This window comes from Ambystoma mexicanum, chromosome 3q (genome assembly GCF_040938575.1).
Source record: "Ambystoma mexicanum isolate Mex_15411 chromosome 3q, UKY_AmexF1_1, whole genome shotgun sequence".
NCBI classification, from domain to species: Eukaryota; Metazoa; Chordata; class Amphibia; order Caudata; family Ambystomatidae; genus Ambystoma; species Ambystoma mexicanum.
The window spans coordinates 375728500-376016857 of NC_090926.1; the positions used below are offsets into that span (position 1 = coordinate 375728500).

The window sequence follows — 288358 nt, forward strand, 5'->3', positions numbered from 1 at the left end:
CCTAAATTGTAGAGGATGGTGGAACAATATTTGTCATACACAAAGAATGGAACATTGCATGGCTAAAGCACTAGACTCTATCCCCAAGTATAATGCTAAATGGTCATATTTCATTCAATATTTAAATTGTTTTACTGCTTCTACACATGGTTCAGGAACTTAGTGATGTATACTCTGCTCATAAGCCTCTCCATGCGCATATCTATATTCATATATGTAGTAATTATTTAACTAACTGGACTTTTATTGCTATAATATCCCTCCTCCCTACCCCCGGTTACCCTGTGTCCTCCTGTTTGTCTCCTGTGTCTTTGTCTCCCCCTTATTAAACTTCTATAAAATGTCATGTTCTTATATAGTAGATTTGAGCCATTATCTTTGAGCTCTCTCACGACACAGTTTTAATCATAATCCAACCTCTTACTTAAGATTGCTCAATATTGATCGGTTGTTATATCTACTGTTATTTATGTTATTATTATTCTAATAAAAATCATTAAACAAAAAAAAGTGACATGTCACAATAGGAAAACCTGCCCAAACTGGTTCCAATGTAAGCCAGTCAAGACCCATAAGAACTATATCTTGCTTGATTCATCATAGATGCTCAGTTAATAAAATGTAATGCTACAGTGAAGAACATATAGGCTGCTACACTAAAACATCATCTAGCAAGGTAACACTACTTATCATGCTTGGTTTTTTAAAGACACTGAGTAATAAATGTCATGCCACAGTAAGCAATGGCTAGACTGAATGCACCAAAATGCCAGTCTAGCCATCCCTGGCACACATGAACTTCCCTTTGCCCAAAAATACCAGTAAAACATGTAATGTCATAAAGGATGTGACAAAAATGCTCCAGTGATCCCCAATCTCCCAGGGCCTTACACACACATGCATCCCCTTTCACCCACCAGTCACTCACCCATACATCTCCTCTCGCACTCACACTGGATTCATCACACAGGCACACACCAAACCCCACCCAGAACATTCAAACACACACTGCCACATGCATGCTCATTCACTCACCAGTCACTCACTCACACCTTCTCTTACATGCACTCATTGCATTCTCTACACAGGCACCTACCCACCCATAACATTCAAAAACACACCATCACATTCATACCCATTAGTCACCCAATCATTCACCTTTTCTTGACTCCACCCATTCTACACAGGCACAGAGCCAACCACCAACCCACCCACCCAGAACATTCAAACACACACCATCACATTCATACTCATTCACCCACCAGTCATTCACACATACATTCTCTTACATCCACTCATTACATTCTCTACAAAGGCACACATCCACCCACCCAGAACATTCAAAAACACACATCAAATCACTTCTCATTCACCCACCAGTCATTCACAAGTTCTCATGCATCCACTCATTACATTCTCTAAACAGGCACACACCTACACACAAACATCCACACACCCAGAATATTCAAAAACACACATTACACCAATTCCCACTCACCCACCAGTCACTCACAACTTGTCTTCCATCCACTTATTACATTCTCTGCACAGGCACATACCCACCCACCCAGAACATCCCAAAACACACATCACATCACTTTTCATTCACCCACCAGTCACTCGCACTTTCTCTTACATCCACTCATTACATTCTCTGCGCACAGACACACACCCACCCAGAACATTCAAAAACTCACATCATATCACTTCTCATTCACCCAGCATTCACATACATACATCTGACACACACTTCAAACATGCAAAACAAACATCATATTACAAAATAAAGCCTTCTTACCTTTTTCTTGCAGCTTCGGTCCGTCCTTCCAGGCCCCCTCGGCTCCTCCGTGCTGCTCACAAACAGGAACCAGGAAGCTGCGAGAGCTTCCTGGTTCCTGTATGTGAGCTGCAAGGAAGCAGAGGGAGAAGGGGTTGGAGCTGAACGTGGCATGTGACATGTGGCACATGTCACCTCCAACCCCTACTGAGTGCCTCCCTGGCCCAGCCTTCACCCTGATGGGTGAGGACTGGGCCGGTGACCCACCAGCCCTGGAGTGGCGGGACCCCCCGCACCGCAGGAAGTCCCACTGTACCAGGAGCACCCTTTTTTTTTTTTACAAATAAAATATATATCTTTTTTTTAAATGTAATGTTGGGGTCACAAGGGATTCCCAGGGGTTGCAAATGTGGCCCACAGGGATTGCAGTTGTGACCCCTGGATACCCCCAGATGACATCCCTGGCCCAAACTCTAAGAACACAGGTGCCAGGTCATCAGATTGAGAGAGGCTGGGTCGTGTGCAGCACCGCTCCCCGATTGCTGGACAGCAGCAAATGGTGTGGGCGTAGGTTGATCAGTGTTGCTGACGAGAGCGTCTGGAGGTCTGAGTACCAAAACTGTCTCGGCCACACAGGGGGCACTAATATCAGTTTGCACCGATACAGTCTGAAGATATGTAGGATTCGAGGCACAGATAAAAATGCATAGATAAACTTTCTTTCCCATGGAAAAGTACAGGCGTCCCCCAAGCTCTCTGGGTGGGGGAAGCGGCCTGCAAAGGTCTTGCAGAGACTGTTGTTGTGGGTTGCAAAGAGGTCGATCTCCCAGGGACCCCACGTTTGAAACAACAAGTTCTTGAATCAAACAATCTCTTAGGCCATAGACAGTCTGGCTTCCGCCCAGGTCATGGAACGGAAACAGCACTCTTGGATTTAAAAACACAAATGGATCAGATTAAGGACAAAGGGGACCTATGCATCCTCCTCCTGCTTGACCTGTCCACAGCATTCGATTTGTTCAACCACAAAATCCTTTGCCATCACCCCGAAACAGCTGCCTATTTCTCCCCAGAAGCCATAATGTGGATGAAATTGTTTCTCTCCAACCGTACCATGAGGGTTTTCTCAGCCTCCTCAGCTGCCACCCCTGCTCTAGTCTCATGTGGTGTACCACAAGGCTCTTGTGTATCACCCACACTATATAATGCCTTTACCAAACTTCTCTTTGGCAAACTACACAAATTGGGTGTCACGTATACTAATATGCAGACGACACCCAAATATTCCTCCATATCACAGGCTCCTACGATACTGACTCCTACACCATCAACAAAATCATCTACCTCATCATCCAAGCTTGGATGGCTCAAAATGAACTATGTCTCAATGATCAAAAGACTGAATTACTCATCATAGGTAGCAAGTCAAAACTAAACAACCTATCACAAAAATATACATCCTTCAAAATTGATAGCAACACTATTAATGTTGCCAAAGAAATAAAAACTTTAGGCATCTATATTGACTCAACTCTGTCCTTAACAGGACAGGTCAATGCAATTGTCTCCTCATCAGCATATACTTCCAAACTAATTACAGCTAGCAGACCTTTTCTCTCACCGGAAAACTGCATTACCCTGCCAGAGCACTCATCCCCTCGAGGATCGACTACTGCAACTCACTCTTTGCAGGATCCAAAACCAGAAACATCAGCAAACTTCAAATGTTGCTAAATAATGCAATCAGCTGCGATAGACATACCCAGACACAAACACATTTCATCAAATAGACGCAAAATTCACTGGCTCCCATTACGAGACAGAATTCAATTCAAAGTCCTCTCACTGACCCATAAATGCCTCTCAAACAATGCCCCAGCTTACCTTTGCAATCAAATTGTAAAAACACAATCCAACAGACCTACCCGGTCCTCCCACAACAGTTTAATCTCCACACTGAGATTCAGGAGACAGAAAGCCGGCGGATCTAGCTTGCCAGTGGTTGCTGCCCAACTTTGGAACACCCTGCCTCCATCTCTAAGAATGGACACGTCCCTATGGTCCTTCCGAAAAAAACTAAAAACACTGATGTTCAAACAAGATGTCTGCTAATCTAACCAAAAATACTACTGCCTGTGTAATCTGTGTATATTTTTGTAAATAATGCAAATCCCACCAACATTCTGTGTAAATTGTTGTAAGTAATGCAAACCCTACCATTAATCTATGCTGTATGTCAAGATTGCAAATTATGTGCCCTCCCCACTTGTTCGCACTATACCCTACTCTGTAACATCATTGTTCTTCATTGACTAAGTTGAAATGTATGCCTGTTTCCAATCTCGTAAGTCTCAAGTGCATAGATACCTCTGGGTTTTGTGCGCTATATGGATGTTCAAATAAATAAATAAAGTGAAGCTGGTCACTGTGCAGTTCCCATTTGTGGCAAGAGCATAACTTCCTGCTGAGGAAATCCGCCAGAGTGTTCTGAATCCCTGGTAGATGAAGGGGAATGAGAAACATGCTCTACTCTAGAGCACAATGCCACAGGGCTTGGATCTCCCTGGAAAGCTTTGGGGACCTTGTTCCTCGTTGCTTTCGAACATAACACATTCATGTTGTGTTGTCAGTGTAAATCTGTACCACTTTTCCCATCAGGAGGAGAAGAAAAGACTTCAGGGCACAAAGAATTGCTCGTAGTTCCAGCAGGTTGATGTGCTGGCTCTTTTCCTCCTCCAACAGACGGTCCCTGGTGTGTTGGTCTTGACAGTGAGCGCCCCAGCCCTCCAGTGAGGCATCTGTCATGATGGTGGCATGATGGTCCAGGAACCTGAAGGGGGCACCCTGCATCATATGTTCTCTCAGTGTCCACCAGCGAAGGCTTTGTTTGAAAACCGGTGTTAGAGCAATGCAGCCACCCCAGGACCCCGAGGCATGGATGCAGCGGGCATCCAGGAATTCTTGCACTGGTCTCATGTGTAACCGGCAGTTTGTGATCGACGGGATGCATGATGACAACATCCCCAGCAGGGATTTGTAGTTGCGGACTGGAGTTACCTGGGCGCTGTTGAGACAGCGCACCTTGTGTAGAAGAGCTGCCACCCTTTCTGCTGACGTTCTTGTGGTGCAGGTTTGGGTGTCAAGCTTTGCTCCAAGATAGAGTGCCTCCTGTTGCGATGGAACCAGGCATGACTCTGGGAAGTGATGGAGAAACCCAGTTGCTGTACACACTGGATGGTGGTGGCGGTTTGGTTTCTGCCAGCGGATAGGAGGGGGCGCTTACCAACCAGTCATCTAGATACGGGTAGACGTGAACGCCCCTCCGCCATAGGTGAGCCACCACTGGTGCAAGGCATTTGGTAAACACCCATGGAGAAGAAAGCAGGCCGAATGGAAGGCCCTTGAACTGATAATGTACTCTTGCCACCATGAAGCATAAGTAGGGCCGGAGTGAGAGTTAAATAGGCGTCCTCAAGGTCGAGGGATGCCAGATATTCTCCTTGCTGTAGCTGGGACAACACCTGCTGTAGCGTGACCATGCAGAAAGTTAGTGCCTTTAGGAACTTTTTGAACACTCTCAGATCTAATATGTGACTCCGACCCCCTGACTTGTGCAGTGACTTTTTCCTTACCAGGAAATAACGGGAGTAGACTCCTGTGCCCAGCTCGTCCTTGGGGACCTTCTCCACTGTGCCCTTCTGCGGCAGAGCTCGAACTTCCTGAAGCAAAAGATGTCATAACTTCTCTGGATTGTGTGCTGCAGGAATGTCCAGTGGATAGGCCACAAACTCCAGTGAATGGCTCTGCTGGAGAAGGGATAGCACCCATTCGTCGGTCGTGATGTGTGTCCATTGTTTGACAAAACTTGATAGTCGTCCTCCCACTGGGGTGCTGAGGTTGGAGGACCTGGCCCGGGGCTGGTCATGCCTACTTGCCGGACTGGCCCCTAGATTGCTGCGAACCCCTGTAGGACTTTGACCTTTTCCTGTACTGGTCTTCTGATGAGTACAGGGTCCTGTAAGAAGAGGAAGACTTGTGCGTAGTACGGTTTTCCCGCAAAGTCCTTCCATAGCACCCTTTTCCTGAATGAAAGGACTGGTGCTTCTACTGTTGTGTGCCCAATGAGCAAGCAGCTTCCATGTTGGTTTCTGTGGACTGAAGGGCCTCATCCACCTTTTCCCCAAAAAGATCATATCCACGACCCTGGACTGGACATCGGGTCGAAATTCTGTGGCCTTCAGCAAACTCTGCCTATGTAGGACCGCTCCATTCCCAAATTGGTGAAAAACCAGTATCAGCGATTTCCACAGAGATCGTAATGTCATGGTATGATGCCAACTCGACTTCATGGAAGATGTCCAAGGCCTCTTGCTTTTTGTCATCCGTCAGGAACTCCAGCAAGGGACCCAACTTCTACCATAGCACACAATCGTAACGTGCATGAATGGCCATTGCATTAGCCACCCTGATAGTCATGGAGGCAGTGGTAATGATCTTCTTACCAAAGGCATCACGGCACTTGCCTTCCTTATCTGGGGGGACAGAGCAGGATAAAGATGGGTTTGCCAACCTTTCCTGGCAGCCGCCAAGACAACAAGTCTGCTGTGGGTTGGGTGCAGTGGCAGGTGGCAGCACTCTCTGGGGCTCTGTACTTGTTGCTGAACCAGTCTTTTTTAGCCAGGGCTGTCGCATGATGCACCAAGGTGATCAGGCCATCCTGCCAGACGTCTTCCAACAGCGGGATAGACATGACAGATTTTCTGCGCTGGTACAGCACACTCTCCTTTTCCTGCTCCTCCTGCGCAAGGCCGAACATCAGCTGAGATGAAATGGTCAAATTCATCAGTGTGGGTGGTGGGTGCGGGAACCCCTTCGTCGGGAACTGTGTCTGTCCCAGTATCTGACAGCCTCTGCAGTACTGCCTGGTGCTTACATCTTCTGGGGGGACAAGGGATGTCATCTATTTCCCTGGAATGGCCGGGGACATCTGTGCGAGATCATCTGACAGGCTCTGTAACCGGGGCTGGTACCTGCAGCTGTTGATGCAAGTTTACCACCAGAGTGGTTAGAGTAGATAAAATGTCCAGTGACATGTCTCATTCCAGAGTCAGCGATGGACGACCTGGAGAGAGACTCGGTCGTCGATGATGAAGGCCTTCAGACTTGGTCATCGATTTTGACAACAAGCCTGTTTTCGACATTGAAGGCGAAAGAGTGGGCACCGGATTTTGACTTAGAAGATGTTGCCTCCCAGGGGCAATGGAAAGGGTCTTGGCTCTCCTCCCCTGCCGACACCCCTTGAACACTGACCTTTGGTGAAGACCGGTCCTTGTGGAAGGATCTGGGCTCGTCTCAGAAAGTGTCTTTATGCCTATTCTTGCTGGTGGCCTGGAGTTCATACGACTTCGATCCCTTACAAGAGGTGGTTTGCTGGGCCATCCTGCCCTGCCGTAACGAGTCCTGACTCTGCACCGAAGCAAAGTCAGAGGCCCCGCTGGCGTCCTCGAGCCACGTGATGAGACGACGGTGATGATCCCTCAGTGTCTTGTTGGAGAATGACTGGCAGATTTCGCAGTCCTGGATGACTTGGTGAGGATGAAGTCATTAGAGGCAGTCGTTGTGGTGATTCGCCACGTAGACATTCTTCAATCCATAGCGGGCACAGGCTTTGAACAGGCTCTTCCTCGTGGGTTCTGCCATGAGGTAGGCCCAACTGCGCAGATGAAGCTTTGTCGAAGATTACTGGTGGCGGGAATGGTCCATGAAGCTAGCACTGTCGCAGCCAAAGCCGGTCGTCGAGTAGACGTCGAACAATATATATTTGTAGTGGAAAAGATGGTAAAAATCCAAATTTAATGATAGAAATTGAATGAAAAGATGACTTTTGAGGACTCCCTACACTAATGTGCAGTAAAAAATCTGAAGATGGCCAACAGGGGAGGAGTTAAGGGCGGTAATCCTATCGGCAGTGAGCAGTGTGACCCAAAATGACTATGATAGAGCACAAAAGTGACAAAGTTTTCAGTTTAAACTGCTGTATGTTACTGTGGATCCCCAGCCTGACAACGGGGAATATTCACAGCAGCATGTGAATCTATGAAAGATCCAATGCTGGAGAAACCCATGTGTACTATAAGCAAGCCAATGTGTTGCAACCTCTTTTACTTTCTCCCGGAGGTCAACCCTGACGTTATACCTGCTGTCAAACTCTTTCATACACAAGTTTGCCTGCAGGATAACATTTGGTGGATACTGTGCTTTGCAAATGGGGAGTATGTCCATCATGGGAACGATTGTTTAGTGATGGCCATGGAATCTTTGCTTGGACCATTGGTCCACATTTCCATTGTTGGGTGGACTGTTCTCTCTTAATTTTCCAGCGTTACTCCTACTTCTACAACTGGTTTCTACATAATAATAGGACAGTAAATCTATTGATGATTTTACATTGGTTGTCAATGAATAGAGCTTTTTGTGTTCTATTGTGATCTGCCAGTAGCCCCAGCAACAGGCTGGTGCATTGAGGGTGAAATATCAAATGGTCTGTGCCCTGTGGGATCTGCAGGAAAAGACGGTGTTCAGATTAGGCTTGTTTAAAATCTGTGAATCGGCAGGGTTCGCTGGTGTCGTGGTGCAGGATGGTGCTGCCTGTTTCCTGAGGTTGAGTGCTGGGAGGCTTATCTGTCTCCCTTTCCTTTACCCAAGCATGCTGATGGTCTTATTTAGGTCCACATGGATGAGGTAAAGTGGGTATGTGGTTTCCCTCGCAAGACACTTTACCTGCCCGTATGGCAGGTGGCAAGGTTAACTTGTAGCTTTTTTTATATGACAAATGGCTACACTCCAAACTGGAAGAATTGAGACTGGTCCTTACTACTGCTTCTTGGGGTCTGCTCGGTGTACTCCACATTGGGTGCTTTTGACTGAGGAGCTGGTTTTTTGACTGGCTGTAAAGTTGTGTATCAGATTTTTTCTTGTCTTTTTTCTTTTTTCTTTCCCTCCTACAATTTTTGGAAATGACTGTACACAGGCACATCCAAGTAGATCTGTCTGAGCCTCAATCTTGGAAATAGGAATGGGGCATAAATATAATGGTCTTAAATATCGGATCTGTTTTCAACGAAATTACAGGTGGTGCATTTTCAGAAATTCCTACTTCTGATCAATAGATTGCTCATTATTGCTGATCTTATGTCATATTTTACCCTCTTGTGCCTCAGTTGGTGGTGGCTCACCTTCCTCCTTTCTTTCCTGCCTCCTACCTCATTTGAGTGCTGCAGTAGATTCAGATTTAATTCACACTTCACCCCAATAAATGCACATAGTTCTCCGTGTTTCAGCCATCCTCTGCAAAGTAAATGCATTGGTTTAAAAGGACTCTGGCAAGCTGTGATGAGTGAATAGCAAGGGAGCTATTAACCCTTATAGCCCTATTATTTTCCAGTTGATAACTAACACCTTTTAGGAGATGTGAGCAGTTGCCTGTGTTTACTTTCTGCCAATTATTTTGGAGGCTGGGTTATGGCTTACAATTGGTTGGGTATTTAGTTTGAGAACATTTACTGCAATTTGATGGGAACATTTATTACAATTTGATGGACTATGTCAGCTATGCTCCCATTCCCCGGTTGATTTCTAATCTTTTCCTTTTCCCTCTGTGGGGTTTCCCTTATGGAAGAAAGATCAACAAATTGTATGAACACCAATATTCTGTGATATGGCTTAATGTTCCCTACAATAGAATAACTTGGTACAAACTAGAAATATTCAAGAGTGGAAATATCTGCCTGCTCCTTTTAAAAAGAAAAAAAAACACTGTACCCAGAGGGTCTGCAACTACCAGTTGATCATCATCCACCCATTTATCAGTAGCATCATTGAGGTTGACATAGCCAATGGACTCCATGAGCCGATCAGCTACCTTGGTCTGCTCTGGGATTAGCATTCTGTGTTGTATCCCAAATGCAGCACAAACAGCTTCTATCCAGGTGATTGATTGCACTCCACATTATGGTGAAAGGGGACCATTGCCCTCTTGGACCTTTCCACCACCTTCGGCATCCTCTGTTAGAAATTATTGATCTTCAAGTGGGACAAGTCGTCAAAGCATATAGCCACAATCATGTATTACAAGAGAATTGCCCTGGCTAGAAATTAAGTGCCTCTTGTGCTATACAGCCGGTGATGTCCCCCTCAGACTGAATAGTGAATATCACAGATATGGGTCCTAGGTGAACAAAATTGGTTGAGACTGGATCCGTTTTGGCACCTGTTAAGACTAGATGGGAAGGAAAATGTGGTCTTGGGGAATGAAAAAAATCACTGAGTTATTCCCTGTAACTGTCTGTACATGCCCCCATGTTGTTACATTCTTTTATTCTTCTGTCTAAGACTATATTGCCCTTTCAACTGTGCCCACTAATTAAAGGGCCCTGTCTGATATAGACGATTCTTTTGACTCTTTGTAAGCATCTAGAGTGGGAGGCAGGGGTACAAAAAGCACCATGTCTATTTGGCTCTATATCTCTGCACACACATGGGGAAATTCAAAAGGAAGAAGAGGGCAATAAGGATAGGAACTCCTTTCAATCATCACAGAAAGGCACCCTTCAAAGAATGGACTTCCACCCATCTTCAATCCAATCACTACTTTGAGTGGACAGTACTTCTGTCTACGTACGCCTCGTCCTGCAATATTTAGTAAGATTGTTTGATCATATAGAAGAGGGACAAAAACATTCAATTCCACTAACTGACATCTTGGACCATTGTCACAGCCATAGATTTTAGTGAGGGAACAGTTGCTTTAACGACTTGGACCCAGTGATTTCCTTGGTCACGTCACCTTGCTCCTCTCAAGTGTTTAATCCTACCACAGAACTATCATCTCATAATGACCAAAGGGAGGTGATTGTGTTGAGTGGCCCAACAACAGAACTAACGGGAAGGACCACTCTGACCAATAAGAGGTCAAAGAAAATGTGGGGGGAGGCAAATAGATGGCCAATAAAATATGTTTATGTGTTTTGGTGGGGTAGAGGGCTCAATGCTGTGTTCAACTCTAGAATAGACATCTCAGGAGAAGAATCTCAGGCAGTGGAGGAACCTAAACTAGAAGGTGGACAAAAACAAAAGCACTCCGGAGGTAAGACAAAGGTTCGTAATCCTAAGGCAACGGTTGGAATGAAAAAACAATCAATCATACAATTTCTTATACATGACCCTAGCAACATCAACAGAGGTAACGGATCAGCTAATCAACTCTCCCATCATGATATAATCAGCAGAGTCCTCGGTTAAAGCAGTTTCAGTTCAGGATACCACAGAAACAGGGTTTATAGTCATTTTTTCGAATACAAAAATGTTGAAAGTCATTTTTTTGAAAAAATAATATCGAAATAAAAGTTGCATTTTTTTTAATACGTTTTTTATTCGAAGTAGGGGGGTTCCCCCTCAAACCCCCCCTTTTTTTTTTATTCCCGGACCCCAAAATAAATATATAATTTTAAAAAAAAAGAATTCGACTTTTTTTCAATATTATTTTTTCGACATTTTTGTCTTTCGACATTTTATTTCTCGAAATTATGACCGACCACCCAGAAACAGACCATGATCTGTCAACACAAACCCCATAATTGTATTCTTCTTGTGTCAAGGTGTCCAGAACCAGCAGACAATGCTCGACTGAGATCAGATGTTACCCTTAGCAAAGAACTAATTGGCTCAACTTTTGGGAAATTGTCTCCCACATGTAAATCTTCTTTTAAGAATGAGACTTTTTTCAATTGCAGTAGAACACCTTTTGTGTGATCATGGTGACGTAGTTTTAAAATTACGCTGTTGCATTTGTTTACAGTGATTCCGGCTTAGAGAATTTTGGTCTCTGGTGATATTTACTCCCTTGGATTTGTGACGAATGAAAGGACCGATTTGGTGGTGAAACATATGAATTTTAAAATCCTTTATAATAATAGTGTGGCGGTTGTGGCACTGTAGTTAAGGTGAATATCAAGTTCCATAGGAAACCCGAAAATTGAATTGCTAACAACTTTTGACGTGCATGACGGGTTTGGGTGATGTTTTGCAAACACATTTTGTCACAGGACCCACTCACCCACACTGGACATTTGGGGAAGATTTGTTAAAAAATGTAAGTTATTCAAAATGTCTGCGCAGCGTACAGCAAAAACTGCTGGACGGAATTGGACTTCATATGAAACAACTTGGCAATTAAGCGTTCACTCGATTTTTGAGGGCCTGGTGTTATTCTATCCAGCAGCTGTTAAAATATTTGACGGAGAAGGTGGTGCCTCCTTCTGCCAAAACTATAGCTACATATGTGTCGCAGAATACATTAGAGAGGCAAATGGGCGTTTCACAAATGGAAAAACAGCCATTTTCCCTAAAAAATCCATTGCTAATAACCTTTGACTTTCTGGATGGATTTGGATGAAATTATCATAACAAATTATTTGTCAAGGGCTGCCCCAAACTGTACAATTTGGGAAGAAAACGTTATAAAATGAAAAAGTTCTTAAAACAAAACACCACAGTTTGCAGCCCACTCATTTTCCCACAGAGAAGAAGTGCAGTTTTGAACAGCCGTACCGCGAAAAACTGCGGGGCACATTTGGACCAAATAAGAAACAATTTGGGCACAAAGTGTTAACTTACATTCTTTGACTGGTTTGTGGTAAATCCATTAAGTAGTTTTTAAAATGTTTGACAGAGAAGGGGGTATCCCCTGCTCCTTAAAACCTTTATCGCCTAGGTGCTCTTTACAGCAGAGAGGCTGAGCGAGGCTAATAGCTTTTGACTTGCTGGATGGATTTGATGAACTTTTTCAAACATAAAGTTTGTCAAGAGCCCCACTAAACTGGGGATTTTGGGAACAATGTGTTAGAAATTGAAAATGTTATTAATAAAACATAGAAATGCTGTTTTCAGTCTACTCTCATCAATTGTCCCATAGAGAAAAAGTGCAATATTTGACAGAGAAGGGGGTGCTCCCTGCTCCATAAAACCTATATATTATCGTCCTTGCTGCTTTGCAGCAGAGTGGGTGAGAAGCTTTTTAGAAATGAAAAGCCACCTTTTTGTGCAATGCGAGAGATTTCAGAGATGTTACCGGTAGAAACTGCAAATGAAACAACTCAAATGGCTATTTGGAGGAGGAGAAAGGATGCCATCAAACCTTGCAATTAACTCCCCCATGAGCGTATAGCACTTAATAACATTCTCGACTTCAGAAAGAGACTCAAAACTCTTCTTTTTATGTAGTCACTCCTATGGGAACAGATTGTTTTGAACCACAGGGCTTAGATGGCCTGGCCGTAGGTGCTATATAAATAACAGTCACATCAGGCTAGAGGTTGGGAGTGGGAAAGAAGACCACATGTGAAGTGGGAGAGCCAGTTACGGGTAGAAAATATTTGGTTTATCAGGGGAAGATTGCAGGAATCTCATGAGATTACAGCAGCAAGGCCAGTAGACATGCTCGGAAATAAATGTGCATCACATGAAGCGATGAGTGATGGAGGTAATGAGAGAGGGTTAGGGAAGGAAAAAGCAATTGAGTGGTGTGAGGGCATCTGGAAAAAAGAAGGGGGACACATGTTGACTGCTTGTGAGGATGTGGAAGACTTTAATTCTGAGCAATTGTTCCCGTTATCAGAGAAATTGGCGAACCTCTACTCTACTGTGAAGTTGTCACGGGAATAAGGTGTTAGAAGAAAAGGTTTAACATCTGCAGTGCCTACATCTACTGGACAGAGCGCAATGGGTGTTTGGTAACAAATTAATGGTTTGATATGGCCAGTGGGCCTAAAAGAAAGATATTAGTGCAACATACACACATAGAGGCCACATCCGAAGGCCATAGCTAGTGTGTCCTCAAGAAATTATGCAACATATTCGACGTAGCCACTGGCCATGGGTGAAGGCCATGGCTAGTGGGCCCAAAAGAAATCTATTGGTACAAGATGTGCAGTGGCCACGGCCGAAGGCCATGGAGTGGGCCCTGATGAAACTAAGGTATAGCAAAACCCTTGAAATTCAGTGAAAATTCATTTGTTTAGAGAGTTAAGGTGATCAGATTTATCACAACAAAACCCCTGAAATTCAGCCCTCACATTTCAATCAAGTCCACCTTGGAGAAGAAAATGCATCACACAAACCAAAAATTGATAGGGGGTAATGGCCGGAGCGGGCCAGGGAGGAAAAAAGCAATTGAGGGAAGTGGAGGGGCCATGGAAAGAGGGGGGTGTACTTGGTGAGTGGTTGTGAGGTCAGTGAAGAGTTTGGGATTGTTTTGCATGATCAGGTGAAAAACGGGGGAATCTGCAGGCATGGGTAATTCAATGCCGCTGTATGTGTAGTTTGTTGGAATTATTGGGGGAATCCTGTGGGAATGGGGAGAGAGTGAAAACAAATAATATTACACCTGCAGCGATCACATCTCCTAGGTAGGGGGTAACTGATTTCTGTGCCCAAAGGCATGGCTAGTGGGCCCCAAAGAAACCTTTTGGTGCAACATGTAGGAAAGCCACAGCAAAAAAAACAAAATGAATGGCCATGGCCACAGGCCATGGCTAGTGGGCCCCAAAGAAACCTATTGGTGCAACATGTACAAAGACCACAGCAAAAGGTGGGATATGATGTGCAGGGATACTATGTTCAGGACATTTACCCATGACAGAATCATTATAATCAGAGGACATCACATGTGACTCATGGCTTCCTAAGGTGTAAAACGTATTCTGTTTAAATGGTATAATGTTCTTTAGGTTTTAACACAGGAAGGATTGGTAAAATGATAACATGCCATTTTCCTCTTCATATAGAGAAGAATTTGGCATCTCTGCAGAAGTCATCACATCTCCCCAACAGACATCTCCTCCCATGTGATCCTCCCTCACAATGCCATCCCCAGTGTTAGGATCAGTATGCATTTAAAATTTTAAGAAATGTTAGAGACCAATTAATAATGTCTAACTAACAAAGAATATTTAAGGTCTTAGGAAGAGTGCATCCTGGGGAATATCTGAGAGCACGCATTGCAGCCTTGAAATACTTGATATGAGCCATGAGGGACAGCTTGATTTGATTTCTCCAATTAGCACATAAGAAGCAGCTATAAGGAATCCAAAGAAGAAAACAGTGTACAAACAATAGTGCCTGAAAAATGAATCTAAAAGCCAGGAATGGCTAATTAGTTTACACCTGACATTGAAAGCACAAGACCTCCTGAGTGGAGGGTCCTTGGAGAGTCGAGAGAGGATGTCTTTAGGCGAGGCATGGTATCCCCCTTCCCATTGTGATAGCAAACCCTACACACCCCATACCTTCATAGGCTGTTGCTAGTCCTTTCGAACTGGATGGACCCCAGCCAGCCCATAAGACTGGGGGGTCTCCAAACAGCCCTTTAAGATGAGTAGCAGCACCCTCGAGATAGATGGGGATGCAGATTTATACTCTTACACCAAATAATTATGACAACTCAATAGTTTGTCAAAGGGAGTCCGTTTAATGACAAGTACAAAAAACGGGGAGTTCAATAAACATCAGCAACCGCTCGATCTTCCTTCTCGCTTCAACTCCACTTAATTTCAGAAAAAACACAGTATTTATATCAAAAATTCATCATCACTGACGTGCAATCTTAAAAACCTAAAATGCAACGTGATTGGTTATAGGAAGGTAACTTTAACATAGGTACTATAACTGTATGTGGTAACGGGAAGAGGGGATTGGATAATCAATGTCAGGTGTGGCTACTAAGCCCTTCCTTCAAAATGGCCACTATAAACGTCACTATAAAAGTACAACGTCGCATTGGTTCTACTCACTATGGGACCCTAGATTTCACGGTGCACTATGATTGGGTTGGCATCAACACCACTCATACTTTTCCACTTGTGCCTAGCAGCATGCAGAACAGCCAGCCAGACGCAGGGAGTTAGTCTGCACCCCAGCATCCCTCCAATTATGTTACAATCATTCATCACTTCAGTGGTCATGTGTCAATGACTTCTTTGTAGTTTGGCCTCAAGTCTGCTCTTGGTCTGATGGCAGGGATCCATGTGTAGGTGTGAAAGTCTCATCCCTTCCTGCCTGCCTTGTCATGTGATTCAGACACCGTGAAATCGGCCTCTTCTTCATACAATTTTGTGTATTTGATTTAATTCTGCCCATCTTCTACCATCTGTGGCTTATCTTGACCTTTCTGAACAGGATACTCTGTTCTTTTTCTCTTTAATTGTATCCACTGTTGGCCTTTTCCAGCCCGATACGACCTTGGCTTCTTGGCATGGTTACCTTCAGCTGGGTTTCTCTCTGTCTGAATTCTTGATTTGTTTGCTGCAACACTCTCCTCTTGAGACCTTTAGTAACCTTTGTTCAGTTCTGCTCATGTGCGTAGTGGATTTACACTCATCTATAAAGTGCTTTCGAGGTATATATATGTATATTTGGCGCTTGCCACAATCTATTTTCTACTAAGCATGAGCAATCTTCACAATTTTTTTGCTTCTTGTGGTTTCTTGCATCTGTACACGTTTAAACTAACTGAATATCTTCATCGTGCATATGGCATAAGTTTCTGCATCTTGACATCAATTTCTTCATTTTAGGCTCAAGATGTCACTTGGTATTTCGTCTCCTTGTCAGTATTCTTAGGTCATTATATCTTCTATATGTACGTCAGTCTGATTTCTTATGACGTCAACATTCGTCTTCCTTTATTATCTTCTTGGCTTCTTCGGGTATTCCATTCTGACAACCTTCATTTCGTCTTGCCTGTAGATATGGTTTTCTCAATGGGTACCTTACTGTCCAGGTTTTCTTAGGTGTCGGTACTTCAATAGGTGCTGTTACTCTGATAGGCACTGGGCAGAGCCCGACTGCGTCTCTCTGCTGGTTTATCTGTTCTTCATACATCACATATTTTGGCGTGAATGCACCTGGCACTTCAAAGGGGGTGGCTGGAGTGTGGATGATGCTTGGCACTTCCTCTTCACTTTCCTCTTATTTCCCCTCAGTCACACCACTCTTTTACTGTGACAAGGAAGAGGCAACTACGAGTTGGCACACTAACATTCAGTTACACTACTATGGAACTGAGACGAGGAAGAGGCCTGGAAACTATTGCAAGGGTCAGTCATGTTCCAAGAACATGAGCAATTGGAGTCAGGCAATTGAACTGAAGGGCTCACACCTGCAACCTATTATCAGGTCACAGGTGCATAAAAGGTGGAGGCACCAGCATGGAAGGGGGCACCAGCAGGAGAGAGGCTGGGCCGGGAGGGACGGCCCTGAGACAGGAGAAATCCTACTAAGAAAGAGGCTGCCAAAGAGGTCCCTGCTGGAGGCCAGAACGCTGACAATTGTTCAGGAGAGACTGTGACGCTGTGGCACGACTGGGCCATTACAGGGTCAAAGCTAACAGAATCTCCTTGCTCGGGTGGCTACAGCTGGAGCTGTGGGGCACGTAAGTTTCCCCAGTGCTGCAGACCACTGATAGTGCCAGCGAGTGACGAGCAGAGCTACCGGCAACCCACAGTGAGATTTCCGAAAGGCGAGCCCTGCTCACAGAGCTCCAGAGAAGTGTGTGCAGAGCCGAGAATGAAGAGAGAAGACGAAGAGCTGCCAAGGACCGGTGAGTGAATCGGAGGGAGCGCTCGTACCGGGGCGCTGCTGGGGCTACTACAGGGCAAGTGTTATTGCCGGATGAACGAATATGTATGCGATTGAAAACCAAAAGTGAGGGGTTTTATTGAACAATACAAGCAAGTTGAACTATAAGTTAAAAAACGGGAATCAAGCATTATTGAATAATGAACTTAAGGAAAGCTTTGATATGCCTACGAATGGAATGCAAACATGTGTGAAACACACGTAATGAACACTGAAAGCTAAAGAATGAATCTTAATGAGTAAAGTGAAAAGCAGGTAATGAGCATTGCTGAAGATTGTGAAAGCAAGGTGGTAAAAGAGAGTCAGCACCACAGAGTGAGTTGTGTACAAAAACACACTGTGGCAAAGCCAAGAGACTGGCAAGGAGGAATCAAAGTGAATATAAACCAGAGCACAGGTGCAGTGACAGAGAAACCTGTGTAGACAAGAAAGACTAGGGTTATTAGTTGTGTGATCTATAATGGTTGGAACGTGCGGTCAGACAACTGCGCCTAAACTGAGGATATCCTGTCTGAAAAAGATAACAAATTATCAGTTGTGAATAAGATTGCTCAAGTGAATTCAGAAGATAGCAATCTGTGTAAACTATTGAAGAACCTTAGGGATTGTAAAGTCTCAATTAACACAAGGCGAGAGCCTGATATCCAAATGAACAGGGTTTGCCCTAACGGCCAGGTTTTAACACAAAAAAAGGCAAAACACATCTGTACGATAGAACTCAGCAACAGGCTTCTCATTCAAACAGTGGTAATAGGAGGGACTAAAAGTACATCCACTAGTAGAGACACAAGGATAGCAGGATTTTCGATCCAAGCCTGCCTATTTGGTGACTAATTCTAGGTAACGCTGGTGTGCCGCTTATCTAAAAGTAGATAGAAAAAGAAGAGAAAAACAGGCAATTGGCTGCTAAGTACTTCCAAACTCACTGTCTTGTGAGTATTTACCACAATTTCCTCTTAGACCACTCTCTCTCACTCATAATTTAAAAAGAGAACACCTATGGAATTGTTCAGTAGTCTATTTGTAGGTACAATTCAATTTATTAACCTATAGACATAGTGAGATTTTTTCCTAAGTTCTCTAAAGTTAAAATTAATATTCGCTATTACAATAGCCTTAGTTTGCTATGATGAAGACATTGGGCCTCATTACAGGTCGGGCGGTCCGGAATTAACAGTGGCGGTAAACCCGCCGCCACTGTTAATTCCGGACCGCTCGATCCCAAGTCCTGCAGGCGGGAGGTGATCTTCCCGCCAGGTCTGACCTGGAGGGTTGAACACCTCCCGCCTGCAGGCGGACGTGGAAACACCGGCACCATCACAAGATGGTGCCGGTGTTTCCACTTCCCCATTCCCATTGAGTCCTAAGGCACTCAATGGGAATGGGGATTTACCGAATTCCACCTCAGGAATTCCCGGGACACCAGGGCTGTAATGCCCTGGTAATTCCGGGAGTCACGGAGGCGGAATGGTAATACGAGTCCAGCGGTAACCAGGTGGTTTTACTGCCGCGGTTACCGCCGGACTCGTAATGAGGCCCATTAACTCTAGGCTCTCTGCGAATGGTTACTAAAAGTCCACGAGGAGCTCAGAGTAAGAGCTGCTTGGCTAGGTGAGAATATTACTGCCTCCTATTGCAGCACCTACTGTCTACTGGTTTCAGTGGTAACCACTTTCTTCAGGACAGTCTTCTATGCGAGCTGTGATATACTCACTGGATTACCATGCTGTGCGGATTACCAACGGGAGAGCGACCGTGGATTAAAAATAGGGGAGATCCCATATAAAGGAACGCAAATGGGCAGAAGACCCACTGCTGGCGCAGCACCTGAGTTGTGAACTGCCTCTACTTTTAATCCAATGGCCTGCCACGCCAATGTGATTCAGGTTTCCACTCTGAGTTTCTCATGTCTGGCTACAGAGGACAGTGTGGTAATGCATTTAACATCCATCACCTCCATCACTGCTCGCAAACAATTTACATTAGTAACCAGGGGTGTACACGCAACTCACAAAATATCTAAAATGTGCACGCTACAGAAAGCTCTACCTTCCCAGATCCACACATATCAACATTGCCACAAAGCAGACTTTCCCCGCTCCTAGGTTAGTCGCCAAGCCCACCTTTTGCAAATCATGAAGCTCTAAGAACCTATGAAAACAGCACAATGTGAGCGATGCAAGACAGAAGAGCATAATCTAACAAGGCATAACAAAGAGTTTCACTTGTTTACCTGTGTGGCATTACTGTGGATGGTCCAAGCAAATTCGGTGATAGCAACATGAGAGGAAAATAATGTTGGTCCTGCCATAGACACTCTGCTATACTAGACTCTCTTATGCACTGCCTACTGGTGTCAAGGCCCACCTGCAAGGCAGGAAGACAGTAGTGGGACAACAACAGACCTTCCTGGCCACCCAATTGGCCCCAAAGATGATCAACTGGGGTTCAAACAAGGGTGACCAGAAAGGTCAATGGAGAGGTACCAAAAGGAACCCCTCACCAGGAAGTTGCAAGAAAAAGGCAAGACAACCAGAAATAGGGGCCCCCAACTCTTGCCCACCCACAATTTCCGTCAAAGTGTAGGCTTACCGGAATTAAATGCAGTGAGAACACAGTGTCAAGAAACCCAGAAATCCTGGGCTACAAACCTAAACGGAAATCCAAAAGAGGTCCTTTACACAGTCCAAAGTTCCAAAAACCAGATCTTCTTACAAGTAAACAAATCGAAAGGTGGATCCAAAGGAGTCTATATCACAGTTCAAAGTCAAAAAACCAGATCTTCAACCAGACAGACAATCCTAAGGAGTATGCAAAAGAAAGCACAAGCAGCGAGGTCGGGCAAAAGTGTGAGCGTTCTTTTGAGCGTTCTTTTGAGGCGCAGCATTACAGTGCAATACTGATTAAGGTTTAGCATATACATATTAACCAACACATGAATCTACTTCAATCAGGCATGCAATCTCCAGACATGTGAGAGTTCCATAGACAACATACAGCAATTGAAATTACTCAAATATCATAAAAATGGACTACTTGTGTCCAGGGCGAAAGTCACCCTGTTGCACACTGATATAACAAGAATGAACTATGTAGCGCCCCAGTTTTTGGGGATGTAACCCATTAATTGCATAAAACATGCCACTTATTATTCATAAACCAGATGCTCATTCTTATCAATCATAGACCATCATAAAGGATTGATAGGACCCTCCTGATCCCTCACTCTGGATTGTTTCTTTCTGGCCTTCTTCTTTGAGTTCTCTCACTGTCCCTACGGCTAAGGTGAAAAACCTAGGGGTGATTATGACAGCCACTTTGTCCATGGATGCCCACGTATCAGCTGTATGCTAGACTGGGTTTTTCCATCTGAAATTTTTTAAAAAAGGTGCTTCACTTGATACCGCCATCTTTGAGCCCGCCGGTCGGGGCTCGAATGGTGTTGAGCAAGCTGGACCTTTGCAACTCTGTCTATCCGGCGCAGCCTAAGGGCTTGGTCCACCGACTTCAACGTCTTCAAAATCTTGCGGCACGTATGGTTATGGGGTCACCCTACGGGGCTCACATTTCCCCAGTTCTACGACTTTTGCACTGGCTCCTGGTTGCCCAGTGTATTGAATTGAAGGCGCTGTGCATTGTTCAACGGGCCCTGCATGACCAGGGAGCAGATTATCTTCGCACTACGTTTTTGCACTACCTCTCAAAGCGTTCCTTGCGATCAGCATCGGCTGGCCTGCTGTGCGTGCCCTCCTTCCGCCGTTCCCAGATTGGGGGGCACGCTTTTTCCATTGCTGAGGCTCAGCACGTATGGTTATGGGGTCACCCTACGGGGCTCACATTTCCCCAGTTCTACGACTTTTGCACTGGCTCCTGGTTGCCCAGTGTATTGAATTGAAGGCGCTGTGCATTGTTCAACGGGCCCTGCATGACCAGGGAGCAGATTATCTTCGCACTACGTTTTTGCACTACCTCTCAAAGCGTTCCTTGCGATCAGCATCGGCTGGCCTGCTGTGCGTGCCCTCCTTCCGCCGTTCCCAGATTGGGGGGCACGCTTTTTCCATTGCTGAGGCTCAGCTTGGAACAAACTTCCTTTGGCAATGAAAAAAATCTCCAACCATCTGACTTTTCGGAAAGCCCTAAAATCATATTTATTCTGAGCTCAGTGGCTCTTGGCCGATGGCTTCTCTTTTCATGGGTTTCTGTCTCTTCCTCTCCAGCGCCATGATGTTATCGGGCGACCGTGCGCTAAATAAGAATTCATGACATATGAATCACACTGTGCCCAAGGGAATTGTTTGTTTATTAATCCAAAAAGGGAAAACAAAATAGTCTGAGGTATATCTGAAGTTACATGCAATCAGGGGAAAATAGGATGGTATTATATCAGGAGACGTTAATGTGGCAACTATAACATCAGGGAATGACTCCACTGCCTGATGAAAATGGGGCAATAAAACAGGACTCTAATGCACCCAAAGTAATTGTCTGGCTATCCAGCATTAGGGACTAGAATATTCTGAGGTCAATCTGTAGTTACATGCAATTAGGCAAAGTGTGATGGCATCAGCCGAATTGCTAATCAACATTCTGGCAGTTATTACACCAAGGTAATGAGCCTACTGCCTAATGACAGTGGGTTTTATAACGGGAATAGATCGCTATGGCGTCATATGCGCTGTGTGTGACGTCACGCACACATGCCATGTTTACAATATAAAAAGATTCCAAAATGGCGCTGGTGCACGCACGGACATGCGACCATGCGGAATATAGGCCGAGGACTGGGATAATGTGAATTTAGGTAAGGCAACCTTCTTAGGAAAGGAGTCAATGGACAACTCATAATGGGATTGGATGGAATATGGGACTTGAGTTATTGAAATTCAGCACCAAAACTGTTTGTATTAGAATAGGTATTGGGACCTTCAAGTATTTGACAGGAGGAACTCCATGGGATATTAGAGCCATTAATTAATAAGATTCGGAAAACATCAATCTGGTAATCAATCAACCTCACTAATGTTTATCATTAGCAGAATCTTTAGCCAGGAGTCATACCAAATATTAATTAAATGAACAGATTGGATTATACACAGGCTCTTTTTATTTTATTCAAATCGATCCATTTGAAGGAAAAGTAACACGTGATTGAACATACAGCTATACCATATGGGGAGCAATAATACCACTCGCTTATAGGTAAGGTTGATTGGCATTCGTGCTTACCATAAAGAACACATGAATACAGAGGAATATACTGCATGGAAAGGAACAGTAAGCACATACTTTCTTTATTTCGCTTATTCAGAATTGCAAGCAGAGTGCAGACCTTTATAGATAAGCGGCAGAAAATTGAAGCCATTACTGGAAGATTTCCAGCAAATACCAATAATAGGGGTAAGTGAGCCCCGGTTATTCTTATCAACGGGATTTACTCACGTGCCCAAGGGGAATCACTAATTTTTATTTATGCTTACATACAGAAACCGACTGATGAAAGAAGTTGGTGAGTTGAAGCAACTTAATCAAGGATAACATTAGAGACATTCATATAAATAGGGTGATACTAGAGCACATGCAGGGAGCGGTTTCACAAACACACTACTGAGCCTAAAGTAAATTGGTCATCTAACCTTAAGCACGTCCATGGTGCTGGACCACACAAACATGAGAGATTATCTGGCAGATCTCACATGGCACGTTAATGACCAGCAGTAGTTTGATATAATTTAAGAGGAGCAAAATGTTGATGATGTACTTAGATGTAGGCATGAACCTTAAGTACTTCACAGTCTAGACCAACATATCACTGTGTAGAATTTGTGTTTAACTGACAGATGTTTTTCTGCTCTGTTTTTCCTTTTTTGCCCTCTTATCTGACACCACATTATATAATGGGTATGTAACAATAATTATGTTTTTCTTGAAATTAATACTGCTTTTACTAATGTGATGTTATGGACATATAACATTGTGTATCCAAACACAAATATGTATTTTTGATATATTTGTTGTAACTCACATTGAACAGCCTTTAGGACGACCCTATGTCGAAACACGCATCGGTTGTGACAGACACCAACATTAAAACTGGACTGCACAATTGCTGTGTTTAAGGCATTTTCATTTTGAAAGACATTCAAGGACACTAATGACCATTGGCATAGCGCTGTTTGTCAGCATTACCCCTACTTTTTCTTCAGAATTCAGGGAGGGTTAGGGGACCTCCCAATGCTGATGCTGCTTCAGATGACATATACATAGATTGGGAGAAACAGTGCATCCTTCCAAGGTTACACCCCAATGCTAACGTATCTGACAATACATACATCCTTATGGAACCATGTTAAACCAACATACTATAATCCTGGCTTTATTTGCACATTCGAAATGGGGAACTGCAAGTCCCAGAAAGCTGAATAATACAAGTTTAAAAATGTCCTGTTTTTAAAAAAGTTGACTTCTAGCACTGTAAGACGCACACTAAAAGGAATTGTGTAGTAAGGGCACTTGTGTGTAGCGATTGTTATCACAAACCTCCAGCTCACCTTCATGCATCCCCATAAAATTAACCCCTTTTTGGCATATGATCTGTGGGGTTCAAATTCAGCCCCATGATCAAATGAACTGCCTCTAGCCTTGTTGGGCCCAAGAGTGCAGGAATCCTTTTTTAGATTGGGCTCACAGACAAAAGGGGGCATTCATTCCCAATTGCCCCACATCAAAATGCTGTCACAGAACAAGAAAGAGTATGAACAAAATTAAATGTTCTGAAATGATAAAGCCCAAAACCAGAGGTCTACTTTCGATTGAATGTGTAACTTTGCAGAAGCAGAACAAACTATCATGGAATTGTGTGCAGTTCACAGCCTAAAACAATGAGCACATGGAGACCAAATTTCCCTCACCTGAGTAATGTGAATATATCCTGACGGAAAAATGAACATTGATGGCAAGATGCAATTATATTAAAGATAATTAGACAGCCTCATGTGTGATGTAATTGTAACATTCAAAGTGCGAGTTTTGTGAATGAAGAAAAGCTGTGTTTCGGCCAAAATTGAATTTCTCGTGAGATTTGAAGGCCCAGTCAAGCCCTACCTTCCTCCATTATCTAAAAATCTCGTTGAAGTTTCTGCTGAGCCAACTTGTGTTGGACTAAGGCTTTTAGGAGGTCAACAGCTGACTCTTGAGAAAAACAGAGGATTCCTTTAATGAGTTAAACACTGAATAATTCTTGAAAATAAAATCCACGTTCGTGGTCAGCTCAGAGATACTGATGATATGATAAGTCATTTATAACGCACCAGTACGCAAGTGTTACTAGGCGCGACAAGACAAGGGAGGGAGGACAAGACAAACGATCTTACTAGGCCTTGTGTCATTCAGATTGTGCAAGTGCAAGAATGAGAAGTGCAAGGGGAAAGGGAGGAGGGAATGCAAGGGAGAGGGAAGGGGGAAACGGGGCAGCAATGCTCTGAGTAAGTGCAGCCAGGGCAGCGTGGCTCTGGGTAGTACAAGGAAAACAAGGGACTGTACGGTTACAGTTACAGCCCCTAAGTGCATGGTAGGCCCAGAGGCAGTGCAAGGGTGACTGATCAAGAAAGAGCCTGGTACCCAGTGAGACTCTGAAGGTAGCCAAGCAACCAGTCGGTAAAGCAGACAGGTAGGTTCAGGGACCTAACGACCTACCTGTCTGTTGAACGTAGGAAAAAAGCTCAGTATGTCTATAGGTGTGACCTCAGCCGGAGAAGGAGAGAGAGAAGGCAGAGGACACGAGGAAAGGTTTGAGCTGCTTCCGGATCTTCAGGTGGTCCAGCTCAAGTTTGAGAGGGGCAGGGAGGCCATGACAGAGGGAGGAACCTGCCGAGGAGAGATATATACCCCCCACTCTCTGCCTGAAGAAGCGTCTAACCCTTAGAGAGTTGGAGGAAGTTGAGCAAAGTGCTCGAGATGGAAGGCATTTTGGAAGAGAGCGTTGGATGTAGTGCAGGCCCCGGCACCAGAAAGCCGTGTGGACATTGCAAAGTGTCTTGAACTTGATCCTTGCAGCCACCAGGAGCCACTGGAAAGATTTCAGGGCTGGAGAGATACGGTCCCTGGGCTTGAGTCCAAGGATAAGTCTTGCAGTCCTGTTCTGGATTAGTTGCAGAAGGCGCAGAGTAGAGGAAGGCAGATTGAGAAAGTGTTGTTGCAGTAGTCCAGCCTAGAGAGAACCAAGGCTCTGGTGACAGTCAGCTTCTGGGGGAAAGTGAGAAAGGGAAGAGTCTCTTTGAGGAGGTGCAACTGGTAGTGGGGCTTCTTGGCAACATCCAAGATGTGATAAGAGAAAGAGAGAGTGGAGTTGAAGATGACACCCGGGTGTTTTGCCTCGCAGGAAGGTGAAGGAAGAGGGCCTAAAGTGAGTGGCCAGAGAAAGCAGGGGCAGGGGTGCCAATGAGAAAGATCTCTGTCTTACTGGCTTTAAGGCAGAGAATGTTGGAGGCACACCAATCCTGAATCACAGATAGACAGTCAGGAATGAGCGAGAGTGGAGAGGAGGCTGAGGGGAGCCTGAAGGAAAGCTGAGTGTCATCCGCATAACACTGAAAGTTAGAGGAGAAGGTAGGGATCAGGTGGGTCAAAGGGGCCAAGTAGAGGTTGAAAAACCAGGGTGAGAGGTTAGAGCCCTGGGGAATGCCACAGGTAGAGAGAGGTGGAGAGAAAGGGACCAAGTTGTACCTTGGATGGGCCATCCAGAGGAAGGAGGTCAGCCACTCCACAGCCTGATCTGTGATGCCCAGGTTCTCACGGAGTATATTGATCAGGAGGGCATGGTTGACAGCGTCAAAAGCAGAGGAAAGGTCAAGGCGGATGAGGACAAAAGAAATGCTGGAATCATAGTTAGAGAGCAGATCCTCATGGGTGTTCAGGAGAGCAGTTTCCATACCTTTGGCAACTCTGAATCATGGAGGCAACCAACAGATTCAGTGTGGAGAGTAAGATGGGAGATGGCCAGCTTTTCTAAGAGTTTGACCAGGAAAGGGGTGATGGAGATTGGGCGATAGTTTGCCAGGCAGGTAGGATCAGCAGATGGCTTTGTGAGGAGGTGGTGCACAAGGGTGTGCTCAAGGAATAGGGGAAGTTCCAGTGGTGAAAGAGTGATTACAGAAATCGGCCAAGGCTGGAGCGAGAGTGTCAATTTGGTCCTTGAGGGTTTTGGAGGAGCAGGGGAGCACCTGTTTGGACGACACTTTAATAGATCTGACTTGTCTAGAAACCTTGTCAGGTGTTGTCATAGAGAAAGAGGAGAAAGGAGGAGGAGAGGGAGAGATTGCCAAAGGGGGGCCGACAGGGGAAGAGGGAGAGGAAGAGGAGATAGAGGACAGGATGACCTGAGTTTTTTAGCGGAGAAGTGAGAGGCCAGCGCCGTACAGGGGGCCTAAAAGGGAACAGGAGAGGTAGACACTGCAACAGGATTGGTCATTTCCTTGCAGATTATAAAGAGTTCAGCAATGTTTTTAGAGTCCGCAGAGATGCTGGCTTCAATGTGTGCTCTCTTCTTGGACAGGACAGAGAGTCTGTATTGCCTTTGGAGCAGGCGGCAGGCCAGTTTTTCAGAGGATGCACAGGAAGCCCTCCACTTCCTCTCAGCCATCCTGCACTTGCGTTTTAGGACGGCGAGGTCAGAATCATACCAAGAGTTGCCCTTGAAGGTAGGCTTCAGCCGGATTCTCATGACAGGGCAAGGATGTCCAGGGTTTGGAAATGGAAAGATTCAGATTAGAGAGAGCTGTTTCAGGGTGTGAGTTAGCCGCAGGAGGAGGTGGAGCAGAGAAAGTAGAGGCAAAGACATCCACTGACACATGCTTCATGAGCCGAATGATCGAGAAGGTAGGTGGCAGTGCTGGGGAGGGTGCGCTTTGCCTCGGGTATAGAGAGTTTTAGATAAGAGGAGAGTCAGTCCAAGAGAGAGGAGTGGTCAGAGGGTTTGAGGGGGATATCTGAGGTGATGAGAACATCCAAAGTATGTCTGGCAGTGTGCTGGGCCAGACAGCAGAATGGAAATAGAGAAAGTGTCGCAGAGGTTGCATAAGAGAACAGAGGAGGAATTGGAAGCATCCAGGTGGATGTTGCGATCTCTGAGGATGAGAAGTTGAGAAGTATAGGCAAGGAGAGAAGAGGAGAGGTTGGCCCATTCAGAGAGGAAGAGGGTGACCTGGCTAGGTGGCCTGTAGATGGTGGCCACAGTTAGAGAGAGACCAGAAGAGATAGAGAGCCTGCAGACCAGGCATTCAAAGGAGGAGTAGGCATGCATAGGGATGACAGAGGCCGGGAACCACTCCTGAAAGATCAGGGCAACTCCACCTCCAGGACGCTGGGTTCTGGGTTTGGAGAGGATCTTGTAGCCCAGCGGGAGCAGAGTGTCAAAACTTAGGAGAGAACTGGCCGCAAACCATGTCTCAGTGAGAGCAAGGACATCTAGGTTGAGTTCTTTGAGGAGGTGACAGATGTCAGAGGAGTGTTTGATAGCAGATTGAGAGTGGATAACAACCCGCAGGGGATATTAGAACTAAGTCAGTTGGAATCATCCCTATTTTTCCCAGGAGGGATAATGGCCTCTCTGCTGACAATATATCAAAGCCTATGGATTATTTCATGGCGGTAGAGGTGTCTGAGGCTCTGTGGCTATATTTCTGGAATTTTAGGGTCCCCCAATTGGTCTCAATTGAGGTGTATCCCACCGCTGACACCATATTAAGGGCAGGCATGTTATCAGAAGTATGACACTGACACAAAAGTTACAAATTTCAAAACCGTTATTAGATTCTTTATGGTTTGAAATAATCCTATGTTGCCCTATAGCTATGATGGGTGTAGTTTCTACAATCAAATAATAAAGAAAACACAGTTCTAGTCATTCTATGTTAAATCAAAATGGCCTATGTTAACAAAACCTAAAGCTTGCCCTATCACTTATACTCAAAGTGGGAATGTGCGTGCAAAGAAAGTCAGTATTATAACATGACGGATCAATGTAGCCGAGTCAGCTCTCCTCCCCACGGTGGACAGCACAGAGTAAGGCGGCCCGTGTAAACCGGTTGACACACTCAGGCTCATGTTATCAAAAAAAGGCAGTTCCAAACGTTGGTCGCGGCCCGCCTGGCCTTCCACATTAAATTCACTTTTTTCAGCTTTCCAAAAGTTCTTTCACAGTTCAACAAAAGTTCACTTTGGACTCCCTCTGTCGGGCTTGGACCTCTCAAGGCATCAACAGTACAAGCAGGCCTCCCTCACTCGGGCTCGGACCCCTCAACCAAAAAATGTACCTGATTCAACGTAGATCTCCCTCAGTCGGGCTCGGACCTCACAATCATAGCACTTGCAGGGGTTTCCTTCCCCAAGCTTATTTCATGTTTTCGGTCCCCCTCAGTCTGGCTCAGACCCTTCACGGATGTCGAAGACTTTCAAATGTGCAACGCCTTTACCATAGACCTCCGTAGGACCACTTTGACTTTCACTTCAGCTCTCCCTTAATGTTATTTGCCCAAATGTCTCTTGGTATTGGTAGTTCCATACCATAATCAGAAAAGTTCAAAGAAATCTTCCTCTTAAACTTGCTTTTAACTTCCCCTTTCATCAGGGTTAATCTTGATCATTGCGCATTTCAAAGTTTGTTCAGTTTGCCACTTTAGAACAAGACATCAAACATTTCATGGAGACTTTCAAGTGGGGTATTTCCTTTCGACGGACCACTGCGCTACTCTGTATCACTGGCTACACAGTTATCAGTAACTTATAATTTAATTACTGGTTTGCCTTCTCTCGCGTCTCATTAGCATGTGCGCAACCTTCAATTGTGAGATACACTGTTGTGGCTTCAATCTTTCCTGGACACAAACCAGCCTTTCCTGTCTTTCGCTAATTCACCGGTTGTGTGCATTCCTTTCTTGTCTCAGTGGCTTTCATTCAGGAGTCAAGGTTGATACCACAGGCTTGGCCTTGCCTCCCGAACTCTGCTGTTCACCCGTTAGGGTCGTTGGTGTCCTTCAGACACAATGCAGGCTTCTTCTTGTCTGGGAATTTGCTTTCTCCACGTCTCCTTTATCATTTCTCAGAGGCAACAACCTACTGCAGGGAACTTCAGGGTTTCCCTACCCTTCACTCTGGTCCATCGATCGGTCCTCCTGCTCCAGTGGGTGCGCCTTCACCCCAGAAGATCTTCTCCTTCTCGTGTCTCACCTTGCTCATAGTGTGTCTCTATGTTAGGCCTTTTATCAGTGTGGGGGAGGTACTGGGTATCAGATGTATGTGGAGAGCAGTTTCCATACCTTTGGCAACTCTGAAGCCAGACTGATGGTCATGGAGACAACCAACAGATTCATTGTGGAGAGTAAGATGGGAGATGGCCAGCTTTTCTAAGAGTTTGACCAGGAAAGGGGTGATGGAGATTGGGCGATAGTTTGCCAGGCAGGTAGGATCAGCAGATGGCTTTGTGAGGAGGTGGTGCACAAGGGTGTGCTCAAGGAATAGGGGAAGTTCCAGTGGTGAAAGAGTGATTACAGAAATCGGCCAAGGCTGGAGCGAGGGTGTCAATCTGGTCCTTGAGGGTTTTGGAGGAGCAGGGGAGCACCTGTTTGGACGACACTTTAATAGATCTGACTTGTCTAGAAACCTTGTCAGGTGTTGTCATAGAGAAAGAGGAGAAAGGAGGAGGAGAGGGAGAGATTGCCAAAGGGGGGCCGACAGGGGAAGAGGGAGAGGAAGAGGAGATAGAGGACAGGATGACCTGAGTTTTTTAGCTGAGAAGTGAGAGGCCAGCGCCGTACAGGGGGCCTAAAAGGGAACAGGAGAGGTAGACACTGCAACAGGATTGGTCATTTCCTTGCAGATTATAAAGAGTTCAGCAATGTTTTTAGAGTCCGCAGAGATGCTGGCTTCAATGTGTGCTCTCTTCTTGGACAGGACAGAGAGTCTGTATTGCCTTTGGAGCAGGCGGCAGGCCAGTTTTTCAGAGGATGCACAGGAAGCCCTCCACTTCCTCTCAGCCACCCTGCACTTGCGTTTTAGGACGGCGAGTTCAGAATCATACCAAGAGTTGCCCTTGAAGGTAGGCTTCAGCCGGATTCTCATGACAGGGGCAAGGATGTCCAGGGTTTGGAAATGGAAAGATTCAGATTAGAGAGAGCTGTTTCAGGGTGTGAGTTAGCCGCAGGAGGAGGTGGAGCAGAGAAAGTAGAGGCAAAGACATCCACTGACACATGCTTCATGAGCCGAATGATCGAGAAGGTAGGTGGCAGTGCTGGGGAGGGTGCGCTTTGCCTCGGGTATAGAGAGTTTTAGATAAGAGGAGAGTCAGTCCAAGAGAGAGGAGTGGTCAGAGGGTTTGAGGGGGATGTCTGAGGTGATGAGAACATCCAAAGTATGTCTGGCAGTGTGCTGGGCCAGACAGCAGAATGGAAATAGAGAAAGTGTCGCAGAGGTTGCATAAGAGAACAGAGGAGGAATTGGAAGCATCCAGGTGGATGTTGCGATCTCTGAGGATGAGAAGTTGAGAAGTATAGGCAAGGAGAGAAGAGGAGAGGTTGGCCCATTCAGAGAGGAAGAGGGTGACCTGGCTAGGTGGCCTGTAGATGGTGGCCACAGTTAGAGAGAGACCAGAAGAGATAGAGAGCCTGCAGACCAGGCATTCAAAGGAGGAGTAGGCATGCATAGGGATGACAGAGGCCGGGAACCACTCCTGAAAGATCAGGGCAACTCCACCTCCAGGACGCTGGGTTCTGGGTTTGGAGAGGATCTTGTAGCCCAGAGGGAGGAGAGTGTCAAAACTTAGGAGAGAACTGGCCGCAAACCATGTCTCAGTGAGAGCAAGGACATCTAGGTCGAGTTCTTTGAGGAGGTGACAGATGTCAGAGGAGTGTTTGATAGCAGATTGAGAGTGGATAACAACCCGCAGGGGATATTAGAACTAAGTCAGTTGGAATAATCCCTATTTTTCCCTGGAGGGATAGTGGCCTCTCTGCTGACAATATATCAAAGCCTATGGATTATTTCATGGCGGTAGAGGTGTCTGAGGCTCTGTGGCTATATTTCTGGAATTTTAGGGTCCCCCAATTGGTCTCAATTGAGGTGTATCCCACCGCTGACACCATATTAAGGGCAGACATGTTATCACAAGTATGACACTGACACAAAAGTTACAAATTTCAAAACCGTTATTAGATTCTTTATGGTTTGAAATACTCCTATGTTGCCATATAGCTACGATGGGTGTAGTTTCTACAATCAAATAATAAAGAAAACACAGTTCTAGTCATTCTATGTTAAATCAAAATGGCCTATATTAACAAAACCTAAAGCTTGCCCTATCCCTTATACCAAAAGTGGGAATGTGCGTGCAAAGAAAGTCAGTATTATAACATGACGGATCAAGGTAGCCGAGTCAGCTCTCCTCCCCACGGTGGACAGTACAGAGTAAGGCGGCCCGTGTAAACCGGTTGACACACTCAGGCTCATGTTATCAAAAAAAGGCAGTTGCAAACATTGGTCGCGGCCCGCCTGGCCTTCCACATTAAATTCACTTTTTTCAGCTTTCCAAAAGTTCTTTCACAGTTCAACAAAAGTTCACTTTGGACTCCCTCTGTCGGGCTTGGACCTCTCAAGGCATCAACAGTACAAGCAGGCCTCCCTCACTCGGGCTCGGACCCCTCAACCAAAAAATGTACCTGATTCAACGTAGATCTCCCTCAGTCGGGCTCGGACCTCACAATCATAGCACTTGCAGGGGTTTCCTTCCCCAAGCTTATTTCATGTTTTAGGTCCCCCTCAGTCTGGCTCAGACCCTTCACGGATGTCGAAGACTTTCAAATGTGCAACGCCTTTACCATAGACCTCCGTAGGACCACTTTGACTTTCACTTCAGCTCTCCCTTAATGTTATTTGCCCAAATGTCTCTTGGTATTGGTAGTTCCATACCATAATCAGAAAAGTTCAAAGAAATCTTCCTCTTAAACTTGCTTTTAACTTCCCCTTTCATCAGGGTTAATCTTGATCATTGCGCATTTCAAAGTTTGTTCAGTTTGCCACTTTAGAACAAGACATCAAACATTTCATGGAGACTTTCAAGTGGGGTATTTCCTTTCGACGGACCACTGCGCTACTCTGTATCACTGGCTACACAGTTATCAGTAACTTATAATTTAATTACTGGTTTGCCTTCTCTCGCGTCTCATTAGCATGTGCGCAACCTTCAATTGTGAGATACACTGTTGTGGCTTCAATCTTTCCTGGACACAAACCAGCCTTTCCTGTCTTTCGCTAATTCACCGGTTGTGTGCATTCCTTTCTTGTCTCAGTGGCTTTCATTCAGGAGTCAAGGTTGATACCACAGGCTTGGCCTTGCCTCCCGAACTCTGCTGTTCACCCGTGAGGGTCGTTGGTGTCCTTCAGACACAATGCAGGCTTCTTCTTGTCTGGGAATTTGCTTTCTCCACGTCTCCTTTATCATTTCTCAGAGGCAACAACCTACTGCAGGGAACTTCAGGGTTTCCCTACCCTTCACTCTGGTCCATCGATCGGTCCTCCTGCTCCAGTGGGTGCGCCTTCACCCCAGAAGATCTTCTCCTTCTCGTGTCTCACCTTGCTCATAGTGTGTCTCTATGTTAGGCCTTTTATCAGTGTGGGGGAGGTACTGGGTATCAGATGTATGTGGAGAGCAGTTTCCATACCTTTGGCAACTCTGAAGCCAGACTGATGGTCATGGAGACAACCAACAGATTCATTGTGGAGAGTAAGATGGGAGATGGCCAGCTTTTCTAAGAGTTTGACCAGGAAAGGGGTGATGGAGATTGGGCGATAGTTTGCCAGGCAGGTAGGATCAGCAGATGGCTTTGTGAGGAGGTGGTGCACAAGGGTGTGCTCAAGGAATAGGGGAAGTTCCAGTGGTGAAAGAGTGATTACAGAAATCGGCCAAGGCTGGAGCGAGGGTGTCAATCTGGTCCTTGAGGGTTTTGGAGGAGCAGGGGAGCACCTGTTCGGACGACACTTTAATAGATCTGACTTGTCTAGAAACCTTGTCAGGTGTTGTCATAGAGAAAGAGGAGAAAGGAGGAGGAGAGGGAGAGATTGCCAAAGGGGGGCCGACAGGGGAAGAAGGAGAGGAAGAGGAGATAGAGGACAGGATGACCTGAGTTTTTTAGCTGAGAAGTGAGAGGCCAGCGCCGTACAGGGGGCCTAAAAGGGAACAGGAGAGGTAGACACTGCAACAGGATTGGTCATTTCCTTGCAGATTATAAAGAGTTCAGCAATGTTTTTAGAGTCCGCAGAGATGCTGGCTTCAATGTGTGCTCTCTTCTTGGACAGGACAGAGAGTCTGTATTGCCTTTGGAGCAGGCGGCAGGCCAGTTTTTCAGAGGATGCACAGGAAGCCCTCCACTTCCTCTCAGCCACCCTGCACTTGCGTTTTAGGACGGCGAGGTCAGAATCATACCAAGAGTTGCCCTTGAAGGTAGGCTTCAGCCGGATTCTCATGACAGGGGCAAGGATGTCCAGGGTTTGGAAATGGAAAGATTCAGATTAGAGAGAGCTGTTTCAGGGTGTGAGTTAGCCGCAGGAGGAGGTGGAGCAGAGAAAGTAGAGGCAAAGACATCCACTGACACATGCTTCATGAGCCGAATGATCGAGAAGGTAGGTGGCAGTGCTGGGGAGGGTGCGCTTTGCCTCGGGTATAGAGAGCTTTAGATAAGAGGAGAGTCAGTCCAAGAGAGAGGAGTGGTCAGAGGGTTTGAGGGGGATGTCTGAGGTGATGAGAACATCCAAAGTATGTCTGGCAGTGTGCTGGGCCAGACAGCAGAATGGAAATAGAGAAAGTGTCGCAGAGGTTGCATAAGAGAACAGAGGAGGAATTGGAAGCATCCAGGTGGATGTTGCGATCTCTGAGGATGAGAAGTTGAGAAGTATAGGCAAGGAGAGAAGAGGAGAGATTGGCCCATTCAGAGAGGAAGAGGGTGACCTGGCTAGGTGGCCTGTAGATGGTGGCCACAGTTAGAGAGAGACCAGAAGAGATAGAGAGCCTGCAGACCAGGCATTCAAAGGAGGAGTAGGCATGCATAGGGATGACAGAGGCCGGGAACCACTCCTGAAAGATCAGGGCAACTCCACCTCCAGGACGCTGGGTTCTGGGTTTGGAGAGGATCTTGTAGCCCAGAGGGAGGAGAGTGTCAAAACTTAGGAGAGAACTGGCCGCAAACCATGTCTCAGTGAGAGCAAGGACATCTAGGTCGAGTTCTTTGAGGAGGTGACAGATGTCAGAGGAGTGTTTGATAGCAGATTGAGAGTGGATAACAACCCGCAGGGGATATTAGAACTAAGTCAGTTGGAATAATCCCTATTTTTCCCAGGAGGGATAGTGGCCTCTCTGCTGACAATATATCAAAGCCTATGGATTATTTCATGGCGGTAGAGGTGTCTGAGGCTCTGTGGCTATATTTCTGGAATTTTAGGGTCCCCCAATTGGTCTCAATTGAGGTGTATCCCACCGCTGACACCATATTAAGGGCAGACATGTTATCACAAGTATGACACTGACACAAAAGTTACAAATTTCAAAACCGTTATTAGATTCTTTATGGTTTGAAATACTCCTATGTTGCCCTATAGCTACGATGGGTGTAGTTTCTACAATCAAATAATAAAGAAAACACAGTTCTAGTCATTCTATGTTAAATCAAAATGGCCTATATTAACAAAACCTAAAGCTTGCCCTATCCCTTATACCAAAAGTGGGAATGTGCGTGCAAAGAAAGTCAGTATTATAACATGACGGATCAAGGTAGCCGAGTCAGCTCTCCTCCCCACGGTGGACAGTACAGAGTAAGGCGGCCCGTGTAAACCGGTTGACACACTCAGGCTCATGTTATCAAAAAAAGGCAGTTGCAAACATTGGTCGCGGCCCGCCTGGCCTTCCACATTAAATTCACTTTTTTCAGCTTTCCAAAAGTTCTTTCACAGTTCAACAAAAGTTCACTTTGGACTCCCTCTGTCGGGCTTGGACCTCTCAAGGCATCAACAGTACAAGCAGGCCTCCCTCACTCGGGCTCGGACCCCTCAACCAAAAAATGTACCTGATTCAACGTAGATCTCCCTCAGTCGGGCTCGGACCTCACAATCATAGCACTTGCAGGGGTTTCCTTCCCCAAGCTTATTTCATGTTTTCGGTCCCCCTCAGTCTGGCTCAGACCCTTCACGGATGTCGAAGACTTTCAAATGTGCAACGCCTTTACCATAGACCTCCGTAGGACCACTTTGACTTTCACTTCAGCTATCCCTTAATGTTATTTGCCCAAATGTCTCTTGGTATTGGTAGTTCCATACCATAATCAGAAAAGTTCAAAGAAATCTTCCTCTTAAACTTGCTTTTAACTTCCCCTTTCATCAGGGTTAATCTTGATCATTGCGTATTTCAAAGTTTGTTCAGTTTGCCACTTTAGAACAAGACATCAAACATTTCATGGAGACTTTCAAGTGGGGTATTTCCTTTCGACGGACCACTGCGCACTCTGTATCACTGGCTACACAGTTATCAGTAACTTATAATTTAATTACTGGTTTGCCTTCTCTCGCGTCTCATTAGCATGTGCGCAACCTTCAATTGTGAGATACACTGTTGTGGCTTCAATCTTTCCTGGACACAAACCAGCCTTTCCTGTCTTTCGCTAATTCACCGGTTGTGTGCATTCCTTTCTTGTCTCAGTGGCTTTCATTCAGGAGTCAAGGTTGATACCACAGGCTTGGCCTTGCCTCCCGAACTCTGCTGTTCACCCGTGAGGGTCGTTGGTGTCCTTTAGACACAATGCAGGCTTCTTCTTGTCTGGGAATTTGCTTTCTCCACGTCTCCTTTATCATTTCCCAGAGGCAACAACCTACTGCAGGGAACTTCAGGGTTTCCCTACCCTTCACTCTGGTCCATCGATCGGTCCTCCTGCTCCAGTGGGTGCGCCTTCACCCCAGAAGATCTTCTCCTTCTCGTGTCTCACCTTGCTCATAGTGTGTCTCTATGTTAGGCCTTTTATCAGTGTGGGGGAGGTACTGGGTATCAGATGTATGTGGAGAGCAGTTTCCATACCTTTGGCAACTCTGAAGCCAGACTGATGGTCATGGAGACAACCAACAGATTCAGTGTGGAGAGTAAGATTGGAGATGGCCAGCTTTTCTAAGAGTTTGACCAGGAAAGGGGTGATGGAGATTGGGCGATAGTTTGCCAGGCAGGTAGGATCAGCAGATGGCTTTGTGAGGAGGTGGTGCACAAGGGTGTGCTCAAGGGAATAGGGGAAGTTCCAGTGGTGAAAGAGTGATTACAGAAATCGGCCAAGGCTGGAGCGAGGGTGTCAATCTGGTCCTTGAGGGTTTTGGAGGAGCAGGGGAGCACCTGTTTGGACGACACTTTAATAGATCTGACTTATCTAGAAACCTTGTCAGGTGTTGTCAGAGAGAAAGAGGAGAAAGGAGGAGGAGAGGGAGAGATTGCCAAAGGGGGGCCGACAGGGGAAGAGGGAGAGGAAGAGGCGATAGAGGACAGGATGTCCTGAGTTTTTTAGCGGAGAAGTGAGAGGCCAGCGCCGTACAGGGGGCCTAAAAGGGAACAGGAGAGGTAGACACTGCAACAGGATTGGTCATTTCCTTGCAGATTATAAAGAGTTCAGCAATGTTTTTAGAGTCCGCAGAGATGCTGGCTTCAATGTGTGCTCTCTTCTTGGACAGGACAGAGAGTCTGTATTGCCTTTGGAGCAGGCGGCAGGCCAGTTTTTCAGAGGATGCACCGGAAGCCCTCCACTTCCTCTCAGCCATCCTGCACTTGCGTTTTAGGACGGCGAGGTCAGAATCATACCAAGAGTTGCCCTTGAAGGTAGGCTTCAGCCGGATTCTCATGACAAGGGCAAGGATGTCCAGGGTTTGGAAATGGAAAGATTCATATTAGAGAGAGCTGTTTCAGGGTGTGAGTTAGCCGCAGGAGGAGGTGGAGCAGAGAAAGTAGAGGCAAAGGCATCCACTGACACATGCTTCATGAGCCGAATGATCGAGAAGGTAGGTGGCAGTGCTGGGGAGGGTGCGCTTTGCCTCAGGTATAGAGAGTTTTAGATAAGAGGAGAGTCAGTCCAAGAGAGAGGAGTGGTCAGAGGGTTTGAGGGGGATGTCTGAGGTGATGAGAACATCCAAAGTATGTCTGGCAGTGTGCTGGGCCAGACAGCAGAATGGAAATAGAGAAAGTGTCGCAGAGGTTGCATAAGAGAGCAGAGGAGGAATTGGAAGCATCCAGGTGGATGTTGCGATCTCTGAGGATGAGAAGTTGAGAAGTATAGGCAAGGAGAGAAGAGGAGAGGTTGGCCCATTCAGAGAGGAAGAGGGTGACTTGGCTAGGTGGCCTGTAGATGGTGGCCACAGTTAGAGAGAGACCAGAAGAGATAGAGAGCATGCAGGCCAGGCATTCAAAGGAGGAGTAGGCATGCATAGGGATGACAGAGGCCGGGAACCACTCCTGAAAGATCAGGGCAACTCCACCTCCAGGACGCTGGGTTCTGGGTTTGGAGAGGATCTTGTAGCCCAGAGGGAGGAGAGTGTCAAAACTTAGGAGAGAACTGGCCGCAAACCATGTCTCAGTGAGAGCAAGGACATCTAGGTTGAGTTCTTTGAGGAGGTGACAGATGTCAGAGGAGTGTTTGATAGCAGATTGAGAGTGGATAACAACCCGCAGGGGATATTAGAACTAAGTCAGTTGGAATCATCCCTATTTTTCCCAGGAGGGATAATGGCCTCTCTGCTGACAATATATCAAAGCCTATGGATTATTTCATGGCGGTAGAGGTGTCTGAGGCTCTGTGGCTATATTTCTGGAATTTTAGGGTCCCCCAATTGGTCTCAATTGAGGTGTATCCCACCGCTGACACCATATTAAGGGCAGGCATGTTATCAGAAGTATGACACTGACACAAAAGTTACAAATTTCAAAACCGTTATTAGATTCTTTATGGTTTGAAATAATCCTATGTTGCCCTATAGCTATGATGGGTGTAGTTTCTACAATCAAATAATAAAGAAAACACAGTTCTAGTCATTCTATGTTAAATCAAAATGGCCTATGTTAACAAAACCTAAAGCTTGCCCTATCACTTATACCCAAAGTGGGAATGTGCGTGCAAAGAAAGTCAGTATTATAACATGACGGATCAATGTAGCCGAGTCAGCTCTCCTCCCCACGGTGGACAGCACAGAGTAAGGCGGCCCGTGTAAACCGGTTGACACACTCAGGCTCATGTTATCAAAAAAAGGCAGTTCCAAACGTTGGTCGCGGCCCGCCTGGCCTTCCACATTAAATTCACTTTTTTCAGCTTTCCAAAAGTTCTTTCACAGTTCAACAAAAGTTCACTTTGGACTCCCTCTGTCGGGCTTGGACCTCTCAAGGCATCAACAGTACAAGCAGGCCTCCCTCACTCGGGCTCGGACCCCTCAACCAAAAAATGTACCTGATTCAACGTAGATCTCCCTCAGTCGGGCTCGGACCTCACAATCATAGCACTTGCAGGGGTTTCCTTCCCCAAGCTTATTTCATGTTTTCGGTCCCCCTCAGTCTGGCTCAGACCCTTCACGGATGTCGAAGACTTTCAAATGTGCAACGCCTTTACCATAGACCTCCGTAGGACCACTTTGACTTTCACTTCAGCTCTCCCTTAATGTTATTTGCCCAAATGTCTCTTGGTATTGGTAGTTCCATACCATAATCAGAAAAGTTCAAAGAAATCTTCCTCTTAAACTTGCTTTTAACTTCCCCTTTCATCAGGGTTAATCTTGATCATTGCGCATTTCAAAGTTTGTTCAGTTTGCCACTTTAGAACAAGACATCAAACATTTCATGGAGACTTTCAAGTGGGGTATTTCCTTTCGACGGACCACTGCGCTACTCTGTATCACTGGCTACACAGTTATCAGTAACTTATAATTTAATTACTGGTTTGCCTTCTCTCGCGTCTCATTAGCATGTGCGCAACCTTCAATTGTGAGATACACTGTTGTGGCTTCAATCTTTCCTGGACACAAACCAGCCTTTCCTGTCTTTCGCTAATTCACCGGTTGTGTGCATTCCTTTCTTGTCTCAGTGGCTTTCATTCAGGAGTCAAGGTTGATACCACAGGCTTGGCCTTGCCTCCCGAACTCTGCTGTTCACCCGTTAGGGTCGTTGGTGTCCTTCAGACACAATGCAGGCTTCTTCTTGTCTGGGAATTTGCTTTCTCCACGTCTCCTTTATCATTTCTCAGAGGCAACAACCTACTGCAGGGAACTTCAGGGTTTCCCTACCCTTCACTCTGGTCCATCGATTGGTCCTCCTGCTCCAGTGGGTGTGCCTTCACCCCAGAAGATCTTCTCCTTCTCGTGTCTCACCTTGCTCATAGTGTGTCTCTATGTTAGGCCTTTTATCAGTGTGGGGGAGGTACTGGGTATCAGATGTATGTGGAGAGCAGTTTCCATACCTTTGGCAACTCTGAAGCCAGACTGATGGTCATGGAGACAACCAACAGATTCATTGTGGAGAGTAAGATGGGAGATGGCCAGCTTTTCTAAGAGTTTGACCAGGAAAGGGGTGATGGAGATTGGGCGATAGTTTGCCAGGCAGGTAGGATCAGCAGATGGCTTTGTGAGGAGGTGGTGCACAAGGGTGTGCTCAAGGAATAGGGGAAGTTCCAGTGGTGAAAGAGTGATTACAGAAATCGGCCAAGGCTGGAGCGAGGGTGTCAATCTGGTCCTTGAGGGTTTTGGAGGAGCAGGGGAGCACCTGTTTGGACGACACTTTAATAGATCTGACTTGTCTAGAAACCTTGTCAGGTGTTGTCATAGAGAAAGAGGAGAAAGGAGGAGGAGAGGGAGAGATTGCCAAAGGGGGGCCGACAGGGGAAGAGGGAGAGGAAGAGGAGATAGAGGACAGGATGACCTGAGTTTTTTAGCTGAGAAGTGAGAGGCCAGCGCCGTACAGGGGGCCTAAAAGGGAACAGGAGAGGTAGACACTGCAACAGGATTGGTCATTTCCTTGCAGATTATAAAGAGTTCAGCAATGTTTTTAGAGTCCGCAGAGATGCTGGCTTCAATGTGTGCTCTCTTCTTGGACAGGACAGAGAGTCTGTATTGCCTTTGGAGCAGGCGGCAGGCCAGTTTTTCAGAGGATGCACAGGAAGCCCTCCACTTCCTCTCAGCCACCCTGCACTTGCGTTTTAGGACGGCGAGGTCAGAATCATACCAAGAGTTGCCCTTGAAGGTAGGCTTCAGCCGGATTCTCATGACAGGGGCAAGGATGTCCAGGGTTTGGAAATGGAAAGATTCAGATTAGAGAGAGCTGTTTCAGGGTGTGAGTTAGCCGCAGGAGGAGGTGGAGCAGAGAAAGTAGAGGCAAAGACATCCACTGACACATGCTTCATGAGCCGAATGATCGAGAAGGTAGGTGGCAGTGCTGGGGAGGGTGCGCTTTGCCTCGGGTATAGAGAGTTTTAGATAAGAGGAGAGTCAGTCCAAGAGAGAGGAGTGGTCAGAGGGTTTGAGGGGGATGTCTGAGGTGATGAGAACATCCAAAGTATGTCTGGCAGTGTGCTGGGCCAGACAGCAGAATGGAAATAGAGAAAGTGTCGCAGAGGTTGCATAAGAGAACAGAGGAGGAATTGGAAGCATCCAGGTGGATGTTGCGATCTCTGAGGATGAGAAGTTGAGAAGTATAGGCAAGGAGAGAAGAGGAGAGGTTGGCCCATTCAGAGAGGAAGAGGGTGACCTGGCTAGGTGGCCTGTAGATGGTGGCCACAGTTAGAGAGAGACCAGAAGAGATAGAGAGCCTGCAGACCAGGCATTCAAAGGAGGAGTAGGCATGCATAGGGATGACAGAGGCCGGGAACCACTCCTGAAAGATCAGGGCAACTCCACCTCCAGGACGCTGGGTTCTGGGTTTGGAGAGGATCTTGTAGCCCAGAGGGAGGAGAGTGTCAAAACTTAGGAGAGAACTGGCCGCAAACCATGTCTCAGTGAGAGCAAGGACATCTAGGTCGAGTTCTTTGAGGAGGTGACAGATGTCAGAGGAGTGTTTGATAGCAGATTGAGAGTGGATAACAACCCGCAGGGGATATTAGAACTAAGTCAGTTGGAATAATCCCTATTTTTCCCAGGAGGGATAGTGGCCTCTCTGCTGACAATATATCAAAGCCTATGGATTATTTCATGGCGGTAGAGGTGTCTGAGGCTCTGTGGCTATATTTCTGGAATTTTAGGGTCCCCCAATTGGTCTCAATTGAGGTGTATCCCACCGCTGACACCATATTAAGGGCAGACATGTTATCACAAGTATGACACTGACACAAACGTTACAAATTTCAAAACCGTTATTAGATTCTTTATGGTTTGAAATACTCCTATGTTGCCATATAGCTACGATGGGTGTAGTTTCTACAATCAAATAATAAAGAAAACACAGTTCTAGTCATTCTATGTTAAATCAAAATGGCCTATATTAACAAAACCTAAAGCTTGCCCTATCCCTTATACCAAAAGTGGGAATGTGCGTGCAAAGAAAGTCAGTATTATAACATGACGGATCAAGGTAGCCGAGTCAGCTCTCCTCCCCACGGTGGACAGTACAGAGTAAGGCGGCCCGTGTAAACCGGTTGACACACTCAGGCTCATGTTATCAAAAAAAGGCAGTTGCAAACATTGGTCGCGGCCCGCCTGGCCTTCCACATTAAATTCACTTTTTTCAGCTTTCCAAAAGTTCTTTCACAGTTCAACAAAAGTTCACTTTGGACTCCCTCTGTCGGGCTTGGACCTCTCAAGGCATCAACAGTACAAGCAGGCCTCCCTCACTCGGGCTCGGACCCCTCAACCAAAAAATGTACCTGATTCAACGTAGATCTCCCTCAGTCGGGCTCGGACCTCACAATCATAGCACTTGCAGGGGTTTCCTTCCCCAAGCTTATTTCATGTTTTAGGTCCCCCTCAGTCTGGCTCAGACCCTTCACGGATGTCGAAGACTTTCAAATGTGCAACGCCTTTACCATAGACCTCCGTAGGACCACTTTGACTTTCACTTCAGCTCTCCCTTAATGTTATTTGCCCAAATGTCTCTTGGTATTGGTAGTTCCATACCATAATCAGAAAAGTTCAAAGAAATCTTCCTCTTAAACTTGCTTTTAACTTCCCCTTTCATCAGGGTTAATCTTGATCATTGCGCATTTCAAAGTTTGTTCAGTTTGCCACTTTAGAACAAGACATCAAACATTTCATGGAGACTTTCAAGTGGGGTATTTCCTTTCGACGGACCACTGCGCTACTCTGTATCACTGGCTACACAGTTATCAGTAACTTATAATTTAATTACTGGTTTGCCTTCTCTCGCGTCTCATTAGCATGTGCGCAACCTTCAATTGTGAGATACACTGTTGTGGCTTCAATCTTTCCTGGACACAAACCAGCCTTTCCTGTCTTTCGCTAATTCACCGGTTGTGTGCATTCCTTTCTTGTCTCAGTGGCTTTCATTCAGGAGTCAAGGTTGATACCACAGGCTTGGCCTTGCCTCCCGAACTCTGCTGTTCACCCGTGAGGGTCGTTGGTGTCCTTCAGACACAATGCAGGCTTCTTCTTGTCTGGGAATTTGCTTTCTCCACGTCTCCTTTATCATTTCTCAGAGGCAACAACCTACTGCAGGGAACTTCAGGGTTTCCCTACCCTTCACTCTGGTCCATCGATCGGTCCTCCTGCTCCAGTGGGTGCGCCTTCACCCCAGAAGATCTTCTCCTTCTCGTGTCTCACCTTGCTCATAGTGTGTCTCTATGTTAGGCCTTTTATCAGTGTGGGGGAGGTACTGGGTATCAGATGTATGTGGAGAGCAGTTTCCATACCTTTGGCAACTCTGAAGCCAGACTGATGGTCATGGAGACAACCAACAGATTCATTGTGGAGAGTAAGATGGGAGATGGCCAGCTTTTCTAAGAGTTTGACCAGGAAAGGGGTGATGGAGATTGGGCGATAGTTTGCCAGGCAGGTAGGATCAGCAGATGGCTTTGTGAGGAGGTGGTGCACAAGGGTGTGCTCAAGGAATAGGGGAAGTTCCAGTGGTGAAAGAGTGATTACAGAAATCGGCCAAGGCTGGAGCGAGGGTGTCAATCTGGTCCTTGAGGGTTTTGGAGGAGCAGGGGAGCACCTGTTTGGACGACACTTTAATAGATCTGACTTGTCTAGAAACCTTGTCAGGTGTTGTCATAGAGAAAGAGGAGAAAGGAGGAGGAGAGGGAGAGATTGCCAAAGGGGGGCCGACAGGGGAAGAGGGAGAGGAAGAGGAGATAGAGGACAGGATGACCTGAGTTTTTTAGCTGAGAAGTGAGAGGCCAGCGCCGTACAGGGGGCCTAAAAGGGAACAGGAGAGGTAGACACTGCAACAGGATTGGTCATTTCCTTGCAGATTATAAAGAGTTCAGCAATGTTTTTAGAGTCCGCAGAGATGCTGGCTTCAATGTGTGCTCTCTTCTTGGACAGGACAGAGAGTCTGTATTGCCTTTGGAGCAGGCGGCAGGCCAGTTTTTCAGAGGATGCACAGGAAGCCCTCCACTTCCTCTCAGCCACCCTGCACTTGCGTTTTAGGACGGCGAGGTCAGAATCATACCAAGAGTTGCCCTTGAAGGTAGGCTTCAGCCGGATTCTCATGACAGGGGCAAGGATGTCCAGGGTTTGGAAATGGAAAGATTCAGATTAGAGAGAGCTGTTTCAGGGTGTGAGTTAGCCGCAGGAGGAGGTGGAGCAGAGAAAGTAGAGGCAAAGACATCCACTGACACATGCTTCATGAGCCGAATGATCGAGAAGGTAGGTGGCAGTGCTGGGGAGGGTGCGCTTTGCCTCGGGTATAGAGAGCTTTAGATAAGAGGAGAGTCAGTCCAAGAGAGAGGAGTGGTCAGAGGGTTTGAGGGGGATGTCTGAGGTGATGAGAACATCCAAAGTATGTCTGGCAGTGTGCTGGGCCAGACAGCAGAATGGAAATAGAGAAAGTGTCGCAGAGGTTGCATAAGAGAACAGAGGAGGAATTGGAAGCATCCAGGTGGATGTTGCGATCTCTGAGGATGAGAAGTTGAGAAGTATAGGCAAGGAGAGAAGAGGAGAGATTGGCCCATTCAGAGAGGAAGAGGGTGACCTGGCTAGGTGGCCTGTAGATGGTGGCCACAGTTAGAGAGAGACCAGAAGAGATAGAGAGCCTGCAGACCAGGCATTCAAAGGAGGAGTAGGCATGCATAGGGATGACAGAGGCCGGGAACCACTCCTGAAAGATCAGGGCAACTCCACCTCCAGGACGCTGGGTTCTGGGTTTGGAGAGGATCTTGTAGCCCAGAGGGAGGAGAGTGTCAAAACTTAGGAGAGAACTGGCCGCAAACCATGTCTCAGTGAGAGCAAGGACATCTAGGTCGAGTTCTTTGAGGAGGTGACAGATGTCAGAGGAGTGTTTGATAGCAGATTGAGAGTGGATAACAACCCGCAGGGGATATTAGAACTAAGTCAGTTGGAATAATCCCTATTTTTCCCAGGAGGGATAGTGGCCTCTCTGCTGACAATATATCAAAGCCTATGGATTATTTCATGGCGGTAGAGGTGTCTGAGGCTCTGTGGCTATATTTCTGGAATTTTAGGGTCCCCCAATTGGTCTCAATTGAGGTGTATCCCACCCCTGACACCATATTAAGGGCAGACATGTTATCACAAGTATGACACTGACACAAAAGTTACAAATTTCAAAACCGTTATTAGATTCTTTATGGTTTGAAATACTCCTATGTTGCCCTATAGCTACGATGGGTGTAGTTTCTACAATCAAATAATAAAGAAAACACAGTTCTAGTCATTCTATGTTAAATCAAAATGGCCTATATTAACAAAACCTAAAGCTTGCCCTATCCCTTATACCAAAAGTGGGAATGTGCGTGCAAAGAAAGTCAGTATTATAACATGACGGATCAAGGTAGCCGAGTCAGCTCTCCTCCCCACGGTGGACAGTACAGAGTAAGGCGGCCCGTGTAAACCGGTTGACACACTCAGGCTCATGTTATCAAAAAAAGGCAGTTGCAAACATTGGTCGCGGCCCGCCTGGCCTTCCACATTAAATTCACTTTTTTCAGCTTTCCAAAAGTTCTTTCACAGTTCAACAAAAGTTCACTTTGGACTCCCTCTGTCGGGCTTGGACCTCTCAAGGCATCAACAGTACAAGCAGGCCTCCCTCACTCGGGCTCGGACCCCTCAACCAAAAAATGTACCTGATTCAACGTAGATCTCCCTCAGTCGGGCTCGGACCTCACAATCATAGCACTTGCAGGGGTTTCCTTCCCCAAGCTTATTTCATGTTTTCGGTCCCCCTCAGTCTGGCTCAGACCCTTCACGGATGTCGAAGACTTTCAAATGTGCAACGCCTTTACCATAGACCTCCGTAGGACCACTTTGACTTTCACTTCAGCTATCCCTTAATGTTATTTGCCCAAATGTCTCTTGGTATTGGTAGTTCCATACCATAATCAGAAAAGTTCAAAGAAATCTTCCTCTTAAACTTGCTTTTAACTTCCCCTTTCATCAGGGTTAATCTTGATCATTGCGTATTTCAAAGTTTGTTCAGTTTGCCACTTTAGAACAAGACATCAAACATTTCATGGAGACTTTCAAGTGGGGTATTTCCTTTCGACGGACCACTGCGCACTCTGTATCACTGGCTACACAGTTATCAGTAACTTATAATTTAATTACTGGTTTGCCTTCTCTCGCGTCTCATTAGCATGTGCGCAACCTTCAATTGTGAGATACACTGTTGTGGCTTCAATCTTTCCTGGACACAAACCAGCCTTTCCTGTCTTTCGCTAATTCACCGGTTGTGTGCATTCCTTTCTTGTCTCAGTGGCTTTCATTCAGGAGTCAAGGTTGATACCACAGGCTTGGCCTTGCCTCCCGAACTCTGCTGTTCACCCGTGAGGGTCGTTGGTGTCCTTTAGACACAATGCAGGCTTCTTCTTGTCTGGGAATTTGCTTTCTCCACGTCTCCTTTATCATTTCCCAGAGGCAACAACCTACTGCAGGGAACTTCAGGGTTTCCCTACCCTTCACTCTGGTCCATCGATCGGTCCTCCTGCTCCAGTGGGTGCGCCTTCACCCCAGAAGATCTTCTCCTTCTCGTGTCTCACCTTGCTCATAGTGTGTCTCTATGTTAGGCCTTTTATCAGTGTGGGGGAGGTACTGGGTATCAGATGTATGTGGAGAGCAGTTTCCATACCTTTGGCAACTCTGAAGCCAGACTGATGGTCATGGAGACAACCAACAGATTCAGTGTGGAGAGTAAGATTGGAGATGGCCAGCTTTTCTAAGAGTTTGACCAGGAAAGGGGTGATGGAGATTGGGCGATAGTTTGCCAGGCAGGTAGGATCAGCAGATGGCTTTGTGAGGAGGTGGTGCACAAGGGTGTGCTCAAGGGAATAGGGGAAGTTCCAGTGGTGAAAGAGTGATTACAGAAATCGGCCAAGGCTGGAGCGAGGGTGTCAATCTGGTCCTTGAGGGTTTTGGAGGAGCAGGGGAGCACCTGTTTGGACGACACTTTAATAGATCTGACTTATCTAGAAACCTTGTCAGGTGTTGTCAGAGAGAAAGAGGAGAAAGGAGGAGGAGAGGGAGAGATTGCCAAAGGGGGGCCGACAGGGGAAGAGGGAGAGGAAGAGGCGATAGAGGACAGGATGTCCTGAGTTTTTTAGCGGAGAAGTGAGAGGCCAGCGCCATACAGGGGGCCTAAAAGGGAACAGGAGAGGTAGACACTGCAACAGGATTGGTCATTTCCTTGCAGATTATAAAGAGTTCAGCAATGTTTTTAGAGTCCGCAGAGATGCTGGCTTCAATGTGTGCTCTCTTCTTGGACAGGACAGAGAGTCTGTATTGCCTTTGGAGCAGGCGGCAGGCCAGTTTTTCAGAGGATGCACCGGAAGCCCTCCACTTCCTCTCAGCCATCCTGCACTTGCGTTTTAGGACGGCGAGGTCAGAATCATACCAAGAGTTGCCCTTGAAGGTAGGCTTCAGCCGGATTCTCATGACAAGGGCAAGGATGTCCAGGGTTTGGAAATGGAAAGATTCATATTAGAGAGAGCTGTTTCAGGGTGTGAGTTAGCCGCAGGAGGAGGTGGAGCAGAGAAAGTAGAGGCAAAGGCATCCACTGACACATGCTTCATGAGCCGAATGATCGAGAAGGTAGGTGGCAGTGCTGGGGAGGGTGCGCTTTGCCTCAGGTATAGAGAGTTTTAGATAAGAGGAGAGTCAGTCCAAGAGAGAGGAGTGGTCAGAGGGTTTGAGGGGGATGTCTGAGGTGATGAGAACATCCAAAGTATGTCTGGCAGTGTGCTGGGCCAGACAGCAGAATGGAAATAGAGAAAGTGTCGCAGAGGTTGCATAAGAGAGCAGAGGAGGAATTGGAAGCATCCAGGTGGATGTTGCGATCTCTGAGGATGAGAAGTTGAGAAGTATAGGCAAGGAGAGAAGAGGAGAGGTTGGCCCATTCAGAGAGGAAGAGGGTGACTTGGCTAGGTGGCCTGTAGATGGTGGCCACAGTTAGAGAGAGACCAGAAGAGATAGAGAGCATGCAGGCCAGGCATTCAAAGGAGGAGTAGGCATGCATAGGGATGACAGAGGCCGGGAACCACTCCTGAAAGATCAGGGCAACTCCACCTCCAGGATGCTGGGTTCTGGGTTTGGAGAGGATCTTGTAGCCCAGAGGGAGGAGAGTGTCAAAACTTAGGAGAGAACTGGCCGCAAACCATGTCTCAGTGAGAGCAAGGACATCTAGGTTGAGTTCTTTGAGGAGGTGACAGATGTCAGAGGAGTGTTTGATAGCAGATTGAGAGTGGATAACAACCCGCAGGGGATATTAGAACTATGTCAGTTGGAATCATCCCTATTTTTCCCAGGAGGAATAGTGGCCTCTCTACTGACAATATATCAAAGCCTATGGATTATTTCATGGCGGTAGAGGTGAGGCTCTGTGGCTACATTTCTGGAATTTTAGGGTCCCCCAATTGGTCTCAATTGAGGTGTATCCCACCTCTGACACCTTATTAAGGGCAGGCATGTTATCACAAGTATGACACTGACACAAAAGTCACAAATTTCAAAACCGTTATTAGATTCTTTATGGTTTGAAATACTCCTATGTTGCCCTATAGCTATGATGGGTGTAGTTTCTACAATCAAATAATAAAGAAAACACAGTTCTAGTCATTCTCTGTTAAATCAAAATGGCCTATATTAACAAAACCTAAAAATTGCCCTATCACTTATACCAAAAGTGGGAATGTGCGTGCGAAGAAAGTCAGTATATAACATGACGGATCAAGTTAGCTGAGTCAGCTCTCCTCCCCACGGTGGACAGCACAGAGTAAGGCGGCCCGTGTAAACAGGTTGACACACTCAGGCTCATGTTATCAAAAAAAGGCAGTTCCAAACGTTGGTCGCGGCCCGCCTGGCCTTCCACATTAAATTCACTTTTTTCAGCTTTCCAAAAGTTCTTTCACAGTTCAACAAAAGTTCACTTTGGACTCCCTCTGTCGGGCTTGGACCTCTCAAGGCATCAACAGTACAAGCAGGCCTCCCTCACTCGGGCTCAGACCCCTCAACCAAAAAGTACCTGATTCAACGTAGATCTCCCTCAGTCGGGCTCGGACCTCACAATCATAGCACTTGCAGGGGTTTCCTTCCCCAAGCTTATTTCATGTTTTCGGTCCCCCTCAGTCTGGCTCAGACCCTTTACGGATGTCGAAGACTTTCAAATGTGCAACGCCTTTACCATAGACCTCCGTAGGACCACTTTGACTTTCACTTCAGCTCTCCCTTAATGTTATTTGCCCAAATGTCTCTTTGTATTGGTAGTTCCATACCATAATCAGAAAAGTTCAAAGAAATCTTCCTCTTAAACTTGCTTTTAACTTCCCCTTTCATCAGGGTTAATCTTGATCATTGCGCATTTCAAAGTTTGTTCAGTTTGCCACTTTAGAACAAGACATCAAACATTTCATGGAGACTTTCAAGTGGGATACTTCCTTTCGACGGACCACTGCGCTACTCTGTATCACTGGGTACACAGGTATCAGTAACTTATAAGTTAATTACTGGTTTTCCTTCTCTCGCGTCTCATTAGCATGTGCGCAACCTTCAATTGTGAGATACACTGTTGTGGCTTCAATCTTTCCTGGACACAAACCAGCCTTTCCTGTCTTTCGCTAATTCACCGGTTGTGTGCATTCCTTTCTTGTCTCAGTGGCTTTCATTCAGGAGTCAAGGTTGATACCACAGGCTTGGCCTCGCCTCCCGAACTCTGTTGTTCACCCGTGAGGGTTGTTGGTGTCCTTTAGACACAATGCAGGCTTCTTCTTGTCTGGGAATTTGCTTTCTCCACGTCTCCTTCATCATTTCCCAGAGGCAACAACCTACTGCAGGGAACTTCAGGGTTTCCCTACCCTTCACTCTGGTCCATCGATCGGTCGTCCTGCTCCAGTGGGTGCGCCTTCACCCCAGAAGATCTTCTCCTTCTCGTGTCTCACCTTGCTCATAGTGTGTCTCTATGTTAGGCCTTTTATCAGTGTGGGGGGAGGTACTGGGTATCAGATGTATGTGATTAAGGTCAAGTGCCTGATCTGATAAACGGGACATGTAAAATGAGATTTGTAAGTGTTAGCCTCTTTACTCACAGTCGCCCTCTTCCTCGGCCCAGTATTTGAGTTGAAAGGGGGGTGGGAGTTGGCACATTGGAGAATCCTATAAAATAGGATGGGGTATGGGCATAAGAAAAGGGGATACCACATCTCACCATTGGTTGCCTCACCTCTACTCCCTGAAGATCCCCCACCCAGGTGATACTCCCACACTGGTCCACCTCCCAGGTCTGTATCCAAAGGCGATTGCCGTGCCCTGGCCACCTGAGAGAGATCCCCGGGGACTAGCAAGCGAGACACCATTTGCTTTCTCACATAACCTTGCCCTATGTGATGTAGCCACATTTGTTTCACAGGGAAACCGGGAAAGGAAATCAACGTGTCCCTGTTCTTTACCTTTTCGGTGTTCCACAGTGAAACAGTAGGGTTTTAGGTCTTAGATGTTGCCTATAACCTCCCATTTACAGATTGGAACTGCCCTCATGAATACCACATATAGAGAACAGGGAAACATGAGGATGGGTGCCTTACCAATTCCTAGCCAATCCGATCATGAACGCCAGTCCTTATCTGATATTGATAAATATTTACCACTACCAAACAGAAGCGAAAGTGGCTGGACCAGTGTATCATGGGAGACCACAAATAGTCCTGTGAGTACTTCTGACCCTGACCCTGAAAACACAAGATGAGAACATCAGAGAATTATACTTACAGAAAACTGCAAAAATGGCCCGCTTTGCGGAAAGCGAAAAACAAAAGCCTCAGCCTAGGATGGGCACTCTCAAAGCCTCCAAATATTCTGGTGAATGGGTGAACTTCCCAGGATACCCAGAAGGAGGGATAATACCCATTGGCCACATTCTGGAGAAGGGACTGTGTTCTATCCTGCGCCAAATGGTGACGTCAGGGAAAGTGGCATTGAGAGTTCATGGCGACACAGGCAAAAGCAGGAGTCCAGATCCTATCATTCTGTGAGGTATTCCCAATCTCAGAGATGGAGAGCACTTAGGAGACAGGGATGGGAGTTCAAATAGCAGCACTGAGTCTGAAGGTGAATGGACGCATGTCCAACGGTTAAAAAGAAATATGAAATGGAGAAATGGTTTTGTTAAAGACCAAATCAGGCAGATTAAGGCCATAAAGAGCTTTATGACCCCCATACCACAAGAATGCAAAGTATTTGTCGTGGGAGCACTTAGAACTTTATGAACAAGTGATGCCATCATTTGAAATAAAAAATGATGTCAACTGCATGGAGTTCGTGAAATTGACATTTTCCCCAGAATATGCCAGTTTCTTCGCGGTATTGGAAGACCAGGATCATTGCAAATGGTCCACCTAAAAGGCAGCCATTTTAAAACGCTTCTCCACTCACAGGAACCACTAGAGGCATGCAAGGTTGTGTATAATTTACAATGTGTGGAAGATCAGGCGTCCAGGGAGTTTGACCAACAATTAAAACGTGCATTTGCGCAGACTTCCAGGAGGGTAAATACCAATAGCACGATATTTGTGACCACATATTTTTCCACGCCCTTCCCATGTATATAATTTTCCAGCTAGTTTCTGATTTCCATGAGCGCAGGACTCTGGATTGGAAAATAGAGCAAGCCACTGGGGATATATGAAGTCCAGAAACCCACTGACAGTAAAACCAACTATAAAACAACAAAGCCATCTACCACACCTGCTGCTGTCAAGGTGGCTGAGGTGAAAACGACCCCTCCTTTGGACCTGGAGTTGGGTGGGGGGCACAAAAATACTTCTCCAACTGATGTGCAGAATGAGAGGCAGAGGAGACCCTCTGCCCAGGCCCAATGGGCTGGTAGCCAGGCAGGGTATCAGAGAAATTACCTCTCTGAGCCTGCTACCTATGTAAGCCCTCGATTATAAGAGTACTTAAACCCGTCCTGGGGTATCTGTACACTCCCCTAGCACAAGGGGTGGGAGGCAAGCCAGGTAAGTACTTGCCCCAGAAACTTCCCTTCAAACAACTTGCAAGAGAGAAGTGCCACTTGTCATGAATTCTACGGATCCAACAGTAAACCCCTGTCTAAAGTCTCCTCCCAGATGGCCTGGGAAAGGCAGAAGCTTCCCGATCCTGACCTTGGGGTTGGTGTTCTGCGGGAGGATCACCTGGGAGGAGAAAAGGCCCAGTGAAGTGATCAGTGGGGTGAGACACAGTATTTATCTTCCACAAATGCCAAAGTATATAATGGCTTGTTTTCATAATAATCTGTATATTCCACAAGTTGAACACCTTACTCTGTGTAAAAATTGTTTGCCACCCTTTGGCATAAAGAGAAATAAAAACCCTTCTCAAACCAGAGGCACTCATACAACTAAAGGCTCCACCAACTCACAAAAGTATAGTGAAAGTGTATGAATAATAAGGGTCTAAGTACTAAAGAACTTTATTCCTCTTATCAATCAAGCCTGATGACTAACCCTTATGACACTTCTTTAGAAAATGCTATGAATAACAGAAAAACTAACTGCTACTAGGGACTTCAAGTCCCATAATTCCCTAGGTACTGGGACGAGGAAGAGGGCTGAAGAGGAACAATGCAGGAGTTGTCAACTAATCAATGTAAATAACCCACACCTCGTGACCTCCTGACCATTAATGTAAAATTGGATGCGCCTAGCACAGCAGGTCCAAATTGCCCACGCTCTGAGAAACGATCAGTGCCCTAGGACTGGTCCCATAATATAACCTTGCTTTATTCTATAAGGTTCTTATTGTGGAATATGTGCTGCTTTAACCACCTCTGTACTCATTATGTTATTTGGGGAAATGCAGATTTGATCTGTCTACAGGAAACATTTATGTCAGATATTTCCTTTATTGACGGTTTTTTAATTATCCAGAAACCTGCAAGGACAGGCACTAGTGGTAGACTCGTCGGGGGTCTTCTCAGTGTCTGGCGGGTTGTTCCAGGGTCCAATGTTGTAAATGTATGCTTGGGTCATGCGGATATGATGGGCATTAAACTCTCCTGGTGGGACTTGGGCGATAGCTCTTGGAAATTACTAGTAGTGTTCAACATGTATTTGAACCCTGTTGTGACAACTTTGGTGGACATACTGCTTTCCATTACTAATATCATTGATTTCCATAGCATTTCTGGCAACTCTTGTATTCTTATCATGGGTGACTTTAATTCAGAGTGTCTAGACTGTCAATAGTACGAATGGGGTTCTACTCGTCTTCATTCCAACTTAGCAAGATCTAGAGGGCTACATTGTCGGTCTTTACTGGATGCTTGTGACTTAAACATTTTGAATGGAAACATCAAAGGTGATATGCCCCCAAACCATACATGGACAAATGTTAGAAATAGTTCCATGCTGCATTATGTATTTTGTTCTAGCCCCTTATTTTCTTGCTTTGACCATTTTGAGGTTGTTGCTAACGAGTCCATTGACCACTCCCAACTGTTCTTTTGTTTGAGTGGCCCTTGTGTCTCTGTCCTTGGGACCGATCTGGCAGTGCCAATTGAAGTGAGACCTAGAGATCATGCTATTATTTGGCGTCCTAATATTCCTATACTCTTTAATAATAGGATTGAACAGGAATTGTGCAATGGTATATTTTCCCTAATTCCACCGCAGTTCTTTGGTTCTTATCTACAGGTCTTGCTGAGAGGGCTTATTTCTTTAAATACCCTTAATGGGTCTCTGAGAGATGTCTGCCTTACCCACAAATATAATAAAATGCTTAATGTAAGGAAGAAGCAGCTAAGAAAAGATATTAGGAAGGCCAGGTCATTGGGCGATGTGGGAATCCCCACTATTAGAAAATGAAAGCTTGCATATATAAATTGGGTGAGGGTTTATAGGCATGTAATGATTCAAAGGGATGCTGAACTTATGTTATAAGCACTTGCCAATAAAGACTCCTCTTGTTTTTGGAAATTAATGAGAGGGGACCACGTTCAAACCTACTTCCAGCTGCAGCCCATTTCCGGCACCCATAGGGAGGTCTATTTTGGTGATCTGTATGCACTGCAGCACCAGGTACTTGTTGACAAATCGCAAAGCAGTATTTCCACTATTAGTATGCAGCCTTGGGAGATTTTGGGAATTGATATCGAAGGTATTATGTGGGCTATTAAAAAAGCTAAATCCACTAATGCACCTGGGCCAGATGGCCTTCCTAACCTTACTTTAAAATGTGCCCCTAATCTATGAGCAGCCATTCTCCTTGAGCTTTTTCAGAAGAATCTGGATGCTCACCAGTTACCCCAGTCATGGAAGGATGCAATAGTGGTTGTGATTTTCAAGAAGGGAGCTAGCTCTGATCCGGCTAACTACCGCCCTACCTCCTTTCTTGATGCCTCCTATAAGATCTTCTCTTGTTTCATACTGCGTGCTCTTGAACGTTGGCCCGAGGAGTCTGGTAGATTTGATCTTAACCAGGCGGGTTTCGGTAAGGGAATAGGTACTTCTTTGAACTGCCTGCTGATCAAACTCCTGTCTAATCAAGCAGTCCGGAATAAATCCACTTTACATCTGGCCTTTCTAGCCATAACAAAGGGTTTTGATTGTGTTGACCACTCAAGGTTGTGAGCAATGCTGAGAGATTGGGGTTGTCCTGAATCCTTGGTAAAAATCCTGGAACTGCTCATTGCTGATATCTGATTAAAGGTTAAGCTTGATCAGCGTGGCTCATTTTCTTGTTGGATTCTGGTTGAGCGGGGTCTTCGGCAGGAATGTGTGCTGCCTCCGTTCTTGTTTAATCTCTATATTTTAGGTAATGGGGTTACGCTGATTGGTACCTTGGCAAATCCTCCTAAATTGGGTGTCTTGAAGCTGCATTATCTCTTATACGCAGATGATCTTGTTCTTATGGGCTGTATCGCAATTGGTCTCCAAAGGTCTCTAAAAACTGTTGCTGAATATTTTGGGGACCCTGGGCCTCATTACGACCCTGGCACTCCTGTAATGAAGGGGGACAGTACGGGACCTGCCCCCTTAACTACAGGAGCGCCTATTACGAGTTTCCCTTTGCAGGACCCGGATCAGACATCTGGTAAAACAAGACGTCTTTTCCGGGTCCTGCGAGGGGAAGAGGGAGGTAACAATGGGACACTTGTGATGTGCCAGTTGTTACCTCCCTCCCCATTCCCTATGGGGGCTCAATGGGAATGGGAAATGGTTCCTGCAAGGAGGAATTACCGGGTCCTCCTATGTCGGAATGACCCGGTAAGTCCCCATTGCAGGAACCCGGTAATGGAGCCCGGTTTGGAGGCAGCCAAGGTGCTAATAGCACCATGTCTGCCTCCAAACTCGTAATGAGGACCCTTGACTTGGATATAAATGTGCCGAAGTCTAAGATCCTGGTTATAAATTGGAGCAGGAGTCCTGGAAGCAGGTTGCACTTTGTTTGGTACATAAATGATTCCAGAATGGAGGAGGTCAATTAATGTAATACCTTGGTGTTGTGCTAAGAGCCAACAGGTCTTTGTGTGTAGCGAATAAGAAGGCTCTGAAAATAGAAGCAATTGCAGCTATATCCAAACTGCGAGTATTGGATAGGAAATGTGGGCGATTCTCCCTTTGACCAGAGTTAAAAATGTATAATCAAGTCTTGGTTCCCAAATTGATTTATGGGGCTGAGATTCGAGAAGATGGGCTACACTGGTCAAAGCTTGGGTCTTTCATTTGGAAACAAGTATTGGCACTCCCTTTAGGCTCTCCAATGGCAACTCTGTGCCATATTCTGGGCCTTGTTCAACTTGAGGCTTTGGTCACATGGCGTAAAATCTTACCTGTTAAAGGTATTCTGTTCCCCCGCAGATTTTTCACTGTATGTACAACTTAATGCTCTTTTTAATGCAAGTAACCGTAGCCCCCTGAATGTGTGGATGACGGAGGTCCTATGTATCCTGGAAGTAAATAGTATATCGCTAGAGTACCTGGAGTATAGACAGTCCAGAGCTAAGATGAAACTTTTTAGAAAATGCTTGGTTGGAAAATAGACGATGGGCCTCATTACGACCCAGGCGGTAAGTTACCGCCTGGGCCGTGACTTTACCACCATGGCGTAAACTATGTTTACGCCATGGTGGTTGGCGGACTTACCGCCCCATTCCGACCTTGGCGGGGCGGTAAGTCCCCAATCCCCATTTACCCTTCCCCATTCCCATTTTTGCCCCATAGGGCATAATGGGAGTGGGGAAGGCGTTAATTACGCCACCGTAAATTACGGTGGCGTAATTAACTCCATGGTCCCTTAGCGCCATGGATTTTAACACCTGCTAAAAGCAGGTGTTAAAAGCACCATGGCGCTAGGGGACCTCGTAATTGGCGGTAAGGGGTCGGCGCAGCTAACGCTGGCGTTAACCCCTTACCGCCAGGGTCGTAATGAGGCCCGATGTCTTGAGACGTTTAAAATCTCATCTCCTTTTACTTGGGATATAAAACCATTTAATCAAATACAGAAATGTATGGGAAGATATCCGTCTAAACATTCAAGGTAATTCTGGCTTTATATTAAACTTAATTTTTTGCCTACTAACGATGTTATAGGTGCCAGGAGTAGTATGCCAAAGGAACCACGGATGTGTCGCTTGTGTCAAAAGTGCTTTGGAACCATAAAACACCTAACGATTGAATGACCTGTATTAGCTAAAAACAGAGGAATTAAATGTTTACTGTGTTCTTCAAATCTAGACCATTGTTTACATGAGAAAAACGCTAAGGTGGAATTTTCTCTTGGAGCCAACTGACAGAATGGTTATAGTGATGATGAATTTTATAAAAAGTATTGTGATGGATTCTGTGAGACTATTTTAACATAATGGCATTATGTGTGTTTTATAATTGACTTTCCCTTTTCAGACTCCAGTTTGATTTTGAAGATTGATTTCTTTTTACTGTTTAAAAAAAAAGTGTATATGAATGAATCTGATTGTATATTCTCATATCGGTTTTATGTGTGTTAAAGTTTAACCTATGGAAGCTAAGTCACACAAATAAATTAAAACAACATTTAAAAAAAATAACCCACACCTGAGGGAGATTGAGAAGCTTAGAATGCCCCCTCCATGCACGCATTGTAGAGAATCAGAGGAAGAGGCTTAAGTAGAAGGAGAAGGAGAAGGAGAAGAAGGAACTCTTGCAAACTGTGTGTGCAGCTGAGGTCAGGACTGGAACATGAAGATGCAGAGACCGTTGGGAAGCCAAATACTGTCTGGTCCGGAAAGAGTCTATGGGCCTCATTACAATTATGCCGGTACGGAAATAACGGTGTTGGTCACACCATACCGGCACCCTTTTCCAGACCGGCACACTACGATCTACGATGCCAGAAACTATGTACCTGCAAACATGACCCACAGTGCTACAGTCGCCGGCAGCACCGTAAACAACAACAGTGGCAGCCCCTGAAGGCTGTGCTTGAAACACTGGCAGCACGCTAGTACAGCATCATTACGACTACTGTCAACACGGAAACACCAGTTTATAAATGCTGGTGACACTGTGAAAACCACAGCGGAAACACCAGCATCGCGTCGTTGGCGTTAAGCAGTCTCAGGTATGCAGCAACAATCAGCCCGGCTGCACACCATGTGCACCGTGAATGCTCATAAGGACAACACCCACACACCTTCCAACACAGCTATGCTGTCAGCTTCAATAACAGTCATGTAGCTGGGGGCCCTGCATGCAGGGATCCAATAGTAGCTGGAATTAGAAGAGGCAGTCAGGCAGCGAGGTGGCAGAGGCACAGGAGAAGAAGGAGAATGATGGCCATGCAGATGAACAACGGCCAGCAGGTAGCACCCGGCAGGTAGCCACCCATACCCTGCATAAGGGCCACACCCTGGAACCTCACTGACACACAGATCCGCTCCCTGCATCGGCTGGATAGGGCAATCATAAACGCCATAGTCGACCTAATCCAGGATGACATCTGGAGCCTAATTGGCATCCGGCCCGCCATCCCCCCTTGCTCAAGGTAGTATCGGTCCTGGATTTCCTGGTCAACGGCACCTATCAACACACTGTGGGAGAGCTGCACTGAATGTTTTTGAAAGGTGCTAGTCCAGGTCCTGGATGCCCTCCTGTGTCAAGTATATGACCACATTGCCCTCCTCAGGACACTGGCCCAGGTTAATGCCACAAAAGTAGGCTTTCGTGCCATGGCAGGCATGCCAAATGTGACAGATGCGCTGGACTGCACACACGTTGAGCTGGTGTTCAAACATGCCAATGAGGAAATCTACTGCAACTGGAAAATGTACCATGCATTGAACGTCCAGGTTGTGTGTGATGCAGACCTCCTAATAACCCACTGCAGTGCACATTTCCCTGGATCCACGCACAACTCCATGATTCTGTGTAACTCCACGCTCCCAGGGTAGATGGCACGATACAGCAGAGCGCGGACCTGGCTTTTGGGTGAGTGAAAGTACCTACACGTAGCATGTGCCCTGTGGAAGCGGGGTGGTGGTCCACTGTCACCAGTGCATGTGCGTTATGCAACAGTATGTACACAGATTGCATGCATGAGCTGGAGGGCATGTTTGGCATGTGCGGCATGGACCAATGGAAAGACACACCATCACAATGTGTGCACAGATGGACAGGCAGATCACATGCACTACAGGTACAGAATTAATTGCACCCATGCCACCTACGCCAGCATGTACACACTGTGTTCATCCCCCACCACCTGCATCACAGCCATGTCAGACAACTTTTACCTACCTCCCCACCAGCAGTGTATCCCACAGCATTAAGCCAGGTGACTTGCCTGTCACAAGTGCACATACCCATATGCAGGTAACATGAATCTGAACAATGAAGGAACACAGAATACTGAATGGGAAAGATGACCAATGTACAACATACAAACGCAAATAAACATGGCACACATTATAGACAATGTAGAAGCCTGTGCCGGCATAAGGGTAATGGCCACGGTGGGTGTCATATGGTGCAGGGAATGTGGGCGCAACCAACCCCCCTGCAATACAATACAGCAGAAACTAGGGTCATCTCATGTAACACAGCCCCACATCTGAAAATGGCTGCATTGTCACTACCACCACAATGACTGTGCCACCCTTGTGTCCCTCCCATGCAGGCGATTCTGGATACCCCTTGCTGCCGTGGCTCATGACCCCTATCAGGCACCCACAGAATCAGCATGAGCATGCCTACAACCGTGCCCACATCCGGACAAGGTGCACCATCGAGCAAACATTTGGACTCTTGAAGGCAAGGTTCCGCTGCCTAAGTAGATCTTGGGGTTCCCTGATGTACAGTCCCGTGAAAGTGGGCAAGATTGTCCTGGCCTGTGCCATGTAACATAACATGTGTGTCAGACGCACATTCCCCTACCCCCAGAAATGGACATGCCTCCAGCGAAGGGGGACAATGGCAGTGACAGTGAGGCTGAGATGCCATTGCCCCATCACAGGGATGACATGGATGGACTTGAGGCCCGCTATCAACTCATTACCAATTACTTTTAGGCACAGAGCACATGCACATGGCCAAGGCCATACACCATAATTAACACTGTACAATACACAAATCACACTTTCACAAAAAGAATGAATGTCCAGTCATGATTTGCAATGCAGCACCCAGTGTATTAAAAAGGAATGAGAAAAAATGAATGAACCGGTAGACCAACACCCCTCCCCAACTATCTCTCCCCACACACCCTCCCCAACTATCCCTCCCCAAGCCCTCTCCCCAAATTGTGACACAATGTCAATGAGTCAGTCTGAGACACACCCATGCCACATGTCTGTCCGGGGCCTATGTACGTGGCCGTTTGCCACCTATGCCACCCTTGTGCTGTGTAGCAGACATGCTCATCGACCTGCGCTTCGGGCTACTCTGGAGTGAACTAGCGGTCGTGGAGCAGGTGGAGGGCGTGTGGGATGACTCACTGGCCTGCCGATCCAGGGCCACCTGCAGGGCCATTGCGAGAGACTCGGCCATGGCGGACATTATACTGTTGCCCTCATGGACCCTCCTGGCCAGGTGCACAATGGCTGATGTTGCACATCCAAGGGCATGTGCACTGCTACGCCCAGTGGCCTGAACACTTTCGCGCATGAGGCGTGACTCCTCCAGGTGCTGCTGCAGTAGGGCCAACAATCCTTCCTGCTTTTCCTCAATGCAGCACAGACGGCTGTCCATGTCCCGGACTCTGGGGAAGGGCGGGCGTGGGAGGCTCTGCAGGTTGATGGGGCTGAATTCTGGCTGCTCATATGGGGTGTGATCTGTGGTGTCCCCCGTGGTCTCACCAGCATCACCTGCATCTTCTTCATTGGTGGTGTCAGGCACATGTGATGAAGGCTGTTGGGCTGGGGGAAATGGCCGCCCATCTGCTGTTGCCCGTGTAGGCAATTGCGCCATGGCAGGGGATGTAGGAGCTTCTGGGGTGGTGGTGGCAGCTGTTGTGGCCACTGCAGGAGCTTCCAAAGTGGTGCAGGCAGCAGTTGTGGCCCCTGCATGAGCTGCCGGGGTGGTGGGGGCAGCTGTTGTGGCCACTGCAGGAGCTGTTGGGATGGTTGGGGCAGATGTTGTGGCCACTGCAGAAGCTGCCGGGGTGGTGGTGGCAGCTGTTGTGGCCACTGCAGGAGCTGCTGGGATGCTTGGGGCAGATGTTGTGGCCACTGCAGGAGCTGCCAGGGTGGTGGGGGCAGCTGTTGTGGCCACTGCAGGAGCTGCCAGGGTGGTGGGGGCAGTGACAGTCACAGTGGGTGCTGCCATCTCTTGAGTGGTGGTGGTGCGTGGAGTCAACCGCCTTCCACGTCTGGTGTCTCTTGAGGTGCCTGGTCGGCCTCCATCGCAGTCAGATGTTGTGCCTGAGGGTGGAAGAAAGGCATGATGTTAGGGGCCAGTGTGGCTTCCAAATACTCTGATACATGCAATATGTCATGTGGCGTGCTGTTGAAGGGACATGTCGTGGTACATGGCATGGTGCACTCATGCATGTGTTGTGTGGCCTCAGCTGCAAGATCTGGGATGTTGGCACATGCAACACAGCTCTACTGGGACTAGTGGGGTGGTGACCGAGAAAAAGCTGTGGACGGTGGCATGTGGGTCTGTCCAGGAGTGGGGTGTTGGGATGTGAAGGAGGGAGTGTCGAGGTGGGGTTTTGGAAGGTGCAAGGTACAAGTTGACGGATGACCCGTTTGCAGGTTCACCATGTGAATGGGGGCTTGTGGTAGGTCTGGCAGGGACATGGAAGGTCCATGCCCTCGCCTTTCAATGAGAGGGTGGCCATGTGTGGGGGCAGGTGAGGACTGGCATAGTTGTGTTGTGGTGGCAGTTGTAGCACGCAGGCACACATGCAGTACGTGGTGAAAGGGTGCCTTACGTCTGTCTGTGGGGGCATGAATGCTTACTTGGCAATACAGGGTGCCAGTGTAGTGTTCTTCATGGATTTCAAGCACCAATCATTGTCAGGGGGGTTCCATGTAATTTCATCGCAGGATGTTTTTTCGCGGGGTTTTTTACCACAGATTTATTTATGAAAAAACTCATCGAATTTTGTATTTTTTTTATTTGGGGGGGGTTCCCCCCCAAACAGCCCATCCTCTTTAATGTTTTATATATTCCTGAACACCCACACCCAATTTATATATTTTTCTAACCCCCCCAAAAAAATAGATGAGTTTTTTGGGCAAAAAATTTGCAGTAAAAACATCCCACGATGAATGGACATTGTACCGTCAGGGGGCCCGAGTGTATGCCCACAACAGTGCATTGGATGTTTATCCAGGTGTGCAAGTGTGCCTGCACGGTGTGGGTGTGACCAGTGTGCAGGTGACACAGTGAAATGGCCTGTCATGTAGTTGGAAATGTGTCCAGCAAGGGGTACCGGGTATGGGACTTGGTTGCCACTTTTGGGGAGTGGAGGCAGGGCTACTGCTGGGTGTGATTTGGAGAATGGGGAATGTGCAATTGCCATTTCAGTTTTGCTGCACTACGGTGGAGAGGGCAGGGTGGGCAGTGGTGTTTTTTTTTACTGTGGCGACACCTCCATTGGGGTGGTCCATGTGTCCCAGCAAAGATTAGGGGGGTGGTGGTGTGCATTGCCATGGGCTGCTGTACAGGGCTGCTGCGCCGGGTTTGGGTGTTGTGAGAAACCAAAAGGTATCTCACTTTCAAGTCCCCAGGGATCTGTCTCTCATGTGGCCAGGACACGCCCATTGCCTTTGGATCCAGACCCTGGGGGTGGACCAGTGTGGGGGGAGATCTTCGGGGAGTGAAGGTGAGGCAACCTATGGTGAGACGCGGTATCCCCCCTTTTCCTGTGTCCATACCCCATCATATTTGATAGGATTCTCCAACGTCCCAATTCCCCCGCCCTTTCTACACAAACACTGGGCCGAGGAAGAGGGTGACTGAGAGTAAAGAGGCTAACACTTACATATCTCACGGGACATCTCCCGTTAATCAGGTCAGCCAAAGTCAGCCACTTGACCTTAATCACATACATCTGATAGCCATTAGCTCCCACCACACGGATAAAAGGCGGATCATAGAGACACACGCTGAGTAAGGTGAGACCCGAGAAGCAGCAGATCTTTCGGGGCAAAGGCGAACCCACTGGAGCACGACGATCGATCGAGGGACCAGAGCAAAGAGCAGGGAATCCCTGAGGTTCCCTGCAGGAGGTCCCTACCTCTGGGAAACTGTGAAGGAGAAGCAGAGAAAGCCAAATCCTAGACAAGAAAAAGCCTGCATTGTTTCAAGGACGCCAACGACCCTCCCAGGTGGATGACAGAGTTGAGGAGGCAAGGCCAAGTCTGTGGTATCAACCTTGACTCGTGAATCAAAGCCACAGAGACTAGAAAGGAATGCACACAACCAGTGAGTTAGTGAAAGACATGAAAGGCCAGTTTGTGTCAAGGAAAGATTGAAGCCGCAACAATGCATCTCACAATTGAAGGTTGCGTGCAGGCTAAGGAGACGCGAGAGAAAGCAAAACAGTAATGAACTTTTAGGTTACTGATAACTGTGAAGCCAGTGATACAGAGTAGTGGAGTTGTCTGGCGAAAGGAAATAGCCCACTCGAATGTCTCTGCAAAATGTTTGATATCTTGTTGTAAAGCAGCAAACAGAACAAACTTTGAAATGTGCAATGGTCAAGATTAACCCCTACGAAAGGGGAATATAAAAGGGGATTGCTTTAAGAGGAAGATTTCTTTGAACTTTTCTGATTGTGGTATGGAACTACCAATACCAAGAGACATTGGGGCAAATAGCATTAAGGGAGAGCTGAAGTGAAAGTCGAAGTGGTCCTGCGGAGGTCTATGGTAAAGGCCTCGCACATTCGAAACTATGCAACATCAGGGAAGGGTCCGAGCCCGACTGAGGGAGACCTACGTGAACTTTTGTTGAACTGTGAAAGAACCTTTGGAAAGCTGGAATAAGTGACTTTCACGTGTAAGGACAAGCTGGCCTCAACCCATGTTTTGAACTGCCTTTTTTTGATAACCTGTGGAAAACTGTCATCCTGTTTACGTGGGCTGCCTTACTTTGTGCTGTCCAATGTGGGGAGGAGATCTGACTCTGCTATCTTGATCCTTTATGTTATAACACTGACTTTCCTTTGCATACACATTCCCCTTTACACACTTTTTGTATAAGAGATAGGGCAGGCATTAGGTTTTGCTAGTGTGGGCCATTTCTATTTGACATAGACTGACTAAGACTATGTTTTCTTTATTAATTGATGGTAGAGACTACTCCCATCATAGCTATGGGGCAACGTAGGAGTTTTTCCACACCTGAGGAATCTAATAAAGGTTTTGAAACTTGTAACTTTTGTGTCAGTGTCTTACTTGTGATACCATGCCTCTCTTACAGTGTTCTGATGGTTTCAAACCGGGACAGTGCTTACGTGCAACCATGGGCATTGTTTCATGTGTGCCTCCAGGCGTGCTGGACTGAGATTTCCCGGTGACTGACCTCACAGGATGCAGGGGCTGGTGCTGTGCCTGGACCAATGTGGTTGCAGGCACTGGGAATGTGGTGCATGTTGGGTATGCACTAAACAGTAACAAAGGGGTGGGGGTTGCCTAGCAGACAGGTGTGTTGTTGATATTGGGGCTTCATGTACTCACCGCCCTCAAAGGGTGTCCTGGCTCCGGCCTCCGCAGCACCCACTCCTTCAACTCCCTCCATGTGCAGCACATTGCTGCACTTCTCCTCCCAGGGCAGAAGCCGGATTGGGGAGGAGGGTCCACCACCTGTTGCCCTGTACTGTTTGCAGTTTGCAGACAGGAGGTTCCTGACCCTCAGGCGGAGGTCGTCCCACCGCTTGTGGCAGTCCTTCACTGTGCGTCGGGCTGCCCCCACTGCGGACACCCTTTGTGCCACTTGCTGCCAGATTTCATTCTTCTGCTGCTGGGTTCGGTGGCACTGGTCCGTTGAAAACAGCTCCCCAGCATGCTCAACTATGGTATCAGTGAGCATGTGCAGCTCCGTCTCTGTGAAGCGTGGCTTTTGATGCCTGGTCTCCATGATGCGAGATGCCTTGCTGAGGGATTTATTTCTGGAAACAAGAATGTGTGTAGATTATGTAATTTTCGAGATGAAAGAGTAAATGCAATGATGTGTTAGGGAGATTCAAAGTGTTTAGGTGCTTCTGATTGAGTCTTGGCTACAAGATTGTTGTAAGACGGGGGGAAGGTCCCTCAGGTATCAGAGGACAAAATCAGGGCACACTTTTAGCTAACAAAGTCTGAGCAAATTCAATAATATTCTCAAAGCTTTTAACAAAGTAAAGTTATTTTGTGGTAAAAAATATTTGTGAATCGTGATGTTCAATGTTGGTAAGAAATACAAAAGGATGGTAATTCAATACATCAATAAACATAAACATAAGAAGTTACACATTTGGTTGCAACGTGTTTTTAGGATCTGTAAAAAAAAAAACTCAATGTGGTACATTCATGCAATAATGACTTTTTCAAGATTGAATAGTTAGTGAGAATAGATACCACTTTCGAGAGTACTGTGAAAATTAGATCAGCTGTTTACACTCAGTGAATCTTCTCATATTCAATATGATGCGTTTCAGGCATTCATGCCCTTCATCAGGCATGGGATATCATTTAATCTCTGCAGTAAATACAAACGATAATCAGTCAGGGATGCTATTCTTATTTTAAGGGTAAGCCAAATTTGATGACCTGTAGTCAATAGTAACAAATGGTTCCATGTGGTAATATCCCCGCAAAAATATCGCCATACAAAAATATCGCCCGCAACCCCCCATTATTTTAAAAGGAGCGGGGGACACCCCTGCAACCCCTGCTCCCAAAAAACCCTAAAAAAACAAAAAAAAACACGTACCTTGGTCCCTGGGACCCCGGCGGGGGACAATGGAAGTGTCCAGCCGTGTGGAGGCTGGGAGCGGGGATGGCCCCGCTCCGAGTCTTCACACGGCTGGAGGCTTTCATCGTCCCCGCCGGGGAACAAGGCATAGAAGGTAAGTGGGGTGGGGAGGGCAGGGAGATGGGAGGAAGGAGGGAGGGAAGGGAAAAAAAAGCCTTATCTCTGTCCCCAGCGGGGGGCGAAGGTAGCCTCCCAGCCTGATAACGACTCGGCGAGGGCCAATCAGAGTGTCTCTTTCATTCTTATTGCGCCCTCGCCGGGTACTAAAACCTGATACCTAACAAACCTGTGACTTGCGAGAAGAATGTGTTTTCAGTGCACATTCTGATTAGTGTCTGGTGACTTTCTCCATTTATATTGGACACTTTAGATCGTAATTGCAGTGTGTGATCAGGCATAAGGCCAGTCACTAAAAGTAGCACTGGGTCCCACTCCATGACCACAGATGTCACCAACATTGCGGCTTAGGGTGTATCCAACAGGTCAGTGCACTCACCTAAATGGTTGAGGAGACTCTGTGATCCGATGAATGTAGTAGTTCACAAGTTCGTTCCAGCACTCGACAGATGTGGCGGAAGGAAATGTGAATTCTGTGCATGAGTATGCAGTAACATATTTCAAAAGGTCTCTCCACTATATAGTCGATGCCTCCGTTAGACGGCATGAATATAAGGTCAAACGCTTACTTTAAATGTCTGTCAGGGCACAACAGGAGCAGCAGCAGCTGTCCTAGTCCTGCAGTCTTTTCGCATGCAGGGAAGAGTTTAGTTGTTACGGCAACCTGTGCACGTGCGTGTATTGAATTTCTAGTGTTTGTGTTGGTGTTACTAGGAATGACGAACGCCATGTTGGAACAGAATAATTGATGGTTGAATGGTGTAAGTTTGTGTTTGTTCAGTGGGGAAACTACAGTGTCTGCAGTGGGTAAACATCAACAGGTGTGTATTTTGGGAAGACATGGTTGGCAGCACAGAGTTGCCGGAGATGATGCATCATTGGCAGTCACTGATTGCAATATTATTTGTATGGTGATGTGCTCGGACCATCAAATATATAGTGTTTTAAATCAGGCAACAAGCATGAAAAATGATGAGTAAACCTAACTGGGGAATGTGCCCGATGATAACCGTTCAAGGGAAGACATTCAGATATGGGCAGAAGGTTACAGGTGACAACTTACGTCCCAGTCAACATTCATCCCACGAGGGGACATGGAATCCAAACGATCTATCCAGTAGATCTCTCTTTGTCATAGCAGTCTTGCTAAATTGCCACCCCTTCTGGGTGGGCATACATGTTCCAAAATTATACATTTTGTTTGTGCAATTTTTTGTCTTAACTGGATAAAATGTAGCCACTGGTGATTTTTCTGATGCCAATCTTATGTTGGATTTATGCTCAGAACAACTCATTTTAGCTTTCCTTGTTGTCACACATAGCAAAGTCTGCAGGGGCATTTGATGCCGTAGATTATGTTCTTGGTGTCACAAGTGGAGGTGTGTTGAAGGGCGTTCTTGTAGCCTTATGTGGATGAGTGATCAAGTTTCCGCTGATCACATTGTTGCAATTGTTACAGTTGTTGCACGGTAGCGTGCCTTTGTGGTTGTGATTTTTCACCTTGTTAGTCGCAAAATCTGCCTTGATGAGATGGTCTCGTATTGATTTACTCTTATTGTGGGCAAATAATGGAGGCTTAGGAAACAATATTGCTAATGTGGGGTCCAGTAATAAAGTATTCCAATGTATCCTGATAATTTTCTTAATCTGGGCACTTTGTTGTGAGTAAGTTGTTACGTGTACCAAGTTGTTTTTGGTTGTGCGTTGTTTTGGTCGTAATGCATCTACTCTTGTGATGCTTTCGACTTTCTCCGCGCAGCTCCAGACTGAGTCACGGTTGTATCCGCACTTAAGACATTTTTCTGTGAGTTGATCTGCCTTGTTTGTGTAGCTTGATCATCAGAGATGATGTCTCTGTATCTGAGGAATTGGCTCAGTGGGATACTTTCAATTGTTTTCTTTGAATTTGTTGCATGTAATAGGCTATTTCTCAGTAGATTTGGTGAATATTGTGGTTTGTAATTCACCTAATTTGGTATATATTCTTACATCCAAGAATTCAATGGATATCCAGCTGATTTTTCTGGCAAACTTGATTCTGGGGGCAAATGCATCCATAAATGTAAAGAATTCAGCTAATTCTTCCTGTGTACCGGCCCAACTGCCAAAAAGGTAATCTATATATCTGAATAGACATTTGAGATGTTTCTTCCATTTCTCGTTATGGAGGACGACACTTTCTTCTAGGTACGCTATGTATGTATTGGCATAGCTTGGAGCCATTGCCGCGCCCATCGAGGTGCCAGAAATTTCTACGAGGTACCTGTCCTCAAACATAAAGAAATTGTTGTTCAGGACTATTTTGAGCAATTTTAAAATCGGTCAGCTGTGCTGATTTCATTCGTGGTCAATAAGAACCATTCCATGGCTTTCAGTCCGGCATGATGTGTGATGTTTGTATAGAGGCTTGAGACATCCATAGTGAATAGGATGTCAGCATTTTCCTCAAATGGTATCACGTGAAGCTTATTGAGGAAATCATGGGTTTCTTTAATGTATGTTCTAAATCCATGTGTCAGGGGTTGTATTGCACGATCAATATATTGAGCTAGCGGTTCTAGCAAGCTGTTGGTCGCCATTATTCGTCGTCCTGGCAGATTTTGCAGGTTTTTGTGGACATTGAGAAGGATGTAAATGACAGGCATAGGTGGGTATAGGTTGGTAAGAAAACACTTGGTACTATGAGTGATGAGCTCATCAACTACTGCTTCATATAGAACTGTTGTGATGAGGTTACGCACTTGTTCTGTTGGATCATTGAACATTTCAAGGTAGGTGTCCTGATCTGCCTATTGGGGTTCAATTTCTGCTTTGTATTTGTTTGTGTCAATCAATACAAGTGCTCCGCCCTCGTCAGCTGGTTTGATAATGGGATCTGGATTCTTCCAGAGTCAGTCCAGCACTTGTTGTTCCCGGTGTTTAAAGTGGGACCGTGATCGATTCTGAAACTTAAGTTTCTGAAGAAATTGGAGTGCTTGTTTTTGAAAGGCATCAAGCAAAGAATTTTGAATCAGAGGGATAAATGTACATTTGGTTTTTTTTCGAGAAATTCAGATTCATCACTGTCATTCGAGAATTCCATTGAATCAAAAAATACTTTGAGGTTCATCTTTCGGGTGAGTTTCATCTTTTAGGACAGAGCTACTATAATGTGGCACAAAGGAGATGCCTTTCTGTAAAGTCTTCTTCGGAGGGAAGTTTACTTTTCATGTCAGATTTTTTCTTCTTGCCTCTTCTTGTCGGACATAGTCTAAAAAAGAAGAGAGAGTGGTGGAAGAAGAAGATGTAGAGGCTTTTGATGAAGTTGCTGCCTGTGTGTCAGCTTGCATGTTTGGTTCTTGTTCGGTTTCAGGAATTTCTGTTTCCCTGCTTGATGCGTCAGAAGAACAGATTTCTGGGTATGGTGTTTGTTAGTTCTTTACCAAGGAAGTTCTTCCACTCTATGTTGCGTCTTTCTGGTGATAATATTCTTTCCAAGTATAAACGATGTCCAATTTGTAGTCTAAGGTATCTCTTCTGAACTTCCTTATTTTTTTAGATTGTATTTCTTTTCTAAACCTTCAAGTTTGGTGTTGATATCTTCCAAGACAGATGCCAGTTCTTCCTTGATGATTAAAGATGTGAGATCAGTTTTAGTGGATTCTAAGTCTACTTCAATTGACTCAATAAATTAATAAAGTCATTCAATAGTCCAGATGATTAAATCCAATGAGCATTTGTTAAGGGTTAGTCTCCACCTCTCCACAAACTCTGCATTGTCTTTGCACAATGTAGGTCCAAGGTCTATTCTGAGTCCTCAGTGGATGAGTTGGGCTCTATAATATTGAGAAAGTGTGGTGGCATGCAATTTTGGACTAATTTCTCTGCGAATGAATCTTTCTAGCTGGTTAACTAGTTCTTCTGGTTTGTTAGTGGAACATAGGTCATGGTCTGTATCTTTGAACAAATTAAGTATTCTTGCAGCTTCTTCTTGAGAGAAGCATAGGGTTTCAACTCTATTCGATGTAAGTGCTTCCATTTTTGAAAATGACAAAACTAGAGTCAATAGGCGGGTACTGACCTCAAAAAACGGAGTAGCCTCGACGAATATAGAAACAAGAATGTGTGTGGAGGTGCACACGTGTAATTATTCGAGATTAAGGAGTTAATGCAATGATGTGTTAGGGAGATTCAAACTGTTTAGGTGCTCCTGATTGAATCTTGGCTACATGATTGTTGTAAGAGAGGAGGGAAGGTCCCTCGGGTATCGGGGGACAAAATCAGGGCACACTTTTGGCTAACAAAGCCTGTGCAAGTTCAAGAATATTCACAAAGCATTAAAAAAAAGTAAAGTGTTTTAATTATAAGAATCGTGATGGTTCAATGTTGGTATGTAATACCAAAGGATGGTAATTCAATACATTAATAAACATAAACATAAGAAATTACACATTTGGTTGTAACGTGTGTTTTTAGGATCTATTCAATAAACAAAATAAATTTGTTAGCCAAAAGTGTGCCCTGATTTTATCCCCCGATACCCGAGGGGCCTTCCCCCCTGGATTTATTTCTGAGTCAGGAGGGGTGGATGGCTGCTGGTACCCTCGGATTGGAGCAGATTGTTATTTTGATGATGGCCGCCGGCCAGTTTCTTGTTCCGGCGATCAGGTAATTTCCAGTGACTGTGTTTCCGGTCACGGTATTTGCGGTGCTGCTGTTTCTGGTGCTGCTGTGTCCAGCATGGTCATGCCGGAAACGGGGGCACTGGGACCCTGGGTGACGGTGTGGCCAGAGTATGGCCTTTTCCATAGGTTTACCATGATGTCACTGTCACCGTTTCTGGCATGCCGGAATGCGTGCAGCCGACAAACCGTAATCGGCCGTTAATTCCGGCACTACAGGGAGCCGGAAACAGTGGGACCGGCATCACTGTTACACCAGGGATTTACAAGCATATTTGGATTGAGGCCCTACGTCTCCAAATGTCCCAGGTACAGAGGTCATGCAGTGGGGAGCGTGTCAAGCGTGCAGTGGGGAGCGTGCCTTTGAAGGTTCATTTTGCAGAGGTAGCGCAGCAGACAGCGAAAAGCAGCAAGGGAGGTTTTCCCCCTCAAAAGGTCTGCAGTGGCTGGCGTGCACCAGGAACTCTCACAAGCAAAGAAGGCTCCAGCAACAAGTGGCGCAGGCAAAAGCGGACCAAGAGACACTGTGCCACGGGTCACAGGGAGCCACTGCAGCGGAAGACCAGCACATGTGGCGAGGATCAGAAGCATGCAACCTACCTAGTGAGTTATGATATGATATGATATGATATGGCATTTGTAACGCGCTGAACCATAGATCTGGGTCCTTTACGACGAGGCAGCAATACTTAGAGATGGATGGGGATGCAGAACTTACTCATACATCAATAATCAAACTGACTCAGGAAGTTGGCAAATGTTAGTGCTGTTTTATTTGCAGTTATCTAAAACAGGGAGTTACAACGGACATCAATGGACATCGCAAAGCACGATTTCTGTGAATTTAATAAAAAGCAACTTTTATAGTCAAAATTCGTCATCAGTGATGTCACACTACGTGGCCGACTACAAAAACCTACTTGGGAATTTGATAGGCTTACAGGGAACATCTAAGTATACGTTCCATACTGACGGGTGTTGTGATTGGGTCTCTAACATCAGGTGGACAAATAAGCCCTACTCTAGTGCAAGTCATCTTCATCGTCACAAAATACACAACAATCCATTTTTTACACAAACTATAGGGCTCTCTGTTAAATGGCCCTCCATAATTGGATGGCACGCTTGTACCCTTCTTGAATATTCTACATGCTAGCAGCATGCAGGCTGGTACCCCAGGTGCCTGTGCGCTGGTCTTGACCATAGCCTCCCACCTAATTAGCCTGACATCTATCATCACTCTTGCGGTCTGCCATTCAATTAAGGCTTTGAACTTGGCCTTGCAAAAGCTCTCTGTGCCTGAGCATAAAAGGGAGTGTGGTATGGTTTTTTCTTCTGGTTTCGGTGTAGCTCGACACAATAGTCTATTTTCATCTGACCATGTGATTGGAGACCGCATTTTCAAGCTCTTTGCTGCTTATAATACTATTAAATGATGAACTCTTGATGCCTTCAGTGTTTTTTCATTCCACCTCAAACAGAAGTTTGTTTCTTTCTCCCGTTCATGTAGCTACTTGACAGACAACCAGGCAAACGGTGGCCTCGACTCTTGATACTGGGCCAGCCAGCCTTTCTTGGATTCTCCTTTGCCATCAGCTATTTCCCAACTGCACCACACTGAAACCCTTTCCATTCATGGGGTTCAAGCTTTGCTAAAGTGCATTGTGGAACATCCAGGTCCTATACATTCCTATGTATATACATTGGTGCATTGCCGCAATCTATTTACTACATAGCCAGCCTCAAGATTACTTGGTGTAGTTGTGTTACTGCATCTGTACAGTTGTAAAATGACATTTTCTTCAGCGTTTCTTTGCACAAGCCTCTTCATTTCAAGCCTGAAATGTTGCTCATCTTTGACACCTCCTCTTCAGATCTTATAGAATGTCTATGTGTTTTTGTCTTGTGCATCTTTTCAGGGTGCGTCAGTTCTGCTCCACATGACGTCACCAGTCTTATTTCTCGCTCATTTTCACACTTCTCCCAGGACTCTGTCCAGAAGACCATCATATCTTCGTGAATGCATATAGGGTTTTCTCAATGGATACCTTGTTTCCAGAATTCTCTGTGGTACACGCATCCTCACTGGTACTGTACGTGTCGCAATTTCCCGTTCCCAACATATAGGCAACATAGGGGCAGAGCTTTTGGTAGTGGCTTTTGACTCTTCCTCCACAGCACCTATACACAAGTGTTTCAAGGCACGATGAGGCAAGGAAGGGGGAACAGAGGGAGGTCATAGACAACGATCTTACTAGCCCAAGTGACATTGAGATCACGCAAGTGCAGGGGAGGGGGGGAAGATAAACGTGCAAGGGGAAAGGGGAGGGGCAGTGCTGTACATGGGATCAAAACAATAACAAGAAGTGTGACCAGCAGGTAGCAGGTGCAAGGGTAAGTGCAGACAGCAGGTGTCCAAAAGTGCAGCTATGGGGACTGTAGGGTTACAGATACAGACCCAAGTGCAAGGGTTGCCGGCAGGCAGTCTGGGTGTGCAACTGGGCGGGCAGGGATCTGGGCCCGAAATCGGAGGGTAGCCAGGTGACCAGTGCAGTATCAGACAGGAAATCAGCAGAGGGGAGAAAGAGAGAAGGCAGAAGCAAAGAGGAAAAAGCAAAACTGAAAAATATCAATTAATTCCTGCAGATTCCCGATCTCCAACACTGAAAATCACCAAAGATCACACAGTGGTGGAGTTCAATATCAAGAAAATGACAGCCAAACTGGCAAACAACTCACACTTTCTGTGCATCATCGATGAAAAAGAGGGCAGATTTTATGCCCCGGTCTAGGTACAGGGTTAGTATGGATTATCGTTTCTGGTGGATACTGGATCCCAGGCTACTATTCTGTTTAAAAAGGCTTTTGACCAACTGAATTTAGGAATGGGGCGAGTCCCAGATTCCCCTTGTACCTCTTCCAGGACAACTCCAAAATTATGGGAATGATATTTCTGTCAAAGGGACTGCAGATCATGTTATATTATGAGGCACAGGTGCAAAACCTGCTGAGATAACTACATTGTGCACAAGTGCACATCTCGCAAAGGCAGGGCAGGGTTCAGTAGCTAATAGAGGCATGTATTGAGTGCGTGTAGACCTGCAGTATAAAATCATTATAGTGCCTAGATGGCCAGTCTTGTAATACTATGACACTGACTAGCAGAATGCAGGGCCTGTAGAGCTTGCTCACTAGCGATTAATTGCAATACATGTATTCCACTTCCCCTGGAAACATTTTCTTGCAACATTAGTTCTGCCATCCTTCGTAAACAGGTACACATTTGCATAAGAAAGAACAGCCTGACCCAAGGAGTGCTGATAAGAGACATTCCATAGCTTGGCTCCAGGATGGGAGGGAGAAGGAGTGACTGGGATCGATACAGAGTGGGGTTTTTCCACCAGCGCATACATGTTTTGTACGGAAGGAAGGTTCTGGAAGTTTGCGTCACTCTGATTGACAGGTCTAAGTGATCAAAGTTTGCACATACGTTGATTGTGAGGGATTCTGCCGTGGATGAGCATCATGCACATGCTGTTGCCCGGACATTGATTGGCCCCTAAGCGGCATTCCTTACTTGCCACATTCTTACTTAAGGGCTGACTGGAGTAGGAAGGTGCAGGGAGTGTGCTCCAGTTCAGTGAAGCCTGTGCAGTGCCTGACCAGAAGGGTGCCAATGAGAGAGAGGGAGGCCGGTCCTTAAATTGAGCTGGGTCCTAAACGTGGGCTTAAAAGGAATGTGAGACTGTACTCTAAGTAGCTAGGTTTCAGTGATCTATAAATTGCATTCTTTTTCCCCCATTTTATGCTAAATGGATATATTTTTAACTAACTAACTAACTTAAATACATGCCAAGCTATAGTGATGCTTTGTCTCTCTGGCTTGAGTTCATGGCTGTAGCGGGGTGTGATTGTGTGCGCACTTGTTTTGGGCGGTTTCCAATCTACCTCAGCTAACACCATCACAATACAGATCTAGAGGTAAAAAGTATTGGGTGACATTGTTTAAAACACCCCGTGATAATCATGACTCCCGATGGCACTCCTTGTTTACTGGCAAAAGATTTCCTTCGGAGGTTATCATCTCTGATTGACTGCATGAGCCAAGTTCTCTTGACCCAGATTAACCGGCCTATCAAACTCAAGAAAAACACAGTCTATGTGAGCCTGAATGGCACCTGCCATCTGATTGGCCAGCGTACTGATCAATTGGAATTTAATTTCCAAAACAACCAAGTCTGAGAAATCACCATCATCTCTGTAGGAGAATAAACTGGTGATGGGAATTCTTCTCAACTCTTGAAAATCAACCTTTCTCCCAGTTGCAAGTGGCATTCCACACTGGAAGGGAACACGCAGAAATGTTATACCAGTCAAAAGTCAGAATTACCCAATCCTTTGAAAGAGGAAGCTGAAAAACCAGCCCAAAGTCTGACCAAGATTCAGAAAAAGGGTGAACACTAGTTTTTTCCCCGTTCACATAAATGAAGGGGAGAAGCCAGTGCTCACCAGAGTGTGTCTGAATAATGGAAAAAGCTTCATTAGCGAAGGATTATTCAAGCAACTCCAAAAAGTTCAGACCATTCCCACATTTAAATTGATTGATAAATGGGAAGTAGGTCTCGAAACACCCTATTCAAAGCACTTCCTGCCTAGCAGGTGAATGCTAAACATGTCCATCGGCAATAAAAGCATAGAACACAATTGTTGGGTCGCGAGAGATGTCCCCTCTGCCTTTTATTTAGGTAGTAATATTCTCAATCGATTAGCAATCAATTTAGATCTAATTAATAATAAAGTACGGTCACGACTGGGTGTAGCCCCATGGGTTACGACAACACTGAAAAAGCATTCCAGTCAGCTCAATTTCTGCCTTATGCAGTTGAAGTTCAGGTGGGAGAAGAGGTCACCACCCCAGGATAAGTACGACAATTCACCATTCCCCTCAAAATTAAGCCAGGACAGAACCTCAAATATTAGGACGCCTGTATAAACTTGAATTCTTACCTCCAACAGAAAGGTTTATATTTATACCCAACCCCTTTAGTGAATCTAGAACACAACACCATTCAAATATTGTTGGAGAACAGAAACCCTCAAAGTATCACTTTGGGCGTCAACACCTCTGTCGAAATGGCGTAATGAGACAATTGGGCCAATTCCTCACTACTGTTTTGACTTCAATGAAGGTATTCCTCCAGAGACGATTTGTACCCATCATGGGGGGAATTTCTTGGTGAACTCTTCATGCCCTTATGGGGTTGAAGAGGTAACCTGTGAAATCCGGAAGGACGAGTTGGATTTTAGAGTGAAAAACAACTAACTCAAATCCATGGGGCCTCCTATCCAGAAGATCAGCATAAAAATACATCTCTCCACCCAACTGCAGGATACCGTTGAAATTGTCCGAGGTCTTTCCAGGTTTCAGGTAAATTGTTGAGGTAAATGGTTGAGAAATGGATCAATCTTGTTGATGCCTGTGAGACAGAGGAACAAAGACAGAAACTGAAACAGGCATTCCTGGACTTCCAGGATATAAAGATTATCAAGAATTTGGAATCCCATGGTATAATTTGTCTGATCTACAGTACCTTTAACAACCCGGTACTGGGGATACTAAAACCCAAAGGCCAATGGAGACTATAGGCTTCATTAAGGTAAATCCTCTGAAATACCACCAAACGGATTTACAGTTACCACCACTTGGTCCTGTGGATTTACCACAGGATTACAAGTGGTGGTAGCAGTTTAAATCTGGATTTATTTTGGGTCCATTGGACCCAATGGGGCTTTTTTGACCGAATTACCATGGCAGAATTACTGCCACAGAAATTCCACCAATTCTGCTGATTTTTTGGCATTGAGGGCCAAGTTTTATCTGCAGGGTTTTGCTGGAGGTAAATCTTCCACTCAAAGGCAAAACTCATAATTTGACGTAGTGGCAAAATTGGAGGTAACTTAGTTTACCACTTATCACCATACTGGTAATGAGGCCCTAAGTGCCAACCTGAGAGAGTTGAGCAAACAGATCCGCATGTCAAGATGGCCCCTTGCCTACATCGATCAAGGGCTGGCACAGATCTAAGGGTCAAAAGGTTACAAAGTCATTGTTTTGACCAGCGGCTATTGGACAGTACCCGTGAGTAAGGAAGACCAATACAAGCTTTCTTTTACTATGGGGGACAGCAATAACATTGACTGAAGACCTTTGGATATATAAACTACGCAAATGAGTTCAATATCATCCTGCATAAGGCCATGCCCGATTTGGGTAAGGGGGAAACCTGGCCTATGCAGATGATGCATTGATAAAGAACTCAACTGTGGAAGAACATATTGCAGAAATTCGCTTTGTTCTGACCTATTTGAAGAAAGCAAGATCAAAACTGTCCTTTCAGAAGTGGTGTAAGATCAGAGTGAACTTCTTAGGGCACAAAATCACCCCTGAGTGTCTCAACACCCAAACGAAGAAAGTGGAAATTAAAAGACCCTACTGGTCTGCAAGAATTGAGAAGCATTCTTTGAGTGACTAATTATAGCTGAAGGTTCATTGAAGAATATGTAGAGGTCACTCACCCCTTAGTCCATTTATTAAAGGCCGAAGTCAAGTGGGAGTGGGGTCTGGAATAATCTGAAGCAGTTAAACAACTGAAAAGATGCCTTTGCTAAGCTCCTTGTTTGGCTTACCCAATCAGGAATAAGGGTTTTTTCTGGAGATAATGTTTTCATATACCTGCCTAACAGTGATATTGCACCATAAGCACGACAAGGTTAACAAAGTTAACTTGTACGTGTGCAAAACTTTGTCCTCCGTGGAGGAAAAATTCAATGATTGCGAAAAGGCTCTCCTGCCAACGGTATGGGCATTGAAAAATGGCCGCCTATTTATACAGGGGGATCACATCATCATAGACTCCTCACCAACCCTTGCAGTACTTACAAAGTAACAGAACATGGTCGGGGAATGTAAGTAAATCCCGATTTAATTCCTTGATCCTGTCCATGCAAGGCTTTCCTGTGGAGGTCAAATATGGCCAAACAAGAAGACTCCTCTAGCTCAAGGATTGGCTTACTTGCATGATGGTGCTCAAGAAAACTGTCTCGAGGACGAAGGTCTAAGGACCAAAGACAATATGAAGGCGTACCTAAAATCTCCAAACAATGTTGATGAAGACACTTGCCAGGGAATAACCACGGTTTATGTGGACGTGTTGGCAATGACGGGAAAAAAAGAGCTAGTGGCTGGCATTGGCAATGCCTGGGTGAATGATGCCCCGGAGCCTTCAGCTGGTTACAAAATAGGACCCACATTTAGTCAGGTGGCAGAGTTGATGGCGGTTCATCAGCCATCCTCACGGTCATAAACCACCAACTCAAAGAACTGGTGATAATCACTGACTCTGACTATTTTAGGAATGGGTTCGTGGAACACCTGATTAACTGGAAGAATTGAGGTATGGTGAGTGCTAACAACAAATCCTTAAAACATAGGAAACTAATCCAATCAGTTGATGATCTAGTGACCTCTAATGGGTTGACCATATATTGGAAAAAGAGAAGACATCATTCCAAAAAAGATGGGCCGGATAAGACTATGAATGACCCTGCTGACGAGTTGGTCAAAACTGGAGCTCTGCAGGGGGATTTTATAGATACAGAATCCCTGCTGGGTTACATCCAAGTACCTGCTGTCACCAGATCTCAATTTCTTGCCAACAGTGAACTCTCTACTGCTCAGTGGAGTTAGGACACACTGGATGCAGATTTGATCGCTGCACAAAAAGAGGACCCTATTGTTGGAAAATTCTTTCAACACATTGAAGACCCTGTGAGTTTTCCTCTAACAGAATCGGAATATATTGGCAAAGAGAATCTCCGGGTGTTGATGACATTTTCCAAAATGCTTTGAATACAAGATGGTTTGTTGGTACGGAGATCCCTACATGGATGTGACCAGTGGGTGGTACCTGCCTCATTCCGGGCCTGATGTTGAATCACACCCATCATGTGGCCACTGCCAGTCATAATGGTTTTCACACAACATTGGAAATCTTTTGTGAGGTTGCATACTGGCCACAAATGGGCCAGGACCTCAACATATATCTAAAGGGGTGTCTTGCGTGTGCACAATTTCAGCCAAATTCCCCCCCACACAGAGCTCCCCTATGAAAAAGGGGAATGACACTGCCGTAGTCGGATTTGCAAGTCGATTTCATCAGCCAGTGATTCGCTCATTTAGAGGAAACAACTACATGTTGATAGTAGCATGCTTGTTTACAAAGTGGATAGAATGTCTTCCGGCCCCGAAAATTAAGACATGATATGATATATGATATGGCATTTAAAATGCGCCTATACACAAGTGTTTCAAGGTGCAACGAGACAAGGGATGGGGAACAGAGGGAAGAAAAAGACAACAATCTTACTAGGCCAGGTGACATTGAGATTGCGCAGTGCAGGGGAGGGGGAAAGGGAAAATACAGGGGTAAGGGGACGGGGCAGTGCAATACATAGGATCAACAGTAAAGAATAAATAAAATAAATAAAAACAATAGGTAAAAGTGTGGCCAGCTTGTGGCAAGTGCGGGGGTTAGTGCAGACATCAAGTGTCATGAGCTGGGGGGACTGTAGGGATACAGAAACAGCTCCCAAGTGCAGGGGTTAACTGGGAGGCAGTGCAGGTGTGCAGCTGGTGGGGGAGGGGACCTGGGTCTGAGAATAGAGGGTAGCCAGGTGTCCAGTGCAGTTTCAGTCAGGAGTTCAGCAGGGGAGAGGAGGAGAGAAAGCAGAAGTAAAGAGGAAGGTCTTGAGGTGCTTCCGGACCCGGAGATGGTTCTCAAGTTTCAGGGAGGCAGGGAAGCTGTTCCAGAGGGAGGCCCCCAGCCGAAGAAAGATCTACTACCAACTCGTTGCTTGGAGAAGCGACTGACCCTGAGGGAGTTGGAGGCGGATGAGCGAAGAGCTCGAGAAGGAAGATATTTAGGAAGAGAGAGTTGGAGGTATTGAGGCCACAGGCCCCAGAAGGCCTTATGGGCAATGCAGAGGGCTTTGAACTTAATCCTGGCAGCCACTGGGTGCCAGTGCAAAGATTTCAGTCCTGGATAGATACGATCCCTGGGCTTGAGGCCAAGGACAAGTCTTGCAGTCCTGTTCTGAATGAGTTGTAGAGAGCAGAGAGTAGAAGCAGGCAGATTTAGGAAGAGGCTGTTGCAGTAGTCCAGCCTAGAGAGAACCAGAGCTATGGAGACCGTGAGCTTCTGGGGGAAAGGAGATGAAAATAATTATATCTCTGAGGGGGTGCAGCTGGTAGTGCGACTTCTTAGAGACGTCAGAGATGTGCGAAGAGAAGGAGAGAGTGGAGTCGAAGATGACCCCAAGGTTTTTCGTCTCACAGGTGGGAGATGGAAGAGGGGCAAGAGAGGCTGGCCAGAGAGCGACAGGAAAGGAGGGAGCAGGTGGGCCGATGAGGAGAATCTCAGTCTTACTGGCATTAAGGCAGAGATCATTGGCGGCACAGCACTCCTGGATAGCAGACAGACAGTCAGAGATGAGGCATGAGAAGAGGTCGCAGAAGGGAGTCTGAAAATTAGCTGGGTGTCTTCTGCATAGCACTGAAAGTTGGGGCAGAGAGCGGCAATGCGGTGGGCAAGAAGTGCCAGGTATTGGTTGAACAGGCAGGGAGGGAAGTTAGACCTCTGGGGAACACTACAGGTAGAGATAGAGATAGAGGAGAGTAAGAACCCAAGTCGGACCTGGGAGGGTTGATCGGAGAGGAAAGAGGTAAGCCAAGCCAGGGCCTGATCAGTGATGCCCAGGTTATCACAGAGACGGTTGAGCAGGATGGCATGGTTGACCGTGTCGAAGGCAAAAGAGGGATCAAGTAAGATGAGGACACAGGGGGTATTGGAGTCAAGGCTGGAGAACAGGACTTCACAGATATTCAAGAGAGCAGTTTCCGTGCTTCTGTCAGCTCTGAAGCCAGACTGATGGTCATGAAGACAACCAGCAGATTCAGTGTGAAGATTAAGCTGGGAGATGGCCAGTTATTCCAGGAGTTTGCCCAGGAAAGGAGTGATGGAGATTGGGTGGTAGTTAGTAGGGCATGAGGGGGTCTGCTGAGGGTTTAAGAAGAGGGGGCACAAGGGGGTGCTTCAGGGGGAAAGGGAAGACTCCAGTGGCGAAGGAGTGGTTGCAGAAGTCAGCCAAAGCAGGAGCCAGGGTGTTAATGTGGTCCTTGATTGTTTTAGAGGAACAGAGGAGAACCTGTTTTGACAAGACTTTCATAGATCAGACTTTTCTAGAAACCTTGTCTGGGGGCGAACAGGGGAAAGGAAGAGAAGGGGGGGTTAGCCACAGAAGGGCCAGAGGAAGAGAGGATAGTAGAGGGAGGAGGAGGAGAGGAAGAGAGAGAGGACAGGATGTCCTGAGTTTTAGAGATGAAATGAGAAGACAGGGCCATGCAGAGGGCCTGGGAGGGGACAGGAGAGGTAGAGACTGCAGCAGGATTGACCAGCTCCTTGCAGATTATAAAGAGTTCAGCCAAGTTTTTGGATGCCGCAGAGACGCAGACTTGGATGAGGGCTCTCTTCTTGGTGCGGACAGAGAGCCGGTATTGCCTTTGTGTCATGATGCCTTCCCCCGGAAGACCAGACCAGGCCCAGCAGCCCCGGAAGCAGGCATCATGCAACTTGGAGCATGCCCAAAAGCCCCAGTTAGGGGCTCATAAAGATAAAGGGCCTCATTACAAGTACTCCGGTCCGGAATTAACACTGCCGGTAAAACCATACCGGCACCGTTTCCATGTCCGCGCAATCATGACCCGCGGCCCCGGTAATAGCACCACCCTAAACCGCCACCGCGGAAATAGGGTTCCCCTTAAGTCCGTCTGCACGGAAACCCCTCCGTTACCGGCAACACTAAACACCGTGAGCATCACAACTAGCACGGACACGGAAATACCGGGAAAAAAATGGCGTAAAGACCGTGATCACGGTGGCGGAACCGCCGCCACCGCGAACATGGCGTTATACACTGCCTGCTGAACTGAATCAGGGCACAGGTGCACCAAATCAGCCCAGCTGGACTTAGCAGGCCACTGGGAGCATACAAAAGGGCCACACCCAGCCCAACACAACACAGAACCATGCAGGCAGCAGGTCTAGTAGCACTGGGACTGGGCCTACTCAACCAACAGGCAGTACTGCACATGGTGGCAGTAATGGCGCAGAGGAGGAGGCGTAGGCGGAGGAGGCGCAGGCGGCAACCAGCCAACCCTGCAGCTATGGCAAACCCCATTGCCCAGCCAGGCCGACCCCGCCGCCAGCCACCAATGCCACGCATCAGGGCCTCACCCTGGAACCTCACCCCAGGACAGATCCACACCCTATACCGGCTGGACCGTGCAACAATCCTGCACATCACTGCCATGATTGAGGACAACATCAGCAGCCTAATTGACACCCCCACCGCCATCCCCCCCCCTCTTGAAGGTTGTCTCAGTTCTGCATTTCCTTGGCACTGGCACCTATCAACACACGGTTGGTGAGCTGCACGGCATATCACAACCGTGTTTCTCAAAAATCCTGGTACAGGTACTGGATGCCCTGTTGCGCCATGTGTCGGAACACATAGCCCTACCCCGCACCCTCCCCGAGGTCATTGCCACCAAGTTGGCCTTCCATGCCATAGCAGGCATGCCAAATTGCATAGGCGCAGTTGACTGCACCCACGTCGAGCTGACAGTACCACATGCAATTGAGGCGGTGTTCCGCAATAGGAAACAGTATCACTCTTTGAATGTCCAGATGGTTTGTGATGCCATGCAACTGATTACACACTGCTGTGCACGTTTCCCAGGCTCATCACATGACTCAATGGTACTGCGGAATTCCACGTTGCCACGGTACATGGAACGCTATGCCGGACAAAACACGTGGCTATTGGGTGAGTACAGCTGACGATGCTACAACCCTGTCGGAGTGGTGTGTGTGTGTCCAGGCCAATGAGCATTGTGAGTGTGCCGCTGTGACCGCACATGCATCACCCCCCTTCCATCTACCAAATACACAGCGGATGCCAAACATCATGAAGGAAGACATGACAGGGCACCACAATGTGCCCGTGCACACGCTGCCACAGCCAATCCCGTCACTGTCCCATTAACCCTGTGCCACTGCAGACACCCACCCTCAATTGAAACACTGCCCCAAAAAGCACGGGAGGCGTGTAAATGAGACGACATGTATTTACTACTTCCGTACAGTGGAGTCACTCTGCCATGTGTGGACAGCACTGCACCATGACATGCACACAATCACATTTCACCCGCAGGGCACAGTAAACATGCAAGTTAATGTGTAGGCCCATATGCAGTCAGCGACATACCTCGTGATGCCCAAGACATACCTCCATACACTGCATGGTACATATGCATGAATGAATGATGATACAAGAATGCACAGCAGCAGATGAGGACATGATGCCACAAACACTGACATGTTCCCCCATCTACATCCCATGTAGGTGATGCGGGATATGCACTCACGCCATGGATGATGACACCTGTACGGAGACCAAGGAACAGGCATGAAGAGGCATACAATAGGGCACATATCCGCACACGTGGAATGATTGAGAGGACATTTGGACTGCTGAAGGCCCGTTTCCGCTGTCTGAGCAGATCTGGCGGATCACTGCTGTACAGCCCAGTGAAGACGGGCAAAATCACGCTCGTATGTGCCATGCTGCACAATATATGCCTGCGCAGGAACATCCCAATGCCACCAGACGCAGATGAGGAAGATGGAGATGGGGATGGGGATGGGGATGGGGATGGAGATGGAGATGGGGATGGGATGGCACCGCCCCCCCCTGGGGGTCCACATGATGGCCAGAGAGCACGGGATGCCCTGATTGGCATTTACTTTTGAGTCACAGCACATTCACAGAAATGCACAAACATGGTGACGACAATGAATTAATAGTTGCACTGCTAAATAAATGATCAATGTCCACACATGTATGTCTTGATTTGAAATGGTGATGTATTGATGTGATAACAACAGGGAAGAAGGTGCATTGGTTAGGGAAGCTGTACACCCGGGGCCACCCACCACCCAAACGTGCCCACCCCCACCCAGAGCCCATTGTCCAAACCCCCAAAACTACCTACCCCACCACCCAAACGTGCCCACCCCTCTCACACCCTTGTAGTCCACATGTGTCCTGCACTGCCCCACACACATGCCATGTGCAACCTTGCCCGAAGGACCCGTTAGCCTACTCGAGCGCCTCCTTGGACTGGCAGTAGTGGAGCTGGATGGGGTGGTAGTGTTTGGTGGGCCAGAATCTGGGATTGAGGGCATCCGTGCCAGATTTGCCTGTTGGCCAACCAACATGGCCTCTACAAGCCTGGAGGTGTGGTCGTTGCCCTCCCGCACATGGCGTGCAAGGGTCACTATGGTGCTCGCAAAGCGTCCAATGGACCTCGACAGGCGACGCACTGAGGCGCTGTAGCTCTCCCTCTGCAGCCTGGATTCCTCTAGCTGCCTCTCCACCAGCTGGGTGAGGGTAGCCTGCTGGTCCTCCATCCGCTGCATGCGGGCATTCAGTTCGGCCATGGATGGGGTGGGGTGGGCGACCTCATGGGATTCCCCAGTGAAGTGGGGCTGAACCCCAGCTCATGGAAGGAGCACAGGTCTTCCAATGTGGGCATCTCCCCCTGTGGCCCCGTTTCTGAGTGCTCTTGCGGGGCACTGTTATCACTGCAGGCCGCCCCCTCTGCAGTGCTGCTGCCTTCGGTGTTGTGTTGGGTGTCCATGATAGGTTCCCGTGGCACCTGTCTAGACTCAGCCAGTGTGGAGACGGTGGGGATGTCGGTGGTGGTGGTGTGCCGCACATCTGTAGTGGCTTGTAATGTGGCCAGAGGTGCAGAACTGCCGGCAGCATCCTCCTGTGTGGTGGCGGTGGCTAGTGTACTTGTCGATGCAGATTGGCTGGCCTGTTGTGCAGTATCACTGTCACTTGAAACGGCTGTGGGGACACAAAGGGCATGCAATTAGTGTTGTTGTGGTGGCAGATGGGTGCATCACATGCGTCATTGAGATTGTACATTGAATAGTGTTAGTCACATGCATCTGATTGCTGGTGTCTGCATTCAGTGATATTGGTTGCCATATGGATCATGATGGGTCCTTTGGCCCACACATGCACTGCCTGGGGGGGGGGTTGTTAATGGGTCCTTTGGCCCACACATGCACTGCCTGGGGGGGGGGTTGTTAATGGGTCCTTTGGCCCAGTACTCACAACTGCATATTTACATGTGGCATTAATGTTTGGGCACTTACCGGCATCTGCAGGTGGGCTCACTCCTGCCTCAGCCTGCCCGATCCCATGGATTCCCTCTAGGTGGAGGACGCTGCTGCAATGCTCCTCCCATGCTTGCAGCCTCAGTGGGGAAGGGGGTCCTCCGCCTGTCCCACTGCTGCGTTGGCGGTGCGTGGAAATGAGGTTGCGTACCCTCAGCCTCAGGTCGTCCCAACGCTTGTGGCAGTCCTTCACGCTCCTCACTGCCACGCCCACGGCGGTGCACTTGCGTGCAGCTTCGGCCCACACCTCCTTCCTCCGCTGCTGTGTGCCACGCCGTTGGTCGGCGCTGAACAGCATCTCAGCATTGTCCACAATGTGCTCCACCAAGACGGTTAGCTCCGCCTCGCTGAAGCGCTGTTTGCGCTGCCTCTGAGCAGGAATCCTGGCAGACATGCTGGTGGTCCCTTTTGGCTTCTCAGAGTTAGGATTGTGCTTGTGCTGGCTCTGGATGGCAATGGTTTGTGCTTTTATATGATGGCCGCCTCCTTGTTTCCTGTTTTGGCGATCATGGTATTTCCGGTTCCGTGTCCGTGGTGGCGGAGGCGGAAACGGGTTTAGCGCCACTTGTGGCTTCGTTATTTCCATTTCCGTGGGGTTTTCCGTGGCGGCGGTGACAACGTTTCCGAGTCCGTGTGGTGCGCGCGACCGACAGCGTGTAATTGGACGGTTTTTCCGCAACCTTGCGGACACGGAAACGTTTTTACCGCCGTCACAGATTTTGCACGGTCCCGGACTGGCAGGTTGTAATGAGGCCCAAAGTCAGTCCTGGCGCCATGGGCGCCAAGCTCATTATTGATAACTTACCTGAAGCAGACCATGCTGCATACTCACCTGAGGCAGACCATGCTGCATGAAGACTCAAGCCAAATGAGGCTTAGGAGGGACTATTTTACTGAAGGGACTATTTTGTTACTTGGGTGGGGCTCTGGAAGAATACCTACCTGGATCTTCTTCCAAGGCTATTTAAACCACGCCCGGACAGCCACACGTGCTTCGCGTTATTCTGCTTGCTGCAGCGTAACGCTCACCGTGTTTTCAGCAGCTCCAGTCTTCAGCCACGCCCGCTTCAGTCCTGGGACTCCTGAAACAAGAAGAAAAGAAGGATAAAGGTTAGAACAGGAGTTTTAACTTTAATCCTTACCTGAATCCTGATCCATTTCACCACGGAACTGAAAGACAGAAGTCTTTGAAGCATCGCTTCGCATTCCTACGGCGCCACGCTGAACTCACCTGCTTGGCGGTACTTCAGCATTCCATCACGCTCTCTCCATCTCGCGGCCGCCCTCCGACACCTAAGGAGACAAAGACAGCAAGGTGAGCAAGGGGACTCTCTAAGGCTATACAAGCTACCCCCAAGGACTTACCTGATTTACCACGGGAGGTACTGACCTCATCTCGGGTCGGCGCAGTCAACTCTGCTTCATCGCCGTACCCCGGCCCCTAAGGGGAGAAAGCAAAGACAATACCAGTTAACCCCCACAAAACCTACCTGATTTACCACAGGGGTCTCACCTCATCTCGGGTCGGCACAGTCAACTCTGCTTCATCGCTGTACCCCGGCCCCTAAGGGGAAAACCACAATAGACTTACCTGAATCTTACTGAGTGCCATTTGGAAATCTTCGAGTGGATTAATCGGCAACCTGCAAGGAATCAGACAGAGTGAAGAGCAGACATTTGAACTCTTATGAACAATTGGACTTTAGAGTCAATACTGGAACTCACCAATTCCTCTACGCCAGTTAAGTAACTGGTCACCAACGCGCCCCTGCGGTCGACGCAGGATGGAGAGCTCATCCTTCCAAACCATCAGGTGAGACTAAGGAGGGGACATCAAGAGTGATCTGTGGGAAGACGACGGGAGTGGGGAAGGTGCGTTGACACTCCATTCCACAGGTGGTTAATTCCTCTTCTCCTTTGCAGAAGAATATTCTTGCGAGCCAGACAAACTAGGCGGAGCGTGCCAGTCCAGTCAGTCACCTCGGCGCTACACGTCACGCTGGTGGAAATAACAGCGGCCCAGTTCCGGACGACGCCCCCGTGGGAACCAGGTGAGCGTAACAGAACGCGAAGCCTACCCACAAATACCCACCTGGGCGTCATGGAGACCTCGGAAACTGATCAGTTGGCCCAATTATTAGGGGAATTAAGGGCCGAAGTGCATTCCGCCCGCCAAGAAACCAATGCCCTCAGGAGGGAACTGATAGTGTCAAAAGAACGAACTGATGAGTTGGCCAGACAACTATTACAGAGCCAGGCTGGACAAACACCTCTACCAGGACTTGGGGCAAGTCCAGCTCCTGTACCATTGAGTAACCCGGTGCAGATAAATTTACCTGGAGCCGTTCCTTTGGCTCTGCCTGAACGCTTTGCCAGAGACCCAAAAGGGTTTGCAACATTCATGAATCAATGCCGCTTGCACTTTTTATGTAGACCTGGAGCTTTCCCAAATGATCAGGCCAAGGTAGCCTTTGTACTGTCATATCTCAGCGGCAGTGCGGCGGATTGGTCCATTCCACTAGTTAACCAGGATGACCCGATTCTTCGAGATTTCCAGGGTTTTCGAACAAGCATGGAAAGACTATTCGCCCGACACTCCCGAGGACAGGCTTTGGACAACAAACTTTTATCCCTACGTCAAGGTAACCAGAATCTTTTATCTTACATTGCAACTTTCAATAGATTAGTAGTGGAAACCGAATGGCCTGAAGCCAAGCGACTCACATTATTCCATCGAGGACTTCGAGGAGAACTCAAAGATGTTTTGGCCCAAATCGTGAACCCGCCTCAAGACTGTGCTGAATATATAGATCTAGTGGTCCAGCTCGATCACAGACTTCAAACCAGGAAGGCTGACCGAACCAAGTTTGAGAACAGGGTGTTGGTTAAAACCCACATAAGCTCCAAGGGAGTAGATGTCTCAGAACCTATGCAAATCGGGGGGGTTAAAGGACCCTAAACCCAAAAGGAGAGAGATAGAAGACGGCAACTGCAATTATGTTTATATTGCGGAACTACTGGTCATTTTCTTCGGAACTGCCCTGTAAAACCACCCAAGAAAGTTATAGGAGCAGCAGACAAAAACCATGTGAAATCTGACTCGGGAAACGACCACGCCCGGCAAGCGTAGAGGTCTGCTTGCTGAGCTTAAAGAAGGACACTCTGACCTCGCATTTCACCATACCCATGGTCCTTGTAGATCCAGAGCAGCCAACACGCATGCACGCGGTAAAGGCGTACGTAGACAGTGGAGCCATAGGAAATTACTTGGACTGGGAATTGGCTACCATGATGAATCTATCTCTCAACCGCAAGACCACGGCCGATGATGTCACCACTGTAGATGGAACGGAAATTGCCTCTGGACCCGTAACTCATTCCACTGCAGAGATGGCATTGCTGAGTCAAGATGGGCATCGAGAGGCTATGATGTTTGACTTAATCAAGGGCCCACAGTTTCAGCTGATACTGGGGATACCTTGGTTGGAAAAACATAATCCCTGTATTGATTGGCGAGAGAAGAGACTAACCTTCCCAGAATGTGCTCACACCTGCTACCCAAGGAAAACTCAAAACTCAGTCCTGGCCCCAGTAATTCCAGTAGCCATACAATTACCTGTTGAATACCAAGACTTTCAGGATGTCTTCCAAAAGGAACAGGCAAACACCTTACCACCTCACAGATCGTATGATTGTCAAATAGATCTTGTACCGGGAGCACAATCACCTTGCAGCAGAATCTATGCCCTTACGGAACCCGAAAATCTTCATTTGCGCCAGTACCTAGACCAGTACCTTGCTAATGGCTTCATTCGCCCGTCCAAATCCCCTGCATCTTCAGCTTTGTTCTTCGTACCGAAAAAGGAAGGCGACCTTAGAACATGTATAGACTACCGCGCACTGAATCAGATAACCATCAAGAATCGATACCCACTGCCTTTGATCCCAGAACTACTAGACCAGGTGAAGGACGCTTGTATATACACGAAACTAGACCTTCGAGGGGCATATCATCTGGTACGTGTCAAAGAGGGTGACGAATGGAAGACTGCTTTTCGCGGTTACCAGTCAAATGGTCGAAAACATTTGGTTGACAGACAATTTGGTCGACACCATTTGGTCGAATGCCAAATGGTCGAATTTTTTTTTTTTTTTACCCATTTTTTGGTTTTTTTTGGGGGGGTCCCCCCCCAACCCCCTTTTTTTTCTTTTTTATTTTTTTCCCCACACGAAAACCCACAAAACACATATATAAAAAAAAAAAAAAAAAAATTCGACCATTTGGCATTCGACCAAATGGTGTCGACCAAATTGCAGTCGACCAGTTTGTTGTCGACCAGTTGACTGGACACCGCTTTTCCCACCAAGTACGGACTATTTGAGTACCAGGTGATGCCCTTCGGACTATGCAATGCACCAGCAGCCTTCCAGTTCTTCATGAACGATGTCCTCCGAGAGCTTATCGACGTTTGTGTGGTCGTTTACATCGACGACATCTTAGTATGCTCTTTATCAGAATCTGAGCATGTAAAACACGTCCGAGCAGTCCTAGAGAAGTTACGCCAGCATAAATTATATGCTAAACTGGAAAAATGCATCTTCCACACTACGAAAGTGGAATTCCTTGGATTTATTCTGACCCCGAGAGGAATCCGGATGGATACACGAAAAGTGGATGCCATTCTTAATTGGCCTTCACCAAGTTCAATCAAAGGAGTTCAAAGCATGCTTGGCTTTGCCAATTTCTACCGCAGGTTTATCCCAGACTTCTCGCACATTGTACATCCCATTACAACGCTATTGCGAAAAAAACAAACGCTTTGTGTGGACAGAGGAAGCCGAGAACGCCTTCCAAGAGTTAAAAGCTAAATTCACATCTGCTCCCATATTAAGACACCCGCGCCCCGAGCTTCCCTACATAGTGGAAACAGATGCATCCAGTTCAGCCATGGGAGCAGTCCTTTCCCAAAAGTATCCCGAAACTAACCAGCTTCACCCAGTGGCGTTTTGGTCAAGAAAATTTTCAGCCCCTGAATTAAACTATGCCATAACCGACAAGGAGCTGCTGGCCATCAAGTCCGCCTTCAAGGCTTGGCGGCACTATCTACTGGGTGCCAGACATACCATCACGGTCATCACCGATCACCGCAACTTACAATACCTAAAGACAGCCAAAGCCCAATCTTCACGCCAACTCCGTTGGGCATTGTTCTTCGCCGAGTTTGATTTTGTAATAACCTATCGACCATGTTGTAAGAATGTTAAAGCAGACGCCTTGTCCCGGATTGGAATGGGAGAAGCAGAAATAACTTTAGAACCCGTACCCATAATTCCGGAACAGAGAATCCTTGGCCTGACATCCATACAGACACTGGAGGACATTCAAAACAAGATCCACCAACTCTTTGATTCCGTTGCCCTACAGGACTGGGCAAAGAAAGGTCCAGAGTACTCTGTCATCGATGATTTACCTTATTACCAAGGCCGGCTATTTTTACCGCAAAAGGAACTACAGGAACTTGTCATTTCCCATTACCATGACACCTTAATAGAAGGGCATCCGGGTATTGCAAAAACCGAAGCTAAAATTAGGAAGCAATTTTGGTGGCCCACCTGGCGAAAGGATGTCAAGTCATTTGTCATGTCTTGTGGCATTTGCACACAAAATAAAGGGCAAAAGAAAAAACCTGCTGGATTATTGCAACCATTAGACATACCACCTACCCCTTGGCATACCTTGTCATTAGACTTCATCACGGATTTACCCCCGTACCAAGGCTACAATACCATTCTAGTTATTGTAGATCTTTTTTCTAAAATGGCCCACTTCATTCCTTTAAAAGGGATACCTTCAGCTTCAATCCTGGCCAAGGAATTCCTTGAAAATGTTGTCCGCCTGCATGGCTTTCCTTCAGCGTTAATTTCAGATCGGGGCAGTCAATTCATTTCACATTTTTGGAGGAAATGCTGCCAACTGGCACAAATTTATGTTAGGCTTTCGACCAGTAACCACCCTCAGACCGACGGTCAAACGGAGAGGACCAACCAGACTCTTGAACAGTACCTCCGTTGTATGCTACATCAGTCTGAGGGGAACTGGAAAGACATTCTGTGGATCGCAGAGTATGCGTACAATAATTCTGTACACTCAGGAACTGGACAAAGTCCTTTTTTTACCATTTATGGGCACCATCCTCGAACCTCGGATTTGGACTCACCCCAGCATTTAGAGATGCCCGCAGTGGACCATCTCCACGCTGTTATTACACAAGCCTTTAAAGAAGCAACCATCCATTTGCAAAAGGCTAAGGAAAAATACAAAAAGGATGCGGATCAGCACAGAAGTGAAGCTCCTCAATATCAAATAGGGGACCAAGTATGGTTAGCCACTAAGCACTTACCACTCAAGGGGACTTGGACCTTTAACCCCAGGTATTTGGGACCTTTTTCTGTCAAGGCAATTATTAACCCAGTGGCCGTAAAGTTGGACCTACCTGCTCATATGCGAATCCATCCCGTCTTCCACGTGTCTCTTTTGAAGCCAGTGCAACCAGGAACTAGGCTAACCACTCCACCTGAACCTATTCTCATAGACGGGGAGCCCGAGTTCGAAGTCAAGAATATTTTGGACTCAAAAAGAGTGAGATCAAAACTCTTTTACCTAATTGACTGGAAAGGTTATGGTCCGCAGGAAAGGTCTTGGGAACCTAGTGACCACGTGCATGCACCTCGTTTAGTGAAGAGGTTCCATCGGGAATTTCCAGACAAACCAAGGCCAAGGGGGAGAATTACTTTAGGAGGGGCCTTGAGGGGGAGTGCTGTCATGATGCCTGCCCCCGGAAGACCAGATCAGGCCCAGCAGCCCCGGAAGCAGGCATCATGCCACTTGGAGCATGCCCAAAAGCCCCAGTTAGGGGCTGTTTGGGTACAGTCCTGGCGCCTATGGCGCCAGGCTCATTATTGATAACTTACCTGAAGCAGACCATGCTGCATACTCACCTGAGGCAGACCATGCTGCATGAAGACTCAAGCCAAATGAGGCTTAGGAGGGACTATTTTACTGAAGGGACTATTTTGTTACTTGGGTGGGGCTGTGGAAGAATACTTACCTGGATCTTCTTCCATGGCTATTTAATCAAAGCTCCGGACAGCCACACGTGCTTCTCGTTATTCTGCTTGCTGCAGCGTAACGCTCACCCTGTTTTCAGCAGCTCCAGTCTTCAGCCACGCCCGCTTCAGTCCTGGGACTCCTGAAACAAGAAGAAAAGAAGGATAAAGGTTGGAACAGGAGTTTTAACTTTAATCCTTACCTGAATCCTGATCCATTTCGCCACGGAACTGAAAGACAGAAGTCTTTGAAGCATCGCTTCGCATTCCTACGGCGCCGCGCTGAACTCACCTGCTTACTTCAGCATTCCATCACGCTCTCTCCATCACGCGGCCGCCCTCCGACACCTAAGGAGACAAAGACAGCAAGGTGAGCAAGGGGACTCTGTAAGGCTATACAAGCTACCCCCTAGGACTTATCTGATTTACCACGGGAGGTACTCACCTCATCTCGGGTCGGCGCAGTCAACTCTGCTTCATCGCCGTACCCTGGCCCCTAAGGGGAGAAAGCAAAGACAATACCAGTTACCCCCCACAAAACTTACCTGATTTACCATGGGGGTCTCACCTCATCTCGGGTCGGCACAGTCAACTCTGCTTCATCGCCGTACCCCGGCCCCTAAGGGGAAAACCACAATAGACTTACCTGAATCTTACCGAGTGCCATTTGGAAATCTTCGAGTGGATTAATCGGCAACCTGCAAGGAATCGTGAAGAGCAGACATTTGAACTCTTATGAACAATTGGACTTTAGAGTCAATACTGGAACTCACCAATTCCTCCACGCCAGTGAAGTAACTGGTCATCAATGCGCCCCTGCGGTCGACGCAGGATGGAGAGCTCATCCTTCCAAACCATCAGGTGAGACTAAGGAGGGGACATCAAGAGTGATCTGTGGGAAGACGACGGGAGTGGGGAAGGTGGGTTGACACTCCATTCCACGGGTGGTTAATTCCTCTTCTCCTTTGCAGAAGAATATTCTTGCGAGCCAGACAAACTAGGCTGAGCGGGCCAGTCCAGTCAGTCACCTCGGCGCTACACGTCACGCTGGTGGAAATAACAGCGGCCCAGTTCCGGTCGACGCCCCCGTGGGAACCAGGTGAGCGTAACACTTTGGAGCAGGCCGGAGGCCAGTTTGTCAGAGGATGTACAGGAAGCACATCATTTCCTCTCAGCCACCCTGCACTTGCGTTTAAGGGTGATGAGGTCTGAATCGTACCAGGAGTTGCACTTAGCTTTGGGCTTCAAGCGGATCCTCATGACAGGTGCAAGAACATCACGAGTATCAGATACAGCAGAGTGGAGCATAGAAAGGGATGTGTCAGGGTGTGAGTTAGCCGAACGGGGAGGTGGGGTGAGAACGTGGCAGCGAAAGCCTCAACTGACACAAGCTTCCTGGATCGGATAACCGAGAAGGTAGGTGGCAGTGCTGGAGTTGGCTTGGCCTGAGGGGTGGAGAAAGTGAGTTGGGAGGAAAGGAGAAAGTGATCACTCCAGGAGAGAGGAGCAGTGAGAGAGGTAGAAAGGGGAAGGTCTGTAGAGTTCAGAACATCCAGAGTGTGCCCTGCAGAGTGAGTCGGGCCAGAAGGGAGGATAGAGAGTGAGAGAGAGTCGCAGAAGTCGTGGAAGAGTCCAGAGGAAGAATCCAGGTGGATGTTAAAGTCTCGAAGAAGGAGGAGTTGAGTAGTCGAGACCAGGAGGGAAGAGGAGAGGTCCGTCCACTCAGAGAGGAAGGAGGAGATCTGACCAGGTGGCCGATAGATGGTAGCCACAGTGAGGGAATGGCTAGGAGAGAGAGAGCATTCAGACGAGGCATTCAAAAGAGAAGTAGGCTGCATAGGTATAACAGAGGCAGATATCTACTCAGGAAAGATCAGGGCTACACCCCCTGCAGAATGTTTGGACCTGGTGAGCAGAGAGGATCTTGTAGCCATAAGAGAGGAGAGTGTCAAAGCTCGTGACAGAGCTGGCCATGAACCATGTCTCAGTGAGACATAGGACATGAAGGTCAAGTTCTTCAAGGAGGCGGCATATGTCAGAGGAGTGTTTGACAGCTGAGTGAGAGCTTAGATTGGCAACATGGAGAAGGTTGCCATTATTGAAAGACTTCCAGGGACGGGTACAAATCAGAGGTATGCCCTGCGGAGGTGTAGAAGAAGCATGAGGGGGGCCAGAAGAGGAAGGAGGAGAGGGCAAGCTAGCCAAGGAGGCAGCAGGGGGAGGCAAGGAAGCCATGATGGGAAGAGAGGGGGGAGCAGGAGAAGAAAGGAAATTGATAAGGCCCGGGAAGCGTCTATCAAAAAGAAGAATGTTAGCCTGAGTGCCTTGGACCAACACATACCATTCAGGTAAACATTAATGATGACCTTAGAGGAACGGAAGAAGGCCAGGAGGGCCTCCCACCTGGTGCCACCATTCATGGGAGAGGAAGAGAAAGGAGAAAGCACAGAGATCATATGAAGAGTCCATAGGTCTGGCAAGTAAACGACAAAGAGGATGTCTGGAGGAAGCACTGGTATAGGTGTCAGCAATAGGGAGGACTGGGTTGGAGACCAGGATGTCCTTTTTAAACTTCTTCCTACCAGATTTAGTGAGAAGAGCAGGATAGTCGATGGAGAAGCAGTTAGAAATATAGGAGAAACATAGAGCACCATAGAGTAGGTGGGGAGAGGAGAGAAGAAGAAGGGGTGGGGCGGGGAGAACCCTAGGGAAGGACACAGTGAGAGGCGCAAGCAGACAAGACAAAGAGTGACTAGACAATAGTAGACAATTGAGCAAGACGAAAGGAGCTCAGACAATAGTAGAAATGTTTGATAGATGAAAGCCTTGCTAAGAGGGCAAAACCAAAGAACAGCACTACTTTCACAATGCAATTTAAATACCGGAGAAAAACACACCTAAGTCTGAGAGTCCTGTATAGTGGGGAAAAGGCCTACGTTTCACAATGCAATTTAAATACGTTCACAGTGCAATTTAAATCCCAGAAAAAACACACCCAAGTCAGAGATTCCTGTGTAGTGGGGAAAAGGCCTAAGTTTCACAATGCAATTTAAATACATTCACAATGCAATTTAAATACCAGAAAAGAAATACACCCAAGTCTGAGAGTCCTGTAGAGTGGGGAAAAGGCCTAGGTTTCACATGTGCCATGCTAATGATCAGCCACATCTTCTCTCGCTCCGGCAACCTGCAAAGGATTGAGTCAGCCCCAGGAAGCCATTTTGCCAGTGAAGTGATGACTAGGGTATGAGCGATTCTATGGTAAAAGGACATCACTTACCGCCAGGCATCGAGCAGAGGCGTTGAGAGATACAATAAGACAATTGTAAGCGTATTGAAGTCGTTCATGGCTGACTCTGAACCCAGTTGGGACATTTGATTACCACTTGTCCTGATGGCTATTAGGTGTACACCATCTTCTGCAACCAAAATGTCTCCATTTGAGCTTATGATCGGACGTAATATGGTGTTACCTCAGCATCTGCTCTATAGAACTCAGGAGCAGACATTGATTAACGCTTCCACTACACATGAGTACATTGAGACCTGAGGAAGCACCTAAAGCATGCTTTTGCATATGCGCATCACAACTTAGAGAAGTCGGCTGAAGGAATGAAATCGTACTACGATCCAAAGACCACAAAAAAGGTCTACGAGTTCGGTGATATGGTTTACCTATACAATTTCCAGAGAAACCAGATGAAGGAACAGAAATGTCTTCCATCTTGTTTTGGTAGTGTTGAAATTGTGGACAAAATATCACCTGTTGTCTATAAGATCTGCATCCCAAAAGGAGAACAGATGGAAGAGAAATGGGTCCATATCAGTTAAAAAGCTGTCCCCCCAACTAGCTTTAAGAGTGATTGACGAGCCCACTGAAATTCGAGCCGAGGAAACATCTGAGGAATGAAAGTAAGATGAAAACCCGGATGGAAATTAATATATATAGAACAGGTGAGTAAGTAATTTAAATATGCATATTAATTAAAGTAATTTTATAGAAATTGGGAATGTGAAATGCAATCCATGTGTCCAAGTTTACATGTAATATTGTCTGAGGAAATAGTGTCTAACCAAAAACGTTTACTCCTCAATCTAGAATTATTTACATTCTTCCTTCCAGCCTGGGTAACGGATGAACTGGAGTCCTGGGAGGACCCACAGACCCTGAAAAGGAACCAGGAAAAAAGAAGAGGGAGTGGTTCTGTGACAGTACCGCTGGAATGCAAACATAAGGAGGTAGAGACCATAGTGCCCACTTCGGTAGGAAGAAAAAAAAGAAGCGGGACGTGCTTCCTCAAAAAATGTGATTGTTTTGAGAAAAAAAGCAAACTCTCCTGCTTTTTCCCAGAAAACAAAAACATGTGATAAGAATGCAGGGGTTGAAGGGGGGGGGGTTGGTGGGGTTCAAATTCAGCCCCAAGATCAAATGTACTGCCTCTAACCATGGTGGGCCTAAGAGTGTAGAAATGCTTTTTCAATGGGAAAACACACTAGAGGCTGACAGACAAAAGGGAGCTTTGTATACCCAACTGTCTCACATCAAAATGTTGTTACAAAACAAGAAAGATTATAAAGAAAATTAAATCTGCCCTGTGCTGAAATGATAAGGCCCCAAACTAGAGGCTACTTTCCATTGAATGTGTCACTTGGCAAAAGCAGAAATAACTATAATGGAAGTGTGTGCAGGTTGAAAAACAATGAACACATGGAGACTAAATGTTCCCTGCCAGAGTAATGTGAATATATTGTGATAGGAAAATGACCATTTATGGCAAGATGCAATTATATTAAAGATAATAAGAAGGCCTTGTGTGTGATGTAATTATAACATTCAAAGTGTGAGTTTTGTGCATGAAGAGAAGCTGTGTTTAGCCCAAAATTACATTTTTCGTGCGATTCGAAGGCCCAGGGAAGCCCTGCCTTCCCTGTTATCTGAAAATCTCTGTAGTTTCTACAGAGTCAACTTGTGCAGGACTAGGGATGTTATGTGGCCAACAGCTGACACATTGGGAAAAATAGAGAATTCATTTAGTGGGTTGAACTCTGAAAAATTCTTGAAAATAAACTCTGATCACATGCCTGTTCCCAAAGGATTACCCACAAGCATGGAGGATTGGGCAATAGTCTCTGCTTTTCAAGATAAGCAAACAGATCATCCATTCGTTTTTCACAGTGCAAGAAGGTTTGTGGTCTTTATTGCAGGTTTTGGTCAACGCAGAAAGCAGATGTCCAGAGCTCATGTGGAGTGGAGAAGTGCAACCAAGTCAAAATGTGCATAAATGTTAGAGAGAGCCATTCGTTAAGATTGCCGGTCTTATTTTGTTCATTTTCTCAGGAACCATAGATCACATGATAATGAGACAGATATCACAGCAAAGCTGATAAAAATACCTTTCTGTTGGTACAAGTCTCATACAAATTGAGAACAGGAGTTACCACCTAAAATGTGTTTTTAGCTCCCAAAATATGTAATGAAGCAGAGATTCAGGGAGGTAATAGCCTAATAAATTAGATATCTGGATAGAAAATGTAATGTTGAGAACTGTTAAAAAAAAATGTATTAAAGCAGGAAGAGCCCTAATTCGAACCTGCAACATCGTGCCGGGACGAGAGACGTTTCAATAAATCTGACATGAGAGGAACCCAAATATATCTATATTGTTTGCCATGTTAGAGTTTTAATGGCAACACTGAAATGTGTACAAATTTAAATTCAAGGGGGTGGCCTTATCCCTCCCAGAATTTGGGCTTGGTAACTGGAGGGACCAATCAAAACAGAAGGGGCTAGTGTTGAATAAGGGGATGGAAGAGTGTTGACCAACCAAAACCTTTGACCAATGAGCTGGCATGCCATCATTTAGACATTTTTGTGAGTGTTGTTTAAGATTCATAAAGGGATTAAAAATTAAAAATCAGGCAGACTAGCTGAAACTACTTGTGTTGGAACTGCTGATGAAATTGTTTGAGGAAACCAGGAGAGGGGACAGCAGCAAAATAGAGGGATTGAATCTGGAGAATATCCATGACTGCTGTTGGATTCTGATGGTCCCTGTCCTGTATCTCAGAGATAATCTGAGACTTGATGTCATTTTCCAGAGCATGAACCCAGAGATATGTATGCAACTTATCTTGTCCAACCCAAACCAAGTCTTGTGGGGATCTGTGCAATGTAATTTTCCCTTTATTGATTGGGTGGGCTGATTACATTAAATTCTTAGCATTTTATTAAACAATAATTCAATTAATTCCCATATAGCCCAAGTACTTCACAGAGTAATTTCGTTGAAGTTCAAAATCACAAAACTACATTGCATCCAATGTTAATAAAATACTGAAGCCTATAAAGTAATTGGGTATTCCTATTCTTTTTGCCAACCTCAAAACTCCCTAAAGGAGGGGTGCACAAAGAAACACAATTCCCTACTGCTTTCTAATTGCCATGAACCCTGCATTAAGGCAGAGGGGTCCCAAATGATTAACTGAATAACTGGGTTTGTGTGCTGGGACAATAAAAGTGTTTTCCCCAAAGGAACAGAATAAAGTCCCTGATTTGAAAAGCACACTTTCTACAGAAAGTGGGAAAGTGTTCCCTTAGAGAAGAGAGATTTTGCAGGGATAGGGATGAAAAGGGTTTTCTACAAAAATATATGAAAGTGTTTGTTTTAAAAGTTTGTTCTGCTATAACATTGTAAGCATTACAAAGTGCACAAAGAGATTCAAATAGAGTGCTGCGCATCTCAAATTTCATTTTTGTCATTAGTAAAGAGTGGCATTTTATTTAAATTAAACTTTGTGAAAGGTGACCCTCATGCAAAGTCGATAGTGTAGTTACATTATTTTTTTTGTTTTAAGGAGCTGCATCATTTTGGCATTTAAGGATTTTTGTGTGTGATAAAAGTGTTGAAATGTTCATTTGGCCTGTATTCTATTTACTAGAGACCGGAAAAGCAAAAACACTCATGTTGTGTAATTTCTGATCTTTTGTTACTGTTTATCCCAAAAAAGCAAATTATTTGTATTGAATCTTTGTTTTGGTGCCACAGAGAATGTGGGGTGTCGGGTGAAGTAGTTTAAATATACATTTTTCCGTAATAATGAATACAAATATATTATTTCTATACACCGACCGTGTTCTTCGTTTAATATTGCTAATGGGGGAGATATTCACTGGTTCTAGATGAGTCACAGACAGGGCTAGATAGAACATACAGGTATCTTGGTGTGGCACTTTTGACTGGGGGGGGGACTCCCTATATTATCAGGAACCATAAATATATCTCACAGAAGCTAGTGGGATCATGGATAGAAATTCTTCTTTAAAAAGGAGCTTGGTACTATTCACTTTATTTGACTGGGCACATGATACAGATTTGGCAGGTAACTAGAGTGGTGTGTGGAGGGGGTCTTTCATTTGTTAATGGTCCATCACTGGGCAGATTGACTAAACATTAATGCAAAAATGGTGTCCCTACCAAAAAGTTATTTTGATATGGAAATGTGGAATTAAATCACTATACACTAGCAAAGGTGTCCTAGTCCTAGGCATTTTGTAGATTCACCGCCCATATCGTGGAGCCCACTATTCTCTAACAATTAATTTGCATGGGCTGGTATCTCTGGTACCTTGTTTCCTATCGCACAATTCGGTTGATTAATTACATTCGTTTTTATTGTGTGTAGATTGCAAAAAGTATTAACCAAAACAATTGGTCAATAACACTAGAGTAATGGATTCATACATGCAAGTGTTATGCAATAGCATGGGTGCAGAATATTTTAGCAAAAATACAAAGAACAAAAAAACAATAAAGGGAATGTATTTATAGATCATTACCAGGAATCCTGCCCATGGAAATAAATTATGGACTCAGGGGTCTACGTGGATCTCAGACTGTGCATGAACGAGACCACATGCCTGGAAAGGCGTGATTTCATTGTATCACACAGGGCTGTAAACGTTTCGGCGGTATTAGACCATTGGTTCCACCTACCTCAGGACCAATAAACAATGGATTTACAAGCAACCCCTGAGAAACAAAATTAGAACAAAAGTTTATTTATCACCATGCTATTCAAGATGATTTCCTTGAAGTCAATCCTGTGAGATCTAATGTGCATTGGAGAATAGTCTAGAAACAAAGTCCACTTATGAGCCATGTCACACGTATAGTGCTATTAAAAGATGAAAATACCAGCAAGGCTGGGTGAGGGAGAGAATAAAGCATGCACTAAAGTGTAGTGCATTATTCTAATGTAACCACAGAAGAAAGTTAAAAGCTTCAAAGTCAAGAGATATCCATCCGAGTGAAGGTCCTGTGAGTGTGCTTAAAAAACTCAACTTACCAACTACACAGAAACGCCTGTTCGGCTGCTTCTGAGTTGATATGGGGTGAGACAGTTGCTTGAAAACTGGAGGCTGGTAGAGACAGTGAGGTACATGGCCTGTGTTAATACGGTTTCCTATAGTCCAGCGTACAATAGGTGTATACAGGGGTAGAGTTCTCTAAGGATCCAGTCATGTTAAATCAGGAAGTTTACCTGTTTAGTTAGTCACGTCTATATGAAGTGCAAGAGTGCTTTGTGCAGTGCGAGCATGGACGGCTCTGCTGCATTCTCGAAACAGGCATACATACAAATCTGTTTGAGAGGAGAAAAAGTCGGGTACGCTGGCATTAGGGTTGCCAGACGGAGTAGGAAAGCATCTGTATTGCTGATAATGGTAAGACTGACCTTGATCCTTTACTGTATGAGGAAATTCTACTGGGGCCTGGGGAAGAGCTCCATGGCAGAGACACAGGCACTCAAGTCGAAGGGCGAAGCTCACAGTTGATCTGCGGGGGATTTTTTTGTTAAAACCCTGCAAGTAAGCGGGAGATTGTAGTTGCCGGTTATAAAGTATTACACAATTAAACATCACCCATCTTGGTCTATGGTACCTTGGCGAGTGTCGGGCTAATATTGGAAGCTCCAATTTACCTGCTACCATGTGCCGAGTGTCTCCCACTTGTTCTGGGTTTGTCAGAGCTCTGGAGATGGTTGCCTGGGAGATCACGCTCATGCTAGATCACATGGTGGTGGGCAAATGGCCCATTGGACTGTGGCTAATTTGCTAGACAGTTGTGTTTGACTTGGGGCCAGGTTGGTTGAGGGTGCTGTAAATTCATCTTTTTGTGCCCTCAAGACAGACCAATAATGGCATATGTGAGGGACAAGTGCTAGTCTTCATTCCAGGTGGTGGTGTGCTCTAATCTTTAGGGCCTGGCGTTATTTTACATAACTAATAATGATCATCTATTATAATCAAATGAGCCGTGGTAGACCTGCCTGGTTGTACAAGAGAAGTGGAATCTACACTCTTATCGGTGGTTGACTCGTTCATCACAGGTCAGAGAAGTGCAGGACCCGCAAGGATGTAGGACGAGGGCAGTGGATTCTACATATGCTTGGTGTTGTCTTGAGTTTGTAGGATTCAGGGTCCTTTGATGAGGGGAAATACTCATGTCGATGGTTGATGAAAAGTGGGCATATCTTCATTGAGTCCTCCCTGTAGGCTGTTAAGCCAATAAATCCAACAGGCCTCTTTATTGAGTAATGTCCTTTGCGTGTGAGAGGCATTCTTCACTATAGCCTCACTATATTACCTCCCTGACTGCCAGTAGCCACCATCTGACATCCTCCACATTGTGTTACATTTCCAGGTAGTGTGAGACCAAGGGTGCTGTCATGTTTTTACATCTGAGCCTTGATCTATGTTCATTTATTCTCAAATGAACTGTCCTTGACCTTTGGCCCACATATCTTAGACCACATGTACAATGTATACAGTACACAACATTCGATGTTTTACAGTTAGAGAGGAATCTTAGTTCCCAGTCTTTGCCATTAACCACTGTCGTAAAAAGCCTATAGGCGCTTGCGGTAACCTGCACTTGCATTAACCTACTGAGCTATCTTGCATGTATTTAGAGCTTATTCGAAGCGTGGTGGAAAATGCTGAACCAGCCAGGCCTCTCGCACTGAGTGTGCCTGCATTCTTGCGAGGGGTTAACTGCAAAGGCCCTTCAAGACATAAACATTTAGTTTTGCATGAAGCCCTGCGCAGCTTGTAGGAGCCAGACACGGCCAGTCTCTTCTGCGCTCTGCGAAGTCAGGTGCACTGATAACACAGGAATGTAGAAAAGGCGCTTCCCACAACAACGTACACTAGCCTGAGACAGTAACTTTCCAGTGAAAAACATGTTTTGCTGCCTGGAAGGTTGAGCCTAGAAGATTCTCAAAGAGCTGGTACGTCATAGTGATTGACGTGCAGCCCCTAATAAGAGAACTTTACCTGGGCCAGTTAGGGAAGGACTCTTCCTGGGCTATTTGTGAGACGCACGCATGGAAAGAAACAGCGCCTGGACAACCAGCTGTGCACTAGAGGGCAGAGGCTCCTGGCATTACATTCCCGCTTTGGGTGCAGGCCTTCGGGGGACTAGGCCAGTCCCTGAACGGCGCTGGGCATACTGAGTGGCGTGGGTCCTGGGTGTGATTCAATCGTACCTCCATCCACGATTCCTAGGAGCGTAAGATTCATAATTGCATATTCATCTGTGACTGATACTCTGTATTATTCAGCTTTCACTTTAATTCCCATATTACTGAAAACTGCTGCTTGATTATAATTAGACACTGTAGTAATAAATGCAAGCATCAAAGCTTCTGTGTGATTGGCTTTCTTCCAGAATGAGTGCACTGTACCTCGCATAGCTTCTTACTTGAGTGGCAGAGTGATTAGGAGTGATCATTTGCACTAAGGGCTGGCCCCAGGGAGGTGCGGGTTCCCCTTTTCACTACATTTGGCGTAGTCGGCAGGATTTGCGAGCACAATGCCATTCTGGAAGAAACAGGCAAAGGATGAATGCAATGAGGGGGATAGTGCACTCTGTCACATTCCAGGATGGCCAGCAACAAATGCCTGGTTGGGTGTAGCAGACATTTTGCATCGGTACTCTGCACCGAGGGCATGGGACATGCTTGATAATGATGTTTCCCTGGTGGTAATTAGTGAGTGTTTGGAGAGTTTACTGCTTGGGAAATGCCAAAGGGAGCAAAAAGCAGCAGAAAACGTGGGGTGGTTATTCCTGCAGGTGCTCTGGAAGTTGCATGAGAATGAATTGCTTAAAGATGCACAGATTCATAAATTACAGGAGGAGATTTCCCTGCTCCAGGAGCAACAAATCATTATGAGAGAGACCCTTGAATCGTCTGTTAAGTGGGCCGATCAGATGGAGGACAGGTGTGCCTCTTTAGCTGTGCGTGTAGCCACGCACAAGGCCAGACAGTGGCAGGGCAATCCGTCAAAGATAAGGATTCGCGCATTAATTAGGAAAGATACTTAGGACCCAAATTCCTGGTCTGGGGAGGTTAGTGATAGCCAAACCGAACAAACATTTGACTGGGATGAATTTGTTGAAATCAGACTTGCGGAGCTGGACTGTTCTGAGGAAGAGAAGCTGGAATGTGCTCCAAAGAAATGTGTTTATCCAGCGCGGCCGTTAATCACCAACAAGTCAAAAGGCCAAGCTTGCGGTGCAAACATTCAGAATACTAGGATTGTGCGCGATTACACACAGACAGAGCTTTTAGACATTGCCAAGTTGTTTAGACAGCGAGCAGGCGAAGCGCTTTTGAAATGGTATCTTAGATTATGGGACAAAGGTGCTGATGGCATCTTCTTAACCCCAGAAGAATTGTTAAAAATGGGTTCAATCACTACTAATGTAATGCTGGGACAGATGGTGCGCGGCGCGCTGGGGCAGCAAGGCTCGCATTCCTTGTTAAATTGGCTTCAGACTGCCTTAATAAATTTGGATGCAAGTCCGATGGATATGGAAGAAATGTGGGGCCCGTGGGGTTCACTAACTGAAGCGACAGATCAGCTTAGAGAGATGGGGTTACAGTGCGCAATGTACAGTGCAAATTTTGCAGGGCCTCACATGGAGATGTTTACAGCTGGAATGCGCACGTGCTTGTTGAGGAATGCCTCGGGCCATATGAAGGGAGCATTGCTTTCATTGCTGGGTCCAGCACAAGGTAAAGCCATTGGTGAGGTTGCACTGCTGCTAGGGCAATTAGACGGGTTGGATATGCACAAAGCAGCACACCTAGTGGCGGCGAGTAATGACTCAGAGAAAAAGCATGTCAAAAATGCAAAGTCTAAAGAGAAAACTGACACAATTGAAATCATGCGCAGGCAAATGTGGGTGGACCTGCTAAAAGTGGGAATTCCAAAGGAAGAGATAGATGGTAAACCCACACGTGTGCTGCTTGAGAAATGGAAAAAACTGAAGAAGCAGGGGTCAGGCAAAACTAGGCCTTCTGCACACTCTGAGGAAGAGGTGTTGAAGCCCAAAGTGCGGGCAAAAGTGTACCCTGATTTGGCAAAGGACAAGTGGGAGGTCCCAGACCCCATTTTTGATTGAAGGGCTGGCTCTGTCTTTGAGGTACGGTTCATAAAGAGAACCAGTCCCAGAGACAGACGCCCTTTTGTGCCACTTACATTGTACTTGAATGATAGGGTGAAACATGTTTTGGTTCTATTAGACACGGGAGCTGAGGTAACCATTTTGAATGGCAATCCCCATAAATTATCTGGTCCCAGAGTGTTGGTCAATTGGTATGGGGGAGCAGAAACTGTTGCAAAAGCCTTTAATGTAAAAATGTCAATTGTCAAGGGATTGCCCTTCACAGCAAATGTTCTGATTGCAGACATACCCGAGTATATACTGGGCATGGATGTGTTGTTGGGCAAAAGTGTGACTACAGATTTTAGGTGAATTTGTTTTTGGCAATCGGAAAATCCATGTGAGAGTTGTTAACCCTGTGGTGGTTGGGCACACAAAATGGTCCCCCTTGCATTTACCTCCTCCTGCTGAGCCAGTGTGTGTGAAACAGTACAGGTTGCCAGGAGGGCACAAAGAGATTGGTGAAACTATTGAGTTATTGGTGAAAGCTGGCCAAATGAGGCATGCAGTCAGTCCATTCAACTCGCCGATCTGGCCTATCTGCCGCCCAGATGGGGCATGGCGTCTGACAATTGATTTTCACGCCTTGTACAAGAAGGTGCCACCCTTAACTGTGGCGGTGCCAGACATCATTACTCTGATTGATAATCTTACGAGAGAAGTTGGTGAATGGCATGTGGTCCTTGACTTGGCCAATGCAATTTTCTCCATTGATATTGATGCTGAATCACAAGACCAATTTGCTATCACTTGGGGAGACAGACAATTTACATTTACTAAATTGCCCTAGGGTTATTAGTCCCACTCTGTGTCATGGATTGATTGCCAGAGACTTAAAGATGGTACAGTTGGATGATGTGCATGGTAATCACTATATTGATGACATCATGTTAACCAGTGTTGAGAAAGAACATGTAGAAAAAGCTGCTGAAAAGTTGATCGCACCCATGCAAAACCGGAGGTGGGCCATAAATCCCAAAAAGGTACAGGGGCCCGCTCAAGAGGTGAACTTTTTAGGTGCAATCTGGTCTGAGTCAGTTAAGAAAATTCCTGTCCCTGTGATTGACATGGTTCAGCAGATGACTCCACAGCAAATAAAAAAGAGGCACAAAGATTCATTGGGTTAATGGGTTTTTGGAGAAATTACATACCTCATTTAAGCCCGATACTGAAACCCATCTACAATGTCACCAGAAAGAAACATGATTTTACATGGGGCCTAGAGCAACAGTGTCTTTCAGCAGGCTAAGGATGCTTTGCAGAATTACATCACACTGGGCCCCATGACGAAAACTGATCATTTTGAACTGGAAATTCTGGTCTACAATGATGTTGCTGTGTGGAGCCTGTGGCAAAAGCAAGGACAGAAAACAGTGCCGCAGGTATTCTGGTCAAGAAAACTCACAGATCCTATGACAAGATACACTCCGTTTGAGAAACAAGTTGCTGCAGTGCACTGGGTTCTAATTGAGACTGAAAGAATCGCAGGCGAGCAACCAGTGACAATTTGCACAGAAATTCCGATCATGGCCTGGGTGCGTGACACTGCTGCAAGCGGAAAAAGTGGCGGAGCGCAAGACGCCACTCATGTCAAATGGAAATGGTATTTACAGCAACGTGCGAAAGCTGGCCGCACAGGGGTTTCCAGACTGCAAGAACAAATGCTGGAGGCAGTGGATCTGGAAGTGATGCCTGAACCGAGCACCCCCGTGGCATTGCCAGAATCTCCCTTCAAGGTTGCACCCGCCTATGATACATTGACAAAGGAAGAACAAAATTTTGCATGGTTCACGGACGGCAAAGCAAAGTATGATAAAGGGCAAAGACACTGGCAAGCTGTTGCATTCCAGCCCCACCGAGAAACACTGCTGATGAGAGAAGGTGTGCGAGGATCCAGTCAATATGCTGAACTGCCGGCGGTGGCCCCCGTGATTGAAGAGGTGAAAGAGACAGAGACTGCATACATATACACGGACAGTTGGGCCACGTATCAAGGCCTGATGCATTGGGCACCGGCATGGAGAAGAGACGGCTGGCGATCAAGAACACTCCAATCTGGGGCGGGCCGGACATCTGGGAAGAGATGTGGTGCAAAGGTGAGAGGTGCAAAATCTGCATTGGGCATGTCGATGCACACATGCCCCCTGACACCTCACTGGCTGCCCTGTTCAACAACGAAGTGGATCAAATGGCAAATATTCACCCAGTGACAACACCTGAAGAAGCTGAGGTATTGCAAGGCATGGCGGACTGGGCACACCAAACCTCAGGGCATCTAGGGCAAGTAGGAACCTATGAATGGGCTAAGAGGAGACAATTGCCCATTACCATGATACTAATAGGTTGCAGAAATATGTCAACAAATGTGCATGGGGTCTCAAGTATGGACCCACACCCTGCTACTATGGGTCTCCCTGGAGGTGTTTTGAGATTCTTATGGATCTTGGGGAGCGCATAGAATGATGGAATCCTTTTTTCTGAATGGTTGAGAAATTCAAACTCCTCTTTCGATATCCATCCTCTGACTGCCCCAAATTGTGATGTTTCTAATATTTCTTGTTGGATGTCCTTAGAGGGGTCTTTTCTTAGTGGCCTGTAGCTATGTTCGTCCTGCAGTAGCCTCATTACCATGACGTTATATTGTTCTTTTAGAAAGACTACTATACCTCCTCCTTTGTCAGCAGGTTTTATTACTAACTTTTGGTCCATCATTAGGGTATGCACTGGCTCCCGTTCTCTGTTGGTCAGGTTAAATCCAATTTTCTTTTTTTGCTTCTCAGCCTCCTTATTTCATTTGAGACACATGCTTCAACTAATAGTACTTCTTTAGGTACCTGGTTGTCTTGTTGGGTAAAGGTAGAGGGGATTCAGAGGCCTGTATCTTCCCTCTCTCTCCTTGTGTCATTGTCCTTGAAAAAGCACTGAAGTCTGATCTTCCTGAAGATGTTTTTTAATTCCATTAACAACCAATCTGTCGGGTTCGTAGGTACAAAAGATAGTCCTTTGGATAGCACTTGCAATTGTTGTGGAGTAGGTTCAATGCCAGAGAGGTTAAGCACTGGGGATAATGTGTCCCATGCAGTTTCCCTTTGTAACATATAGTTACTGCCGACATATTGTATCTCTCTTTGTGTGGTCTCTGCCAGTTCCCATCTATCCTCTCAGGGTTGGAATTCCTGGTTGTAATTGGTTACTGGGTGGCTTCAGTAATAACCTCTGCCTAAAAACGATCTCTGGCTTCTGGTTCGCTGTATGTGTCCAGAGTTCTGATTGTAGGGGTCCTCTACTGCAGAGTCGCTGCTTTTGTCTGAGAAGGTAACCTATCTCCGAGGTCATCGTCTTGTATTGGTAGTTTGACTTCTTTGTGTGTTCCTCAGTTCAATAGTTGGCTGCAAGGTATGGGTAAATTATTTCCATCTTAAATTCTTGAATGTCCTTGTTCAGTTTCTTTGTTTTTTTGGACAATGTAGTAGATATAAAGTTTTCAAAATGTTTCATTAACTTCTGCAGCTTTTCTTCCACATTGGTGATTGCTGTATTGTTACAGAATATTTGGTTTTCCTCCTCCAGTTCCTTTTGTTGAACCGCTCCTATTCTTTGGGCGGTTGTGATGGTTAATACCATCAAATATCTGCTGCACTTGGTTGCTATGTGGCTAAAGTTGGTCCTGTATGTTTCATCATCCAGGAACAAGCCTGGTTCATGGCGCACAACTAGTCCTGCTGGGATAATGTTGGATTTCAAATATTCCCTTAGGAAGTGATTGTAGTTCAGTCCGAAACCCTTCTTCAGTAATTTTAGCAATTCCAATTCCCTTTCCGGGCTTATGGTCTCTTTCATGCACCGTCTCATATCCACTTAGACCCCTGAGCCCATCATTTATTTCCATGGGCAGGATTCCTTCTGACACCATTTATTAGTTGGATAGAAAAACAAGTTGGAAATGAACTATATTTCTTTTTTTTCCAAACTAAATTTTATTAACATTTACGTAGCACAGTTTAACTTGTAGCCACATTGCTACCAACCCTTCCGTGGTACATAAAAGATGTTTTATTTGTAAATCCCCCCTCACCCTCACACATGTCTTATTTCAAGTCCATTATTGGCTCATCCCTGTTATCAAACAATTGGTTCACCATTGCAACTCTCTCGAGGCGATTTAATGTCCATATTTCTCAAAAAACCAAAGCCAGGCCCCTCAATATTCGTCTTGGTCTCATTGAACATATACGTCAAGTACTCCATGTCGTATATGGTGCTGGCTTTTGTAACCCATTCTTTTTCTGTGGGGGCCACACTCCTCTTCCAGCCTTGGGCTATGCAACTTCTCGCAGCCACCATCAGGGTAGGTATCATGTGTCCCTCCCTCTCCCCTTCATTTTCTCCATCCTCTACTCCAAAGAGTAACTTTAGGGGGGCATTTCCCTTTGCTTCCCGTCGACCCTCTCCAGCCATGCCAAAACTGATTGCCAGTATTGCTGGATACAGGGGCATTCCCACCACATATGGTAGTATGTACTTTGTGGTTGACTACACTTCCAACATCTTGAATCAGCCCCCGTACATCTTTGTTAGTGTATTCGGGGCATAATGCCAGCGGTGAATGAGTTTTATCGCCCGCATCCGGTATTGTGGTGACACTGTGGATCCCTTCACTGCTCTACATATCCTGGCCCATAATCTATACGAGATATCCCTGCCCAAGTCTGCCACCCATCTAGCTCACACTCGCAGTATCCCTCTCACATCACTACCACTAGGTTCCTCATATAGTTTAACAATGCCCCCCTTGGTATCAGTGCTTTGCAGCAGCATTTTCTCAAAGGTCGTGAGCTCTTGCCTCAGGTTGTGTTCCCACCTTTGCTCCATCAGCACCCTCTTAAGTTGCAGGTAACAGAATACGGAGAGCTTTCCCACCTGTAGACGTTCCTCCAAACTCTCCAAGGATAAATACTCCCAATCTACCCACATCTTTCCTGCCCAAGTCAGGCCTGCATCGTACCAGGGTTGAAACCGCCCTGCGTCGGCTACTCAGTCTCTCAGGGGAGGAGCCCAAATGCAACTAAGCGGGAGGGCCAAGATGATAGCCTGCACATGCCCTTACCCTTCTTCCATATTGCACAAAACCCCTCCAGTACGGGATGTGTCAGAACTTGTTCAGTATCTCTTTTTGTGGGACCCACAACCATTCTCCCAATGTCACTTGGGCCAATATCGAGTTGTCCATTTGGACTCACTGCTTTTATGTTCCGGGGCCTAGGTGATGTACCATTATACGCAACTCTGCTGCCTTATGGTACGCTTTGATATCCAGGAAGCCCACCCCCCTTCCTGCTGTGTTAGAAGTAGGGTGCTATAAACCACCGTTGGCCTTGCCCCTGCCCACAAAAAGTGCAATAGGGCTCTACACACCGTCCCAAAGTACGAGGTCGGAACTATGGTTGGGAGCATTTGGAAAAGGAACATAAACATAGGGAGTATCGTCATTTTGACGCAATTGAGGCATGCCATACAGAAAAGATTCATTCTACCCCAACGTCACAAATTGACCTGCACTTTTTTCCAAAGCACAAGATAGTTTTCTGCCTAGAGGTCCCCGGCATCCCTTGTAACGTTAATCCCTAACTACCGAATCCCATTCTGTTGCATCTGCAGGCCTAGGTTCCTGGCATAATCCTTTGCGTTTTAGCTCTACTCCCCCAGCGGAAACACCAATGATTTATCTACATTTACTTTAAATCCTGATAATGCTCCATACTCCAATGTCTGCATGAGGCAGTGGACTGACATGTGTGGGTTCGTAATGTAGAGCAAGGCGTCATCCACAGACAGGCTCATTTTATAGCTCATATTCCCGACTTGGACCACTGTGATAGTATCGTCTCCCTGTACCGTTAGCGCTCATGGTTCCATGACCAGAGCGTACAGCAGGAATGACAGAGGGCATCCCTGTCTAGTACCCCTTTGCAGCCCCAGAACCCCTGACAGTCCCCCATTAACCACTATTCTTGCCCTATGCCCAGAGTATAGGGCCGCGATCCAGCCCAGTCATTTGGTTCCCATACCAATTTTCTCCAAGACCCCCGTCATGAAGGCCCAGCTAACTCGATCAAAGGCCTTCGCTGCGTCGAGTGCCAGAATTAGGGCCCCTTTACGTCGCACCTCAGGTACCGTTATGACATGCAGAATTTTCCTCATGTTGTCTGATCCTTGCCTGTTGCGGACAAATACCGTTTGGTCCGGGTGGACCAGTTTGGGGAGATACAACTAACTCTAAAGTTAACAGGAAGTGTAACTGTGGAAACGTAATGGCTCACCCAGTTTCCCCCCCAACACAACACAACAACTGGAGGTTTCCTACCTTGTCTTCAATAGAGAGATGAGGCTAACAATAATTTACCTGTTACACCCTCCCTTCGCCTCTGACTCGGCAAATGAAGGATGCTGCAGGGAAACCCTTTGTAAAGTGGAAAAAACCCTGTGCGGCTTGAGAGCGCTGAGTTAATAGGACTTGACAAGACTTCTGCAGCAGCCTCGATGTGGAAATGAATCAGCGTGCGGGTTTCTCCAGAAGGCTTTCCTGCACTTCGCCGATTGCTATGCCGTTTCTCGGAAGTGGGTTTGTTGAGAGATTCGGGACCGTAGGAAATTTTGGGAGAGGAAGAAAACAAGGTCAGTGATGTTTTAAGAGAAGACAGGTTGTAGGAATATGTTAGGGTTTTGGTTCCACCTACCGGGTCGGAGTACGAAAGGGGATGTGAAATGGAGATTCCCGTGATGAATGATGGGAGATGTAGTTCGGGGATTCCTAACGAATAGACACGAGAGGGAAACAATGAGAGGTAAGTACAGAGTGGGGCTTCCTGTGTGATGAAATGTGAATCTAAAGGAGAGGTGAGGTAACCTACGGACTGTATACAGGTCTGAGGGCGACTTCCACGGTAACAAGCTCTTGAACGCAATGAAGTGACAGTGATTGGTCGCGGTCAGTCTAAGAGAGAGAAAGGAGGATAGATAAGCAGGTTTTAAATAAAGGAAGGAGGTGGAAGCTTAGGACCAATTCGGAAACAAATTCCAGTATTTCTCCTATGCGAAGACTTACAGAGTGTGTCCACCGACAACAATAGCAACGCGCCGAGTCTTCCATTCCGGCGGTTTAAGTAACGTGATCAAATCACCGGGCGGTGTTTCCTCAATGGATGGAAAGGGTTCTAGATCGTCCATTTGATTCCGCGACGCCATCTTGGGAGAGACGGCGTGAATAGACGGCATGAAGCACCACCGGCGCAGAAAAGACCACCGTTGTGAACGGTTCGTAACAGTTCCAGTCTAGATGCCAAGATTCTCGCAAATATCTTGGCGTACGTGTTTAATAGTGAGACAGCCCAGTACGAGGAGCATTGCTCCATATCCTTCCCTGGTTTGGTGATGACCGCTATCAATGCCTACAGGAATGTGTTTGTATGTTTCCTGGTCCCTAAATAGAATTAAATACTTGGGTTAGGGGCTCGGCCAGGAGTTCCTGAAACTGTTTATAAAAATCTGATGTGTCTCCATTTTCACCCAGGGCTTTACCCAACTTAAGCTGAGCTATCGCCTGTCGCACCACCTTTGCTGTAATATCCCCCTCTAAGACCGACCTCTCCTCCCCTGTCAGCTGGGGTACCTGGAGACGGTCTAGTACTCCTGCACCTTCGCGTCACCCTCCCTGTGGGGTCGTGTATAGAGGTTTTCCTAGTATTCTACAAAGCAATCCTGTATGTTGTCCATTGATGTGTACGCCTGACCTCCCCATCCCTAATTCTGTCTATCTTCCTCTCCACCTTCGCCTCCGAATCCTATTTGCCCAGAGTGTCCCCACTCGATCCCCTTACTCGTAGTATCTTTGCTCAGCGTATTGCATCCGCTTGAGTACTTCGCCTATCAAGACCGAGTGCAACTCCTGCCTTTTGTCCCTCATATCTCTTAAGAGCCACTCGCTACCAGCCCCAGGGCTTATTAGGCGTGTCCACATATTCCACAGTTCTCCCGATAGCCTCCGCTCTATCAACACCCTTTCCCTTTTCTTCTGTGCCCCCTCCGCCATCAAAAGGCCCCTAAAAGTGGCTTTTGCCACCTCCCACACATGCTTCAACTGTGCTTCACCATTAGTGTTAGTGTCGAAAAAAAGAAGCCCATTTCTTTCTCCATAAATTCCTTAAAGGTGGGGTCTCGCAAGAGCCTGTCATTACAACACCACCTGTGTGCCCCCCTATCTCTCCCAACATTCCATTACATCACCACCATCTCATGGTCTGACCATGTTACTGTTTCAACCTTAGGGTGTGTGGTTAGGTCTCTCTGTTCCTGTGGTGTCAGCAAGAGATCATTTCTGGTGTGTGTTTGGTGCGGTGGGGAGAAGAAGGTGTATCCTCCTGGCTGCAGGTGGCGCATTCTCCATCTATCCGCCCAGAAGTAGTCTTGCAGCAACTGCGTGAAATCTTTGTGGGCCCTATCCCGCGTTCTGACCCTATCCCCATGGGCAAACCACCAATCTAGACTTGGATACAGGATCATATTAAAGTCTCCCCCCACCATCAAATTCCCTTCCGCCAATCCTCCAGCACTGCACATGCCTTTAAGAATGTCACTTGATTCGCATTCACCGCATAACTCCTGACTGTGGTGACCATTTCCCCCTCCAATATGCCTTTAACTGCAATAAATCTGACCCCAAAGCCCCTCAAAATTTGGACCTCCTTTAGGTGCCTGGCCTTCGCTAATACTATTCCTACCCCCTCTTTCTTTGATGCTGCATGCAAGGCCCAGTACATTCGCCCCACCTCTGGCCCCCTCAAAGCCCTCTCCTCCCCTTTGTGATAGTGAGTCTCTTGAAGAAATAACACTGCCAAATTGGATTTACGAATTGCGTTGGCTGTGAGGGACCTCTTATTCATGGAATTAAGCCCTTTTACATTTAGTGTCTACCTTCAAATTGACCATAGCCTTGCCTGGTGAAGTCTGCACTTGACACCCATTCCGCTTAGAGTGAGTTTTGGTCCGAGCCCTTGAACACATGTTGCATGTGTTCTCTCTTGGGGGGGAAGGTGTGGCGCACCCCAACCTTCCCTTAATATGAACTTCTCCCATATGTGGCCTGTGAAGAACAAGTCCAGCTTGGGTCAGGAACTCAGTCTCCCTGAGACCCCCGAAAATTCCCGGGTGCTAGGAGATTGTGGGGTCCCCCACCCCACCAGAACATGAACAAAAACAGTTAATCTTAACATTCTCACCCCCCCCTCCCTCGCTCAAAGTAGTACACTTCATCCGTGTCCCTTGGGCTGCGATGCTTGAGAATTCCCGGATTTCCTCACGCTGCCATCTCTTTTGCGGCCTCTCGGTTGGGAGAAGGCACTGCACACCCTCAGCTTACTTTGTCCTTCCTAGTCTTGCTGCAGCCCCCCTTTCTGAAACTCTTGCAAAAGTGGTCCTGCTTTCTCTCCATGTAGCAGTTTGTAATGTTGCCCGTCGTAGTCGAAAGACAACGATAAGGGGAATCGCCAGTGATACTTAACTCCCCCTCATGAAGTCATCGGCTTAGGGCTTTCCTCGTCTGCTCCAAGGTGTATGATGATAGGTCCTGAAAGATTGTCACAGTGGCCCATTCCCATTTTATTTCTCCCATCTCCCTGGCTTTCCGCAGGATCTCCTCTTTGTCACTATAGTAATGGCACTTTACCACTTCTGAGCACGGTCCACCCGCTGTTCCGGCGCCTCTGTGAACTCTATCAAAGCGAATCTCCCTTTCCGTCTCAACTCCCAGTGCTGTCTCACTAGTCGCATCAGCAATAGCGCCAGGTCGCTTGGTGATTCAGTCTCTGTACCAGGGACACCCCATAACCGCAGGTTGTTTCGCCTCTCCCTGTTATCCACATCGTCGATCTAGGGCCTGGCCTCTCTCTCCCTGCATGTCATGACCATGACAAAAATGCCTCATAATGTATCCCAACAGGGTATCAAAAGAAGTACGGCTCCCAGCATAGGCTCTACATGGTTATTAGCCTGGCGTTCTTGGGGGATACATAGATGGGGTGATTGTGCAGCATTACCCTAATTTATTTGCTATAAATTCCTGGTGCCTTAAGATGGCGGCCCAGTTGGCAGCTGACTTATTCAAGTGTCATTCTATACATCAAGAGTGGCTGCCTTTATAAACCACGCCAGTTGCAAAGCCTGTGATTGTGTCGTTCTGCTAGTTGCAGTGCAACGCTTACTGCGGCCCTATGATCCAGATATCTAGTTTCATCGTAGTTACATTCTAATAAGTGTTTGATTTCAGACATTATTCTGAGCTAAATTCCCCTGCGAGCTTCAATGACATTTTTCCGATTTACTGAAAGTTTCCCATTTTAAAAACATACCCGCAGTTAATGCTGCTTTCACTGCGTGGCTGTGTTCCTGCTCCTGTGTGAGCTCCAGCTACTCCTCCGCGTTCCACGGAGTCGTCTGCAGTGGCTGTCCTGTGCTTTAGCCTACAATCCTGAAATGAAGAGAAAAGGTACGAATAATTAGTTTCTCGCCAAGTTCGCAAAAAAGGACATAAAAAGGAAAAAGACTAACATTCTGAAATCCAGTTCACCAAATCTTGTTGATTTATGTTACGCGGCACGTTTCCACCCGCCTCATACAGTTATGCAAATTTAAAGGCTTTCAGAAAACATTCAGAGTTGCTTGTTTCCACGTTTGGTACACGTGTGGCATCATTCTTTTATTATGCATTCTATGACAAGACTGGAGGCGAGCATTATGCTTCAACTTCTTTATTTACTACCCTTCAGCAGTTTCAACAAAACTATTTCAAACCAAACCAAGAATGTTCATATGTCCATATAACTTTTGTTTTCCTGAAACTACAAGTCCCAAAGTCTCTGTAGTCCATCCTTCCAGCTCAGCTATGACCACATCCTGTCCCTGAGCTCCTCCTCTTCTTTTACTGCTTTTCACGCAGATAAGTCACGTTCTCTCTACTTTCCAGTTAACGTGTATATGCATTGCAATAACTGATGTCTAGATACTATTATTTGACTTTAAGTAGCATAACGACTGCAATATGCCATAGTTCAGTGAGTTTTATGAGGAAGCGCGAGCGTAGGCTCTACTAGCGCATAGCGATATTTCGGACGGTGTCGGTTCGAATTTCTCGAAGTACGGCGTACCACTCCGAGGACGCAATAGGAGCTCCGGCAGCCGCCTTGGCCCCGTGCCGTATTCCCGGCACTTCAAGGGGCGCCGGCGAGCCGCGGAGCTCACGGAACCCGCGCTGGCTCTCCCCGGGAGGTAGCGCAGTTTTCGGGAAAAAAGGCAGCCGTCAGAGCGGCGGATAAGGAGCGCAGAGGCGGGGCCAAGCGCTGAGCGCAGTCAGCCGCCAAAGACTGATACGAAGCGCAGCCCTCCCCCACCCCCTCCCTCCTTCGCGTGGGCCGAGCGTGCCGAGTGCCGAGCCGCGTCGCATTTAGACTGCGACGCGGACCGAGACACCGGCTCCACTGTGTAAGCGCGCCGAAGAAAGCTGAGACCCAGCCGAGCGTCGAAGCGTTTGACTTCATTTGCGGGAGCAGCTCCCGGAGAGAGCTGAAGGAGGAAGCAGGCTGCTTCAGCTCCCGCGTGGATTGAGCTGGCTAACAGCACACGCACACGAGGCAGAAGCCTCATAAAGACTATCAGTGAACCAAAGCCACCTCAGGCATAAGAAGTATCTCAGTAGTCCGGTGCAGCCACGAAAAGAAAAGATAAAAAAAAAAAAAAAAAATTTAAAGAAAGGGAATTTGGATCCCTGATAAGCAGCTACTAGGAAGTGGACAGCGAAGACACCTTCTTACAGGTACCAAGGCACAGAGCACCCCTTGTCATGTCCGAATTCGAGTGGAGCGAGGAAGAGCAGCCGCTAGATCTGGCTGCCAGTTTCAAGGAGGTGCTGGGGAGTTCCCTAGTAGATGCAGTGGCGCAAGGGGTAAGACCCTTACAGGAAAGGCTGGAGACCCTGGAAGCAATGCTTCATCCGCCTAAAGAAAGCACCATAAGGACTCGCAGCTGGTCCATCGAACCCTCAGGCACAGGGTATACGGGGAGTATCCAGGCCCGCAAGAGGAAAGCCTCTGCAGACCCCCAGGGCCCTTCAGATGGGGCGAATGATAAGGCCCCGGAGGTCGCCGACGCCTTCGCGAAGCTTAAGAAAGCATATTTGCAGCGTCAGGCCGTGCCGGACCTCGCGACCCCCTCTCCTGGGGAAGAAAAAGAAGGAGATGATGATCTAGGCTCGGAAGAAGAGTCAGAGGAGGGAGTACTGCCTCCTCAAGAGCCGGAGGACCCAGTCGAGGAAGATTGGGCTAAGCCCAGCGGGGGGAAGAAGACCCGCAAAGAAAAGCACCTCGAGGAGGAGCAAGACGATATGTTCGATCCGGATGCCATTAGAAATCCGAGATCATCCGACTGGCAGCCTTCTCCGAGAGTGGCTCAATATATGACGGCGAGGCTGAGGAAGGCCTTAGGTAAGGAAGTGAGACAGCGTCTACGAGCAGAATGCCCTCAACCTGATCTACCAGGGAAGGTGGTGGAAGCTCCCGAATTGGACCCTAAGATGCTCACCTTTGTCTCAAAGACCAATAAAGATCCCCGTAAAGGGATAGACAGATCCTGGAAGAGCTGTCAGGAGAAAGTCCTGGACTTAGCCGGTCCCCTCGCCAAGATCATGGACCTAGTAGAGAGGGCTAGGGACACGGGCGAAGAGGTGGACCCAGAAGCCCTAGCAGGTAGGGCGCAGAGAGCGGTTTGCCTACTAGGTAACGCAAACTGTGCCATAGCCTCCGAGAGAAGAAGAGGACTGCTTCTAAAGATAGACTCGAAGCTTAGTGACCTGGCATCCTACGAGGCTGGAGAGGCCGCCCAAGGTTTCCTGTTTGGGGAGACATTTGGAAAGGAAATGGGCCGCTTTGTAGGCACTTACGCCTCACTGGAGAAAGCGCAAGCATCCATACGAAAAATCTTCCCACAGAGAGTTTTTGCCGGGACCGGTCGACACAGGGGTTGCTCGACCGGTCGCCAACAAGGAGGTAGAAGACCCTCGAATTACAGAGCACAGTATTGGGAAAACAGACAGCAAGACACGTTCTTCCCATCCAGAAGTCGCAACCCCAGAGGGCGACGAGGAAGAAGTTCCGGACGAGGCCAAGGGTTTACACCAGGTGAGAGCGAGAACCTATCCTCCGGTGGGAGGGAGGACATGTATGTTCTGGGGAAACTGGCGTGCGCTTTCCAGCGATGCCTGGATTTTGCAAACCGTCAGAGGTAGGCAGCTAGAGTTTATTCAAGATCCAGTACAGACCACTATCCCCCAGCGCCCGCACTTAGCGAAAGCGGAGCAGGAGGCTCTCGATGCAGAACTAGTGCAGTTAGAGAAGAAAAGGGCCATAGAAAGGTGTCCCGGGGCCCCGAGCTTTATCAGCAATATGTTTCTCGTTCACAGGGAAGAGAAGGTACGCCCAGTGATCAAGTTGAAAGAATTGAATGGATGGATAGTCTACCATCATTTCAAGATGGAAGGGATCCATCAGCTCAGAGACTCCCTGAGAGAGGGGGACTGGCTGACCAGGCTAGACCTGAAGGACGCATACCTTACAATCCCAGTACAGGAGCAGTTCAGGGGATTCCTAGCTTTTCGCTGGAAGAAGCAGTTCTGGCAATTCAGGACGATGCCATTCGGGCTGTCGTCGGCGCCTTGGGCGTTCACGTAGCTGATGAAACCAGTCGCCGCAGCCATTCGAGAGAAAGGCATTCGGCTGATTATATACCTGGACGACCTGTTGCTTCTTGCAGAGGATTGTCAGGCGCTGGAATACCAGACGAAGTGGGTACTAGACCTGCTGCAGTCCCTAGGGTTCCTAGTGAACACGGAGAAGTCAGATACAAAGACGGCGCAGAGGTTAGATTTCCTCGGCTTCATCCTGGATACAAGGAAAGCCACCCTGGAGCTACCGGCGAGGAAAATACGAGACATCAAGAGAGAGATCAGAGCATGTCTAGCGAAGAAAGTGATTTCTCTAAGAATCCTGGCGAGAGTAGTGGGCCTCCTAGCAGCCTCTATCCAAGCCATTTTTCCGGGTCCCTTACACTACCGAGCATTACAGAGGTTAAAGATAAGACACCTGCAGCAAGGGTTGAGGTATCACCAATCGATACCACTAGATCAGGAGTCTATAACGGAACTGGAATGGTGGTTGCAGAATATGGATGCCTGGAATGGGCGTGCCATATTCGGAGACAGGCCGGACCTCGTGATAGAATCGGACGCCAGTCGTCTAGGATGGGGTGCCCGGTGCGGAGAGTTGCAGACTGGAGGCAAATGGAGTGTAGAGGAGCTCAGCCTCCACATAAATTGCCTAGAGCTCCTAGCGGGCTCTTTCGCGATAAAGATGTTCACAAGAGACAAAGTGAAGTCTTGCGTCCTGCTGAAGATGGACAACATTTCAGCAGTTCGCTACATAAACCACTTAGGAGGGACAAAGTCCAGGATGCTAGCCGAGCTAGCAAAGGACTTCTGGCATTATTGCCTAAAGACAGGGACATCAGTGACGGCAGAGTATCTGCCTGGAGAGCTGAATGTAGTAGCAGATTGGAACTCGCGATACCTCACGGACTCCAGCGATTGGAGGTTGGATCCAGAGGTGTTTCAGAGGTTGGTCCAGAGATGGGGGCCTTTGCAGACAGACTTGTTTGCGTCGCGCCTGAATGCACAGATACCCAGTTATTTCAGCTGGAGATTGGATCCAGACGCCAAGGGTACGGACGCGTTCCTACAGGAATGGGCAGGCGGCACGCATTACGCATTCCCTCCATTCATGATGCTGAACAGAGTGCTGGCGAAGTGTCGGAGGGACAGAGCGGAGCTAGTACTGGTAGCACCATTGTGGAAAGCGCAGGTGTGGTTCCCGACGCTGATAGAACATCTGATAGATCTGCCGAGGGTGCTTCTGGAAGGAGAGCGATTGCTCACGGACCCAGCTGGGCAGTGTCATCCTCTGAGAGTGAGGGGGACACTCCCGCTCATCGCGTGCAGGATATCCGGAGACGATGGGATCTGCCGGGCATTTCGATGCAAGCAGCGGAACTTATTGCCGAATCCTGGGCTCCATCGACTAGGAGGAGCTACGACGCGGCTTGGGCCAGGTGGACGGATTGGTGCAGAAGGAGAGGTTTTCATCCCGTTTCGGCACCTGTAGTAGCCATTATAAACTTCCTAGCACACCTGTTGCATAATGGGAAAGCTTTCCGTACTATCGGAGTATACAGATCAGCGATCTCAGCAGGTCACAGTCCGATCGAAGGGGTGCCAGCAGGCGAACACCCAGCGGTATGCAGGCTTATTAGAGGAGCTAAGTTCAGAGCGCCACCCGCTCCCAAATATACAGTTTTATGGGACGTGGCGAGAGTATTGAAATTATTGGAAAGCTGGCCGAGAGATAGATACTTGTCTCTCAAGCAGTTATCAGGTAAACTGGCGATGCTGTTATGTCTCATATCCTGTAAGAGGGTATCGGATGTTAGGGCATTAGAGATTAATAGAAGGACATTTGGACCAGAAGGGGTGACCTTTATAGTAGTACAAAGGACTAAGTCGAACACAACCTCAGTGCACTATCCATATTTTCCAAATAATAACAAGTGGTGTGTAGCTAGTTGCATAAAAGAATACGAAGCCAGGACGGCAGAAGTGAGAGCGGCAAACGCGAATCAGTTGCTAATAGCGCGCAGGAGGCCTTTTCAGGCGGTAAAGACAGCTACCATTGCGAGATGGGTTAAAGAGGTGATGCTAGCAGCAGGTATTGATTTGAAGCTGTATGGGGCGCATTCAGTGAGAGGGGCCATGGCTTCTAAAGCATACAGGGCGGGAGTTCCATTGCAGGATATTATGGCAGCTGCTGACTGGGCGAATGATCGAACTTTCAGAGTATTTTATCTTAAACCATCTGAGAGTTTAGCGAGCACAGTGTTGGGACAGCTTTGAACAAGCATAATGCTCGCCTCCAGTCTTGTCATAGAATAAAGATTACCCCTGCTAACTGCGCAGGGAGTATTGATTCTATTAAAGACTAAGAGGCGAGCATTAGTTCCCACCCTCACAAGTTTGATTATGATGACAAACTAACTGCCACCCTGATGTTATGTAGATAATCATATTGTATAGTGATAAGGTGTGGATGTGATGACAAACTAGCTGCCACCCTGATGTTATGTTTATGTTCTCTCTAGGGGAAGAGCAGAAGAATAATTGATGGATGAACTAGAAGGTTTAAGCCGTGGTGAAGTTAATTGTTGGAGTTCGTGAAGTCCTTGCTCGGTTGGCGGGACGAGAAAGTTTGGTGACAAGCCATTCAGAGCACGTAAAAGAGAGGAGGAGCTCAGGGACAGGATGTGGTCATAGCTGAGCTGTAAGGATGGACTACAGAGACTTTGGGACTTGTAGTTTCAGGAAAACGAAAGTTATATGGACATATGAACATTCTTGGTTTGGTTTGAAATAGTTTTGTTGAAACTGCTGAAGGGTAGTAAATAAAGAAGTTGAAGCATAATGCTCGCCTCCTAGTCTTTAATAGAATTAATACTCCCTGCGCAGTTAGCCGGGTTAATCTTTATTGTCAAGTCTCATTGAGAACTTAACGCTCCCTAGAGCCCTCACCATCACCAGGGTTCATAATTGGTTTTGACACGTTCTCTGTGTCCACACACGTTTGGGTTGTTTTCCAATTTTCACGGTCCCCCGCAGCTTACCAAGTTAGGCAGTGTCTTCATTGGTATTCCTGCTCTCGTCACGTATGTTCGAGGAAGACCCCTGCAAGGCAATAAAAAAAGAGAGAAAATAAAACAGTTTAGGAATCCAAGAAAATACCTGCAAGTTTAAGTACTTCTGCAAGAGCACATTAACCATTTCACTTCTGCCTGAAAATTCCATAATAGACCTGCTTGAGACGTATCAAGGGGGTTTCTTCTTTTTTGAACTTTTGCCAAAATTTATGAATACCTATCAAGAATCTACACATTGTAACTAGCACCACAACATTCTTCCGGACATGCGCCCCTGCCAATCTGCACGATGGAGAGCTCATTTAATTTAAGTACCAGGTGAGCACAGAAAAAACTTCACGTCTGGTGTTCTAGTTATTCTTGCAGAACTGTTAAGGGTGGGAGAAGAATTTTGCGGCTAATTGGGAATTAACCATAATCACCCCTCCTTAACGTTTACCCGCCTTACATGCAGAAGAGATAGCGGAGGGAACCAGGGGTAGAAGACCTTGGTGAAGCGTTCCCGCAGAGATCAGGTAAGCATTACAGAACCCGAAGACGGATTGAAACTACTCTGCCCAGGCATCATGGGGACCCCTGAGATGGACCAGTTGGCGCAGTTGTTGGGAGAACTACGGGCAGAGGTTTACTCAGCTCGGTCAGAGACTAACGCTCTACGGAGAGAACTGGTTGTTAACAGGAATGGGACCGATGAGTTGGCCCGGCAACTATTACAGGCCCAAGCAGGATAGGCTCCTCTTCCGGGTGGCAATCCACCTGCACCACCTCCACCAGTGGCTCCAGTTCAAGTGGTGGTACCAGGCAATATTCCATTGGCGCCTCCTGAACGGTTTACAGGAGATCCGGAAAAAATGTGCTGCCTTCATGAATCAATTTAGGCTACACTTTCTCTGCAGACCAGGGTTTTTTCCCTCAGACCAATCTAAAGTTTTCTTTGTGCTGTCTTATCTTGGGGGTCATGCTGCGGATTGGTCGATCCCACTACTGAATCGAGATGACCCTTTGTTACAGAATTTCCAAGGCTTCCAGCAAGAACTGGAGAAACCTTTTGCTCGTCATACTCAAGGACAGGCTCTAGATAATGAGTTATTGTCGCTTCGACAAGGCAATCAGGACCTGTTAATCTATGTTGCAACATTCAACAGATTGGTTGCTGAAACTAATTGACCTGCTGATAAGAGAACAACCCTATGTTATCAAGGTTTATGGAGTGAGGTGAAAAATGTTTTGGCCCAGGTGGTAAATCCAGTGGAGGGATGTGCCGAATGTATTGACTGAAACATTCAATTGGATCATCGTTTACAAGACAGTCGAGTTGATCGCACGCTCATAGAATAGAACTTATTATGTTCGTCTGAAGGACAACCTAGTGCGATCCACTTCTGAAAGCCATCCAGAGCCTATGCAGTTGGGTGGAATCAAGGGGCCTATTTCCAAGGCTGAGAGGGATAAGAGACGGCAACAGCAACTATGTCTCTATTGTGGTAAGGCGGGCCCATTTTCTACAGGACTGTGCAGTGAAACCATCTCGAAATCCAGTGGGAGGAGTGAATAAAGCCGAAGCAGATCAAAGTCTGGAAAACTCCCAACGCCCGACAAGTTTAGAGGTCCGCTTGTCGGGCACAGAAAAGGTTTCTCCGACCTCACACTTTCTGATCCCTATAATCCTGATTTTCTATGAGCAACCCTCTCGAATGCATGCCTTGCAGGCTCAATCGATAGCGCGGCCTTTGGCAATTATATGGATTTCGATTTGACCAACAAGATCGGTTTTCCAATGGTTTCGAAGTAAGTGGTCGAGAATGTTACGGCCGTAGACGGCACTCAATTAGTGTCGGGTCCTGTGATACAGTGCACTGACTAACTCATTTTCCTATGCCAGGACGGACACAGGAAAAGGATCTCTTTCGACCTTATCAGTGCCCCACAGTTTCAGATAATTCTGGGTATACCATGGTTAGAAGCACATAACCCACGCATTGATTGGCGTGCTCGAGCACTGACCTTTCCTCCCGAGTGCCAGGATTCTTGTTATGGAGTGGATGAGACCTTGGGAAGTTGGTGCGACCTTGGGAAGTTGGTGCGAACCATTTAACCACCTGGATCAACCTTAGGTTTGATAGGTGTTATCTCCAGAATACCAGGAATTCCAAGATGTGTTAAAGTAAGAAAAGGCAGATGTGCTACCCCCACACCAGCCATATGATTGCCAGATTCATCTTGTTCCGGAGTCCCAAATTCTGTGCAGCCGAATCTATGCCCTGACGGGACTGGAGAATGTTCACCTCAAGGCGTATCCAGAGCAGTACCTGGCTAATGGTTTTATAAGGCCACCGAAGTCACCCGCAGCCTCTCCCCTCTTCTTCGTGCCCAAGAAGGAAGGAGAGGTAAGGACCTGCATAGATTGCTTCGCATTAAATCAACTCACAGTGAAGAATCGGTATCCGCTTCCCCTCATCCCGGTTTTATTGAATCAAGTTAAGCAGGCACGGATGTTCACGAAACTTTAGAGGAGCTAACCATTTGGTGCGTATTAAGAACGGAGATGAGTGGAAGACAGCCTTTCTCACTAGGTATGGCCTCTATGAGTATCAAGTGATGCCCTTTGGGCTGTGCAATGCTCCTACGGCCTTTCAATGTTTCATGAATCACATGCTTCGTGAACTGCTGGATGTCTGTGCAGTAGTTTACATTGATGACATTCACATTTTTTCAGCTACTGTTCAAGAACACGTTCATCATGTGTGATCGTCCTCAGGAGGTTGAGAGATAATCATCTGTATGTCAAGCTAGAAAAATGTTCGTTTCATGTTAAGGAGGTGGAATTCCTGGGGTTTGTACTCTCCCCGCATGGAATTAAGATGGATAACTGAAAAGTGGATGCTATACTCACTTGGCCTTCTCCTACGTCGGTGAAAGGAGTTGAATGTTTTTTGGGTTTTGTGAATTTTTAGTGACGGTTCGTGCCAGGTTTCTCACTGTAAGCCCATCCTATAAAGTCTCTGCTCAGGAAAAATCACATGTTTGAATGGACAAGTGTAGCGGAAGGGGCTTTTCAGATTTTAAAGAATACGTTCACCACAGCTCCAGTTCCACAACATCCAAAACCCAACCTCCCTCTTGTGGTCCAAACGGACGCATTTAGTGTGGCAATGGGTGCTGTTCTGTCACAACGAAATCTAGATAACAATATGTTGCACCCTGTGGCGTTTTGGTCCAAAAAGTTCTCTACTGCCGAGCTCAATTATGCAGTCACAGATAAGGAGCCGTTGGCCATAAAAAATGCCCTTAAGGAATGGAGGCATAATTTGTTAGGGGCACGATCTTTACAGACCACAGAAATCTGCAGTACCTACGTTCAGCCAAGGCCAAGTCCTCACGGCAGTTGCGATGGGCGCTCATTTTTGCAGAGTATGACTTTGTCATCACGTTTTGTCCAGGGGTGCGCAATGGCAAGGCGGATGCTTGGTACCATATTGGGAAAGGAGAGAGCGCGTTCGTTACCCCGGACCTGGTGGACATCATTCCAGGGGAAAGGTTGCTTGGAGGCGTAGGTGCTAAAGATTCGCACTTTGAAGATCTCAGGGAGGAAATAAGATGTGGTGTGTCATTAGAGGAGCAGCAGGTGTGGGTTCCTTTGGTCCGAGCCCTTGGACACATGCTGCATTTGTTCTCTCTTGGGAGGAAGGGGTGGTGCCCCCCAACCTTCCCTTAATGTGAACTTCTCCCACGTGTGGCCTGTGAAGAACAAGTCCAGCTTGGGTCAAGAACCAAGCCTTCCTGAGACCCACGAACATTTACGGGTGCTAGGAGATTGTGGGGTCCCCCACCCCACCAGAACATGAACAAAAACAGTTAATCTTAACATTCTCTCTCCCCCCCTCTCTTCCCTTGCACAAAGTAGTACTCCAATTGCAGGGTGGACCTCTACTTCATCCGTGTCCCTTGGGCTGCAATGCTTGCAGATTCCTGGATTTCCTCACGCTGCCATCTCTTTTGCGGCTTCTCGGTTGGGGCTTCCCCTATTAAAGGGCACCCTCAGCTTACTTTGTCCTTCCTGGTCTTGCTGCAGCCCCCCTTTCTGAAACTCTTGCAAAAGAGGTCCTGCTTTCTCTCCATGTAGCAGTTTGTAATGTTGCCTGTCGTAGTAGAAGGACAACAACATGGGAATCGCCATTGATACTTAACCCCCCCCCCCCTCACGAAGCCATTGGCTAAGGGGTCTGCATTTCCTCGTCTGCTCCAAAGATTGTCACAGTGGCCCCTTCCCATTCTATTTCTCCCATCTCCCTAGCTTTCCGCAGGATCTCCTCTTTGTCACTATAGTAATGGCACTTTGCCACTACTGAGCACGGTCCACCCGATGTTCCGGCGCCTCTGTGAACCCTTTCAAAGCGAATCTCCCTTTCCGTCTCACCTCCCAGCGCTGTCTCACTAGTCGCGTCAGCAATAGCTCCAGGTCGCTTGGCGATTCAGTCTCTGTACCAGGGACACCCCTTATCCGCAGGTTGTTTCGCCTCTCCCTGTTATCCACATCGTCGATCTAGGGCCGGGCCTCACTCTCCTTGCATGTCATGACCATGACAAAAATGCCTCATAATGTATCTCAACAAGGTATCAAAAGAAGAAAGGCTCCCAGCTTAGGTTCTACATGGTTATTAGCTGGGCGTTCTTGTGGGATACATAGATGGGGTGATTGTGCAGCATTGCCCTAATTGATTTGCTATAACTTCCTGGTGCCTTAAGATGGCGGCCCAGTTGGCAGCTGACTTATTCATGTGTCATTCTATACATCTAGAGTGGCTGCCTTTATAAGCCACGCCCGTTGCAAAGCATGTGATAGTGTCATTCTGCTGGTTGCAGTACAACGCTTACTGCAGCCCTACGATCCAGATTTCTAGTTTCATAGTAGTTACACTCTAAGAAGTGTCTAATTTCAGACATTATTCGGAGCTAAATTCCTCTGCGAGCTTCGATGACATTTTTCTGATTTACTGAAAGTTTCCCGTTTTAAAAATGTACCCGTGGTTAATGCTGCTTTTACTGCAGGGCTGTGTTCCTGCTCCCGTGTGAGCTCCAGCTGCTCCTCCACGTTCCACGGAGTCATCTGCAGTGGCTGTCCTGTGCTTTCGCCTACAATCCTGAAAAAGAAGAGAAAGGGTATGAAGAATTAGTTTCTTGCCAAGTTTACAAAAAAGGACATACAAAGGAAAAAGACTGTAACATTCCGCAACCCAGTTCACCAAATCTTGTTGATTTACATTACGCGGCACGTTTCCGCCCGCCTCATAGAGTTATGCAATTTTAAAAGCTTTCATAAAACATTCAGAGTTGCTTGCTTCCACGTTTGGTTCACGTGTGGCAGCATTCTTTTATTATGCATTGTCAAGTCTCTTTGAGAACTTAACGCTCCTTCGAGCCCTCACCATCCCCAGGGTTGATAATTGGTTTTGGCACGTTCTCCGTGTCTATACACGCTTGGGTTGTTTTCCAGTTTTCACGGTCCCCCGCAGCATACCAAGTTAGGCAGTGTCTTCATTGGTATTCCTGCTCTCGCCACGTATGTTCCAAAAAGACCCCTGCAAGGCAATAAAAAAAGAGAGAAAATAAAACAGTTTAGGAATCCAAGAAAATACCTGCAAGTTTAAGTACTCCAGCAAGAACACATTAACCATTTGATTTCTGCCTGAAAATTCCACAATAAACCCGCTTGAGACGTATCAAGGGGGTTTCTTCTTTTTTTTTTACTTTTGCCACAATTTATGAATACCTATCAAGAATCTACACATTGGAACTAGCACCAGAACATTCTTGAGGACATGCGCCATTGCCAATCTGCAGGATGGAGAGCTCATTTAATTTAAGTACTAGGTGATCACAGAAAAAACTTCACGCCCAGTGTTCTAGTTATTCTGGCAGAACTGTTAAAGGTGGGAAAAGAATTTTGCGGCTAATTGGGAATTAACCAGAATATCCCTTTCCTACAATACGTTTACCCGTCTTGAATGCAGAAGGGATAGCTGAGGGAACCAGGGGTAGAAGATATTGGTGAAGCTCTCCCGCAGAGATCAGGTAAGTGTTACAGAACCCAAAGACGGATTGAAACTACTCTGCCCAAGAGTCATGGGGACCCATGAGATGGAACAGTTGGCACAGTTGTTGGGAGAACTATGGGCCGAGGTTTACTCAGCTCGATCAGAGACTAATGCTCTACGGAGAGAACTGGTTTTTAACAGGGATCGGACCGATGGGTGGCCCAGCAACTATTAAAGGCCCAAGCAGGGCAGGCTCCTCTTCCAGGCAGCAATCCACCTGCACCACCTCCAACAGTGGCTCCAGTACAAGTGGTGGTACCAGGCAATATTCCATTGGCGCCTCCCAAGCGGTTTACGGGGGATCCGACAAAATTTGCTCTCTTCATGAATCAATGTAGGCTACACTTTCTCTGCAGACCGGGGGTTTTTCACTCGGAGCAATCTAAAGTTGCCTTTGTGCTGTCTTATCTTGGGGGTTATGCTGCGGATTGGTCGATCCATTAGAGAATCGAGACAACCCTTTGTTATGAAATTTCCAAGGCTTCGAGCAAGAACTGGAGAAAGTTTTTGCTCGTTATACTCAAGGACAGGCTCTAGATAATGAGTTATTGTCGCTTCAAGAAGGCAATCAGGACATGTTAGCCTTTGTTGCAACATTCAACAGATTGGTTGCTGAAACTAATTGGCCTGCTGATAAGAGAACAGCCCTATTTTATCAAGGTTTACAGAGTGAGCTGAAAGATGTTTTGGCCCAGGTGGTAAATCCGCCAGAAGGATGTGCCGAATTTATTGACATAACCATTCAATTGGATCATCGTTTGCAAGACGTTCGAGTTGATCATGCACGCTCAGAGAATAGAACTTATTATGTTCGTCCCAGTGCGATCCACGTCTGAAAGCCATCCAGAGCCTATGCAGTTGGGTGGCATCAGGGGGCCTATTTCCAAGGCTGAGACAGAGAAGAGACAGCAACAGCAACTATGTCTCTATTGTGGTAAGGCGGGCCATTTTCTATGGGACTGTCCAGTGAAACCACCTCGAAAGCCAGTGGGAGGAGTGAATAAAGCCGAAGCAGATCAAAGTCCGGAAAACTCCAATGCCTGGCAAGTTTAGAGGTCAGCTTGTCGAGCACAGAAAAGGTTACTCTGGCCTCACACTTTCTGATCCCTATAATCCTGATTTTCTAGGAGCAACCCTCTCGAATGCATGCCTTGCAGGCTTAAATCGATAGCGCGGCCTTTGGCAATTATATGGATTCCGATTTTGGCCAACAAGATAGGTTTTCCAATGGTTTCTAAGTAAGTGCCCGAGAATGTTACGGCCATAGACGGCACTCAATTAGTGTCAGGTCCTGTGACACAGTGCACTGACTAACTCATTTTCCTATGCCAGGACGGACACAGGAAAAGGATCTCTTTCGACCTTATCAGTGCCCCACAGTTTCAGATAATTCTGGGTATACCATGGTTGGAAGCACATAACCCACGCATTGATTGGCGTGCTCGAGCACTGACCTTTCCTCCTGAGTGCCAGGATTCTTGTTATGGAGTGGATGAGACCTTGGGAAGTTGGTGCGACCTTGGAAAGTTGGTGCGAACCATTTAACCACGTGGATCAACCTTAGGTTTGATAGGTATGTTATCTCCAGAATACCAGGAGTTCCAGGATGTGTTAGAGTAGGAAAAGGCAGATGTGCTACCCCACACCAGCCATATGATTGCCAGATTGATCTTGTTCCGGAGTCCCAAATTCTGTGCAGCCGAATCTATGCCCTGATGGGACAGGAGAATGTTCACCTCAAAGCGTATCTAGACCAGTACCTGGCTAATGGTTTTATAAGGCCGTCGAAGTCACCCGCAGCCTCTCCCCTCTACTTCGTGCCCATAAAGGAAGGAGATTTAAGGACCTGCATAGATTACCGTGCATTAAATCAAATCACAGTGAAGAACTGGTATCCGCTTCCCCTCATTCCGGTTTGATTGGATCAAGTTAAGCAGGCACGGATTTTCACAAAACTTGACCTTAGAGGAGCTTACCATTTGGTGCGCATTAAGAAGGGAGATGAATTGAAGACAGCCTTTCGCACTAGCTATGGCCTCTAGGATTATCAACTGATGCCCTTCGGGCTGAGCAATGCTCCTGCGGCCTTTCAATGTTTCATGAATGACGTGCTGCATGAACTGCTGGATGTCTGTGCAGTAGTTTACATTGATGAGATTCAAATTTTTTCAGCTACTGTTCAAGAACACTTTCATCATGTGTGATCTGTCCTCAGGAGGTTGATAGATAATCATCTGTATGTCAAGCTAGAAAAATGTTCTTTTCGTGTTACGGAGGTGGAATTCCTAGGGTTTGTACTCTCCCGGCAGGGAATTAAGATGGATAACTAAAAAGTGGATGCTATACTCACATGGCCCTCTCCTCCGTCGGTGAAAGGAGTTCAATGTTTTTTGGGTTTTATGAATTTTCACCGATGGTTCGTGGCAGGTTTCTCACAGTTAGCCCATCCTATTACGTCTCTGCTCAGGAAAAATCATAAGTTTGAATGGACAGGTGAAGCGGGAGGGTCGTTTCAGATTTTAAAGAGTATGTTCACCACAGCTCCAGTTCTACAGCACCCATGACCTGACCTCCCTTTTGTGGTTGAAACGGACGCAACTAGTGTGGCGATGGGTGCTGTTCAAAATCTCGATACCAATGTGTTGCACCATGTGGCCTTTTGGTCCAAAAGGTTCTCTACTACCGAGCTCAATTATGCAGTCACAGATAAGGAGCTGTTGACCATAAAAAATGTCATTAAGGAATGGAGGCATCATTTGTTGGGTGCATGGCATACTGTCAAGATCTTTACAGACCACATAAATCTGCAGTACCTATGTTCACCAAAGGCCCAGGCCTCACAGCAGTTGTGATGGGCGTTCTTATTTGGGGAGTATGACTTAGTCATAACATTTCGTCCAGGGGTGCGCAATGGCAAGGCGGATGCTTTGTCCCGGATTGGGAAAGGAGACAGCGCGTTCGTCTCCCCAGGCCCTGTGGACTTCATACCAGGGGAAAGGCTGCTTGGAGTCATCGGTGCTAAAGATTCACACTTTGAAGTTCTCAGGGAGGAATTAAGATGTGGCATGTCAGCAGAGGAGCAGCAGGTGTGGGTTTCTAGTAAGACCCAATGCCATATTCAAGACAAACTTCCATATTACCAAGGGCGTTTGTATTTGCCAACTTAGGACCTGCAGAAAAAGGTAATTGCTAACTACCATAGTGTATTGATGGGAGGGCATCCAGGGGTGACGAAGACAATTGAAAAGATCAAGAGGTTCTATTGGTTGTCAACTTGGCGCAAGGATGTCGTCCATTTTATCCAGACATGTGGAATTTGTACTCAAAACAAAGCTCAGAAAAAGAAACCTGCAGGCCTCCTCCGACCCTTGACGGTGCCATCAATCCCTTGGCATACCATCTTTATGGATTTCATCACTGATTTGCTGCCGTGCACAGGTTTTGGCACCATCCTAGTGGTGGTAGATCTATTCTCCATGATGGTTCATTTTGTGGCTCTGAAAGGGCTTTCCACGGCTCATGCTCTGGCAAAGATTTTTCTAGAAAACATTGTGAAACTTTATGGTTTTCTGTCCGGTGTGGTATCGGATCAGGCGAGCCAGTTCATTTCAAGATTTTGGAGAAAATGCTGCGAGTTGGCTCAGATTGCTGTTCGCCTTTCCACCAGCCACCATCCACAGACGGATGTGCAGATGGAACGTACTAATCAGATGTTAGAGCAGTTTCTTCGGTGCCTACTTCACCAAACTGATAATTCATGGTTGGATGTCTTGTGGGTAGCGGAATACGCCTATAAGAGTTCGGTGCATACATGGCCTGGGCTCAGTCCACTTTACACCTTACATGGGCGACATCCTCGCACCTCAGTTTATGATCCTCCTGATGCTTTGGAGATGCCAGCAGTCAAATCACTCCACAATAACATTTCTCAGGCCGTATTGCAATCTCGGACACATTTGACAGCTGCCAAAGATACACAGAAGAGATTTGCTGGTCGACATCGCAGAGACACCCCGATGTATCTAATGGGAGATGCGGTTTGGTTGGCCTCAAAAAACATTATATTTTAAGGCAGTCGAAAATTCCATCCTAGGTTTCTGGGCCCGTTTGTGATTGAAGCAGTGATCAACCCTGTGGCCATGAGACTGACTCTAACATCTCATATGAAGATAAACCGGCGTTTCACGTTTCCCTTCTGAAACCAGTTCATCCTCACACTCGAATTCAAGAAGCTCCAGTTCCAGTGGATGTGGAGGGGGATCAGCTGGAATATGAAGTTAAGGCCATTCTAGACTCTAAAATGGTGACACAGAAACTGTTTTACTTTGTGGATTGGAAAGGATATGGACCGCAAGACAAAACTTGGGAACCCCTCGAGAACATTCCTGCCCCTCGGTTGTTGAGACGATTCCATCTAAATTACCCGTTGAGACCTGGAGCAGATAGTTCGACCTTGAGAGGGGCTTTGGGTGGGAATACTGTCATGACCACGACAAAAATTCCTAATAATATATCCCAATGGGGTATCAAAAGAAGTAAGGTTCCCAGCTTAGGTTCTACATGGTTATTAGCCTGGCGTTATTGGAGGGTATATAGATAGGGTGATTGTGCAGCATTGCCCTAATTGATTTGCTATAACTTCCTGGTTCCTTAGGATGGCGGCCCAGTTGGCTGATGACTTATTCATGTGTCATTCTATGCATCGAGCGTGGCTGCCTTTATAAGACACGCTCGTTGCAAAACCTGCGCTTCGTGACGTTCTGCCGGTTGTAGTACAACACTTACCGTGGCCCTATTATCCAGATTTCTAGTTTCATCCTAGTTACACTCTAAGACGTGTTTGATTTCAGACATTATTCGGAGCTCAATTCCCATGCGAGCTTCGATGAACATTTTTCCGATTTACTGAAAGTTTCCTGTTTTAAAAACATACCCTTGGTTAATGCTGCTTTCACTGTGTGGCTGTGTTCCCGCTCCCGTGTGAGTTCCAGCTGCTCCTCCACGTCACACAGAGTCGTCTGCAGCAGCTGTCCTGTGCTTCCGCCTACAAACCTGAAAAAAGAAGAGAAAAGGTATGAATAATTAGTTTCTCGCCAAGTTTACAAGAAAGGACATACAAAGGGAAAAGACTGTAACATTCGAAATCCAGTTCACCAAATCTTGTTGATTTATGTCCGCAGCACGTTGCCGCCTGCCTCATTCAGTTATGCAAATTTAAAGGCTTTCATAAAACATTCAGAGCCGCTTGCTTCCACGTTTGGCTCACGTGCGGCAGCATTGTTTTATTACACATTGTCAAGTCTCCTTGAGAACTTAACGCTCCCTCAAGCCCTCACCAGCCCCAGGGTTGATCATTGGTTTTGACAAGTTCTCCGTGTCCATACACGTTTGTTTTTTTTTCTCCAGTTTTCATGGTTCCCTGCAGCTTACCAAGTTTGACAGTGGGCCACATTTCATGGCAGGCGGTAAGTGGTTAACGGCACCAGTAAGGATGCTGGTGATGTTAAACCCTTACCGCCGCATTCCGAGGCCCCTTAGCGGGAGCCGCTAAGGGACCAGGGAGCTAATAACGGGCCCGCTATTTGTGGGCCCGTTATTAGCTCCTTCCCCATTCCCATTCGAGCCCTACAAGGGCTCGAATGGGAATGGGGAATGGTTTTCAGAATGGGGATTTACCGGGTCCTCCAAGGTTGGAATGACCCGGTAAGTCCTCATTCTGAGAACCAGGACACGACTTTGGAGGCAGGCATGTTGCTAATAGCACCATGGCTGCCTCCAAAGTCGTAATGACCCCCAGTGTCTTCATTCTTATTCCTGCTCTCGCCATGTACGTTTCAAGAAGAACCCTGCAATGCAATAATAAGAGAAAATAAAACAATTTCGGAATCCAAGATAATACCCGCAAGTTTAAGTACTTCAGCAAGAACATATTAACCATTTAATTTCTGCTGGAAAATTCCAAAATGGACCCGCTTGAGACGTATCAAGGGGGTTTCTTCTTTTTTGACCTTTTGCCACAATTTATGAATACCTATCAAGAATCTACACATTGAAACTAGCACCAGAACATACTTCAGGACATGCGCCCCTTCCAATCTGCAGGATGGAGAGCTCATTTAATTTAAGTACCAGGTGAGCACAGAAAAAACTTCACGCCCAGTGTTCTAGTTATTCTTGTAGAACTGTTAAGGGTGGGAGAATAATGTTGTGGCTAATTGGGAATTAATCAGATGCTCCCTTTCCTACAGTACGTTTACCCGCCTTGCATGCAGAAGAGATCGATGTGGTAACGTGAGGTAGAAGACATTGGTGAAGCGCTTCTGCAGAGATCAGGTAAGCGTTACACTGCATTCCGGCTCTTTGACCCTCATTTCCTTGGCCACATCAGATATATCCGCCGACCTTTGATTGTGCTCAAGGGTCTTGTAGTGTACAGCATAGATGCATTGGCGTAGGTGTATTGACCCACTGAGCTAACCATATTGCATATTAGGCCTATAGCTTGTTGTGTAAGCAGCTAAAACTAATAGCTTATTTGAAAAGTGTACTAAATGCCGATAATCAGAGTTTTATAGATGGCTTAGTAAAGCATTATAGTGCCTAGATGACCAGTCTTGCAATACTATGACACTAACTAGCAGAGTGAAGGGCCCGTTGAGCTTGTTCACTAGGGGTTAATTGCAATGCATAGGTTACAGGCCAAGAAACATTTGTCGCAACAATGGGTCTGCCATCCTTCCTAAACAGACACTCACTTTGCACGAGATAGAAAAACAGCTTGACCCCAGCACTTCTGATAAAAGCACATCAGAGATTTGGCAGCTGCGTTCCAAGTTGGGAGGGGTGTGGGATATATTGACCCACTCAAAAGCATTTCCCCACATCACCAAGCTGCAGTTGTGCAGAAACCACAAAATGGTTTCGCTGGCTCCTGTGAGTGCCATGGCTCAAAACTGTGTTTTGCAAACAACAAAAATGGCTGCACCATCCTGCCAAGCACACATCGGGCAGGATGGAACAAAGGGGGCCCATTGAAGTAGATTTCCAGTGGGTTCCAACCTAAACAAAAGGAAGAAGGTGGAAAAAGCAGCGTTGCTTTGCTGCAAAAGCCCAAAATCCCCATTGAAAATAAACCCTTTTCACCTTTAAAAAATGTGGCTTTGACTCTAAATTCCCTCTGTTCCTTAAGGCCACTGTAATTAATAAACCCTACCAAGCCCTGTGTGTCTCACTGTGCCTCAGAACAACCAGGCATGATTCTGAATTGACAAGCCCAGTCAAACCAACTTTTAAAAAAATCAACCAGGAACTTTACTTTTACTTACACAGGAAACACTGTCATTTTCTTTGCAAAAGTATCCAAAACTCAGCTGTTCAGAGAGAGACTCTAACTAGCTGAGCCATGTTTGTTTCAATGTATCTGTGCTGCAGACCAACTCCAGCATCCAAGAGAATAATATATAGCTGCAAGGCCGTGTGTGAATCTGCTGGAGATGAAAAGTTGAATTTAAGAAGGAAAGGCTAGCTGCACCACGTGGAAGAAAATGGGCTTTTGCAAATTAAAGAAAAACAAATGCCTGTGTTTTGGAACAGTACACTGGTGAATGAAAGCATGCCAGTCTTTAGCAATATGAAGGGGTTTGCTGATGGTGAGACTATATAACATGGGTTATTTTATGCAACCGGCTTGCTTTAATTCTGGATCTAAGATCAGAAATTAAAGATTAAAACTATGGTGGCTTTAGCTGCAAGTTGAAAAACAGGTTTTCTGCTTGGAGGGGTGGCACCAAAAGGAGGGCTTTCTCTCAGCAGATACTGACAACCCCATGATATTTAAGGGGTTGAACAGACTTTTGTCTCTTCCGAGACCCTGACAATGAAGCTCCCAGGGAAGGAAGTCTGAAGTGTGAAGGGGCAATATAACTTCAATCAAAGAAGAGAAACCCCCCCCATGCTCTAAAGGAAATGACAGTTGTCAGCAGTTGAAGGGCAGAAAAAAAATGGAACCAGGAACAAAGAGACTGCCATTTGTTCCCCAAGACTATTTCAGGAATAAACTTTAAAAGACTTCTATCTTTGCAGCAAGATTTTGAAAAACTGTAAAAATTATGCAGTTTAAAAGTGATTTTTTGTGCTTGCTTTTGAGACATGGTAGAACTCGCTGACACCTTGAGGACAGAAAGGGCAAAGTATTGGGGATAAATCGAAAAGTATCAATGTTGCAAACATAACATTTTGTACATACATCCCTGGGGATAATTCGCATCTGTGTAAAAATTATGGAATTTTAGGCCGAATCTTTCATGTTTAAAATTACCAAAATGTATCAGAAGGGTGAAATATGGTCCCATAGACTGGAGGATCGGACTGACATGTGCTGCACATAATATGTAACCTGTGTAGATAATTTACTAAGAGATTGCAATTGTATAAATGTCTGTTTTTGGCTAAATCAGAATGTAAGTAATGTAAATGTGGGAGTGTTTGGACATTGTACAATTTACCTCATAAAGCTGACATAATTCCCTTGGAAATCCAACCAGTTGAGCTCAAGGCAGAGACTAGCACCCCTACCCAATCTAAGTAGTTTAGAGGCATGCTTAGTTAACCCTGCCCAGCCTATACTTTGATATTGTCATTATGCACTAGAAAATAAGGGTCCCTGACAAGACTCAGGACAGACAGACACTCTTCCTGATTTCCTGCACTGCGTTACTGTTCCCGTCATCTTCCAGACTCAGGATCCCAACTACAAGGCCAAAGCATTGCTGATCCTGCTCCAGCAATGCCTAAAATTCAAAAACCGCTAAAATCCCCAAATAACCAAAGGTGAAAGATTTCGTCTTTTTGGGAAGCATCCTGATCCCAGTAACTGCCTGCTTGCTGCAATCCTGCCATCCAGCTAACCTGTAGTATCCAGTGACCAGAATTGCCAGTACAGAAGTGTTACCCGGTGACCAGAACTGCCCAGCTGTTTTGCCACGTGCCCTGCCCTGCCATGTAGTAACTGAACCTTTGATGGTCCAAAATCCAAAAACTAAAAAGTGGACTGTGATTATCAATTGCCACCCCACCTAAACCCATAGCCTATCGTGTCTTTGTCCTCATCCCACTCTCTAAGTCATCCTATCCTTACCCTGATAACCGTTTCTCCCTCGACTTGAAATCTCAGAAGAGTCGGGGGGGATGTGTGGGATATATTGACCCACTCAACAGCATTTCCCCACATCACCAAGCTGCAGTTGTGCAGAAACCACAAAATGGTTGCGCTGGCTCCTGTGAGCACCATAGCTCAAAACTGGGTTTTGCAAACAACAAATATGGCTGGATGGAACTAAGGGGGCCCATTGAAGGAGATTGCCAGTGGGTTCTGACCTAAACAAAAGGAAGAAAGTGGAAAAAGCAGTGTTGTTTTGCTGCAAAAGCCCAAAATCCCCATTGAAAAGAACCCCTTTTTCACCTTTAAAAAATGCGGCTTTGACTCTTAATTCCCTCTGTTCCTTAAGGCCACTGTGATTAATAAACCCTACCAAGCCCTGTGTGTCTCACTGTGCCTCAGAAAAACCAGGCATGAATCTGAATTGACAAGCCCAGTCAAACCAACTCTAAAAAAATCAACCAGGAACTTTACTTTTACTTACACAGGAAACACTGTCATTTTCTTTGCAAAAGTATCCAAAACTCAGCTGTTCAGAGAGAGACTCCAACTAGCTGAGCCATGTTTGTTTCAATGTATCTGTGCTGCAGACCAACTCCAGCATTCAAGAGAATAACTATAGCTGCAAGGCCGTGTGTGAATCTGCTGGAGATTAAAAGTTGAATTAAAGAAGGAAAGGCTAGCTGCACCAGTGTAAAAAAATTAGCTTTTGCAAATTAAAGAAAAACAAATGCCTGTGTTTTGGAACAGTACACTGGTGAATGAAAGCCTGCCAGTCTTTAGCAAATTAAGGGGTTTGTTGATGGTGAGACTATATAACATGGGGTTTTTTTATGCAACCGGCTTGCTTTAATTCTGGATCTAGGATCAGAAATTAAAGATTAAAACTATGGTGGCTGGAGCTGCAAGTTGAAAACAGGTTTTCTGCTTGGAGGGGTGGCACCAAAAGGAGGGCTCTCTCTCAGCAGATACTGACAACCCCCTGATAATTAGGGGGTTGAACAGACGTTTGTCTCTGCTGGGACCCTGACAATGAAGCTCCCAGGGAAGGAAGTCTGAAGTGTGAAGGGAGAAACCCCCACCATGCTCTGAAGGAAATGACAGTTGGCAGCAGTTGAAGGACAGAAAAAATATGGACCCAGGAACAAAGAGACTGCCAAGACTATTTCAGGAATAAACTTTAAAGACTTTTATCTTTGCAGCAAGACTTTGAAAAACTGTAAAAATATTGCTGTTTAAAGGTGATTTTTTGTGCTTGCTTTTGAGACATGGTAGAACTCGCCGACACCTTGGGGATAGATAGGGCAGGGTATTGAGGATAAATCAAAAAATATCAATGTTGCAAACATAAAACGTTGTACATAAATCCCTGGGGATAATTCGCATCTGTGTATAAAATTATGGAATTTTAGGCTGAATCTTTCATGTTTAAAATTACCAAAATGTATCAGAAGGGCGAAACAAGGTCCCACAGACTGGAGGATTGGACTGATATGTGCTGCACATAATATGTAACCTGTGTATATAATTTACTAAGAGATTGCAATTGTATAAATGTCTGTTATTGGCAAAATCGGATTTTAAGTAAAGTAAATGTGGGAGTTTTTTGACATTGTAAAACTCACTTCATAAACCGGACATCATTCCCTTGGAAATACAACAAGTTGAGAGCAAGGCGGAGACTAGCACCCCTACCCAATCCAAGTAGTTTAGGAACGTGCTTAGTTAACCCTGCCCACCCTATGCTTTGATGATATCATTATGCACTATCAATAAGGGTCCCTGACAAAACTCAGGACAGATAGACACTCTTCCTGATTTCCTGCGCTGGGTTCCTGTTCCCGTCATCTTCCAAACTCCAGATCCCAACTACAAGGCTAAAGCATCACTGATCCTGCGCCAGCAAGGTCTAAAATTTGAAAACCGCTAAAATCCCCAAATGACCAAAGGGGAAAGCTGTGGTGTTTTTGGGAAGCATCCTGATCCCACTACCTGCCTGCTTGCTGCAATCCTGCCATCCAGCTACCTGTAGTATCCAGTGACCAGAATTGCCAGTGCAGAAGTGCTACCCGGTGACCAGAACTGCCCAGCTGTTTTGCCAGGCGCACTGCCGTGTAGTAACCAAACCGTTGAATGTCCAAAATCCAAAAACGAAAAAGTGGACTTTGAGTATGAATTGCCACCCCACCTAAACCCATAGCCTATCTTGTCTTTGTCCTCATCCCACTCTCTAAGTCATCCTATCCTTACCCTGATAACTTGTAAAACTGTCAGGATCATTCTTATAATCCTGCTCTTGAGTTCTAGTGCTAGCGCCATCTCTTTAGTAATTTTGCCTTGTGTAAATCCTAAGCCTTTACTCTTATTTCGAGAGATCGGACTGGTTCCGCCAGGGTTGGGCGCTGGGGTGATAGGGTTAAACTCGCGAATCAACCCTGGAGCTTACTGTGTCCCTCTTTGGTGGCCTAGCCTGAATACCCTAGTGTAGAGTAAAACTGTTCTTGTCAAAACGGATTTCCTTTCCATTTTCACCACTCCATTTTACTCAAAACGCACCTTTCTAGATCTTGCATAACTCATCCAATTTACCAGCTAGAGACTTACTTTCACTTCCATATTGTACCTGTGATCTATAGGTATCCCCTACAAAAAAACTTCAAATCAGTTTATTTCACCCATTTGTATTAAAAACCATTTGGGTAATTTCAGGTGGGAATTGCAAAGGTTGCAAAGTTTCCAACGTGTCCTTTGCTGCAACAGGTTTTAAACCCTGCCACTCATTTTCGAACTGTATGCTTTTGGTAATCCATTCTTTGTGATTGTTAGTGTCTTTGCAGTGTTGCTTTAATGAGGAATTATATTTGCTTCTAGGTTTTTAACACACATTCATTATTTAATTGTCCATTTCCGAATGTCATTTTATAACATTGCAAGGGGTTTAAATCCGTTTTTCTCTCTTTTTTGGGGCGGGGGTCGTATTTGAATTCCGTTTTTAGCTTCTTATTCCTGATTACCTGCTGTTTCCTCATATCCATCTAGAATTGATTATTTGTGGGTTGAGGGGGAAATTCTAACTCAAGTGCTATCTTACCTAAACCAAAAGTGCTCCTATCCTGTTGTACTGTGTATCTGTTCCACTAGTAAGTTAAACCCAGTGCATTGCTCACATTCTCATTGTTATCACCACATTGGTGATTGCTGCCCCATATTAAAAAGTGTAGGATTTCTTTTGAATTTTCAAATAAATAAATAAATATTGTATTTTAACAACCAGCCTGGTTCATGGTCCATTGTGACCCAAAGTATTTTAAAAGGGGGTGTTATATGATTGGTGCACCATCTCAATATTGAATCTAATCTAATGAAAATAAGCATTGCAGTTGTGCGCTGCATACTGGGCCGAGACTAAGGTGTGCGTAACTTGATTGAAATACTTAACAAATTTGTGGGCTTGAGCCTGGGATTGAGTGTGGTTACCATCCATGACAGTCTAACACAGCAGACTAACCTGCAAGGTAGTGATACTATGTGTGGTGGGAATACTGGGTTACACTGTACAAGCACCTCCCCAAAACAAATACTCTATGTACCAGGCCTGTGTCTAAACGTCAAACTAAAATCAACCCTAAAATAGACAGAAAAGCAACAGAATTCAGGTTACCCTTACATAAATAAATAAATTAATAAAATAAGAACATGTCCAAAATGACCGTAGTAGAAATCAATATGGCTAGGGAGCACCTCCTGCACAAGCTATTTGTCAGAGGTGAGTGGCCAGAGCAGGATGAAAAAGTCTGTCTACAAGAAATAACACAACAGGTCACTGCCATGAAGCTGGACACGTGGCAGGATAGTGGTCTATTACACCAAGCTCTGAGTGAGCTATATATGATCCCAAAAATTAAAGAGGAGCAAATCAAAATGGCCAGAATCATGGCCCACCTCTATCTCCACACAGGGGGTGATGCGGGAAAAGCAGGAGGAAAATGAAATTTTAGACCAGAATCAATCTGAACTGTTAAATAAAATCCAGATTGATTTAAGTTTAGCAGAACAAACATTACAAAAGAGCCAAGAGTTGGAGGTAGAATCTGCAAACTACATCATAAAACTAAAAGAGGATTTGGCTCACCAACAGCAACATAATGCAGATCAAGATGCCCAACTAGACGCAGTAAAACTAGAGTGTCAGGAAAAGGCTGACTCTCTAGAAGAGAGTCAACAGAAGCTGACTGAACAATTAACCTATAACAGGGTCTGCGCAGAGCAGATAGTTACTCTACAAAATCAGATAGATAAATTGAAAGAGGAAAATAATAAGTTAATCTTGAGAGACCTCCACTCTCAAACAGAATTTGATTAAGAGCACCGGAAATTCAATATCATCAGGCAACAAAGGGATGTCCTGGCAGAACAGAGAGGCACCCTAAATCAGGAGAAAGATGCCCTATGCCAGGAAATCAGCAAATTAAAAGAGAGTTACAGGGGAGTGAGTCAGCCCTCCAGAAACTCAATGAACTAAAAACAGAGTATGGGAATCTACTGGAGCACGCCAGATGGGTAGAAGGTGTTCTGGAAGAGAACACCCAGACCAAAGATGCTAAAACTCAGCAGGTGAGTCTCCTGCATCAGAAATTGTCTCATTATTCCCAGACCATACAGGAAGCACAGAGAGACAATGAGGCTCTCTGTGAAAAGAATGATGGGCTCAACAAACAAGTGGCAGCGCAAGAGCGGGTCATGGAGGCCAGTAAAGCCTTGATAGCTGAACAAAAAGCTCAGATCTTTCATTCTTATCTAGAAGCAGGGACTGAAAAGGAGAAACTAGCAAGGTTGGAGAAAGAGGGTGCAATCCTAATCTTAACTGGAGGGACCCCGAACAGGTAGAGAGGGACAGGGTAACCCCTGATCATAGTATAAGGACCTCTATGCTAAGGGACTCCAACCCATTTAATACTGTGAACACTGCCAGCTTCATGTCTACCGGTTCACATGAGCCAGAAACCATTTGGCCGGCAGAACTCAATAGACCAAGCTTGATGGAAATGACAGATCAGCGCCCCCCAGAAATTGATGGATGGGCGACCCTGTATAGATACCCAAACATTCAGGCTGATGTCTCTGACAAGGAAGTCTCCTATGAGGGGAGGGTCAGGGAATTAGATCCACCAAAATATTACTTTCCAAGGGAGCAGTTGGTCCAATTTAATGAAAAACCCAATGAGATGAGGTCCAAAAAGAGTATTCTGAAGACCTCTACGCAATTAGGGCAATGGGGGGAATACTCGACCAATCCTGGGAGTAAGGAGGAGTCAGAAGACTACTCTCCTGTGCCCCACAGGAGTGGAGCAACTAGGCCCCACCATTCTGCGAGCCCCTCTCAAGCTCACAGAATGCGGGAGAGCCTAGATGATCATGAGGGGACCTCAACTAGTAACGCCTCCGAGTCTGGGGGCGAGTGGACTCGGTTGACTAAGCCAAAGAAGGCAAACAAACTCAAGCGAGTTAAGATAAAAGACACCATTAGGCGGATTAAGGAGTGTCATAACCCCCTACCAAAGAAATGCAAAATATTCTGTTTGGGAACACCTGGAACTTTATGAGCTGATGACACTTTTCATATGAAAGACAACCAAAACTGTATAGAGTATGTAAAGTTGACATTCTCCCCTGAGTACCCCTGAGTAGTCCAGTTTCTTTGCTGGACTGGGGACCAGAACCATTCAAGATGGTCCACCTATGGGTTGGCCATCTTGAAACACTTTTCCCCCACTTTTCTGCCCACAGAAACCCCCAGGAGGCTCGCAAAGTGGCCTACAATCTGCAGTGTGGGGAAGATCAGGTCCCACGAGAGTTTGTGCACGAACTCAAACGCGCCTTTGCCCAAACCACTAGGAGGGTGCGCACGAATAGCAAGGAGTTTGTAACCACCTTCTTTCATGCCCTCCCCAAGTATATTATGACCCAGCTGGTGAGGGACTTCCACGAGAAAAGAACTATGGCAAGAGCAGGCGACCCGCATTTATGAGGTCCAAAAACCTGCAGAAAATAAAAATCTAAACAAAAACCCCAAACCAGCCAACACCCTTGTTGCTGCTAAGGTGGCGGAGGTGAAGGTTTCCCGCATTTTAGACTTAGAGATGGGGGAGCCTAAAAATACACCTGCAGAAGTCAGCAGAATCAAAGACACAGAAGGCCTTCTGGCCAGTCACAAACAGGTGGTAGTCAGGGAGGTAATCCCACTATTGGGACCCCTAACTCCCCTGATTATATCAGCCCCCGATACAAGGGCAACCAACCAATCCTGGGGTATGTCTGGACTCCTCCGGCCCAAGGGAGGATCCAACAAGGTAAGTGCTGCCGTGGGAAACTTCCCTCCTAACTTCCCTAAGGAGGGCAGGAATTCCCCAAATGCTGGGTTAAGCTTCTTTCCCCAATACCCACAAAACCCCAACCTGCAGGACAACCCTCCTTTCATTCCTTGCTTTCAGGAACCCAGACAACCCAATCCGGGAGAGGGGAGGCCAAGGGTGGAGGGTTACCAAAATTCACCATATCCAGGGTACTATGGGAGAAGGGATAGTTACCCTTCCCTTGATCCACCTAGGGTTGACCAGAGACCCCCAAACCAGCCGGAACGGGTGTCCCAACTGGAGTGCCAGGTCCAGATCCTAACCCAGGATTTGGGCCGCATGTTGAGGGCTCAACAGAACCCTCAGACGAACATGGAGGCTCAGAACCCCACAAACCAAAGATCTGGCACCCCAGAACAATGACAGGGAGAGAACCCTGACAACTCGCAGGTTCCAGAGGAGGAGGCACAGGGACAAGGGGGGTGTAAAGCCCTAGAGGAAGCTTCCTTCCTCACTCATGAAAAGCCCCTGGACACCCAGGAGCCGGAACCAAAATCTCCTGCCCCAGAAAATCTGCCACCCAAGGAACAGAGGGGGGTAGGAGAAATAAAGGACTAAAAAAAACATTTTGTGGAGCAGGTTAGTGTCCTCCAATTTGAAGGGGAAGAATCCTTAGAGAATCCTGAGAAAAAAAATCTTCTCCTTCAGGGACGGGGGGGGACTCCTTCTAAAGAAAAATGGGTCCCAAGAGATCTAGATGAAGACTGGGTGGGAGTGGGGACTGATTCTGAATCACCCATCCTAGAACCCCAGAATGAGCATCAAGAAGGCATAATATTAAAAGAGGATTCCCAAGGCAATTCTGGTGACTTTCTCCAAAAAGGGGGGCAGCCCAGAATCAGAAAAGGAGGAGCCCGAAACTCCTCGAATATCAGAGTGCAACATTTTTCTTTCAGATCCCCAAACTCCTACACAGAATTATGCCCAAACTACCACTGTGACAGAGTCCAAAATAAGGAAATTAACCAAAGAGCTCACCCAAAATGCAAATTATCTTTGCCCATTGGAGGAGAAAGAAGGTAGATTCTACGCCTCCATCCAGGTGCAGGGGCAATGTACCTTTTCGTTACCGGTAGAAACTTGATCCCAAGCCACTCTTCTGTCAAAAAAGACCTCTGAGCAGATAAATTCAGGAAGGGGGGAGAGATACCAGATCCCTCTCACCCCTCTTCCTGGACAACTCCAGAACTTCGATGGGAATGAAATTCCTGTCGAGGGGACTGCGGATTTGGAAATAAAAATTGGGCGACACAAGATGAAGCACCCGGTCATAGTCGTGGTTCGGAGGGAACCCCCTGTCTATTAGGGAATGACATCCTTCGTAGGTTGTCTGCCCTAATAGAATGTGTGAATAAGGTACTCTGGACCCAGACTCACAGGCCAATCAAATTAAAACAGAGTGTCAACCATGTTAGTCTAAATGGCATATGCCACATGGTTGAACAAAAACCAGATCAAATTAAGTTTCATCTTCAAAATAATGAAATACCCGACGTTACAATAATTGCTGTGGGACAACAAACTGGTGATGGGTACTCCTCTCTATTCCTGAAAATCAACCTTCCTTCCACAGTATCAAGTGGCATTCCACACTGAAAGGAAATACTTTGAAATTCTATACCTATTCACAATCTGAAAATCCCAATTAAATGACGTGAAGGAGTCTGTCCTCGCCCGAGTTGACTTGAATAGTGAAGAAAGCTTCATCCGCAAAGTATTATTCAGGAAACTCCCAAAAGACCAGACCCTGCCGGCTGTTGAGTCAGTTTATCAATGGGTATGGGGCCTGGAAATTCCCTGTTCCAAACATCTTCTGCTTAGCAGTTGTATGATAAAAATTTCTAGAGGTGACAAAAGCACAGAACACAATTGTAGGCTCGTGCAAGGTGTTCCTTTCGCCTTTTACATGGGCAGTCACATCCTCAACCGACTCGGGAACAATATGGATCCCAGTTATTACCAAGCCCGGTCGCTACTGGAGAGTAAATCTCAGTGCCCTGGCAGACCTAAAGAAAGCCTTCGGGTCAGCCCCAGTGCCACCGCAGGAAAATGAAGTTCAAAAATAGAGAAGAAGTCACCATCCCAAGCCTAGGCTATAGAATTCGCATTCCCAAAGGCAAACTGACAGAAGAGAAATGGGTCCATATTAACCAACCCTAGGCACACTTTGCAACAAATTGAGGAGCCCATAGATAATCAAACAGAGGAGACTTCGGAAACATGACAATAAGGAAGAGAAGAACCGGAAGGAAGCCAATAGGATGTATAAATATGATTATGTAACAGGGAGTATTTTCTTCATTATCAATCGTGATCATTAAATGCCTTTGTATCCCACTGCTGTCAACCCGATTGGAGGGCAGTTAGTGGGAAATTGTCGTAACCGGTGTCAAGATTGTAGGCCTTATCCCCTTCCTCCTCACCTGAATCTTCTGTGGCGGATTCCTTTGGATTCGACTCCGTCTTCTTACGGTCCTTCCTCCTTACAGGAGTCTTGTCCTTTGGTGTCTTGGCTTTCTTTTCGTGTAAATAGGGTCGGGTCCCTCCGGAGGCCACTGTGGCAGAGATAGAACCCTGTCCGCGGGGACACCCAGGGGGCCAGACCTAGATCAGGGAAAAAGCACGAAGGCAGAAAAAACCCTGTTTCCAGATGGGTTCTAATAAGGAGTTGAGAATTCCTTTCACAAGTAATTGAAGTCTGGCTGCAGCTGATGGCTCAGGAAGTTGACCTCCAACTCCGGTGGAGAGAGCCAGTTAAGCTCTGCGGTGACAGTAGGACGTGGCACACAGAGGATAGATACAGGAACCCAAATAAACCAATAAATAAATCTTAAGGGAAGACAGAACAGATAGAAATGCCCGTAAATAACAGTGATAAGATTTCGAAAGGAGTAAGTATAGAAATAGTGTGCAGGTAAACCATAAGCAGAAAGTAGAAATATGCCTGCAGAATGTAGTAAGTCTGCAAACGAGAAACGAGAGTGCAGAGAAGACGAAAGGCAGAAACGCCGAACAAATAAACTTAAATGCTTTGCTGAAAACAAGAGGCGTAGGTGCAGAAGCTCAGGCGAGGCCGAGCCGTAGAACAGATGAGGAGAGGCAAAGAAACACTCGCAGAAGTAGCAAGACTCAGGAGACAGGTAACACGGGAAGGAATTATGTTGAGCGCAGAAGGTAGGCACAGGGAAGGCAAAAGGTAGCTGCAAGGAAGGTCGGCAAGGAGGAATTTTCCAAGAACGAAGTTCCACACGAACCGGAGCGATGTGTACAAATACAATTTACCGGTTTGGTGGAGGAGTCAGAATTTAAAGGCACGGCCACCATATTGAGTGAGGACTAGAGTGCTCGCAAGTCAATGCTTCCAGCGCTTCCAAACCTTCCATTCTCCGTTCCTGACAGTATACCCCCGTCTTCCCGGGGGACTCCCCGGTTTGCCCGGATGAAGCCGATGGAACCTCTGCACTAGGCATTTGGCATGTATATGGCTCACAGGTTCCCATGTCCTCTCTTCCACTGGATAACCCTTCCAATGAACCAAATAGTGCAACCGCCCCTTGTGGTATCTGGAATCGACAAGATGAGACACCTCATATTCTTCAGGCGTAGGGCTCACCTGAGCACGCGTTCTGAACACAGGTCTCTTAAAAGGGTCCTCCTTATGTTCTTTGAGAAGGGAGATATGGAAGACTGGATGTACCTTTCTGAGATATTCTGGTAGCTTGATCTTATATGCAACAGGGTTGATCTGTTGAAGAATGGGAAATGGCCCAAGGAAACGAGAGGAGAACTTCCCCTTATGAACCCATCTGGGTAGAAATCTGGTGGACAACCAGACAAGCTGCCCTATCTTCCAGCTCGGATTGGTAGTACGACCCTTGTCTGCCCATTTCTTGTGTGTAAGTTGACTCGCTTGGTGTGCTTCCTTAGCGAGTCTGTGTATCTCCTGTAGGTCCTATAGAACCCCATCCAACGCTGGAATTTTGGTAGAAGGAGGATTGAGCCAGGGTAAATGTTGAGGATGATATCCGTAAGCACAATAGAAAGGACTCATCTGGATCGATGTATGGAGAGAGTTATTGTAGGCAAATTCTGCCTGTGGGAGGAAACAATACCATTCTTCTTGTTGCGGACTGCAAAAACACCTGAGGTACTGTTCTAGGCTGGCATTTAATTTTTCAGTTTGGCCATTGCTCTGTGGGTGGTATCCAGAAGAGAGTGCCTTGTGAATCCCTAGAACTTGGCAGAGAGAAGCCCAGAACTTGGAGGTGAATTGGGGTCCTCTGTCTGACACTATGGTCCTGGGCAAACCATGTAAACGGACTATATCCTGAAGAAAGGTTGCGGCCATTTCGGAGGCTGAAGGAACCTGTTTAAAGGCCAAAAAATGGGCGAGCTTGCTAAATGAGTCAACTGTCACCATAATCGTTGTCATGCTATATGACGGAGGGAGGTCTACAATAAAATCGGTAGAGATGTGTTCCCATGGATGGTCCGGTAAGGAGTCTTGCTGCAGTAGCCCCAGAGGTCTTCCCGTTCGGTGTTTGTTGGAAGCACAAACCGAACAAGTGGAAACGTACTGGCTTACATCTTTTCTTAAGGTCGGCCACCAGAAACCCCTCCGTAGCAGATCCAATGTCTTCCTGATTCCGGGATGTCCAGCTAAAGGGGTGTCATGACACCAAGAATGTATCTGATTTTGTAGCTTCTTAGTGGGAACATAGAGAGCTCCTTCATGATAATACAATACGTCCTTATCTTGAATAACAGTTGACGGAAGCTCGGTGCCCATCTGATACTGTGGAATTAGGTCTTGAAGAAATGAAACAGTAGAAGCCAACACAGTGGGATTAGGGAAAACCAGTTTGTGTCCCGTGTAGGAGCCAGAAGTATCCCCAAGTCTTCTTGACAAGGCATCAGCCTTCATGTTCTCTGTACCAGGTAAGTATGTAATTACAAAATCATATTGTAAAAAAAAATATGCCCATCTGGCATGCCTGGCATTGGAACATTCCAACTGTTGTAAAACCCGAAGGTTACGATGGTCTGTTCTAATAGTAAACGGATGAGTAGCTCCCTGTAAAAGATGTCTCCACTCTTGACAGGCCAGTTTTATAGCCAATAGCTCCTTTTCTATAACCGAGTAGTTGCGTTCACTACAGGTAAGTGTTTTGGAGTAATAAGCTATCGGATGTTCATAGTCGTCTTCTGACCTTTGAAGCAGAACTCCTCCCACCGCCCCTGTAGAAGCGTCTGTTTCCAGAATGTAGGGTCGGTTCTGATCCGGTTGGACCAGGATGGGGGCTGTGGAAAAACATTCTTTCAGAAAACAGAAGGCTCTTTGGGGCCCTTCATCAAATACGAACTTGACTCCTTTCTTCAATAGAGAGGTCAGTGGAAGTACCTTGTTAGAAAAGTTGGGAATGAACCTTCGATAAAAATTGGCCAATCCTAGGAAGCTTTGGAGTTCTTTGACATTGACAGGATTTCTCCATTCTCTGATAGCCTTCACGTTACTGGAGTCCATCTCGATACCTTCTTTGGATAAGATATATCCTAGGTAGGACACGGACATAGCTTCAAATGAGCATTTCTCTGGCTTTACCAGTAGTTGATGGGATTGCAGACGCTGTAAGACTAGTCTGACCAGTGACCTGTGCTCCGATAGAGTCTTGGAAAAAATGAGGATGCCGTCCAGGTACACTACCACTGACACAAACAGCATATCTGCGAAAATCTTGTCCATATACTTTTGGAAAATGGCTGGTGCATTCACAAGACCAAATGGCATCACTCGGTATTCAAAGAGTCCAAAAGGGGTACGGAACGCTGTCTTCCACTCGTCCCCTTGCCTGATTCTCAAGAGGTGGTAAGCCCCTCTCAAGTCAAGCTTGGTAAAAAACACCGCCCCATGTACTGCCTCCAAGATGTCCCGGATCAAAGGCATAGGATACCTATCCCGAATGGTAACCTTGTTGAGCCCCCTGTAATCTATACAAGGGCGCAGCTCTGCTGAGTCCTTTTTAGGAATGAAGAACAAGGAAGCCCCACAAGAGTATCTGGACTCTTGGATGAGTCCGTTTTGAAGATTTGCGTCGAGGTATTCTCTCAGAGCCTTCCTCTCTGGTAGAGACAAAGGGTACATCCTCCCAAAAGGAACCACCACCTCAGGTATCAGGTCTATACCGGAATCCTCTGTTCTATGAGGCGGGAGTTGACGGAGAACGGCATCCAGGAACACCTCTGAGAATTCTTGATAATGGATGGGAACTGATGCCACTGTGATTGGATCTGGAGTACTGTTTCGGTCATATGCTAGGGTGTTGGACGTCGAGGACGAGCTCATGCAGTGTGATTTACAAAACGTAGAATTGAAGACTACCTTGTTAGCCGTCCAATCAATTTGAGGGTTGTGCCTCCTTAACCAAGGAATGCCAATGACCAATGGAAAATGAGCTGCTCTGATCTGGTCAAATAACAGGAACTCCTCGTGATGGCCTAACCTCATTCTCAACGGAGTGCTCTCCTTGGTAATAGGTCCAGAAGATAAGGGCTTCCCGTCCACCCCTTCCACCGGAATGGGAGTGGCCTTGGATATTGTGGGAACAAGATGTTCCGCAGCCCACTTGGAGTCGATGAAATTCCCTGCTGCTCCACAGTCAAGCATGGCGAGTACCTCTGTGGGACCTGCATCAGACAGCCACAAGTCAACTCGAAACACCATTAGACTGTTATCATCGGGAGTGCTTACTTCTCTTGTGTAGTTACAAGGGTGCTTGTTACTTCCCCCGAAACCTCCCTTGCTGTAGATCGGGGGTTGAAGTTTCCCTGTCTTCGAGGTGGCACCTCAGGACAGTCTCTCAATAAGTGCTTCGAGGAGCCACAATACATACACAATCCAGCCTCTCTTTTTCTTCTACTTTCTTCTTGAGTTAGAGGTCCTCGGGCCGCCCCTATCTGCATAGGTTCTTCAGGAGGATGGGTAGTTCTGGTGGGAGGGACAGGAGAGGGGAGGCCGGTTGGCTGTGGAACGCCTCTGGTTCGTCTTCTTTCTAATCGTCTCTCTTGTAGACGGAACTCAATCTGAAGAGATAATGTAACAAGATCTTGAAAGGATGCAGGTCTAGCCACTCGGGCCAGCTCATCCTTGATTTCATCACGAAGGCCACGTCTGTAGATGGTTTGCTGAGCGGAATCAGGCCAATCTGCCTTGGTTGCCAGCCTCTGGAAACGGGATAGATGGGTTTGTACATCAGTGTTTCCCTGGCTGACATCTAGGATAGCTTCGCGAGAGGAATAGAAGACTTCTGGTCGGTCGAAACGTTCTTTAAACACCTCCGTAAAACGATCATAGTCACCCAAAATCGGGTTGTTTCCGGTGACAAACGGTGTAGCCCATGAGAGAGCATTACCCATTAGGTTGGCAATGATAAACCCGACCTTGGATCTAGCAGTCTCATAAGCATGAGGTCGAAAGGCAAAATACACCTTACATGCGTCAAGAAAGTCCTTTAGCCCTCCTGGGTGACCATCGTATTTGCCAAAGGAGAGTGGCATTGTAGGCAGGTCTCCCCTGTCATCACGATGCAAAACAACCTGTTGTCGGAGGGCTATGTTCTCTGTTCTCAAAGCCTGGACCTCCATAGTAAGGTTCTGCATCGCTGCTACCAATTCTTGATATTGTTCTAACGATGCCATGGTAAATATTGGGCGTTGTATACTGTGAAGATTGGAGGCCTTATCCCCTTCCTCCTCACCTGAATCTTCTGTGGCGGATTCCTTTGGATTCGACTCTGTCTTCTTACGGTCCTTCCTCCTTACGGGAGTCTTGTCCTTTGGTGTCTTGGCTTTCTTTTCGTGTAAATAGGGTCGGGCCCCTCCGGAGGCCACCGTGGCAGAGATAGAACCCTGTCCGCGGGGACACCCAGGGGGCCAGACCTAGATCAGGGAAAAAGCACAAAGGCAGAAAAAACCCTGTTTCCAGATGGGTTCTAATAAGGAGTTGAGAATTCCTTGCACAAGTAATTGAAGTCTGGCTGCAGCTGATGGCTCAGGAAGTTGACCTCCAACTCCGGTGGAGAGAGCCAGTTAAGCTCTGCGGTGACAGTAGGACGTGGCACACAGAGGATAGATACAGGAACCCAAATAAACCAAGAAATAAATCTTAAGGGAAGACAGAACAGATAGAAATGCCCGTAAATAACAGTGATAAGATTTCGAAAGGAGTAAGTATAGAAATAGTGTGCAGGTAAACCATAAGCAGAAAGTAGAAATACGCCTGCAGAACGTAGTAAGTCTGCAAACGAGAAACGAGAGTGCAGAGAAGACGAAAGGCAGAAACGCCGAACAAATAAACTTAAATGCTTCGGCGGAAAACAAGAGGCGTAGGTGCAGAAGCTCAGGCGAGGCGGAGCCGTAGAACAGACGAGGAGAGGCAAAGAAACACTTGCAGAAGTAGCAAGACTCAGGAGACAGGTAACACGGGAAGGAATTATGTTGAGCGCAGAAGGTAGGCACAGGGAAGGCAAAAGGTAGCTGCAAGGAAGGTCGGCAAGGAGGAATTTTCCAAGAACGAAGTTCCACACGAACCGGAGCGATGTGTACAGATACAACGCACCGGTTTGGTGGAGGAGTCTGAATTTAAAGGCACGGCCACCATATTGAGTGAGGACTAGAGCGCTCACAAGTCAATGCTTCCAGCGCTTCCAAACCTTCCATTCTCCGTTCCTGACAACCGGTTTGTGCACTCTTTCATAGATTCGTGCTGATTGCGCCTATCTAACGACCAAGGAGGACCTCCCCGGCAACCTGTAAAGGAGAAACCAAAGGAGATCCGGGAGTGTCGCTCCACACCATGAAAAGAAGATCCAACAGAAAGCGGCGGGGGGGGGGTGTCATTCCACGTTCTGACCAGAGACAACAAGAAGAGCCGGAGGCACCGTTCTCTGATGGAAGAAGGACTCATACCTACCGGATCCTGCCTTGTCCCATGAAGGAATCCCACGTGCCCGTTTCTCCCTCGACTTGAAATCTAAGAAGAGTCGGGGGGGATGTGTGGGATATATTGACCCACTCAACAGCATTTCCCCACATCACCAAGCTGCAGTTGTGCAGAAACCACAAAATGGTTGCGCTGGTTCCTGTGAGCGCCATGGCTCAAAACTGGGTTTTGCAAACAACAACAAAATGGCTGGATGGAACAAAGGGGGCCCATTGAAGGAGATTGCCAGTGGGTTCTGACTTAAACAAAAGGAAGAAAGTGGAAAAAGCAGCATTGTTTTGCTGCAAAAGCCCAAAATCCCCATTGAAAAGAACCCCTTTTTCACCTTTAAAAAATGCGGCTTTGACTCTAAATTCCCTCTGTTCCTTAAGGCCACTGTGATTAATAAACCCTACCAAGCCCTGTGTGTCTCACTGTGCCTCAGAAAACCAGGCATGAATCTGAATTGACAAGCCCAGTCAAACCAACTCTAAAAAAATCAACCAGGAACTTTACTTTTACTTACACGGGAAACACTGTCATTTTCTTTGCTAAAGTATCCAAAACTCAGCTGTTCAGAGAGAGACTCCAACTAGCTGAGCCATGTTTGTTTCAATGTATCTGTGCTGCAGACCAACTCCAGCTTCAAGAGAATAACTATAGCTGCAAGGCCGTGTGTGAATCTGCTGGGGATTAAAAGTTGAATTAAATAAGGAAAGGCTAGCTGCACCACGTCTAAAAAAATGAGCTTTTGCAAATTAAAGAAAAACAAATGCCTGTGTTTTGGAACAGTACACTGGTGAATGAAAGCCTGCCAGTTTTTTAGCAAATTAAGGGGTTTGTGAGACTATATAACATGGGTTTTTTTATGCAACTGACTTGCTTTAATTCTGGATCTAGGATCAGAAATTAAAGATTAAAACTATAGTGGCTGGAGCTGCAAGTTGAAAACAGGTTTTCTGCTTGGAGGGGTGGCACCAAAAGGATGGCTCTCTCTCAGCAGATACTGACAACCCCCTGATAATTAGGGGGTTGAACAGACGTTTGTCTCTGCTGGGACCCTGACAATGAAGCTCCCAGGGAAGGAAGTCTGAAGTGTGAAGGGAGAAACCCCCACCATGCTCTGAAGGAAATGACAGTTGGCAGCAGTTGAAGGACAGAAAAAATATGGACCCAGGAACAAAGAGACTGCCAAGACTATTTCAGGAATAAACTTTAAAGACTTTTATCTTTGCAGCAAGACTCTGAAAAACTGTAAAAATATTGCTGTTTAAAGGTGATTTTTTGTGCTTGCTTTTGAGACATGGTAGAACTCGCTGACACCTTGGGGATAGATAGGGCAAGGTATTGAGGATAAATCAAAAAATATCAATGTTGCAAACAGAAAACGTTGTACATAAATCCCTGGGGATAATTTGCATCTGTGTATAAAATTATGGAATTTTAGGCTGAATCTTTCATGTTTAAAATTACCAAACTGTAACAGAAGGGTGAAACAAGGTCCCACAGACTGAAGGATTGGACTGATATGTGCTGCACATAATATGTAACCTGTGTATATAATTTACTAAGAGATTGCAATTGTATAAATGTCTGTTTTTGGCAAAATCGGATTTTAAGTAAAGTAAATTTGGGAGTGTTTTGACATTGTAAAACTCACTTCATAAACCTGACATCATTCCCTTGGAAATCCAACAAGTTGAGAGCAAGGCGGAGACTAGCACCCCTGCCCAATCCAAGTAGTTTAGGAATGTGCTTAGTTAACCCCGCCCACCCTATGCTTTGATGATATCATTATGCACTGTCAATAAGGGTCCCTGACAAGACTCAGGACAGACAGACACTCTTCCTGATTTCCTGAGCTGGGTTCCTGTTCCCGTCATCTTCCAAACTCCAGATCCCAACTACAAGGCTAAAGCATCGCTGATCCTGCGCCAGCAAGGTCTAAAATTCGAAAACCGCTAAAATCCCCAAATGACCAAAGGGAAAAGCTGTGGTGTTTTTGGGAAGCATCCTGATCCCACTACTGCCTGCTTGCTGCAATCCTGCCATCCAGCTACCTGTAGTATCCAGTGACCAGAATTGCCAGTGCAGAAGTGCTACCCGGTGACCAGAACTGCCCAGCTGTTTTGCCAGGCGCACTGCCATGTAGTAAACAAACCGTTGAATGTCCAAAATCCAAAAACTAAAAAGTGCCTATCTTGTCTTTGTCCTCATCCCACTCTCTAAGTCATCCTGTCCTTACCCTGATAACTTGTAAAACTGTCAGGATCATTCTTGCAATCCTGCTCTTGAGTTCTAGTGCTAGCGCCATCTCTTTAGTAATTTTGCCTTGTGTAAATCCTAAGCCTTTAGTCCTATTTCTAGTAATCAGACTGGTTCCGCCAGGGTTGGGCGCTGGGGTGATAGGGTTGAACTTGTGAATCAACCCTGGAGCTTACTGTGTCCCTCTTTGGTGGCCTAGCCTGAATTAGTGTAGAGTAAAACTGTTCTTGTCAAAACTGATTTCCTTTCCTTTCCTTTTTCACTGCTCCATTTTACTCAACACGCACCTTTCTAGATCTTGCATAACTCATCCAATTTACCAGCTAGAGACTTACTTTCACTTTCATATTGTCCCTGTGATTTATAGCTATCCCCCAACAAATCAGTGTATTTCACCCATTATTATTAAAAACCGTTTGGGTAATTTCAGGCGGGAATTGCAAAGTTTGCAAAGTTTCCAATGTGTCATTTGCTGCAACATGTTTTAAACCCTGCCACTCATTTTCAAACTGCTTTTGGTAATCCATTCTTTGTGATTGTTAGTGTCTTTGCAGTGCTGCTTTAGTGAGGAATTATAATTGCTTCAAGGTTTTTAAAACACATTCATTATTTAATTGTCCATTTCCGAGTGTCATTTTCTAACATTGCAAGGGGTTTAAATCAATTTTTCTCTCTTATTTGGGAAGGGAAGGCCGGATTTGAATTCTGTTTTCAGCTTCTTATCCCCGATTACCTGCTGTTTCTTCATATCAATTTAGAATTGATTATTTGTGGGTTGAGGGAACATTGCAGGGGGAACTTCTAACTCAAGTGCTATCTCACCTAAACCAAAAGTGCTCCTATCCTGCTGTGCTGTGTATCTTTTCCACTGGTAAGTTAAACCCAGTGCATTGCTCACATTCAAGTTATTATCACCACATTGGTGATTGCTGCCCCATATTAAAAAGTGTAGGATTTCTTTTGAATTTTCAAATAAATAAATATTGCATTTTACCAACCAGCGTGGTTCATGGTCCATTGTGACCCGGGGTATTTGAAAATGGGATGTGATATGAGTGGTGTACCATCTCAATATTCAATCTAATCTAAAATATAGACTAGGTATTTCAGTTGTGCGCTGCATACTGGGCCGAGGCTAAGGTGTGTGTCGCCTGATTGAAATCCCTAACAGGGGTAGGAGTGCCTTGGATCGTTACTGAGTGGGTTTTTGTCCACCAGCACAAACATTTTTCACAGTGAAAGAAGGTTCTGGACGACTGCGTCACTTGCCACAAAGAAAGATTCCAAACACTGATTGACAGGTACTCCACAATGAGTCTTTTATTTGTTTTATTTTTTAGAATAAATGTTGCACTTGTGCTTATTCAAAGAGAAAAAAACAAAAGTTGTTGCCCTCTACACGTGTTTCCCCACTTCCATTCAGTGGTTCATCAGGAGGTAAGTATTTATGTCTAGTTTTAGAGCAATGATTTGAGTACTTCTTAATTGCAACTGAGATGATAAGTTTCCTGTGTTTCCTGTGTTTACTTGTTGAGTAGGTTTCAATTTAAGCAGAAGTGTTGCCTCTTGAATGGTCATGGGCATTACCTGGATTTCTCCTTGGATACGATGTCATTGGATTCTGATCAAAAACGGGGACTGTGTTACTTGATTGACAGCCCTACCTTAAAAAAATAGGCACATACGTTGATAGGTAGGGACTCTCTCGTGGGCTTGTAACAAGCGCGTGCAGGTGCCTGGGCTTCGATTTGTCCCTGCAACATTCCTTGCTTGCTATGTTCTCAATTAAGGGCTGACTGGATCAGGAAGGAGAAGGGAGTGCAGTATCTGACCAGAGAAGTGCCATCATGGGATGAGAGGCCGTCGTTAAGCTGAGCAGGGTCCTAAACGTTGGCTAAAAGGAAGATGAGATGAGACTGTGTTCTAAATACCTGTGATTTATAACCTGCATTTTATTCTTTCAATTTTACTAAAATTGCTATCTGTTTATTTAGTCTGCTTATTGTTAAATAAATGCTAAGTTTTTAGGCTTGACGTGTTATTTCTATGGCATGAGTTCATGGCTGTAGCACAAAGTGGAATCTGAACCAGGGGTGGGGAGTGTTTTATGATAAGTGGGCTGGTCCCAGAACTGTGCCTACACCCTCCCCAAGACAGGTCTCCTCCCGATCCGCCACCTTCGAGACGCTGTCCACGATGGCCCTCAGGGAGGTCTTCACCTCTTTCCTTAACGCTTTAAGTTCCAATAGGATGGTCTGTACATCCTCTTTTAGAGCATCCATACCTCCTGTTGCCATCTCCTGCCTGTTCTTGTATGCCCGTAGGCTTGCGACTCTGAGGGCTATATTCCCCTCTCCGGGGCCCTCTACCACGCAGGTGAGCCCACTAACCTTTGCGTACCCCCAGCTGCTTCCACCTTCCCGCTGCCTATCTCAGGGGCTCTCGCTGCTTTCTGTCCACTCAGTGCCCCGTGTCGAGCAGCTCCAAGCTGTTGCGTGTGCCCTTTTCTTTTATGCTCGCAATTCCTGCCAATAGGTCCCCTCAGGGTGCTTCACTTTGCTATGCGGCCTGGTTAGGTCAGCCCAGATTTGTTTATCTCTTATCCCCTCCCAGCACATTCGTTTACTCTCCCCCGCACAGTGCCTCTAGTGGTCTGTGTGCAACTCGGGGTTGTTAGATCCTGGCCCCTCTGCCGAATGCCTAGGGGGGCCTTCCACCACTCTCCACTGTACAGTGGCGTGGCCCGGCGGGGAGCAGGAGGAGGGGGAGCTTGCGCCTTGTGATCCTATGTCTGCTGGTCTCCACCGTCCTGGTCCCTCTCACCTCTTCGCTATGTCATGCCTCCCCATGCCTAGCCGCTCTCCACAGGGTGACTGCGTCCACCAGGTAGCACATTGGAGGATCCACGTGACGTCAGCAGGCTTTTTGTCTTTTCGCTGTACCAGTTTTGGTCTGGCGCTCTCCTCTGGGCCCTTCTGGTTGACTCAGCCCAAGCTTGGATCCTCCTTTCTCCCTCACAACATGTTCTTTATTTCCCCCTGGGGCACTCCCTTCAAAGGTCCATGTACCACTTGAGGACTGCTTGTTCCTGATCCTTCCGTCGAGCTCCCTGGGGCCTCCATCCCCCGTTCTCCTGTCTACAGTGGTTCAGCCCAGTGGAAGGAGGCAGTGGGGGGAGCTTGCGCCTCCTCCCCTTGTGCATGCCATTCTCTTTTTCTCTGGCCCTTTTTCCTCTTCACGATGTTCCGCCTCTCCGTGCCCGGCCGCTCAATGCAGGCCACCAGCTTCCTCCGAGGAGAGCCGATGAGGCTTCACGTGACGTCTGCAAATTCTGCTGTTCCGCAACACCCGTTCTGCCTAGACTCTCCCGGTATCACTGCTGCTTCTGGGCTGATGGCCGCATGGTGCTTTCTCCCCCCAGATCGGGCACACATCCGGCACTGCGCTTCTCCCCTCTCCTGCACCTACGTTCATCCGGCGCCTCTCCTATCTGTGCACAGGGAGTGTGGCTCCTCTCTTTCTAATCATTGTACTGGCCTCTGTAGAATCGTTTACTGGGGTTTCTGTTTTTAATCAATGTTCACATTTGGCGGGGTTGATAGCTCCCAGCTTATGCAGCCATCTTGATCCACGGCCCCTAGCGGTCTTGTGAACTATATTACTTTTACTGTTTTTGTCCTTGTTGTTTTTTGTTCTTTGTATGTTTGCTAAATTATTCTGCACCAATGCTATTGTATAACCCTTGAATGTATGAATCCATTACTCCAGTATTATTGACTAATTGTTTTGGTTAACATTTTTTACAATCTACTCACAATAAAAACGAATTTCATTAAACAACCGAATTATGTGATAGGAAACACGGTACCAGAGATACCAGCCCTTAATTGTTAGAGAATATTGGGCTCCACGAGATGGGCGGTGGTTCTACAAAACGCCTAGGACTAGCACACCTTTGCTATCGTACAAGTGATTTCATTCCACATAAAAATAACTTTCTGGTTGGGACACCATTTGTGCATTAATGTTGTACACTTCCCCAGTCCTAAACAAAGTAGGGGCTGGTCCTTATTTAAGTAAATTCGACTGACTAAACACCCATACCTAAGAAAGGCTGCAAACAAAATAAATGAACAGTAAGTGTGCAGCCCTTTAAAGGTGCCTTTTGTCATCTAATGAAAGCTGGAAAGGGGACCAGGTCCGTTCAGCAAGGGCCCGAATGGAATGTGGGTGGCACAGCCATTGAGTTAAACTTCTGCCCTTTAGCAGGGCAATGCGAGACACAAAGAAGTTGGAATACCGTGGCTGGCAAGGACACCTGGAACACTTTCTTCAGCCACAGCGCTCCTGAGAAGGCAGCAGCTGTGAAAAATGTCCTGGCTAGCGTTGAGATGTCGTGGTGTTCCGCTCTATAGCGCCTAGGGGGGTTGGGAGGGCAAGCTGCCCAACGGCCCCGTGGCAGATACTGTGTATATTCATACTCAAATATCTCAAAATTGAGCAGCTCCATTTTAGATTTTTTTTTCTCAGGACACTGGATACTGATATATTTAGGTGCATGCTAAATAAAAACGTAGATGACAATTTACTGATATTTTAGGCCGAATTTTGTTTTCCTTATCGGAAAACCCCATGTTATATGTCGTCCAATATGCTATTAGCAATACAACTTTTCCAAAATATTAAGCCGTGCATGAAAAATTCAGTAATGTTCCAGGTAGGGGTGGATGCCTCTGAAATGTACTGTGGCAATTTTTCCGAATTTCCAATGGAAGAGTTAAACAGTTATTGAGATTTGATGGTGAAACCCCATGGATAATCGTGTTAACCTTATCAACTACATACTTAACAATATGACCCATTCCAATCTGTAGGTGATTAGCCAGTTCTGTTTTTTTCCACGTTACCCATTATGAAAGTCGGACTACAAGTCCAAGAATGCAAAGAAAAACAACAGGACTGGATAAGAACCTACAGATTGGAACGGGTCATGTTGGCAGCTTGCAACTATGCTATGTGCTAGGAAGATGTATGCATATATATGTATATGAAGATCGGGGCTCTATATAAATCGATTCCTCCTTAGATTCGTCGCATTCAAAAGATTTGCAGGACACTTGCAAAAGGATTCAAATAACCGGCCGGACACCAGCCCTGCAAATAATGTAATGCAGAGGGTAGCTGTGCCCCAAGACATACTTAAATAGACATCATGTGGCAGAACAAACGAATGCTGTGCACTTGGAACGTGGCTGATGCATGCCAATGTGTTATGTTAATCCAGCCCTTTGTTTCTTTCTGCAAATCCAGGTCTATTAGACCCAGAATGCAAAATAAAAATCAGAACCGAGTTAGCATCCCCTGACTGGAGTGGGCAAGTATGACAGCATATTTGGATTCATGCAAAATTCGGCACTGTAATCATGATATTTAGAAAAATACACAAACTACAAGGACCACAATTCCCAGGGACACTGCTACGGGATCAGCACTGGGAATCAGGCAGATTGGCCCGTACACATTCTCAGACACAGAAGCACCCTAGGACAGGTTGCAACGTAGTCAAGTTACCCAATACCAATTGCAAGGGGCAAAGGAAGAAACCCAGAACCGATATCAAGTTGAATTCTTCTACTTATACATATATTTGTACATCAAGAAGTACATGCATTGAACCAAATTGATTTAAGAAAAAAAACGTTTTTGAAGAACATCACACACACCCTCCATTGAACTGGCCTGTGGCAGGAGGTCAAAGGGGAGGTTCGAGAAGGAGCTTGACAATTAAGATCCGACTTTTAAAAATGCGTACGTTTGGCCATGCCTGATTGAAAGGGAAATTGGTTTCACCTGAGTTGAGATCACGTCAGCTATGCGGGCGGAACTGTGGCTGTAGTGTAGAGCATTAATGTGCGGCAGACCTGCGTAGCAGGGGGTGGGGATCACCTAGGCTTGAGGCCGGTCTAATTAAGAGGTGATGGGTTTCACCTGGTGACCCTGGCATTGAGACCCGCGTTGACCTCACGCCACGCTCAGTGCATAAATACCTCGGCGTGAGCCTTGGAAGGCATTTCCGGTACAGATGTCTTCTGCGTTAGCCCCGTGGGTCAGTCTGGGCTTTGTGCTAGGGGTCCCCGGGACTTTGGAGGAAGTGGCCCTTGCTGGCAACGCCTCCCTGCTACGGTGTGGGGCCCGCAGCTTACATGCTGAGTTTCCCCTGATCCGTGAAAATACAGTGAGAGGTGAGTGGTTGCTGGGGAAAATCTCTGAACTGTTTCCTTTTGGGACTTGAAGCTTCGTTTTCAAAACTAGATCTGGTTATCTATCTGCTGTTGGTAAAGTTTGGCTATTGTGGTGTCACGTGCCGGTGTTGTATGCTATCCTGCCTCCCATGGTAGATTGTGGGAGGCAGTGTTCGGCAATCTTCGGAGTCACGCCCACTTGATGGCTACAGCCATACATGCAGCCCGAAATGAAAAGCTAATGTCATAGCCCGCCCTCCTACATTTCTGTTCCTGGGATTGGCCAGTGATCTACGTAGCTCCACCCCTGTCCTTGAGTGCCCGTGTCCATCATTTAAGCAGTTCTCATATTTTATTCTTTTTTAGTGGCCGCAGTGTTGCCATGTCCGCTTATTATATTATAAGTGACTTTGGGCTTGTTTTTGCCCAAAGTCGCTTATAATATTAGCAGGTTGCTTGTCGCGGTTTTTGTCTGCGTTTTTCCTTAATTGTGTGCTTATTGTTCCGCTTGTTTGCCAGTCTGTCTGACTTGGCCCCATTTACAAAAAAAAAATGAATATGAAAGGCGAACATGCCGTCTTGCCTTAAGCTGTTATGCACACGCTGTGAGGCTCGGGCTGATTGCCTTCCTGATGTGAATCTGCAAGTACTCCTTTCTTTTGCATTGATGGGCTCTTTCAATATGAGAGACCCTTTGAAGACGCATTACCTAGCCAAGAGGTAAACACGGGGTATTTACAGCAACATGTAGTTTAGTCATGATGGAAACAAGCATAGACAATGACAATAGTTTAGGGTTTTGTGTAGGCATGGGAAAGGCCCTTGGTAGGCACTGCTATCTTTAGTTGTATGAACGGCACCAGGTGCAAAATGGTGCAAGTACCAGGGCATCTAATGGCAGTGCCTGGCAAATGCCTGATAAGTTTGCAAAAGCCAAAAACTTTTAACATGACTAACTGAAGGACACACACAGTGCTTTTAACTTGATTGGCTGAACGCAGACCAGGTTAAGACATTTCTATTACACCAGTAGCATTTACAGCTCAAATTCATTCAGCATTGAGTGCAAAGTTTAATGTTAAGGCTTGATTAAAGAGAGCACAAAGAGTTCCCATGATAAGGTGTTTTGGGCGGGGAGGGGCAAGAACAGGGTTGGGCAGTGCCTTAAGTGGCACTACAAATCGAGCCGGGGCTCATCGAGGGGGCGTGGCCTAACAGCGGGGGTCTTGATGGCCCGTTAGGCCACGCCCCCTTAACGAGCCCGGGCTCAATGGGCTACTGCCACCCCTGCCAGGCAGCCTTTCGTATAGATTAGCACCCTCTCCCCTATGGGGAGAGGGTGCTGATCTCTGCATTTATTTTGTGTAGGCTTGCCTGGCAGGGGACAGCGCCTGCCTATTCAGCCTTAATGGTGGTGTTGCCCCTCGCCAGCTGGGGAGGGGCAGCACCACCATTAAGGCTGAAAACGTGAGGCCACTGGAAGCAGAGGCCTTTTTCCTAAATACTGAAACTCCCGCGAATGCGCGGCAGCTCCAGTATTTAGAAAGCAAGGCCTCTGCTTTCAGCGGCCTCACGTTTTTTCCATAATGGTGGCGCCGGCCGACGGGAATCTCTTGATTAAAGGGATGCCTCGCAGGTGCGGCGCCACCATTATGGCTGAAAGGCATTTTTTTCTGTAGGCTGAAGCTCTCGCAAACGAGCGAGCGCTTCAGGCTGTAGAAAAAAATGCCTTTTCGTGTAGTGGCCGGGGCTGCCAGGGGAGATTACTGGGCCCGGCAGGGCCCCGCCTCAAAACGAAATTTCAGAGCCTGCCGGGGCTCAGCCCCAGCAGGCCCCGGCCCACTTAAAGCCCTGGGGTTGGGGATTAGCATGGCAATGAACAGTCAATGGGTGGGCTAGTGATTTACTAGAGGAGTAAGTCATGAGGGAGCCAATGACCAGAGGGGTGATGGACTATATGAACCAAGGACCAGATGACAACAATCAACCAGGTTTCCCAATACCAGAAGGACGACAGTGGGGGGGCCATGTCACGCTTGTCGCCATGAGCTAGTCCTGGATTTTCCCTTTGCATACTGGTCCTTGTAGGCCCATACTTATAATGGGAAGAAATAAAATACCAGTCCTAGCATTTAATAGGAAATGCCTGGACTGGCTCAGTGTCATGAAGTACATGGGGCTACTTGGCAGGTACCTGCAATGTAGCCAAGGACCAGAGGTGAGCGACGAATCAAGCACCAGAGCAGCCGAGGATCCAAAAAGCCAATAATGTTGCTTTTATAAGTCGCACACATACAACAAATTAAAATAGACACCAATTGTTAGAAAATAACAATTTTAATAAATGCTTTTTGTTAACATATGTTTGAGCTCTCTGTATGTATTCTTTGCGTTATAGTTATTTTTCAACTTCTGAGACCTTTCCACCTTATTTTAGAGGTGCGCTTGTTTTTGCAGCTTATTTGGTTGGGAGTCAGCTTGTTTTGGGCTTGTTTTAAAGGAACATTCAGCTTATTTTTTCCTTCTGACCTGGCAACACTGAGCGGCCGTGGAGAGAGGAAGGGGAGACTGGGAAAGAGGGGGTTTGAAGAAATTAAGTCGCATGGAGTAGAACCGAGCTCTACACTGCGGGGCTGTGGTGGGAATACAGGAGCTCGAGGCACACACGGGACTGAGCAGGAACAAAGGAGGGACCCTTCTGCACCAACACAACGAAAGCACAGTATTTGAAAGGCTACCGAGCAGGGGAGTTGCTAGGTCTGGAAAAGACCCGGGGCTAAGCTGATGTCGGAACTGTTGGGACTGGGGGCTAGCTAGTCTTTTGGCTGTAGCTCCTGCAATTCTATCCGGGGCTACAACCAAAAGACCAGGGGCTATAGCCCCCTCAGCCCCCCCCTAGCAACGCCCCTGCCACCGAGGATTACAAAAGCCCTGTACAGTGGTTTAATTGCTGGGATCAAAAAATAATAAAAATCACATAAATGAAAAACATTTGACTTTTCTGTTTCATGACACCAACGTAACATTGTTTACTCCCCCATGTACGTAGACACATTAACACGGAAGAATGCCATGTTAAGAGAGGGCTAATCACCATATTGCTGAAACGAAGCACCTGAATGTTTTATGGAAATGCTTAACTCAAGGTGGTCTGTTTTGGGGGCTTCGTGCATGGACAACATTGTGTGATGAATGTCAACTTAACTATTTCATAACTTGTGTGTTTTATCACTGTTCTATAGCCAAAACATTAATGTAAAGAAATATTATACCAAGCAAAAGGAGTGTTTAGCGAACAATGGTTTCACACCTGTCTGCATCAGGCGTGCCTGTAAATAAGTGAACACAAGGTAGGCTGCAGTCTTGTGGCAGGATGGATGCCATACTCCCACTTGTCATGAATCCTCCTTGCATGTTAATTCCACTCTCTTTATCACGGAGAATGGTCATCATGGTTTCCACAGTTATGTTGCCTGTTTGAAAACCATTATAACGCACTTCAGCAGGGCAGTTTCTAATCCATTTGGTGCCCAGAGCGAAACACTAGGAATACACCCCCCCACATCCCATCCCGCACCCCAGCCCCACCGCACCCAATGCGCCATCCCCACCGCACCCCGTGCCCCAGCCCCACCGCACCCCACGCCCCAGCCCCACCGCACCCCAGCCCCACCGCACCCCGCGCCCCAGCCCCACTGCATCGCACCCCACCCCACTCCCAAACTACACCATTAAGGGACTCCTACCCAAAGTCAAACAGTCCGTTACACAAGGAATGAATTGCCATTTGCAACAGTGGGCCACTTTTTCATTGGTGCCCAAGACAATTGTATGCTCTAGTCCCACTTAGGCTGCAGATAATGAGGACTGGGCACACCAAGAGAACATGAATATGGCACAGGATGCAGTATATGCAACCATCAAAGAACACAAGATGCTGAAGGGGGTTTGGAGGCAACCTAAGCCAAAAGGGCAATGACAAGGAGACACCCGAACACAATAAACAATCACTTTAAAATTATTTCAATGGGAATCAAGTGTATGCTTTGATACAGTAAAGTCTGACTGTTGACTTGTTATAAGGAGACATGGAACCGGATTATTCATTTATTCATGCAATGTTTGTCGGGTACCTATTTATTTATGCAATGTTTGTCGGATACAGGTATCCGACAAACATTGCATAAATAAATAATCTGTGTCCATGTACCCGACAAACATTGCATGAATAAATAAATGAACCGGGTCATGGCTTAAAGAATATTTACTCAGCAACACTGATCAAAACTATTATCAGCATAATGAAGTAACTCATCACCAGTGCCATGGAAGTGGTTTAAAGTGGAATTGTTATAAAGTTTGGCAAAGAAGCAGCATGAAAGAAATAGCGCCGCTTTATTTTGGGAGAGGCAAAGCTGCCTACAGTGCACGCCCACGCCCCACACTACCTCCCCTCCCAACACAATGTCAGCACGAAACCATTCAGTGACCAATGGCCCACCATTAGCAGTTTCCTGCCTGCATTGTGATGGGAGGAGCTGGTTTTAGCTGCAGGGGGACCTGAAGTGTTTTAATTGTTGTGCTTATGCCCCCCCCCCCAAGTGGCGCTAAAGTGGTCGGAGGAAGCCTCTGACTTCTGTAATGTTACGTAGTACTTGTGACATTACAGTCGGAAGGGGCAGCGCCAGTACCTGACCCACAGAACTTTCCCCACGGCAATGCGCCGCCCCACAAACTGGGGAATTTTATCCCCTTCAGAGGTTCCAGTGTAGCGGGGTAATTGCGAACCCCCCTGGCGGTTGCGCCCCGGGCAGCTGCCCGCCTTGCCCGGGCCAAGAAACGGGCCTGCACCTCAGGGTTAACAATTTCTCCCAGTGCATGGATTAGCATTCTTTTTTATTTATTTTTCCATTTGTGCTTTGGTTTCCAACAAACCTTGCACACGAACATGAATATTTAAAAGTCTCCTATGCACAATTAGACAAACAATACAGGCCATAAATACAAACCATCTCCCCAGATAATACAAAATCATACACAAATATAAACTAGTCAAGTCACACAGCATTCTTGTTGCAGCTCAATTAAGCCTACACATTTCACAATATCAGAACAATGAAGTATCTGTTAAGTATAAAAGCAAAATTCTATAACTTTTTCCCCAAACCTTTTATTCAAACAAGGATGCGAGACATACATAGACAGTAAAATATGGCTGAATGCATAATGCACAACATTCCCGGGTCCAACAAGCCATCCCACCACCGAGGCGCTAATGCGAAAATGCATAACCTTGTTAAAATAAAAAAAAGTACCACACCAAGGACATCACATCAAGGAATAGTTTGAAAGTAGAGACGGTTTAAAAGTTAGGGAGGGAAAATTCTGGTAATAGTCAACAAATGGGAGCCAGAAATTTAGATACCAAGACAGCGCATTGTTTTACACATGCTGTAACTTTTTCGTCGACCAAGATGTCCCATACCTCCATCCACCATTGTGCCAATACTGGCCCCATAAGAGCCTTCCACGATCGTGCTATTTATATTTTAGTTGCTAAAAATTGGTGTGTCGCCGATTGTGCTCTGCAACCCGATTTAGGGTACACATCTTCCACTGAGCACCGCGATAGGCCAACTAGTGGAGCCAGGGGTAAGTCCACTGCAGTTCTCTCCTTAATGTGAGACAGTACAGCAACCCAAAAAGTGTGGATCACATGACAGGACCACCACATATGAAAGTAGCTTCCCAAGGCCGCACCCCCTCCAGCAAGCCGAATTCAAAGCAGCATTCATTTTATGTAAAGTTAGCAGAGGCTGCTACCATCGGTAGCAAAGTTTATGCATGCATTCTCTATTGGTTACACATCTAGAGGAGGCGTGGTTTCTAGCCCAGATCTCTTCCCATAAATCCTCGACAGGAGGTCCCACATCCGCTTTCCAAATGGCAATGTAGGAGGATCTGACGGTTAGTAAGTTGCCTCCCAAAAGTTTATAAAAGCATGAGATTCTACCCCCATCTATGCCATACTGTTGGGTACATTCCAATACTCTCACCTTCGCAGGTCACCTGGCTCCTCACAGTTGTGAAATCCAGTGCCGAATATGACCATATCTAAATCGTTCGCCTTCGGTTAGTGAGAATTGAGCCTTACATTCGGACACGAGAGAGGAGAGCCCTCCTGGTACAGCTGATGCAAGCTATGCAGACCCCCATTATGCCAATTTGAAAAACTATTCCCTAAGAATCCTGGGGAGAATTCTGCATTACCAAAGACTGGAGAGCACGGTCTGAAACCCGATTCACCCACTTCTTCATAAAAGCCACGTGCCAGTAATACAGCAAGATTTTTGTCGAGCTCAAGTGTGTGTCAGATCGGGGAGTTTAGTATTGTCGATAAAGGGTAAGAAAGATAACCGGCAGGAGGAGTTGGCTTTCTCAAGAGCTACCCATCTGGGAGGGGACCTCCAAGCCAAAATGTGCATAACCCGAGCAGCCACATAATACCTGAGGAGGCCCAGAGCCGCCATTGCTCCCCTCCGGGCATCGCTTAAAACCTCAGCTTTTGGAACTCTAGGCTTTTTGCCCACCCAGATAAATTGTAGGACGCTACGCTGCAGCATACGTACTTCAAGATTGGGTATCTTAACTAGCAAGGCTTGACAAAGATACAAGAATCTGGGTAAAAGATTCATTTTTACTGCAGCGATTCGTCCCATCGGTGATATTTCCTGCTTACTCCAACGTTTAAGATCTTCGGCAAGATCCTTAAGCAACCCTGGGAAGTTGACCCAATATACATCCTGCGGGGAAACAGGAATCCTCACCCCCAGGTACTCAATAGTGTCAGATGCCCACGGAATCGACAGGTGGATCTCGCAGCGGCAATGACTTGCTTGGGCAATTGCACACTTATGGCAAGGATTTCTAGTAATTGACAGAGAAGCCAGTTCAAATCATCTTAATTCAGACACGACAGCCTCAAGGGAGGTTGGTATATTAGTTAACATGAGCAGGACATCATCGGCATAAAGAGGCATTTTGTGTTGCACCCAAGCTACCTCAGTCCCTGTGATCTCCGAGTTGTCTCTGATCCTTTGCGCAAATGGCTCCATTACAAGAGCAAAAATCAAAGGAGACAGTGGACAACCCTGCTTAGTTCCATGAGCGATAGGGACAGGGGCAATTAACCCTTATTCGAGTAACAGGTCAATGGTAGTTAGCCAACGGGCCAAATCCAAAAGCAAGCAGAACATCACAAAGGTAGGGCCAGTGCACTCTGTCGAATGCTTTAGTAGCATCCAGTGTGAGTACTCCCAAGGCAAGACTATCCCCTCCTGGCTAGGTCAAGGATTTCCAAGCCTCATCTGATGTTGTCTTGTGTGCTTCGCTTTGGAATAAACCCAGCCTGATCCGGATTTATCAGTTGGGGTAGAACCGTCCCCAACCTCGAGGCCAACACCTTAGAGTACAACTTGGCATCCAGGTTCAAAGAAATTGGCCTGTACGGGTGACAATCCTGTGTGGGATTCCCCAGCTTAAGTATTAAAATTGTAGTTGACTCCATCGAAGGAGTAACCCTCCCTAAATTCCGGGAACAAGTTGAATAAGTTAGTCAAAGGTTTGAGTAGTTGTGGTTGAAAAATCGTATAAACGATGCTGAGAAACCATCCGGACTAGGGGTCCTGTGTTTAAGAGAAACTATTGCTATTGCCACCTCTTCCGTGGTTACAGGAGTATCTAAGGTCTCCTGACCAGTAGACGAGAGCCTGATTTGGTAGTCTGGCGTAAGTCGCAGAGATGGGGGGGGGGGGGCGGGCCTGCTTCAGATTCTGTGGGTAAATATCATTCAGAAACCTTCCTTTTCGCCGATTCCTTGTACTGAATATTTATGTCTGAGTCTACCAGCACTGCTGTAGTATTTGTTGTATGTATGGCCTTCAATTTATGAACCAGAAATGTATTCACCATATTACCCATGGCATAATAAGATTGCTTAGCACGAATAATCGATTTGGCCGTATGTCCTGCTAAGTGTGCTTCTAGTTTATTTCGCGCTACCCGTAGGCCCTTCCTGGCCATGACAGAATTGAAATGCTTATGAAGCATTTCTGAAGCGCGCATCTCCCCCTAAAGTGCCTATCTTAGGGTTCTATTCCTATGAGTGCAAGCAGTTGTGTGAGCAATCAGTTCCCATCTAATCACTGCCTTCATAGGGTCGCATACCGTGGCAGTCGGAACGGTAGCAGTGCTATTTTCCCTAAAGAAATCAGTTATTGCTTTAGTTACGGGGTCCTTTGAACACCAAATCTGAGAGGGCCGGGTCGTGCAGCTTCCATGGGGGCCTGCTAACGGGGGACAACCTATCAACTGAAAGTGTACACTCAACTGCTGCATGATCTGAGAGTACATGGGTAGCAATGAGTACCTCTGATACAAACGGAATCAGAAGGAACAAGTTACTTACCTGTAACTATTGTTCTCCAGAATGGGTCTGGCATGGATTCACATGCTCATGAATATTCCCCGTCGTCAGGCCGGGAATCAAAAAGAAAAAACAGTTTCACTTTCACTTACAAACTGTCTTTCTCCGATAAACCAATCACTGAGCTCTGGGTCATACTGCCCCCAGCCAATGACTGCCCTTCCCCCTAAGCCCCTCCTCTGGCAGCCATCTTCAGATTTAATAGCCCATAAAGTGGCAGTATGACCAAGAAGAGCCACAGAGGGACAGGAGGGAGGGTTTGCATGTGAATCCATGCCAGACCCATGCTGGAGAACAATAGTTGCAGGTAAGCAACTTGTTCCTTCTCCAGCATGGGGTCTGGCATGGATTCACATGCTCATGAATAAAGAATACATAGCAGTACAACATTACACAACCACAGGAGGTGGCAAGGCTCAACAGAAGCAAATACTCTTCCCTCCGGAACAGGCTCACCTTCAGCCGAACAGGTTTGCGTAGCACTGCTTGGCCAACCCTGGACTCCTCTCTGGAATCCCTGTGGACGCAGTAGAATCTTGTAAAGGTGTGCGTGGACCTCCACGTAGCAGCCCTGCAGATGTCCAGCAGGGGCACACCAGACAGGAACGCCGTCGTCGCAGCGATCGCTCTGGTAGAATGGGGTCTAAGACGGCCGGGCAGCGGTTGGTTTGACAACCAGTGACAGTGTGTGATGCAGCCGGAGAGACACCTGGAGATGGAAGCCTCGGACACAGGACCAAAGTTCATGAATGGTTGAGATGTCTTCCGGAAACACTTTGTGCGTACCACATAGAACTTCAGCGCACAAGCCACATCCAGCCAGTGCAAAGTCCTTTTAGCCGGCGACAAAGGTTTTGGAAAAAACACAGGCAACACCAAAGGCTTGTTGAGGTGGAATTCCGACAGAACCTTTGGCATGAAGGAGGGGTGCATCCGCAGCACCATCGTTGTGTTGTGAAAAGTCAGCTTAGGTTGTTTGCAGGAAAGGACCTGGACCTCACCTACCCTCCTGGCAGAGGTGATGGCCACGAGAAAAGCTGTCTTCCACGAAAGGAACTTGAGAGGGGCCTGATGCATATGCTTGAAGGGAGCCCCCATGATCCTCGTCAGCACCACGTTGAGTTCACACGCCGGGGTAGGGGCCTTCTCCGGTGGTAATGATCGAAACAGTCATTTGAGGAACTCCTTGACTAGAAGGTGGGACCAAAGAGAAGACCGTCCTGGAGACCTGGTGTAGCGGGAGATAGCCGCCAGAAGCACCTTGATAGAGGCGTGCGTCTGCCCTGCCTTGACCAAGTACAAGTACGGAAGAATCTGCGGAGCTAAGATATTCAGAGGGTTGGTCTTCTGCGTCCGGCACCACGTTGCAAAATGTTTGCACTTGTGCCCTTAGCAATGAAGAGGCGACAATGCTCTGGCCGTGGTAAGGACCTCCCTGCAGTCTGCCGGCAGCTCGTACACTCCAAACCCTAAGGCTGCAGGAGCCAAGCCTTCAGGTTCAGCGATCCTGTGTCGTGATGTAGGATTGCGCTTCCTTCTCTGGTGAGCAGATCCAAACCACCTGCAGCTTGACTGGGGGTAACACTGACAGGCTGAGAAGATCCGGTTACCAAATCTGACTCGGCCACGCCGGGGCGATGAGGATCATCTTGCATCGCCACCGTTTGAGTTGATTAATGACTCGCAGCCGGAGAGGCAACGGGGAAGGGGAATTCCGGCAGAACAGGCCTTCCCACAGAAAGGAAAACGCGTCCCCCATGCTCCTCGGCTGGTGGAACCTTCTGGCGAATCTCTGTCATTTGGAATTCATCGCTGTCGCAAACAGATCGATCTGGGGTCTGCCTCATTTGAGGAAGAGGTTGTTCACTTGATCATGTCGAAGTTCCCACTTGTGGCAAGAGCGCAGCTCCCTGCTGAGGGAGTCGGCGAAGGTGTTCTTGACTCCAGCCAGGTGAAAAGGAATGAGGAACATCTCTTGGCTGACGGCCCAGTGCCACAAGTCCTGCGCCTCTCTGGAGAGCGCCGGGTATCTAGTACCTCCTTGCTTCCTGATGTAGAACATCGTGGTGGTATTGTGCGTGAAGACCCTCACCACCTTGCCCTTGAGTGACAGAAGGAACGACTAGAGGACCCAGAACACTGCCCGCAGCTCCAGGACATTGATGTGGAGAGCCCTCTCCTATGGTAGCCACAGGCCTCTGGCGTGGAGACGTCCGGTGTGGGCTCCCCAGCCCTCCAGGGACGCGTGTGTGGTGACTGTCTCTTGGTATGGGGGGATCTGGAAATCCGTGCCCCCGGCAATGCTGGAGTGCACGCCCCACCACCTTATCGCTCGACGGAACTCCTCGTCGAGAACAATCTTGTCTGCAAAGCTTCCAGACACCTGGATCCACCAAGCGTCCAGGAATTCCTGAAGGGGTCCTATCTGCAACCTGCAGAGCCGGATCAGGTTAACGGCGCTGGTGGAGCTGCCGGCGCCGTTAACCCTCTACCGCCTCATTACGAGGTCTGCTCGTGAGTCCCTCTAAGGACGTCTGGTAAAACCAGGCGTCCTTAGTGGGACCCGCTAGCAGACCAGGATGCTTACAACAGGCCCGTCATTAATGGGCCCGTGGTTAGCATACTCCCTATTCCCATTGAGCCCTATGGGGGCTCAAATGGGAATGGGGATGTACCGGGTCCGGGTTCCTGGAATGGGGGAATACCGGGTCCTCCAAGGCCGGAATAGCCCGGTATTTCCCCATTCCAGGAACCCGGATCCGGTACCCGGTATGGCGGTAGCCATGCCGCTAAAAGCGGCATGGCTACCTCCATACTCGTAATGAGGCCCATGTCTTAATCCACTTAATCATATGAGATTGAAATACACCAGTTAAGGTCTAGGAGAGTTCTAACAAAACAGATAGGTCTTCACGGCCTTCTGGAATGCCGGAAAGGTTTTAATCTCACAGTTTTCTCTGGGTAGTTTATTCCATGCTCTTGGACCGTAGACGCCGAATCTGCGGTCCCCTTTGCTCATATACCTGGTGTGGTGTATATGAAGCAGATTTTGATCTGCTGAGCGCAGTTGTCAGGTAGGAACATGTCTCCTGATTTTATCTGATAGATATCTTGTTCCTGTCTTGTTAACACACCCATAAACCAAGCAGAGTACCTTAAACTCAATTATCTCCTTTACTGCCAGCCAATGTAGGGCTCTTCTTAAGTTAGAGGTTGGAGCTGATTTTTTACCTATACGCCAGCCTAACCGCTGCATTTTGGGCCACCTGCAGTCTTCGCAACTGATAGGCTGGTATACCCGACAGCAATACATTTCCATAGTCTAACCTCGAGTTGACCAGAGTGCCAATGACTACCGCTCTGTCCTCATTCGCAATGAATGGTAGGATATGTTTCAGTAGGCGTAGTGAGTGGAAAGCTGCTTGTACCTTCGCACTAACTTGAGCTCCACTTCCCATGTTATCCTCCCAGACACAGCCTACATTTTTTATTTTCTTGGAGAAATTCAGCTGTGTCCCCAGGAAACATAGGGAGTGTAAATGCTCCCTCTGCAGATTGTGCTTTGAAGCGAATAGAGTCTTTTCTGTTTTGCTGACATTCAGCAGTAGCTGGATCGCACACATCCAAGCCTGTATTTCTTGTAGGCACCGGTCAACTATTTCGTACTTCTCCTCTAGATTCTGTATCCTCAAGAACACCTGTGTATGAGTGAAACTGTATGCCGTGCTTCCTCAGAATGTCCATGAGTAGTTTAACATATAAATTAAAAAGCAGTGGGGAGAGGGATGTCATGAACCATCAGACATGCCCCTTCTGGACCTCCTGGTCCTTGACGCGTCGGGGCTTACACTCTGTACTACTTCCAACATGGCCGTACACACAGAACGCTGCCTACCAGTCTTCACGTCCGAGGCAGCATGTTCTATAAAATGGCCATGCCCCCGCAGCCCGCGCGTCTCTACGCTACTGTTGCTGTGGCTAGACGTGTGCTCTGAAGTTCGCCTTGCGGAATTCTGTAGTTTCCTGATTCCTAGACCCTCCGCTTTCCCTTCTATCCTCCCTCCTCCTATTTAGCCTTCTTCCCGGATTCCTTGCACCCGCCTCCGAGTGCACTTCTCCTTTCCTGGTCTTCCTGGAGTTTCCTCATTTTTTCCCGGACGTTAAAGCTGAACGAACACTGGAAGCCGAAGACGGCAGAGCAGGCTTGTACAAGACCCGATCCGTACGGAAGAAAACTCCTCTGGATTCCATCAAGCAGCGAAAGCAGGTGAGAAAGGGGGAAACCTGTGACAAGGGACGATCCCTGCAGGACTCCACAGCTTTGTAATCCTGAATCTAACAAGAAATCTCCAAATCCTACTCTTTGTTCTCTTCTAGAGAGAAAAGATTCAAACCATTGAAGAGCTTGTTTCACTACTCCACCCACTTCTCTCAGACGTTTCAGCAGGGTCCCATGGACAACCCTATCAAAGACGGCGGACAGGTCCAACATGACCAACAGGGACACGCCCCCCTGATCCGCCGTCTCCAATAGATAGTCCCAGACCGTCAGCAACGCCATCTCATCCCAAAACCTGGTCGGAAGCCGGATTGCAGTGGATTGCAGATTCTCCTGATCCAGATGTTCCTGCAGCTGAGCTGTCACAATGTTTTCCAGAATTTTCGATGGCCATGACAATCCTGCCATTGGCCTGTAATTAGGGTCTAAATTTTTTTTTTTTTTAGCAGTGGCGTGACCACAGATTTCTTCAGAATCATCGGTACTACCCCTGATGTAAGAGATTTGTTAACAAATTTTGTGATAAATGGGGTAATATCTGGAGCTATTAGTTTAGCTACTGAAGATAGAATAACGAAGAGTACATCATTAGTAGCCTTCAACGCGGAGAGCAAGGTGCAGACCCTTTCCTCAGATACTTTCGTAAACATAAATAGCTTCTGATCTGCCCCAGTGTCTTCATCATGAGATATGCATTCTGGGCTAATCTCCTCTGTTACTTCCAGATCCTCTTGGGGATGTAATGGTTTAATTTCCATAATCTTTCCTTGTATTAGCTCTATTTTATTTATAAAGTAATTATTAAAAGCATCCGCCTGTGCTTGTGATGATTCAGGTGCTGCTGACGCACACCCAGGATTTGCTAACTGGGAAATAGCAGCGTACAATTGCTGTGGCCTGTTCATGACTTTGTCAATTTTCCCTGTTATAAATTTAGCTTTGGCATCAAAAATGGCTTTTCCATATTCTCTTCAGGCGCTCTTGACCTGTTCTAAAATGCTCTCTGTACGATGTCTTCACAATTTTTTTCTCGAAAGATCTCAACTGTACCCTTTTCTTGGCCAAATCTGGCGAAAACCAGGGGTTACATGGCTTTGTTTTGTTGGAGAGGGGCCTGTACATTAAATAGCATAGCCATGATTTACATGCCTTTATTGAAGAACTCCTCACATGGAAGAGCCTCTTCAATCTGTGCCAAAGCATGTTTCAGAGTTTCCCTTGAGATTTTCAATAAATCTTTCAGCTTGTGGAACTCCCCCATCCAATTTTCCGTGTGCACTTCCAGAGTTTTCTTATGCATTCTCAGTTCAAATACTATGGCATAGTGGTCTGTCCATGATATTGCGATTGTCTCAACATAACAAATTATCTTCCCTCGATATAGCAGGACATCAAGACAATGGTCCTGGCAATGTGAGGGGGATGATGCTAAAAGTTCCAAAGCATGGGCTTCCAGGGTCTCCTTTAATTCTCTCCCATCCCCAGATGTCACCTCCTCAGCCCATATATTGAAGTCCCCCAAACATAACAGCTTGTCATGCTTATTCCCCGTGTCTGCCAGAAAGAATTCTAATTTCTCCAGGAAAGCCTGTGCTGGGCCAGGAGGTCGATAACCAAAGAGAATTTTTATAGTTTTATTTGGAGAACACTGAATAGAAGCATGCCCCATCTGACTTGATGGTCCGCACCGTGGCAGTCTTCAGTGTCAACAGCCATTGCACCTTGCCCAGCATGGCCGCTATCCTCTCTTCCAAGGGGGCGGTCAGGCAGGAGACCAAGTTGAGCCTGGCCCCCAGAAATAGCACGTTCTGCGATAGTATCAAGCAGGAATTTGGATAGTTGACGGAGAACCCCAGATCTGTCAGCAGCTGGACGGTCCTCTCCGTGTGTTGAACTGCTACTTCCCTGGACTTGGCGCGGATGAGTCAGTCATCAAGGTACGTGTACACATGTATCCCTTGTAGGCGCAGATGGGCCGCCACTGGTGCCATGCACTTTTGTGAACACCCTGGGTGCCGAATTCAGTCTGAAGGGAAGGGCCTTGAACTGGTAGTGCCTTCCCTGTACTACGAAGCACAGGACCTTCTGATGCTTCTCGTTAATGGGGATGTGGAAGTATGCATCCTCCAGATCCAGCGACGACAAGAAGTCCTCTTCCTCCAGTTGGCCAAGCACGTGCTGCAACATGACCATCATGAACTTTTGGGACTTGAGGTATTTGTTAAGGCGCCGCAAGTCTAGAATGGGCCTCCAGCCCCCAGTCTTCTTCAACAAGAAGTATCCGCAGTAGACTGCGGAGCCCGCAGTCACATCGGAACCAGCTCTATAGCCCCCTTTTTTAATATGGCCCGTACTTCCCGCAGGAGCGGAGGGATGTGCTGCTCCTGCCGGGCCACCAGTGGTATCCGCGGACACTTCTGCTGGAACTCTAGAGAGTGTCCGTGGGTGGGAGCGTCCAGCACCCATCGGACGGTGGAGATCTTTTCCCACTCGCTGGACCAGGTCAGCCCCTTTTGCCTTCGAAAGGGCGGTCGCCACCAGCTCGATCCTCAAGGATGACTTAGTCTGGACCACCTGGGCCTTCAGGGGCAGGTTGGACACCTTTCCATGCGCCTTGGTCTTCTCCGGCTTTTCCCACAGCTTCCCTGGGTTAACCGATTTCCTCTTTGAGGAGGAGCTGGAGCTATGACTAGCGATGGAGGCAGATGGCGAAGATGAACGTGCGCTGCGTATCGTGGTACCCACTTGTGCGGAAACCCAGACGGAAACAAACTTGCGGTACTTGGCCTTGTCTTGGGCCCCCGCGGATCGAGCACCCTCAAAGGACTTAGAAGCCAGCTCTTTGGACCGGCCGGTCCTGGGTAAGGCATGCCCCTGCTTGCCGCACAGGGTAGAGGCCTTGGCGTTAAGCCATGCCACCAACCTACTGTGACTGTCCTTGATGGTTCGCTTGGAGAACCCAAGGCAGATTTCACAATATGCTTCGCTGTGGTCCGGATGGAGACAGTAGAGGCACTGAGAGTGTTTGTCCTCCACAAACAAGTTCCTCAATCCGCAGCTGGAGCAGAGCTTGAAGAGGGAGCCTCCCTCATTCTTCTCCTCCGACATGGTCCGGAGTGCGATGTAGGCCCAATGGCGTTCTGGAATCTTCCATGAAACTCTTTCATGAAATTCTTGCCCTTAAGGGGCGTTGAAAGACGCCGACAAACAGATCCCTGCTTGCCGGTCAAAGGAACGAAAGAACACACAGGCTCTATTTGACAACGATAGAAACTTTTTATCGAAAAAGCGCAAAAACGTAGAAAAGCTCTCTGAGCACAACATGAGGACTCCCAACACTTGAACGTGCGGTAAAAATGTGAAGATGGCTGCCAGTGGAGGGGCTTAGGGAGAGGGCAGTCATTGGCTGGGGACAGTATGACCCAGAGCTCAGTGTTTGGTGTATAGAAGAAAGACAGTTTGTAAGTGCAAGTCAAACAGTTTATTCTTTTACCGAGGATTCCCGGACTGACAACGGGGAATATTCACGAGCATGTGAATCCATGCCAGACCCCATGCTGGAGAAAGGGAGATATGAGCCAGAGATTGATCCTTGAGAAAGTCCTATATGCGTGTAAAATGTGTGTTGTCAAGTGTTGTTGTAGCCTCCACAAGTAAACCAGATTCATTTCCCTCAGAACTTTAATTAAAGACTGGGCCAGTTTAAAGTCTGTAGCAGAGGGTGGGTGTGATTAATCATGGGGTCAGGTACTACATTATAATCCCCCTACCCCCACCACCAAGATCACTTGTCCATCTGCAAAAGCAGTCCTTTCCGACAGAAAGTCCACCAGGAATCCACCCTGCTTCTCACTGGCGGAATAAAGAGATATGACAGTAAACAGATGACCGCCTAACAAGCCCTTGACCCCCTATAAAATGACCCCCCCCCGGGTCATTCTTCTCTCCCAACTCAACAAAGATCCCTGTTCCACCTTTTATTAGTACTGAAATAGGCAAGATATTGTTTAGCAAAGTGTCTATTGCGCAGTCTACGAAAATCAGTGTGACACAGGTGCGTCTCCTGTAACAAGGCTATGGAACATTCCTGGTCCCTCAATCTCTGCAACACAGATTTAAGGGGGAGTTCAATCCGTGCACATTAAGAGCAAGTTCTTTAACTCTGGCCCAACGGGGAGTCCGCTAACACGACCTCAGTGATAAGTGGAAATAAGAGATAAGCTTAAACTAAGCAGGTGTCACACTCTACAAGTAGCGAACTGATCATGACTCTTACCATCCCGCATCCAATTTTACCTCAACATTTACGAGAACCCTTCCAAAAAAGCCCATCCCACACCCACCAACAAGAAAGACTCGTATAAAAACGGTTCAGAAAAGGAGCTATTATCACAGACCGGGGCTATTGCCTGCTGTCGCCAGACCAAAACACAGTTACAAATCAATAGAGAGAATATTCATGCCATCGCCAAGTCCATCCGCTCACAGAGTCTAGATCGTCCAAACAGTTAAAGTGAGGAGAACCATCTTGAGGAAACCTGTGGAGAACCATTTCCGGTTCCGGAAGCACCTCAAGACCTTCCTCTTTGCTTCTGCCTTTGCCCCCCCTGTCCCCTGCTGATTCTACATTCCCTCGGCACCATGCACCTGACCACCCTCTTTCCTCCGGGCCCAGGTACCTGCTCCTCTTGCCACCCGCATGCACTGCCTCCGAGCCACCCCTTGCACTGGGGTCTGTATCTGTACCCATACAGCCCCTACCCCTTTGTTGTGTTCTTCCTGCACTTATCAGACCTACCCAGCCTGCTGCCTTAAACCCAGCACTGCCCCTTGCTGGCTGCACTCCCTCTGTTTGTTTCCTTTTTATTTATTAATTTATTTATTATTATTTGTTTTTTTTCCCTCCTTGCCACGCACTCTCCTTTTGATCCCCCTTCCATGCACTTCTCCCTCTCCCCCTCTACCATGCACTTACTCGTTCTCAATGTCACTGGGCCTAGTAAGATCGTTGTTTTTGTTTCTCCTCTGTTCCCCTTCCCTTGCCTTGTCACGCTCTGAAACACTTGTGTATGAGCGCGATAGAAATAAAATATCAATTTCAATTTCAACCAGAACCTATAGAGATAAGTAAAAAAAAAAGCATCCAGAACTACTTCACCTGCGTGGGGCCAATCACCTTCATTTTACTCCCGAGTGGCCCCCAGGGTTTCGTGCCTTACCAGCTCTTGACCACAATCCCCTCTGTGGCTTAGGGACCCAACCTCATGAGGGCCAGATGGCCATGATGACAGTAAATCCTAAGCATCCTGATGTGATGTTATTGACCAATGTTTCCCCTCCACAGTGAAGAACAGAGCAGTGGAGAAGCCCCATCTGAAATGAATACCATTCTCCCTGAGCCACACAGTAAGTGGACAAAGCATCCTGCGCCTCTGGATTGTGAAAGTCGCCAGATCCTGGGATATCTGAAGGTCGGCACCCCGAAAAGTAAAGGCTGGTCTGCACGTGCTGCTTCCATGATGCGCTGCTTAAACGTGAGGAAATTGACACTACTGAAAACATCAGGTGGCTGGCTTGATCCATCCGAGAGAGACCCTCAAAGACTATGGGTATGGTTCAGTTCCACCTTGGCATCCTCAGACAGTCAGAGAGGAGACCGGAAGAAGGTGCAGACCTAATTCAGCAAATCTGAGTCACTTACAGATCTAGGTATGCTGCGTAGCCTGACATTGTTACGTCGTGAATGATTGTCGATGTCCTCCTGCTTGTGTTCCAGGGCCTCACACCTCGGAAGGCATTGGTAAGCATCGCAAGACTCCAAGGTTTGCTCAGAAAGAGTCCTCAATGTCCCTAATACACTGTTCTGCCTCCGTCACGCGTTTGTCAATTGTCACAACTTTAGAGGAGAGCTCGGCAACACTGTTTTGGAGTGCCCGCTTCAGTTCCCTCAGCAGGTTAGCCAGATCCGGTTTGGTAGCTGGTAGAGCCATGTCCTCTCCCCTCTCCTGGGGACACTGCACCAGCAGGACAGCGTTGTCAATCTTCTTAGGTCCTTCACAGGCATGTACCAAGCATGCAATATCACCATCTGTAGGGGTATTTCCCCTCTTTGCCATCACAGCCTCCAGGTAACAAATCCAGGGACCGCAGGTAGCCCAAGCACCAATAAAGAAAGATCAGGCAGTATGTGATCTGTGCACAGGGACTGAGGGGTCTTAACTACAATGCTCGTGAAGAGAGATAAGGCAGCATGTAATCCATGCACAGGGACTCCAACAGATACCACTATCACCCATGTAGTAAGAGTCACCGCACACCCAGGCACCACACACCTAGGACCAACCAAAGCCCTCAAGGAGATGCTCCGTATGCATCAAGCAATGAGTCAGGCATCTGGCAAGTCCTCACGGGAAGCCTCCAACTGCCAGAGCACTCACCAGCTGGGCAGAAAGCATGTAATTCAAGGCAGCTCCCAAAGGAAGAGAGGAGAAAGATGCAGAGAAAAAACAACAGGTACCCCAAAGGGAAAGCTTGGGTCAGACAGCTTAGTGCAAGTTACAGTCCCAGACCCACGCATCTCTACCCTGGAGAAGAGGGTCAGCTGCTCAGTTTATGGCGAGCAAGGGTTGCAGGCGCCATGTTGGAGTTGGTGTGGTCCCCGCTCCGCTGATTCCAGGATTCCCAACCCTGTCCAGCGAGGGCTGCGGGTGCCGAAACTCGGTCCCTGCATGCCTCGAGGCTTCACCTAGCCAGAGTGAGGATTTCTAGGCTCTGGCGACACTTATGACGGCGCCATTAACACTGAAGGCCCGGCGATGTCCGGAGACTGTTAAGGAGGCATCCGTGTGTGGGCCTCCTAAGCCACACCCCCCCTCAATAACTTTTAAACATGTTTCACAATGGATATTTAAGAAGCAAATGGTTGTAAATTTGTACCAATACGCATCTTTTTTTTATTTTGGATAAAATCTTATTATTGGTTCACGGTCTGCTACAGAAATAGAGAATTTCACCTTTGGCTCTTACCCACCTTTAAAGACAGCAAAGATCAAAAGAAAAAAACCTCTCCAAACATCAACCATGCCACCCAACGTTGCTAATCCATACAGTGACTAAACCAGTTTCACATTTTAGAAAGAAATCAACACAGAAATTCTCACCACATTAAACAACTATTCCAAGGTCAAAAATGAGGTAGAAGGGATTAAGGAAAAAGAGTTATGAAGGAAAAAAAGGCAAGGCACTTAAACCTTTCCTGGAAGAAGAGGAACAGGAACATAAACATACCCGTACAGCCATACCCCCCACTTGCTGAAGTTAGTGTCTGTGCTACACTTCATAGCCACGGGCACATACCAACACACTGTGGGTGAACTGCATGGGATATTGCAACCCTGTTTTTCGCGTATCCTGTTTCAGGTTGGAGACCACATCATCCTACTCAGGACTGCTGACCAGGTCAATGCCACTAAAATTGCCTTCCATGCCCTTGCAGGCATGACTGGATCTCTCTTCTGCCTTTGACATGGTGAACCATGCCATCCTGCTCAGCTGTCTCTGTGATCACTGATCAGGCCCTGGCTTGGCTGACCTCTCTCCTCTCCGATCGACACTCCCAGGTCTAACTAGGATCCTTGCTCTCCTCTATCTCTACCTGTGGTGTTCCCCAGGGGTCTAACCTCTCTCCCTGGCTGTTCAATTAATACCTGGCACTTCTTGCCCACCGCATTGCTGCTCTCTGCCCGAACTTTCAGTGCTATGTGGATGACACTCATTTCAGGCTCCCTTCTGCCACCTCTTCTCCCTTTCTCATCTCTGACTGTCTGTCCGCTATCCAGGTGTGGTGCGTCGCCAACGACATCTGCCTTAATGCCAGTAAGACGGAGATTCTCCTCATCGGCACACCTGCTCCCTCCTTTACTGTCGCTCTCTGGCCAGCCTCTCTTGGACCTCTTTCTGCTCCCACCTGTGAGGCTAAAAACCTCGGGGTCATCTTCGACTCCCCACTCTCCTCCTCTCCTGACATCTCTGACATCTCTAAGAAGTCACACTACCAGCTGCACCTCCTCAGAGGTATTCTTCCTTTCCTCTCCTTCTTCCAGAAGTTCACTGTCTCTAGAGCTCTGGTTCTCTCTAGGCTGCACTACTGCCTCTTTCTTAATCTGCCTGCTTCTACTCTGCGCCCTCTGCAACTCATCCAGAACAGGACTGCAAGGCTTGTCTTTGGCCTCAAGCCCAGGGATCGTATCTCTCCAGGACTGAAATCTCTGCAATGGCTCCCAGTGGCTGCGAGGATTAAGTTGAAAACCCTCTGCATTGTCCACAAGGCATTCTGAGGCTTGGGGCCTCAATACCTTCAACTCTCTCTTCCTAAATATCTTCCTTGTCGAGCTCTTCGCTCACCCGCCTCGAACTCCCTCAGGGTCAGTCGCTTCTCCAAGCAACAAGTTTGTGGTAAATCTCTTTCTTCGGCTGGGGCCTCCCTCTGGAACAGCCTCCCTGAAACTTGAGGAGAACGAGCTCCAGTTCCGGAAGGACCTCAAGACCTTCCTCTTTGATTCTTTTCTCCCCCTTTCCCCTGCTGAACTCCTGACTGAAACTGCATTGGTCACCTGGCTACCCTCTGATCTCGGGCCCAGGTACCCTCCCCCGCCAGTTGCACACCTGCACTGCCTCCCAGGCAACAGCTGCACTTGGGTGGCTGTTTCTGTATCCCTACAGTCCCCTACAAGCTCTTGACACTTGATGTCTGCACTTACCCCTGCACTTGCCACAAGCTGGCTGCACTTTTACCTTTTTTTTTAAATTTAATTTATTTTTTACTGTGGATCCTATGTATTGCACAGCCACCGCCTCCCCCGCACTTTTCCCTTTCCCCCCCCTCCCCTGCACTTGCGCGATCTCAATGTCACCTGGCCTAGTAAGACCATTGTCTTTGTTTTCCCTTTGTTTCCCCTCCCTTGCCTAATCGCGCCTTGAAACACTTGTGTATAGGCGCGTTATAAATCCCATATTATATCATAGGTGTATTGGACGGAATACATGTGGAGCTGGTGGCCAGGCATGCTGTGGAGGCAGTCTACTGGAACAGAAAACTATCACTCACTGAACATGCAGATGGTGTGTGATGCCCGCCACCTTATCACCCACTGCTGTGCCAGATGTCCTGGTTCAACCCATGACTCCACGGTGCTGCGCAACTCCACGCTGCCTGGGTACATGGCACGTCACAGTGGACTGTGTAACTGGATGCTGGGTGAATGTAACTACAAGGGCATGTGCACTGTTGAATTATGGGCAGGTATAACACCGATCAGCAGTGGCTGTGCGCAGTGTATGCATTCCTTTATTTGTTGTTCAAATATTCTGCGCTCATGCAATTAGCAAAACACCCTGAAAGCGCACAGAGGGCAGACAGGGTGGGTAAAGGGGAAGTTAGACCATGAATTAGAGCAAGGATCAATAATTGCTACAATAGTGCAACAAGTAATGATAAAAAAAAGTAAGGGTAGACAAACCTACTATTGCTAGTGAGTGCATTGAACGTGCAAGTGTAGAGGGGGAAATCAAGGTGCAACACAGTAATAGCATGCGTGAGTGCAAGGGCTTGACATGTGTGTCTCAATTGAAGAAAATGATCCAGTGCATGCGTAACAACATCCATTCCGTACACCAATACGAAAATCACTACATGTAACGCACCCAACCAAAGTGACAAAAAAGAAGCACAAACACAGTCAAGAACACCCACACCACCTGATGCAAAGACAGAGAATAGATATGCTCCCACCCACATACCACCATTGGCCTGCACGCCAATTACCCAGGTCCCCTGCCTGTTAGAAGTGCACAATCACATATGCTTTGGATTGGAATTTTAAATGATTCACAGTACATATCTATGATTTAGTGCCACGGACATAATAGTATTATTGCATTGTAACACAATTATAACACATACATCAGTTCCCTTTGTGTGAGTTGTACTGAAAGGGTCAGAGGTCATGTTAGCTGCTGCAAAATGGGCCAATTCATGGTCTCCTGTCATGTGAGCCTAGGATGGAAATAGAGTTCAGCTTGGAGTCCTAGAACAACGATAGTGAGAGCCTGCACTCCCATATATTCCCACAGACAAGGATACTTTGCAAGGCCAATTTCTAAAACAATCTTCATGGCAGAAGCCATGGTTGATGAGAGATGCTGGGCTAATTGGGTGGGGAGGTAATGTCCAGTCCACCTCCTGGCACCTGGGTTTGAGTTTACGTGCTGATAAGTGAATCGAATGTTACAGACATGGCACGAGCGTGCCAACCAATTGTAGAGGGCCTTGTAGTTTGAAGACCAATGATAAACTGTGTACTTTACAAGTTTTAAGAGGTAGGCATAAGTTTTCCACCTGACAGTGGGCAGCAAATCCCAATCCTAGTCCCTATGCAATGTATACTTACTTGTTCCCCTTAAGGCTATCACAGCCTTTGATAGGTTTCCTATTATTTCCCATGCAGTATGACATCACGTCTGACGTATTCTTTGCATATAAGGATGTTTTTTTGAGAAAATCGTCAAGAGCCTGAGCGAACGTCCGTTGATGTCCGTTGTAACCGCCCTGTTTTGGATAATTGTTAATAAAACAGTACCTTTGCCATCTTCCCGAGTTGGTTCCATTATTTGGACTCAGAATTATTCTGCAACCCCATCCATTGCATGCACGTTACTAAAGAGCCATATGCTCATGTGGTAGCGGTGCGGATGGTTGAAAAAGATCCAAACTAGTTTGTCTCCAGTGCCATTAGCCGGAAGATCACAGGGTTTCCTGTGGGGAGCGGCGGATAGAATTAAATTTGCAATAGGTGTGTTTGGGCCATGATATCTTGCACCCCCACTATCAAAAGGTATCCGGGCGTCCAGGGAGGGGTTAGATTGTGCATCTACATTGATTGGGAACAGATTAAACATAAAACAGGATGACCACTTGTGTCAGTGTGAGTTTACCCCAGGGAGGTAGGGGATGCGAATTACCATAGGTGTGTTCAGGCCATGATATATTGCACCCCCCACAATCAAAAGGTATGGGGGTGTCCCGGGAGGGGGTAGATGGTGCCTCTACATTGGTTGGGACCAGATTAAACATAAAACAGGATGACCACTTGCGTCAGTGTGAGTTAACCCCAGCGAGGTAGGGGATGCGAATTACCATAGGTGCATTCAGGCCATGACATCTTGCACCCCCCACAATCAAAAGGTATGGGGGTGTCCAGGGAGGGGTTAGATGGTGCATCTACATTGATTGGGACCAGAGTAAACATAAAACAGGATGACCATTTGCACTAGTGTGAATAGCCCCAAGAGAAATAGGGGATGCAAATTACCACAGGTGCATTCAGGCCATGATATCTTGCACCCCCCCACAATAAAAAGGTATGGGGGTGTTCCGGGAGGGGGTAGATGGTGCCTCTACATTTGTTGGGACCAGATTAAACATAAAACAGGATGACCACTTGCGCTAGTGTGAATAGCCCCAAGAGAAATAGGGGATGCAAATTACCATAGGTGCATTCAGGCCATGATATCTTGCACCCCCCACAATCAAAAGGCATGGTGGTCTCCAGGGAGGGGTTAGATGGTGCACCTACATTGGTTGGGACCAGATTAAACATAAAACAGGATGACCACTTGCGCTAGTGTCAATAGCCCCAAGAGAAATAGGGGATGAAAATTACCATAGGTGCATTCAGGCCATGATATCTTGCACCCCCCCACAATCAAAAGGCATAGGGGTCTCCAGGGAGGGGCTAGGGGACGCCTCTATATTGGTTAGGACCAGATTAAACATACAGCAGGATGACCACGTGCGCTAGTGTGAGTTAACCCCAGGGAGGTAGGGGATGCAACCTACCATAGGTGCATTCAGGCCATGATATCTTGCACCCCCCACAATCGAAAGGTATGGGGGTGTTCCGGGAGTGGTTAGGGGACACCTCTACATTGGTTAGGACCAGAGTAAACATAAACCAGGATGACCACTTGCGCTAGTGTCAATAGCCCCAAGAGAAATAGGGGATGAAAATTACCATAGGTGCATTCAGGCCATGATATCTTGCACCCCCCACAATCAAAAGGCATAGGGGTCTCCAGGGAGGGGCTAGGGGACGCCTCTATATTGGTTAGGACCAGATTAAACATACAGCAGGATGACCACGTGCGCTAGTGTGAGTTAACCCCAGGGAGGTAGGGGATGCGAACTACCATAGGTGTATTCAGGCCATGATATCTTGCACCCCCCACAATCGAAAGGTATGGGGGTGTTCCGGGAGGGGTTAGAGGATGCCTCTACATTGGTTAGGACCAGAGTAAACATAAACCAGGATGACCACTTGCGCTACTGTCAATAGCCCCAAGAGAAATAGGGGATGCAAATTACCATAGGTGCATTCAGGCCATGATATCTTGCACCCCCCACAATCAAAAGGCATAGGGGTCTCCAGGGAGGGGCTAGGAGACGCCTCTATATTGGTTAGGACCAGATTAATCATACAGCAGGATGACCACGTGCGCTAGTGTGAGTTAACCCCAGGGAGGTAGGGGATGCGAACTACCATAGGTGTATTCAGGCCATGATATCTTGCACCCCCCACAATCGAAAGGTATGGGGGTGTCCAGGGAGGGGCTAGGTGATGCCTCTACATTGATTGGGACCAGATTAAACATACAGCAGGATGACCACGTGCGCTACTGTGAGTTAACCCCAGGGAGGTAGGGGATGCGAATTACCATAGGTGTGTTCAGGCCATGATATCTTGCACCCCCACAATCAAAAGGCATGGGGGTCTCCAGGAAGGGGTTAGATGGTGCATCTACATTCATTGGGACCAGATTAAACATAAAACAGGATGACCACTTGCACTAGTGTGAATAGCCCCAAGAGAAATAGGGGATGCAAATTACCATAGGTGCATTCAGGCCATAATATCTTGCACCCCCCACAATCAAAAGGTATGGGGGTGTTCCGGGAGGCGGTAGATGGTGCCTCTACATTGGTTGGGACCAGATTAAACATAAAACAGGATGACCACTTGCGTCAGTGTGAGTTAACCCCAGTGAGGTAGGGGATGCAAACTACCATAGGTGCATTCAGGCCATGACATCTTGCACCCCCCACAATCAAAAGGTATGGGGGTGTCCAGGGAGGGGTTAGATGGTGCCTCTACATTTGTTGGGACCAGATTAAACATAACACAGGATGACCACTTGCGCTAGTGTGAATAGCCCCAAGAGAAATAGGGGATGCAAATTACCATAGGTGCATTCAGGCCATGATATCTTGCACCCCCCACAATCAAAAGGCATGGTGGTCTCCAGGGAGGGGTTGGATGGTGTATCTACATTGGTTAGGACCAGATTAAACATACAGCAGGATGACCACGTGCGCTAGTGTGAGTTAACCCCAGGGAGGTAGGGGATGCGAACTACCATAGGTGTATTCAGGCCATGATATCTTGCACCCCCCACAATCGAAAGGTATGGGGGTGTTCCGGGAGGGGTTAGGGGACACCTCTACATTGGTTAGGACCAGAGTAAACATAAACCAGGATGACCACTTGCGCTAGTGTCAATAGCCCCAAGAGAAATAGGGGATGCAAATTACCATAGGTGCATTCAGGCCATGATATCTTGCACCCCCCACAATCAAAAGGCATAGGGGTGTCCAGGGAGGGGCAATGGGACGCCTCTACATTGGTTAGGACCAGAGTAAACATAAAACAGGATGACCAAATGTGCTAGTGTGAGTTTACCCCAGGGAGGTAGGGGATGCGAACTACCATAGGTGTGTTCAGGCCATGACATCTTGCACCCCCCACAATCAAAAGGTATGGGGGTGTCCAGGGAGGGGTTAGATGGTGCATCTACATTGATTGGGACCAGAGTAAACATAAAACAGGATGACCATTTGCACTAGTGTGAATAGCCCCAAGAGAAATAGGGGATGCAAATTACCACAGGTGCATTCAGGCCATGATATCTTGCACCCCCCACAATCAAAAGGCATGGGGACTCCAGGGAGTGGTTAGACTGTGCATCTACATTGATTGGAACCAGATTAAACATAAACCAGGATGACCACTTGCGCTAGTGTCAATAGCCCCAAGAGAAATAGGGGATGCAAATTACCATAGGTGCATTCAGGCCATGATATCTTGCACCCCCCACAATCAAAAGGCATAGGGGTCTCCAGGGAGGGGCTAGGGGACGCCTCTATATTGGTTAGGTCCAGATTAAACATACAGCAGGATGACCACGTGCGCTAGTGTGAGTTAACCCCAGGGAGGTAGGGGATGCGAACTACCATAGGTGTATTCAGGCCATGATATCTTGCACCCCCCACAATCGAAAGGTATGGGGGTGTTCCGGGAGGGGTTAGAGGATGCCTCTACATTGGTTAGGACCAGAGTAAACATAAACCAGGATGACCACTTGCGCTACTGTCAATAGCCCCAAGAGAAATAGGGGATGCAAATTACCATAGGTGCATTCAGGCCATGATATCTTGCACCCCCCACAATCAAAAGGCATAGGGGTCTCCAGGGAGGGGCTAGGAGACGCCTCTATATTGGTTAGGACCAGATTAATCATACAGCAGGATGACCACGTGCGCTAGTGTGAGTTAACCCCAGGGAGGTAGGGGATGCGAATTACCATAGGTGTGTTCAGGCCATGATATCTTGCACCCCCACAATCAAAAGGCATGGGGGTCTCCAGGAAGGGGTTAGATGGTGCATCTACATTGATTGGGACCAGAATAAACATAAAACAGGATGACCACTTGCACTAGTGTGAATAGCCCCAAGAGAAATAGGGGGTGCAAATTACCATAGGTGCATTCAGGCCATGATATCTTGCACCCCCCACAATCAAAAGGCATGGGGGTCTCCAGGGAAGGGTTAGATGGTGCATCTACATTGATTGGGACCAGATTAAACATAAAACAGGATGACCAAATGCGCTAGTGTGAGTTTACCCCAGGGAGGTAGGGGATGCGAACTACCATAGGTGTGTTCAGGCCATGATATCTTGCACCCCCACAATCAAAAGGTATGGGGGTGTCCAGGGAGGGGTTAGATGGTGCATCTACATTGATTGGGACCATATTAAACATAAAACAGGATGACCACTTGCACTAGTGGGAATAGCCCCAAGAGAAATAGGGGGTGCAAATTACCATAGGTGCATTCAGGCCATGACATCTTGCACCCCCACAATCAAAAGGTATGGGGGTGTCCAGGGAGGGGCTAGGTGATGCCTCTACATTGATTGGGACCAGATTAAACATACAGCAGGATGACCACGTGCGCTACTGTGAGTTAACCCCAGGGAGGTAGGGAATGCGAATTACCATAGGTGTGTTCAGGCCATGATATCTTGCACCCCCCACAATCAAAAGGCATGGGGGTCCCCAGGGAGGGGTTGGATGGTGCATCTACATTGATTGGGACCAGATTAAACATAAAACAGGATGACCACTTGCACTAGTGTGAATAGCCCCAAGAGAAATAGGGGATGCAAATTACCATAGGTGCATTCAGGCCATGATATCTTGCACCCCCCACAATCAAAAGGTATGGGGGTGTTCCGGGAGGCAGTAGATGGTGCCTCTACATTGGTTGGGACCAGATTAAACATAAAACAGGATGACCACTTGCGTCAGTGTGAGTTAACCCCAGTGAGGTAGGGGATGCAAATTACCATAGGTGCATTCAGGCCATGATATCTTGCACCCCCCACAATCAAAAGGTATGGGGGTGTTCCGGGAGGCAGTAGATGGTGCCTCTACATTGGTTGGGACCAGATTAAACATAAAACAGGATGACCACTTGCGTCAGTGTGAGTTAACCCCAGTGAGGTAGGGGATGCAAACTACCATAGGTGCATTCAGGCCATGATATCTTGCACCCCCCACAATCAAAAGGTATGGGGGTGTCCAGGGAGGGGTTAGATGGTGCATCTACATTGATTGGGACCAGATTAAACATAAAACAGGATGACCACTTGCACTAGTGTGAATAGCCCCAAGAGAAATAGGGGATGCAAATTACCATAGGTGCATTCAGGCCATGATATATTGCACCCCCCACAATCAAAAGGTATGGGGGTGTTCCGGGAGGGGGTAGATGGTGCCTCTACATTTGTTGGGACCAGATTAAACATAAAACAGGATGACCCCGTGCGCTAGTGTGAGTTAACCCCAGGGAGGTAGGGGAAGCAAACTACCATAGGTGCATTCAGGCCATGACATCTTGCACCCCCCACAATCAAAAGGTATGGGGACTCCAGGGAGGGGTTAGACTGCATCTACATTGATTGGAACCAGATTAAACATAAAACAGGATGACCACGTGCGCTAGTGTGAATAGCCCCAAGAGAAATAGGGGATGCAAATTACCATAGGTGCATTCAGGCCATGATATCTTGCACCCCCCACAATCAAAAGGCATGGTGGTCTCCAGGGAGGGGTTAGATGGTGCATCTACATTGGTTGGGACCAGATTAAACATAAAACAGGATGACCACTTGCGTCAGTGTGAGTTAACCCCAGGGAGGTAGGGGATGCAACCTACCATAGGTGCATTCAGGCCATGATATCTTGCACCCCCCACAATCGAAAGGTATGGGGGTGTTCCGGGAGGGGTTAGAGGATGCCTTTACATTGGTTAGGACCAGAGTAAACATAAACCAGGATGACCACTTGCGCTACTGTCAATAGCCCCAAGAGAAATAGGGGATGCAAATTACCATAGGTGCATTCAGGCCATGATATCTTGCACCCCCCACAATCAAAAGGTATGGGGGTGTTCCGGGAGGCGGTAGATGGTGCCTCTACATTGGTTGGGACCAGATTAAACATAAAACAGGATGACCACTTGCACTAGTGTGAATAGCCCCAAGAGAAATAGGGGATGCAAATTACCATAGGTGCATTCAGGCCATGATATCTTGCACCCCCCACAATCAAAAGGTATGGGGGTGTTCCGGGAGGGGCTAGGGGGATGCCTCTATATTGGTTAGGACCAGAGTAAACATAAAACAGGATGACCACTTGCGCTAGTGTGAATTACCCCAAGAGAAATAGGGGATGCAAATTACCATAGGTGCATTCAGGCCATGATATCTCGCACCCCCCACAATCAAAAGGCATGGTGGTCTCCAGGGAGGGGTTAGATGGTGCATCTACATTGGTTGGGACCAGATTAAACATAAAACAGGATGACCACTTGCGTCAGTGTGAGTTAACCCCAGGGAGGTAGGGGATGCAACCTACCATAGGTGCATTCAGGCCATGATATCTTGCACCCCCCACAATCAAAAGGTATGGGGGTGTTCCGGGAGGGGTTAGGGGACACCTCTACATTGGTTGGGACCAGATTAAACATAAAACAGGATGACCACTTGCGTCAGTGTGAGTTAACCCCAGGGAGGTAGGGGATGCGAACTACCATAGGTGTATTCAGGCCATGATATCTTGCACCCCCACAATCAAAAGGTATGGGGGTGTCCAGGGCGATGTTAGATGGTGCCTCTACTTCGTTTGGGACCAGATTAAACATAAAACAGGATGACCACTTTTGTTAGTGTGAGCTAACCCCAGGGAGGCAGGGGACCATAAGTGCATTCAGGCCATGATATCTTGCACCCCCACAATCAAAGGGTATGGAGGCATCCAGGGAAGGGCTAGGTGGTGCCTCTACATCATTTGGGACCAGAGTAAACATAAAACAGGATGTGTGTTACAGGTTTTGTGAATTACCATAGTTGCATTCAGGCCATGATATCATGCACCCCAACAATGAAAAGGTATGGGGGTGTCAAGGGAGGAGGTAGGTGGTGCCGATACATTGGTAGGGACCAGATTAAACGTTAAACAGGATGACGACTTGTGTCATTGTGAGTTAACCCCAGGGAGACAGGGGATGCAAATTACCATAATACATGTAGGGGGGTTGATCGTGTCTCTCCCAGCATATATATGAGGTGAAAATGGGGTTGAAATAAAAAAGTCAACATTTTGGGGGTCATAGTAATTGGGGCACAGTAATCAGATAGATCCGTCTTGGAAGCAGACACAGAATTGATAGTTGTAGCTGTAAGGGGAAGGGGATCTTTCGGTTGGAAATGCCCCATTGTAGTGTGTGATGGCTGAATGCACGCCGAAGAACAGCGCTGCTGAGGACAAAAGGAAAGGAATTACACACTCTCACCAGTCTGCATTTCATCCCCATACAAACAGCCCAAACTTTAGGTAGGGGGCTTGAGCCTCATTAACCCAGTGGCGTTGTAGCCATGACATAGCGCAGCCCATACCAGTCACTTGCAGCAGTGTGTGATAATGTGCACAGTTTACCAAGCCGCGGGTGAACAGGGAGCTTAACACCAATTACGTAAAATACTGTTGACTTCCCTTCCCAATAACACATGCTGAAGGGAGACCCTACCATGCACCCCCCTGCATTATGACAGAGTTGTGTGACTGAGCCCAACCTCCCCCTTTATCCTTAAGAGAGACTCCTGCAGTGATTCCTCGTGCTTTGATGTTGGAATCAAATATAGAAAGGTTAATTATGCCATAAAAAATGTTTAAGCGCCCCATCTACTGTAACAGTACAAACTTTCTTATTATTATACCATTTAAAATAATAACATGTGCGCCCTATCTGCTGGCCCAGTACAACCTTTCTTATTTTGGCTGTAGTGTGATGTTGGAATAAAATATAGAAAGGTTAATTATGCCATAAAACATGTTTAAGCGCCCCATCTACTGTAACAGTACAACCTTTCTTATGATTATACCATTTAAAATAATAACATGTGCGCAAATGTACAACTGAGCGAATGCTAGGCTCCCAGACTTTGCACAGTATTAAAAAAAAAAAAAACAACATGGGAAGCCGTATATTATACCATACTGTATGATATTCGGCTTCCCATGACAGAGTGAAGGCCCTGAAACAACGCCCACCTGGTAGCTCTGGCCAATCCCTGAACAGAGATGTTGGAGGGCGGGCTGTAGGCGGGCTATAACATTAGCTTTTCATTTCGGGCTGCATGTATGGCTGTAGCCATCAAGTGGGCGTGACTCCGAAGATTGCCGAACACTGCCTCCCACAATCTACCATGGGAGGCAGGATAGCATACAACACCGGGAGAGAACGGTCACGTGACACAAGGAGTGGGAGGAGATTAAAGGAATCACCGGAACTGGCGGTTTCGCGCCAGTCCGGATTTATGCAAGCTACGAACGAGTCGGTATCTTTATTTGCGCAGCGCGCTGTGTTGCTCCGCGAGCCTGGCCTCCCTGGCAGGGGGCCGCGAACATGCTGACATCGCCGCTCGCTCTAGCGGCGGCAGAGCAAACATCACAGCTATTGGGTGTCAGTGCAGGTTTATAGGCGCAAATAAGACTCTTACCGATTGTAGGACATGTTGCCTGGTTCTTGCGACCTGTAAAACGGGGCAGCGGGTTAGGGGTGGTGTTTATGGTAGATCTGTGGTCCCGGCCTTCTGCTCTGTTTGGCTGGTAGAGTGGCAGGATACTACGAGTGTGCATCATAGACATAGTTCCGTGTCTGCTTCTTTTTTTTCTTGACTGCCCTTGCTAGATGAGGCCGGGTTGTTTCGCCCCCTCCAGAACGACACTGACTGGCATTTGGGTGAGTTGGTGACCGGATGGCTCTATGGTCATTGGTGCTGACTCTTCAGGGTGCTACGTGAGTGAGCAGGTGAGATGGAGGAGGGGGGGGGGGTGGGGGAATTGCATGCAACATTATGTCTGTAGTTTGTTTTTTTCAAAGAGAACTATGCCTAGCTGTCCTGCTCGTACATGGCCACGGGAAGAAGAGCTCTGACATTTGGGGCGGCTTTTCCATTTAATGAGGACCTGTTCTTTGCTGGTTCCAGTTGTGGCCCTGCGTTAGCCTGGCCCTGTTAGTCCATGGAAGGCAGCCGTGGCTACCTAGGAAGCTTTGTTGTTTTTGAGCTGGCATCACCCTAGTGAGAATGCATTGTCCTCACTGATCATTCTATTGGCCTACTAACATCCTAATCATCTACTTCCCCACAAAGCATAGGTTTTAGACAGCGCTGCTGCAGGGGTACCCCCTCGGCAGCGCTAAGTGTGAACAAGTAACCTGGAGGGCACAGGGGCAGAACACGTGCTGCAGACGCATGGTCTGCCCATACTCCTTCCTTCCCTCACTCAGCTAAAAAGAGGAAAGGAAGATAGGATGGGGGCCCCAGCAGGGGTGGACTGGCCTATAGGGAACTTCCTGGTGGGCCTCTGCACCCTGGGCCTCTTTTGTGTGGTATTTTCCCATAGGAAAAGCATTGGGCTTGCTGAAAATGGGGCCACTTTGAACATTATTTCGAGGGCTTCTTTTAGTTCCTGGCCCCCAGCAAGGTGTGAAAGCACATTATGTGCAGCACCTACAAGAGGGATCGAAGGGGCAGGAAATCACACCTGGTGACCTGCGATGGTCACCATGAGGCATGAACTGTGGGGTGGGAACTCCCACACACATGCAGCGCCTAGGGCCATTCTGATGGAATATAAGGGGCTGCCTGGGCAGTAAACTGCACAAACCTGGGTGCTCTGTACGGAGCACCACAAGTAATCTGCTTATTTTTCTTTTTGAAAACATTGACCTGTTTTTCCCAATACATTGTGAGCTTTGCCGTGATCCGGAAACAATATGGGCGAAGAGCTGCAAAACCAGGTGCCATGCCGGCATCAGGAGACTGCAGGAGGGGAAAGCGATACAAAAAGAGCGAGAACCACATCCAGCGTGGGCGGCTGAAACTATGATGGCAGGTGTTGTGTTGCTGTACAGTTTGAAGGCGAGGAACTGCCTCGCCTAAGCATTTTGATGGAAGGGAATATCGCTGTGCAATGAAGCGCTCAATCGCAAGAAAAATAACACAGCTGGGAGTAAGAAGAACGGGACGTACCCAACTCGCCAGTGTCAAACAATGTAGCAAGGCACTGTTTTCAGGAACCACAGCAGCCAGGTGGGATCGTGGAAACGCGGGCTGGAACACGATGGGCAGTGCCAGCATTCAAAGAGCCGGCAATGGTTGCCACAACAACCGTGCAACTTCAAAGAAGAAAACGCACAGAATTTTGAACAAGACAGATGCCTGTGCCTCAAATCTGCGATCAGTACCCACCGTGAGCAAGTTCAGCACTCGAACCATGCGGTGAACAACTACTTCTTTAGGAAGACGAGAAAACTCACTGTTGAAGTTTGCGAGGCAGTGAGGGCAGATTTCCACAGCAGCCAGTGTTGCATATCACGTAACGCTAATAGAGGCGCGGACGCCATTGCACGTGTGAACTCTTTATTTTTCCTTAACTCTCGCCCCCAACTTCTGCTTGCCCCGCCCCTCTCCCTCTTTCCCTTTCAGTTCTGCTTAAAAGGCCCCTGTCCTGTTTCTCCCCACAACACCCCCACCCCCTTACTATCGCATGAGTCCGCGTTCACATTTCTTCGATGAGCCGGGTGGGCCTCCTGGTCGACCTGTGCGGTCGTCCGGCATGCTCGTCCCTGTTTTCCTGGTCTGTAGGTGGGTCTGGGGGAGTTTCTGGGTCCATAGGATCTTCCTCTAGAGGCGTGTCCTCAGTCTCGTCTTCTTGGAACATCCGCCTGAAGTATGATGCGTTTCAGGTTATTTCGCCTTGGTCTCCCAATGCGGTGACCATGGGTCCTTTTACTTCCGTCCCTATCATGGGCTTGGGGTGACGTCTCGAGTCAGTCTTCTGAGGTTGGGCTTGTGTGACCAGCACGGTTTGTCCCACTGGGATCAGGGGTTCCCTGGCTTTCTGCTTCCGGTCAGCCCAATCTTTGGCCCTTTGTCTTTTCTCCGCTTCTCGTTGTCTTCCTCTGGCGTATAATCCGAGTTGTGGAAGCCGGGACGGCGGTTTATATTTGATCATGAGTTCGGCTGGAGTGTGGCCACCCGCCTCATGTGGTGTGTTTATCTTCGTAGCATTTGTGAGATGGCTTGATCTGTCGCTGCTTTCTGGCGTGTGTGCTTGATATTCGCCATTAACCGTTCCACCATCCTGTTGGCCTGGGGCCATAGTGGTGTGATCTTTTGGTGTCGGAACCCCAGGTGCGCCGCACATTTCTTAAGTTCTTGGAATGGCAACCCATTGTCCGTTTTCACTACATTGGGGATGCCCCACTTGCTAAATAGCTCATCTATTGTGCCTACATGGGTGGAAGGCTGTGGACTGTACGTGCTTCACCAGTGGGAATCGGAAGTATTAGTCTATAGCCACTAGCAAGTGTCCTTCTTCCAGTGGGCCATAGAAGTCCAGCGCCACGTGATGCCAAGGTGCATCGGGAAGTGGAACTATGCGCAGGTGGCAGGGTGGTGAACTAGCTGTGTTTACTTGTCACGGGTTGCAGTGCCTTTGTCGTCCATATGGGGAAACCATACCTGGTTTTGCATGGCACGGGTTGCAGTGCCTTTGTCGTCCATATGGGGAAACCATACCTGGTTTTGCATGGCACGGGTTGCAGTGCCTTTGTCGTCCATATGGGGAAACCATACCTGGTTTTGCAGTATCTTTTGTGTTGGCCACACCTCGATGGCCTTCATGTGCGATCATGACCAATGGCTTCCTTAGGCTTTTGGGTGCTACCAGGCAGTTCCCTCTGAGTAGTGTGCCTTGGCTTGTTGTGGCCAGTTCATTGTGTATTCTCTCCATTCTGGCTAAGTCTATTCTGTCGACTTCCCCCTCCCCCGGCTCAGTGTTCATTGGCCACCTGTCGCCACTTGTTCATGTTGGTGAGATGAACTGCTGCCTTGATGGTAGGGTCAGCCCTGCTCCTTTCTGCAAACAGTTGTGCAGTGATGGCTGGAGGAAGGGCGTTCTGTGGCAGGTATGCAATGTATCCATCGGCTTCTCCCTGCATTTTGGCGTCGGACACTCCGTCCTGGTGACGTGACAGTTAGTCCGCTGGGTTCGCATCGCCCCCAGGTTTGTGGCTGATGGTATAGTCATATTCCTGGAGGCGGATGCCTCATCGTTCAATGCGCGGAGGCATTTTTATTCTTGGGTTGCCAAAGAGGGCTAGCAGAGCCTGGTGGTCTGTAATGAGAGTGAAGGTTTGTCCGATGACTAAGTGGTGGAACTTCTCACATGCCCATACGGCTGCCAGGCTCTCTCGCTCTGCCTGCGAGTATTCTTGTTCGGTGGTATTGTGTGCGACTGGTGTATGCTGCGATGTGGATTTTGGCGCTGGTCTGCGGATCCGTTTGAGCCACAATTGCACCTAGCCCCACTGGACTGGCTTCTATGGTGATTTCGGTCTGCCATTGTGGATTGAAATATGCTAGCTGGCTATTAGCAGCCAGCTCTTGTTTAATGGAGGCGAAGACCTGTAGGCATTGGTCAGTCCACAGGAAGAGTTGGTCTTTTTTCAGTAGGTGTCATAGCGGGCATGTGAGTGGTGTATTGCGGGAGGTAGCGAGCACAGCATCCTGCCATGCTCAGGAATGAGCAGAGTTCGGAGACGTCCTTTGGACTGGGTAGGTTTGTTATGGCGTGGATTTTGTCTGGATCCGCCTTGATCCGAAAAAAGTGTCCAAAGAAGCATAGGGTGCGTGTTTGATTTCGCACTTCTGGCTGTTGAGTGCGAGTCCAGCGTCTTAGAGGATGCGGCAGACCTGGTGTAGGGCTGTGTCGTGTTGGTCTTGGGTTACTCCAAATATGAGGATATTGTCACTGTAATCAAATGCGTTGGTGACGGGGCTGATTGTCTGTGGATAGTTTCCTGGAAAATTTCAGCGGCGGATGAGATCCCGAGTTAAGTCGCTTGTAGCGAAAAAGGCCCTCGTGGGTGGTGAATGTGGTGAGGGGTCTCAGAAGATACTGGTGGGGGTTGCCTGTACTTCTGCTCTCTATATGGTAGAGGAGAGGCACAGAGGACCCCAGCCAAGATTCTCAAGCGGTAGCAATGGACGAGCAATCCAGACCTAGCTTCTCAGGAGGTGATGCAGGCTGGTTCTTCAGTGTAGTCCCCAAGCCCCCACAAAGCAATGTCCACACACTGTATTAGTGAAAACAGTCTTTATATAATATTCAAAGGTATGTACACTATCACAATAACGCACTTTGTACTCGGAAATCAACAATGATGAATATATACAATTCTAAAGTGGTACCACCAATGTTACCAAATCTCATTAAAGTGCATCAACTGTACAGTTAAAATGTCAAACAGATCAATAACGCGGAAACCATCCAATAGAGGGAAAGCAAGATGGTTGACACAATTGGCAGAATACTGGCCCCGTTACCTAGACAGTTATGTGTGGAGATCCCCCTCGCCCCACCTGGGCAACCTGTAAAATAAAGATATATATCACAAGCCCAGTCCACATATTCTTCAATAGCCCGTTTCCTCCTATTAAGGCTTTACCCCCCCCCCCATGAACCTGGTGGAGTAGAGTTCTTCGATGTGTCGAAGGATCCTTCTTGAGTGACTCCCTTTAAAGCAGGAGCCACGGATCGTCGAGAGGCGTCTTGGCGGCGATGAGAAGTTAAGGGTGCCGAGACGCCGATTGTCGATCCAGGCGGTGCTCGTCAGCGATGTCCTGCCAGGATGAGGTGTGCGGGGCACCTTGGAGTTTCAGAAGAACTGTGGCCCAATAAGGGCGTCGAGTCGTCGAAGTCTTTGTGGCGGGAAACCCACCGGCGGACTCTCCTTGGCACGTTGGTCGTCCTCGACTTTCTCTGGCAGGACAAAGCGGTTGATGTTGCAGACAAGGGAGTCCTTCGATTCTCATTTTCTTAGGCAAATGAACGGGTGGCACGGCGTCAAGTGGTCCCCACGGCTGGGCAACACAACTTTGACGGGCCTCCAGTGGTTACACAAACCTGTGAACCCTGGTCGACGGCAATGGACTTTGACAGCGGCGAAGTCCGGGTGCTTTGCTTCGTTCTCCTCAGTGATCCCCGTCTTGGGTCGGCAGCCTTTCGAGGGTCTTCCAGGGAGCTCCGGCGAAGGTTAGCGGTGCTAGATGGTCCCTCGGAGCACGGGAAGAGGGCGCCTTACCAGGTCCTCTCTCGGATCAGTCCTTGACGAGTTCGGCAGCTTTCAGATCAGGTTGAAGCAAATGCAACAGCAAGGCTTCGTCTTCCAGCTGGGCGTCGGGGATCAGCAGTTCCAGTTACTCCAAGTGTCGACACAGCTTCTGAACAATTTCCAGAGGTGAGAGGTCCCCAGATATACTATCTTGTCTCATCCACACTGCTGGGTCACTCTCAGCAGCCAATCATACAGAAGGGCATTCATGCAGTCAATCAGGCACACAGTGCATTCAGGACATCCTCCTCCCTCTCAGACACTCGCAAGGAATGTGGATTGGGACAAGTACCCAGCCATTCAACACTACACACTGCATTCAGGCCAGTTTCGGGCAGGGCTGTCTCAGTCTTTGTCTCTCATACCAGGAACCAGACGGCCACAACAAGAAGTGCATATTGGTCACACTCCATTCACCCAGATCCCACCCACAGGGCGTACCCACAACATAGTCACTGGGAAGGCTCCAGTCAGTCTGGACTGCACTTCACAACACCATATATGGAACTTCCACCCAACAGCCAGTTAGGGGGAAGGGACAGTCAGGGCTTCCCAGGACTTTAGGAAAACAAGGTAATGGGTAATAGAAAGCAAGATCTTGCTTTCTATCAGGAATCAACTGATTCCAATGGCAGGGCCTGGGTATCCCAAAATGGAGGATTCTTGGCGGACCTGTCAAATTCAGCATGGAGCTGCCACCAGTCCGTACCCTGCTCTGCGGGTCACCCACAGGTGCCCAAAAACATTCCCCCCCCCCCCCCCCCAACACCCCGACCCATGGGTGCCGTAAGGGTATCCCATGGGTCTGTTCACCAAACCAAAAGCGAGCTGCACCTCCAGAAGTCCCACATGAACTCTAGCGAGGAAAATATGACAGAACACACGATAAAAAGGCAGTAAAGGACAAGGATACGGGGGCTCTGTCCCTCCGATGCCTTTCCAGCATCAGTCTCGATGCGGGATCAATGACGAGTTGGTGGTATCGCTGATTGAGATCCAGCTTTGAAAATTTGGTGGCTTGGTTGAGTCTTATCAGCATGTCTCCGATGTTAGGGCCTGGGTGCCTCTCCCATTGGATTTCTGTATTAGGGATCCTCATGTCCACGCAGAGGCGTCCGTCTGCTTTGGGGACGACTACGAAAGGAGACGCCCATGGTGTGGGTCCTGTTGCTCTTTCTATATCGTTGTCCAGCAGTGTCTGCAGCTCGTGGGTCACTTTCGCTTGCAGATTAAACCCTACTCGCCTGGGGTTTTGTGGTACTGGCCGTATCTTTGGGTCAATGTGTAGCTTGATGACGTTGTTCTTTAGCATGCCCACTCCTTCAAATAAAGTTGGATAGGTGGATTTCAGGTCTTCGATGGTTAGGCCATGGTGGATGGCCTGTATCAGTTGGAAGTCAGGCAGTATACCCTGAATAGCTTCTGATTCGACATAGTGAATGTCAATGAGGCCTAGGGCCTGGGCGGTTTTGTGGCTCAGAAGGCACCTTACATTTGCTGGACTGTGGATGACGTGTATCATTGTCCACTCTTTTGCCCCTATGGATGAGGTCACATGCAAATTGTCCTTTTGAGGTCAGAGGCTGTGTTGCGCCCCATTGGAATATTTGAGGCGTGTGATGGTTGCACAGGGAACTTGTCTGCTAGGTGTTTGTATGTCAGGTGGCTCATGACGTTTACGGTTGCGCCTGTGTCCACCAGGAATGTTGTCTACTCCTCCTAGGCTTAGCGTCACTCTTGGTGTCGTGCTGTCGCCTGAGGCTTCTGAGATGAGTCGGGACGTATTCCCTGCTGTATCGGTCATATTGTGCTGTTCCATTGGGTGTTTGATGGGTGGGTTTTCGTAGGGGTCTCTGGTGACGCCTTCCCTTTGGCGTTCTTCATCGGGATATGCTTGCATGTGGTTCTGTTCTTGGTTGGCGTATGTTTCTTCTGCCTGGTCCACTTGTAGGTTCTCTACTGCTAATGAACCCGGCATTGTTCGCAGGTCTGGAATTTGTGGCGGGTGTAGCGTATTCCCGTTCCGGGTATGGTCTTGGGTTGAAAGGGCTCGGTGCTTCGAATCTCCTCGCGGTTGCTTGTTGGGTGGGTGGCCATTATGCTGGTAGTGGGGTTGTCTTCTCTTGGCCACACCTCATGCACATGTGTCCTATTGCGGGGCATTAGCCCTTGTGTGGGAATTCAAACCCGCACCGGTAGCATTGCCTATCTGGTGGCGGGCGTCTCGCGTTATTCCACTGGTCTTGTCTGAATGAGGTATTGTATTGGCTGTTCGTTTGACTGGTGGTGATGGCTGCGACAGTAACTTTTTTTTTTCCGGGTTTTCTATGTGGGCAGCTTGGACTCTTTTGTACACTGGCCAATTCAGGTTTTTTCAACAGGTGTTTGCGGAATATTGATGACAAGCATACGTCTATGACTCTCAGGCAGATGGCCTCGTCATCGTTAAAGTTGGCAAAGTCGCAAAATGTTTTTTTTTTTTTTTGTGTAGTATGAACTGGCCAATTGTCTCCTGGGGTAGCTGGGTGCACGGATTGAAGATGTAGCACTCATAGTCTCTGGGACGACAACTAGGCACCTGTTGATGGCTTTGAGTTTTTGGTACGTGTTCCTTTCCACTGTCGGGATGGTCTTGATGACACTCTTTATGTCTTTCTCCACCAGGTTTGTGAAGAAGTCTGGGCCCTCCTGGTTTCCAACCGCCCTCATGAATTCCTCAAACTCTTGCCACCTTTGTCCCTGGTTCTAGCGAACAGGTTTGGGCGGTGTAGGAAGGAGACGGGGTTGGTGGGAGTTATTCCCAGTGTGGCGGGTGCAGTGGTATCTACCGTTGCGCTTCCTGGCTGTGAAATACTTGGTGATATTTGGGTTTGGTTGGTGGTGTGGTTGCCGGTGCTTTCGCGTTCAGGTGGCTGGTGCCCCGCGTTGACTGTAGGCTCTCTGGTGTGGTGCTCACAGCTTCGCAACTCTTCGGGCGATGTGTGCCCACGTTTAATTGGCTTGGTATTGGTGTGTTTTGTTGCTGCCCTGGTATATCCTTGCTTTCGAGTGGCTTATTAGTGGTATGCTCTGATGCTACCTTGGTAGCCAGAAGCAGTGCTGTACTCAGCGGGGGGGGGTGCACGCCGAACCTTAGTGAGGGGGCACGGCAGAGGAGATGAGACCCGGTCGGTGAGGTTTGCCAAGAACGTGGAAGACCGAATTTAACAAACTGAAGGGAAGTTCCCCCTTTTTGTGCTCTGTAGCAAGAGACACAGGTCTTGGAAGAAACCATGCAGAGCAAGAAAACCGAGCGCACGGGTTATTAACAAAACAAAAGTAAAACAAAGCACAGCACGATCAGCCACATGTTTGAGTCTGGCGACATTGAGTTCAAAAGTCTGCGAAAGCTCAGTGAGCCAATACGAAGATTTAGTATTGACAAGCAAACAATCCCAGTAGCAGTTTTTTGCAGTTACAGGAGCCATGTATTCAGTATTTTGTATGGATGTTAGAGGAAAAGACGCACGCCAGACACAGGGTGGCAATGTTTTGACTGGCAGGCCATGCCAGCGGAGCACGTTACAGCGCATACAAAACCTCGACACATGAAGTCACAAAAGCTCAATTAGAGGAGTGTTTAATACATCAACACACGAATACATGTGTTTGTTGCAGCTTCCAATCCAAAGGTCCTGCATGCTCTAGCTAATGCGATGCAGAAACACAGTTGTGGAAATACGGAGATGTAAGGCATTCAAAGTGCATTTTGCATAATTTCAGTGTGCAGAGCTAGTGGGCTGAGTGTCGGATGGATTTTGGAAATAACAGCAATACATTTGCTGGGGGAAGATGACCAACAGAGCTGGGTTATAAAAAAATACCCTATAGACATTCTAATTCAACAAACTGCAGGGTATAGTAATGAAGAAATCAACCAATAGATATGTAAAACACACCCAGCGACGAGACGGACAGCGCATTCTGGGGTACTAAACATCAAATGTTAGCGCAAGAGAAGATCTAGCAGCCTCAGCACTGCACACGCAGGGCAAGAATCGCAGGCATGGCAAGGCAAGGTAAACCGTACTTCACCAAACTAACAATTCATAACCAGGCTGACGTTCGACAGGGAGCTCAAGGTAAAAGAGAGGACAGCCTGGCATGTCTCTGCTTAACCCACTTTAAGGGCGAGGCAAGAAGAGGGCTGCAACCACACCAAGAGTTAACCACAACAAAAAAACGCACACATTGCCGAAGAACTGAGACCCGAAAATCGCAGAGAAGGCGGAGGCTAATAGACGGGGAAACCGGAAGAAAGAATTGCCAGTGTCACACAGCACTCTGAACGGAATGCATGAAAAGTATTAGGTGGTGGTTTGTTACCAGGTGCAGCGTACTCGCAGCTAATCCAAACCAGCCAGGCATACTCTACATTGACAGGTGCAAGGCGCCATGGGAAGCTTGGACTGCAGCAATGGGGAGCAAAAGGGTTTGACCAAACACCATGGCAGACAGACAACAGCCGCAGCAAATGAACAAGCATGTGTCAAAGGTTTTCGGAGCTAATAAGGGAACAAAAATCACAAAGTAAGCCAGCCGGATAATGAGAGGGCCAAGAAGAGGGAAAAGCGGAGTGAAGGGGTTTCCAGTTTTTATGCAGCATTTCGAATGGAACGCAACAAATTCTGGATACGCATAACAAAACGGGGTTCGGAACACTGCATAGTGTTGGTGTAAATTTGAGAACCTGACAGAAGGGGGACCCAGTTCAAGCATCATGGCATTAAGAAGCGCAGAAAAAGCAGGCATGCGCATTAAGTTCCGTGTTACAACAGCCAGAGGCACCAAGGCAGCAGCCATCCGGAAAGCACCAAAGAAACCAGCACAACAGCTGGCAGTTGTGAAGAAGGTAACGGGCCAAAGAGGGTAAGTAACCGAGCCCATCAAAAAACACAGCATTTTCTGCATTACATCACACTAGCCACGGGTACAAGGCCAGGGGAGGGCAAGAGAAGTTTTTCTCACACAACGGGGTGCCATGCATATTTACAAAAAAAAGCTCCTGCAGGCACAAGACAAGCAGAAAAAGGGCACAATAGGGTGCCACAACCAGTTGGCGAGGGCTGTCCAGAGGCACTAGAAGGCCCCCACAAAAATTATATATTTAGCCCAGGGCAAAGTGCTGGTAGGGAGACACTGGGGGTGAAAACGGGAGACCTTTCACCAGTACCCCACACGGAACACTGCAGGGGAGTGGTAAACTTACTCTGGGATATTTGAGATAGTCCAACATGACAACACAGTATATAGTACCAGAAGCTGGACACTGGTCTAGACACAGGCAAGAGACATGTTCAGTATGAGATAAAATGCGAAGTATTGGGGGCAAAAATACCTTGGATGACATACAAAACACTATATATGCACAGATAAAGGTAAGTGGAAGAAGGGAGCAGCACAGCAGAGGGAAGAGGCAGCCAGTAACAACAATGGTAGCTCAGAATACCAAAAGGATCCTCTGCAAAATCAGCCGGGAGATGTTCACTACAAACAAGGGAGCCACATACCACCTAGCAGCGACAGATGTGCTTAAAAAACATAGCTAATTTGCCATGTTAATATTCCTTACGTCTAACGCATAAACAAGGAAACGGCCAAGCAAGAAAAGCTTGAAAGAAGAAATTCTGAAAAGTAAAGACTGCAGCAAGATCACGCAGACGACATATGGGGAGGGAAAGAAAAAAAAAGGGGTTGCAATTGCAAGCCACCCTCAACGGGAACTTTGCACAACCGTGGAGTGCACAGTGTTCGTAAAAGGGGAGTAGGTATGCCAAGCACGCCCCAAATAAAAGCGGGTCTCAGCAGAAGGAACCAGGGATTTATCACAACAATGAGAAGCATAAACAGGGTGCAGAGATGGCGCAAGTAGTGTTGTTAATTTAGGAGAATGCCTCAGAACCAACACACTTCTGTTTGGGGGAGTAGAAGCATATCAGAGGCAGAACAGGGTCCTAAACGATAAACTATGCGGCATAACTAAAATGCGTCTCGAGCTCCTACTCAGAAACCACACATGGGTATTTTGGCGCATAACGGAGCTATAAATCAATGTAGAGAACTACCGTGCAAGGTGGTTGGGGGGGGGGGGGAGAAGAGTAAAAAAGACCCCTCACAGATAACGGTATATAAAGATTAGCGCAATAGGACCCAGCAAAGTCAGCAAGCAACGCCAAATGCTTATGGAAGGCTTTAAGTAATGGATATGGGATCGATAGGCAACGCTGGACGGCTGGGGCCAAATGGCTACAAGTAGCATGGACCCTGAAAACTGGGTGTTTTGTGACGGAGTGCTCGCTGAGACGACATTAGCAAGCGCTACCCAGCGCAAGAAGTGGCTGAACGGCACTACTGAAGCAAAAACTTCATATAATGTAGGCTTGTCAAGGGGCTCTGGCAAATGACACCCAATGCAAAACAGTAGAGAGCTGAAAACAGTACTATGAAAATTAGGGCTAAGATCAATCCTGGGCAGGCCCAACCAAGTGCCTGCTGTAAGACGGGAGGGCCCTGTTTCTGAGGTTTAACAGAAGGGGAACACAAAGTTTTTACTGAAGGAGGGGGCGGGGGGTGTCCAGAACCTTACAAACTGGAAACAGCAACATTTAACATGGCATTGGGGAGACCATGGTATACCCAATAACAGGATGTCAATAGAAGAACGGGCACCAAGCAGGTGGAAAAGGGAGCTCAGCATAGACTCTATACCACTGTAGTCACAGCAAAAGGCATTGAGAAGGGGGTAATGTGCAGTGGTGGAATGCACCCCCCGCGTGAGCAAGACCCGACAATGACGAAAACCCTCACAGGGGCAGTCACTGGTCAAGGGAATGAGCAAGTCCCATTTAGAATTTGCAGACTGCTTGGCCAATGGTAGCGGTAGATTAAATTTTGGGGGAACCTCGATGGCCGGTAACGCATCCAGGTGTGGGATGCATGGGCCAGGGGGCACAACCCTGGACCCCATGCCCAAAAGTGATCATTATGTATGATATGGTTATTATGACTATTATATTGTGTAATATTACATGATGTACAATAATAACGTACTGCCTTTTTTTATTGCTAACACTTAAACAATGTGTCAGTAATCATTGGGGGAAACATAATATGGGAAACGGTCGCCAAACATCTTGGCTCCACTGGTTAATAAAGCCATTATGAGTGTAGATTGTCGTTTTCTGTGGATTGAGCACTATTGTGGCTTCAGAACTTGCACACCATTTTTGCTTAATGCGTGGCTATTTTTACAGGAAGAAGAGTATGTCATGACTTTGGACTCTGCAGCATTCTCTACTGAAAATCATCTTGGAAGCAGCTTAAGAGCCCCGTCTTGTGAGTCCACTGTCCGTCTTGCTGGGGCAGCAGTGCATTAGGTAGGCCAAGTTCTCGAGTGAGGTGTTGCTTTCCCTTCCGTCCCCAGCCATGGATGCCCCGGTCCTGATGCTTGTGCTGCCATTGCTAGAGTGGACCGGCTGTCCTGCGGCAGTACCCCCATCACCCAGGCTGTGTGCCAAGCACTTGAGTGCTGTTTTGACCCCACAGACTCCTCCAAGCCCTGCTACTTTGGAAAACCAGGTATGTTTTGGTGGTTCCTTTCCGATTTCTGTTGGGGTTGGCCACTAAATGTGATCTTGTTCTTAGCATTCGACTGTAACTGAATGCTATTTGCTCTTGACGCTTGTATAGTTATTATAGCGATTTAGTAGGGGTACATTGACGGAAGTGAATTCTGAGCATGACGTCAGACATGTGATTTCTGGGAGCTTTACAACAAGGAGGGAGGTAATATAGATGAACGGAGATGGGAGGGTCCGTGGGAATTCTAAAAAAAGGCAGCTTATCCCATCCATATGGTCTAGCTTAGATGGTCTGTGTGAGAGCCAGCATTGTGCAAGTGTAGGAGGCCCTGTATGGTGGGCGGTGCAGCAGTTGTGCAGTGCTGCTGGGATTCTAGAGAACAAAGGGTTAGAGGAGCACTGCCAAATGTTTTGCAATAATGGGGTGGTAAGGTATCAAAGGCAATGCATCTTGACAGAGCAGAAGTGAGGGGTGGGGTTCTTGTTCTGAACTACATGGGTTGATTGATGAAGCCTAGTTTAAGGATACTGGCTGCAGGTAGCCTTTGGGTGCAGTGGACTTTAGATTTTCACAGCTAGTGCCCACTGCCTTAAAGAATTTCTGTCTTGCGACTACTGGCTCTTATCAAGTTATGTTTGTTAGGTTTATATAGCGCTTTAATACAAAGCGCTTTACAGTATAACAAGGTACAATAGTGAAAATCATTTTTGCAATTATGAGAAACCAGTGAGACAATATTTAGAACAATTAGGTGTAGGGGGGAAGGGAACGGGAGAGGAGGTGGGGAAAGGGTGATTACAAATCACTAATCGCGAGCAAGTGGGTGGGAGGGTACAGGGGATAGGACAGGAGCTGGAGAGGGAGATGGTAGGGAAGAAAGTCAGGGAGTGGGGAAGAAGGGCTTTCAAGGAGGTGCGGAAGGAGGAGTAGGTCAATGGTTGGATGGTCGAGTCCTATGAGGAGTGCTGGTATGGTGGCCTCCTACTATAGGAGTGGAAAGACTACTGGGTGCTGCTTTATGATTGGCTTCCTGTAGGATGGTTAAACCATCTGCATAACCTGTGGTGTTGGATCCTTTTGGGGAGGTGGTGTTAGTAGGGACATATTGATATTTGGTTGTGCAAGGGATCCTCCTTTTTTGGGGTGGCTCACCATGAGATGAATATGGGTGATATCCTGTTGCTAGTGAGTTAATTGATGTGCCACTGATTGGGGTTGTAGAGTTGGATATTCCTAAATTGGCTCAGCTTTCATCTGAAGCGGTTTATTTTTGTGGTACATTTTCATTGGGTATTCCTTGCAGGTTTTGGGTTATGCAACGTTGACCTGCTTCCTTGAGGCTGATTTAGTGCATACAGGCCTCTTGTGTGGGTGGGACGGTGGTGGTGAAGGAATGCAAGCCATTGATGTTTGGGTCGCTTGTAGACTGAAGCTTTTGAGGACCAAAGGAAGCCATCTGGCATGTTGCGCTGCTGCTCCTAGTCTACAAGGTGTAGTTGCCACCTAACCATAGGGGGGGGGGTGAGGATGCACAGTGGTGTCAGTAGGTCTGCAATATCGTGTGGTGTTGGCAAGAGGACTGACTTTCTTTTTTTTGTTAGTGACTGGCCAATGCTCTGCTGATGGTCAAGCAACAATTGCCCTATCACTCACCGTGAGCAGTACACGGCCGGGACTGCGCTCCTTTCAGAGTGAGGCCTTTGTGGTGTACCAGTTCCCCCTGTCATGTGGGGGTGTGCGACGGGTGAGTTTTTGGGTCAAGGACCGCAACCGACTTGTACCCTTCCTATTGGCATTTTTGGGGCTGTGGTGTCCAGTCTGTACATGCATGCTTACCCTAATTCTGATGTGCACTAACAAATACAGCTAGAATTCAGATGTGTAGTTTAGGACCTGTCTCATCCCCCTCACTAACTAGAATTCCCTTCCACCCTCTACTGGCAGCCCCCACTACCAAGTAGAATTTTCATTGAATGTAAAGTCATTGTAATGGCTGCTTAATTGTTTCTTGGTGAGTGAGTAGGCAAGTTCTCGCTGTCCCTCCAGATTTAGCTTGTGTGCATAAAGTCAATATTCTTACAGACAAGGGTTGCCTGCTCTTTAGCACATAGCCAATATCCCTCTAATTTAGTACTTGTTGAATAATTATGCTGCTTACTCTGTTCCATGAGTCCATGTGGTGGTTTGTTTTGACTGGTGCATTCTAATTAACAGGTGATGGGTGATACCACTGTATATGAGAACAGTTTGGAGGCCTCTCATGATGTGGTCACGTGGGGCAGTGGTTCGATCAGCAGGGACAGCACCTTCCGGTACATTTTGTTAATATAGTCTTCATATGCAACTTAGTTTGTTCATAAATTGGGACATGGGCTCTTGCAGTGTCAAGGTGGTTTTCAAAATTCCAGTGCGCGTCCCACCACAAATGTTGAATAGCTATGTTCAAATCAGTCACCAGAGGAGGCACTGGCACTGCTTTTCATAATGTTAATCCCTGTCTGCCCCAAAGCTGGTAATGCCACTGGTTCATTCCGGTGCCCAGTCGGACTGGGCTCAGAGTTGTAATGATCAAGTTCCTGGTTAGCATGGAGAATCTATGAGAAACCTGTCTCAGTCAAGCCCTGGAAGTTGGTCTGGGATACACTGCAATGATTGCTTGTTGGGGTGTGGGGGGGGGGGGGGGTGTGTGTGTGATGTGCCCCTTAGCACAGCTACCCAAACAATCTTCAACTGTCAAACAATCCCCTTATCTAGCCTTTGCGTGGCTTTCGTCCATATGGTTCCACTCCGCGTTGAGCCTCTCCCTTTTCAGAAGGGTTCCGTTTACCACCCCGCCCCCAGCCAGAGAATTACTGCCACTCCATCTGTTAATGTCCACTAATGGATTGTTAACGATTCTTGTCAGGTTGACTGTGCGCTGCACCTTCACCAGCAGTAGCGGCTCCATCCCACTGCAGGTGGAAGTCTTCACTCTGCCGCCACCTCTTCCAGTGAGAAGTCCTGGATTGCTACAGGTAAGTCCTTGATCTGGGCTCCGAATAAGGCAAATGGTGAGTGTTGCTCAATAAGCCAGTGAAGAAATGTGATGGGGCACCAGTCTGAATCAGAATTTCTTCCACACATGGGTGATCAGTTCATCAACTTGTTGTTTTTTCTCTTCTCAGTTATCTTAATACTGAGGCCAGCACTGTGTATTCTGAGTTAATACTATCACAAGTGCTCCTTTATCAAGCCTTATGAACAGATATTGGTATCAAGGCATTGACTCATGGATGACTCATCTGCTTGTCTTGTCATTCATGTTCTGTCTTCTGTGCGTCCTGATGTTTGTGGGCTATGGTGCATTATAAACCTACATAATCTAATCTGGGCCTCAATGTCTGCTGTGGGCAGTTTTTAGTTTTTAATGTGGACTACGAATATCTTGGATATTTGCAGAGCAGCAACCCAAGGCCTGCCTGCTAAAAGCTCCATAGTTTTTGCCTCATGCAGAATAATTGGCACGTCTAACGACTCGTCAGACTTTCTTCAAATAGACATACTTGCCTACATTGGCCTTTTTACTTGTAAATGGCTTGTTGGCTAGTATTGGGTTGACTGATTTACACATGTAAATCCACCCATCCATCCAACTCGAGCCATCACCATTTACCTTATTTAGGCCTCGTATTGCTGCTGCCAGCTTCCTATCTGGTTGGGTAGAGTACATCACCAGGTGATTGTGTACTTTGGTGCAGTAGATCAGGGCTTGTGGGTGGGTTATTTCACATTAATGAAGGCTGTGCTAAATGATTAGCCATCTTGGGATAAGCAGATGAGGTGCAGCCTTCTGCGTGAGCCCTTCACCCCACCAGCTAGCTCAGCTGGCTTTAGTTGCAGCTTTTGATACTAACACTTCTTTCTACAGATCGATTCTATGGCTCCTACTACACATCCAGCCAATACGCAGTGGTGAAGGTTCTTCGAGAACCAGTCTTTGTGGAGGTCAGAATCCTGCAGAGAACAGACCAACTTGATGCTTGTTCTGAACCAGTGTTGGGCCACCCCTTCCAGTGACCCAATGCAGTGGCCCATCCTTGTGAACAGGTGAAACCTGGTGTGGGCAGGGGAGGGGTGTACTTGGTGTATACTTTCTGACCGACCTGTTTAAAATTAGGGGTGTCCCTTTCCTGGAGATAATTATCAGATGCTGTTGGTGGTGCTTCCTCTGTTCTCCAGTTACCATCACACTACCAGCGCTTCGCTGTCAGCACCTTCACCTTTGTGGATTCGGCGCAGCAGAATCTCAAGGGCCAGGTGAGATGTCTAAAATGGTGGTTGTACTTGCCATTTTGCTTAGCTGCACAATTGGGGACCTGTCTGTAGGGGTTTTCTGTAAGTACATGATCTGCTTTGAAGGATTTACTTTTGGCCCGATAGTTTTCACATGGGATACTCATAGAGAACCTGCATTTTCCCCCCTCCCCTCTTGCAGATCTTCTTCCACTGCAGCGCCTCTGTATGTGGCCCGTCCTCGCTGTTGTGCTAAAGGGTGGCTAGGTAAAGTAAAACTAGGGTTACAAGCCCAATGCAAAATTCACCAAGTAAATCCATGGAACAAGCTGTAGTCTACACTCATGGGTTTCTGCTTCCTCCCACAGGCTCTCGCAGCTCGGTGGTGTCCTTGGTGCCACAATGGGCCATAGCAGTGGTACTTGCAGTTGGATTCCTGATGTTCCTTGGTCTGGGAGGTCTTGCTGTGGCACATTTCGTTGGCCTCTGGCTGTACCGTAATCACAAATGTGGTGTGGCTGGTGTAAATGCTTGAAAATAAAAAAAAAATCAAATCTATACACAATGGTGTGGAATCCTGTTACTGCCTAAACACCACTCTGATGGGTTGGGACTTGCACAGTGTATAATCTTTATTGGAAAGGGTTGGCAGAGAGACTGTGGTAGAAGATGCCTGTTGCACATGTGTCTTGATATGGGCCAAATCGTCCTCGGGACCAGCCCTCGGGAGCAATAATTACCCAATTCAGCCCAAAATACAGGTTCTATTGTGCTGAGCAGTGATCTCATGCTAGTGACAAATGACACCTTCAATAAGTTTTAGTATTTATTCTAAACAGTGAATTTCATATACATTTGGGATTCAATTTAGAGAAGATTACAAAGCACAAAACTTAGAGAAATGCAAAATATAGAGAAACATAGAACTTAGATAAACATAGAGAAACACAGTCTTACGCCCCTTCAATCAGCACTGGGAGACCCTGGCCCTCATAAGCTAGCTGTAACAAGCCCCGCTCAGAGGACAGCGCTGCTGGGTGCCGTCAGAGCTCCAATTCCGGGCACTTGATCTTGCTCGAACCAAGTCCACAGGACGATCTCCCACCTGAGTCATGTGAGCATGCATATTTTATAATCTCGTGCTGCCCATCCATGACGCACAGTTCCAGAACTTTCCCTGTGCAAAATATAGGCTGGCTCATGGAAAAAACCCAACTCTGTTAATTTCCACTGTGCTTCTTCTGAGCCCCTCCCTGGCCCATCTGCGCGAAAGCTCAGGAATGTCTTATCAGTGCCTTCCCAGAGAAAAGGAAGATTAGCTTGGGGCCATGCAGGGCTACCGTTAGTGAGGCAGAATATTCTAAGGGAAGCAGGGATGTATTAACCCCATCTGCAAGCTCTAAAAGGCATGCACTCATAGCTTAGTGTTCATAGCGCTTAAGACTGGCTATCTAAGCGCTATATAGGTGCCATAATGTTCCAAACACTCCAAAATTAGCTACAGAGCTAGGGCCCTCTCCCTGCCTGTCTATCAACAATGCATAATGTGACCTATCACTCATACTAGGCCTGCATATTCCTTGTAGCTCACTACTGCATAATGGAAGTGCTACAACAGACTACTGTCAGCATTTTTGGCACATACTTTGAATACACTATTGGCTTTCAGCGGCTAATGCTGTCATCTAAAGCCCTGATTGGCAAGGTTGCAATTTTGTGTATCACTACAACATGTGACCTACTGATTGCCAGTCTAAGGGTCCAAATCATGCATGGCATGAGCTGGTTTATTTGGGGCACAAACAACCCAGGCTGTTGGCCTTGCTAGTGGGACAGCAAGCCAAAGTGCAACAAAAAATGCGCACTTTTCTTTAGCGGAGTTCAGGGACAATAAATCCTGACCAGTAACGTGCTCATTTATTGGAGGCTCCAATGTAACATGTGCTGGTTAATCTAGTAATTGTGTCTAAAGCGCATGCTTGTGTGGAACATTTCCCATTCTCACCCCTATATGATACAAAATTCGATAGGTTTTTTTGGTATTTAAGGTTCGTAATTAGTCTTCATTTACATCACTGGATAGCTTGTGGTGGTGCATAGTATCCAATGGTCTGCCTTAACTTCTGAGTCATTGGTTAATGCTGCCCTCGGCTACATGTCAGTAGCACACTAAGGAGACCCTGATCTATGAATGGCTGACCCTTTCACTTAATATGAAGGTGCAGTACTGATGGCTGGCCATCCTAATTGCAGGGAATGAGCTGGTCGGATGCAATGGTTATCCATTTGGCTAACCATGCCATGTGAGATTCCCATAGATATGTAGCCCTTCACACCAGTTTGCTGTACATGGTCTTCTTTCTATCCTTTCAAGAATGACCTTGCCAGTTGGGTGTACCACTACTGCTGCATCCACTTCAGAATGGTAATTTCAGTATTTGAATAGAGGAGTTTGGGACGAAGATTCCTGAACTTTATGGTGTTAGGCAAACTCATATTTTGGAATCATCTGTATACTTCATACTCTGGGTGCAAGTGAAGAATTGTGACATGTCATCCCTGACATGACCTTTTGGCATAAACCTATTCAGCTTTCTGAATTCCACCCCTTCAACGGGAGAATCGATGGAGACTTCATGCTGTAGATCTTGTCTCATTGCTAATATTTGAACATACATAATATTGGTACTCACAATAAACCCAAATCCTCCATCTAGCTTTCCTCTGAGGAGTTTTTTTAGACTTGCCTATCAGAATCTATAGTCATAACATGGTCTTAATGCATGTGCAAGCTCCCCTTACAGTCGCACACCTGTATGTTGGTTTTGGAATAGTTTCTCCCATGCTCCTTTTTGCTTCAGTGGCAAGCACGGGTCATCTCATTAACTGGCCATTTTTTTGGGGGGAAAAATTGTCTGACTGGATGGGTTTACTCCGTAACCCTGTACTTTACTCACACAGCATATCTTACCTTATTAATGGGGGTTGTCCAAGCTATTTGAAATACAATTGCTACAAAAGCCTTCTTCTCTTTACAAGAAGGCTTGATCGCACATTCCCCATGGATGGCAGCTAATCTGGTTCCAAGATTTGTAGTTCAGGTTTTCCACTAAGGTTTTAGTCTAAGACATTGAGATTGGGTTTGCTGCCTGGGAGCATGGCCTATATTTCATAGTGGGAGCATTTACTTGCTGCATCTGTACTTGATTCCTACTATGGTAGGAGTTTGCAATATAGCATTTCATGCATGGAAAATCTGGCAGTGTGATCGATTGTTCTGCTGAATGGCATGGGATCCTCCCTTGGACTAGCCTGGGGTCTAGACCAGGAGTTGCCCATAATTTGGAAGTGCTCTGGGAGTACTTAAACCAATACAGCCATATGCAGCTTAACCATTTCCTGCTCTACATGCCACTCATTTATTCTAACCTGTGACTAGAGGAATCATTTGACTTTGACTGTTTCCTCCACATACAGTGCTGCTTTCCAACTGGCTGATGCTTTATGCCCATGTAGTCATTTGTTTGCCTGTAGTGATGTATGCATGGGATTTTTAATCCCACCACAACTTGGCATGGTCTGACAATGACCATTCCTGAGCATGAGTAGAATATCTAGGAAATGGTAGTACTACCTAGGGCTGTGAATGTACAATGAGTGTCAGTTTGCCATGTGCCCTAGGCAATTTGTTATATAATGCATGTTACTAAAATACCAAGCCGCCCATGAGTGACACTGAGCAGCCATGCGAGGCCCTATTGGTGGTTTGAAGCAGGCTGCTGAAAATGGGCCATTTTCACGCTTCCCAAAATGGACAAGCACTTGAGGAAAGTGTGCATTAAAACATTAATATAGCAGAATGTGCCAATGCAGGTCAAAACACAATTGTGGATGATGCTGTTTTCATAAAATATGGAAAGCTACCATTTTAAGGAGAATGTAGCAGAATGTCACATTGACTTCAATGTAGCACAAGACTGATCCAGAAGTGAAGCAATACTTTTTTATTAAAGCACGATTTCATTTCTGGACAGCAGGTCCAGATAAAATGGGGGAAATGTAACCTGTTTTTCAATTTAAAATGCAATTCTGTTAGATTTGTGTGTCGCCTCTAAACTGAAAGGTCTGTGCCTCTGGGAAAAAAATGACCTTTTGGTCTGGGCCCACCTGAAAATGCAAAAGAGTTCAATCAAAATTGTGTTAAGGTTAGATTAAACCAGCCAACAGAATTGATAGCTTGGACTAGGAACCCCAATAAAGTGCCTCTCAGAGCCACTAATGGATCTTCAGACTGTAGGAACAGACATTACTGATAATCAGCTATGACCTTTTTCTGAAATGTGAAACTGAGGCTTCTATTCTGTCTTGCAATCCAAATAACATTGGGACACATTCTCCTTAATGGGAGAACCATGCGTTGCAATGAGCTCATCCAGGACTCATATTAAAGATCACAAAAATGAATGTCTATTCTATGTAGTATCCCATATGTGATGGGAAGAAACCATGATCCTGGCCTTACCAGAACTCGAGAGTTGGTGAACTGATAAAATGCAAAAGTAATGATTGGACATATATTTATTTTCAGCTCAGACAAACCACAAAAAAAGCTGCTCACAGGAAGGTTGTGCCAAAATAACATTGTATTCTCTGATATGCGAGTTTCAAAAATGTATCTGTAAAGTGAGGTAGTTGCCATGTAGTGAGATTTTGAAGAAAACAATTTGTCATTTGGAGATGATTCATATACCCCCATAATACAGACCACCTTGCCCTTCAGCTGGCACTAGGTGCAATTGGTGGGAGGAGCAAGAGAGTGGTCAATCCATAGTGTGGGAATATTTATGTCACCAGCCCTAAATATCTGTTTCAATCTAAAGGGAAAAGGAAGGGTAAAAAGAGAGCTGACAAAGAAGGCTGACACCCAGGAGAACAGACGAGAGACCCTGGGACACTTGTTGGGGACTTTTGCTTGGGAGCTGGAGGACTTTGCTGTGTCTAGAGACCCAAATCTGGCTGCCGTGAGCTTAGAACAGATCTCCCATGTAAGTAGATATATCCCAAAGCAATAGATTGTGGGGAGAGCTTACCTGCCTTAATCCCGTTCTATGGGTTGGTGGGGGGGGGGGGGGCTTCAAAACTGTATAGACACTGGTCATATGTGACCAAAAATATCACTTAAAGATGTTTTCCCTTGAGGAAAAACCATATCCATATCGGAAGTGAGGGGAAGCTCTTTTAACCGATTTCTGTTCATTCGTGAAGAGGGGGTAAAAGCATGATACCCTTTGCTTACATAACTAAAAATATGTAATTCCCATCGATCATGGGGTGATTTGTTTCAAAATTGATAAAGATTATCCCTGTGCCTAGTAGACTAGTCTTTAATGTAATTGGCTAACTCTCCTGTTAATTTGAAGTGCTAGTGTCCCCAAAACGAAAATTCCCAACACCCTGCATTCCCTGTGAAAACATTTTCCCACTCCTCCAAATTCCCCAAACCGTGCATTTCTTTTCAATGTGTTACCCAAACTACGTCCCAAACCTTGCCTTTCAAATAAAAAGCCCAAACAAAATTCCCATTATATTCCTTTTACCTTGCCTTCAAACCAGAGGGGTCCTAAATAACTGACCATTTGCTGGGAGAGGAGAGCATTGTGATAACCCAAGCCATCAGTGTGTTTTTAAAATTTCCAATCTGTTAATGTTAAAATGTGTTTGGATTTACAGTAACAGTTTTAAGAAATACCTGTCAGTCAATTGATGCTAGTTATTTGCATTTGTGCTTATTGTGTTGTGGATGGTGTTCTTGTGCTTATTTATTCATTGTAGCAATCTGAGTGCATCTACACTAATATTTCTATGCATCGGCTTGGTTTCTAGCTTATTGGTGATGGAGGGTATCTGCTGAATGGTGTCGTAAGGTTGGAAGCCTAAAATTTGAATCTGCTCAGCGCTTTGGTCTACACCTTGAACATGGCGGGGGGCCGGGGGGAGAGGAACCACCTTTGTGTGATCGGCCAATAAACTGAGTTTTGAGTTGTCACGTGGGCTGGATAATGGTCTGTTGCATCAAACCTTAACAGACTTTTATAACACAAACTACTAGAGATTAGCAAATTAAAATGTCTCGGCTAAAAGCATATATGCACTTCCATTTGTTGGTGGGAGAACGATGTAGTGTGACCTCTGTGCAAAACCAGGCTGAGCTTTTGTATCGAGCCCAGCGGGAGCTGAAACAACTGGAAGCTAAAGTGCAACAGACCCACAGTTTAGAGTTAAAGCAAGTCATTGAACAGCTAAAAGATAAAACGCATGTAGAAAAATCTGGGTGCACTGCAACACAAATTAAAGGATAATGTTGCTCATAATGCTCCCTTTTAGAGGACTTGATCACATTTCAATTGCCAATTAATTTTTGAAGGTGAATTTGATCAAAAGCACCAAATCTGGACACGTTGAAAAACAGAAAGCAATTGATGAAAGACAGAGTAAACCAAGAGACTAGTGTCCTTTCTCAGGAAGTGTCAGACATATGCAGAAGAAAAATGAATCGGATTCTCAGGAAATGACTGACATTTGGTGAAGAAATCTACAATTTAGGGAACAAGTAAGGCAAGTGGAGATTGACTTAGTGCAGGCAACACAGTGCAAAGAGATGTCACGCTCACCTGATTCCCACGGAGGCGCAGGTCTGGCTTCGAGTGCTGATGCTTCTTCTATGGTGAAGCGCAGGACTCTGAAGATGGACTCACTGGCTCGCAGGAATATTCCCCTGTGCGTGAAAAGGGAGTATTACCTACTGACGGAATAATGCTCAAGCCTCCCACTCCCTTCCAACCTCCACGATACCCTTCCTCGATTCCCCGTGAAGTCTCACCTTAGGATCTGGAAGGATGAGTTCTCCATCCTGCTTCTGATGCAGGGGTGCGTTGAAACCCAGTTACTTCACTGGATTGAGGTTTGATGGGAGTTCAAATAAGCTTGACTATTCAGGTAAGGCGCTGTAAGAGTTCTGTAGCAAGTTCAAGCTTAATAATGTTTATTATCTTATTGCAGCAAGCGCTAACGCTTTCCCCTTAGGGGCCGGGATTTGGAATGCCGGAGATATGGAGCAGACCCGAAGTGAAACGTGCCGTTCCAGTAAATGACAGGTAAGTTCTGGATGAGCGTTCGGGTAATGTCTTTGCATTCGCTCATTCAATGTCTTTGTCTTTTTTTCCCCCCCATAGGGGCCGGGGTCTGGAATGCCAGGAAGCGGCAGGACCCGAAATGAAATGGGAATGACCCAACAGGTAAGTCTTAGAAGGAAACTGAGCGTTTCCTATTCCCTTCCTTCTCTCACCTTGTGTTCTTGTCTTTTTCTCTCTAGGCTCTGGGAAGTGGCTGCGGATCCGGATGATCACTGCTGAAGATGGAGGTGCCCAGGAAAGGTGAGTGAAATGCAGCGCTGCAGCGATCGAAGTGAAAAGCTTTTGTGTGAAGGCTCCGTGATGCAGCTTTAGCAGGTAAGGTCTTCTTTCTCTCTTAGCAGGTGACCCAGGATGCTGACAGGCGTGGCTGAAGTCCAGATGCAGGAGCTGACACGGTGAGCGTCCAGCTGCGAGGAGCAGAACAACGCGAAGCGTGAGTTGCTGATCGGGTGTGGTTTAAATAGCTTTGGAAGAAGTTCCAGGTATGTATCCTTCCCTGACCACACCCAGGGGAAAGTAGTTCCATTCAGGCCTCAAGAGGGCCTGGATGTAGCAGCATGGTCTGCATCAGGTAAGTGCACCTTAAAACACTTGAACACATGTCTTGCTTTATGAGCCTGGCACCTAAGGTGCCAGGACAGGGGTCCAACATGAGCCTGGCACCAGGACTGTGTCCAAGGGCCCCAGCTTGGGCCCGCTGGCACTTCCCTGGGGTTGCTGGGTCGGACCTGGATCCTTGGAGGTAGGCATCATGACAAGAGATTAGTCGCCTGAAAATGAAACGGGCTGAATGTGTGCATGATGCAACCCTCACAAAATCCAATTATGAAGAAATATAAGATCGTTTAAAGGCCCCAAGTAAAATGCCAGTAGTCGCGCAAGACCTTGCATCAATTAAAAACGTTTCTGCATTCCCCCCCGTTCCCTCCCATGAGATGGGGGGAATGGGGAAAAATGGGTGTGATAGGCTGGAAAATGAAATGGCCAAATGCAAAAAGGGTTTGAGGCAGCCTGACCTCCGATCATGGAGTGGTGACCTTTCTACCAGGGACTTCAAACCAATTAACCATGTCATATGTCCAGAGTGCAGCTGACATGCATACTACTCAAGAACAGGGAAACATTGGGGAAGCTGGACCCACCCAGGCATGGTCCAACTGAGCCAGAAGGCCAGTCCCTATCTGATATTGATCAATATCCATCTCTACCATGCAGAAAGCAAGGTGGCTGGTCCAGGGGGCTCTGGTAAATACCCTAGCAAGTACGTCTGACCAGGACGACTCCTATGATGAAAAGATCAGGGAGTTGGACTGGCAGAAAATGAAACTACAAACGGACCAGAGACTGCTTTTCAGAAAGAGACAGAGTTTTGGTCTAGAAAATCATCAAGAAACCTTCCACAGGGGCGTGGGGATGTTTCCACAATACTTGTAAGGAGGGATGAGGAAGAGTATTCTGTACCGAGAGGGGACTACAAGGGGGAAAGACACTGAGTTCATGGCCTTATAGGAGAGAGACCCTGTGGCTCCAGAAGTATGGAGCACCTAGAGTATAGGGAATGGACCACCAACCGTAGCAGCTCTTGAATTGGAGTGTGTGGGCTCAGGTGCAGCAGAAAAGGAAGTTTGCCAAACTGAAGGGTTCTGTGCCTAATTTGGCAGATAAGACCATGAAGAGCTTTATGACTCACTAACGTAAGAATGCCAGATATTCAGCATGGGAGCATTTAGAGCTGTATGAAAACATTTGGAATTAAAAATGATGGCAACTGCATGGAGTTTGTCAAATGGACATTCTTCCCCGAGTACTCTAGCTTATTTGCAGGGCTGGAGGATCAAGATCAACACAGAAGGTCCACCTAAGAGGCCTGCAAGGCAGCATGCAAGCTGCAGTGTGGGGGAAGAGAAGGTGCCTAGAAGTTCGTGCAGCATTTGAAACTAGCATTTGCCCAGACTTTTAGGTGGATGAATACCAATAGCGGGGACCGCTCTGTAAATGCATTATGACCTAATTAGTGACTTGTTCATGAGTGTAGGACTCTGGATTAGGTGATCGTACAAGCCACCAGGATCTATGAGGTCCACAAGCCCTCTGAAAATAATTCCCAAACCATCCAACACTTGCTGCCGCAAAGGTGACTGAGGTAAAAAATACTCCTCCATTGTACTTGGAGATGGGCGGGGATACTCCTGCCAACAAGCAGAACAGGCAGACTCCCGCTGGATCATAGGGTCTCCTCTGTCAGGATGCTAGATGAATGAACCTGCCATCTAGAAGTCCAAAATACAGTTACAAAACCTATACCTGGATATATATATGGACTCCCCTGGCAAAAGGGGTTTGGGGCCTCGAATCGGGTAGTACTGCCCCAGGAAACCACCTTCCACACCTCCCTCTGGATGGAAGTAATACTCCACTTCCCAACTTTTCCCAGGTACCCCTTACCCCTAATTTCCAGCATAATCCTCCCCAATTTCAGAACTATCTATTTCCTGGACATGGGAGAAGGGAGACCTAGGATGGCAAGTTATCAGGGAAACTTCAATACCTGGACTACTCCGGGATGGACAGTTTCCCTTTCTAGGAGCAGCAAAGGTACCTTCCCTACCATCAGTTTTCACAACTGGAGCGACTGGTCCGACAACTAACCCAAGACCTGGGTCACATGCTGAGGGTTAGATGGCCCTCAACTGGAATCTGTCACCCAGGGGGGAGGGTGGATAAAGAAAAATCTGACAACCAACAGGTTTGTGAGGGAGATGCACAGCCCTAAAGGAAGCTTCCTTTTCCACAGGAACAAAACCCCTGGAAAAATGTGCCTAAATATGAAGGGTCTACCCCTGAAAAGCTGCAACATAGAGAACATAAGGTAAGTAGGAGAAAGCAAAAAGAAAACCCATTTTGTGGAGGATGTCCGCATCATCCCTTTGGAAGGAGAAGAATCCCTGGAGAAATGCAGGTAAGAATCTTCTTTCAGGGATGGAGGGATCCCTCGCAAGGAGAATGGGTCCCAGAAGACCCTTATTTTGACTGGGTAAAACCGACCCAGAGGAAGAAGCTATTCAACTCCAACAAGGTCACCCAGAAATCGCATGTGTATTGCCCCTCCCACCCCTCCACAGGTCTTGGGAACTGTCTGCAGCAAAAGGGGGCAGCAGAAAATCGGGGGAGATAAAGGATTCCCTAACTCCATGTTTCTGTATGCGAAATCTTTTTTTTTTTTTATACCTATTCCCGGACTCCGACATAGAAAACTGTCCAAGATCACACTATGTTGGAGATATTCAACCATCAAGCTGACACATAATCCATTTTCTTTTCCCCCTTGAGGAGAGAGAATGTTTGGATGCTTCCATCAAGGTACAGGGTCAGTGTGAGTTATCAGTGGTGGTGTGGATACTGGATCCCAAGTCACCCTCATGTCCAAAAAGGTTTTTGACCAACTGAACTCAGGAAGGGCGGGAATGTCCCTAAATTCCCTGACAGCTAAAGATGGGAATGATGGTTCCTCAAGGGGATTGCGGTTCTGGAAATTAAAATTTAGCAACATAGGTTGGAACACCCAGTGATATTTGTGACTCCTGAGGGCACACATTGTTATTGGGGAATGACCCCCTTTGGAGGATCATGACAAGGTCCTCTGGACCTAAACTAACTGATCAAACTAAAACAAAGCAAAAAGTATGTGAGTTTGAATGGCAGAGCTGTTTTGCCTTTTCAGATACATGAGAGGGAGGAGCCTGTTTTTGACAGAGTATTCATGAATAACGTAAGAAGCTTAATCAGCAAAGCATTATTTAGGAAACTCCCAAAAGACCAGAGCATTCCCACAGTTAAATTTAAATGGAAAGTAGGCCTGGAAACTACAAATTCCAAACATCTCCTGCCTAGCGGGAATATGCAAAAAATTGGCATTGGTGACAAAAGCACAGAACATAAGTGTTTGGTCGTGAGAGCTGTCCCTTCCACCTTTTTATTTATTAGGCAGTAGCATTCTCAATTAGCAATTCATTTGGACTTAATAATAAAGCCTCATTCCGAATGGGCGGGAGCCCCATGGGCTTTGACAATACTGAAAAAGCATTTTGGTCAGTTCAATTGCTGTTTTATGCAGTTGAGGTTAAAGTGAGAGAAGAGGTAACCATCCCAGGAACTCCTGACAGTTTGCAATTCCGCTAAAAATTAAGCGAGGATAGAACCTCAAATCCGGACACCTATCTAAGGTTTGTATTTACATTTGACACCCCTAGCTGACCTACAACACCATTTGAATATTGGTGGATAACTGCTACCCTCGAAGTATCACTTTGGGTGTGGACACCTTTATTGGAATGACAGTTGATGCCCAACATTATATTGATTTAGGTAATGAGATCATTGGACCAATCCCAATTGCCTGCCTCAATATCAACAACGGTATCCCTCCTGAAAACATTTTCATCAGACAATTTGGTGGGGGATTGCTTGGTGTGCTCTTCCTGCCCTTATGCAGTGGAAGAGGTGACCTGTGACATCAGGAGCGATGAGGTGGTATTCCGGGTCAACAGTGACTACCTCACATCCAGGCCAACACCATAACCAGAGATTTCGCCACCCAACTGAAGGAAACTGACAATTACCAAGCCTGAGGTCTTTGCAGGCTTTAAGCAGATGGTCGAAGAACTGATTAAACTTGGTGATGCCTGTGAGACAGAGAAGCAAAAACAGAAGCTAAAACTGGTGTTTTTGGATTTTTTTTTTTAAGGCCATCTTTTAAGTGGACTCCTATGACTGTAGATGGACAGATATACATTCATCCACCATGCCCATGAGATGGCGCCAGTATTTGTGAATAAATATTGGTTACTTCTTGTGTCCATGGAGTCACTCAGATTATTAAACGCCTAGAATCCTGTGGGATAGTTGGTCCAATCCACACTTCCTTTAAAAATCCGGTACTGGGGATAGTCCATTGAGTGGACAATGGAGGCTGTGCAGACCTGAGTGTTGATCAAACAGGTCCACATGTCAAGATGGCCAATCTCCTACATCAATAAAGAGCTGGTACAGATCCAAAGTGTACACTGCCATTGACCTGACCAATGGGTATTGGACAGTACCAGTGAGTAGGGAAGAGAAGTACAAGCTTGCCTTTTACTTTTTGAGTAGGCAAGAATGTGTACCTGAACCCCCTTTTGGATATATAAGCTCTGGGAACAAATGTAACATCTTCCTACATAAGGCTATGCCTGACTTGGGTGAAGGGGGGGGGGAGAAACCTGGCCTATGTGGATGTTGCTCTTATCAAGAGCTCGACTGTTTAGGAATGTATAGCAGAAATGCGCTCTGTTCTGACCCAGTTGCAGAAAGCCAGAGCAGAACTGTCCTTCCAGAAGGCACAGTGGTGTAAGACCTGTGTGAACTTCTTAGGGCATGAGATCGCCCCTGATCTCAGTCCCCAGGCAAAAAAGGTGGAAGCCTTATTGAAATTGAACACCCTACTACTAAGCTTGAATTAAGAAGCCTTCTTGGACTCACAAATTATAGTGAGAAAGTTCATTGAAGGTTGCAGAGACGTCACTCAACCTTTGGTTAATTTATTAAAGGCCGGAGTTGAGTGGGGATATGGAACTATCTGAGGCAGTAAAACAACAAAGAAGCCTTTCCCAGGTTCCTTTTTTGGCTTGCCCCATAAAGAACAAGAGTTCTTCTTGGAGACAGCGTTTTCAGCCACCTGCCTAATCGGAAGCACGAAAAGGTCGTCAAAATAATCTCATATGTGTGCCAAACATTGTCCTCTGTGGAGGAAAAATTTAGTGATTGCGAAAAGGAACTCCGGGCAATGGTGTGGGCATTGAAAAATTACTGCCACTTTGTAAATATTGTTGATGACTCTCCACAATTATGCTCTCCCTAGACAAAGTGACTGAATCTGAATAGGGAATGTAATTCCAGAGTTACTTCCTGGATTTGGTCCATGCAAGAATTGGCTGCCTTCTATGACTGCTCAAGACAACTCTTGAGGAGGAAAGTCTAAGGACCAATGACAATATGGAGGCGTACCTTACTTCCTTGCACAAAGTCCATGAGGAAGACCCGTGTCTGGTGATACCCACAGTTTGTGGATGCATGTTGAACATCATCATGGGGGGGAGAGGGGGAAGGAACTAGTGGCAGTCATTTGTTTCTGGGGCTTCATTCACCCAGTCATTCCACACTGCTGGATACAAAATGGGTCCCCAAAGTAGTCTGGTGGCAAAGTTGATGGCGGTACATCAAGCCATCCTCACTGCAGCACACACCAACTCGATAGTCACTGACTCTGATTTATGTCAGGAATGGGTTAGTGCAACACCTGATTAACTGGAAAAACTGAGGCTTGCTGTGTGAAAACTAACCACTAAAGCATGGGAAATTGATCCAATCAATTGGTGATCTGGTAACCTTGAATGAGGTGATCATCTATTGGAAAAAGATGGTCACTCCAGACAAGACAAGGACTTGGCTGACCAGTTGGCAAAAAACCAGAGCCATTAACAGGGATTTCATAGAAACAGAATCCCTGTTGGGGGAAATACAAGTCACTCCGGTCACCAGGTCCCAACCGCATGCCAACAATAAACTCTCAACTTCTCAGTCGAGTAAAGAAACCCCAGAGGCAGATTGGATTACTGAACAAAAAGATCACCTGATTATTGGGAAATGTTCTCAACATATTAAAGACCCTGTGAATTTTCCTCTGACAGAATCCACTTATCGGGAAAGAGGATCTTCGTGTGCTGGAAGTTTTCCAATGTTCAGAATCCAAGACTGTGTTTTTTGGTACGGAGATTCCTATCTGGATGTGACTAGTGAATGCTACCTACCTCATTCCGATGCCAGATGTTGAGTCACGGCCATGATGCAGCCACTGCCTACTACATTGGACATTTTTCACAGGGTTGCATACTGGCCACACATGGGTCAGGACCTTGACATCTACTTAAATGGGTGTCTTGTGCGTGCTCAGTTTCAGGCAAGTTCTCTCACACACAGAGCTCCCCTACAGAAAAGGGGAATAACACTGCCTTGGTCAGATTAGCAAGTCGATATCTTTGGACCAGTGAAACAAATACATGTTGATGGTAACATGTTTGTTTACCAAGTGGGTAGAATGTCTTCCATCCCCAAATTGTAAGACAGACAGCTGCCGCACTACTGATCACCCACATCATCTCTCGTTTCGGCCTCACTCAAAGGACTGAGTCAGAGTGAGGAAGTCCTTTTACCAGTGAGGTGATGACCAAGATGTGGGAGATTCTATGGGTAAAAAGACACTCCACATGGCCTACCACCAAGCCTTGAGTGAGAGGTACAATGAGACCATGGTGGGCATCTTTAATAAGGTTGTGGCAGACTTTGGACCTAGTTGGGACATCCGATTACTGCTTGTCCGGATGGCCACTAGGTGCATGCCATCTGCCACTAAAGTCTCCATTTGAGCTCATGACTGGACAAAAGATAGTTTTTTTTCTACTGTGTTCTGTAGAGCAGATGAGGTAGCACCGATAAACATGCCCACTACCCATGAGTATAATGCAAATTTAAGGAGACTTAATCGGCACGCTTTTGCTCACTGCAATTTAGAAAAGTCGGTGGAAGGGATGAAAACCTACTACAACTTGGACTACCAAGAAGGAGTATGAAGTAGATGACCGCGTCTACCTGTACCATTTTCAAGGGAACCAGACAAAGGAGCAGAAGTTCCTTTCATCTTGGTTCAGTGCCTTTGAAATAATCAATTACATGACCCTGTTTGACTATAAGATCCGCATCCCTAAAGTAGAACATACGGAAGAGAGATGGGTCCATAGAAATCAGTAGAAGAGCTGTCACCCTAGACGGGTAGAGCCCAGGAACAATCTGAAGAATGACAGGAAATAATGGAAAACTAGATGGAGAATATTAAACGGTACAGGGAGTAAAACAATTCATACTTTGGAAGAATGTGTAAAAATGTATGGTTGTAGAAATGTTCATGGGACAGAAAATCAATGTTAATGTGTGATATTTTTACAAATTGTATGCCAATTACCGGGGAAATAAGTACTGTATAATATACTTAACCTCTCTTTTTTACTCCTCTCTGCAGACCAATAACTACTTACCTTCACAGCCTGGGGGTAGGAGGTTACAAAAACGGAGGGAGTCCAGGACCAAAATCCAAAGGGGGGAGTGCAGACCAGATCACCCACTCCCTCAGGATGGGAAAAACATGCTCCAACGAGGAAAACTATAAAAAAAACACAAAGAAAACTCTCCCATGCTCTTTCTGAGAGTGACCAGTTAAAGAAATGGGGGTGGTGGGCAGCGAATATGTGGGATGTAAATTCACCCCAGAGTAACAGACTGAAAGGCCATATTGTGAGTTTAAAGCTGGCTGATGTTGAAACCCATTGGAATATGCAGGCCAGTTAAAATATTGATTTCTGAAAGAAGGCCTAATGAAGGAACAGAAATGGGCCTAGTTGATCTTTCCCAAAATGGACAGGTGTTCAATGTGAAGAGAAGCGTGCCTTAACACATTAATAGAGCAGAATGTGCCCAATGCAGTTCAAAAGACAGTTTGGGCTGAAAATGCTGTTTTCATGAAATGTGAAAAGCTACCATTTCATGTAGGGTGACTGATAGCAGCATGTCACATTGATTTCAATGCAGTGCTAGACTGTGATCCAGAAATCTGAATTGAAGCCAAGCACTTTGCATTTGTCACAAATAAAACACTTTCAAATGACATTTAAATGGAGAGGCTAACTTGTTGTAGAAGTGAACACTAGTGTCCTATGTTAACTGTGGCCTATGTGTGAATAATACTGAAAGTGACTCCTATCTTTTTGATTATTGTATTAAAGAAATATTTCATTCCTAGACAGTAGGCCCAGATGAAATACAAAATGTTACATGTTAAACACATCTTTTTAATTTAAAATACTATTCTGTTAGAATTATGTAGCTTGTTTTCCTCACTGAATTGAAAGGTCTGCCTCTGAAACTTTGACCTCAAGACCTTTGGGCTGGGCCCATCAGGAAAAGCAGGTCTTCTTTTAGGGTGAAAATGCAAAATAGTTGGATCAAAATTGTTGGAGGGTCAGATAAGCCAGCCAACAGAGTTGAGCTCTTGGACTAGCTTGACCCCAATAAACTGCCTCTTGGAGCCACTAATGGATCTTCACAGACTGTATAGGAACAGACATTACTGATGAGCACTTGTTCAAGTCATGTGAATTGTGAGCAATTAAACTGTCTTGATTTTCTGAAATGTAAAACTGAGGCTTCTATATTAATGTCTTGAAATCCAAATAACATGGGACAAAATTGCCTTAACCGGATAAGCGTGTGTTGCAACAAGCTCATCCAGGACTCGTATTAAAGAACACAAAATGAGCGTTAGTTCTATGTTTATTTATTTGTCAAGCGCGCTGGACCCTTGGGTAACTGGGTGCCACAGCATACATGGTTACTTAAGCTTAGTTACAGAGTGAGGACAAGTACAGGTATGAGGCAATAATACATAATCAACCAGTCTGACTAGTGGATATACAAAAAGAATACATAAAAGATGCATAGGAGAGGGTTCAATAGGAGCAGGAGTCATATGATCACAGGTACAATGTATATTGTCGAGCGAGGCGGTCATTGGAGTGTAGCCATGTGAGGATGTTTTGTCTATGTAAATATTAACCATATATGATGGATAGAATTTGAATTGGGAAGAAACCCATGACCACGGCCTTCTCATAATTCAGAGGAACTCGAAAGTTGGTGAATTGATAGAATGTGAATTTAATGCTTGGATTTTGAAGTGTCACCATTGTAACTATTTAAGCCCGGTAAAAAACCACAAAAAATAGCCTCTCACAGGAAGTTTGTGCTGAACATTAGTATTCCCCCTTAAAATGTATCTGAAAGTGGAGATATTTGCCATGTAGTGAGGTTTTGAGAAAAAACAATGTAAAAAATGTCCCCCCCCCCATTATCCATAATGCAGACCTCAAAATCCATGCCCTGGCAGTGGGTGGAATTAGAGGGAGGGGGGGAGAGAGATGTCCAATTCATAGCATGGGAATATTCATAATATATATTGCTGATGGCACTTACATATCTGTTTTCAATCTAAAGGGAGACAGAAGGGCAAAAAGAGGAGAGCAGACTGACAACAGAGCTGACAAAAAGGAAGGCCAGGAGAGCAGATAGACCGGTGACACTGGGACACTTTTGCCTTGAACCTGGCAGCCCTATCTGAGAGAGGGGCCTACAATCTGGCTGGAGGGACCTTGCTGTCAATGGAGACCAAAAGTGTGAGCTACCTACCCGTTCCTGAAAGAGGGTCTGAAATCTGGCTGGCCTCCAAAGCTAAGAACAGAGCTTTCCCATGTAAGCAGGTATGTCCCAACACTGTCAATTGTGTGGGGAGCTACCTACCTTAATCCCTTTCCACTAGTGGGAAGGGGGGGCAAACTATGTAGACCCTGGGCATAATTGACTAAAAATATCTCTTAATATATTCCCTTGGAGAAAAACACCATATCCGTTTCAACCATGAGTGTGAGGGGAAGCGGTCTGTTTCATCACATTCCTTTTTATTAATGGGTGCTCTTCCATTAGTTGTAAGAGGGGTAAAAGCGTTATACCCTTTTGACTTATATCACTAAAAATATAATTTATTTCCCATATGGTTAGCTATCACAGGGTGATGTTTGTGTCAAAATTCGAAATTAACAACGATTATACCAGTGCACAGTAAATTACTCTAGTCTTTAATGGAATTGGGTAACCCTGCTGTTCATTTGAATGTGCTACTGTCCCCAAAACGAAAATCCCAACACTCTACTTTCCCTGCGAAAATGAATTGTCCGAAAAAAAATTTCCCACTCATTCCAAATTCCCCAAACCCTGGATTTCATTTTAATTTGTGTTCCCCAAGCTATTTTTCTTGAATTAATTTCCCAAACCTTGCCTTTCAAATAAAACCCCCCAAAAAAATTCCCATTATGATCCCCCTCCCTGCACCTTGCCTTCAAACCAAAGGGGTCATCTATAACTGATCCCTGGTGGTGGGAGCTGCTCGAAGAGCAGAGCATTGTGATAACCCAAGCCATCAGTGTGTTTTTAAAATTTCCTATCTGTTAATGTCCAAAGCAATCATGTGTTGTGATTTCAAATCTTCAAATTCAACCTGTTTATTGTGGTTAACTGTAAGTCTATTAAGAAATGCATGTCGGTCAATTGATGCAAGTAATTTGCATTTGTGCTTTGTGTTGTGCCACAGAGTTGGTGTCTGGTGTTTTTGTGCTTTGTTTATTATTCATTGTAGAAATTTGAATAAATATACACTATTTCCTATACACCGGCTTGGTTTCCCAAATTTGAATCTGTTAAGTGCTTTGTTGTGCGACACCTTAATCAGGTGGGAAAGGAACTCCCTGAGTTGAGTGACCGTCCAATAAACCATGACACAAGGAAGTGGAGTAGCCAGTGTATGGTGCCTGTAAGTCACTATTGTCCTGTGAGCATATTGTGTCAAATGATGGTAACCTAGGACTGTGAACGCAACACTGTTGTAATGACTTTGATCTGAATATTATATTTTTTTAAATGCATTAAATGTGGTGCCTTAAACTTTCAATGCTATGGAAGTCATCCACAATATTGCATCTTGCTAATGTTTACATTCACAATACATGAAAACACCCTTACATACAAAAGCATTTTTGAATAAATTATTCTAGATCTAGGCAAATCATCTTCAATATGAACATTGACCTGGGTTGTTGGATTAAAAAAGACCTTGGAATAAATGTTAAATTACCATGTTTCTCTTCAAATGGTTTCAGAGAACTATTTTACTTTTCTAGGGCTGATTCAACTCTTAAATGTTGGCCAGCACTGGTTTCCTGCTTGCAAGCTGATGCAAACCTTTTTAGTAAGATTGATTCTGTTACTTATTTCTAAAAGCTTGGGTTTAGAATACTCTGATTTTTGTAGAGCAAAATACATTGATCCATCGAAGGGTCACAAGCATGGTCAATGGTAGGCGGAAGCCGGCTGTCCACAGAAGGGCCGCGAAAAAAGGCCTGTCTGTGCCCTGGAGTCGTCACATCTGCCGACACGACAGGAGGAGAGGGCTGGAGCCTTTTCTCCCTAATGCTCACCCCGCGCAACAGTGAGGAGTTACTTCAGCACCCCTACAGCGATGGTGAGACAGCATTCTTGTTAAGAGCACTTTGATTTTTGTTATATTTTTCCACTACAATTGAACATCTGTGCACCGAAGCACACCGACGTAGGAAACCAAAGGTTTCATTGCCCTTTGAAGCTCACAGCCGCACTGTGTTCACCTGGCCCATAGAACGCCATTAACTGCAACGTGTTCACTGGCCGTGCCTCCCATTGCCTAATCGCAAGGAACGCACAGCAAATATCATTCTCCAGCCTCGGTTTGGCTGGCTACTCGTACTTCCGCCCCCAGCCTCCACCGGTAGGTGGAAGCCAGCCATCTGCAGGAGGGCCGTGAAAAAGGGCCTGTCTGTGGCAGTACACAGGCCGTCGGCTGGACACGCTGCCATCCATATATTCACCAAATTCCTTTAAGTACTCTTCCGCCTTTTTCAACCCAACCACCTTTCCCCATCTGGACCCTACTGTGTGCCTGCTTTCACTAGCCCCTGGCCCTTGAGGGAGCTTTTGTCCCGCACACCCATGTTGCCGACACTTCCTTCACTAACACACAGCAAGCTAAGTCTTACTTTCAGCAGCCATGTCCATCCCCCATTCTGCTTCATCTTCTACCCGGAGCCAGCCTTCACAATCGGGTTGCTGCCTCCCTGACATTGCCGTCACACCCAAGGGTAGTCCGATGCTTTTGCGCCCGCCACTGTTACTTTGACTCCGCCTCGTGCACACTGCCCTTTGTCATTGCACATCATCTGCATTCGCTAACGGATTACCGATATGTCATGCCCGCATTACCCAAAGTCACTATCATTGCAAATATGCCTGTCTACTTATGGTATCCATGTGCCTAGGGCCAACCTCATGCCTGTTTCTCTACTGCAGTGCCACCTGCCTCAGCTATCAAATGTGTAGCCCATTGCCTCAGATATCAAATGTGAAGCCCATTCCCTCAGATATAAATTGTGTAGACCACTGCCCCGTCTCACATAGCAATTGTGTATTGCAGTGCCACCCAATCTCTATTGTAGAGCCTAGCACCCCTAGCTGCCCCTACTAACTAGATGGCCCCAGCACCACCTCTCTCTTGCCTTCAATTAGGCACATCAGCGCCACCAGCGTCTTCCTCCAAGGGTATATTCCAATATCAGGACCCTTATTTCAATGCATGTAGCCAAATCACCCTCTGCCTGTCTATAAACACCATTATTACTCACCTCTTCTCTGTGCCGCCCATTATGATTAACTCCAATACTACCACCCCTGCCAATACTCACCAAGGGGAAGGTGGTCCCATCCACACCTCACTGCCCCCACGCACCTAGCCGCCCACAGTTGCTTCTGTGCCACTACCTGCACCTTTCAGCACTCAGACTCACAAGGCTGAGATCCCGCACTATACCTCTACAACACCATAGCCTCCCTAAATCCACTGCTACAAGGAATCTTAGCTTTGGCACCCTCTCTCATTGCACCTATGCCACCACGTACACCACAGCCAAATAATCTAAAGTCTCTGCTGTTACATCACCCAAGACTCCCTTGCCTTGGACTCCCACTACCCTCTCCATTCCCACACACACACACACACACACGTAAATCTCTAACCACTAGGCTAACCAATGCCTCCCCAGCTCCTGGGTCTGCCATCCCTCATTCCACGCCCCATCAAGAAAAACTCACCTCCTCTGGCTCTCAAATGCGCACTTATTAATGTATACTCCTTCCCCGCCGATGCTCTGGAAACCCACAACCTCCATACCCTAGAGCTACTCGCCATTACAGAGACATGGCTCCATGAAGCATCCGGTCCCACTATCTCCTTAGCCCTCCCACCAGGTTACTCCATCCTAAGCCCAGACAGCTGCAGAAAGGAGGAGGAGTAGCTCTTATTACAAAAGACTTGCTCTCCATCAGACAGTGTTATCCTCCCATGGGAAGGCAATGCCGACTTAATCTCTGCCAAACTATCCCCATCTTCTAGCTGTACCATAAATATACACACCATCTATCGGCCTCCTGGCCCAGCACCTGATTTCCAAGGACATCTCCATCTATTAGGAGTCAACCTAAAGAAATCCATCAAAACACTTATACTCTGAGACCTCAACCTAGGCCTCCATAATCCCAAAGACAAAACAGCAGAGGCCCTTACTAAAGAGCTCAATAATCTAGAATTCCAACAAAATGTCACCAGCTCAACTCACTGCAAGGGTCGCACCCTCGACTGGGTGGCTGACCACAACTGCCCCACCACTATCTGCTCCATCACTGCCTTCCCCTGGACGGATCATAATTGTATTCAATTTTCCATTTCCTCAACCCCACCCACTAAAGCTCTCACCTATGCCCCACCAGCACAAGTGAGAAGCTCAAAAAATGTAACCAAAGGCAATCTCCTTCCTTTTCTGGAAGTCCCAGAATTTAAGCCCCTCTTCTCTAATGACCCAGCCACACTTGCAAATATTTGTGCGACCAAACTTACTAAAGCAATTGAGGTCAATGCACCCATAGAAAATAAAGAGAAAACATATATGCATGTCAATGCCTTGTTCTCGGATGAACTACAAGCCCTACGCACCAACAAATGTCACGTTCTAGTCAACTGGCAAGCCAGGCCGAGTGATTCTACCAAAGACGACTTCAAACAGATATCCACGCAATACAAAAAAGCAGTCGCTCAAGCCAAGTCTCTCTCCTTCAACTTGCGCATCTCCAAGGCCAACTCTCAACCCAAGGAAATGTTCTCCATTTTCTGAGCCCTTATCACCCCTTTTTCCCAGCCCGACGAGATAGTTAAAGACGAAGCATGGTGCTCCAGCATACAAGCGGCCCTGCTTAATGAAATAGAACTTCTCCAAGACAAAATTCAAGTGAAATTCAGAGACCTGCCCATGTATGACCAGCCCCCTCCGCCCCACCACAACACTAACCAACTCTTCTCTTTCCATGATGTCACTGAACTAGAAGTCCTTGACCTCCTCAAACATTTCAAACCATCCATGTGCAAAGGAGACATTTGCCCTCCCAACATTGTTAAGGAAAGCGCTGACTCCCTTGCACCTATCCTAACAGCATTTATCAATGCCTCATTTACTACATGGTCCGTCCCTGCCAGCCTTAAAAAAGGCTGGGTACGCCCTCTATTTAAAAAACAAACAAAACAACTTCCCTGGACCCCACCTCGCCTAATAACTACTGACCCATTACCACTGTTCCGTTCCTCTTAAAAATCCCGGACAAAGCGGCTCTCAACCAAATTCAACTATTCCTTGAAACAAATGCCATCTTCGGCAAGAGGCAATCGTGCTTCCACAAGGACATGGCACAGAAACTGCTCTCCTAGATCTTAAACCTAAATAACTATTATAGACAAAGGCAAGCCAGCCCTCCTCCTACTTTTGGACCTCTCGGCTACCTTTTGATCTTGTGGACCACAAGATCCTCACCTCGCATCTCATTCACGCAGCTCAATTCTCCAATGAAGCCTCCTCATGGATCACTTCTTTCTTAAATGGAAGTGCCATGAAGGTCTTCTCCAACCAGGTAAATACGGATCCCACCACCATACACTGTGGAGTCCCTCAGGGCTCATGCACAGCTCCCACTCTTTGCAATCTGCTTACCAAGCCACTCTTTGACAAACTGGACTCCCACGGCATAGCATACAGAAATTATGCTGATGATACGCAGGTCCTCCTGCCCCTCTCGGGTTCCTATGACCAAGACACTGCAGCCCTCCATCTGAGCGATAGCACCATTCAAGCCTGGATGGTGACAAGTGGGCTATGTCGCAACAAGGACAAAACTGAGTTTATCGTTATTGGCCCCAAAGAAACACTGGCTAAATTGGATAAAAAATACTGTAATTTAACCATTGACAACTCTCTCATCCCTGTCTCCTCATCAGTAAAGACTGTAGGTGTCCACCTAGATTCCACTCTATCCATGACGTGACAGGTTAGCGCCGTTGCTTCCGCCCATACCACGAAGCTCATTGTAGTGAAAAGGGGTGCAAGCACCATTTTTAGACCAGCCCACCCACTAATGCACACCGCCCACCTCCCACTAACAGGTTTGATACTGCGCAACAGCCATGAACACATACATGGAGAGATGACACCTTCAGCATAAAACTTAGCATTTATTTGACAGAAAACAACATATAAGGAGAAACAGTAATTTTAGCAGCAATTGGAAATAATAAAAATGTAAGTTCGAGAAATCACAAATAATTAGAACACAGCCTCACGTTCCTTGTATATTTAGCGCTGGGGACACAGGCTCCAGTTCTTAAAAGAGAGAGGGCGCCACAAGGAGTCGCAGGGGTACAACAAGCTCCGGGCACTTGTTTGATGCCAGTCCATGGGAGAATTCTCCCCCCCCCCCCCCCCGGGTCATGTGTGCATGCATTCGTATACCTTTGTGCTGTCAGTCAGCGTGACGCAATATTCTAGAACTGTCTCAGTGCAAAACCCGTTTACTGATGGAAAAAAACCCAGCCCAGTAATTTTCCAAAAGCACTCCCATTCCTTCCCCTCCCCACTCGGGGCCCATCTGCGAAAGCGCAGGAATATCTCTTATCAGTAATGGCCGGGTTGATGCAGCAATTTCTCATGCGAAAGAGGACCTGCTTAGGGAAGCTGGCAGTGCCATGTTTGCAAAGAAAGAGTATTCCAATAAAAGCTGAAATAATATGCATTACACTAACCCCTAGTGAGCAAGATTTACTGGGCCTGCACCCTGCTAGCTAGTGTCTATAATGCTATAAGACTGTCTATCTAAACGCTATAATGCTTTAAGCACTCAAATACAGGTCTCTATTGGCTACTAAACTTGTGCCTCTGCCCTGCCTTTGCAAGCTATGAACGTAACCTTGCACCCCTTTGATGCCTGCTTGTTCAATGTAGCTCACTATGCTAAATATGTAGGTGCTACTAAGCATTACTAATCCATCTATAAAGGTCTGTTTCAGCATTTAGTACACACTTCGAATAAGCTGTTAGTCTTAGCTGTTAATGCAGCCATCCAAGGACCTAATGTAGTATGGCTCAGCAGGCTAATGCACCCAAGGAAAATGCAACTTCCTTCACACTACACTCATCAACGCAGTAAGACCTTTCCAAGCAACACCGACTCTCTATAGCTAGAGCCACCATTGGAGCCAATCTAGATTATTGTAACATCCTCCTAGCAGGTACCTACATAAAATCTAAACAGACTCCAAGTCATACAGAACAACGCCCTTAGAGCAGCCCTAAATATACCAAAAAGGGACCACATTACTCAGGCGAGACGCCCATTGACTCCCTGTGAAGGAACGGATCACATTCAAGACCCTTACACACAGGTGCCTTACACTCAATGCTCCGTCCTACCTATTCGAAACCATTGTAAGAGCTACATCCTTGCGCCCAAAAAGAACTTGCCATGCTATCCAACTTTGCATCCCTTCTATCAAAAGGGCCCAAGCTGGTGATATCGGTTTCCCTCATATAGCACTGAAGCTATGGAACGTCCTACCCAACTCACTAAGAGCCGAGTCCTCCCTTACAGCATTCATGAAGCCCTAAAAACCACTCTATTCAACTAACACCCTTCCAATCCCCTCATGTCCCCCCGAAGTCACTCCTGTACGTGCATATTGTAATTAAGAATGTACTTCTTGTGTGTAATTAAGATTGCACTATGTAACCAAGCTTGTTGTCTCAAAACAGCACCACGATGCCTACAGGCTGCTGTGCGCTTTACAAATGTTAATTATAAATAGATAAATGAGGTTCCAAAATTGAAATGGGAAGTTAGTATTAGGAGCCCACTTGAGGCAGAATTCCATTTCTGTGCAATGTTAATTGAGGAGGGGGATGATTTAAATTAACATCTTCTTGGGAATGGGGAGGAATAACTAACCTTCCTATTCAACTTGGAGCAGTAGAACATTCTATTCAGGATTATTATTTTATATTAAACAAATGGTTTTCTTATGTCAAGTTTTATCAATTCCTTAATCCGAGCCACGTACCTTATGCTTGCAAACCCAGATATTTGTTTTTGTGTACATTCTGAATAATTGGTAAAATGTGTCCCTCACAATTTTGTATTCTAGGACACCTTTTAAATATACTGCCACAAAGTTTAATTTACAGGTTCAGTGATGCTAGTTACAGGTGGGTGTAGAGGGGTGCAACATTTCAGTTGTAACCTGGGATTTAATTCTTGGGACACTTAACTAAATGCTCTTTGGTTAGTGTACTGCCTTTTTGGTTTGTCATTTAAAGGCCAAAGATTGGTAGGGACATCAACAGCTCAGCTGGTTAAGCACTTACTTTGTCTGCCTGATCCCATGGCCCTCTTGGGCAATCCGTGTGCAGGTGGATTGGTAAACTTCCACAATCAGCTGCCCTGGAAAAGACTTTGTGTCCATCATCTAGTCAGGTGGACCCTCTTCTTCCCCATCAGCTCACCTCCTGTAGGACAGACTTTCTTTTGCTGATTTACCCAAAAACTAAAAATCCAGCAAATTCCGCCCAGGCAGCATCATTTGACATGGCAATTTTGGGTTGGAACGAGTCTGATGGGTTTGCTTCACCTACTTGTACCCTCTAGAATAATCCTCTTTGCTTGCATTTTGCCATGCCATAAATTTGGCTGGGAGTTTGTCTCCCTCCCCTCCCCCAAATGAATTATGATTATTTGGACTGGATGTCTTTTCCTTCATTTAGCTTGCACCGCTGTCATGAATAGGGACTATGTATTCATCCATCTTAAATGGGTGTGTTTGTGGCCACTTTTTTATGAGCCAGGGTTTAAATCGGAGCTGTCATTTTATATTAATTTATTTGCACATTTTAATGCACAATTCAGCTTGAATTGGGTTGATAGAGCCCTTGGATCAATGAAGACTGCTCTCTTCAAAACTACAAGTCTTCCAAAATTAGCTGAATACAACATTTAGTGCTCTTCTTTGGTTTTAAAGCAAGGCATTTGTCCTGGTACTCGCAGCAGTCTATACATCTTTTAATGGCTTCGTCACTGACCAATGAGGTCGTTTCACAGAAATCTGATACTTATCCATGTCTCGAACTTAGCTGTACAGAAACACATAATGGGGGTTTAACCAGAGGTCAAACTAAGTTGACCATTTTCAAGTTCCATGGAAACAATTATCTTCATACAGGAAATGACAATTTAATAGATTGTAGGCCTTAACGACTCTTAACATCAATCTGGTATCCAGTGATAACGAATTTCAAATGACGAATAACGTTTTTAACGAACCTACAATATGGAAAAATGTTCTATGTATGGGGGTGGGTTGGAGTTATAAGCCTAGGGAAATGGGGGGGGGGGGGGGTGGTGAGGAGAGGTTTGTAGGGGGAGACCCCCAAATAAAACAAATATCCGTTTTCGGTATTTTAAGGTTCGTTAAAGCTTTCGTTATTTTATTTTTCGTTAAGATCACGGAACCATTCAGTCTACTTGAATATGAAAATGTAATGTGTCTACATGCAGCAATGCTGTAAAACATGTACTCTAGCTAATGCAAACATTCTGTTTCTAAATTGACACACGTTTTTGTTGAACATTTTTTGTCTAAAGAAGTTCGTTTTTGTCACACTTTTAAACTGCAAATTGCATGTGTACCTCAGCGTGTGACATTAATGTCTACGAAAGAATACATTTTCACCAGACAAAGCACATGTGTTTTCTACCTGTGCACATGCATGTTTCACTAACTGCCATGCACACACACACACAATGCTCCTGGCCACTTACAAAACCAAATGATGGCAGTTGTCCCGGGTGTGTATATGCTCTAACCCATTACCATCCTGTTTTTCCAACTATGCTTTGCCTAACGCTTGAAGAGCAGCAGCGAACCTTCATGGCACCGGAAGGTGTTTTCCAGTTATGGGCTTGTTTTTAACAAATTAATGTTTTCTGGGAGGGTTAGTTCTGCCCCCTGGTTTGGTTCAAATTGGATTAACGCACCAGAACATTTTTTAAAACTTATGTTTGGGAAAGTGCCGTATGACGACGTGTTTTCCTTTTGATCACATAACTGCTAATGCAAAAGAAAAGAAGCCCAAAAGAACATAAATTGAATGCAAGCCATGCCTTTCTTTGGCCCGTTACTTTCGGTGTTTCACTGAGATCACCAACCCCTCATTGTCCTAAATGCATTATCTGGCTCCTCTGTGTAGAATATTTAATTTTAGATGGGCATAACTGTAGAGATATCGCGAGAGCCGCAACTCTCACGAGATCTCGGCCGCGGCCACTAGGGCCGCCCCCGCGCGCATTACGGGAGCAGCAGAGGACGCGTGAGGGCGTGCCCTCCCAGCTCCTCCGAGAATTAGGCCTAACAGGAGACAAGACAGCCTCCCAGCTGCAACCCTGTACTTAAGAAGCAAGCTGCCCAAGTGGATTTACCACACATACATCTATATGTGACAACTGATGTCGTGTGCTGAATAAAGGACATCACTATAACTAAGACGCCTCCTGTCATCCTTACAACTATTATACAACATAAATTGGCGACGAGGATCACCGCTACAACCCACGTGAACCATGCAAGGCGCGACACCACCATCGCCCTTCCTACAAATTCCAGGTAAACCTGCCATCCCGTGGCCGCAATGGCAACCCTTATTTATGACATACGTAGAGGTTGTGGGCGGTGCAGGATTCTCGGCGGCACGGCGCAGGGCAATGTTACTTAACGCCCTAGGGGTAGAAGGACAGATGGTGTTTGAAAGTCTCACCCTGGGCCCGGTGACTGGTGACAACGATGACGTCTTCAAGGAAGCTGTAAGAAGAATCGTAAAAAGGTTTGCCAGTAAAGAGAACACGGTTCTGAACAGAATACATTTCTATAGCCGCAGACAAGAAGCCTCGGAACCCGTTGACGACTACGTTACAAAACTGCGGGAATTGGCAGCGCTGTACAGCTTTGGTAACAATGCCGAGAGCCTCATTTGCGACATGCTGGTAGTTCACACCAACAGCAGGAAAGTGCAAGATAAATTCATTATGGAGAAGGAACTGCTGCCAGAGAAAGCGATTGAGATTGCCAGAGCAGTCGAAGAAACAGCTGGGAGACGAAAAGAATTCACGGGAAGCCATAGTTCCACGGAAATACAAGCAGTGGCGTTTCGCCCGAAGAAAGAGAGACAAGTATCGAACACGAAAGAAGAAAAATGGAGCACGAAAGAACCACTGAAATGCCACAGGTGTACAAGCACGAAACATTTGGCGTTTGACAGGGAGTGCCCAGCCAGAGATAAAGAGTGCTCTATCTGCAAACGCATTGGCCATTTCTCGATTGTGTGTCGGTGGAGAAACAAGAAAGTCACAAACGTCAACATGGGTCGCAACACGGAGAGAGATTCGTCCTCGGAAGATGAAGGGAGACCCACAGTCATCATGGTGAACAGCACACGGGCCAGGAGAGAAAAACCCCATTGCATAATCAAAATCGACGGGGTGGAAACAAAAGTCATGGCGGACTCAGGTTCTGACCTCACCATAATACCCCTACGCACATACAAAGAAATGTTGGGGACGGAAAAGGTTCGAGTGCTCACCACACAGCACAAACCCACGGTTTTTCGAGGGGCGTCAGTTGACCTACTGAGCTATATCAATGGGAAGGTGGAGTTTAAAGGAAGAGAAACCACCACCAGAGTATAAGAGTATATTTCAGCCAAGAAGGGCCAGCAGTATTAGGATGGGACGACCAAGACAAATTGAAAATCAAACTGGATCCCAGCACAGAAGATCAAGTACTCTCTGTCTGCGGGAGGAGTGTACCAATAGTCAAAGGTGATTATCCTAAACTCTTCTCGGAGGAGCCGGGGCATATCAAAGGCTTCGTCCACAAAATAATGCTTAAAAGGAATGCAGTCCCAGTCAAACATCGCGTGAGACCAGTACCAGCAACCGCGAGAGACACACTCGGGAGTCAATTGGACAAAATGAGGATGGATGGCGTCATTGAAGAAATTGAAGCTTCGGAGTGGCTGAGCCCAGTCGTGCTCATAAAGAAACCCAACTCACAAGAGCTAAGGGTTTGCATTGACCTTCGCAGTTTAAACTTGGAGGTCATTACGGACAGTTACCAGCTACCGAGCATAAATGAACTGATTCTTATGATGAAAGAAGCCAAAATATTCTCAAAACTGGATATGAGAAACGCGTACCATCAAATACAATTGCACAAGGAATCCAAACCCCTCACAGCATTCATCACTCCGTTTGGCACCTATCAGTTCACCAAGATGCCATTCGGCTTATCTTCCGCTGCGTCAGCTTTTCAACGAATGATGGATGTCCTACTACGGAAGGTCAAAAATGTGGCATATTTTCAGGATGACATCCTTGTCTATGCAAGGGACGAACAGACACACGATGCCACATTGAGAACAGTCCTAAATAAGCTGCAAGAAGCGGGGGTGAGGTTACACTACGAGAAATGCGTGTTCAAAGCGAAAGAAGTTGAGTACTTAGGGTACAAAATATCCGAGCAAGGGATAAGTCCCAAACAAAATTTAATGCAAACCATAATTAAAGCACCGGAACCCACCAGCAAAGATGAAGTAAGGTCATTCCTTGGACTGGCGGAGTACTATGCAAAATGTATCCCCAAGTTCTCAGAAACCTCAGCACCCCTCCGCGAACTCCTCAAAAAAGGGTTGGAGTACTTGTGGCAAGAACCCCAAAAGAAAGCGGTAGAAAGCATAAAACGCCACATAATGGAAGCGCCGTGTTTTCAACCATTTAACCCCGAATGGGGTACAGTCACCACCACAGACGCCAGTGCGTATGGACTAGGAGCTGTCCTAACGCAGAAGAAAGGTGACACGGAACATGTGGTAGCCTTTGCCTCGAAAGCTTTATCCTCGGCCGAACAGAACTACTCCACCATAGAAAAGGAAATGTTAGCGTGTGCATGGGCGGTAGAACATTTCAGAACATATGTGTGGGGCACAAAATTTAGGTTGGTAACTGACCATAAACCCCTCATCCACATGCTCAGCCCAGGAGGCACTAAAGTGTCAACACCCAGATTGGCACGCATAGCAGCCAAACTGCAGGAGTACACGTTTGAGGTACAGCACATCTCAGGATGGAAGCATTCGCAGGCAGACTGCATGCCAAGATTGCCAGAGGGTAAAGACAAGGCCACCACGTTTCTACAAGAGGAATGCATCGTGGCATCCATCACAGATCTCAAAGCACCAGACTACTTGGAACTCAGTGAGAAGCATTGGTTGGAAGAAGACGGAAAGGACCCAACCATGGCGAGAATACGAGAGTGGATCAGGGAAGGGTGGCCGAATGAAAAAACGATGCCAGAAGGCATGAGGCCCTATTGGAAGGTGGCAGATGAGATATCAGAAACAGATGGAATAATATTGAAGATGGACCAGATAATCCCACCCGTAGGTATGAGAAAGATCATTCTTTGCAGAGCCCATGCGGGCCACCTAGGGAACACTATGACCCGTCGCAGAGCGAGAGAGGCCTACTGGTGGCCGTCCATGGATCAAGAGATTCGCACCATGATAGAGAGATGTCATGAATGCCTCAACAGCGACAAACGCTTAAAGGTCAGACAGGCGCCTCTGATTCCCACAGAAGTACCAGAAGCGGTGTGGTCAAAAGTAGGTATAGACTTTATAGGACCCTTGGAGGCGATGGCGCCCGAACATCGCTATGGCATAGTGCTAGTGGACCACTTATCAAAGTGGGTTGAGGCTGAGTTTGTCCCAAACATCACCACCGCGACAGTGATCGAAGTCCTCACTGACATTTTTCAAAGGGAAGGACTCCCCAACGAAGTAGTAACGGACAATGGGGTACAACTAATTTCAAGGGACATGGAACAATTCCTGAGGAAGCACCACATACACCAGAAGAAAGCAGCTTTGTATCATCCCCAAGCCAATGGACTGGTAGAGAGAGCCAACAGGATTATAAAAGGTGCTATCCAGCTAGCAACCGCTTGCGGAATGGACCCGCTCAAAACAACCAAAGAGGCCATAGCGGCCCACAGATTTACTCCCAATGGGATCACTCAAGTATCCCCGTTTCGAATGTTGAGAGGGAGGAGAGCAGCTTCAACGCTTATACCACCATGGTTGACCAAAGTAAGAGAAGATGAAGAAGTAGACATGTCAGAGGTGGTGTGGAGAATTGAAAACAGCAAAACACGCATGAAAACATGGAGTGACAGAAGAAGGACTAAACAAGCGTCAGACGTTAGAGAAGGAGATTGGATCAAAATACGACTACCGACAAAGGATCAAATCACGGGCTCTCGGTTCAGCAGACCCATAAAAGTGATCCACAGAGGAACCAACCACGTCCGCACCGAAGACGGGCGCACTTGGAACCTGGAAAGAGTAGCCCTATTCCAGAAGAGACAAGAGAGAGCAAGGACCCCGGAGAGATCAGAAGCGGAAGGAGGAATGGACTACGAGCGAGAAGAAGAACGTGAGCCAGAGAATGATGACAGAGAAAGGGAGGAAACAGAGATGGAACCGGATGCACCCACAGCAGAACGAGAACTAGAACATCAGGATGCCCACAGCGAGAAAAGTGACCGGCCAAGAAGAGAACACAGAAGACCGGTGAGATACAATGACTATGTGTTGCAATGAACTGCCTTTGCATTATCAGGGGGAGGTGTGTAGAGATATCGCGAGAGCTGCAACTCTCGCGAGATCTCGGCCGCGGCCACTAGGGCCGCCCCCGCGCGCTCGGCGCGCATTACGGGAGCAGCAGAGGACGCGTGAGGACGTGCCCTCCCAGCTCCTCCGAGAATTAGGCCTTAGGCCTAACAGGAGACAAGACAGCCTCCCAGCTGCAACCCTGTACTTAAGAAGCAAGCTGCCCAAGTGGATTTACCACACATGCATCTATATGTGACAACTGATGTCGTATGCTGAATAAATGACATCACTATAACTAAGACGCCTCCTGTCATCCTTACAACTATTATACAACAATAACATTTCCCTGACGCCCTCCCTCAACCTACCTACCTTACCTATGTGGTCAGTAGAGGTGGATTGGAAACCAAAACAGGGCCTGGAAATAATTTTCAAAGTGACCCCATATACATTTTCGGCCAGCCTGACCCGTTTCCTATGCATTCTGGAAATAAAGACCTTACCACACAAGAGGCCCAGCTTGCAGAGGGTTACTGGGAAATCTCCAGAGTTCCCTATAGGCCAGTCCACCCTGCTGGTTAGCACTTGCCTTCAGTTGTGATGCCTTCTCTATTCCCCCTCCCAGTACTGTATTCTTTCAGGTCAGTGTCTCTCTAGGAATTGTCACATTTTGTCCCTTGTGGTCCATGTTTGCTTCAGAGATGGTAATTATTGGGAGCTGTGGGCAACTTAAGAACCTGGCGGAGCATTCCAGCCTTTCCTGTATCGTGGCTGATGAAGACCAGTATCTGCTGCCTTTCTATTATTGAATACATGAGATTTGTTTGCATTAGACCCCCTTACACAGAAGTAAGTGACCTTAGCGGTGCTGCCTTCTGCATGCCATTTTCTCAATGTTTGGGAAGCATTCAGCCATGCTGTGCACCCTGCTCTGCATGGTACCAGGATTCTTTACCCTGCTTATGTGGGAAGACCATTGTAGAGGAAGAGCCAAATGCCTCTACCAGAAGTCCTGCCCCTATTTTGCCTATATATTTGAAGCCGGAAATTGCGACATGTACACCAATAATGATCCAATACCGTAAAAGATCTTCGAGACAAGGTAGCCCTTGAGAGGGCCCTATAAGTTATACCTGCAGAGAGTTGACAGCCTATTAGGGGAGATCCCTGAGGAAGTGTGAAGCGGTGCATGCACGCAAGAGGTTGGTGATGTCACAAGATGTGAGTGATGCACTGAGGATGATCACAGAAGAAAATGCATAGATCTCATGGAACCGGATGACGAGATAAAGAATCGAGTAACAGTTTATGTGCGAAATACAGATTGCACGTCTGAAGAACACTGAAGAAAATATAGGTTTCTTTATAACTGTAAAGATGCTGCAATGCAAGTAGACAGAGTAATCATGAAGGCTGGCTATATTTGGTGAATAGACTGCAGGCGGTGGCGCCGATATCTATATATATGTATAGTCTCTGGATATTCGATTGTCCCAACTTTAGTAATCCAGGACCCGTGAAAGAGAAGGGCTGAAAGTGTGGCGCAGCAGAGAAAAGCAGATGAAAATCATGGAAGGATCGAGAAGGCTGTCTGGCCCAGTGTCGAGGGTTGGGGCAGCCAAGAACTGGTCATCTATTCAAGGAGATGCAGAGGACATGAGAAACAAGCAGGGACATCATTTCACCAAAATGCCAGGGGTAGCGGAAGTGACATCACACGACCCCTGAACCCCTGATGACATCACAGGAAGTGATGTCATTTGACCCCACCCCGAAGTGATATCGCGGGAAGCGATGGAACACGACCTTTCACCCATTGGCAAAACAGGAAGTGGCATCACATAGCATTGTACACTACAAAAAATATGGTTAAGATATCACTATAATGTGATGTACATTTCATACAAGAATGGATCGCTATATGTATCATTAAGGTCAGTGTGTATAGGCCCATATTACCAAATTACTGTGAATGCAAGCAGACGTCCATGACCAAATGATAATGATGTGTTATTATATAGCACTTACGCTTAAGCGCTTTTAATAGAAAAAATATACACCCAATATCACCCAACCTGTGTTGGTACTCATTTATCGACCTCAGAAGGATGACAGGCTAAGTTGAGGCGTTTAAGAACAGACTAAATCAGTGACTCACCCCCCTGAAGTGTGCCTGAAATAAACCTTTAATGAGTCTAGCAATTATTGTGTAGAATTCCAGAAAGACACATTATTTGGTATTCCTATTCTTTCTTATTTAGTGTCAGTGATGAAAGTGTTAGACTTGTGGCACTCCTGTTCTTAATTTACTTCTTTTTTAAGGGGCCTGAACAAGAAAGCCAGCCACATGATGCTGGCCACAGCCCAGGAGCTTGCATTACCAATAAAAAAAAGTTATTTTTTCTTTTTTTTTTCTAGAGGTCGCAAGGATGACCACAGAGGTTGCAAGGGAGACCTCAGAGGTCGCAGTTGTGACCTCTGGCAACCCCTAAATGACGTCCATGGAAACAAGGCAAGCTCCTGTTAAGTGCCAAGTTGTATTCATCTAATATTAAATACGAAGAAAAGAGCTCAAACGTGGTCTCCTGTCACGTGGGATGGATGGAAATAGAAAATGGGCCAACTGCATCGAGACTTGAAGATAAGAACGTGCTCACACTCCCTTCTATTCTCAGGCGCAGTGATACTTAGCAAGGCCAAGTTCAAAGACAATTTGAATGACAGACGGCATGAGTGATGATGGATGGTGGGCTAATTGGGTGGGGAGGCATGGTCAAGTCACCCACAAGCACCTGGGGTACCAGCTTGCGTGCTGCTAGCAGGTTGAATATTCTAGAAGGGTACAAATGTGCCAACCAATTATAGAGGGCCATGTTTTTAAGAGCCCTATAGTTTAAGAGCAAATGTTGTCTCGTGTATCTAACACATATTGAGGATGACTTGCACAAGGGCTGGGCATAAGTTGTCCACCTGATTATAGAGACTCAATCACAGTCCAATTCCCTAGAGAAAGTAGACCTAGATGTTCCCAGTAGACCTATCACAATCCCAAATAGGTTTTCTTAGTTTTCCATGTAGTATGACGTCACTTATGAGATTTAGCTATATAAGGATGTTTTTTCATGTGTGAGGCACCCATTGTACTCCCTGTTTTAGACAATTGAAAATAAAACAGCTTTTGTTTGCCAACTTCCTGAGTCAGTCCGGTTATTGGTGTGGGAGCTATTCTGCACCCCCATCCATGTAAGAATGTGCTTCCTCATTTAAAAAGGACCTAACGGTTCACGTGGTAGCATGTCGGATGGTTGCCGGCCCATCCATTAAGTACACCCCCAGAATTTCAAACAATCAAGCACCCTTCGCCATCTAGCCGGAAGATCGCTGGGTTTCCGGTGGTGAGAGGCCGATATAGAAGTCTGGCAAGAAAATTGATACAGGTGGGACGGGCGCCTCTTTGACGAAATCCCTCCTAGTTTCCAAAGCCGCTTCACGGACGGAAGGCGAAAGTGGTCCATTGGAGAGGGGAGCCGATACCAGAGGCCTCGAGCAGAACAAGCGAATGGTGAGTAGACTGAGGGTAATGGCAAACTGTGGGGATGGGATTGTGGTAGTTACAAAAGTAATGGTGTTGACTATAAAAGTGTAAACGAAGCGCATTTTAAGAGATGAGGCCCAGGATTCCTAACTCACAGCGTATCAGAAGAACTCGTCTCACACCCCATTTGGGGTAAAACTAGGCGGCACATACACTGGCTTATTTTGGGAGACGAGTTAAACTTGTGTCAGAGTATTTTTAGGGGCAAGACAGAGAAAAGGAGTACCATGGTGTAAACGTAAAAGAGTCGACTAGTCTGTCCGTCTGTCTGTCTGTTGTAAAAAAGGTGTCGAAGAGCGACACAAATAAATTGTGTAAAGCTGAAGTTGAGATAAGAAGTTATTGCCTATTTTAAGGTCATTGTCGGCGCCAACTAAAAAGTAGATTGAGATTATTGAAAAACTGAGGCTTTGAGTGGTGAGTGTTGGAGCGTGCTCATATTTGTTGTTGTTATAAACATATCTGTGTAAACGCTGTAAGTATTGACAGTCAATTGAGACTTGTCACAATGGGAGATATTACTCGACTGATGCACCTGCACAAAACGTTGCCAAAGCACATGCCTAAGGTTAAACAGTGCAGTGCGGATTGGGTAAAGGGTACAGCAGACAAAATGTTCATGCCATGGCCACAAGGGGATCGCTGTCAAAAGCGGCATTGCAACACATGACCACATACTTGCACGCTGCGTACATTGGGACAAAATTGGAAAAAAAGGTTAGCTATTTTAGAGCTCTGGAAAATGTATCAAGAGGAGAGTGAAGATCTACCGCCTGAGAAGTGGATGCTTACTCAGTGTAGGGAGGAAGGTGTTGAGCCTTCTGCTTCCCTTACCTCGCCTGAAGTGAATGGCGAAAGTACAGAAGACGTAGGATTGAATCCGTTGAAGGAACTATAAGTGGCAACATGGTATAGTATTCCGATATATGAACCGCCTGCTTATAGCACTAACGATAGTCCAGAAGAGATTGTAATTTTAATTGGTTATTTATAACGCGCTTAATACCCAGAGGTTTCTAAGTGTGAACCCGGGGATCAAACCTGTGTTGCTCCACATCGTCTTGCTTCCAAGCCTAGCGCGTTGCCCCTGAACTATCCTCCTGAGACCTTGAAGGAAGGAGGAGATCTTTAAGATTGTGCCGAACAAAGAGGAGAAAAGTGTGCGATCGAATAGGACAACAGACATAGAATGAGAGATTAAGAGATGGAAAGGCGAGAAGGATAAAGCTGACGAGGTAACGCTCGTACAGAACAAATGGATGGGAGGACAGATATTGCTCAAGCTCAATGGGAAAAGTATTGAGGATGTTAGGCAAATGGAAGATCAAGACGAGCAGGACAAAAGACAAGCAACGAGAAAAGAGATTGAAAGAGGATGAACATAAGAGAAAGAGCAGACAGGTGAGAACAGATTTATCAGGAAGAGCAACAAAAGAAAGAAGAAAGGGCAGCTGAGCAAAGTATGACGACAGGCAGAGAGTAATCAAAGAACAAAATAGGCAAGAAAGGAAAATAGACTAGGAAGAAGCACAGAAATTAAGAGATGATAGGATGCAAAGACGAAGGGAAGAAGAGCGTAGAGCGAACAAAAGAAGAGCGGAGAAAAGACAAGACGAGGAAAGAGTTAGATGGGAAGCGAGAAAGCGAAGAGAATTCAAAAAAGAATTGGGATGAAAAAGGAGACAGCGGGAGCGTGATTTTGATCGCATTCAGAAGGAGTTAATGGAACCGAGTCCATTAACACTATGGGGCAATATAGAGGAGTTTCTTCCGTTAAAAGAGGAAATGCCAGGGCCATCTAGAGTAGCTCTAGAAGAGAATTTTGACATAGGGAGCTTTGGAGTTAGGATCGATAAGGCCTATCAAGACTTGTGAGAAGGTAGTAATTCGGGAAGCTGAGGGAATGGAGATCGATCCCTGGTCTTCCAATCACAAAGCGAAGAAAGAGACCTGTTATTCTCGAGTATAGAGCCTTGTCCCTAGACAGGCTGACTTTAGACAAAGGTGAATGCAACGAGAGCCATACCAGCTGGGGGTTAGATATGTCAGATGAAGAGAGAGTTTAATAACCCTGAGCCCTTCTCTTAGGAGTACACGATTGGTCAATGTAGCATTACACCTATGGCAACTCTGGTGTGATTAATTTGTGGCTAAGCGCCTGTGCTGTGCTAAATATAAAGAATGTATACCCAACCTCAAGTTCTTTACAGCCAAATATCTTTTATGCATCACACAGAATATTCCTGTCAAAGGTAAAGTATCTAGATATTTTATTAAGTGCCTATGTCACCATGTGGCCACTTGAGAGATGTGTGGCAGTTCAGAGGGGGATGCCAGAGTTCAGCAATATCCAACCACCACTCTCCAAGTTCAGGGTGCGAGTTCCGCTTCAGGCAGACACTACTTTGATTGCTGTCAACCTTTTCAGTTTGGGTTATTAGGTATTGCTTGTGACACCAATTAGCCTAAACTATTGCATTGGAGTACAGATAGGGAGGAATGACACCCGAGGAGGGACACCCACTCTATAGGTGTTTGGTTATGTGCCCATCCATTGCCTACACATGGCCATTCTAATCCCTATGGCCATTCCCACCCATTCCTGCCTTTGTCTGCCCAAAACACCTCTGCATGGGAACCTTTTGAGCATGCTTTAATCAAGACGTGCCATCAGGCTTTACATTCAAAAGGCCTGCCAATGTTTCTTCAAAGCAGTCTTCTGAGAGTTAGTGACTTCATTGGAGTTGTAAACTTGCTACTGGTGTAATACAAATGTATTTTCAGGCCTCCTTTAGCCAATCGATTTATAAGCAATCTGTGTGTCCTTCACTGAAGTCATGGTTAAAACAAGCATTGGCAATGCCAACATTTTTTGCTTGTGCATACGATTTAAGCTTTTGCCAGGCACTGCTATTAGATGCCTAGGTGCTGCCATCATTTTTCACCTGCTACCATCAAAAGCCAGTTACTACCACTACAGCTGTGCCTGGCAATTGCCTTTCCTGTGCCTACACAAAAGCCCAAACTCTTGGCATTGCCAATGTTTGTTGTTGTACTTGTTAAGCACATCACACAGCAAGGTTATAGAGATCTGTATCCCTTATCCAAGAGTGACATTTCATTTTCCAAATGGAAATGCAGATCTACATGTAGCAGGCTTGAAGTTTGCTGTGGTGATACAGGCCATAAATGGTGGAGTAACTTCACTTGAAATGTGTTAGCTTGATATATCTACAAAAAGGGGACTACTTTCAAACAAAGCTTTAAGTATTAAAAAAGTCTTCCCTTGGCCTCTCTGGCACTTCCCATACAGCCCTGACTGGTCATTCAACATACATTCTGGGACTTCAAGCATTTCCCAAATGTTTGTGCTGCAAATCATCAAATGCAAATTGGCATAGCAAATCCACTAGTTAGCTTCTTTTCAAGCACTGCTTTCTTACTCTATATGGGGATTGTAAAGCAGAGCTGCATATTTCCTCACAACATATCACTGCCTTTTTTTGTTGCTTCTCCTTGTATTTATACTATATACGTATTCCAATATAAGTAACTGTAGGTACCAGAATGAAAAGCGTTTCTGGGGTGGATGGACTGTTTGTTGTTCGCAGTAGTTGCTTGTTAAGGTTTAGAGTACAATTAAAATGTGTGCGCACTCTGAAAGATCTTGTATACATGCAGCACCCAATGAAACACTGACTATATAAATATTCAGTGAAAAAACTTTGTTAAAGGGACGTTATGGTTCCAAGTAAAACCGAAAAACCCCTGAAATTCGCCAGTTATGGTAAGCTAAGCAACCATAACTCGCGCCACCACCGTGCATTGCTAAGACGAACAACCAGGACATCAAAGATGACATCACAAATGTCATTGATGACATCACTGATGACATCACATGTCTGGCTCCCCCTTGAGTGGGGGGCAACAGGAGAGAGACACAGGGCATGAGCGGGGGGGTGGGAGCAACAAGAGAGAGACACGGGCATGAGCGGGGGGTGGGGGGAAACAAGAGGGAGACACGGAGCATGAGCGGGGTGAGGGGAACAGGAGGGACGCAGGGGGTGGGGGGAACAGGAGGGAGACATGGGGCATGAGCGGGGGGTGGGGAGGAACAGGAGGGAGACACGGGGCATTAGCGGGGGGTGGTGGGGAAAGGGAGGGAGACACGGGGCATGAGCGGGGGTGGGAGGGAACAGGAGGGAGACACGGGGCATGAGAGGGGGGTGAGGGGAACAGGAGGGAGACACGGGGCATGAGCGGAGAGTGGGGGGCAACAGGAGAGAGACACGGGGCATGAGCGCAGGGTGGGGGCAACTGGAGAGAGACATGGGGGTGTGGGGTACAGGAGGGAGACACGGGGCATGAGCGGGGCATGGAGGGCAACAGGAGAGAGACACGGTGCATGAGTGGGGGTGGTGGAAACAGGAGGGAGACACGGGGCATGAGTGGGGGGGTGGGAGGAACAGGAGGGAGACACGGAGCATGAACGGGGGTGGGGGCAACAGGAGAGAGACAAGGGGCATGAGCGGGAGTGGGGGGTGGGGGTAACAGGAGGAAGACACGGGGCATGAGAGGGGGTGGGGGGAACGGGAGAGAGACAGGGGCCATGAGCGGGGTGGGGGGGAACGGGAGAGGGACACGGGGCATGATCGGGGGGTGGGGGGGCAACAAGAGAGAGACACGGGGCATGAGCGGGGGTGGGGGCAACAGGAGGGAGACACGGGGCATGACCGGGGGTTGGGGGGACCGGGAGAGAGACACGGGCATGAGCAGTGTGAAAACAGAAAAAGAATATCGAAACTAAGCACCCCAAAAGGAAATACACCGAACACGGGTTACAAAGGAACATACAAAGTACTTTATTCTATACTGAATTCAATTTACAAAAACAGTGCAAAGTCAGATAGCTATCGGCCCTAGGTACAACACAACGGACTCCAGCGTGGTTCAGTGTGTTCAGTGAGAGACGCTGTACATTAGAATGCATTCGCTTTTTATACATTTTGTGGGCGCGATGCCCAGCCCCACTTCGGGTTAATATTCCTTTTAATATATCACCAATCTAGGGTTCGTGCCAAGTCTCAAATAACCGCATATAACTGGTTTGCTTTTAATACATGTATCAACAAGCGTATGCAATAGCTGTGTATTTTAAAGTTTTCCATGCAGGCCTTCTTAAACATTAATACAATGTAATAAGACAGATGTTCTTTGTTCAGTATTCGAATATATTGTCTCGACATATGCTCGTGGATTAGTTTTCATTGCACGAGTAATCCCTTTCGACATAGGTCAACGAAGGACGAGGTCTCAGTTCATGACCTCAACAAGTCGCCTGCAGGCAAATTACACATTAGCTATGTACAGAGGTCAAGACGGCCATGTTGTATTTTGCAATGAGATCGTCCACCATTTTAGCTCACAGGGTGACTTTTACACAACGAATCCTAAAATGGCGGTTTGACCTAAAATGGTGGCCTACATAGTTTTAAGGTCAGGACCTTGCAACACTGATTTCTTTCGCAAGCGACTTTTCGAGCAGCTTGGCGTAGGCCAATATTAAATATATTTATTACAATAGGAGGCATAATATACTTTCTATTTCGACAAACCCTCCTTTTGGCCTATGCCAAGTGCTAAAAACTACTTTAGATCTCCTTGCAAATAACTCCATGCATCATTGTCCATGCACTCTGAATCACTATCAGAAATATCTATTGCCATTAGGTATTTTTCTAAAATATCCTTCAACACGTATTCTTTGGCAGTCTTATCTGGGGCATACACTTTGTCCTATCGAACCTATTGCTTGTGCGCAACATCCCCCTAGTATCGAACACATACCAGGCAGACACTGAATACAACAACAAAGAAACAACAGTATTCCCAAAATAATCAATAAGACCGAAAGCACCTTCCAACCCCAAGACCGCAAGAAGTCCCAGAACCAAGCGCTTAGATCCCAGTTTCCCTCGGGAACATGCACTTCGGAACTAAGGACGTGCTGATTTTGTATTGCCTTGAAGATAGTTGGGGAGGAATCCGGTACGAAAACACAGTGAGCGGACCCCACTAATTTGCATACTCCACCATGCTCAGCTAGAATGACATCTAATGCCATTCGATTTTGAAGTGCTTCTAATCTTATCGCCTTTTGTTCTAACGTCATATTGTAGAGTATGTCCGTGGTCCCGTTGATGATTCTCTCCAGTACTCTCGCTAGTTTTCTAATATCTTCTGAATTCGCTATCTGCCCCCAAAATGGCACAACTGATTTTGCTATGTATCCCAATACTTGTGCCGGGGTATCACCATTCTCATCCCGCAGTGGACGAGCCTTCAAAACTTCTTTTGTACTAGCTATAAACACCCCACACAACAAGATCCCTAAATAACAGGTTCCCTGCCAATCCCTGGGCAACCATGGGAATGCTACATTACCGCAGACAAAGTAGACAGGTTCGCCTACATACAAAGGTCTGTTCTCTCCAGTCAAATTTGCAACGTTGGCACAACCTAAACATTTTCCCATTGACTGAGTTCCATTCCTCTGTTTACAAAAAAAGGAAACTGAATCGGGGCTATGGTTAACAGTGTAAGAAGGAGGCATGGCATCCTTATTGCCTATCGGAGCCATTTTAAAGGAAATCAAAGAATGGAAAGGATGAGACAGTTTATCAGAAGGCCTAATAGAAGCAACATTCGGTTTACTCCTATTTGCAAAAAGCGAGCATCCCAGGGGAGTCAAAACACGTTTCTCAAAACTATTCAAATTGGTGCCATCAAAGTTCCCTGAGACGCTATCATTCCATCGACCAAAGAACAGTGCTCTAAGAGAAGCATAGCAGGCAGTTGTCAACGGTAAGGGATGAATATACCAACCTAACCCCTTATCCCCGTGTTGCGGTAAATGTGAGCAGACCCAGCAATTGGTTTTATTAAAAATGGCATGTGTAGCATTCATGATAAGTAGCTGAGTGTTATTATGGTACCTTTGTCTGTGCTGGGAATCTCTAGGAGACAAAGTATGCAAATGTACAAAGGGAGTAGGAACAATGGGTGCACTTTCAGTAGGCAACAAAAGTTCTAAAGAAAGAGTTTCCTCTAGGTACCAGGTACTAGGTGCCGTCTCACACGCCAAGGGAAGAGGGCAGGAGTCCTCTCCCCCTCCCAGAAGCTGCAATCAAGCTTCTCCTTGCCGCAACAGACATACAGAGGCCTGCCTGACCCTGTCTCAGTACCCTGCCTGACCCTCGCATGCCGGGCGCATCGCGGCGCCGAAACGAGGCTGAGCACGCCCAATTTGAATTGTTGCATCCGCCGGCAGCCAAAAATGAAGGCCATACAAAGGCCTGTTCTGCGCCTGTGACCCCCACTTCGTCTCACACGCCAAGGGAAGAGGGCAGGAGCCCTCTCCCCCTCCCAGAAGCTGCAATCAAGCTTCTCCTCGCCGCAACAGACATACAGAGGCCTGCCTGACCCTGTCTCAGTACCCTGCCTGACTCTCGCATGCCGGGCGCATCGCGGCGCCGAAACGAGGCTGAGCCCGCCTTATTTGAATTGTTGCATCCGCCCGCCGGCGGCCAAAAACGAAGGCCATACAAAGGCCTGTTCCGCGCCTGTTTGGCGCATGGAAGCACGGCATGGCCAACCCACTATGGCCAACCCATCCCTCCTTACTATTCTTGCACAGTGAAACTTAACTAAGGAAACCTATACTATACCTCTACATGAGACAATTCGCCGCTCATCATGGCTGTTGGTTGTATGATCCATGAACTCTTGCAACTAAAGACATTGCAATTCCCTGGTTAACTGTGTGTCTACCTGTAAGTACATACTCTTACGTGCATTACAATCACTCTCGTCCATTTTGATTTAACGTATTACTGCATCAGCATCTATGCAATTCTCTAACTATACTGTCAAATCTTGGTGCCCTGCCATTGGGTCATGCACGCATCTGCTGCTATATTGTGGATTATCAAACCTAGCTGCCCTCCATAGGGACATGTATGCCTTTTAGCTCTATTGCCAATTATAGTAGCCCTTATCTCAACTACTGCCCTGAGTCATTACTCGCATGCTGCACATGTACTTACCCAGTCGGCCATATCTGAGTAATTGCCTTGGAGTCATTGATTGCCTGTACATGTACCTACCTAGCTGGCCATAGTTGAATAATTGCCTTGGAGTCATTGATTGCCTACACACGTACCGGTTACTAATATGGTATTCTAGATAGGCAACTACTATAAAACGATGTATCTACCAGCCATCTACACAACCCTACTGAGGACTATCCTACACTTACTCATCATGCCGGATGTTAACGTACTTAATCCCTTGCCACCTTTGATGTCTGTAGCACACTTGAATGACAACTCCCCTGACCTATATTTACGTCCTAGCTACGAGCCCCTTTAGACAGCCACCGTGATATCTCACCCATGTGATACACCTAGTAGAAACCTTAGACTCCGTGCAAGACTATCTAAACTGCATGAACCCCTCCGCAGATCTCTGCCCTCTACCAACATTAAAACAAACCTCAAGCAGGTCTGTAAACCAAGCCATACTAGACGACCCTCACAACCCAATTCCTATATTTGCCTAACCCATAACAATAAGTCAAAAACACCCAATATGTCCACTATTTTACCCCCTCAAGCCACAGAGGTCACTAAGACCCCAACGATTGTCGGAGCACTCCTTAACGTGAGATCGCTTGTCGCCCATGCCCTAGACATTGCCGACATAATTACAGAAGGCAACCTTGACTTTCTCGCTATCACAGAGACCTGGCTACACAATGCAGCAGGACCTTCACTCATGCTAGCTATCCCTGATGGCTACACGATAGTTAGACATGACCGAGAAGGTGCTAGAGGTGGCGGCATCGCTATAATCTCTAAAACAAGCCTCTCACTCAGATTAGTACCCACCCAATCGATTCAATCTTGTGAGACCCTATCTGCCAAACATCAACTAAATAATAATCAAACACTTATCATTCACCTTTTATATAGACCCCCTGGCCCTCTAGGCACCTTTGAAGAGGATCTACATAACTTACTTACAAACAATCTCAAACCTTGCTCTCAATCAATCCTTCTTGGGGACTTTAACTTAGGTCTCCATGACACCTCAGACACCAATGCTACATTGGTAGCCAACACCATTCACGCACTTGGCCTAACTCAAAGAGTTGACAAGCCTACGCACCTGAAGGGAAGAACATTAGACTGGATAGCTGACTGCAACTGTACAGCAACTATTTCATCTATAATGCCCTTACCCTGGACAGACCATTCCCTGGTGTCCTTTAACCTAGCTACTGCCAGACCTAACCCTACGGCCCATCCACTAGCGCCACCTTGCCAACCAGAAATAAAAAATGTATCACTGTAGAGAACGTGATCCCAGCTATATTACCGACCCTTAACGCTCTATCAGCTAATCTAAACCCTAGCATCCTAGTGCAATAATTTAATACGATCATGCTCACCACCCTAGATAAAGTGGCTCCTCTCAAACTTAGACCAAGCAAACCAAAAGCTCATCTAAACAAATGGTTTACTCCACAGTTAAGAGATTTACGCATTCTGAAAAGAAAGAGTGAAACCACCTGGAGGCTCTGCCCATCAGTCGATAACAAAGCCAAACTATCCACACTTTCCTCACTTTACAAAAAAGAAGTTTACCAGGCAAAACGTAACTCATATGATGACCGTATAGCTAAATCTAATTCCAGCATGAAAGAGCTTTTTTCCATTTTAAAGGAACTCGAGTCTCCCATCGCCATTCAGGACACTTGTACTAAGGACAAACCTTGGTGCACTGATATCCAGCAAGCCCTAGCAAATAAAATTATCACTCCAAAATAAAATTCAGCAAAAAAAAGAAGTACTTAAAATTCAGGATTCGCCTAAAATGCCTCACATCAATAACCCACTGGCGCATAGCAATACCTTCCACTTCTCCAAAATGACCACCTTGGAAGTAGAAAAAGTTATCCTGTCGCTTAAACCATCAAACTGTAAAGGTGACATTTGCCCAGCACAGCTAATAAAAGACGCTGCCAGAGAATTATCTCCCTTTATCACCAAATTGATTAACGCCTCCTTCGCCTCAGGCACCATCCCTGCCAACCTTAAACAGTCCTGGGTACTCCCCCCTCCTTAAAAAACAGACCTTAGATCCCCTCATCCCCACTAATTACCGCCCTATTACTACAGTACCATTTCTTCTTAAGATTCTGGACAAAGCCGGATACAACCAAATTCAAAAGCACCTAGAATTACATAACCTATTAGGCGAAAGACAATCGGGCTTCCGTCCCCTACACGGAAAAGAAACAGCCCTCATTGACTTAAAGTCTCAAATTGAAGAGCTGAGAGACAAAAGGAGAACAGTACTCCTACTACTCCTGGACCTCTCAGCTGCCTTTGATTTGGTGGATCACAAAGTCCTCTGCAGTCACCTGGACTCCGCCGCCCATTTCTCCTCGGAAGCCATTGGATGGATCAAGTCATTCTTGAGCAAGAGAACGATGAGTCTTCTCCCCCTCGGCAGCGGCAGATCCCACCCCAATCTCATGTGGTGTTACCCAGGGCTCCTGTGTATCCCCAACTCTATACAATATCTTCACCAAGCCCCTGTTTGATGATCTGGACCATCTTGGTATCACCTACACTAATTATGCAGATGATACACAGATACTCCTCCCGCTTTCTGGGGATCATGCTAAAGACACGGAATTGGTGAACAAGGTATACCTTATCATCCAGGCATGGATGGCCACTCACGGCCTCTGTCTAAATGATGATAAGACAGAGTTGATTATCCTGGGTACCCAAGCCAATATCAAAAAACTAGGTCAGGAATTCTCCTCATTCAACATAGACGGGAACATCATCCAAGTATCCAAGGATGTAAAAACCCTGGGATTCTATCTTGATTCTACACTATCACTTGACAAACAGCTAAAATCCCTTGCCTCCTCCACGGCCTACACATGCAAACTGCTAAGAGCCGGTAAACCATTCCTTTCCAATAAGAGTTGCCTAATCCTGGCCAGAGCCTTAATTCTCTCCAGAATTGATTATTGTAATGCTCTATACTCTGGAGCCAATAAGAAAATAACCCAAAGACTACAAACATTACAAAATAATGTGTTGAGAGCAGCACTAGGCATTAATAAAAGATCCCATATCTCTTCCGCCAGACGCCATTACAACTGGTTGACCACGGAGAACAAAATAAAACTCAGGATGCTATCCCTGACCCATAAAGCCCTTAATAACTCTGCCCCTAGTTACCTAACTAACAAATTCCACACGAGAACATCTCTTAGACCAACCAGAGTTGTCAATTCTAATTGCTTGACAATACCGAACCTTAGACTCACTACTATCGGAGGAAATAGCTTCCCGGTAAAGGCTGCTAAAACCTGGAACTCACTACCGCAAGACCTTAGAGCTGACCTGCCCTACCTTTGTTTCAGGAAAAAAGTCATTCAATTCCTTACCTCGACTGACCTCAGTTGACGGTGTTACCTACCTCCTACTGGTATTAACCACTAGACCCTTCACTCTATACAGCTGTTACTCTGATTGACCTACTCGAACCTGTATATTCGAAATTGTATATTCTGTAATTATTTGTGTGACCATATTGTATCTTCTAATGTACACTGCGCTATGATGTAACCTTGTAAGTTTCACACTCTCTTGCCATTGCGCACTGCTACCCCTGGGTCTGGCACGCACAAAAAATGAATAAAACAAACAAACAAACAAACCATAATCCTAGGGCAGCGACTATAAAAAACCCAAATATCATTACAAGAATACAGCAATACGTTTTCGGGGCCCAGGCATTCCCTCACTCTGTTTTACAGACGTGGCAGCAGCAGCGACAGCGCGCAAACATCTTGGAAAAGCGCATGCTACAGGATCAAGAGCGGAAGAATAGTAACCGCACGGCCTATTCTTCCGTCCATGTTCCTGCGTTAATACAGCCAAAGCACATCCATCACATTCATTCACAAACAACACAAAGGCCTTTTCATAGTTTGGTGTGCCCAAAACTGGTGCAGAGCATAATGCAGTCTTAAGCAAGTCAAACGATTGCTGGTGTACCGCATTCCATGGCAATGGCGAAGAAATGCCCTTCTTTGTCAAAGCCACCATCGATTTAATCACTAGTGAGAAATTTGGGATCCACAACCTACAGTAAGAAGCCATACCTATCAAGGCTCTAACTTCCTTCTGTGTATTTGGGACAGACATGCCAGAAATGTGTTTTATTCTTTCAGGTGTCAATCTTCTTCCCTCCTTTGACAGGAGATAGCCTAGATAGGCGACCTCCTGACAACAATATTGACATTTTTTAAGCGAAGCTTTGTGACCATGCTTAGCTAGATGAATAAGTAATAACACAGTGCCCTCCTTACAGGCACTCTCAGAGTCAGCAGCTAGAAGCAAATTGTCAACGTACTGAAGCAAAGTACAGGTAGAGGGCAATTCAAGGGTATCAAGTTGTTCTTTCAAAGCGCTACTATAAATACTAGGACTCTCTGTGTACCCCTGAGGTGCACGAGTAAATGTAAACAAGCGTCCCCCTAAGGTGAACGCGAACAAATATCTACTATCCTTGTGTATAGGAATACTAAAGAACGCATTCTTTAAGTCCACAACACTAAAGTAAGTAGCTGGAATCATGGTTAGGATCGTCGTCACATCAGGCACAATTGGAAATTGTGGTGCCACAACTTTATTAATGGTACGTAAATCAATTACAAAACGGAATGGAATTACATTATCACCTTTCTTGTACATGGGTAAAATCGGACTATTACACAAACTTCCTGAAATTTCTTCAATCACACCGCCATGCACAAAATCAGAAACCATACATTTCAAAGCTCGCTCGCCCTCAACCGAAATCTTATACTGGGGAATGCGGGGCAGCTCAATTCCATATTTCAAAACTATCTTAACAGGCTCGATCTGTAAGACACCGACATCATTGTCGTCGACAGCCCACAAGCTCTCTGGTACATCAATGAAGTCTGGAGGCAAAGGTCTAGTCAAAAATTGCGAGGCAGAAAATTGCTGTGGTGAAATCGTCAAGCGCACTCCATCAGAAGAACAATAAATCACTGCATTTAAATATTTTAACAAATTCAACCCCAGCAAGTTCTCTCCACAATCCGAAGTCAACAGAAAAGGACACTGGTCCGTAAAGGGACCCAAAGAAATGGGTACCGGCATAGAAACCGGACAAACAACTGGTGTACCGGAAAACCCTACAGAAACATTTGTTTGCCCTGACAGTGGCATGTTTGGAACCTGCGAATGATCAATGGAACTCTTCTGTGCTCCAGTGTTTATCAAAAACTGATGTTTCCTATTTCCCACCACCATTTCAACGTAGGGACCTTTCTGATTGACGGGAATAGGTGTAGGTTCCAAACCCTGCTTCGGGCAATCCTAACGAAACAGAATATTATCAAAAGGAAGCTCTTCAGATAAATATGCAGCGGAAGGATGATCAAATATATTCCTAGTGTCCGCACTCGGAGTCTGATTGTCCTGCGAAAAAGGTTGTTGAGGGTCCTGTGTAAACTGACCTCTACCGGGGCCCCCTATGCCCGGGCGACCTCTGGATCGCCTACCCATATTACCAAATGTATTATTTGACCTTTGTTGAAGGACGGGGCATTGTGCTTGCCAATGACCCTCTCGACAAGAATAAGCACACTGATTAATATTCACAGGACCCAAGGGCACATTCCCCTGTGGGACATACTGACCTCTAACCTGAGAATGACCCCCTCAGGGGCCCCTAACAATTTGCTGCAATAGCACTTTAGTTTTTAAATCGCCTTTCCGTTTTTCAATCCTATCTATTTCATTATTGACACGGTTCTCATAGTACTGAGCCATGTGCAGTACTTCTGATTGTGATTTCGCCTGCCAAGCGCTCTCAGAATACATAACCGGTGACTGGATGTCAGGCAGTAATCCACATACAAATTTGTCCACAAATAATCTTTTCCCAGACTCTGTGCCTAAGTCTTGTCCACTGAAATACGAGAATATCTGTTCGAACCGATTAAAGAACTTGGTAGCACCTTCAGACTTTCCTTGGACACAGGCTGTAAGCTTGTCCTAAATAATTCTCTTTTCGGGAATTATGGTTTTTAATTTAGCAATGATTCTATCAGGCAGAGTTAATATCAACTGTTGTGGTCTTTCGCCAGCTGGTTTTTCCCCATCGAGTCTAGTTATATTTGCCCATGTGTCTCCCAACCCGGGTACATCATCAATAGTTCTAACTTGTTTCCATAAATCTATGGGCAGGAGTACAGGAAACAACAATTCAATGTCACCTAAGGTGAACACTGAGGATTGCAAAACAGATTCCATCTCTTTATAGAACCCTGTCGGATTTTTCCTAATGTCAGGAATAGACTGTCTAATGGTGTTCACTTCCTGCCGTGAAAACGGGACGTGAACAAACTGTGATACATAATGTGCAGGAATGTTCACAGCGAGTATACCCTGTGCAGCATCGGCCGCAACCTCAACCTTCGGGACAAATGTCGGAGTAACCTCTCTCATAGGCAACTGAGATGTAGGCAACTCCGAACGCTTACTAAGCAACAGAGCCAAGTCGAGCGCTAAAGCAGTCGAAGAAGTGTCAAGTGAAAAAGCTCTCTTATAAATGCTCAATAACTCTGTGGCACAATTAATCTTCCTTTTTACACACTCATCCTGCGGGTACTCTACCATTACCTGTATCACTTTTCTCTGCATTTCCAACGTTTATTGACTATATGTGTCATATACCTCAACTGGAGTTATCAATATGTCTGAAATCCATCTAATCGCATCTTTCTTACAAATTCGCATTTCCTCCGATATCGGTTTACGACACGGAAGGAACCGTTTCTGTACATACATATTCTCCTCTTCATCATCCTCATTCTGTATCTTTTCTAACTCCTTTCTATACCCAAATAACCTCTCAACATGCTCATTTACCTTCTGCACAGTGTCTCTGGAAAGTGCTAGAGTATTTAGATCCCTTAACCCTTGCGGAACATCCGTATTATTTAATCTTCCCCACATTATACATAACTGAATCCCTAAACCTTCAATAAAAACATTTTTCTCAGGAAAATTATCCGTATTATAAAGTGTGGCAAAAACACTAACCTGATCATCCTTCTCCATACAATGCTTAGCCCATGCAATTAACTCACGTTTCTTCTCCGGTGGTATAGTAATGCGAGTGACAACCTTTGACCCTGCACCTCGATTGATTACAAGCGGCTCAGGACCACTTGGAAGAGAGGGAACAGGCAAATTCGATGAAGGTACTATAACTGGTGCGATAAAAAGAGGCAGAGGAGCAGGTGGAGAGACAAATACTGGAGGAATAGGAGCAACAGGTTGAGTAGGAAGAGCAGGAATAACAGCAGGAAGAGGTACAGCAGTGGGAAGAGGAACATACGGAGGTGGTGCAGAGGCACCAGGCCTTCATTCATTTAATATTTTGTCAATAAACTCATCAGAAATATGAAGATCTTTGGAAGGATAGATTTTCTGAATACCAAGTGAGAAAGCCCTATCCATATTTTTAGTCGCCTAAGACTGTTTGTTTTGGTCATATAACAATGCTTTTTCAGCGTTCGTTTTATGATGACGTGCATGTTTCTCTCTACCTTTAAGTTGTTGCAACGCTTCTTTTTTCCAATTCTGCAAAACATCAAATGCTGCAGGTCTAGCCTTTTTCTTTAACAAGACTGACTCCAAATATTCAATGCGAGGGATCTCAAAACTACCATTGATTGGCCACTGAAGTTCAGAGGCATGTCTGGTTTGTCTGTGCCAAATATAATTAAGTACTATACTTCCAATGCCGTACTTATAGTACATGCCGGCGACCCCTCCTGTGGTGCGGGACGGCTAAATTCCAATGATTGTCTATCACTGCGGAATAATGCCCTAAAGCAGGTAGACAATTTCCCAGGCATATCTCAAATTCTTGGTGTTACTTGGTCAATAATTGTGTCTGCAGATACAATGTGCGAAAATTCAAATGGTCAGGGTTGAATTAAGAATCGGGTCACGACTCACCTGACCAAACCTAAGGAGGACCGATCAGTACTTCTAAGAATCTTACCTAACTAATCTTACCTCATGTATGGTGATTTCGGCAAATCTGCCCGCCTCGATAAGTGGACCCTCGTCAAGATGCCGTCTCAGACCACAAGCTAATCGTCCAGGGATCGGGTCATGCAGCGCTGCTGAGGTGTCGCGTCTCATCCCGGGGCCCCTTTCTTTTTGTCACACCGTCCGATCCCGGTCCGATAGCGTGTGTCAACCTTCAACAATCCGGCATCAATCTTGAGGGTGCATATTCAGGCGCCAACTGTGAAAACAGAAAAAGAATATGGAGGCTAAGCACCCCAAAAGGAAATACACCGAACACGGGTTACAAAGGAACATACAAAGTACTTTATTCTATACTGAATTCAATTTACAAAAACAGTGCAAAGTCAGATAGCTATCAGCTCTCAGTACAACACAACGAACTCCAGCGTGGTTCAGTGTGTCCAGTGAGAGACGCTGTACATTAGAATGCATTCGCTTTTTATACATTTTGTGGGTGCGATGCCCAGCCCCACTTCGGGTTAATATTCCTTTTAATATATCACCGATCTAGGGTTCGTGCCAAGTCTCAAATAACCGCATATAACTGGTTTGCTTTTAATACATGTATTAACAAGCGTATGCAATAGCTGTTTATTCTAAAGGTTTCCATGCAGGCCTTCTTAAACATTAATACAATGTAATAAGACAGATGTTCTTTGTTCAGTATTCGAATATATTGTCTCGACATATGCTCGCGGATTAGTTTTCATTGCACAAGTAATACCTTTACACATAGGTCAACGAAGGACGAGGTCTCAGTTCATGACCTCAACAAGTGGCCTGCAGGAAAATTACACATTAGCTATGTACAGAGGTCAAGACGGCCATGTTGTATTTTGCAATGACATCGTCCACCATTTTAACTCACAGGGTGACTTTTACACAACGAATCTTAAAATGGCAGTTTGACCTAAAATGGCGGCCTACATAGATTTAAAATCAGGACCTTGCAACACAGATTTCTTTCGCAAGCAACTTTCAAGCAGCTTGGCGTAGGCCAAAAGTAAATATATTTATTACAATAGGAGGCATAATATACTTTCTATTTCGACAGCGGGGGGTGGGGAGGTACAGGAGGGAGACACGGGGCATGAGCGGGGGGTGGGAGGGGACAGGAGGGAGACACAGGGCATGAGCGGGGGGTGGGGCAACAGGAGAGAGACACAGGGCATGAGCGTGGGGTGGGTGGCAACAGGAGAGAGACACGGGGCATGAGCGGGGGGTGGGGAGTACAGGAGGGAGACACGGGGCATGAGCGGGGGGTGGGGCAACAGGAGAGAGACACAGGGCTTGAGCGTGGGGTGGGTGGCAACAGGAGAGAGACAAGGGGCATGAGCGGGGGGTAGGGAGTACAGGAGGGAGACACGGGGCATGAGCGGGGGGTGGGGTAATGAGAGAGAGACAGTGGGCATGAGCGGGGGTGGGGGGTACAGGAGGGAGACACGGGGCATGAGCGGGGGGTGGGAGGGAACAGGAGGGAGACACAGGGCATGAGCGGGGGTGGGGCAACAGGAGAGAGACACAGGGCATGAGCGTGGGGTGGGTGGCCACAGGAGAGAGACACGGGGCATGAGCGGGGGGTGGGGAGTACAGGAGGGAGACACGGGGCATGAGCGGGGGTGGGGTAATGAGAGAGAGACGGGGCATGAGCGGGGGGTGGGGAGGTACAGGAGGGAGACACGGGGCATGAGCGGGGGGTGGGAGGGAACAGGAGGGAAACACAGGGCATGAGCGGGGGTGGGGCAACAGGAGAGAGACACAGGGCATGAGCGTGGGGTGGGTGGCAACAGGAGAGAGACACGGGGCATGAGCGGGGGGTGGGGAGTACAGGAGGGAGACATGGGGCATGAGCGGGGGGTGGGGTAATGAGAGAGAGACAGGGGGCATGAGCGGGGGTGGGGGGTACAGGAGAGAGACACGGGACATGAGCGGGGTTTGGGGGGCAAAAAGAGAGAGAGACACGGAGCATGAGCAGGGGGTGGGGGCAACAGGAGAGAAACACGGGACATGAGCGGGGGTGAGGGGCAACAAGAGAGAGACACGGGCATGAGCAGGGGGTGGGGGCAACAGGAGAGAAACACGGGGCATGAGCGGGGGGTGGGGTACAGGAGGGAGACATGGGACATTAGCAGGGGGTGGGGGGTACAGGAGGTAGACATGGGGCATGAGCGGGGGGGTGGGGGCAACAGGAGAGAGACACGAGACATGAGCGGGGGTGGGGGCAACAGGAGGGAGACACTGGCCATGAGCGGGGGGTGGGGGGCAACAGGAGAGAGATGCGGGGGGAAACAGGAGAGAGACACGGGGCATGAGCGGAGGGGTGGGGGTTACAGGAGGGAGGCACGGGGCATGAGCGGGGGGTGGGGGTACAGGAGGGAGACACTGGCCATGAGCAGGGGGTGGGGGGCAACAGGAGAGAGACACAGGGCATGAGCGGGGGGCAACATGAGAGAGACACGAGGCATGAGCGGGGGGTGGGGGAAACAGGAGGGAGACACTGGGCATGAGCGGGGGGTGGGGGGAACAGGAATGAAAACACAAGGCATGAGCGGGGTTGGTGGGGAAAGGGAGGGAGACACGGGGCATGAGCGGGGGTGGGAGGGAACAGGAGGGAGACAAGGGGCATGAGTGGGGGGTGAGGGGAACAGGAGGGAGACACGGGGCATGAGTGGGGGCTGGGGGAACAGGAGGGAGACACAGAGCATGAGCGGGGGGTGGGGGGCAACAGGAGAGAGACACGGGGCATAAGCGGGTGGTGGGGGGTACAGGAGGAAGACACAGGGCATGAGCGGGGGGTGGCGGGGTGGGGGGGAGAGAGAGACACGGGGCATGAGCGGGGGGTGGGGGGGAACAGGAGGGAGACACGGGGCATGAGCAGGGGGTTGGGGGAACGGGAGAGAGACACGGGACATGAGCGGGGGGTGGGGGGCAACAAGAGAGAGACACAGGGCGTGAGCAGGGGGTGGGGGGAACAGGAGGGAGACACAGGGCATGAGCGGGGGGTGGGGGGCAACAGGAGAGAGACACGCGGCATGAGCAGGGGGTGGGGGGTACAGGAGGGAGACATGGGGCATGAGCAGGGGTGGGGGGTACAGGAGAGAGACACGGGGCATGAGCGGGGGGTGGGGGGAACAGGAGAGAGACACGGGGCATGAGCGGGGGGTGGGGGGAACAGGAGGGAGACACGGGGCATGAACGCGGGGTGGGGGAATGGGCGAGAGACACGGGGCATGAGCAGGGGGTGGGGGCAACAGGAGAGAGACACGGGGCATGAGCGGGGGGTGGGGGGAACAGGAGGGAGACACGGGGCATGAGCAGGGGGTGGGGGGTACAGGAGGGAGACGGGGCATGAGCAGGGGGTGGGGGCAACAGGAGAGAGACACGGGGCATGAGCGGGGGGTGAGGGGTACAGGAGAGAGACACGGGGCATGAGCGGGGGGTGGGGGGGAACAGGAGGGAGACAGGGCATGAGCGGGGGGTTGGGGGAATGGGAGAGAGACACGGGGCATGAGTGAGGAGTGGGGGGCAACAGGAGAGAGACACGGGGCATGAGCAGGGGGTGGGGGGAGCAGGAGGGAGACGCAGGGCATGAGCGGGGGGGTGGGGAGAACGGGAGAGAGACATGGGCCATGAGCGGGGGTGGGGGGTACAGGAGGGAGACACGGGGCATGTGCGGGGGTGGGGGGAACAGGAGAGAGACACAGGGCATGAGCGGGGGTGGGGGGAACGGGAGAGAGACACGGCCATGAGCGCGGGGTGGGTGTGAATGGGAGAGAGACACGGGGCATGAGCGGGGTGTGGGGGGATGGGAGAGAGACACGGCCCATGAGTGGGGGGTGTTGGGAATGGGAGGGAGACACAGGGCATGAGCAGGGGGTGGGGGAACAGGAGGGAGACACAGGGCATGAGCGGGGGGTGGGGGGCAACAGGAGAGAGACACGGGGCATGAGCAGGGGTGAGGGGTACAGGAGGGAGGCATGGGGCATGAGCAGGGGTGGGGGGTACAGGAGAGAGACACGGGGCATGAGCGGGGGGTGGGGGAACAGGAGAGAGACACGGGGCATGAGCAGGGGGTGGGGGGAACAGGAGGGAGACAGGGGGCATGAACGTGGGGTGGGGGAATGGGCGAGAGACACGGGGCATGAGCAGGGGGTGGGGGCAACAGAAGAGAGATACGGGGCATGAGCGGGGGGTGGGGGGAACAGGAGGGAGACACGGGGCATGAGCAGGGGGTGGGGGGTACAGGAGGGAGACGGGGCATGAGCAGGGGGTGGGGGGCAACAGGAGAGAGACACGGGGCATGAGCGGGGGGTGAGCGGTACAGGAGAGAGACACGGGGCATGAGTGGGGGGTGGGGGGGAACAGGAGGGAGACACAGGGCATGAGCGGGGGGTTGGGGGAATGGGAGAGAGACACAGGGCATGAGTGAGGAGTGGGGGGCAACAGGAGAGAGACACGGGGCATGAGCAGGGGGTGGGGGTAGCAGGAGGGAGACGCAGGGCATGAGCAGGGGGGTGGGGAGAACGGGAGAGAGACATGGGCCATGAGCGGGGGGTGAGGGGGAACGGGAGAGAGACACAGGGCATGAGCGGGGGTGGGGGGTACAGGAGGGAGACACGGGGCATGTGCGGGGGTGGGGGGAACGGGGGAGAGACACAGGGCATGAGCGGGAGGTGGGGGGAACGGGAGAGAGACACGGCCATGAGCGCGGGGTGGGTGTGAACGGGAGAGAGACACGGGGCATGAGCAGGGTGTGGGGGGACGGGAGAGAGACACGGCCCATGAGTGGGGGGTGTTGGGAATGGGAGGGAGAAACACAGGGCATGAGCGTGGGGTGGGAGGAACGGGAGGTAGACACGCAAGGCTGATGGTATCTGACTGTGCAGGCTGCAGATCCCGCTCCTCGGCCCTCCGCAGGCCACCGCGGATGGGTTGTATGCAGGCTCTCTCTTGACGAAGCCTCTCGATGCAAACAATAAACAAAGATGGCGGGCGTCTCTGAAAATACGACGCACTGCAAGCTTCAGTGCAGCCAATGGGAAAGCACGTAACATGTCCGCAGACATCACGCAAGCCACTTGCCCAATCCCTGTCCTGTCCGCGGAGCGAACAGGGAAGTGTGTCCGCGAAGCGGACACAGATATCACTAATTTTTTTCACTTACATTTTTGTCATTTAAAAAAACTAGTGGACAGATTTACACCAAATAAAAAAAGCACGCTTTCGGGACCAAGCCGCCGCTCCTGCCGCAAATTTGGTGTAAATCCGTCCAGCGGTTTGGCCTTGAGGCGTGAGCAAAGTTTTTTCCCATTATGTCTATGGGAAAAAAATAAATTTTGGTACCCCCCTATAAGTTTGTCCCCCCTGGACCAAACCTCGCCAAACTTTGCAAAACAAATTCAGAGTGGGCCATATACTTTTTTTTGCAAAGTTTGGTGAGGATTCGTCCAGGGGGAGCGAAGTTATAAGCCGCCCAAAAAGTGCTCTTCCTATGGAAACAGCAACTAAACCATAACTACATGGCCACTACCGTGGACATGTAATACATTGTGTGCAAAAGGTTTATGTATTGGATTTTATTTGTGAAACATTACCTGTGACTGCTTACAGATCTAAACTATGCCCCAGGTCAGGTGCAAGTGGTGCATCCTGTGCCGAGTGTTTCTATGTATTCTGGTAGTCTTAGTTTTCCTTTTCGTATGAGGTGTCTGTGAAGTCTGCTGTGGGTTGGCTATATCATTAGTAAACTTCACTTGCTATTTTCATGATTTAAAACTGGCATCCAGCACACTGTGCTGCACAAGTGTAAGTAATGTGCTGTTGGTTTAGAAGCACAATCAGGCAGCTTTGTACATTTCTCCAAGTATGCAGTTGATCTTTACTTTCATACATAAACCAAATGAATGGCGAGACCCATTGTCTGGATTTGACTTTATAATGCATATGTGCCATCACTATTCGCAGCCCCCACGTTGGTGCCACCCACTAAGAGTTCGAGTTTTGCACATGAAAGCGTTACTGAAAGATAACTTGCCCCATTTTCCTTTTAATTGTTGCTTACTGGTCAGCCCTTATCTGACAATAGAGCTGTAAACTGCAATTGAGATCTTGGAGGGAAGCCCATTCATGACCGCTCTGGCTGACACAACTTAAAACCTCACAACCCACTGCTGCCATGACCTGTGCTTCTGAGACTTAAAAAACTCAGACTTCCATCCCATGGGAGAGATGAAATCTGGATTTATTCTCTGTCAACTGGACAACTAGACTGGGCTCTAAAATATGGAACGCCAATTGGTTTTCCCCAGTCACTTGAAGTATGCCCATATCCTAAAAAGTGGACCCATTCTTGAGAAGATCATTGGAATGTAAGCGTTTAATTTATCAGACTTAGGAAAGCATACTATCAAACAGTAAGATAAACAAGTGATCACAGTTCAAGGGTGTTTAATTTAACTTCAAATGGGTTTGAAAAACGCCCATCTAATCCTAAATCTAAAGCTGGCAGCAAGTTACGACCATCAAATAATAACGCAGTCCTAGTAGAGTCTTTCAAAACAAAAAGGGCCTATACTAATAAACCTATTGCCAATCCTTACTTCTAAATATAAATCATGTGGGAAACAATGTTATGCAAAAGAATTGTTCAAGAAATTATTTGTTAGGATATTCAAGACGTTGGCTTCCCTTCCCCACATTTTCAGCACAGAACAAGGCAGCACACTCGAGCTTATCACACACTCTGGCTTCTCTAGCACGAGGATGTAGTTCAAAACCTCAACATCAGGGCCTTCTGTGCCAAAGTCTCTTTGCCTTTCAAAGTCTCTTATTTCAGAGGGCCTGATGCAACACGACAAATATTAAAGTTGCTTTCTTCTGAGGATTTCACATATACAACTTCGCAAATGATTTTCTGTTCACTCCAGGTCCCCCTCCGCTGGGCTCTGACCAAATGTATCTACTTTTCCAAATTTTCTTTACTTCTGAAAAATTAAAGACTTTCAACTGTGTGTGAAATTTTGCTTGACCTGTTGCAGGACCCCTTCAATTCTCTATTACTCGTTCTCTTCTTGACAACCTTTTTCTCACTTTTGCCACTTCTCAGCTGGATACCTTACAGAGACCTTTGATTGAGCACCCATGCGGTGCTGGACCACTCTGTTAAAGGTATTGTATCTTGGTTTTAGAGTTAAATCACTCATCAGCAGTTCAACTTTACCTCCATCTCTTATCACACGCGTTTTAACAATGTTCTTTCCAGCGCTCGCCATACAATGTTGCTGCTTGCAACCTTGGCTTCAACACAGACCGGTCATGTATTGGTCTCCCCAAACTCGCTGGTTGTGTTGATTTCACTGATGCTGCTTTGTTCAAGGAGCCAAGGACGGTACCACAGCGGCTGCTGCTTTTCCCCTGCCTTGATTAGTGATTCGGAAGGGCCCTGGGTATCTCCGACACACAATACAGGATTCTTCTGCCTGGTTTCCTGGTCTTACGCTTTAGAACCTCGAGGGCTTGTGTCGGAAAGGACAAGGGAATTTCCCACATTGTGATCCCATCCTGTTTTGCCGTCTTTCTTCCCTCATTCAGCTGCGGTCTCGAAACTGCTGTTTCCCTGTGTGCTTTGCCTTGCTCGTACAACATCTTCCTTCTCCTTAGCAGCCCCCTATCTTTATACACCTGGGTCATGTTAAAAAGCTGCAGGTGTGAGTGATGGTGAGTAATTGCCTTACTTCGCCTGACCATTGTATTGGGACACATCAGGTATACTGCTTAGGTGTTAGTCTGTTTGCTCCCAGAGCGAGCTGTCCTTGTGAAAGTGTTCATGTAGGAAAGGGGGTGGGGGTAGACTTCACACATATCCTATTTGATAGGATGGGGGTGAAGGTGTTATAGGGAAGGCGATACTGCACCTCGCCATCCAGTGTCTTACTTCCACTCCCTGAAGACCCTCATCCAGATGATCCTCGTGCACTGTTTCACCCCCAGGAACTGGATCCAAAAGCGATGGCTGTGACCTGGCCACCTGGATGACAGATCCCTGGGGACTAGTGGGTGGGACACCTTCTGGTTTCTCAGTTATCACAATCATGGTCCATATGCACACAAGTTCTACTAAACCCATATAACGCACCACTTTTATGGTCTCTAAAATTCTTGGGCCTCACTATTCGGGTGTATCAACTGTGTATTTCAAAGTTGGAATTTTTGCACAACTATTGACAGAACCTTGAAAAAGACCCAGCTGGATCAAAACACTTGTTGGCTTAACACTGCTGAACACTGCTATTAAGCACCCCCCACGATTAAACTGCTTGAGAACTGATAATACCATCACAAATCTGAACCACTGACCAAGCACCTGTGTGACCAGGGTTCTACCAAGTTTCTCCTCATCCCAATTTCAAGATGGAAGGGTGCTGCTTCACTAGAACCCCATCACTGGCAGTAGGGTACTGTCCGGATTTGGGGCTGGGGCAGGAAAAGACATGCTTGTGGGGCGTGAAAAACGCTAAAGCTGCTAGAAATCAGGAAGAACTACACTTCCCATCAGCAAGGGGGAAGGTTTTGTAGTTCTAGGCTACACGCACTCAAGCAGCTTTGTGTAATTACGGTGGATTATATTACGGTCACGGCAGCATTGAAGGAAACTGGGAGGAGCAGAAACGCTGAAGGAATGCTGACATCTACTTGGCTTGGGTCGCGGTAGTGAAAAGGAGGCGGCCCGGTGAGTTCTTTGCCTCATATCTCCAGGTCCGGGAAGTCCCGTGGTGCTCCCGGACATTCAGCTAAGTAGCTGCAAGCCGATTATTGTTTGTATTTGTGAATTTCTTGTGCGAGCAACGCATGCATGTTTGAACCCTCATTGAGGGCTGCTGCACAAAAACTCAGATTACTCTTTGGCTGAAGGGCCTATTGGAAATGTTTACAAAGATTTACAGAGCATTATTTATGTAAACCAAAAAAGCTACAAATCTGCGGAAAGGAGCGGAAGGCCCATTTAAGTGGGGAAGTGTGTAAAAGTTGAAACGCATTGTCCTTTCATGAGAATTGGGTGCAGGAACAACTAGATTACATTTATGGGTGACCATTGAATGTTATGTTTGCTTTGCGTACCTCTAGGGCCATGAGTTTGTTGCTTCATATACGGGAAAACCCTTGTGTGTGCCATACTGCTTGCTACAGTGTCAATATGTGCTTTCCGTGTTTCGCTATAAGAAGTAACATTCCATCCTTTCTGGTGGTGTAGATAACAGCGGTTGACGTCGTCTTGCACATCAATGTGGGAGGAAAACGACTACTGTGGCGGCAACGCTTACTTTCTGTGTGTGGAAAAAAACAACGTGGCCTTTAACATTCTCATTGTCGACTAAAGAGACAAACTTAATACTTCTATGGAAAAGTGAATAGTGCCATCTTTTCGCACAGTTCATTGTGAAACAAAACTACTTCACTACTTGCATAGGGCGATGATTTTGCTCAGTTTATTGTGAAATAAAACTACTGGACAGATTTTTAAATGTTAGTGTTTTCTTTACAAATTTACCCTCTGTTTTCACAATGTGACATGCTGCGTTGCAGGTCGTAATGTGTTCTTTTGTAGGTGATACATCACGGCACGTACGTCCGTGTGGACGCATTTGTTTAAGCTGCCAAGGAACGTTATGGAGAAAGGTACTCCATACCACTTGCATTGGCTACGGGAGGGTCAAATTGGTGCTGCCATAACGTTAACTCAGTTTCTTTTTTGCTTTCTGCAGCCTGCAATGGAAAGCGAAGAAGGCTTTCTATCCAATGCCTGTCTTCCCTTTGTATGGTGGACATCTTGAAAAAGGATTTGTTTTCTTCAGCCGGGAACGCCACAGGCGTTCCCGGTTGAAGACAAAAAATCCTCTTTCTTGGTACCACGGATTACTGCTGTAAAATCTCGATTGCTAATGGCATTCATCCCCCACTCTTTGGGGAGGAAGGGGGGTGAATGATCCAGAAACGTCGGTATGCACTCTTGCTTATATTGTGTTGCACACTTGCATTGTGGAGTTGTGCGCCGGATATTTTGCAGTTGGAAGAATACCCAATGTACTTTCGCACTATCAACCAATTACACATGTCATTGTGAAGTGTGTATGACTGTTCGAACACGCCCCCATACTGTATGTCAGCATATGATAATGTGGAATTCTTTGAAAGGTGGGCAGTTACTTCAAATGTTCCTTTACTGTTGTATGCTTATGTGTTACTATTAGAACCCTGATAAATGTAGTCGAAAATTTTGTTATAGTAATGTTATGATGCATTTATACTACTAAAAACCTATGGCATTCAGTTAAACAAACTTTGTTACAGGGACGTTATGGTTACTTTGCCCTCCCAAAAACCTGTAAAATTCACTAAAAAAAAACGTTGTTGAGGGGACGTTATGGTTAAGTTGCCCTACGAAAAGCCTGTGCACTTCACTAAAAAACAAATGTTCCCCCTCCCCATTGTGGTTCAAATTAAAAACGAAAACCCCTGAAATTCGCCAGTTATGGTAGACTGAGCCCCTTACTTTCCATCACCACTGTGCACTGCTAACACTAACACCCAGAACATGAAAGCTGTCCTCTCAAATGTCACTGATGACATCACTGACGACATCACATGTTTAGCCTCTTTGTTTTCGTTGCCTGCTATATATATATATATATATATATATATATATATAATGTACATTCAGTAAAAAAACTTTGTTAAAGGGATGTTATACTTCACAGTGAAACCAAAAAAGACTGCACATTCTCCCATTATGGTAAGCTAAGCAACCATAACTGCCCGCACCACTGTGCACTGCTAACACTAACACCCAGGACAAGAAAGATGACATCACAAATGTCATTGATGACATCACTGATGACGTCACATGTGTAGCTCCTTCGTTTTTGTTCATTGCCATATCTAGGCCAGGTAGGTGTATTTACTGACAGTCAGAAAGTTACCTTTGAAAAGGTATTACATTTATAGATATTGCTAATCTCACATGTTCTTACAATACTTTCCTTAGAATTTAATTGCATCTTATGATGTTCATATATAGGGGAAGAAGCAGGCCTGAAACACAGCAATCATGTTTGTGTGTGACTACAATCATGTAGATTATACGCAGTTGCTAATGATACTGCCTCTTGTATGCTTACTTTACACTCCATATATAAGCCTCATATTTGTATGCATTGCAGTCTATTTATGTTTCGGGTGTATTACTACAAATATGTAGTGAGTGATGACAACTGAGTGCATGTTTCAGAGACCAGAAAAGTCTGGTACAGAAGCATTCACCATTTTATAGTACACATTTGGAAAGTAGAAATATATCACCTCTGTGGTGTATGCTGCAGCCAATACCTATGTTTCTGTATGAGTAGGTTCCTGTACTGGAAGGAACACTGCAATGAAATTTTCTTTAGAACACTACATTGCGTGATGAAGTATGCAGTTTATTACACATGTCCTGATACTTTTTTTTTACCAAACTTACATTCTCAATCCCTTGTTTGAAAATTAAATGCACATGTGATGTCATCAGTGATGTCATGAATGACATTTGTGATGTCATCTTTCTTGTCCTGGGTGTTAGTGTTAGCAGTGCACAGTGGTGCGGGCAGTTATGGTTGCTTAGCTTACCATAATGGGGGAACGGGCAGTGTTTTTTGGTTTCACTGTGAAGTATAACATCCCTTTAACAAAGTTTTTTTACTGAATGTACATATATATATATATGGCAGGCAACGAAAACAAAGAGGCTAAACATGTGATGTCGTCAGTGATGTCATCAGTGACATTTGAGAGGACAGCTTTCATGTTCTGGGTGTTAGTGTTAGCAGTGCACAGTGGTGATGGCAAGTAAGGGGGCTCAGTCTGCCATAACTGGAGAATTTCAGGGGTTTTTCATTTTTAATTTGAACCACAATGGGGAGGGCGAACATTTCTTTTTAGTGAAGTGCAAAGGTTTTTCATAGGGCAACTTAACCATAACGTCCCCTCAACAAAGTTTTTTTTGTAGTGAAAATATATATATATTTTATGTACAATAAAGTCACCTGGAATCCATCATGGCTCTGCAGATGGTCTGAGTGGACTGTCACATCAATGGAGGGTATTTACAACAGCAACAAAGCTTTGCTCACAATCTCAGTACCATGGATACATGTCACACGTGCACGATCTTTAGAACAGTTACATATACTGATAGCCAAATTTTGCAAAGATTTTAACAATAATGACTTGTGTTGGTCATATTGGCTTTGCAGTATTAATGCTACTTCAGCTTGTGATTTACCTCCAAGATCTTGTATTAATGATTCGACAACATTCTCATCAAAAACATTTGGCTCAGAAGTGGTATTCTTCCCAGAAGCATCTAACCCACAGTGTATGGCTTCACTTTCCAGATTAACCTTTAAAGGTCCTGCCTCAATTGGCTCAGTATCCGAATTATCAGTCCTTGATGGTAGTTTTTTTTATAAATGTCCTTAATGGAAAAAAATGTGTTTTCATATTCTTTGATTTCTTTATCTGCTTAGCGATATCTTACTCTTACAAAACAACGCCGGAATAGACAGTCTGGACTTGTCCGGAATTGACCATGTACTATGAGTCTTCTGTGGTTCGCTCTCATCCTTCTGAGTAGCAGTCATATTAATAATAGCAGGCCTCAAATCCGTTTGGGTTGTGGTAAAGTCAATAATGGACTCTTATTATTGTTTTGCAGGATCATTCTGCTGCGCTCTTATCAATATTGAATGCTTCATATTCTCCAGAAAGGGCCCCACCGGGACAACTAAATACCCAATTCCCATGACATACTTATTATAGGTGCCTGGATTGTTAGTATTCAACCTTGTACGCACATTTTGCGACACAACTGCTGAAGATACATAGTTCACTGATTGTGAAGGCTCAAAAGAAGTTTTCTCTGCTCCTCCTGATAGACCAGATTGTAAAAATAATACGTTGTTTAGCGATTCATCCCAATTATGACAAATGTGATTTTTCCTCGGAGTAAATGTTCTCGTATACTGCAACAAACTCTGTGAATGCACTATTCAAAGCTTTATTGCAAGATCATGATCATTATTTTGAGGTAGTCTCAACATTATTAGACCAGCTCCACTATAAAAGCTGGCAGAAGACACTGAAGAGTAGTTACTGTCTTCACTGTCCATTTCTTTAAAAATAGGAGAATGATCATTTTCCTGACCGGTATTTGACTTGTATTTATATCTAATAGGTCCATGTCTGAAATGGGCAGTTGTTCATTCGTCAGCTACTACCTTCTTTCTCTACTATCATTAATTCCAGTTTTCATGGAAATGGGTTCAAAGAAGGAGGTGATCTTTGTTATTTTATTTGTCCCTTCATCTTTTATTAAAGTACTCAGCCCACTAGTGGATGGCACCTGGCTATCATTTAGCAAAATGCCTAATTCACTTATAGCCATATCCATAATAGAGCAAGCCGGCAAAGGGAGAGCTTGTGCTTTCAAATTGTTGGTCTTTACTTGTCAGGCCATATATTATGGGATAACACCCTGATGCTGCTGGAGTCATACACACATCCTACCAATGTCTCCTACAGTGTTTGCTGTTCAGTGTCACCTCACACAGCAGCAGAGGTCCACAAATCAACAGTGGCTCATTTCATTCATATAGTGCAGCTGAATCAGATCTCAGTACCCACTTCATCTCTGCTTCTCACTTGGTCGCTGCAGCTCCTCTGCCCATTCGATCTCAGATTCAGCCTCACTCACGGCTGCAGCATAACCTGCTGAAGTAACCGGGACCCAACAAAATCTGTGGGCAAGTCAAACCGCACTGATGGCAATTGTCAGCTGCTTCTGACTTCCACCTCAGTTTCCCCTGAATTCAGCTGTGCGTTACACTTCCATCAGAGAACGCGAGCGGCTTCTTCTTCAGCCGATAGTCTGGAGCCCACACCATATCACATTGTTCTTTGCTCCTACCACTCGTTCGGACTGGCTCCCTAACACCCATACGCCCCTGCTGGAACTGCCTCTACTGCTGCCACTACACTGGCACTTGAGCTCCAACGTCTTACATATGCGTCCAAAACGCTGCTGCTCCGACACCTCACACTGTTGAAACAACCACAGACTGCGTGCTCACTGCAAGAACTGACTCTACTGCTGATGCTTGAGCTCCAACATCTTACATATGCATTGAGGGGTCAGCAAGGCAGACATTTGTAGTTTTGTTCAACATTTGCCATTTTATTAACTTATAAATAATTACTAAATGCCTCACTAACCCTAATCTGAGGATTTTTCTGCCTAACAAAACTAAGGGGAAACACTCTAACACAGGATGAATGGCCCTTACACCCAAACATCAACCACAAAGGAAAAATATGGCATTCCAAATATAGTTGTTCATACAGTTCCTAAATAACCACTTAGTAACCTGGATGAGCTCCCTTCCCCAGGATTCAAAGAAACTTTAGTTCCAAAGTTCAATGAAAATAACCAAGGACATCTCTGTAGATAGAACAGTCTCAATTCAGTTCTTGACATTTCAAAATCAAAGTAAAGTTTTGTTAACGAAAGTTCCAACAACAACAAAGCTTCTCCTCTTGGTGATTTCCACTGCAACACAATGGCATCAGTGTTATTCCTGGCCACAATGATTCTCAACAACTCCAAGTTGTTCAAGAGGCATCATCACAATTCAAAGGAAATACAGCTTCTGCAAATGTTAGTGGAACACAGTTCTTGGTCAACAGTTATATTGTCTCTCTTTACCAGAATATAATTCACAATAGATGGCGTTGTCAGGATGGTTTCACAGTACTGCTATGTCTGCTTCAACAACTTCACTTGTACCACAGTTGCCCATGAGAACATTCTCCTTTGTCTCAGTACTCCACTCGTACTATGGAAGTCTTGCATCTACTGACAACCAGATTTAGTACCACAGCTTCAGCACTTTGTGATCCAACCACAGCTTCAGTACTTTGTCATCCAACCAGGGGCCGAGCCAGACATACAATTTTGGTGGTAGGGGAGGATCTGAATGGCAGTTTTGAATGCTGGTAGTGAGTGTGGTCATTGAACCTATTTTGCTTTTGATCCCCACCTGGAGCCCAGGAGGCTGAGTATTTTTCCTTCCTTTGACCCATTAGATGCATCTTTCACCCCAAACTCATCAGAGGCGTAGCAAGGATTGTGTAAGTGGGGCCTTCAGCTAATGTAGTATGGCTCACTGAAGAGGGAACTGGGCTTGTTCTGTCCCCGACCAAATCTGTAGGAGCAACCAAGCGTAGCGAAGGAGAGCCAACCAACCCAGGTGGGTTCAGAGGGGTTCTCTACCAGAGAAAAATGTTTAAATAAGGGGTTGAAATGGTGAATTTTAGAGTACACTTCCTGTGACACATTAGGTAAAAAGTCACACAGTTTGCAATCGGTTTTGTAGAGTAAGACATGAAAAAGCCAGTTAGATGCCAAGTCATCAACAATGCACAGGAGCATTTTGCAACACATTTTCATAATTCCTTTGCCCACTGTATGCCAGTACCCCGCAAGTGTAAAACACATTTTCATTCTCATTGTGGCCAACATGTCCATTTTAGTGCTCCTATACATGCCAGCATTCCCACATCAGAAAATACTCGTGTTTGCTTTACCCATGATGCCAGTAATGATACTATAACAAAACATGTTCATGCTGGCTCTTCCAATATATGCCGTATCCCCATGTAAGAACATGCTCTTGTTAGCTTTGCCTTAATGGCAGTTAAAAAAAAAAAAAAAAAAAAAAGCCATGCCACAGTAAGAAAACATGCCTTTGCTGGTTACCTAGTACAATAGCTCAGCTGGTTGAGCCCTTATTGCTGCCATCTGTGTGTGATCTGCAGGTCACAGGTTCAAATCCCAGCAAGGCCCACTCAGGTCAATTAATGAGTACCAACTTCAGTTGGGTGATCATTTTATATAAATAGGTTCTCTGTACAGTGCTTTGGTGAAAGCGCTATTAAAAATACCAAATCATTATCATTACACAAATCCCCAATATAAGAACACTCATGTTGTATTTAGCCCCTAATGCCAGAAGAAAATGTCATTCAACAGTAAGAAAACATTGTTTTAGGGGATGCGCAAGGCCCGCCCCCCCGCCTTTGTAAGAACACTTATCATGTTGACTTTGACCTTAACACCAGTAAAACAATGTCATGCCACAGTAAGGAAAAATGCCCTCCCCATGTAAGAACACTCTCAAAGCTAGCTGTATCATTAATGCAAGTACAACATGCAATGCCACAGTAGCACACAGCCAGCCCCATTGCAGTAGCCTTCCCCTACTACAACACCTCCTTCACATAATAACACTCAAGTTGGCTTTGCCCAAAAGTGGCAGTAAAACATGCCATGCTCCTGGCAAAAATAGTTTATGGTCCACTGTGTGCGCCAGGCTCAGATTGGCCTACATGGCAATGCCCGAACCAAAACACAAAATGTTACTGTGGGCCAGTTTTTTGTTGTTAAAGTGGGCCACTTTGTTGGCCAATGTGGGCCAGTTTGATGAGTTACTTTACTATGCGACTAGTAGTTTTGACCAGTGTTGCGGGATAAATATTCTTTAAAATGCACAATTTGCATCCCATTTTACTCCCCCTTGGGTACTCCTCAAAAAATCTGTCACAAAAGGAATTAATTGCCATTTGCAACTATAGCCACTTTTTCACTGAGGGCCAAGCCAATTTTATACCCCAGTCTAAGCCTGGCACGCACACACTTCTTCATAAACATGTATGTATCATATTGTGAAAGGTTTGTTGAAAAATCATGACACCATAAATACATAAATAACTTAAGTGCACTTACACCTTCTCATGCATACATACATGTATACAATCCACACATACACGCAAACAAAACTGCTTTTATTTAACCCGTTTCCCTCTGAACCCGCTCGGACCTTTCTTGTCTACACCTCAGCATTTCACAGGCTATTTAGTTAGACAAAGGAACGCTAATCATTGGGGGCATTGGCCAACTAAAGGTTGAGCCATGCAGTTCCACGAAGGGGGCCTATTGATACCATACCCTGGGCAGGCTTTTGTCTTCAGCACGTTTGCTAATGCCACAGTCAGGGTAAAAGTTTATTTTCTCACCTTGGAGAGCTGTGTATTTACTTACTTTTAAATATAAATACACTGCTCTCCGAGGTGACAAATGGGAACGCTTTTTGCCGTCCGAGCCCAGGCTTAGCGTTACAGCATATTAATGTTTGCTTCATCAAAGTGGGAGGGCTCCAGCCCTCCCATGCCTGGCCCCGCCCATGGATACAACCACAGCTTTGGTATTGTGTAATGCAACCCCTGCTTCAGTACTTTGTGATTCAAAATAGGTTTTGACAAGATTTACTTTAAGACATATCAACACCTTTAAATAGGCCAGGCACTCTTCCTCTGAATATCTTTGTTTAAAAGGGGCAGCCTCTTTGCCTCCCTTGTCTGTCTGCCAAAACAACCTAAGTTTGCCTTTAGGACCCACTTCTCTCTGAGAGTCTTTGGCAACATAGGTTGTGTCCACTTAAAATAATTTTTATGACCAACAAATTTCCATTTCGCAACTTTGCCTTCATCTCTCTGCCAACTCTTAAATATTTACCCAGAAGCCTTGGTGCCATTCTCTTGGCTTCAGGTAATGCTTGCACACGTGTATCGTAGACAAGGGTAAACTTCTATTGGACTCACAGTATTGGTTAGATGGGTTTCTGGCTTTAAGAAAGGCTGTCTTTAGTCTCAGAAGGGGAGTACTCTTGGCTTGGGAATTGCTTGCTCTCTCCCCACTGTAAATACAACTTTTGAACATTTGCCTTCATTTATGAGCTATTGTTCACGTGAATAAAGATGTACAATTCCCTCTTCCTTTATAAACTGTATGAAGAAGTGGTTGTGTGTGCCTAATTTCGCTTTTCAAAGTGTTTGGTGGCTTTCTGTAGCGTTTGTTCCTCACACGAATGAAATGGGAATTACCAAACACACACAAGTGCTACTTTTCCATTGTCCCATTATTAAAGGTTCAACAAACGACTTCAGTTTTCATCTGCTTATACGCAAGTGAATGTTAAGCTGGATTCTGTTGCCAGCAGTGCTTGCGCAAGGTCTCAAAACGCCAGGTTTGACGCACCGGCTTCTGTGATCTTTGTTCCTTTGGTTGCATGACTTCGACATCTTCTGGTACAACTTCTACTGCTTCTGGCTTCATGGGGAAGGTGTCTCCGGCCACTCGATAAAGGAGCCCCTCTCGCTCCCGAGACCCACGGCTTTCCAACTGCTTCTTGCCTCGGTGTCCGAAACACCTATGGTAGGGAAATCTCTGCAATTAGGATCACATGGGGGAAAGGCAGCCTTCATGCATACCTTCCGCTGTGCAGCCTCTGCAACTCAGAGTTTGGGTGAACAGGACCCTCACAGAACAAGGGAGTGGAATCTGCTGTATCAGAGTTCGAGGTCCCTTTGGTTCTCCGACTTCTGCCAGCATTGTCAGCAGTGGGTATTCTGTTTTATGCTTCGGCTACTGCGCGAACTCCAGCCACAGTTCCAGCTCCTTCCCCTTCCAAATCTTTCCCTGCACTTGAGGGTGCCTTGTATGCCACTCTGGTTCCTTCAGGTGTGGGCTGTTAGGCTTAATTGCCTGACTACTACTGCAGCATACCTCTTCAGTCCTCTTCCTTGTTGCAGTACTCATGGGATTATGGGATTTGTAGTACCCAACAATAAAGTTAGTTCTTTTAAATACTTCATGGGTTTTAAGGGTAGGTTTATTTCCATTATATCTATTTCAAGATGAACCATTAGAATTTGTTGTTAGAGTACGACAGTCTGTTTAAGGCAATATTTCCAATTTCCTTTTTATTATACCTTTACGAATAGGGAGGATTTTTATCCTGAAATACCTTAAAGTGTCTTTCTATTACTGAGGTCTGTTCAGGTTTAAAGGCATTCACATTCAGAGCCACAGATCTTATATGTGGTTCAGATACATCAGAATGTCAATAGGCAATTACCTGTTCTGGGAACTTTAAAAGGATCTCCCTTTTAAAGGACAAATACTGTGTCTCATCCCACGGGATCTCACCACCACCCTGGGCCTTGGCTCCTCCCAGGTGTCCACCCCAAGGTCAGGATCAGGAAGCGTCTGCCTTTCCCTAGCCACCTGGGAAGAAACTTTAGGCAGGGTTTGAGTGAGGGATCCATAGAATTCTATACAACATCCAAAGTGCTGCTGCTCCAGCTCCTCACACTGTCAAAATGACCACAGACTGCTCGCTCACTGCGGAAACTGCCTCTACTGTTGTGGCTACCTTTTAACCAATAACCTTCCCACCACCTGCACTCCACATTTTCGTTAAAGCGCCATGAGACCACTTTGGTGATGAATGACACGTTTCACAAATACTCGATAATTGGATGATAGTGGGTACTTCGTTTTAAAGTATTGGGGCTTGGAATCGCTCTACTGTACCTCCATGTAAGTATTGAATGGCTGACTGCATACTCATGAAGAGATGCTGTGCAAAAGTATTGTAACCCTTTATTATTGCACCTAACATCGCTAAATGTAGCATTACACCTACAGCAAATCAGGGATTTTTAATTGGTGGCTAAGCACCTCTCCTGTGCTAAATATAAGGGATGCCTAACAAAACATGTACTTTTCCTGTGTAGAGAAGGTCCCAAATAAAGCCTGCACTCCAGTCGCCCACTTTGAAGTTCCAGGAACGTTCACACCAAAATATGTGATGTATGATGAACAAATAAACCAGCAGAGAGCCGCAGTGGGGCTCTGCCCAATGCCTATAAGAAGAGCAACGCCTATTGAAGTACCGATACCCAGAAAACCATGGACAGTGAGGTAGGTATCCATTAAGGAAACCCTACCAGCAAATGAAACGAAATGAAGATTGCCTAAGTACTGTCCTGGAAGAAACCAAAAAGGTCTTAATGGAAGACGAATGGTGACATCCCGAGGATCCGGACAGACTCATAGATAGAAGAAATGACGACCAGAGAACAACACAAAGAGACAAAACTACATGAATAAAGATATCGTGAACCTAAAGGGGAAGAACGATGTTGAAATACAAAGAGGTTCAAGCTGTAAACAAGATGAAGATATTCAACCAGTTTACACCTGTAAATATCTTTGGAACCGCAAAAAATCTAAGGAAACAGTGTGACTTGCTATGCTACATAGAAGAGTAGTGCGGCAAGCGCCATTATACAAAAAATCTACCACAAACAAAATACTTTATTATAAGTATATTTTCCACTTTGCAAACGAAGCAGAATCAACCCAGGTTACTAAAGACCAAATGAGCAGAGATTCATATTTAGCAAACGAGAAGAGACGGCTGAATCGAAACTCGGCAGAAGCAATTCGTGCCTGGAAAGCCAAGGTCATACCAATAGAAGGAATGGACAGTAGCTACATCTAATTGAAACTGAGAACAGAATATCCTGCCTCTGAAAGGTTGAGATAAGAAGACGTAGGCAGGTGGCGGGTGAAACAAAAATCAAATACACAAATTAAGAGAAAAGAAGCAAATTCACGGTGTCTGCATCATGTGACCAGCCGAGAGAGAAGAGACTAGAGTTCACACCTACTCATGGCACCAGGCCAGATGAAGATATCAGAAACTTTCCAGACAGAAGATGCAGTTTCGAGGCCAACCACAGTGAACTACTTGACACATAGCCACTAAAGTGATGATTGATTGAAGGAAGGCTGGGTGAATTGAGGGGCACCCTGCACCTGGCTGACCATTCTGCATGCTGCTAAGCGAAGTGGAAAAGTATGCATGGGCTTGGTGCTAACCCAATCACAATGGACCAAATAATCTAGGGTCCTATAGTTAGTAGAACCAATGAGACGTTGCACTTTTAGTGACGTCTACAGCAGTCATTTTTGAAGGAAGGGCTTAGACACCCATCTGACAGTGTTTACCCAATCCCCTCACTCTGTTACCATATACAGATATAGTACCTATAGTAAAGTTACCTTTTCCTAACCAATCGAATTGCATGTTAATTTTTGAGTGTTACACGTCAATTATGATGAGTTTTGAGTATACATGTTACAATTTGTATGAAGTTCTTTGGAGCTGAAGCGAGAAGGATGATCGCATCACTGCTGATATCCATGACTCCCTGTTTTTTGTACTTGTCATTAAACAGACTCCCTTTGCCAAATCATTGAGTTGTCCTTATTGATTGGTGTTTGAGTAATAAATCTGCACCCCCATCAATCTCATGGGTGCAGCTATCTCGTCTTAAAGTACTTCTGAGCAAACCTCGGCTCTATGGACTGGCCGGGGGTCTCGGAGTACACTTGGTAGCAGAGGATGGTTATCGATTATCGATTATTGATTAGAATAAAACACCCATTGACTGTCGACATAAAGTAACTCTAGATCTTTGGCAATATCACAAGTCCTTTGCCATTTGGCTGAGTAGACCGTGAAGCTCCCCGTAGACAGTGGTAGTGTAAGAGAAAATCTGCAGACCAGGGTCTGAAGGAACCTGCGTTACCCACCTAACCCCTTCCCATTCCTACGGCAGCTGAGTGGGCGAAAAGCCGAAGAAGGCGGTAACAAAGGCAGTGATCCCGAGGTTCCAGAGAGGAAAAATGCAAACGGTGAGTGAAAAAGACTGAGTGTTTTGGCAAAAGTGCATGCTTTAGAACAAGTAAAGGGAAAAGGTAACAGAGGGAGGGGGGGAAAAACAAAATATAGTTAGAAGTAGAGAAGAATGTATATATCTAAGGGGAAGGGAATAATGACTCGAGAATAATTAAGCAAATAGAGAGAAGATACCGGGGAGGACACCCGAGAAGAGAGAGGTTACCAGGGAGGACACCCGAAAAGTGAGAGGATTCGCCTTATTCCTACACTTTTAATATAAGTGGCTAGAAGAAACATGTATCCATAGTCCCAAATAAAGGGTAACAAATAGACTACCACGGCGATTAAAGACGCTGTGAAAGCGGTACGGTTAAACTCCATGTCGGTGTAATATTTAGAGGCAGAGATACATGTGATCAGCTGGTGTTCGTCGAGTCTGTTAAACGTCTTTCTTACATGTTGTTTGTTGTGACATCACAAGTCGAAACATTTTCCTTGAGAAAACTGATTTTAATTTTACGCGATTCAATAGCCAAGATAATATTGCATACAAATTGATGTTTTTAATAAAAAATAAGATATCAAATTTTGTGGAAAAAATCGGGATTGGAGCTTGCAGTGATTGGTGCTTGCTCCATATTGTTGGAAGTTATTTAAGTCACGTGAAGCGTTGACAAGTTTTATATAAAGAGAAAGGGAAACATGGAAGACATAACTCCATTAACACACCTGTGTTAGCAATTGCTGAAACATGCACCCAAACTGAAGAAATATAGTACAGAGTGGGTTAAAGGGACCACCCACAAAATGTTTATGCCAGGGCCACAAGGGTGGTCCTTATCTAAAGCTGTTTTGGACGACATATTTGCACGCCACATACACAACAAGAAGTTAGACTAACTCCTAGCTGTTCTGGAGCTTTGGAAAATGTATGAACAGGGAAAGGAAGAGGAAACACCAATAGATTGGATACTTAATGTATGCACAGAGGGGGGTGAGATACCTACTGCGTCACCCGCCCCACCCGAAACTAAGGCTGAAGAAAACAAAGACGAGGGGTTATACCCGCTGAGAGAACTTAAAGCAGCTACGAGGTATAGCAACCCGGCATATGAGTCACCTACGCAAAGTAGTGACGAAAATCAAGGTAAGGAAAAGGATAAGGATATCGCCTACGCAGTCACAAGGGACAAGGAGAGACTTGATGACGAAAGAAGGGATAAGGCACAGACAAGTGCATCTCTCGATAAGGAGAGAGAAGGTAAAAGATGGGAAAGAAGCGAAATGATGAGATAGCATTCACAAAAAAACAAATGGATGCAAAGGGCACATTTTATTGAAACTCGATGGCAAAGGCATTGATGATGCAAAACAAAAGGAGAGACTAGACAATGTACGGAGAATGAGAAGGAATTGAGAGACGAAGGAATAAGGAAAAAAGACAAAGGCGAGAACAGCTATATCGCGAACAGCAAGAAAGACAGCTCGATTGCCAACAGAGAGCAGCCAATGATCAAGACAGACAGAAGCAGCAAAGGTCAGAGAAAGAGCAAAGAATCTGAGAGAAGAGAACAAAGAGACGAAGGGATGAGGAAATCCGAAGGGCAGATGAACGTAGACACGAAAAGAAAAAGGAAGAAGACAGGGTCAGAGAAGAGGCGAGGAAGCGCAGAGAATTCGATGATGATGTAGAACGTAAGCGAAGACAGAGAGCACGCGATCTTGAATATCTGGAGAGAGAGGTTAAAAAACCCGCTCCAGTAGTAGATTGGGAAGACATCGAAGAATTCTTTCCTTTGTACAATTCAGAACAAGGCACGTCTAGGGCAAATATGGAAGATGACTTCAAATACCCCAAGGGGAGGAGGAAGACGAGCGCCTGGAGAGCACTCAGCTGTACGACACTGAGGATGTCTCCCAAAGTAGTGGGAATAGAGAACTATCCCTGGATAGACAAGAAATAAGTAGGAACAAAGAAGACACAAGAAGTGGCACCAGTTGGGCACACATAATGTCCGACTCAGAAAGGGAGGAGCATGAGGAAAAGGAGGAAGAGAGAAGAGTGAAAGGCAATTCCCAAGGGAGAAAGAGATACGATGGTCAGACACTAGCGAGTCCGCACCAAGGGCATCAGAGTCAGCCACACAGTCAGACCGACACGAAGAAGTATCTCACGGTCAGAGGGGGGTGTCATCACCGCCCTATGTGGACAGGCTAAGGACATTGCCAGGCAGGCGGCAATGCAGGATTATTACCCCTGCTATAGACAGGAGAACAATGAGAGAAGAGAGAGAGAGCTATTCATCCCAATTTCCGTTACTCGAGAAAGGGGGGGGGGTGAGACCACAATATATTCCATGGCCACATATGGATCGAGAAAACTTGAAAAACAAACTTCCAATGCTGACACCGGGAGCCGGAAAATGGATACACGAGTTAGAAAAAATGACAGGAGGAAACACGCTAGCTATCGGGGATATCAAGGGTCTCCTAATCGACATACTGGGTGAGAGATTAGCCGACGTGTGGACACGGGCAGGCTACCCTGGTGTGACCACAATTAATACCGCGCATGATGGGGCTCCATTTAACAGTTGCAGAGCCACGGTATGGAAGGCACTACGAGTGCTTTACCCAGACACTTCCGATATGGGAGCTATAATGACGCATAAAATGAAAGAGTCTAAGGATCCGTTAATTTACATACAGAATTTTCAAGACGCGTGGGTACTCGAGACTCATGAATCTTGGACGAAATCTATACATGTGTTCTACCATATATTGTGCCAATGGCTGCCAGAGCTGGTACAGAAACAGCTCAAGAAATTGGTAGGAATCGAGGCTAAACCTTGGGCAGAAATACAGCTAACCATCGCACACTATTGCAGGCTACTACAAGAGAAGAATCGCAAAAAGGAAGCTACATGAAAGGGTGAGGAACCTAAATTGGTGCAGAAGAAATTGTCAAAATATGCTCTTGAGGCAGCCATGATAACTAGCACAGCTGAATCGAGCATGCAGCAGGTCAATAATCCACAGCAGAATATTCAGGGCAGTACTGGGTTTTACCCCAGGGGAAGAGGATTTAGAGGAAGGGGATGGCAGAGTAATCGGGGAGGCTTTCAGAATAATCGAGGAGGTTTCCAAAACATGCAAAATGGCAATCAGGATATATCAAATGAACAAATGATCCGACCACCGCCGGTATGTTGGTTGTGTGGGATGACAGGGCATTTAGCGCGCACATGCAGAAACCAAGGCATGGTGCAGAACGGCCAAGGGACAGGAGCAGGTACGGTGAATCCACCTGCACTCATACAACAAGGTGTTGCACAGAATCACACGATGCAACAACAAGCGCCAGGAGCGCAACAAGGCGGGCAACCTCAGAATATGGGGAGTTTTCCGGAAGGACAGTCTCAACAGTCGCCTATGCAACTGTCACAGACAGTGAGTACAGGACAGGCTGCGAACCCTGGAATGAGAAGTGACAATGGGAATGGGGGAAATCCACCAGCAGACAGTGGGCCAAAATTGTATATGGACTAGGACAGCTCACTGGGAACCCTGATGTGTTCTATCCTATCAGTGACACCAGACCCTCACCAGGAACCTAGAGTGGATGTCGTTATAGGGGATAAAGAATATTCCTTCTTACTTGAGACGGGTGCAAAACGCTTGTGCATAATTGAAGGCAAGTTTTCCTTGTCCGGCGAGGCCATAAATACTCAGAGTTTCACAGGAGCCACAAGTCGTGGTCCCTTCACAAATGTACTTCCAGTCTCTATAGGAAAGTGTGAAATGAATGTGCCTTTATTATATTCACGTCAGAGCCCAGTAAACATTTTGGATCAAGATTTAATGACAAAGTTAAACATGACAATCTCATTCACGGAGGAGGGCATAGTATGTTCAACTCCAGGAATGCACTATTCAAATGTATGTGAAATGATCAGAGCATACGCAGGACACACAGCTATAAGGGCTATACCATTAGAGCCAGAAATATTTGTGTATGGTATGCGCATACTAATGGCAGGGCTGCCAGGCCTTGCAGACAGAATCATGAGAACCCCAGATGAATTTCTATTTAGACCAAGAATACTGATGCACGAGGAGAAGGGACAAGTATTTCCCTTGATGATACACACAGTTTCAGTACGAGGGAGAATGGCCTTGATTGACGGTTATGATGACGAAGGCCCACAATGGTGCGCAGTAATTGTCATTGAAGAAGGATACTGATTGACTGACGTCACTGATGACGATCTGTTTGAAGAGCAAGCAGATATGGGAGAGATAATGGTGGAAGTGAGTTTCACCTTTTGGGTGAGAATGATCAAAAGACAAGTGCCTCAGAGAATGATGTTGGCACGAAACCGTCCTGAATATTTTGATGACGACATGGCCGAGGTGCCTGTCTCAGTGTGGACTACAGGACCCTATGACGTAGGCCTCTTGAAAGGGGTTGGAGAACTGAGAATTAAGCTAAAACCAGGAACAATTTTACCCAAAGAACGACAATAGCCTATGTCCAGAGAGGCAGATGAGGGGATTTTTAAGACAATTTTGGCTATGATGGAGCAAGGCATCTTAGTGACGTCAGCGTCATCATGCAATACTGCGGTTTATCCGATCAAGAAATCAAAGGGAGGGTCTTGGAGGGTACTCCAGGATTTACTCC

The 288358-nt window shown here is 46.6% G+C and overlaps 2 protein-coding genes across 7 annotated transcripts; one reads left to right on the forward strand and one right to left on the reverse strand.

Moving 5' to 3' along the window:
* Positions 1 to 59888: 59888 nt before the first annotated feature.
* Positions 59889 to 160005, reverse strand: LOC138582594 (uncharacterized). Its single transcript, XM_069654007.1, has 8 exons — positions 159916 to 160005; positions 132187 to 132305; positions 126585 to 126737; positions 126181 to 126299; positions 121126 to 121186; positions 114723 to 114841; positions 64284 to 64714; positions 59889 to 61013 (listed from the first exon to the last, which is right to left on the reverse strand). The coding sequence occupies exons 3-8, from the start codon at positions 126585 to 126587 to the stop codon at positions 59956 to 59958; spliced, it is 1791 nt and encodes a 596-aa protein (XP_069510108.1). The 5' UTR covers positions 126588 to 126737; positions 132187 to 132305; positions 159916 to 160005; the 3' UTR covers positions 59889 to 59955.
* Positions 160006 to 160177: 172 nt separating this feature from the next.
* LOC138582595 (zona pellucida sperm-binding protein 4-like) lies at positions 160178 to 210633 on the forward strand. 6 transcript variants are annotated; one of them, XM_069654008.1, is made up of 10 exons: positions 192282 to 192367; positions 192721 to 192840; positions 205506 to 205587; positions 205676 to 205830; positions 207435 to 207577; positions 208048 to 208145; positions 208739 to 208847; positions 209741 to 210129; positions 210308 to 210372; positions 210474 to 210633. In XM_069654008.1, exons 2-5 carry the CDS (start codon positions 192796 to 192798, stop codon positions 207435 to 207437), a joined length of 285 nt encoding a protein of 94 aa, XP_069510109.1. In that variant the 5' UTR covers positions 192282 to 192367; positions 192721 to 192795; the 3' UTR covers positions 207438 to 207577; positions 208048 to 208145; positions 208739 to 208847; positions 209741 to 210129; positions 210308 to 210372; positions 210474 to 210633. The 6 variants fall into 6 exon arrangements, 4 of the variants coding, with proteins under 4 accessions (XP_069510113.1, XP_069510110.1, XP_069510109.1 ...); XM_069654012.1 differs by lacking the exons at positions 192282 to 192367; positions 192721 to 192840 and adding an exon at positions 160178 to 160307 and having other exon boundaries at positions 205506 to 205830; positions 209741 to 209919; positions 209990 to 210129; XM_069654009.1 differs by lacking the exons at positions 192282 to 192367; positions 192721 to 192840 and adding an exon at positions 160178 to 160307 and having other exon boundaries at positions 205506 to 205830.
* Positions 210634 to 288358: the final 77725 nt, after the last annotated feature.

What these genes read in the sequence shown, in the direction of transcription:
- LOC138582594 (XM_069654007.1), bottom strand. An exon ending in GAAAGCAGCATTAACTGCGG is followed by an intron (nt 64,715 to 114,722) that starts GTATGTTTTTAA and finishes TCTTGTTTCCAG; the next exon opens with AAATAAATCCCTCAGCAAGG. An exon ending in CAGGACACCCTTTGAGGGCG is followed by an intron (nt 61,014 to 64,283) that starts GTGAGTACATGA and finishes TTCCACCCTCAG; the next exon opens with GCACAACATCTGACTGCGAT.
- LOC138582595 (XM_069654008.1), top strand. Translation starts at nt 192,796, where the DNA reads ATGGTCATTGGTGCTGACTCTTCAGGGTGCTACGTGAGTGAGCAG. An exon ending in GGTGCTACGTGAGTGAGCAG is followed by an intron (nt 192,841 to 205,505) that starts GTGAGATGGAGG and finishes CTATTTTTACAG; the next exon opens with GAAGAAGAGTATGTCATGAC. An exon ending in CAGCTTAAGAGCCCCGTCTT is followed by an intron (nt 205,588 to 205,675) that starts GTGAGTCCACTG and finishes TTCCGTCCCCAG; the next exon opens with CCATGGATGCCCCGGTCCTG.